Below are 288,358 nucleotides of genomic sequence, written 5' to 3'. Positions count from 1 at the left end.
ACCATCTCACGTCTTCTCTACTCCCAAAGTCCCCTCCCCCAGACCCTCATAGACACCTCAGCCACCAGGCTTTCTGAGGACCGTCTCCAAGGAGCTCCCTGAGTCATTCCATTCAGCTCTGGCCTGCCCTCCGTCACTTCAGTGACACAGAAGACGTAACATGAACGTGCTGGGAGCAAAAGCTCAGGCTTTGAAGCCAGCAAGTCCCTCGGCTCTGCACGAATTTAATGCGCTAATATGCCAGGAGGTTGCCCGTCCCCGACGCCTGCCTCCTGCCACACTCACTCACCCATCCATCCAGTCCACACATATTTAAGGAGTTTATACGCAGTACAAGCCCTGTGTTGGTCTCTGACTCAGGCATTAGAAAAATGATTATTCATTTACTCATCCAGTCATGCAACATTTACTGAACACCCACCACCAGGACGGTGAGTAGGTTTCATTTAGGTCACAGAGCCAATAACAATTGACAATAACAATTTTGAGAAGGACTGTGGGGTTTTTTCTTCCAGGGGAAGAGCGTTGAGATCAATTACTGATCCCTGCTGCGAGTGCAGACTAGGGGACTGGCGGCACGCCTACATTATGTGTGAGTGTGTGGGCACTGAGAGTTCACTGGTGAATAAGTCCCATTTCCCACTCACAATTTTGTAGTGGATGGCTTCATTCTTTAGAATTGCAAATGGAGCAGATAAATGGACAGAGATTTTCTCAGTTCAAATGCTCCATTTTTTGTGTGTGCATTTGGGAAGCACCGGACTTCCCAAATGGCTCAGCAGTGAAGAATCTACCTGCTAAAGCAGGAGATGCAAGTTCGATCCCCCATTTGAAGGAGAGGAGGAAGAAATGGCAACCCACTCCAGTATTCTTGCCTGAAAAATCCCATGGACAGAGGAGCTTGGCGGCCTACAGTCCAAAGGGTCTCAAAGAGTCAGACACGACAGAGGACTGAGCACAATTAGGAAGCAAAACAAGGAGATCTACCAGGACTGACATCTATAAGAGAAGATTCACCTCTTCAGTTTGCCAGGAAACTCATGATGGATCTTTAGAAAGGATCACCACCTCCCTGTGCATTGCTGCACTGATCTTCTGGTTCTGTTCCATTGCAGATGCTGTTCCCTGTGCTGGCCATACAGGGCATGGTGGGGGCTCTGATCTGTGTGGTCATTTCTTCACTGGGTTTGCTCAGCGGCCCCCTCTGTGACACAGGCAGTGGAGACTACACCTACCCTTTCAGGAATGACTTGGGTCAGTTTGTAACATGTAAAGATGATGCAGTGATAAACACAAGGAGTGTGTGCTCTCAGAACTGACTGTGCAGTCGTGGGGTCAGACACTTCCATCAAAAGCTGGTGCCTTGCTCCTCTCTCCATAGCAAATCAACAGTTTTGCTCCCAAATGACCAATCTCTAGAAGAATCTCTGATTGGCCAAGGCAAAGAGTGCCCCATGAAATGAACAGCTCACCCAAGGGGTTTAATAGAATTCCCTGGTTCGGGAAGATCCCCTGGAGGAGGGCATAGCAATCCTCTCCAGTATTCTTGCCTGGAGAACCCTATGGTCAGAGGAGCCTGGAGGGCTACAGTCCATGGGATCACAAAGAGTCAAACATACTCGCACACACTTGACTTCATTAGCCCTCATTATTAAACTCAACTGAGTATGTGCTGAGGGCCTGCTTAGCACTGACTAGGCACTGTGATAAGGGGAGGGATTACAAAGGAAGGATAAGACCAGTTGCTTATTTTAATTTGCCTGTTCACTATCTAATTGGGGAGACAATAGCCAATTTAGAGATTGTCTTGTGATAATCTCAAGCCTATCAATAAGCATTGTTGTGGGTGGACCAACCCTTGTGGTTCTTATTATGACTGCAAGATGCTCTTTAGCATTAACCATCAAGAAACATTGAAAAAACAAAGGTTTTTTACTTCCAGGACCTGGAAATTATACAGCCCACAGCGAGGTGGGGAGAGGGGTGCTGGAGAGGGAGTGTGTGGGCCTTTAATTTTGCTTTTACTGGGGTTGAGGGTGGGGGTCTAGGGTTTCCCAGGCTCACTCTTTATTGATGAATTCAAAATAAAAAAGAAAGAGTTTAAAGCACAGGAACAAAAAGACAGGTGGCCCCAACAATCAGTTATTGAAATCAACCAAGATCTGTGAAACAAAGGTGCCTCCTCTGGCAAAGAGGCTCGACTCTAGGCAGGAGGCCTGCACTGTGTTTATTCAGAACGAGATAGTGTATGCCAGGCAAAGCTGAAGTCATGTATTTGCATTACAAAAAGAAATATCAGCTGTCAGGCTTGACACTGCAGGGATGCACACATATCCTGAATGGCAGGCCTGGAACAGAGAAAGAAACCCAGAGTCACGGGTTGAGAAAGACGCTGCTTCTCTTCTCATTTCACGTTCTGTCCCAGGTGGAGCTCATCCATCTCCATGGCTTTCGGAATCCTTCATCTATTCATATAAATAATCCCCAAATGTGTGTCTCCAGCCCAGATCTTTCTTCTGAATTCCTGATCCAAATATCAGATGATCTCTTTGAAATCTCCTCTTGAGAGTCTCACATTATTTCAGTATTAGTTGGTTCAAACTCTGGTATTCCCTCTCCACTTCTGCTCTGTCGTCACCAGCCCGTTAGAAGGCGCCTGAGGCCCGTGATTCTTTGATTCCTCCCCCTTCTCGTGTCCACACCGGTCCTCCCCCAGGTCCTGTCGGCTCCGCCTCGACCATTCACCTTGACTGTGGCCGCTGCTCTCCATCTGGTCTGTCTTCAACCCGCTCCAGTCTGCAGCACCCTCTGCCTCCATGCCTACACCTCCAGCGAGCACCTCGGTTCCGTCTTGGCCGTCAGTCCTTTCGCTGGAGATGAGCCAGGGCTGGGGTAGGGCATGGGGAGGGGGATGTAAAATGTAAAAGTGCTGATGAAGTTCAAAAAATCTTTGCATTGAAGGAACTTGGAATCTCACTGAGCACTCAACAGACGACTAAGGATATGGGTGAAGGCAGAGGTTAAAGGCAGAGATACCAATGATATGGAACTCTATGGATACGGGCCTGAAAACATATTCCATTTTCTTTGTCCTACTAGTACCCTCTGATTCCACGTTGTCCTGACAGTTTTTGCTTACATGCTGTTTCCTCTTACAACTCAGTGCCCTCTCCTTGGCTGCCGCCTCCTTCCAGGCCAGGTGACTCCATCTTTTCGCACGAAAACTCTGATTACTCTGCTGCTAAGTCACTTCAGTCATCTCCGACTCCGCGCGACCCCATAGGCGGCAGCCCAGCAGGCTACCCTGTCCCTGGGGTTCTCCAGGCGAGAACACTGGAGTGGGTTGCCATTTCTTTCTCCAATGCATGAAAGTGAAAGTGAAGTCGCTCAGTCGTGTCCGCCTCCTAGCGATCCCATGGACTGCAGCCTACCAGGCTCCTCCGTCCATGGGATTTTCCAGGCAAGAGTACTGGAGTGGGTTGCCATTTCCTTCTCCAGATTACTGATTACTCTAGACCTGTGCTTTCTATGATAATAATTATAAATATATTTCCTACTGCATGGCAGGCACTGTGCTGATATCTAATCCTCCCAACCCAGTCACTGGTATTGATGCTATTTTGAGCCCCATTTTATATATAGGGAAGCTGATGTCGAATCTGCCTGCCAAAAAAGGGAACTTGAGTTCGATCCCTGGATCAGGTAGGAAGATCCTCTGGAGAAGAAAATGATAACCCACTCCAGTATTCATGCCTGGGAAATTCCAAGGACAGAGGAACCTGGTGGGCTACAGTCCTTGGGGTAGGAAAAGAATCAGACACAACTTAGCAAGTGAACAACGAAAGCTGATATATAGAAACAATTCACTACTGGGACCAGGGTAGGCTGCATATTGATGCATATATCAATCAATGGTGTATTATTTTGAATGAAAGTAACTTAAGAAAGAGATGAGGCAAGGCCACTCTGACCCTCCTCTCTGTCTCCCTGAAAGCAGAAAATAAATCTCTCACAAAACACCTGAGGGTAGAAGGACACCCTGATCACCAGAGAGAGAGAGTTCAGGGCCAAGAATCCTATATAAGCAGATCTTGTTACTTCTTTAATTTACTACCCGAGCTCAAATCGTTCACATTCTTTACTAACCCTAAAACTAAACCTAAGTTTCTTTGTCCTGTCAAATCCTCACAAATGTATCGTTTGTCTAAAGAGTATAAAAGCTGCCTCCTTTGGAGAATTCCCTGATGGTCCAGTGGTTAGGACTCCACACTCACTGCGCAGGGTTCAACCCCTGGTCCAGGAGCTAAAATTCCATAAGCTGCGTAGTGCTGCCCCCACCCCAAAAATAGCTGCCTTCTTTGGCCATTTTCAGGTCTTATTTCTATGAGACTTCCATGGGCATGAATTGAAATGAGTTTCTTTTTCTCCTTTTAACCTGAGTTGTATCAGTTTTTACTATTACTCCAACCACAAGAATGCAAGATGTGCAGAGGGAACATTTCCCCCTCCCCAACAAAGTGCATCAAGAACTTCCTAGGATCCAGGTCTGTGGAAATTCAGACCTTTTTTTTTTTAATCTTTTATTTACTTATTTTATTTTGGGGCCACGCCAGGCACCTTGCAGGATCTCTGCATGGGTTCCCGCTGCAGAGACTGAACCCATGTCCCCTGCAGTGCCAGCACAGAGCCTTAGACACTGGACCACAAGGGACGAACTTAGCCTGAGCTCTGAACCAATCCTCACTGCCGAGTTCACACCTTGTGCTACCCGATTCCCATTCCTTCCTGCGCTCCCCTGCGCAGCTGTGTCCATAAACAGAGCCTCGCTGACATGCTGCGCTGTTACAGGAAAGTTCGATCCTCTACCAATGGGCAATCCTAAGTGTGCCGTCCTCACAAAGACGAGGTGCTGTATTAGACTAGTGCCTCTCACACGCTTCCAAGTAGCAGCTCTCTCCCTTTCCTCTCTCAGAACCAGGCTAAAGGTCTCCCCTGTCCTGGCAGGACCAGCTACTTAGCCAACCAGCCCACCTGGGCCACCTGCCAAGAGGCTGAGCACATCATCCTCTGGACGGAGTCTTCTTCTCCATCCTCCTGGGCATCCGAGTGGGGGAAGCTGTCCTTTGCCTCAGCCGTGTTGTCAGCGGACTCTGACATCTGCGATACACGCGTCCGAAAAAGACAGGTCGATGCATCTAGAACCCAGTAATTTTCAAGTCATATCCCCTGACCTATTCCTCAGTCTCCCTCCTGCCCTGACCCCACACTCCCAGAGGAAATCCAGTAATTGGGAAATGCTTTTTGAAATGCATAACTTCATTTGCCACTTGGGGCTTAATTTTCTTTCAGGAGAACATAACTGACTTATGACCAACCTAAGAAATTGCAACTGATTGGCAGAGTTTCCTGGATTCAGAAGGACTGGATGATCTGGTGAATATCAATCCCCAGCGTACTGAGAAGCTGAAGAAAAGTCCCCAGTTTTTATAAAAGTCATCAGGTTTGATCTTCTTTGCTTGAATCTGGGTTGTCACTTCCCCCAAATATTCTCTGAGAATAACATAGGAAGTCATAGGGCTGTAAATACTTTTTAACATTTTTAACAATAATAATAATAGAGACCTAATTGTATTCAGTTGTTTCCATATTCCAGGCAGGGTGCTAAGCACTTTATCTACATTATTTCAGTTAATCCTACAAAAGAAGTAGCATTGCAGTGTCATCATACTGATGAGGAACTCGGGTTCAGAGAGATTCAGTTACTTACCCAAAGTCAATAAATCTAAGCTTTGAACTTGAACCCGTTTCCAACATTTATATTCTTGACCACTCTCTCCAGTAGCATTCAAACCACTGGACTAGCTCTGTGGATTTGTAATAGATGTTATTCATTTACCAAACAGGGCTAAAGGAGATTCTGTGGTCAAGTTAAACAACGTGTAATAGGTTTCTCTGCTGCAGGACTTGTCAGAACCTTTACAAAGCCAGTGTGTGGAGCTAATATCCAGAAGTCTTATTTGACCACAAAACGTTTTTCCACAGAAAAATTTTTAACGGGGCTAATATTTCCATGGAGCACACTTTGAAAAGGACTGCATGGCTTAGTGATGAGGTAGAATACCTCATCACTAATTCATGAGACTTTTTCAAGCCACCAGAGAACAGAAGAAAATATGGGACAAAACAGGTTAGGTAGACTGCTCTCCTGTGTTTTAAAAACGAAAAAGCTTTTGCTGTAATTGCTGGAATCAGAAGTTTGCTTTTCAGACTTCCTTGCTGTCTTTTTATTGATGTATAGTTGATTTACAATGTTGTGTTAGCTTCAGGTGTTCAGCAAAGTGATTCAGGTATGTATATTACATACACATATATGTGTATATATCTGAATGTATGGACATATATTCTCTTTCAGATGCTTTCCTATTTACGTTATTACAAGATACTGAATATAGTTTCCTGTGCTATATAGTAGGTTCTTATTGTTTATTTGTTATCTTTTTATATTATATAAATATGTATTATAATATATAGTAGTATGTATCTGTTAATCACAAATTCCTAAATTTTTTATCCTTCTCCATCAGTAACCATAAGTTTGTTTTCTATGTCTGTAGTCTGTTTCTATTTTGTAGGTAAGTTTATTTACATCTTTTTTAGATTCCACAAATAAGTCATATCGTATGATATTTGTCTTTCTCAAGACAAACTTTTTTTAGTTTATTTTTAATTGGAGGATAATTGCTTTACAATGTTGTGTTGGTTCTGCCCTACAACAACGTGAATCAGCCATAAGTACAAATGAAACAAACATTTTTAAGAACTCAGTCTTCCATACAAGCCATGGCAATTCCCAAAGAGGCATCAGTTTCTGCTTCAGGAAGCAAACTAATGGACCTTGCATAGCTGACTGCTCCCATAAATGATCATATCCAGGGCCCTTGCGAGCCCACATGACACATTTGTACAAATTACTAATAATAAACAAAGCCAGTGTTACAGTTGGCAAGTAGGCAGAACTGGTGGCAAATTTGTAAGAGGTGCCTTCTCTGTAGATTAATGCCTATTTGGGGTGGAATAATGCCTGCCCCTCCCCCATCCCCCAGAATTCATATTTAACATGAATGTGACCTAATTTGGAATCAGGGTCTTTGTTGAAGTAGTTACTTAAAATTAGGTCATACTAGATTAGACTGTAAATCTAATGGACTTCCCAGGTGGCACCAGTGGTAAGGAACCCACCTGCCAATGCAAGAGACATAAAAGATGCAGGTTCGATCCCTGGGTCGGGAAGATCCCCTGGAGGAGGGCATGGCAACCCACTCCAAGATTCTTTCCTGGAGAATCCCATGGACAGAGGGGCCTGGAGGGCTACAGTCCTTAGGGTCGCAAAAAGTCAGATACAACTGAAATGACTTAGCACATGGGCTAAATGTAATATGACCAATGACCTTGTGAGAACAGAAGAAACGCGCACAGAGAAGGCCACGTGATGATGGAGGCAGAAAAGGAAGTCATGCTGCCACAAAGGAAGTGATGCCAAAATTGCCAGCAACCACCAGCAGCCACCAGCGACCACCAGCAGCCCCCACTGACCACCACTGACTACCAGTGGCCACCAGCAGCCACCAGTGACCAACAGTGACCACCAGCAGCCACCAGCAGCCCCCACTGACCACCAGCGGCCACCAGCAGCCACCAGCAACCACCAGCAGCCACCACTGACCACCAGCAGCCACCAGTGACCACCAGCAACCACCAGTGATCACCAGCAGCCACTAGTGACCACCAGCGACCACTGGCAGCCACCAGTTACCACCAGCAACCACCAGTGACCACCAGAAGCCACCACTGACCACCAGCGACCACCAGCAGCCACCAGCGACCACCAGGGACCACCAGTGACCACCAGCAGCCACCAGGGGCCACCAGCGGCTAGGGGACAGACATTGTACAGATTTTTCCCCTTAAGCCTCCATGACTTTTAGCTTCCAGGACTATGAGTGGATAAATTTCTGCTCTTTTTGGTGTGGTGGTAGTGGGGGATATTGGCCCCTGGGATTGAACCCAGGCTCTTAGCAGGGAAAGCACAGAGTCCTAACCACAGGACCAACAGGGAATTCCCAAATTTCTGTGGTTTTAAGTCAGCAGCAGCAGTAGCAGTTAGTTGTATAGTAGGCTCAGATTCACGTACATTGTGCCACACCAGGGCGCAGGCAAGGTGGGTACAGGCTGCATTCCCACCCCGGCTCGCCTGGACCTCTCACCGCCTTGTGCAGAAACATCCTACTCAGATGAAGGGGGCCCTGCTGATGTCATCTGCCTTGCTACCCCAGGCTTCCCTTTAGCCCTCTGACTGATGTGAAGCAGACACACAGCCCCCAGAAAGGGAGGTATGCAGAACCTGCAATGAGCCCAGCACTGCCCGGCCCCTGAGACTGTGCTCTCAGCCCTGACAGTGCTGAGGTGTCATCCCCTTGGGAAAACTGGGCTTTAGGGAGGGAGTGTCTTTAAAAAAGTCGGTCTGTCACATTGAATGTCTCTATATGGCCCAAATACTGTTTCCCTGGGTGGGGAAAAAAATCCAAAGCAAAAAGTTTTATTAGCTTTTCTCCATTAAAACACCCTCTGTGTAAAGTGATGGATTTGAAGCAAGGGAGGAGAAAGGTTTTCTGCCTCCAGCAAAAGTCCTTCTTGTGGTTCTTCCTTTGGTGAGTAAAAGGAACGTGGAGTTAAAGACACCAAAGAACAAACACTCTGTGGCCAATAAAGTGGGTGGAAGAGGCACTGAGCTGCCCTGGGGCGGGGCCCCAGCTCATAAAGACAGCAGATTTCAGCTAATGCACTCCATCAAGGGCTTTGGAGGGCAGAAAGAACACCACCAGCGTTTTAAATGCAGGGCCAGCCAGAAAATGATTCATGATCAATCCACTAAAAAAAAGTGTTTATTGCCAAATGGAAAAGAACTCTCTGAAATTAAATAGAAACAGTTGATTTTCGAAGCTGACTTAGGTCTACTTCAGCAACATGACAATTATTTCCTAAGCTTTTACAGTATGCAAAACAAAGTGCCTAAAGAAAGGGGAGATGGTCAGAGCTCTCAGTTCCGGAAGAAGTGGTTTCAGCAGAAGGAAGTTCAGTGCAGCCACCATGACGTCAGGCAGAGGCAGGGGAGGTCATCGCTTCTACTTCAGTCTCTGTGTCTTCAAGCGTGTGTCACTGTTTACAATTCCTTACTCTCTCAAGAAAAGCCACATGTTTTCCAGATCAGAGTTAACTGACATCGTTTTTTCCAAACTCATATTCTGGATATTTACAGTGTTTATATAACACGAAACGTCTGTTATTGAAAATATATAGAAAATAGCTCTTCATGATGACTTTAGAGATTCTTTACCCTTTATGCCTTGCTATAGTATAACAGTTTCCACACTTTTCAGAATGAGAACTTTGACTTTGATAATTATAAAATATGTGAGAAAATAGATTTTACCATTTTATGAAAATCTTCTAGAATACTCACCTGTCTGCTGTGTCTGGTGAAAAACTCTTACAGTTCTGACACTGACTTGAGAGAAACTTCATGGTTCAAAGGCTCATTTTCAAACCAGCATCCAGTATTTCTCCCAAGTCAAATGGGAAGAAATAATTTTAAAGGAGGGAGATGTAATATAGGCAGTAGAGGGGATCTAAGTAGCTTTGGAAAAATTAGAAATGTTTCTTTGACTAGAAACTATCAGGCTAAAGGCAAAGGGAACTGTATATAAACACTGTCTTCTCCCAGGATCGTGAATGAACAATTTTGGAACTGCTATCCATGTATAAGGAAGTTGAATGGTGGGTGGTGGAAGCCAGGTTTCTCACTGCTGTAGAAATAATTCTCACAGATAAGCAAAGAGGGGAAGTCTAGAATAATCCGTGTAGTACTGGATTACAGTCAAGGACATCAATAGAAACTCGTGTTTGGTTTAGCATAGATTCAGATGGATAGGTACAGATTTATAGATATGTGTGTATGCATGGGTTATTTATTCTACACACATGTATTTCCTGCTGAGAGAGCTAGAAGCAGTGACACCCTAGTAGCAATGAGCACACCCAGTTCCAAGATCTTGGTTTCTAATGTCATTCTCTACTAACAGCAATCAGGGCCCCTTGAAGAAATGGCTGGTCCTAGGATGAGGATAAAGGATAAAGAAGAGTTGGAGCATATTACTGTGCCAGGAAGCAAGAAATTGCTCAAAAAGAAAAAACACAGAACATGAAATAAGCAAACTGAGGGGACACAGGAGCCAACCTGAAATAGCTCCCAAGGGCCAAAGCAGAAACAAATTGAGCAACAAAATAAGTATCAGATTATAGCCCGAGTATAAAATAAATATCAGTGTCAATGCTGATATAAATAAATGATTGATTAAATAAATAGAAAGAAACCAATTTTTTTAAAGAAAATTTTCAAGTAATTTTTATAGATACTCCTGTCTCTATGAAATGGACTTCAGTCCCCCACCCCTTTAAGTGTGGACTGTGCTTCCAAAGGGCTTCCACCATGGCTCAGTGGGTAAAGAATCTGCCTGCAATGCAGGAGATATGGGTTTGATCCTTGGATCAGGAAGATCCCCTAGAGAAGGAAATGGCAACCCACTCCAGTGGTTCAACAAATAGAGTGTGAAAAGAGGGGGGAAAGTAACTTTATAGTGCAGCGAACTAAAAAACACCACCTTGGCCAGGTGACATTTTAATTGAGATTAACAAGGAGCTTCCCAGGTGGCACTAAGGGGTAAAGACCCTGCCTGCCAATGCAGGACATAAGAGAAGCCGGTTTGATCCCTGGTTCAGGAAGATCCCCTGGAGAAGGTAATGGCAACCCACTCCAGTATCCTTGCCTGGAGAATCCCATGGGGAGCCTGGAGAGCTCCATAGAGTCACAAAGAGTTGGACACGACTGAAGTGACTATAACATCATCAGCAATATATCATGTTGATAGCAAGTACTTTTTATATTATGTGATGAGCAGGGCACTTCACCTCTGTGATCTCCCTCCCAAAATCCACATGACCAAAATATCAGACAAACAGAGAGTCATTGTATAAAATATCTGACCAACATGCATCAAAATTATCAAGGTCATCAAAAACAAGGAAAATCTAAGAAACTGTCACAGCCAAGAGGAGCCTGATGAGGCATGATAGTTCAGTTCAGTTCAGTTCAGTCGCTCAGTCGTGTCCAACTCTCCGCGACCCCATGAATCACAGCATGCCAGGCCTCCCTGTCCATCACCAACTCCCGGAGTACACTCAAACTCATGTCCACAGAGTCGGTGATGCCATCCAGCCATCTCATTCTCCGTCGTCCCCTTCTTCTCCCGCCCCCAACCTTTCCCAGCATCAGACTCTTTTCCAGTGAGTCAACTCGTCGCATGAGAACTAAACGCAATATCAGATCTTGGATGGGCTCTTGGAACAGAAAAAGGATACTGGTCAGAAAACTAGTGAAATTCAAATAAAATGTAGAGATTGGTTAATAGAAATGTACCAACGCTGATTTCCTAGTCATGACAAAATTACCATGGTAATATAAGATGCGCACGTGGGGACAGAGACTGAGGGGAGTATGTGAACTGCTGCACTCCTGTAATTCTGAAACTACCCTAAAATGCTTAGAGGCATCAGTGTAAACTCATATTTAGCATAATACAGATACACAGGAATAGTTACAGAAATGCAAATGTGTGCATATGCCTGGGTTAATTATATATACATCTGGCCTTTCATATCCACAGGTTCTACAACCACAGATTCAGCCAACCTCAGAGTGAAAATATTTGGCGAAAAAAAATTCTAGAAAGTTCCAAAAAGCAAATTTTGAGTGTGCTGTGCTACAAATTTTTACATAGCATTTACATTGTTGGAGATATTATAAGCAATCCAGACGTGATTGAAAGTATACAGAAGGATGTGTGTAAGTCATATGCAACTACAACACCACTTTTAAGTAAGGATCATGTGCATCCTCAAATTTTGGGATATGCAGGAGTCCTAGAACCAATCCTAGGTAGATATCAACGGATAACTGCATATATATTTCCTTGCTGTGTCTGTTGAAAGAGCTAGAAGCAATGACATCCCAGTAACAATGAGCACACCCAGTGCTCATTTTTATTATTTATTTTAAAATAACTTATTATTTAAATTTTATTAAATGAAAGGAAGAAAGAAGTAAATGAGTTTCTTTGACTAAGAGGCTTTGAGCTTCCCAACCTATCCAAGCAGCAGTCCAGAATTATCCAAAATTGGACACAGACTTGTAGGGGAGCAAAGTTTGACACCTCAAAATGTCTCTTCTGCATGTGGATTATTTCTAACTGAAAAAATCAAGGCCTTGAAAGAATCGGGAAGAAACTTTGACTTTCACCTTAAATGCCTAAAAGAATTTAGTTCTGTTCCCAGAAAAGAGCTATCACTAGAGAATACTGCAAAAATATTATCGGGGGTGGCAGGGAAACTTTAAGCAGGACCTAGAGATCAGAGCCTGCTCTGTGTCCCCTTGTCTCTGTGTGGGCCCAGCCACATCTGTTTACCAAACATTTGCCTTTTCATTGTCATGTGCATTACCTCCTTCTTGTCCAAACTTCAAAACCACTGCCCCTAAAAATCATCCTTTGTCTTTAGTCGAAGGTGATATTTAAGGGTTTTCAGCCATTTTGGTAAGATATTGCTTTTCTGGGCTCTCCCATGTATACATGTTATTAACTTCTGTTTGATTTTCTCCTGTTCATCTCTCTGGTATCAGTTTAATCCGTAAGTCAGAAAAACCTAGAAAGGCAGAGGAAATTTTCTTACTCCTGGACAGATTCAACAAGCTCTCCTTGTGTTTAAGTAGCAGACCTTATCCACAGATGCCTAAAGTGAGTAAAACACTGTCAAGAAACACCAGGCTTTTTATGTAGGGACCCTGACTTGGCCTCTTCCTCCAAGGCGATGCTGAAAGTAGGTCTAAAGAAATTATGTCATGCCATGGAGGTAAGGACCATGCCACTTGATTCCTGATAAACCAGCAGTTCAGCCCTAAAGTAGCTGAGAAAATGGATTCATATCCTTGTGAGTACAACAGTAGAATCTGCTGGACACCTTGATCCTGCGTGTGTTCTTGCCCTCACGCTGTCTCACGCCCACTGTAGCCTCTTACCCTCCTTGCAAACAATACTCTGAGAGTAACTGGCAACCCCCTGGCTTGAAGTAGGTGCCCCTCTCTCCCAAGGCAGATCTCCACTGCTGCACCCATTCACAATCCCTCAACCCAGTTGTGATTCAAGATGTAGCTTATGCATCTTAATTATTATGCCCAGGGCACAGTAGGTTCTCAATAAATGCTTAGTGAATGAATAAACCAAACAATGAATGAGTAAACCTTCCAAACTGCAAAGGGAAAGGGCTCTGGAAATGTAATTAAACAAAGTAATATATACAGACAGAATGCCCAGCTCTTTAAAAACTCAGTTTCTCAGAATAGAAAACAGACTTATGGACATGGGGAAAGGAGAGGAGAGGGTGAAATGTATGGAAAGAGTAACATGGAAACTTACGTTACCATGTGTAAAATAGATAGTCAACAGGAATTTGCTGTATCGCTCAGGAAACTCAAACAGGGGCTCTGTATCAACCTAGGGGGTGGGGTGGGGAGGGAGAGGTAAGGGAGGTTCAAAAAGGAGGGGATATACGTATACCTGTGGCTGATTCATGCTGAGGTTTGACAGAAAACAACAAAATTCTGTAAAGCAATTATCCTTCAATTAAAAAATAAATAATTTTAAAAAATAAAATAAAACTGCTATAAACATTTGGAGGGGAAAAAAAAAACTCAGTTTCCTTCTTTTGCTTCCTCTCTTTCATCTCTCTGGCCAAGATGCTGAGATTTCTGAAAGGAAACAAAGTGAGTTCTGAGCAAAGTTTACCTTGCAATTGTGGTTACAACTTACTCCTATCACTCAACCACCACCCATCAGCTGGGATTATATGAAGCTGTTAGTATGGGTCATACTGTTCTAGGTAGTGATCTTGTGACTGATAAATAAAAAGACACATTTTAATCTTCCTCCATTTCTGGCATGGAGCTTCTCAAACCTTTGGAATTTCAAGTGATGAGTGGATAAATAGGTCTTTTGTTCTTTATCACAAGCCTCTTTCAAACTATAATATCAATGACCTCAGATATGAAGATGGCACCACCCTTATGGCAGAAAGCAAAAAAGAACTAAAGAGCCTCTTAATGAAACTGAAAGAGGAGAGTGAAAAAGCTGGCTTAAAACTCAACATTCAAATAACTAAGATCATGGCATCTGGTCCCATCACTTCCACTTCGTGGCAAATAGATGGGGAAGCAGTGGAAACAGTGATGGACTTTATTTTCTTGGGCTCCAAAACCACTGCAGATGGTGACTACAGCCATGAAATTAAGATGCTTGTTCCTTGGAAGAAAAGCTATGACAAACCCAGTCAGCCTATTAAAAAGCAGAGACATTACTTTGCCAACAAAGGTCCGTCTAGTCAAAGCTATGGTTTTTCCAGTAGTCATATATGGATGTGAGAGTTGGGCTATGAAGAAAGCTGAGCACCAAAGAATTGATGCTTTTGAACTGTGGTGTTGGAGAAGACTCTTGAGAGTCCCTCGGACTGCAAGGAGATCCAACTAGTCCATCCTAAAGGAAATCAGTCCTGAATATTAATTGGAAGGACTGATGCTGAAGCTGAAACTCCAATACTTTGGCCACCTGATGTGAAGAACTGACTCACTGGAAAAGACCCTGGTGCTGGGGAAATTGAGGCCAGGAGGAAAAGGGACGACAGAGGATGAGATGGTTGGATGGCATCACTGACTTGATAGACATGAGTTTCAGCAAGCTCCGGGAGTTGATGATGGACAGGGAAGTCTGGCATGCTGCAGTCCATGTGGTCACAAAGAGTCGGATATGACTGAGAGACTGAACTGAACTGAACTTTCAAACTACCGCTGAGTCTGTGTTAATGAGATGAATTTTGGAAAGCCCTAGGAGGTGGTGGGGAGTGTGGAATTAACCAGGGGAACCAACCAGGATCAGAAGGTTAGAACTGTCAGCCCTATTCCTAACCCCAGACCTCAAGGGAGGAAACAGGGGCTAGAGATTGAGTTCAGTAAGCACAGGCCAATAATTTAATCAATCGTGCCTATGGCATGAGCCCTCTGGGGGGAAAACCAAAGAACAGGGTTCAGAGAGCTTCTGGGTTGGTGAACACCAGCAGTGCTGGTGGCACAATGGTGCACTCCGCCCCGACAGGGCATGGAAGTGCCATAAGCTTTGCCGCATTCTTTGTCCCTTGCATCTCTTCCATCTGGCTGCTCCTGGGTTATGTCCTTTTATAATAAACAGGCAATCTAGCAAGTAAACTGATCTCCTGGATTCTGTAAGCCAACCTAGCAAATTAATCAAGCCCAAGAAGGGTTCAGAGGCTGTGTGAGGTGTAACCAGCAGTTGGAAGCACAGGTGCCAGGGTGGGGGACGTCCTGTGGAACTGAGCCTCGACCAGGGGATCCCACACCACCTACAGGCGGGGTCAGAGCTGAGTGAGATCCAGGACATCTACCTGGTGTCCCAGAATTACCTGGTGTGGGGAATAACCACGCATTTGGTGACAAGAATGGAAGCATTCGGAGCACGGAATGGGATAGAGTGAAGGAAACCAGTGAGTGTTTTTTCTCTTTATAAGCATAACACACAAAAACCTTCTAATGGTGTCTGGGATCTTTACATAAGCTGAATCATTTCCAAAGCCCTTTTCCTGTGTGGTCATGCTTGACACTAACACAGGCACATCACATAGTCCAAGGACAAATGGTTATCAGCATTTTACCGAGGATGACACTGCACTCAGAGGTGGCTGCCCAAGATGAAGCAGACACGAGGCTCATCTTCTGATCCCAACCTGAACTTTTGACTCCAAGTCCATGGTTCCTTCCACAAATCGGCTTAAGCAGACACAGGAAAGACCCAGAAGGCACAGTGCTATGGGCTGGACTAGTAAGGGGGGCTGCAGGAGGAGAGGAGCCAGAGCCGGGCAGAGAAGAGGCCTTTGCAGGCAGAGGGAACAGCAGCAGCAAAGGAAGGAAACAGGATGTCCTGGGGCCTCGTGGAAGCACCAGAAGGAAGGCAGGTAACAGAGACAGTGGTGTGACCCTGTGCATTCCTGGGGTCGGAGAGGCTCATCTATTTGTCAACTTGGAATGTACAAAACCCACAAAAGCAAAACTGAGCTCCAGAGCCAAAGTGCCTTTGACCAGCATGAGGTCTCAGCAACAGTTTTACCCTCTGACATATTGCTGGGCTCAGATCATTTCAAGAATTTACTAAGATTATTAAGAAGAACATCCTACATTATAAATGGAAAAAAGTAAGATTGAAAAGGAGGTTAAAATGATAAGAAAAGGATAATGTTGCACATTCTAATGGCTGAGTCCTTTGACAATATAAATGATTCCCCAAATCGAAGAAAATTCCACCATTTGTGAGGTGTGGGAACATTGCAAATGTCTGGCAACCAGCAGGACCTGAAAAGAGATGAATAAAATGGACAGCTTTGGAACACACAGCTTGAAGATTCGCATGAACTTAATACACCTTAATAAATGAACAGTATAAGTATTAAGTATTAGTCCCTCAGTCATGTCCGACTTTTTGCTACGCCATGCACTGTAGGCCGGCAGGCTCCTCTGTCCATGGGATTCTCCAGCAAAAATACTGGAGTGGGAAAAGGCAAAAAGATATGACACTGAAAGATGAATTCCCTAGGTCAGTACATGCCCAATATGCTACCGAAGAAGAGTGGAAAAATAGCTCCAAAAGAATGAAGAGCCTGAGCCAAAATGAAAACAGCACCCAGTTGTTGATGTGACTGGTGATGGAAGTAAAGTCTAATGCTGTAAAGAACAATATTGCATAGGAACCTGGAATGTTAGGTCCTTGAGTCAAGGTAAACTGGAAGTGGTCAAACAGGAGATGGCAAGCGTGAACACTGACATTTTAGGAATCAGTGACTCTATAGAGTCAGCAAAAACAAGACTGGGAGCTGACTGTGGCTCTGATCATGAACTCCTTATTTGCAAAAGTCAGACTTAAACTGAAGAAACCATTCAGGTATGACTTAAATCAAATCCCTTACGATTATACAGCGGAAGTGACAGGTTCAAGGGGTTAGATCTGATAGACAGAGTGCCTGAAGAACTATGGACGGAGATTCATAACATTGTACAGGAGGTGGTGATCAAAACCATCCCCAAGAAAAAGAAATGCATAAAGGCAAAGTGGTTGTCTGAGGAGGCCTTACAAATAGCTGAGAAAAGAAGAGAAGCAAACGGCAAAGGAGAAAAGGAAAGATATACCCATTTGAATGCAGAGTTCCGAAGAAGAGCAAGGACAGTTAGGAAAGCCTTCCTAAGTAATCAACGCAAAGAAATAGAGGAAAACAATAGAACAAGAAAAGCTAGATATCTCATCAAGAAAATTAGAGATACCAAGGGAACATTTCATGCAAAGATGGGCACAATTAAGGACAAAAATGGTATGGACCTAACAGAAGCAGAAGATATTAAGAAGAGGTGACAAGAATAAACAGAAGAACTATACAAAAAAGATCTCCCATGACCCAGATAACTCACCTAGAGCCAGACATCCTGGAATGCGAAGTCAAGTGGGCCTTAGGAAGCATCACTATGAACAAAGCTAGTGGAGGTGATACAATTCCAGATGAGTTATTTCAAATCCTAAAAGATGATGCTGTTAAAACTGCACTCGGTATGCCAACAAATTTAGAAAACTCAGCAGTAGCCATGGAGCTGGAAAAAGTCAGTTTTCATTCCAATCCCAAAGAAAGGCAATGCCAAAGAATGCTCAAACTACTGCACAATTGCACTCATCTCACACATCAGCAAAGTAATGCTCAAAATTCTCCAAGGCAGGCTTCAACAATATGTGAACTGTAAATTTCCAGATGTTCAAGCTGGATTTAGAAAAGGCAGAGGAACCAGAGATCAAGTTGCCAACATCTGCTGGATCATCGAAAAAGCAAGAGAGTTCCAGAAAAACATCTACTTCTGCTTTACTGACTATGCCAAAGCCTTTGACTGTGTGGATCAGAACAAACTGTGGGAAATTCTTAAAGAGATGGGAATACCAGATCACCTAACCTGCCTCCTGAGAAATCCGTATGCAGGTCAAGAAGCAACAGTTAGAACCGGATATGGAACAACAGAGTGGTTCCAAGTTGGCCAAGGAGTACGTCAAGGCTGTATATTGTCACTCTGCTTATTTAACTTATCTGCAGAGTATATCATGCAAAATGCCAGACTGGATGAGGCACAGCTGGAATCAAGATTGCCGGGAAAAATATCAACAACCTCAGATATGCAGATGACACCACCCTAATGGCAGAAAGTGAAGAGGAACTGAAGAGCTTCTTGATGAAGGTGAAAGAGGAGAGTGAAAACGCTGGCTTAAACTCAACATTCAAAAAATGAAGATCATAGCATCCAGTCCCACCACTTCACAGCAAATAGATGGGGAAACAATGGAAATAGTGACAGACTTTATTTTCTTGGGCTCCAAAATCACTGCAGATGGTGACTGCAGCCATGAAATTAAAAGACACTTGCTCCTTGGAAGGAACAGATGTGAATTTGAGCAAGGTCTGGGAATTGATGATAGACAGGTAAGCCTGCCATGCTGCAATCCATGCGATCACAAACAGTCGGACGTGACTGAGAGACTAAACTGAATATACCTTACTGCTAAGTCACTTCAGTCATGTCCAACTCTGTGTGACCCCATAGACGGAAGCCCACCAGGCTCCCTCATCCCTGGGATTCTCCAGGCAAGAACACTGGAGTGGGTTGCCATTTCCTTCTCCAATGTGTGAAAGTGAAAAGTGAAAGTGAAGTCGCTCAGTCGTATCCGACCCTTAGCGACCCCATGGACTGCAGCCTACCAGGCTCCTCCATCCATGGGATTTTCTAGGCAAGAGTACTGGAGTGGCTTGCCATTGTCTTCTCCGTTTAAAGTAGCCAGTGGTTAGTTATTCAGTCACCCCACAAATATTTGTTGAGCATCTACTATGTACCAAGAGTTCTCCTAGATACTGGGGGTAGAGAGTGAAAGTGAAGTCGCTCAGTCGTGTCCGACGCTTTGCGACCCCGTGGGCTGTAGCCCACCAGGCTCCGCCGTCCATGGGACTCTCCAGGCAAGAATACTAGAGTGGATTGCCATTTCCTTCTCCAGGGGATCTTCCCGACCCAGGGATCGAACCCAGGTCTCCCGCACTGCAGGCAGATGCTTTAACCTCTGAGCCACCAGGGAAGCCAGTGGGGGTAGACCAGTGAACAAAGTTAAGCTCCTGCCCTCTGGAGCTTTTAGTCAGTAACGTGAGATGAATGACAAACACACATATTGGGTGCTGTTAAGTATTATGGAGAAAAACAACAGAGCAGCTGAATGAGGTAGTAATGATTTGGGTAGAGCAAAGACACATGGGTAATCATAATCAGAGGGCGGGCAGACCTCTCAGACACAGTGGCTTTGATCACAGACCTAAAGGAAACGGAGAAGTGATTCTTTGAGATCTACAAGTTTAAACACAATGAAAATGCTGCCAATAAAGCTTCTTGAAATTTAAAAGTTAAAACTTAAGTTTTCTTTTCCAGTGAGTCAACTCTTCGCATGAGGTGGCCAAAGTATTGGAGTTTCAGCTTTAGCATCAGTCCCTCCAATGAACACCCAGGACTGATCTCCTTTAGAATGGACTGGTTGGATCTCTTGCAGTACAAGGGACTCTCAAGAGTCTTCTCCAACACCACAGTTCAAAAGCATCAATTCTTCTGCGCTCAGCTTTCTTCACAGTCCAACTCTCACATCCATACATGACCACTGGAAAAACCATAGCCTTGACTAGATGGACCTTTGTTGGCAAAGTAATGTCTCTGCTTTTTAATATGCTGTCGAGGTTGGTCATAACTTTCCTTCCAAGGAGCAAGAGTCTTTTAATTTCATGACTGCAATCACCATCTGCAGCGATTTTGGAGCCCAGAAAAATAAAGTCAGTCACTGTTTCCACTGTTTCCCCATATATTTGCCATGAAGTGATGGGACCAGATGCCATGATCTTAGTTTTCTGAATGTTGAGCTTTAAGCCAACTTTTTCACTCTCCTCTTTCACTTTCATCAAGAGGCTCTTGGAAAAGACTCTCATGCTAGGAGGGATTGGGGGCAGAAGGAGAAGGGGACGACAGAGGATGAGATGGCTGGATGGTATCACCAACTCAATGGACATGAGGTTGAGTGAACTCCAGGAGTTGGTGATGGACAGGAAGGCCTGGCATGCTGCGATTCATGGTGTCGCAAAGAGTCAGACATGACTGAGCGACTGAACTGAACTGAAGTTTTCTTTAAATTTTGTGAAGTTTTTATTAATTTAGTTGGGGTGATGGGTAGTGGACTTAGGCTGCAAGACACAGAAATTCAGTAGGTTCAAAGCCCCAAGAATGTTGTCACATCAAAAAGACCTATATAAACCACAACATGGGTGGACCTAGAGAATATTATGCTTAGTGAGATGTCAGACAGAGAAAGACAAATACTGTGTGATGTCACTTACATGTGGAATCCAAAAAATACAACAAAATAGTGAATATAGCAAAAAAGAAGCTGACTCATAGACAAAGAGAACAGACTAGTGATGACCTGGGGGGAGAGGAGAGTGGGGGGATTGCAACATATAAATCAAGATGCATAAGACAGATGAGCAACAGCATATATTGCACAGCACAGAGAGTTATACCCATTGTCTTGTAATAGTGTTAACTGAAGTATCATCCATGAACACAGTGATTCGCTGTGCTGTACATGTGAAACTCATGCAACGTTGCCGGTCGGCTATACTTCAGTAAAAAAGTAAGAACGACCTGTAAGCAGTGGTATGGACACGATAGCTGCCAGAGTTTTCTCACGTTCAAAGAGATTCTCAAGGAGCCAATAATGAGCAGAATCAGGCTGGTCTGGAGAAAATAAGCACAATGATACAGCCATCACTGAGATGACAAGCGTATCTGATTTTAAAGCTTAAAATGAACGCACATTTCTATCAAGTGCAAACCATCTGGGAAATACAAACAGAAACCCCTCTTGTCACTTGCGTCTCCAAAACCTTCCCCACTGAGAACGGCAAATGGTGATAATGTCTTTCTTTCTCATTTAGTCTGCAGAAAACAGAGGCATCTGCTTTGCCTTACATGGGCTGCTGATAAACCTCAAATGTTGGTGTTTTCTGGAGCTTCCCATGAGCCAGATGTGCTCTAAACATAGCCCATAGGGAGCAATCTGGAGAGTGTCTTTATCATGCTCTCATGTTACGATGCTGACACCAGCCTGCTGTAGTAACTCCCATAACTCAAATCTGGTGGCCTTGTGTGACGAGGCAGCAGCAAAACAAGCAAAACTCAGAGGAAAAACGAAACCAGCCCAGCTGCCAGCCCAGTTGACCTGACTCACATCCTTCATGCCCAGAGGAAGTTGGGTTGGCCTCTCACGAACCTCTTACAAGCCAAATCAAGCTCTCTGAGCTGGACTGTTTGGGGAGGAAACTGGGAGCTTGTCCTTTAATTACTTAATAGCCTATAAAGCTCCAGAATCCAGGCACATGTCACAGTGCAGCCCTGAAGAGTCATATCTTATGCCAACAACGCCACGGCCCGCATGTGCCGGACACCCGTCTAATCAGCCCAGGCAGGGCCAAGCTGCGTGTATAACTAAAGGACAGCATGTTGTGGTGACAAATGAATAGGAAGAGGCATCAAGAGTTGTGACTTCCTGGGACTTCCCAGTGGTTAGGACTCTTCGATTGCAGGGAGCAAGGGTTCAACCCCTGGTCACGGAACTAAGGGCCCACAAATTGGCAGTGCAGCCAGGGGGAAAAAAAGATGTGAGTTCCTGTCCAGACAGTGGCTCTAATTAACTGAACTCAAGCAAATATCAAGCTCTCTGGACCATAGTTCCTTAATCTATAAAATGAAGAGATAGAACAAAGTGGTCCTTAACGTCTCTTCCAGCTTTTTATTTTAAAAGTCCTAGAGAAAAAATTCTAAAGAGCAAAAGAGCTATGCTTAGTTGCTCAGTCACGTCCGACTCTTTACAACCCCATGGACTGTTGCCCGCCAGGCTCCTCTGTCCATGGGACTCTCCAGGCAAGAACACTGGAGTGGGTAGCCCTGCCAATCTCCAGGGGATCTTCCTGACTCAGGGATTAAACCCAGGTCTCCCACACTGCAGGCGGATTCTTTACCCTGAGCTGCCAGAAGAGAGATGTTTGTACGGAAATATCTGCCAAACATTCTCTCCGAAAGCTCAGGAACAAGCAGTGCCTCTTCACGTATCTGACTGCTCCTGGCATCCTGTGCCTCCTTCCCAGAATGCTGGTTACCCAGAAAGGACCCACCAACCCCTGCAAAGGGAGAGGTTTCTCATTAGAGCTGCCAGAGTTTCCTAAGACTCAGGGTATCCCTCAGAGTGTGATCCGCACACATCAGCTACCACCCCAGTTATCTGAACAGAGACGATTTAATATTAAGAATGGGTGTGTGCGCACTAAGTCACTTCAGTCGTGTCCGACTCTTTGCGACCCCATGGACTGTAGGCCACGAGGCTCCTCTGTCCATGGGATTCTCCAGGCAGGAGTACTGGAGTGGGTTACCAAGCCCTGCTCCAGGGGATCTTCCCAACACAGAGATCAAACCTGCATCTTTTATGTCTCCTGCATTGGCAAGTAGGTTCTTTACCACTAGCACCACCTGGAAAAATATTTGAACAGAGATGATTTAATATGAAGAATGGTTAACTAAATGAACTGTTAGAAGTGAAAGTGTTAGTCACTCAGTCCTGTCCAACTCTTCGTGACCCCATGGACTGTAGCCCACCAGGCTCCTCTGTCCATGGGATTCTCCAAGCAAGAATACTAGGGTGGGCAGCCATTTCCTTCTCCAGGGGATCTTCTTAACCCAGGGATCAAACCTGGGTCTCCTGCATTGCAGATTCTTCACTACCTGAGCCACTAGGGAAATTAACTGTTATTCAGCCATAAAAAAGAATAAAATAATGCCATTTGCAGCAACATGGATGGACCTAGAGACTATTATACTAAGTGAAGTCAGACAAATATATGATACCACTTAAAACATGGATTCTTAAAAAATGATACAAATGAGCTTATAAAACAGGGAAAGACTCATAGACATAGAAAACAAATTTATGGTTACCCAAAGGGAAAACAGGGGTGGGGGATGAATTAGGAGTCTAGGGCTAACAGACACACACTACTATACATAAAACAGATAAATAAGGATCTACTGTATAGCGCAGAGAACTAAATTCAATACCTTGTAATAACCTATAATGTAAAGAATCTGAAAAAGAATATACATATTCCAAATCACTTTGCTTTGTGCCTGAAATATTGTAAACTTGCCACACTTCAATAAAATATATGTGTATATATATATACATTTTTAAAGCATTATGCGAAGTATAAGAATCTAGATGCAAAAAAAAAAAGTTTAGACTTTTGAAAGCCTGAAAATGCCAAAAGAGAAGGCTAAGGTATCACAGAGATAAAAAGCGCAGATGTACTCAGCCCTGCGGTGGGGAAGCGAGGAGAAGAGGGTGGAACGGCTGAGACGCAGAGGCGGAGGAGCGGCGCCCGAGGCGGAGCCGGGCCTCTGCGGAGGGGGGCGCGGGCCAACGGGCGCGGACGGTCGGACAGGCGGCCGTGAGGCTGCCGGCGCGGGCATCAGGAGCGCTGCGAGCTGGAGTCGCTTGCCGCTGTCGGAATAAACCGGCCCTGGCGGGTGGAGAAGCAGCAGCACCTGCGGCAATTCTGAGAGGCAGCCAGACCCAAGCACAAGGACCGTGTTCGCGTCCCTCCCACCTCTTCCAGCCTGCCTCCAGCGCTACCGGCGCTACCCGGAGCCGCTGGCGAAGCGGCTTTGCAAAAGGTGATTGACAGAGTCCCAGTGTCAGAGCCCGGAGAAGGCAGTGGCACCCCACTCCAGTATTCTTGCCTGGAAAATCCCATGGGTGGAGGAGCCTCGTAGGCTGCAGTCCGTGGGGTAGCGAAGAGTCGGACACGACTGAGCGACTTCACTTTCACTTTTCACTTTCACTTTTCACTTTCATGCATGGGAGAAGGAAATGGCAACCCACTCCAGTGTTCTTGCCTGGAGAATCTCAGGGACGGGGGAGCCTGGTGGGCTTCCGTCTATGGGGTCACACAGAGTCGGACACGACTGAAGCGACTTAGCAGCAGCAGCAGCAGTAGCAGCAGTGTCAGACCCAAGTACAGAAAAGTGTACTTGAAGCCCGGAGACAATAGCTTAATAAGTGACACAGTATTTTGAAACTAAAAAACAATACTGGGTTTGTAATCTATTATACATAATGAACTTTTTTTAAAAACTTCTCTATTGAGCAACCTAGAGTTGGTGATGGACAGGGAGGCCTGGCGTGCTGTGATTCATGGGGTCGCAAAGAGTCGGACACGACTGGGCGACTGAACTGAACTGAACTGAGAGCATCTTTTATTTATCGTTAATGAATCTGAGTTCTTACACTTAAAGTTATGCTTTTAAGACCAGTAAAGAAATGCTCTCATAATACCCGGAAGGTGTCTACTTATCACATTTCATTTGGTTCAGTTCAGTCACTCAGTTAAGTCCGACTCTTTGCGACCCCATGGACTGCAGCACACCAGGCTTCACTGTCCATCAGCAACTCTCAGAGTTTACTCAAACTCATGTCCATCGAGTCAGTGCTGCCATCTTATCCTCTGTAGTCCCCTTCTCCTCCTGCCTTCAATCTTTCCCAGCATCAGGGTCTTTTCCAATGAGTCGGTTCTTCACATCAGGTGGCCAAAGTATTGGAGTTTCAGCTTCAGCATCAGTCCTTCCAATGAATATTCAGGACTGATCTCCTTTAGAATGGACTGGTTGGATCTCCTCGCAGTCCAAGGGACTCTCAAGAGTCTTCTCCAACACCACAGGTCAAAAGCATCAATGCTTCAGTGCTCTGTTTTCTTTATAGTCCAACTCTCACATCCATACATGACTAATGGAAAAACCATAGCTTTGGCCAGATGGACCTTTGTTGGCAAAGTAATGTCTCTGCTTTTTAATATGCTGTCTAGGTTTGTCATAGCTTTTCTTTCAAGGAGCAAGTGTCTGAATTTCATGGCTGTAGTCACCATCTGCAGTGATTTTGGAGCCCAAGAAAATAAAGTCCATCACTGTTTCCACTGTTTCCCCGTATACTGGCCATGAAGTGATGGGACCAGATGCCAAGATCTTGTTTTTTGAATGTTAAGTTTTAAGCCAATTTTTTCACTCTCTTCTTTCACTTTCATAAGAGGTTCTTTATAATCACATTTCATTACATGCCCAATTATTCTGTCACCCAGTAAACTGAGTGCTTATCCTGTATCATCTGTTATTCTGGGCCCTGGGTTCTTAGTTATGTGATTTTGGGTTGTTGTTATTCAGGCACTCAGTCATGTCCAGCTCTTTGCAATCGCATGAACTGCAGCATGCCAGGCTTCTCTGTCTTTCATCATCTCCTGGAGCTTGGTCAAACTAATGTCCATTGAGTCCATGATGCCATCCAATCATTTCATCCCCTGAAGCCCTCTTCTCCTCCTGCCCTCAATCTTTCCCACCATCAGGGTCTTTTCTAATGAGTTGGCTCTTCACATCAGGTGGGCAAAGTATTGGAGCTTCAGCTTCAGCATCAGTCCTTTCAATAAATATTCAGGGTTGATTTCCTTTAGGGTTGACTAGTTTGATCTCTTTGCTGTCCAAGAGTCTTCTCCAGCACAACAATCTGAAAGCATCAGTTCTTTGGTGCTCAGCCTCCTTTATGGTCCAGCTGTCACATCCACACATGACTACTGGAAAAAACCGTATCGACCTTTGTTGGCAAAGTAATGTCTCTGGTTTTTTAATATACTGTCTAGGTTGGTCATAGCTTTTCTTCCAAGGAGCAAGTCATCTGAAATGGAGTTACTCTAGTTGGATGATGAAGGAAAGGACTTGAGCTGGCATGTTGGCTCATCCTCTACCCCTCTCCCAACACTATCCACAGCCCCTTCCTCCATGTGGCCCCTTGCATTCACATTCATCCACCCGCAGAACAGCCTGTGGGAACGAGAGATCCGGATATACCTGTGTCACTAAGAAGAAAGCAAGGCTAACGCAGCTTTTAAGAAGCTGAGCCATTAGCATTCATACCCAGGTGCTCTGATTTAATATTCAGGACTCTGCCCACCACACCAGGATGTCCTTTGCACAAACGACTTTATCAGATTGGCTGATGATGTAGACTTTCTGAGGGAAAGTCAGAAATTATTCCATATAGTCCCCAAGCAGGCAAAGGGCACCTGTAACCCCACATCCGTGCACACAGCCAGCCAGGCCACCTCTCTTGGCTGAAGATGGCATCTCACCTGAAATCCTACAGGAAGGCAATGCTGGGCAGCCTCCTAGCAAACTAAGGGCAACAGAGAGCCTCACCATGTTCACGATGAAGAAAATCTGGGAATGCTCTGAAAGAACACGCAGGCTTCTTTGCATCAACAATGACACTGCTCAGCCAACAGAAACAGTAAATATATATACAAATACATATGTATGTATATATATAATTATGTATATATGTTGTATAGATTTTATACACATTATATACACATATAATATATATAACAAATTATACATATAATATATACGTATATATGTATATATATAATCCATCTAACCTTGGCCAAGTAAGTGCCATGGCTTCTGAGAGATGCATGGGATTCTCCCAAGCATTGCCTCAGAGGTGCAGATCTGTTCCCAGACTGGTTTCTTGAGAGTTTAACGTTGGTCCAAATGCCTTGCTCAGATTCGCAGACGCCTCAGAAGACTGTTCACTATAGCACTGAATTTTGACCTCTTTAGAGTTGGCAACTTCATTTTTGCTCTGTGTTTGGTTTTTATCACACACCCGAACACCAGCACACACACACACTTGCCCCTAGTGCTAGGAACTCCCATGCATTGACTATTACAAGCTCTGGTTGCCATGCAAATAGAAAGAAGAACACTCTAGTCCTCTCCTTCTCATCCCCTATCCCTCCACGGCACCTCACAGTTGCATACTGAACTAACAGAAGAGGGGATTGCCTCAATGAAGAAAGCCAGAGCCAGTGAGAAAACCCAGATGACCCCCACATACATTAATGAAGCAAACGACTATAGAGCTCCCTCCCATATACACACGGGACACTGGGGTAGGCAGTGAGGACAACACACCTCTGTGGGGTGTATCACGTCTTTGATGTTCACAGGTTATTTAATTGCCCAGCATCCCCAATAGCAGACAAACAGATCAATGAGAACTGGCAAAACTCCTTGAAAAATGGGCCATGGCCTTTCATCTCAGAAATTTCAAAGACCCTTTGCAATTGTTCATTAGGCCCAACCCCATTCCATAGGCAGTGGGTGGAAAACCCAACACAAGCCATAAACTGAACTCTGTATCTCTTCCAGTCCAATCACACAATCACCTCCTTCCAGTAGGATCTGATTAAGTGTTTTGGTCTACTCATTTACTATTTCTTCTTTTCAGCCCTCAGGGGAGCTAGCCAGGTACCATCTTTACACGAAAGTAGCCGTGTTCCTGCAGAGTGGCCTTTTTTTCTAAGGAGTGTACGATGATCTGCGGGAGAGTAGACACAAGAAAAAGTAGCAGACACTAATGACTATGTATAAAATAGGCAAACAACAAGGTCCTACAGCATAGCACAGGGAACTACAGTCAATATCTTTTAATAAATGATATGGAAAAGAATATGAAAAAGTATATATATGTATGTGTACATGTATATACACACAACATTACAAATCAATTATGTTGTTGTTGTTTAGTCCCTCAGTTATGTCTGATTCTTTGCGACCCCATGGACTACAGCATGCCAGGCTACTCTGTCCATCACCAACTCCCAGAGTTTATCCAAACTCGTCCACTGAGTCATTGATGCCACCCAACCATCTTGTCTTCTGTCGTCCCCTTCTCCTCCTGCCCTCAGTCTTTCCCAGCATCAGGGCCTTTTCCAATGAGTCAGTTCTTCGCGTCAGGTGGCCAAAGTTTTGGAGTTTCAACTTCAGCATCAGACCTTCCAATGAATATTGAAGCTTGATTTCTTTGAGGATTGATTGCTTGGATTTCCTTGCAGTCCAAAGGACTCTCAAGAGTCTTCTCCAATGCCACAGTTTGAAAGCATCAATTTTGGGGCACTCATCCTTCTTTATGGTCCATACATGATTCCTGGAAAAAACTAAGCTTTGACTATACGGACTTTGTCGGTAAAGTAACGTCTCTGCTTTTTAATATGCTGTCTAGCTAGTGACTATATCGGAGAAGGCAATGGCAAGCCACTCCAGTACTCTTGCCTAGAAAATCCCATGGATGGAGGAGCCTGGTAGGCTGCAGTCCGTGGGGTCGCTAAGGGTCGGACACGACTGAGTGACTTCACTTTCACTTTTCACTTTCACACATTGGAGAAGGAAATGGCAACCCACTCCAGTGTTCTTGCCTGGAAAATCCCAGGGACGGGGGAGCCTGGTGGGCTTCCGTCTATGGGGTCACACAGTGTCGGACACGACTGAAGTGACTTAGCAGCAGCAGCAGGTTGGTCATAGCTTTTCTTCCAAGGAGCAAGTGTTTCTCAATTTCATGGTTGCAGTTATCGTCCACAGTGATTTTGGAGACCAAGAAAGTAAAGTCTGTTTCTATTTTTTCCCCATCTACTTGCCATGAAATGATAGGACTGTATGCCATGATCTTCGTTTTTTGAACGTTGAATTTTAAACCAGCTTTTTCACTCTCCTCTTTCACCTTCATCAAGAAGTTCTTCAGTTCCATTTCACTTTCTACCATAAGGGTGGTGTCATATGCATATCTGAGGTTATTGATGTTTCTCCCGGCAATCTTGATTCCAGCCTGTGCTTTATACAGCCTGTCATTTTGCATGATATACTCTACAGATAAGTTAAATAAGCAGAGTGACAATATACAGCCTTGACGTAATCCTTTCCCAGTTTTGAACCAGTCCATTGTTGCATGTTCAGTTCTAACTGTTGCTTCTTGACCTGTACGCAGATTTCTCAGGAGGCAGTTCAGGTGGTCTGGTATTTCCATCTCTAAGAATTTCCCACAGTTTGTTCTGATCCACACAGTCAAAGGCTTTAGCATAGTCAGTGAAGGAGAAGTAGATGTTTATCTGGAATTCTCTTGCTTTTTTGATGATCCAACGGATGTTGGCAATTTGATTTCTGATTCCTCTGCCTTTTCTAAATCCAGCTTGAACATCTGGAAGTTCTCGGTTCATGTACTGTTGAAGCCTAGCTTGAAAGATTTTGAGTATTACCTTGCTAGCATGTGAAATGAGTGCAATTGTGCAGCAGTTTGAACATTCTTTGGCATTGCCTTTCTTTGGGATTGGAACGAAAACTGACCTTTTCCAGTCCTGTGGCCACTGTTCAGTTTTCCAAATATGTTGGCATATTGAGTGCAGCACTTTCACAGCACCATCTTTTAGGATTTGGAATAACTCAACTGGAATTCCATCACCTCCACTAGCTTTGTTCGTAATGATGCTTCCTAAGGCCCACTTGAGTTCGCACTCCAGGATATCTGGCTTTAGGTGAGTGATCACATCTCTGATTAAAAAACAACAACAACAACTTTTAAACAGAGTAGCACAGACTGAGGTGAGTCTCTGGCTTTTATCTTCAGAGCATTTGTTCACCCCCCAAGGCTAAAGAAGCATTAATCTCACCACACTCCATATATTCTATTCTCATAGTAAGTAGCTTGTTTTGAGTGCCTACTGTGTTCTCAGTGATTTGCACACTTCATTCCATTATCTGGCTAAGAGATTACCTCTGGAATCAGAAAGATGTGGGTGCATGTGTTTTCCTCACAAAATAGCTATAACTAAAATAGGTATTTGACCTTAAACAAGATTAGTTGCCCTTGGAGCCTCATTTTCTTCATCTGTAAAATGGAAATAATAATCCTATCAATCACAAAGAGTTGTTGTGAGAATTAGATGAGTAAACTCATATGAAGCAGTTAACATATGCCCAGCATCATTTAAATGCTCAACAAATATTAACCAACATTAAAGTTCACCACAACACCATGAAACAAGTGTCTGAGACCACTTAGACTTCCCAGGGGGCACAGTGGTAAAGAATCCGCCTGCCAGTGCAGGAGACACAAGAGATGTGAGCTCAATCCCTGGGTCAGGAAGATCCCCTGGAGAAGGAAATGACAACCCACTCCAGGATTCTTGCCTGGAAGATAACATGGTCAGAGGGGCCTGGCTGGCTCAGGCCATGGGGTCACAAAGAGTCAGACACGACTGAGCTCAGCACAGCAGCAGGTCCTCTTTATAGATGAGGAAATAAGATTCAGAGATCAAGTCATTTACCAAGGCCACCAACTATAAGTGACAGAGCCCAGACTCGATAGACATGTGACTGACCCGGATCCATGCTGGTAACCACCGTACGTGTGGAGGGGCTCACGGTACCACAACCCAGGGGCTTACAGCCACCACTCCAAACTGGCCATGCCCAGCCCTCCCGGCAGAGACATGCAGGGAACACTCTGGGCAGAACAGTGGTGGGGAAGCAAAGGTTAGCAGACGTGGTTGAGTGGTTGACCGATGCCTGAAGCTCACGGTCACAAGTTCTGAACATCTCGCAGACACTTGGGTCTTGTTTTCTAGAAATGGAACAGGATCCGTTCAGACTGTTGAGGGGTGAAGTATATTTCAAACACCATTTTATGCCCAGCTATGAAGCTAGCTTCAAAGTTCATCGGGAAGACGGGTCTTATCTTGTGTTGCACGGCCAAGGCCTGGCTCGGAGAGGTCTCCCAGGGCACCTTCTCTCTTCCCTACCCCTTCCACCTGCTACACTCATTCTTTCCTCCCAGACAGCAGGAGGAAAATAGTCTCCCATCTCTTCACAGCATGGGTGACTTCCACAACCATTCACTGGGGGCTGGCACTTCCTAGTCTCCATTTAAAACAAAGAGACAAGGGAGAAAATTAGAGACAGAAATTGGAATAGTGGTTACCAAGGACTGGGGAGAGGACTGATAGAGAGCTATTGTTTAATGCAGATGGAGTTTCAGTGTGAGATGATCAAAACACTCTGGAAGTAGATAATGGTGATAATGGTGATGGTTGTACAACAGTGTGAATGTATTTGATGTCACTGAGTTGCACAGTTAAAATGGTTAAAATGGTAAGCTACTTGTTATGGACATTGTACATTTTGCCAAATGTACTTAAAAATTCATTGATTTAAAATATCATTCATTAAAATACATTATTAATTTGAAATAATTTTATTCAACTCAGCACTTCCTGGTAAGATAGTATCTTGGAGCCAATGACAAGAAGACCTCCTCTTCACTATCTGGGCCTTAGGAAGGAAGAAGGCAATGAGAGCTAAGCCTCTGGATTTCAAGATATCAAGTTGGTGGAGGGGCAAGTGCAGGAAACTTGTTCTGCTTTAAAGGACAGAAACTGGGGAGAAGCACTGCCAAAAGAGTTAACTCCTTGTGATGTTTTAAGTAGGCAACATGCCATCTTGTTGGCATGACATCTTAAATCCCAATAGTACTTCTCCAGCTTTCCTGGGAGATAAAATACGGTAACTTATCCAACCAAAACACTGTCCAGAAGAAGCTGTTACCACCATAAACCAAATCCAGCCCAAAGGGAAGCATGATAAAAACCCATCAGGGCCTTCCCTCTAAGGACTAGGTTGGGCCAACAGAAGCTGTTGGCATATTGATGACATTTACATAAATTCCCCTTTGCCCTTTCCCATTTGAAACAGACTGGGTGAGCATTCCAGAGCTAGTCAGGGTCTATGCTAAGCCCTGGGCTGCATTATGAACTAGCCTTGCCCTTGTGTTGTTTACAGTTCATCGATACTCAAAAGCTCTAATGCTCAGAGTCTCTGGCCTCAAAGCTCTTGTTCTCAGGTGGATCCTCAGGACCGGTAAAGGCATTTGGATTTGGTGGTGTAGGCTGAGACTTAGAGCAAACGAGACCTGAGTTCAAACTCCATCACTTCCCCACTAAGCTACCTTGAACAAATGTCTTAACCTCCCTGACTCCTTCTCATCTGCAAGGTCGATGGCAATCTCATTAACTACCTGTGGTTTCTGGGAGAACTGAATGAGGTCATGTATGCAGAGCATTTTATATGCCACTTGCCACTGATTGGAGTAGGAAATGGCAACACACTCCAGTATTCTTGCCTGGAAAATTCCATGGACAGAGAGCCGTGAGGGTTGCAGTCTATGGTGTTGCAAGGAGTTGGACATGACTGAGGGACTGAGAATGCACAGCACATGCCTGCTGCCCATAAATGGTAGCTGTTATTGCTAATAATTTTAATCCCCTAACTGTGAATCTCTTTGGAAAGAAGTAAGGCCCAGTAGAAGACACAGACCTAGGTGTCAGGGAGTCCCAAGTATGGTCTCCAGCTGCATCTTCAGATGTGTGTCAATCTTACAACCTCAGTCTCACCAGATGTAGAATAGGAACAATACTTGCTGCCTCCTAGAGCTCTTGTCAGGATATATTAATTACTTTTTGCAAGACCCCTTGAAGCTGAAAGTGCTGACTAAATATTCCAAGATAGAAAATAGAAAAGTATAACATTTGTAATGAATAAAAAAGATGTGGTACATATATACAATGAGATATTACTCAGACAATAAAAAGAATAAAGCAATGCCATTGCAGCAACATGGACTGACCTAGAGATTATCATACTGAGTGAAATAAGTCAGACGCAGAAGCAGAAGCATCACTTGACATTCCTTATATGAGGAATCTAAAAAGACATGATACAAATGAACTTGTTTACAAAACAGAAACAGACTCATAGATTTAAGAGAATGAACTTATGCCTGCCAGGGGAAGGATGAGAGGGAAGAGATAGTTAGGGAGTTTGGGATGGACATGTACACACTGCTATATTTAAAATGGGTAGCCAACAAAGACCTACTGAGCACCCAAAGTTATGTGGCAGCATGGATGGGAGGGGAGTTTGGGGGAAAATGGATACATGTATATGTATGGCTGAGTCCCTTTGCTGTCCACCTAAAACTATCACAACATTGTTAATCAGCTATCCTCCAATACAAAATGCTGTGCTAAATCGATTCAGTCATGTCCGACTCTTTGCAGACGTGGACTGTAGCCTGCCAGGCTCCTCTGTCCGTGGGATTCTCCTGGCAAGAACACTGGAGAAGGTTGCTATGCCCTCCTCCAGGGGGGTCTTCCCAACCCAGAGACTGAACTCTTATGTCTCCTGGCAGGCAGGTTCTTTACCACTAGCGCCACCTGGGAAGACCCCAATACAAAATAAAAGTTTAACAATAAAAAGGAATCTTTCTGGAATAAGCAGTGCCTTTAAAAAAAAAAAAAAGTATATCATTTCTACCAAAACATTTCTAGGCAAATGTTTCTAGGCAAACATCTCTAGGCAAAACATCAAACTGGTGCCTGCCCTTGTCACAGGGATATAGCCCCTGCAGCAACATCCCTCTTTGACTAATGCTAAGTGAAATCAACTCAAATAACACCACAATCTTCCCTGGTGGCTCAGACTGTAAAGAATCTGCAACAGTGCAGGAAACCCAGGTTTGATCCTTGGCTCGGGAAGAACCCCTGGAGAAGGGAATGGCAACCCACTTCAGAATTCTTACCTGGAGAATCCCATGGACTGAGAAGCCTGGCGGGCTAGAGTCCATGGGTTTGCAAAGAGTTGGACACAACTGAGCGACTAACAACATATGACACACTGCCATCCATCACTCACTTCCAGCTCAGGTGGGCAATGAGTGTTTCAAACAAAAATTTTTTTAACGTGCTTTCAAATTTTTGGCAAAAATAAAAGAGTACATATGCATCCTAATATACCCATGGCCATATTGCAGTAAGTGCTCTATTAGGTCAAGTTTCTCCAGAGAAACAAGATGAACAGGGATGCCGAAAAAGGGAGAATTTGCTCACATGATTATGGAGGCTTGCTGCTGCTGCTGCTGCTAAGTCGCTTCAGTCGTGTCCGACTCTGTGCGACCCCAGAGACGGCAGCCTACCAGGCTCCGCCATCCCTGGGATTCTCCAGGCAAGAACACTGAAGTGGGTTGCCATTTCCTTCTCCACTGCATGAAAGTGAAAAGTGAAAGTGAAGTCGCTCAGTCGTGTCCGACTCTTAGCGACCCCATGGACTGCAGCCTATCAGGCTCCTCCGTCCATGGGATTTTCCAGGCAAGAGTACTGGAGTGGGGTGGAGTAGAGGCTTAGTAAGCCCCAAATCTACAGGGTGGGCTGGCAGGCTGGAGATCCAAAGAGTTACAGTTCAAGCCTGGAGGCCATCTGCTGACAGAATTCCCCTTTCTCTCAGACAGACTTTCAACTAATCGGAAGAGGATAAAGAACCCACCTGCCAATGCAGGAGACTTAAGAGATGTGGGTTCAATCCCTGAGTCAGGCAAATCCTCTGGAGGAGGGCACAGCAACCCAATCCAGTACTCTTGCCTGGAGAATCCCATGGACAGAGGAGCCTGGTGGGCCACAGTCCATGGTGTCGCAAAGAGTTGGACATGGCTGAAGCGACTTAGTTTGCATGCACACCGAGTGTCTAGCATAGTGATGGAGGGTACTCTGCTTTACTCAAAGTCTACTGATTGAAATGTTGTTATCACCTGAAAAAGCTCTTCAGATTCTCCAGGGTGGGACCCAGCAATCTGCTTTTTAAAAGGCTTTCAGGGGATTCTGACACACATTCAAGACCACTGGCTTAAGAGCAGAAAGAAGTCCAACAGGTGCCGTAGGAAACAGGCTCCTGGGCCCCTAGCGTTCTGCTCATTTTCCAGATACACTCTGAACCACCTAGTGAATACCTGTGAGATTCCACCTATGAGATTTCAGAGTTGGTTTCTCAGCAAACCAGAGTTTTTAAAAATGTGAATCCCACTTGCGATATACCAGGTACTCTTCTAAAGTGCTTTAATGACATGCTTTTGATTTCATTTAAAGTGATTTTTTCCCCTAAGTTTGTAGTATTTATCTTTCTGAAGACAATATGGCTTAAAATTGCACTAAGACATTTGGAACACCCCCTATCAGCTCCTTTCATCCTTATAAATCCCGTAAACCAAGCATGATTATTATTGTCACTATTTCAAAGATCAGGAAACTGAGATGCAAAGAAATGAAGACATTTTCAGGGAACCTGGCTCCAGAGTCAAACCCCCACCACCGGTGGGGCCTTCTCTTAACTTACGAGCTGCTTGGGCCTCAGTCCTGAAGGCTGATTGGACCCACAGTGAGCTGAGGTGTCCTCCAGGAACCATCTAGCTTCGCTGGCCCCTGCTGGCTGTGGCTCGCTGGGTGTGTCTGCTTCCAGAGTAATTCCCCCAGGGTCTGCGAGCCCTCAGAGGTGTGCCACCAGCATCACTAAACCAAGTAATTCAGTCAAACTGTTTCAGCAGCTCCCACCTACACTGACCTAAGAGGTCAAGGGAATTGTGGATTGCTTTCAGAGTTGGCATTGACCCCACTTTCCAATCTTGTAGAGCATGGTACAAAATATTAACTATTAAGCTAATATTTGGTAGTATTTAGTACAAAGCATAAGCAATCACCAAGGACTCTTCCCACTAACCAAGAGGTCTAGTTCATGGAAAATAACTATATGTCTTATTCATTGAGAAAAATTCCAGAATCATAAAGCATATATTTTGGAAATTTGAAAGAGACCTTCTGATTTAAGTCAACACATCTTCCCTGGGTCGTCTGATCATGGTCTTGGTGAGTCATTCATTCAGACATCAGCTGATGGGAATCCAACCCCACAGTTGTCCATTCCATGTCAGATACTAAAAAGATCTTCATTCTTATGGGCCAAGAAGCCTCATCCTTTGACCCCTGGATTTAATCTGTCCTTCACTTTATCCTCAGGTGCTTGAAAACAGTGAGCATGCTTTCCCCAAGCCTTCCTTCCAGCTCTCAGCTCTGCCATTCCTTCTACCAGCTAAGCATCATCTCCAAGCTCAACCCAGTTTTGTCTGTGTCCCTCTCAACTTGCAGCAACCAAAACTGAGCCCATATTCCAGGACAGGTCTGATCAAGAAGAACAAAGCAATCCCCTCCCAGCTGATGGACTGGGATACAAATACGGTTAATGCCATCATGATGTGTCTTTATAGGCACAGAAACAGAGTTCATTGTTTTTTAACTTTTTTTTGGCCACACAGCGTGACATGCAAGATCCTGGCTCCCCAATCAGGGTTCAAACCTGTGCCCCCTGCAGTGAAGGCATGGAGCCTTAACAACTGGACCACCAGGAAAGTCCTTAGAGTTCATTTCTGAATACACACACATAAATAAACTCTAAATACCAGGAGTCTATTAAATGATAAAAAGCATTTTTAAATACTCAAAAAAACTTTTTTTAACAATTTAAAAACAAATGGCTTTTCCTCACCCCTCCCAAGCTACCCCCCCCCCCCCCCCCCCCCGTCTTCCATTTCAGTTAGTGTCATGAGCGTGGCAGCAGCTGGTTGAAAGATTCTGGGATTTCAGAGACCCTCAGGGCCATGACAGGAGCTGCCCCAGGTCCCCCTGCCTGAACCCAGGGATGTCCCTCCCCACTGGAGTACTGGGCTAGGAGGCAGGACCTGCCTCACACCGTGACACACAGTAATGACTTTGCGTAGATGAAGCAGCGACAGGACTCAGCCTCCGGGAGCAGGCCCTGAGCGCAGACCTCCTGGACACTTGCTCAGCCACTTTGTAAAGGCAGAGTCCGCTCTCCTCAGGGGAACAGCGGAAGGGAAGGAGCATGTGCTGAGCTCTAGTGTACGGCAGGCACTGTGGGGCTTCCGTGCCGTCTGTCTCCTAGAGCCCCCCCAACCTCTGAGGGATGCATATTGTCCTTAAAGGGCTCAAGTGGGCACGTAAGGCCAAGGCCCTGCAGGTGGGATGAGAACCCTGCTGCCCAAGGTCACATATTCCTACAACAGGTCCACCAGGGAGACCAGGTGGCCAGCAATCCCCATGGCAGCCTGCGCTGAGCCTCGTGCTCTGTGAGACAGGGCTGGGGGTTCTAGTGGGAACCACCAAACAGACCTCTTCTCAGGAGCAGAGGCCCCAAGGCCCAGGAATCTCAGGACCCAACAGGGTCTCAGCCCTGCCCTCTAAGAAGTCACTTTTCTCCCCACCTTGGGAAATGGGTCCTTGGCTGGCTCACAGATGTCTGGGTTTTCTCTGTGGCCTGGGAAAAGCTTGCACCACTGCGAAGTTAAGCAGTGCATATTAATTAACAACAATGAGCCTTTTTCTCTCCCCCTACCCACCCCTTAGCACTTAATGAAATGCCTGGGATTATTCATGATACATAAAACTGCCACTTTTCAAGTCAGGTCATTCTGAGGGTATACCCCAAGAAGGTGGATAAGAGAGATTCAAATCACTTTTAGGAGGTCTTCAGATTCCCAAGGCATTAAAGGTCTCTTGTGGGGCCAGTCTGGTGGTTATAATGTCTCTTGTCTGCATGGGGAGCTAATATGCAGTTAAATAAGTTAAGAGGGGCATCTCCCAGTGTGTTCCAAGGAAAAAATACCATTAATCATGATGGGTACTTACATGGGGCCTTTAATCTGTGCCTCTCAAAGAATCTTAATCACCATTAATTATACCTCCCAGTATACCTCTGAGGCAGGTGAAAACTAATATACCCATTTTACAGGTGAATAAAGGACTATCTGGGGAGGAGGAGCAAATTATCTGGGGCCACACATAAGCCAGTGGCAGAGTAAGCAATTTCAGCCCCAGGTCAGGACCTAGGCTACCCTGTTTTCATTGGCGCTTCCGTCTGAAGGACTGGGCTCTGGGAGAGAATCAAAGATGCTATTGTGGTACCACTTCTAAGGGCCAATGGAATTGATCACCCTTAAAAAAAAAAAGTGTCCTCTTTGTGGAAAGCATAGAAGCAGAATATTATCATGCTTTGGGCATTGTCCCTCAGGCTTAAGGTGGCCAGTGACTGTCGGAATGTTTGAGACACATCTGACTATGACCCAGTCATCCTGGGCCACGACAAAGACCCTCCCTTCAGTGCAGTCACAGCACGGGGTGTCCAAGTCAGTCTGAACACGCAGGCGTTCTGTAGCAGCTCCTTATGTCCGGGTTCCCTTTTCTCCCAGTGTCTCCCTCTGTGCGCCTCAGCTTTGGGTCCCCAACCCCACACCATGGGAGCACATAGCAGGGGCGCCTGATCTAGTCTTGGAGACTCAGGGAGAGCCCAAAAGAAGAGCATGAGCAAGTCAGCAGCGGGGGCAGGGAGCCCAGACATGCGAGAGCACGAGTACGAGGAATGCAAGGAGCTTGTCCTTTTTAGGGGCACCAGGCCTTAGTTGCAGCATGCAGGTGCTGTCATGGGGGCATGTGGGATCTAGGTCCCTGATAGAAACAGATCCACAGACACTGAAAACAAACTTATGGTCACCAAAGCAGATAGTGAGGGACAAATGAGTATGGGATTAATAGAATACACACTACCGTGCATAAAAGAGATAAGCAACGAAGATCTACTGTATAGCACAGGGAACTATATTAAATAGCTTATAATAACATATAACAAAATATGGTAGACAAAAACCTGAATTACTGGACCATAAAAAAGGCTGAGCACCAAAGAACTGATGCTTTTGAACAGTGGTCTGGAGAAGACTCTTCAGAGTCTCTTGGACAGCAAGGAGATCAAACCAGCCAGTCCTAAAGGAAATCAACACAGAATATACATTGAAGGACTGATGCTAAAGCTGAAGCTCTAATACTTTGGCCACCTGATGTGAAGAACCAACTCACTGGGAAAGACCCTGATGCTGGGAAAGATTGAGGGCAGGAGAAGAAGGGGAAGACAGAGGATGAGATGGTTGGATGGCATCACCGACTCAATGGACATGAGTTTGAGCAAGGTCCAGGAGATGATGAAAGACAGGGAGGCCTGGCATGCTGCAGTCCATGAGGTCGCAAAGAGTTGGACACGACTGAGCGACTGAACAACGCCTGAAATGAACACAATATTGTAACCAAATATATTTTAATTTTTTTAAAGTAGGCTTTCTTAGAGAACTATATAAACTGTGTCCTTTCAAAAGTTCTAGGATGATACCTCACACATAATTGTTTGAAAGAAGGAGGAACAGAAGGAAGGGAAGGAGGGAGGGCTACCTCCCTGGGCCCAGTCACAGGGCTGTCACCACCTGGAGCCAAGTCACCACCTTGTTCCTGGATTTTGGGCACAGCCTGCTAACTGGTCTCCCAGCTTCTGTCCTTACACCCTATGGTCTATCTTCAGTGGGCACCCAGATGACTCCCGCTGAAACAGAAGTCAGATCCCCACTCCTCTGCTGGAGCCCCAGCAGCCCTACCTCACTGGCAGTGTGAGCTGGAGCCCAGGCCAGCCTCCGAGGCCCCACTTGACCTCGCCCTGCCTCCTGTCTGCCCTCCCCTCCCACCCTCTCCCCTCACTCAGCCTTCTGGATATTCTTTTCTCCAGCAAGCCTTGCTTCTGTCTCATGGCCTGCTCCCTCACCAAGCCTTTGCTTACAGTAATCTTGGAATCAAAACATTCCCAATCACCTACTTAAAACTGCAGCCTCCTTTCCTGCCTACACTGCCAACCCACCTTAGCATCATCCACCCCACCTTCTTACCCCCATTCTCTCCCCAACCCCCCCTTCATAGCTCTTGATGACTTTAGTCCCACAGATCATTGGTACTCCCTGGAGAGCTCTAAAATAGAAGCTTAATGAAAGCAGGATTCTTACCAGTTAGCCCTGTTCTCTACAGTGGAACAGGGCCTAGTACATACTGGTGATCACTGAATATTTATTGACTAAATCTTTTAACAGTGCCTTGTTCAGGGAAAGTATTAAGCTTTAGCTAATTAAAATTGATCCACAAAAAAGATATAAAGATCATTATTGAGCAAGTGGGAAATCTTGAACATATACTCTATGTTATATAATATTACTGTACCAGTATGAAATTTCTTGAATGTAATTATGTAAGTTATATAGGAGAATGACCTTGTTCTTAGGAGACAGAAGCTGATGTATTTAGGGGGGCAAGTGTCATGATATCCACAACTTACATTCCAATGTTTCAGTAACATATAAATACTGAGACGTGAGTAGATCAAAACAATTAACAAGTCTAGATGAAGGGCATACTAGTGTTCATTGTAATGTATTTTTAAAAATCATCTTCACTTTGAAATTCTTCAAAATAAAATGTTGATGTGTTTGGTTTGTCATGTGCCAACTTGGTTCAACTGAACTATATTTCCCAGAAATCCTTTTCCCATACGATCCCAGTATGGATGGGCCACAGGGAGACTCCGGTGCACGATGTGGAGGGTGGCAGTGGAGCAACAGCCGTCGTCAGCTTGCCCACTTGGTCACTTGTCTGTCGGGTCACTGCACCGGCATGAGGCAGCAGTGTCAGCTGCTCCACCAACCCTAGACTCCTTTAAGATTCCCTGACTCCTGGGCCAGGTGTGTGTTTTGGGTCCATGAAGAAGAGCCCCATCTTCTGCAGGACACCCATTCCATAGAGATCAAAGGCAACAGGTACTCCATTGAGCAGTCCAGCATTGTGGGTCCAACTTCTGTGAGTACCAGCCTTTTCCCCTGTTAATCCATTGGCCTGTCCTCTCTGCCTGCCCTGAAGACTTCAAGCAAGAGCATCCAAGGCAAAGGATCTTTCACAGACATCCTTACAGAGATGGCTTAACTAGCTCCTACAACTGCATATGATCATGTTCTTATAACAGATTCCTTTACACAAACACACACACACACATTCTGAACTTGATATCAGGAGTAGGGCTTACTCCATTAACATAAAGAGCCACATTCACAAATCCCTTTGAGATGAGTTCTTTATCTTTGGCTTCTATTGAAACCACTGAGCAACCCTACTCTTAAACTTCTTATTGTTTGTTTGAGAGGATCTGTAAGGCACACTCAGTCTTTCTAGAGGGCCTTTGGCTTGACAAAAAGGTACTGTGAGGCACCACCTTTGCTATTTCTACTGCCATAACCAAAGTTTTATGGTCACACCCTTGGCTTCACCTTCAGGTTTTCCTGGCAGTGTCTTGGGTCTGATCTCTGTTTAGAAGCAATTTCTTAGCTTTTTTTTTTTTTTTATTGGAGGCTAATTATTTTACAATATTATATTGGTTGGTTTTGCCATACATTGACATGAATCCGCCCCGGGTGTACATGAGTTCCCCTTCCTGAACCCCCCCCCACCTCCCTCCTCCCCTTATCCTCTCTCTGGGTCATCCTCGTGCACCAGCCCCGAGCATCCTGTAACATGCATCGACCCTGAACTGGCGATTCGTTTCACATATGATAATATACATGTTTCAATGCCATTCTCCCAAATCATCCCACCCTCACCCTCTCCCACAGAGTCCCAAAGACTGTTCTATACATCTGTGTCTCTTGCTGTCTCGTATACAGGGTTATCATTTGCATCTTTCTAAATTCCATACATATGCGTTAGTATACTGTATTGGTGTTTTTCTTTCTGGCTTACTTCACTGTATATAATAGGCTCTAGTTTCATCCACCTCATTAGAACTGATTCAAATGCATTCTTTTTAATGGCTGAGTGATACTCCATTGTGTATATGTACCAAGCTTTCTTATCCATTCGTCTGCAGATGGACATCTAGGTTGCTTCCATGTCCTGGCTATTATAAACAGTGCTGCAATGAACATTGGAGTACATGTGTCTCTTTCAATTCTGGTTTCCTCGGTGTGTATGCCCAGGAGTGCGATTGCTGGATCATATGGCAGTTCTATTTCCAGTTTTTTGAGGAATCTCCACACTGTTCTCCATAGTGGCTGTACTAGTTTGCATTCCCACCAACAGTGTAAGAGGGTTCCCATCTCTCCACACCCTCTCCAGCATTTATTGCATGTAGACTTTTGGATAGCAGCCATTCTGACTGGTGTGAAATGGTATCTCATTGTGGTTTTGATTTGCATTTCTCTGATTATGAGGGATGTTGAGCATTTTTTTCATGTGTTTGTTAGTCATCTTTATGTCTTCTTTGGAGAAATGTCTGTTTAGTTCCTTGGCCCATTTTTTGATTGGGTCATTTATTTTTCTGGAATTGAGCTGCAGGAGCTGCTTGTATATTTTGGAGATTGATCCTTTATCAGTTGCTTCATTTGCTATTATTAATTTCTTAGCTTTAGCACCATATGCCATCTGGAGAGGCTGAGAATCCTCCAACCCATCACATCCCAGCTTCTTTGTGCCTAATAGTCCCTCCCCTGATTTTCCCCTCTCTCCTCAAATTTCACAATAAGCAGCCAGGAAAAATCAGGAGACACATTCCACTCTTTACCTAGAAATCCTTTAGTAGGTCACCTACTTCATTAAGTATATTTTCTAGTTTCCACCTTGCTGCTGAAAACAGTGTTGCTAATAATTTCTGCTACTACATAATGAAAATCTCCTTTTCTCTTTAACTTTCCATAAGATTTTTCTTCATGTGCCCACTGATATATGCACTGGAGGTGCATCACTTCTGTAATAGTAATGCATGACCCACTGAATCAAACCCAGATGGAGGGATATTCTATAAAATGACAATCAGTATTGTTCAAAAGTGTCTAAGTCGTGAAAAACAAGAAAAGTCAGGAACTGAAGAGAAATAACAGATAAATAAATGCAATGCGGGATCTGGACTGGATCTTGGGACTAGAAGAACATCAGTGGGAAGGGCTTAGAGTTTAATTACTGGTATTATAGCAATGTTAATTTATCTCCTGGTTTTGATCATTGTATTATGATTATATAAGGTGTTAACATTGGGGGAAGATGAGTGAAGACTCTTTGGGAACTATTTTCAATTTTTTTGTAAGTCAAAAATTACTTCCAAATAAAATTTAAAAATCTCTATGCCTGAAGAATTCTCAAAAAAAGAAAAAGATTTTCTTACTTTAAGCCCTAAATTCTACAAGTTGTGTGCATCTAATGTTTCACTAACATTCTCTTCAAAACCCATAGCCTGCTTCCAAAGGCACATCCATTTTAGGGTTTTTTATGGCAACACCCCATTCCCAGGAACTAAAATCTGTATTCATCCTCTACTGCTTTAGAACAAATTACTCCAAATCTCAGCACATTAAAAAATTAACATTTATTATCTCACAGAGTTTCAGACTGTCAGGAATCTGAAAGCAACTTAGGGTCTCTCACAAGATGCTAGTTACACTGAAAGCCCAGGCTACTGTCACCTCTAGGACTGGCTGAGGCTGAAGATTTTGCTCCCAGGTTCATTCTCATGGTTGTTGGCAGACCTCAGCTCCCCATTGGCTACTGGCTGGATGCTTCAGTTCCGTACCACGTGGGTCACTCTAGAAGGTAGCTCACAGCATGGCAGCTGGCTTTTCTCAGAGCAAGAGATTCAAGAACATGAGGTGAGGTGGAGGAAAAGAGAGTCCTCAGATTTCCTCCATCCAGCTAGTTTAAGCAGAAAAGAAATGTTTGTTACAGAATGACTTACAGAGTTATTTCTGGGAGACACAGAATTAAGCCTGACTGCTCCAAATTCAGGACAAGTCATCCAAGAGATACACACACTCACACCGCGAGACTATTCTTGTAGAAACCCCACTGCTGCTTCTGCCTGCCCTTTGCATCTATGGAGCAGGGACCAGAGAACAGATGCTCCACCACAGCATCCAGGAAGATCCAGCCTCTCCACACAGCATCCCTCACCCACCTCCCGCGTCCCTCACCCTCCACCCGTGGCCCTCACCCACCACCTGCATTTTGTCATCCAGGTCTCAGAAGGCACGTCTAGGCCACAGGCAGAATCCTAACTACAAAGAAGTCTGTAAATTACTATCAGCAGAGTCACTGCTGCTACACTGAGAATCTGTGTCTGAAGAGGGACAGCATGATGAGAGACAGCAGGCGCATCCTCCTGTGGCTGTGGGTGTCTGAGACTTTGAATACTCCAGATAGAACACCTTTGAGCCACGAAGTCAAGAGACCCTGGAATGAAACACAGAGGGTGATAGAAAACTGGAAGAAGGCAACAGTTTAAAACAGAAAAAGAATTAAGGACTCAAATGGCAACCCACTCCAGTACTCTTGCCTGGAGAATCCTATGGAGGGAGGAGCCTGGTAGGCCACAGTCCATGGAGTCGCAAAGAGTTGGACACGACTGAGCGACTTCACTCACTCATACTCATATGAAGGGTGGCCCATTTATAGAAAAAAAAACAAACAGTAAAGCTAGAATGCTCTCAATTCTTCCCAGTTTCAAATATTCTATCCCATAGTCAACATATTACACACACTCTTGACAGACATTGTGTCCTAGGTGTTTTAATAGTATTTTTACACCTCCAGTTTCTACATGGTAACCCTGCCACTGCTCTTTTGGGCAGACTCTCTTCTTTGAACTCTTCAGAGAATGAATCTACAGTCCTCCTCACTTTGTGGATGCACCTGGAATCTAACTCCTGCTTAAACAAACTTGTAGCCAATTCTCCAATGTTTAGCCTCACATTTACCCCCTCTCTCCAGAAGGACTTGGTGCCACCCCTGTCTGAGTCTGTAAAGGGTCCCATGGTGTAAATAGGCCCTTGACTTTTCCCCGGAATTTTTCTTCTGCTCACCCAGAATTAACTCCATTTCTTTCCATCTTCCAAAATTTTGTTTCTATCATCTCTTTTCTCCTCTATTAATCCTTAGGAGTGTGTGATTTTTTAAAAAACCCTCTTATCATTGTTTATTTAGAGAGGTTTCAAGAGGGAACAGATCTGAATGGGTATGTTCAACCTGCCTCCTTCAATCAGAAGTCCAGGACTTGGGTTTTGCTCCCCATTTTAAATAAACTTCAATCACTTTATCACTTTTGGTTGAGCGTGAGAGTGAAGTGAAAGTGTTAGTCACTCAGTCATGTCCAACTCTTTGTGACCCCATGGACTGCAATCCACAAGCCTCCTCTGTCCATGAAATTTTCCCTTCTCCAGGGGATCTTCCTGACCTAGGGATCGAAACCGAGTCTCCTGCATTGCAGGCAGACTCTTTACCGTGTACATTTCCTTACGCTTGTCCAGGAGTCTTTCATACTCTAGACCTGGGTTTGGGAGCAGAATGGATGGTGTTCAACATCTGAGAAATGTGACCCCTGTTACACCTGTCTCCACCACTTTCCATGAGGATTTCAGGTCTTACCCCCAAAAGGACTTGCCCTTAATGGCCCACACTTCGGAAAAATCCTTTTTAGGCTAAGTATCTGTCATATCCATGTTTAATCACATTACTTATCAATCAAATGAATGGATTGGATGAGCAGTAAAGAGTGGGACTCGGTTGTCCTTCTATGGGGAGTTGTCTAATGCAGAGACTCTCAAACACCCGTCCACAAGTGTTTCCACCAATTCACAACAAAAAGAGAAAAGTAGGACACTGTATTAACGTCCATTCAGTGAAATACATTCAATGCATAAAAATACTTTGTTGTTTGTCCTTCCCACCTTAAAAGTGAAGTGAAGTGAAGTGAATTTGCTCAGTCGTGTCCGACTCTCTGCGACCCCGTGGACTGTAGCCTACAAGGTTCCTCTGTTCATGGAATTTTCATGGCAGGAGTACTGGAGTGGGTTGCCATTTCCTTCTCCAGGTCTCACCTTAATGTTAAATTATTTTAATGCCATGCTGGAAAGAGTAGATTTTAGAGTTTATTGTTTTGCTGATTTTTGTTTCTCAGCAAAATAAAACATTGTTGACCTTCTGTTACCTAATTGTTAAAATTTTCACATTTCCATGAAATTCTTGAGCCTGGGAGCTGTGGGTGCAATAAGAGTTCTCAGTGGAAAGGACTTTTGGAACCATGGAGGGGCATGAATGGGTCCAGAAGTGGGTGAAACAGTGGTGTCAGCGAGCTGTGGTTTGAAGCCTTCCCACAACCTCCCATTCTTCTTCTCCATTCCCATGCACCCTCTCTGGGGTGGTCACACCAGCTCCAAACACCTTACACACCACACTGCCCAGACTGAGAACTGCCTGCCTCCTGTGAACGCTGTGGCGTGTTGACGGGTGTTCTGGGAAAGAGGCTGGGGGAGCCACTCATCACTGTGTGTCAGGTTTTATTACCTGGTCTCTCATGGGGGTGTTTTTGCCTCATCTTGGTCCAACATTCTGGGACTTCCTTTCTGCATATGACAACTTGACACACTCTGGCTATAAAGGCAATGTGATGCAGGAGAAGGAACTCTGGACTCAGAGCCAGAAACAGGACACCACTTTCCAGCCATTTGACAGGGGCAACCTCTGACTTCAGTTTCCTCATCTGCAAAATAAACATAATGATGCCACCTTCACAGACTTGTTGCAGGAATTAATTATTTTTACATAGGTTTTAGTCCATTTGGGGGGCCATTGCAAAAGTACCATAGACTGGCTTGAACAACAACCATTTATTTCTCACAGTTCTGGAAGCTGGTTAAATCCAAGATAAAGGTATCAGCAGATTCTGTGTCCGGTGAGAGCCTCCTTCTTGGTTCACGCACATGTGTGCTCAGTCACTAAGTCATGTCCAACTCTTTGCGACCCCGTGGACTGTAGAACACCAGGCTCCTCTGTCCGTGGGATTTTCCAGGCAAAGAATACTGGAGTGGGGTGCCGTTTTCTTCTCCAGGGGATCTTCCCAACCTAGGATCAAAACTGCATTTCCTGCATCTCCTGCATCGCAGCTGAATCCTTTACTACTGAGCCACGGTTGCCGTCTCTCTGTGTGCCCTCACATGGTGGAAGGGGCAAGGAAAATCTCTGGGGTCTCTTTTATAAGGTCACTACTCCCATTCAGGAGGGCTCCACCCTCATTACCTTACCATCCAGCTCCTAACACCATCAGATTGGGGCTCATGATTAAGCACATGGATTGGGAGGGGGCACATATACTCAGTCTACAGCAGGATGGAAAAGCAAGCATGGTCTCTGACATCTCAAAAGTGTTATTTGAATCTGATGGTAAGAAAATAAGAGCTGAGAGCAGTTTTCCCCCCAAACTCCAATTCCCGTAGGAGGGAATATTGAGGCAGAAGAAGTAGCCGCTGGTGGAGTTGCAAATGTGGATTACAGGTTAAGTAGGGAGCTATGAAGCAGATCATGACTCCTCAGCTCCTGCCCTTCATCCAGGCCTAGTGTTCCCACTCTCTGCTCTCAAGCCCCTCACCCTTGAATCCCTCAGTCACTGACTCACCTGGCTTCCCTCTTAAGTTTCATTCCTTGTTTAAAATATGTGTGTGTATATATGTATGTATTTGACTACACAGGTCTTACTTGTGGCACATAGGATCTTCGATCTTCAGTGTGGCATGTGGCATCTTTAGTTGTTGTTGCATGTGAGATTTGTTTTTTAATTGCAGTGTACAAGATCTTTCGTTGTGGCATACAAACGCTCAGTTGTGGCATGTGGGAATCGAACCCAGCCCCCTGAGTTAGGAGAGTGGAGTCTTAGCCACTGACCTGCCAGGAAAGTCCCTTTAACACTCATCCTTATGTTGTAACACCTGGGATTTAATAGCTGGATCGTGGAGCTGCTTGAAAACCCTCTGGGCCCTGCCTCTGTTGTTCCCAGAATCCCTGGGTACCACATGTCTACTCTGACCCAGCCAGTCTCCCCGCTGCTCCCTATCCATAACCTGTGAGAACACTGAACCACAAACGCATGAGAAACCCAAGTCACCAGCCTTTTGGGGGGTCTTCCTGCCTCCATACCCAGCAAAGCCCTTCTTTTGGGGTCAAGTAGGGCCTATCCCTAGGCCTTCCAGGTGGCAATAGTGGTAAAGAATCCTTCTGCTAATGCAGGAGACGTAAGAGACTCAGGTTCAATCCTTGAATTTGGAAGATCCCCTGGCGGAGGGCATGACAACCCACTCCAGTATTTTTGACTGGAGAATCCCATGGACAGAGGAGCCTGGCGGGCTATGGTCTATAAGGTCTCAACAGTTGGACACGACTGAAATGTGTCCAAATGTTGACCCCACCTCAAAGAGCACAGCACAGCACAGGGTCTGTCCCCAGTTAAAGCTGACTCTGTCAGACAGCATTGCCTGCCCAAATGAGTCTGGTCTGATTCTCAGTCTAAACTTGAGCTATCACAACTAGCTGGTGAGGAAGATTTATCAGTTTTAGTAACTAAAAAAACCATGTCTTCTTAGCACATCTCAGTGTAGTAGGAAAACATTGACCCCACCTCAAAGAGAGGGTGGGTTATTCACCTACCACTGTCTCTCCTACTGGACCTTGTCAGTTTTACTCACTATTGCATTCCCAGAGACTAGCACATAATAATACTTAAAGAATTTTTGGAAGAATGGATAAATGAACAAAAATGAAAGAATGAAAGTGGGGGTGAGGGAAATGACATCTCTTCTATCAACAGCATCACGAGAGGAGAGCAGAGGGCAATAGGTGGGAATCTGAGCAAATTCAAAGAGACAGAGTTAGGAAGCGGAGTTAGTCTCCACAAGGTGTCTCTTTCTTTATCTTGAGTTGGGGGTGAGGGGTTATCTCCTGAAAGGGAGGGGTGGCAAGAAGCAGGAGAAAGGATTGAGGACAGAAGTGAAGATTTGAAACACACTGTGGGGAGTGGACTAAGTGTCCACTAGAGCCTTTGGAGGGGTTCCTGGGGAGCAGAGTGCCCTGGCCAACCGTCATGACAGGGCAGCAGATACCATCAGCCCAGAAAGGGAACAGAAGGGACAAAACCTGATTCCAGGAAGAGTTATGAGGGGTAAGACTTGCAAATAGAGCTAGTCAACTCAGATCAAGAATTTGTGAGGCTCCTCAGTTCAGTTCAGTTCAGTTCAGTTGCTCAGTCGTGTCTGACTCTTTGCGACCCCATGAATCACAGCACGCCAGGCCTCCCTGTCCATCACCAACTCCCGGAGTTCACTCAAACTCATGTCCATCGAGCCGGTGATGCCATCCAGCCATTTCATTCTCTGTCGTCCCCTTCTCCTCCTGCCCCCAGTCCCTCCCAGCATCAGAGTCTTTTCCAGTGAGTCAACTCGTCGTGTGAAGTGGCCAAAGTATTGGAGTTTCAGCTTTAGCATCAGTCCTTCCAATGAACACCCAAGATTGATCTCCTCCAGAATGGACTGGTTGGATCTCCTTGCAGTCCAAGGGACTCTCAAGAGTCTTCTCCAGCACCACAGTTCAAAAGCATCAATTCTTTGGCGATCAGCTTTCTTCACAGTCCAACTCTCACATCCATACATGACCACAGGAAAAAACCATAGCCTTGACTAGACGGACCTTGGTTGGCAAAGTGAGGCTCCTACTATGTGCTAAAACTGCTCACTGAGTACAAAGGAAAATTGGAGAGCTCTAGACTTGGAGGCGGAGAAGGCAATGGCAAGCCACTCCAGTACTCTTGCCTAGAAAATCCCATGGACGGAGGAGCCTGGTAGGCTGCAGTCCATGGGGTCGCTACGAGTCAGACATGAGTGAGCAACTTCACTTTCCCTTTTCACTTTCACACATTGGAGAAGGAAATGGCAACCCACTCCAGTGTTCTTGCCTGGAGAATCCCAGGGACGGGGGAGCCTGATGGGCTGCCGTCTATGGGGTCACACAGAGTCGGACACGACTGAAGTGACTCAGCAGCAGCAGCAGACTTGGAGGAGCTAGAAAATGCATCAAGTACGGGGAGTCATAAGTGCCTAAGTAAGACCACAGGAAGTCTCAGGCTGCGACTCAACTGTGAATGTGAGTGCAAAGACCAAAGGTGTTTTCTCTTCTCCCTTTTCCTTCTCCTTTTAAACCAAAATTCACATCCTTGTCTTCATGTCCAGAATTCTTTTCAGCAAATATGACGGACGCTCAGTAGTCCTGGAACGCCACCTGGTGGGACTTCAGTGTACAGTGTTATTTGCTCAGTGGTGTCCAACTCTTTGTGACCCCACAGACTGTAGCCCACCAGGCTACTCTGTCCATGGAGTTCTCCAGGCAAGAATACTGGAGTGGGCTGCCATTTCCTTCTCCAGGTGGGATTTCAAGGTGTTACATATTTAGCTTCCAGAGGAAAAGGTTCTATTCATAGATTATAAGACCAGGAGAACAAAAGTGCATTCATTCAGCAATATTTATTCCCTAAAACTCGGTAATAGTCACAAGAAATACAAACAGGTACCTTCAAGCTTCTTCCAATTTAATAAGAAAAAAAGGTAATAGTTTATTAGGACTTACATTAATTTATAAATTGAAAGTGTATATGAATTCAAATTTAATAAGAATTAAAACCTGAAGACCTGATGGCTGAATTATGATTCCTTATAGAAGAGAACAGTGTCCGCTACTAAACAGAAAATAAAAAGTCTAGTCCATCCATGGAAACTGTTTTGGTTTCTGAGCCTACTCTCATCTCCTCTGGCTTCCCAAATTTTACTCCAGCCACGTACAACAAAACTCCACATCTTCAAAGGTGCTAACAGGCAAGGCTACTCTAGGCAGAAGAGGGAGAACCAGCTGAAGTCAAAAGTCCTGAACTTGTGCTAAACAAAAAAAAAAAAAAAAAAAAAACAAGTGCGCTTGAGCAAGTCTCCCTTTGGCTGCACTGAGTCTCATTGCACACGTGGCTCAGCAGTTGTGGCATTCGGGCTTAGTTGTCCCCTGGCATTTGGGATCTTACTTCCCTGAGCAGGGGTTAAACCCGTCTCCTGCATTGGAAGGCAGATTCTTAACTGCTAGATTACCAGGGAAGTCCTGAGAAAGTCTTTTTATGTTTCTGAGCTTGGATCCCTATTAGTGAAATGTAATTTAAATACCTTTCAGGATGGTTACATAGATTAAATAAGGTAATAAAGCAGGAAACACACTTTAAAGCGCTTAAAATTTGGTTATTACTGATATGAGTCCATAGAAGGGTACCTTCCATAAAGGAAAAATGCATCCCTTTCTCACTGATGAGCTATCACTGACCCAGATAAATGAGGGAAAGGTGAGGTCAATGCTGTGAACATCTTATCAAAGATCTTTTGCTAATTTATTTAGCTTAATTAATTAATTTTGACTGCACTGGGTCTATGTTTTCTGCTCAAGAGCTTTCTCTAGTTGCAGCAAGCAGGAGCTACTCTTCACTGGAGTGCATGGGCTTCTCATTGCTGCGGCTTTTCTCATGGTGGGCGCAGGTTCCAGGGCACACAGGCTTAGTATCTGCAGCACATGGACTTATTTGCCTTGTCGCACGTGGGATCTTGCTGGACCAAGGAGCGAACCCATGGCCCTTGCATCAGAAGGCAAATTCTTAACCACTAGACCACCAGGGAAGTCCTGAGAATGTTTGCATTTCACACACAAAAAAACAAAAACTACATAGAAAAACTGTATGTATGGCAGACAGATTTTACCTTTTATAATCACTTCAAAAATGTGGAGCACCTGGGAATAAATAAAAGTTGTGCGAGGTTTTAACAAAGAAAATTACCAAACTTATGAGACACGTTAAAGATAATTGAATTAAATTAAGATAGATCATGTTCATGGATTGGAAGACGCAATATTGTAAAGATGTCAATCCTTTCAAATTAACTATAGAGTTGATGCAATTCCAGTCAAAATTACAGCAGATTTTTTAATAACATTTGACAAGTTAATCCCCAAATTTTTGTGGAGATGCAAAAGGAAAGGGACAGGCAAGATGCAAGAAGAAGAGGGAGGAGGAGGAGGAGGGCAGCAAGAGCAAGAAGAACCAGAAGAGGGGGAAAAGGAGGAATCGGACTGCCAGGTATCAAGGCTTGTTGTGAACCTACTAATGTTGAAAACAGTATGGATTGGTACAGGGTCAACAGACAGACCTATACAATAAGGTCCAGAAAAAGGACTTTATATTATATGAGCACTTGACACATGACAGAAGCGGGCAAAAGACAGTTTTTCAGTGAGTGCTGCTGGGACAATTAACTCCCCATATATGTTAAATGTTTAGATTGCACTTCCCTGTTGGCTCAGCTGGTAAAGAATCAGCCTGCAATGTGGGAGACCTGGGTTCGATCACTGGGTTGGGAAGATCTGCTGGAGAAGGGAACAGCTACCCACTCTAGTATTCTGGGTTGGAGAATTCCATGGACTGTATAGTCCATTGGGTCACAAATAGTTGGACACGACTGAGCGACTTTTTAAAATTTATGACCGGGTTCTTTGTTAGCTCAGACAGTAAAAAATCTGCCTGCAATGCAGGAGACCCAGATTCAATCCCTGGGTCAGGAAGATCCCCTGGAGAAAGGAATGGTAACTCACTCCAGTATTCTTACCTGGAGAATTCCATAGACAGAGGAGCCTGGTGGGCTACAGTCCATGGGGTCGCAAAGAGCTGGACACGACTGAACAACTTTCAGTTCATAGGTTAAATAGAGATCAATTCCTGGTGTATCCAAGTCCTTAAGGTATAAAGCAAAACTATAAAGTTTTAAGAAGATAAAAATAGGAGGGTATCTCCATGACTCTGGAGTAGGAAGCTTTTTAAAATAAGTATAAAATAAGTGTGTGTGTGTGTGTGTGTTAGTCATTCAGTCTCTTCCGACTTACTCTTTGTGGCCCCATGGACTGTAGCCTGCCAGGCTCCCCTGTCCATGGAATTCTCCAGGCAAGAATACAGGAGTGGGTGACCATTCCCTTCTCCAGGGAACCTTCCTGACCCAGGGATTTAACCTGAGTCTTCCACATTGCAGGCAGATTCTTTACTATCTGAGCCACCAGGGAAGGCCTAACTGTTAAAGAAAGCACTGATAAATTTTGACTATATCAGAGTTAAGAAGTTCTATTCATCAAAATATACCTTAAGAGAATGAAAAGGCAAGCCACAAATTTAAGACATACATAACTAACAAAAGGAGTCATATTCAAAATAAAGTACTCCTTCAAATCAGTGAGAAAAAAAAAATCCCATAGAAAAATAGTAAAGGTATTGGTGTGAAATCAGTATTTTTAAATATATATATATTTAATAACCTTTACATGGAAACCCTAGATTACAATGACAATGATATAATACTACAGACCCACCAAATAGGCAAACATTTCTAAAGCTGGTATTATTAAGTGTTGTTGGGGATGTATAGCAACTGGAATTTTCATACATTGCTGTTGGGGATACAATTGGTACAACTGCTTTGGAAAAATGAGTTATCTACAAAATTTGAATGCATGTATATTTTATTGCATATCTAAATTTTAATGTATGTATATTGTCTTGGTAGGAAAGTTATGACAAACCTAGACAGTGTGTTTAAAAGCAGAGACATTAATCTGCTAACAAAAGTCCATATAGCCAAGGCTATGGTCTTCCCAGTGGTCACGTATAGTCATGAGAGCTGGACCATAAAGACGGCAGGGCACTGAAGAATTGATGCCTTCGAACTCTGGTGCTGGAGAAGACTCCTGAGAGTCCCTTGGACAGCAAGAAGATCAAACCAGTTAATCTTAAGGAAAATAAACTCTGAATACTCACTGGAAGGACTCATGCTGAATCTGAAACTCCAGTACTTGGCCATCTGATTCGAACAGCTGATTCACTGGAAAAGTCCCTGATGCTGGGAAAGATTGAGGGCAGAAGGAGAAGGCATCAGAGGATGAGATGACTGGATGGCATCACCAATGCAATGGATGTGAACTTGGGCAAACTTCGGGAGATGGTGAGGGACAGGAGGCCTGGCGTGCTATAGTCCATGGGGTCGCAGAGTCAGACATGACTGGGTGACTCAACAACAACATGTATATTTTCACTCTTAGATACATTTCGTAGAGAAACATACGTACAACTATAGCAGAAAACATGTACAAGAATGTTCACAGCAGCATTTCTCAGGAGTCAAAACACTGCAGACCACTCAAATATCCACCAAGAATGTAAAAGAAAAGTAAATGATGGTATATTCATATACAGCTGGGTTCAGAAAAACACTTGCTGTGAAGGGCCAGAGAATAAACATTCTAGGCTTTGTAGGTCTGTGTCTCAAAATCTTAGTCTTTTTCTCCCCAACTTTATAAATACGGCTGAGGACCATAGGTTGCCAACCTCTGATGTAGAGGAAGACTACAGAGCATTGAAAATAAATGAACTACAGCTATCTGCAACCCTGTGAATGATTCTTGCAAACATGACACTGAGCTAAAGAAAAACACAAATATGTGCATATATACAAATCATATATAGAAAATCATAAACAAAACCTACAAAAATATACTTCTGATCACATAAAACAAGCACAATGACACTGTAGGATTTAGAAATGAACAAAGAGGCTTTAAAACCACAAAGAAATGCAGGAAAGTAGCTACCATACACATCAGGATCATGGACACTTACATGTGAGGGAGGGGACTGCGACCTGAGAGGGACCTCTGGGCTCTGCCAGTATTTTATTTCTCAGCCAGGATGATGGTAACAGAGGTGCTGGCCTTATCGTTATTGGTTAACTCATGTGTTTGTGTTTGTTAATCCTCAAACTGTGTGTTTATGTTGCATGCATTTTCCTGTGGATATTGTGTTTGGACAGTATTGACTGAGCTTGAGGTTGAGGCTGACAGAGACAACAGTACAGGAAAGAATCGAAGAGAAAGCTACAGTCAGATGACCCACTGCTCAAGCAGCAAGGAAGAGGAGCTGAGAGGAAGATGTCCCTGAGGAAAGAGGAGAGTGGCCGTGTCCAAACATACGGAATTCAAAGGCGGGGTATCCACCGGGCCAGAGAAGCCCTGGTTAGAAGCAGCACTGGGCAGTGGCAAGAGGGCTTCCTAATTTTTCTGGTTCTGATGGGAACTGGGACTGGAAAATCACTCTACAGATTCCTCCAGAGCACAGACACCAGACAGGCTGGAAGGGCCGCTGGAAGAAAAGAACAGGACTGACGGGGTGGGACAAGGCGGCTGGGAGCAGCCTGAACAGTGGGAACCGTGAGCAGTCTGTGCCCTCTCTGTGCTCACTCTCCACACTCCCTCCTGGGCGCAGGGAAGCATGCAGGAGAGCTTGGGCAGAGGGTCAAACATTTTAACATGCCATCTCTTTTCCCCCTACTTTTGGATGCACTGTGTGGCTTGTGGCTCTTAGTTCCCTGACCAGGGATCAGCTCCATGCCCCCTGCAGTGGGAGCACGAAGCCTTAACACTAGACCGCCAGGAAGTCCATAAAATACAGGTGAAAGTGCGAGTGTTGGTTGCTCAGTCATGTCCGACTCTTCGCGACTTTTTAAAAATACCTAATTTTTAAGTTTGTTGTACAGATCAAGAAACTGAGAATCAGGGAAGTTAAGAGATGTGTCTAAGGTGACAGATTAGTAAATGGTACAGATGGGATTGGGGACTAGGACCCCAGCTTATCAACGCTGTAGTCAGCATCCCCCCGCCCCCCGCCAAAAGCCAAAACAGAACAAACAGGGGAGGGCAAGAGACAGGGACAAGGACAGAGAGACACAGAGGGACAGAGATTGATTTTAAGGGGTTGACTCATGCCAGTGGCAGGTCTGAACTCAGCAGAACAGGCCTGGGGCTGGATGCTCAAGCAGGATTTCTATGTTTCAATATTGAAGCAGAGTTGCTTCTTCAGAAAATCTCAGTATTTGCTCTTAAGGCCTTCGACTGATTGTGTGAGGCCCACCCACATTGTGAAGGGCAATCATCTTTACTTAAAGTCAGCGGATTCTAAGTGCCAATCACTTTCACAGACACCTTCACAGTAACATCTAGATTAGTATTTGAACAAGTTGGCATCATACTTTGGTGAAGTTTTCTATGGTTTTTCGGTTGGAGAAGCATGCTATACGGCTTGTAGGATCTTAGTTTCCCAACTAGGGATTGAAAGCCCTGAGTCCTAACCACTTCCTAACCAGGGAAGTCCCTGTAGCCTAGTCACATAGAATTAACCATCACAGCTGGACATGAGGACCGCCCCCGTTGACAGACTGGCCTAACATACTGTGACTGAGTTAACTTAGGCAGGTGTCTCAGGTAGGAAGCATGGCCACATTAGTGTTCCCACCATACAGCCAGGAGAATGAGGCAAGGCCGTATTGACTGACCTGTCCCAGTAATGAGCATCAAGGCTGGGTCTGCCCCATCTCCAGATTCCAAAGCCTGGCTCTTTCCTTCTGGCCACACCACTCTCTGTAGCTGCTCCTCACTTTCCCTCTGCTCCAGGGTGGCCTGGGCACTAAGCCCAAGCTTGCCAGACTTGGGCCTTGCAGCCCTGGCCTGTTTCACCCTCCTAATGAGAACACTGCACTGTGTTGGAAATTAATTTCTTTCTGCTAGACTGTTCAGCAGAACTATACTGGGGATGTTTAATGCTAAAACAGGCAATCTCCTGTACCAAAAATGGCCCCTCTTCTCTCTGGGCACAAAAAATACCACCAGTCATCTTGTGGCTCGAAGGTCTGCAGAGAGAAGCCTTCTCTCTCCCACTTTTCTCGTGGCCTGGTGAAGGACAGGGAAGCCTGGTGTGCTGCAGCTGATGGGGGTCACAGACAGTCAGACACAACTGAGCAACTGAACAGCAGCCTGTGAAGGAGAGTCCCTTGCTTAGAAAAGCTAAGCCACATCCACTTGTGGGTTCAAACCAAGCAAGCATGTTTGGGCCACTGTTGGCCAGGGACTAATTTCATATCAGGAACAAAATGCATCTTGGGAAATGATTCATCCTAATAGAAGAACCCCTCACATTTGGGGGCAGGCGGTTCAGCAACAAAGGAGAGAGACATGAATCTCAATGTCGGGTGACGCCTACCTCTCCGATCGTACACTGGGAGCTGTGATGAGGAGTGTAGACCAAGAAGTCAATGAGAGGGTGTCTCATACCTCCGTAGGACAGCGGCTCTGTGGCCGGTGCAGGAAACGCCACGCAGCGCCCATGGGAGTGAGACGTGCTTGTCCTCTTGGAGTGAGGGCTACAGCTCTTAGGGGCATGAAAGAGAAAAGGTGAGCGATGTTCTCTTCCAGAGAGAGATGGCTAGAAAAGCTTAGCAGATCCTAGGTCAGTTCCCATCAGATCAATTCCCTTCTAGGTACCAGCCCCAGAGAAGCACAGATGAACAAGACACAGCTCTTGTCTTCTCAGAACGGAAGGACTGGTGGGGGAAACAGACAATGTCAATAAGAATGAATGCTGTGAGAGAGACATGCTCAGGGTGCCATAGGAGCCCTGTGGCGGAGCATCCCATCCCACAAAGGGGTCTGGAGACCGGAAGGAATGGACACTTGAGCTGATCCAGTAGAGCAAGAATTTACTCTTGGAGAGCTTCGCTGGTAGCTCAGTGGTAAACAATCTACCTGCCAACGCAGGAGACATGGCTTTGAGCCCTGATCCAGGAAGATCCCACATGTCCTGGAGCAGCCGAACCTGTGTGCCGCAACTACTGAAGCATGTGCACCCTACAGCCGGCGCCCTGAAACAAGAGAAGCCTCAGCACGGAGAAGCCCGTGCCCTGCAGCGAAGAGTGGCCCCCGTTCTTTGCAACTAGAGGAAAGCCAGCGCAGCAATGAAGACCCAGTGCAGCCAAAAATAAATAAATAAATTTTTAAAAAAGAATTTACTTATGGAAGAAAGTGAGACAAACACTCAGGCAGAAACAACGGTGTAAGTGTAGACCCAGAAGCATTAACAGCAGGGGTGAGTTAAGGAAACAAGCTGAGAGTTCATAGGTCAGGAAATAGGAAGATAGAAGGGCAAGGAGCTAAGGCCAGTAGTGAGAGGGAGGGGCCAGGCTCTGTGATCAAACTAGTAAACAGGTTAGACTTTATTCTATAAGCTATAAGGAGACCCAACAGACTTTAAGGAATATGGCCCATTTATAGAATCCCAAATTGCAACAGGTATCATCAATTTCTATATGCCCACCTTCAAACTATTAGGCTTCACAGTGGTCTTTCTAATGTACAAATCCCATGACATAGTATGCATGAGTGAATGAATCAGAAGAGTTATTCCAGAACAAAGAGAAAAGTTGTCAAGTTGCACTGAGGATCCCGCTGAGAAGAGAAATCACCAATTTGCAATGACGTCAACCTCCACCGCTGTGTCATTCTCTCTAGTAAGAAGCAAAAGAAGTCACGTCTATGAGATGGATACAGAGTTGGAATTTTGCCATTTCAGACCTGAGAGTGAAGGGTGTTGATGACATAGTAACTTAAAAAAAAATTTTTTTTCTTGATTTATTTTTGATGGTGCTGCGTCTTCATTACTTCACGGACTTTTCTTTAGTCACAGAGAGTGGAGGCTCTAGCTGCCACGCTCAGGCTTCTCTTTTTCACTGGCTTCTCTTGTTGCCCTGCGGGGCTCTAGATTACTCAGACTTCAATAGTTGTGGCCCGTGGGCTCCACAGTTGTGGCGCCCGGGCTCCAGAGCACAGACTCAGCGGTCGCAGCGCTGGAGCTTAGTTTCTCTGCCATGTGGGATCTTCCCAGACGGGGATCGAACCTGGGTCTTCTGCATTGGCAGGCGCATTCTTCACCACTGAGCCACCAGGGAAGCCTCTGTGAGCCAGTAACTTTGAGGACTCAGCACAAGCTGCAGGTTGGGGAACAGGGAACTTAGCACAGTGCCTGGCACACAGTGGGGCTCAGTACATTGCTGTGGAATGGTGAGTGGAGCGGTACACGGGTTTAACTCCCAGCGAGGGTGCCCCTTCTTCCAGTAAGTCACCCACTCTCCTGACCACAAACATGGCCACGTGATCTCAGACTGGCCAATCAGCGCTCCCCAGCTCTCTCGCACAGGGCGAGGCCTGAGGCGGTCACGTGACCACAGCAGGCTTGTCTGTGCTGTTCCCCTGCTGCAGTGGGGTAGCTGGAGGCCGCCCTTAGGCCTGTGGAGTTAAGCTGGGAGGATGAGAGGCTGAGGCTCCCCACAGCCATCTTCCCCACCACACAGAGAAATCCCCTCGACAGCAGTGGGTATAACACGCAGAGCTGAGAGCTGAGTGAAACACAGTCCAGGGACATACGAGACTACACAGCACCTTCGTGTGAACTAGTCAGGGAATTCCCTGTTGGTCTAGCAGTTAGGGGTCAGCACTTGCACTGCCACGGGCCTGAGTTCATTAACTGGCTGGGGAACTAAGATCCTTCAAGCCTCGCAGAACTCAGGAAAAATAAGCAAATAAATATCTATAGATACAGATACATAGATACAGATATCAGAGAACAACCCTAAGTTATAGGCCCTGGAAATAGGAACAAAGGCGAATGCCCTCTGCCGTGCTCAGTAACCCTGGCCGTGGCCACTCTGAAGGAGTATTCCAGCCTGAGTGGTCATCCTGCCGTCTTAGAAAGGCTGGAATTGGAGAGTAGGGGGACAGGAACATACCTCTGAGAGTCATAGGTGAGAGAAGCAGCCATTGAGGAGGCAGGGAGTGGTTGGGTCAGGGCACAGATTGCACTTGCATGCACATGTTCTCCTGAGCTTGCTCAGGGCTTCCTATGCCAATGTGGCTTTATTAAAGAGGGGATTCTTGCTCACTGCTCCAGGACTCAGCTGAAACTATCTCACCTACCTGCAGATCTCATGTAGGTGAGTATGTGAATGACATGTGTTTCACATACAATGCCATGGGGATGGTGCTTCCTTAAGATGTGGTGCCCTTGTGCAGTGCACAACCTGAACAACTGTACGCAGGAACCCTGAGTCTGACAAGCTCCTCTGACCCTATTGTACCTCTGCCATTTCCAGTTAAAAAACCCATCAAAACTTCCTCTCTAAGCAAGAATAAAATGGGTTCCTACACTGGACAAGCTCTATTAATAAACACTGACGAAGTGTAACCGAGAGATCAGGGCCCAGACTACAGGCTCTGGAGGTAAGAAAGTCATTTAAAATGTCAGAGGTAGGGTTGGTCTTGGTGACAGCAGAGTCAGAGATGGGCCCTGGGAGTGGGATCTGAAGCAGATGGAGCGAAGGGGAGAAAGTTGAGCTTTGAGGCTGGGCCACACCGCGACACTGAAGTTCCCTAAGTGGGCTGCAGGCAAGAGGTAGAAAACAACCTCAGAGTATTATGGGTAATGTTCTTTACCCTCAAACCCCGCCCCACTCTCTCCCACTTAAACTTGATTGGTTGGTTTGTCCCTAAATTTGCCTGGAAGCCCAAATGCACCAGCTAATGAGGACTTCCTACTCTATCTCTGCAGCTGGGGGGAAGCCAAATAAAATCCAATAGGTTAACTCCCAGGACTTCCCTGGTGGCTCAGCAGTAAAGAACATGCCTGCAATGCAGGAGACCAAGCTTCAGTCTCTGGGTCGGGAAGATCCCATGGAGGAGGAAATGGCAACCCACTCCAGTATTCTTACTTGAAGAATTCCATGGACAGAGGAGCCTGGTGGGCTACAGTCCGTAGGGTCACAAAGAGTCGGACACAACTGAAGTGAGTTAGCATGTGCATAGTATTATGAGGAAACAGATACAACTGGGCTTAGAGTAATTGATTTCGCAAACAAGTTTTAAAAATTATTGCTGTTGGACGAGGGGAGACGGGAGTTTTCAGACTACCCCCAAAGTCTATATTTGGCTTGGTAGAGTATAGACTAGGGATGGCATCGCCCACATTCGCCACATGACTTGAGCTTGGCAGATGTTACTGCTCAACTACCACCCTGCTCCCTTAGAGCCCAGATATAGCCCCATAATCCTTTTCATCACTCTAGATTCATTAATCTTCAATCAAATTGAGATAATGGGGTTTCTGTGGTGGCTCAGTGGTAAAGAATCCACCTGCCAACCCAAGAGTCATGAGTTCAATACATGATCCAAGAAGGTCCCACATGCTGCGAACTGAACTAAGCCCGTGTGCCACAACTGTTGAGCCTGAGCTCCAGAACCTGGGAACCACAACTCCTGAAGCCCCAGGGCTCTGGAGCCTGTGCTCCACAGCAAGAGAAGCCACGGCAATGAGAAGCCTGTGCACCACAGTGAAGAGGAGCCCCTTCCCGCCGCAACTAGAGAAAAGCCTGAGGGGTGATGAAGAACCAGCACAGCCAAAAATAAATAAAGAAAAAAAATTTTTTTAAGTTGAGATAAGGGATGGACTTCTTTACATCCTTGTTCGAGAGCAATGGTTCTCAAACCTGGTACATGCTGGAATCACCTGGGAGGAGGGGTAGGCAGATTTCAAAGATAGCCCTCAATGAGTCCCACTTCCTGGTGGGCATGTCCCTCTGTAATCCTCTCCCTTCTACTGTGGGCTGGACTGGGTGAGTTGTTTCTAGTGAATAGAATATGCAAGAATAATGGAGTGTCATTTCCATGAATGGGTTAGAAAGGAGTGTGACTTTCGTCTTGGAAGCGGACCTTGCTCAGTTGACCTTGACTGAAGCCTTCTGAGAGACTTTGGGCCAACACCTTGATTGCAACTTTGTGAGAGACCCTGAAGCAGAGGCTGCAGCTGGGCTGTGTCTGGACTCATGAATACAGGCACTGTGAGGTAATAAATGCATGTTCTTTGAAACCACTAAGCAATAGATAGTGAGAGCAAGGGGGAAAGTTTCTTTTAAAAATACATACTCCCACTAACTAATTAAATCAGGATTTCTGAAGAAGACATATGGCCAAAAAGCATATGAACAGATGCTCTACATCACTAATTATCAGAGAAATGCAAATCAAAACGACAAAGGGGTACCACCTCACAGCAGTCAGAATGGCCATCATCAAAAAGTCCACAAACAATAAATGCTAGAGAGAGTATGGAGAAAAGGGAACCCTCCTACACCGTCGGTGGAAGTGTAAACTGGTACAGCCACAATGGAGAACAGTATGGAGGTTCCTTAAAAAACTGAAAATATAGTTAACATATGATCCAGGAATCCTTCTTAAGCATATATCCAGAGGAAAGCATAATTCAAAAAAATACATGTACCCCAATGTTCATTGCGGCACCACTTACATTATCCAGGACAGGGAAGCAAGGCCCTCTGAACATGGGTCATACACCCTGGGACGGATTTGTCAAAAGCAAGACTTACCTTCTCCAAGAGACTCTCTTTGGTGACCCTGACACCCCCTGTCCCAGCCCCTCTGCCTTGCTCTGTGCTCGGGGCTCCTTCCCACCTTCTCCCACAAGGCACTGATCTTGCTGGCTCCTGTGGCTGCTCCTCAGTAAGACTGAGGTTGATGGAGGGCAGACACTGCTTTGCTATCCCCCCCACCCACCAGGTCTCATAGCAGACTACGAGTGGCTTGTTCAGTCCCGCCAGGGTGCTGGCCTGGCCTGGGTCCCTGTCCTGCATGTGCCTCCCCTGTGCTAAGGCAGATCTGTGCTGCCTTGAGCTACAGCAGCCTGCTTTCCCTCCCTCTACACCCTCCCTGGATCTGTGGGCCTCTCCCAGATCGGTCGCCCCAATAACAGGCTATGAACAGAGTTCACAGCCTGTACCTCCAAGGATGTTCCTCAATAGTTATTTTCAGCAGAGTGCTTATGGTTTATATCAGAAAAGGCTGTTCCCAGGGGTAGGGGGCTGGAGAATTGGATGAGGCAGTCAAAAGGTACAAACTTCCAGTTATAAAACAAGTGTTAGGATGTAATGTATTATTATCAACGTGCTGTGTTGTGCTAAGTCGCTTCAGTCATGTCTGACTCTGTGACGCTATGGACTGTAGCCCACCAGGCTCCTCTCTCCATGTGGGTTCTCCAGGCGAGAATACTGGAGTGGATTGCCATTTCCTCCTCCAGGGGATCTTCCCAGGGATCAAAACTGCATCTCTTATGTCTTCTGCATTGGCAGGCGGGTTCTTTACTACCAGCGCCAATACATCATCACTAATATAATTAACACTCCTGCATGTTATATATAAAAATTACTGAGAGAGGAAATCCTGAGTTCTCATCACAAGGAAAAAAATATTTTCTCTTTAATTTTATATCTGTATGAAATGGTGGATGTTCACTACACTTACTGTGGTAATCATTTCATGATGTGTGAAGTCAAATCATTATGCTGTACACCTTAAACTTATACTGTGCTGTATGTCAATTATATCTCAATAAAACTGGAAGAAAGAAAAAAGAAAAGAAAATACTTATTCCCTCCCTGAGGCTCCTGGCTGATGATTTGACATCAATTGGTTTCCTATGGTTGCCTGAGAATTACAGTGCTAACCTGGACACCCTCATGATAGACACCACTCTCAGGCCAGCCCCTCAGTCAGTTCAGTTCAGTTCAGTCGCTCAGTCGTGTCCGACTCTCCGTGACCCCATGAATCACAGCACGCCAGGTCTCCCTGTCCATCACCAACTCCCGGAGTACACTCAAACTCATGCCCCTAGATTTGCCTTAAAAGGGACTAGGAACTCTACTTTTGGGCCAAAGTATGAACAAAAATTCATAATGTACTGGAAAAGTATGTAATCAAACTCGTCTACTTGGCAAACTTATTATCCTGCAAGTGTTTAAATCAGGTCTCATGAGATGCAAGAAACTGAAATGTCTAGAGGATGAAAATAATGCAGTGTAGCAGTCTATGATCTTCCTTGTTGGCTCAGATGGTTAAACAAAAAAAATCCACCTGCCAATGCAGAAGATGCAGTTTTGATCCCTGGGTTGGGAAGATCCCCCGGAGAAAGAAATGGCAACCCACTCCAGTATTCTTGCCTGGGAAATTCCATGGACAGAAGAGCCTGGCAGGCTGCAGTCCATGGGGTCGCAAAGAATCAGACATGACTAAACAACAATAACAAATCACAGTCTACAAAATTCCATTGAATTTTACCTGCTGCAACTTTGAGCATATGATCCTGAAATTATAAGTAAATGGTGAGATGTGTGGCATCTTGCTCTGTGACTTTATACTTAAGAAAGAAGGAAATGAATATTTATTGCAAAGCTAGTTTGTGTCAGATACCGTGCTGAACATTTCACATATTATCTGGCTTAACAGCCTAGAGAAGCAGAAAAATAGTGATGTGGAGAACAGTCTCATAAACTCAACAGCTGGGTTCTTACTAACTTGTGCCACAATTTCCTCACCTGGGGACTTCCCTGGTGACCCAGTGGCTAAGACTCTGCACTCCCAATGTAGGGGCCCAGGTTTGATCCCTGGTCAGGGAACTGGATCCCACATGCCACAACTAAGACCAAGCACAGCCAAACACATGAATACATATTTTCAAATGTTTCTTACCTATGAACCAGGGTTTCTCAGGCGAAACTACTAGTAAAGAACCTGCCTGCCAATGCAGAAGACTTAAAAGATGCAGGTTCAATCCCTGGGTCAGGAAGACCCCCGGAGGAGGGCATGGCAACCTACTCCAGTATTTTTGCCTGGAGAATCCCATGGACAGAGGACCCTGGCAGGCTACAGTCCATAGGGTAGCAAAGAGTCAGACACACCTGAAGAGACTTAGCACATATCTGTGAAATAGTTTGAATGATAACAATAGTATTTTTCACAGGGTTGATGAACTGATTAAAGAAATAAGTGAATTATTACTTATAAGGCACTTAGGACAGTACTGACTTTCCATGGTTAATAATCTACCTTTATATTGCACAACCTTGTGAGGTAGTATAATACTCTATTTATAGATGAAGTAACAGAAAATCAGAGACATGAAAACAATTTGCACAATGTCACAAAGCTAATATTGCCAGAGCTGATATTTGAACTCAAGAATGCTCCAAGTACAGCTCAACAATGAAATTCCTGGCATTATTCATTTCCTGAGCTCCCGTCATGTGTCAAGCACTGCAGATAAAGTGGAGAACTATGCTTTGTGTGTGCTATGCTAAGTTACTTCAGTCGTATCCAACTCTTTGTGACCCCGTGGACAGGTTCCTCTGTTTATGGAATTCTCCAGGCAAGAATACTGGAGTGGGTTGCCATTTCCTACTCCAGAGGATGGCTGCTGCTGCTGCTAAGTCGTTTCAGTCGTGTCCGACTCTGTGCGACCCCATAGATGGCAGCCCACCAGGCTCCCCCATCCCTGGGATTCTCCAGGCAAGAACACTGGAGTGGGTTGCCATTTCCTTCTCCAGTGCGTGGAAGTGAAAAGTGAAAATGTAGTCGCTCAGTCATTTCCAACTCTTAGTGACCCCATGGACTGCAGCTTATCAGGCTCCTCCATCCATTGGATTTTCCAGGCAAGAGTACTGGAGTGGGTTGCCAGTGCCTTCTCCCCAGGGGATGACAACCCTACAGAAAAAATGGAGAACTGGAATAGGTTTCAGCTGGGGGAGAAGAGAGGAGGCAAACACCACCCAACAGATGAAGAAGGTAATTTCAGGCAGTGACAATGCAGTGAAGACAATGAAACATACTGACATCAATAGGCAAAGACTGAAAATAACCTTGATGGCGAATGAAGACACAAATGGCAGTGGATCCATACAACGTGGCATATAGGTCACCTTAATTTTTTTTAATACTATGGCAAACCATGATTTTTAAAATATGACTACTAAGTTTTCATCATACCTATTATATTTTTAAGTTTTATTTTTTATTCATTAATTTATTTATTTACTTATTTGACTATACTGGATCTTAGTTGTGGCATTCGGAACCTTCAGTTGTGACTCACAGGATTTTTAGTTGCAGCACGTGAACTCTTAACTGCAGTATGTGGGATCTATCCCCCTAATCAGAGCTCAGACTTGAGCGCCCTGCATTAGGAGCACAGAGTCTTAACCAACGGACCACCACGAAAGTCTCTCATTATGCCTATTTTAATTTCCTTCATTGTGCCCTGACTTTGTAGCTTTTTCATAGACTTTTATTGAAATTAGACTTGACTAGCTCAATTCCCACCCTGTATATGAGATATCCAGCTCATCCTGGTACCTAATGATGATGTCAGATCCTGCTAGTCAACTAGTTCAAAAATGCTAACTAACTCAGGAAAACTGTTATTTGTTTGTTTTTCTAATCTATGTGTTTATTTTGTTATTTTTGACTGAAAACCTCCTGCAGATCATATTCTGGAATCAAGTACATGGCATCTGCTCCAGACCTTGTACTCGATAGCTAACCCTTCACTTTTACCAATGAAGAAACTGAGACCCAGAGATGTGAAATCATTTCTGTAATAGAACATCTAAACTAGGATTAGACTTTTGCCATCCACCACATATCTATTGAACACCTTCTTTATACTGGGCACCGTGCAGGAAGAGACAGCCCAGAGAAGATGTGGAAGAAACGATCTCTGCCTTTGAGAAGTGTTAGGTAGTTAGAATAGGAAAAAGGAGTCCAGAATGGTGGTGGCTAAAAGACAAAGAAGGGAAAAGCCCACGAAAATAGAAGAAAGGAAGGTCGGAGGACTGGAGTGAGAACCTCAGGTGAAGCAAACAGCCCTCCTGGCTAGCCCAGTTTACATAGGGCAGGCTCAGGGGGAGGAGAAAAAACATATAAAAAGAAGAGCCAAAGTTGGGCCTCTTGCCTCTCTTCTCTTCGCATCTTTTCGGTCAGCCTTGAGGATGTATTTTCCTTTGCTTGCCAAATAAAACTGAGCTGTAACACCGAGCTATAACATTGGTCCATCTGTCGCTTCAAATTTTTGCTGCAGCAAGACACAACCAAGGAAATTACACCTTCCCCTAACAAGAAGTTTGAGTGTACTCCGGGAATTGGTGATGGACAGGGAGGCCTGGCGTGCTGTGATTCATGGGGTCGCTGAGAGTCAGACACGACTGAGCGACTGAACTGAACTGAACTGAACTAACAAGAAGTATAGTCTTAGAGATCAAGACTAAAAAGCATGAACCCACCAGAGAAATGTGTTCAGTTGCCAATTATCTATCACCTATTATCACAGCACTGGACACGGGACGCTGTGATAATAACTGATGTGAAGGTTCCCCTGCAACCATCCCACTTCACAATTGTATTTTATTTGACTCTCCCAGCAGCATTACTGAGTAGGAATATCAGAATCCCATTTTACAGAGAAGGAAACTGCTGGAAAGAAATGCTAAACAGCTTGCCTGAGGTCATACAGCTAGAAGTGGAAAAGCTGGGCTTTTCCTGCATCTGTCTGACTCCAGAGCCAGAGTTCTTACCCAGTGTGCTCCCCAGAAGCACTATTATCATGCAGAAGGGAAATTAAGAGATTAAGTTTTGATATTCATCCCAAGGGGACCATAATAGGGAACAAGGCTTGTCTGCCTCACAACTCCACAACTCCTTGTCCTAGAGGCTAACACAGGCTGTGTGGTACAGGCAGTTTGGATCAGCCAAGTTCAAGGGAGAAAAAGAATTTCATTTTGGATCTACCCTCTTAGAAGTCTTGGCCTACATGGGGCTGCAGGATGACATGGGAATATGTATCAGCTCAGCTCAGGAACCTTCAGTTCAGTTCAGTTCAGTTCAGTCGCTCAGTCGTGTCCAACTCTTTGAGACCCCATGAAGCACAGCACGCCAGGCCTCCCTGTCCATCACCAACTCCTGGAGTTCACTCAGACTCATGTCCATCGAGTCGGTGATGCCATCCAGCCATCTCATTCTCTGTCGTCCCCGTCTCCTCCCACCCTCAATCCCTCCCAGCATCAGACTCTTTTCCAGTGAGTCAACTCATCGCGTGAGGTGACCAAGACACCATAAAAGCTCAGCTCAAAGCAAGCAATTTTAATCAAGATTTGTATAGGTCTTTCATACTGTAGCATTCAGCACAATTCCCTCCCAGTTCAACCACCTGCCTGGCACCCTAACACCATGTACACAATAAACAACAAGCATATTTTCAAAGGAGACCAAAAAACAAACAAACCCCAGAATTTACAGGTTATCTGAATGTGATGACTAATTTTTCAGAGCCAAACACCAAGATATGTGGTCTCACAAATTCGTATGTCCTTACAGGAACAACAGGATAGCATATTAAAAATCAGAACTGCCTCTGAACATGAGAATTGTTTGAGGATATATGGCAGTCATAAAGCTAGGTCACTATAAATACACATCATTTGCTTCTATTGGAAGTGAAGAATGGCTCTTAAGGTTTTGAGAAAATAAACTCTGGTGGGTTTTCTTTTTAAACCAAGTGGTGAATTGGTGAGAAGAACTGCCAAATACCTGAGGGATAAAGTATATGTCAAAGATTGCAAAAGAGAAGACTACCTTTCATACTCATCATGAATCTTGAATTATATCCTTATAGAAAAAACAAGCATCCTCAATATTAGTATGTGTGCGTGCCCAGTCTCTTCAGGAAAGTCTGACTATTTGTCTACCAACTGTAGCCCACTAGGCTTCTCTGTTCATAGGATTCTCCGGGCAAGAACACTGGAGTGGGTTGCCTTGCCCTCCTCCAGGGGATCTTCTAACCCAGGGGTCAAACCCCCATCTCCTGCGTCTCTTGCATTGCAGGCAGACTCTTTACCACTGAGCCACCAAGGAATCCCACAGTATCAGTATATAGACCTCTCAAATCTTAGTCCCAACATGCTTTTCTAGTTTTCTTCCCTATTCTTCCTCTCTGCCTCAACCAGATTTATTGCCGTGCCTGGGACCTTGTAGGCACTTAACTAATAATTGTAAAAAGAAAGGAAGGGAGGGAAGGAGGGACGGAGAGAGAGAATGAACAAATGAAACAGCAGATATAATCATGGCTTAAATGGACTCATGCTATCATGCTCCTCCCTTCTATGAAATCCTACTCTAAGTAAAGGATCTGATAGATTCAGATCAGAGTGTCATTAAATATGACACAAGAAGCTTCTAACTAACCTAGAGCAGTGGTTTTCCACTCTGGCTGCACATTAGAATCATCCAGTGAGCTTTCAAAGAACTGTAATGCCGGGGCCCCACCCCAGAAAATATGATTGAATTGAACTAGAGTGAGGCCCAGGCCGTAGTGCTTTTTTCCTACCTAATATGCAGACAGGGCTGAGCATTTCTGGTACGGCCCGACCCCCTCCAAGGTGCAGAGAGTGGATGTTACCTCTCCATGGCCAGAAAGCTGGTGGGTGACAGAGGTAGGACAAGAACTCAGAGCATCGCTGAGTCACTCTAGCCTTTATCAGCCCTCAATCTCATGACATTCTTCCTTCTCTCTTATATCTCTCAGACTGCAATTTTTCTCATTCATATTAAGCACCAGCCATGAGCTAGGTGCCAGGTAAACAGCAGTGAGCAACACAGCCAGTCTGCTCCCCTCTCGGCCTCAGCAGGAAGAGCCCATATATCTGGAGGCCTTTCCCAGTCTGGATCATACTGTCCAGTTTGAGTTTCTCAGGACCAGGAGGCACAGGTCATTCATTGTTGGAGCTGCAGGGCCTACCAGGTAGCCTGGAACAGAGGCAGAGGTGATGGAAGTTTAATGAATAAGTAAATGAAGGCAAGTGATTCTTGAATCCCCTTACATGGAATGAAAAAGAACAGAAAACTGTCAAGAAGACCCCTTGTATGAGTCAGGACTTTTTCAGTTTTATGTCATAGAAATCCAACTTTAATTTTTTGAGGCAAAAGAGGGTATTTATCTGTTCATAACTGGCAAAGGCAAGTGTGTAGAATCCCAGAGCTCTAACCATGTCACAGGGCCTCTATCTCACTTTCAGCTCCACCTTAGTTTGTGCCATCTTGGCTTCATGCTTAAGTCAGGGCCTTTCCAATATTCCCAGCATTTCCAGGTTCATATCCTCTGATTTTAACAATCCCAACAGTGACCACATATCATTCCCAGGAAACACTCTGAAGGTTCTCTTCACCCATCCCTGCACCAAACACTGGTTGGTTGAAAGTGTATTCTGATTGGTCAGCCTGGCTCACAAGCCCACCCAGGGGCAGTTGGCAGGGAACCACCACAGTCAGCCTCACCAAGAACATGTGAAACGGGCGAGGAGCCCCCCTTAGGAACCAGAAGAAGGAGACAGGAAAGTGTGCCAGACTGCCGTGGTCTTCTATCTTTCCATCTTTTTGCTCCATCATCCTACTTGGCATGATGGCTTTTGTCCTCATCCATGTAACTTCTTGGTGGCTTCTCAGTAAGGAATCTGCCTGCGACACAGGAGACTCAGGTTCAATCCCTGGGTCTGGAAGACCCCCTGGGGAAGGAAAGGGAAACCCACTGCAATATTCTTGCCTGGGAAATCCCATGGACAGAGGAGCCTGGTGCAAGCTACAGTCCATGGGCTCAAAAGAGTTGGATACGACTTAGTGATTAAACCACCACCACCATGTAACTTCATGGATACAAGAGAGGCACAGGGCCCAGGAATTAAAGTGTCTGGGGGCCATAATAGTTGCAGGAGAGGTTCATGAAGAGCTCTTTGAAATCAAAATAAATATAATTACAATAATGAATAAGGAAAAGAAAAAGGTGCGTGCCACAGATCTAAACAATATAACGTTTTCAGGGCAGGGAAAAAAGGGAGAGGAGCAGCCCTAGGAATCAAGAAAGCAAAACTTTCTGAGAAACACCCCAGGAAGCTTTCCCTTAAACATCACTGGCCAGTACTGAATGGTCAGCTGCAAGAGAGCCTAGGAAATCTAGTTTAAACAAACTGGAATTGAATTTCACGACTAGCTGGGACCAGGACCAATCCTCCCCCACCTTGTACTCTTTTCCCGGCAGGTAATGACTCTTGCTCTGAGTCTGTGTAGCCTCGTGGGCCTCCCTCATCAAAGACACAAATGCTTTGTACAGCAATTGTTTGTTTTTCTAGCCCCTACCTCTTGCCAGGATTTCTAAAGACTTCTATCTTGTTCATGGTTGAATTCCCAGCCTTTAGCACAGTGCCCAGCTTCATTCCATCAGTGTTTTATGAGTATTTACCATGTTAGGGCCTGTGCAAATAAATAGGCTCTCAGTGAACACATCTTGGATGAATGGAGGTGTGGATGGTGGCTGGATAAATAGTGGATGGAAGAACAGTGGATGGGAGATGGATAGATGGGTGGATGGACGGAGGATGTGTGGATGGATGGATGGTGCTCAGACGCGAGGATGGTACCTGGTGGACAGCTATCACCACTGCGCAGCGGCTCCACCCAGAGCAGCCTGAGGCTCCCTCATCCTCTTCTCATCCCTTTTATTCCAGACTGTCATTTCACTTTTCTGAAAGCCTCCTCGTTTCACACGGAGCCATTAGATGGTCCCTCTCAGTCCTCAGGCAACAGCTAATAGTTTCCCTCCCTTCTGCCGCCCAGCTGAATCCTGAATCAACACCAGTAAAGTGGGTGTGAACGGAAGGAGACTACACGATTTGCTATGATTAACCCCGAGTGTGTGCATTCCTCTCCTCCCGCCCTCCTGCTCCTCTTCCTTGCCCGCTCCCTGGGAACTGGTTCAACCGGAGCACGGCCAGCGCCCGGCATCTGCCCCCGAGGCTGCGGGCCGCGGCCGAGGAGGCGGGGCGGCGCGAGCCGCGCCTTCGCGCCCGGGACGCCGGTGGCGGGCGGCCGGCGCGGCGGGCGCGCTCATGAGGCCGCCGCCGGGCGGGAGGACGCGGAGTCGCGGCCTCTCGCTGGGAGTCCTCGCCTTCTGCGTGGCCGCCGCCCGCTGTCTGCAGAGTAAGCGCGGGCCGGGCCGGGCGGGGGGCGGGCCGGCGGGGCGGGGGTCGCGGCCGGCGGGGCGGGGCGGGGCGCGGCCTGGAGCGGGGAGCGGCCCCGGCGCGCTCGGAGCCGGAAGCCACCGGGGAGAGCCGGCTGCCGGGGGCCGCCTGCGCCGCTGCGTTCTGTAAGCCTTTTTCTTGGGATAACCTGGCTGCGCCCCCGGCGCACGCGCGCCCCGCCCCTGCTGTGGGGACCCCTCTCCCTCCGCGCCTTCGCGGGTCCCCAGCGCGGGTCCCTGTGCTTGAGGCCGCCCACCTGTTAGAGGAGCCCCCAGCAGACCCTCTCAAAGAGGAGAGGGGCGGGGGCGGGGTCTGAACTCCTCAGGCTGGAGATGGCCCTCACCGCTCTGCCGCGGGCGGAGCGTTCAGATGGCTGGATCCAGGGGACCCAGACCACAGATCAGAGCGCAGCTGCGCCTTCTCATTTAGTCATTCCCCTTATGATCACTTCCATTTTACAGATTAGTCATCCGAGGTTTCCAGAATGACCAGCGCAGGGCCGCTGGCGGGGGAGGACCTCTAGGAAGGCTGCTTACTAAGCGCCTTTGCGCTCACTGTCCCCAGGGCTTGACGGCACTTCTATCCTTGAATCCTCAGAGCCACTCTGTGTACAAAGCGCCACTCTTGTTATTTTCCCTTAATTTTCACTGGAGTGTAGTTGCTTTACAGGGTTGTGTTAGCCTCTGCTGTACAGCAAAGGGAATCAAAAGGTGCCGCTCTCATGCCTGTTTCACAACTGGGGAAACTGAGGCAGTGATAGAGTTAGTGTGTAAACCCAGGTTAACGTGGCACGGTTGACCTTTACACCTCTCCAGCTACAGCCCAGCTTCGAAGGAACCCGCAAAGACTGGTAGGGGCCCTGCGCCTCTGGCTGTCTGTGGAGCAGGAACTAGTTCAGTCCATCAGATGAGTGGGTGCGTCTGGCGCCCCAGTGACCTTTTCTATCGTTTTGCACCCCTCCAACGTGTTTCCAACCAGACATTCTCATGTAACATCTGTACAGCTGTCCCTGACGTTCAGGAGTCAGCCGTTCACCACGGTGCCGAGTTCATTTATTCACTGACTCATTCACGGCCCCCTCTGCTTCCAGGAGCAGGCCACAGTGGTACTGGGGATTCTGTGGTTCACAGTGTTGCCCTCAGACAAGCAAACAAGAGTGCTGGCTGGGAGTGGCCAGTCCTGAGAGGCAGGGAGTGCCAGAGTTCTGGAAGCTCTAGAGGCTCAGAACCCAGACGTAGGGAATTAGACTGAGACTCCCAAAGGGAGCTCTGCATACCCAGTGACAGATGGACAGGGGGCCCGGGAATAGGACAGTGGAACACAGGGCATCCTAGATGAAGAGGAAACGCATGCAAAACCGGGAGGGACGGTCACCGTTTTGCAGTTCTCCATTGAGGAGCGACTCCTGCACAGCTCTAAAGTGAAGGAAGGCAGGTCCGTAGCACTTGCCCAGTGCCAGCCAGGGGTCTGCCCTGTGCCCCTGCCTGAGGGGGGATTTGTTTCCAGGCAAGCCCCGATGAGGCGAGGGGGGCTCCGCCCTCTCACCAGCTCCCTCCATTCTCTTCTTCTGCAGCCTTTGCCCAAAGCCTCCACCCAGAAAGCCAGATATGCATCACTGACCCTGACACCTGCGTGAAAGCACGTGCCACAAGCTCTCTCTGTCTCTCTCACACACACCCTCCCTTCATGTGAAGCCTTTTCTCTGTGAATGAGACCGTTATGGACTGAATGCTTGTGTCCCCGAAACTCCCATGTTGAAACCCTAACCCACAAAGTGATGGTATCTGGAGGTGGAGCCTTTGGGAGGCATTGGGTTTAGAGGAGGTCATGATGTTACAGTCCCCTGACAGGGAGGAAGAGACACCAGAGAGTCCCTCCTCTCTTGCTGCCTCGGGAGGACACAGCGAGATGGCAGCTGTCTGCAGGGAAGGAAAAGAGTCCTCCAAATCTGCCAGGACCTTGATCTTCGCTGTCTCAGCCTCCAGAGCTGTGCTCCTTAAGCTGCCCAGTCAATAGTATTTTGTTACAGCAGCCCAAGCTGACCAAGAGAGAAGTAAAAATTGCTAATGTTATAAATACCCCCAAAATGTAGAAGCAGCTTTGGAACTGAGTAATGGATAGAAGCTGGAAAAGTTTTGAAGTACATGCTAGAAATACAGACTGTAAGGGCCGTTCTGGTGAGGTTTCGGATGGAAATGAGGAACAAATTATTGGACAACAGGGAAAAGGTGATCCTTGTTAGAAAGTGGCAAAGAACTTGGCTGAGCTGTGTTCATGTTCCAGAGTTCCAGTTGAAGGTGGAGCTTGGAAATGATGAAATTAGATAATTAACTGAGGAGATTCTTAAGCAAAGTGTTGAAGGAGCAGCTTGGTTCCTCCTGTCTGCTTAGAGTAAAATGCAAGAAGAGAAAAATGACTTGAAGAAGGAATTCTTAAGCAAAAAGGAAGAGGAACTTAAAGATGTGGAAAATTGTCAACCTATCTATGTTATAAAAAAGAGAGCATGTTCAGAAGAGAGCACAGAGATTATGACAAAACACTGATTGATAAGATTAGCCTGGGTGTGAACCATGGGCCTAATCAGCCCCCCAGCAGAAACAACTCCAGTGTAACTGCAGGGGTGAAGACAGAGGGAAGTGAGAGGAGGTCCTCGGACTTGATGGATCCTGCAAGGCTGACTGTATTGCTGTCTAGCTGTGTATGCTATTTTTCAGGATAAGAAAAGAATGAAGGCGATTCAGCCAGCCTCAGAGTTGTCTCCTTGGTTTCAAATGTGGGGGGAAGGGTGTGGGGTATTGGTTTCAACAGGCAAGGCAGAGGCTTTGCTGAGCCCCCCGGGGCACCTGGGGATGTCCAGAGGAGCTGCAGGGGTGAGGTGACCCCTGCCTCAGTGGGTCCTGAATGCATAGCCTGGCACCACAGAGGATTATGAGTGAGTCTTAAGGGCTGATGGATTTACCTTGCTAGGTTTTGGACTCACTTGGGACCTGTCACTCCTTTCTTCCTTCTGATCTCTCCTTTTCTGAGATCTCCTTTTCTGGGAGTGTAGATCCTATGCTTGTTCCACTGCATTTTGGAAGCACAGAACTTACCTGGTTTCACAGGTTCTCAGCTGGAGATTAATTTTCTTTCAAGAAGAATCATACCTCAAGTCTTACGCAGTCTGATTTATTATAGATGAGACTTTAGAGTTGAAGGAGAAATGGGGACTTTGGGAACTGTTGGGATGGAATTATTATTTTTTTTCTTTCTTACTGAACTATTTATTCAGGCTTTCAGCAGATTGGGTGAGGCCCACCTACTTTGGAGAGGGCATTCTGCTCTACTCTTTTTTGTTGTTGTTTTTATTCATGCAGGAATTCATTGCATGAATTTTGGGGGACCAGGGACAGAATGTTATGGACTAAATGTTTCTGTACCCCCAGAAAGCCATTATGTTAAAGCCCTAACTCCCAGTGTAATGGCCTGTGGAGGTGGGACCTTGAGGGGGCAATTAAGTTTAGAGTTGAAGTCATGAGGGTAGGACGTCTGTGAGGGGTTGGTGTCTCTCTAAGGAGAGAGAGAGACCACCTCTCCCGCTCGCTGCTTATGATGGTACAGCAGGAAGTGCCTATCTAAAGCTGGGAAGAGGGATCTCAGCGAGAACTGAGTCTTTTGGCACCTTGACCTTGGACTTTCCAGCCTCCACAACTGTGAAGAGTAAATGTCTGTTGTTTGGGCCCCTGGTTCATGGTATTTTGTTATAGCAGCTCAAGCTAAGACAGGGCCTTAAAAGCCCTGAAAGCTGGCAGGGCTCCTGCACCTGGCCAGGTGGAGTGCTTTTCCAGGACCGTGTTCATCTCCTTTCTCAGCTCTCAGCACCGGAAGTCAGCCATCAGGCCTCAGAGTATCAGTGCCCTGCTCATCTGGATACAGATGATCCAAGACTCGAGTAGGAACGCCTTGGGGTTTTTCGTTGTTGGTTGGTTGTTTTTAATTTAAGTACAGTTGATTTACAATGTTGTGTTAATTTCTGCCATACAGCAAAGTGATTCAGTTATACATATATATACATTCTTTTTTTTAATATTCTTTTCCATTATAGTTTATCCTAGGATATAAACCTATATTTCTGGACCTGTTGTTAAGTAGAACAGTTTAGTTGGTGGCCTGAGCTAAGTCAGCTTGCTGCCTGCGTTTCAACCCCAGCTTCTAAAAAGCAGCCTGTTCCCCTAGCACGCTCCCACACCCACTCACACACGTGCACACGTGAACACACACACAACTATTTCGCATCCCTGCTTTCCCAGGGTGGAGCCGGGGTGGAGGAGTTAGCCCTGCTGAGTTGCTCCTGGCCGGAGCCCAGGAGAACAGAGGAGCAGCGAGGGCTGCGGCTCGGCCTTGGAACCGGTGGGGAGGCCAGGGCGACCAGAGCCGCGTGGAGCCGAGGTTCCGGCTTAGCTGGAGGGGGCGTGGGGCTGGCGGGAAGGGAGGGCTGGCCTAGGGAGAATGCCTGGGGAGGCCCCAGGATCCATCGCCGCAGGACACAGCCCCACTGGCACCTGCTCAGCCGTCTGTGTTGGCCTGCGAGTATTGTTACTGAGCGCGTAAGGTGCGCCCCACTGACCCAGGTGAAACCCACTGATGAGATGTGTGGCTGTCTCTGATTTCTAGACAATGGTCTTGCATACATATAGACATACCCACCCACAAGAGTGGTGCTTGGGTATGCTTTTTAAAAACGCAGTTAAAAATGGAATCATGCTGTGCTTGTTACTCAGCAGCTTACTTTTTACAGCAATCTTTTTTTTTAGCTCTGTCCACATTGATAGCCGAGATCTTGCTCATGCCTCTCAACTATTAATAATATACCTACGTCGTATCCATATCTACTTTCTCCTTAGCTAGCCTGTCCTGAGGGACATGGCATCTTGCAGCTGGCAGCCCTTCCTGTGGGGAGACCAGAGCCCTGATACAGGGTGAATGTGGTGCTGCTGACGTGACATCGTGTGGAGGGCAAGCCAGGCTGCCGGGTGCCCTCTCCTCACGCCTCCCCTGGGGGTGGTGCTCAGAAATGCCTGGGGCTTACACTGAAGTTATTGAGGGAGGGGCAGCATCACCAGAAAGTCACCCTAATGGCTTCATCCCTGGTTTCCAAGAGAGTCCTGAAGCTACGCCGTGCTGGGCTGGGAAGGGGCTGCAGTCAGGAGACCCTCCTCTCTCCATCGTCCCCGGGGCTTCAGGCCACTTATTTCTTCCATCTGCTCTCAGGCTTTTTTTCCTTTTAGTATGCTGATGTATCTAAACTCATGGTGCATATTATAAATCAGTAGGTTTGCTGTAATCTCTGTGGCCTGGACTGAAGTTGAGTTCTTCCCAAGAGAACGTGTGTTGCTTCTGTTGGTCACGGTCGGCAGGAAGTGTCCTCCTCCGTGGAGGGTGGGATGGAGGAGCTGAGGTTGAGTCTTGAAGGATGAGCAAGTGCATACAGCAGGTCAGGGTGGAGAGGAGAACTCCAGGCATACAGCAGGTGCTCAGAAGCTAGGAGGACAGATCCTCATGGAGCCTGACACCGTCTGGATGTGCTAAGTGACAGAAGAGGTAAGGGTGTTGCCTCAGCAAGCACTTATTGGGGATTTAACTGATCCCCCATCCGAGACCCGCTGACCCTGCACCCCCTTAGCCTGCCTCTCAGGACCCTCGTCTGCCTGCACCTGGGTTTTTCCTAGAACACAGGCTCAGGTTAAGAAAGTATTTATCTATCCGGCAGAAATGGGAATAGAGAGGCACCGTTGGCAAGTACAACGTTGGGCAATGATTTTCTTCTGGAACTGGTTTGCCAGGCTTGGAAGGCACTGGTCAGCCCTTTGGGCAAAGGGGAAGGGACACGACAGACCGTCAAGTGAGCACAGAATATTCCTGCTGCTCACTGTGGTCCAGGAAGCTCAATGGCCTGCCCCTGCAGAGGCACATCCCTGGGGGCAGCTCAGGCTGATACCATCTGGACCGCAGAAGAACCCCTTGGTTCTGGGGCCTCCGGGAAGTCCCCTGCTGGGAAGGGCAGGGCCCGAGGTCTGATCCCAGTGCTAGTGGCAAGCCCTGTATATTGGGTCACCTTCCTTCTCTGAGCGCACGGGGCGGGAGCGTGGGCTGGGTTCATGGTTCTCAACCGGGGCTGCACATAAGAACCTCCTGGAAGGCTTGTAAGACCTACAGACGCCTACGCCCCTCCTTCTTGTCTCAAGGAAACAGCCTGGCAGGAAGTGTGCACCTCTCCCCCATCTTCCATTCTCAGAACATCTACCACTGTGTGCAGGAGAGTCTCGCTTCTCCCTTGCTGGTAGTTTAATTCTGACAAACCCAGGGACATTCTGCCACCAGGCTTAGGTCAGGAGACAAGAATGTTTCTCTTTGAAGCTTGGTTTGGTTTAGTAAACGGTTCCTGAGCACCTGGTGAGGACGGGGCGCTGTGCCAGGACCAGGGACGCCCAGCACGGCCCCTGCAGTGGGGATCACGTGACCCGGCGGGGAGGGTCGGGTCCCACCGGAGGATGGGCGTCAGATGCTCGGGGAGCATGAGAGCGGCATTCAGCTGAGAGCTGGAAGGAGGGTTCTTGAAGCAGCAGCCTCGAAGTCACAGTAGGAGGAAGCCGGGTGAGCGGGGAGGAGCAGGTTCTGAGCAACAGGAATAACGAGCACAGACAGGGCAGCACCGTCTTCTCGCCGCTGGGGCAAGTAGCCGGTGGCAGTGCCTTAGTTAAATCAGGTTTTTCACCCTGGTCAGTTTCTTCTAATTCAATCTGATAAATTGTCTAGAGAAATGGGATTGGGAAAGTCTTGGATCTTAGGTGCCCGAGTAGTTCCTCTGATATACTTACAGCAGCGCCGGGGGTCAGTAGGGAGATGTGAGTCCTCCGCAGCGGACCCGGCCGGGGACCCCAGCGCCCCGCGGTGTGCTGTCGGTCCTGTGGCAGGGTTCCTGGCCCAGGCTCACTGTGGGAATGGGGCGCATTCCTTTTGAAAGCCGGTGCCCAGAAGCGGGGCACCAGACCCTCTCTCTCCTCTCGCCATCATAGGCGGCCAGGGGTCCTTCAACCAGCACCGGTTCCTTTATGCAGGTAGACTCAGCTCAGCTCGAACACCTCACTCTGAGTGAGCCGTCCATCACATCGCACCCTGTCGGGGTGCCGGCGATCCGGACCGGACTGCCTGCTTGCCTGCTCCTTCCAGTGGGGAATGGGCACTCCCTCCCCTAGCCTGAATGGAAAGCCCGCTGGGAGCTGCGCTGTGCGGGCTGATTGGCCCTCGCAGAGGAGGGGACATTCAGGATGGACCCTTCCAGTGAGCAGAAACCTAAGAACGGGGAGGGTGATGTGAGCCGAGTTACAGAGGAGAGGCCGCAGCGGGGAGTGGGCCACAGTCTGTGCAACAGCAGGTGGGGAGAGGTGACTAGTCTTGGGCGATGGGGCAGGAAATGGGGGTGAGGCCAGGTTTCTTGAGTCTTTCAGAGGAGACAGAGCCAGGTGGGTTTAGAGAGATTACTAACAATAGCCTCTGGCCAACGAAGAGGAGAAAAGCCAGTACCTCCAAAGTGCTGACAATTGTTTTTTAACAATGAGACAATGATGCCTGTGACTATTTATCGATCATATACTTTGTGCCAAGCACTTTTAACTGCCGCCTTCCATGCATGCTGCATGCATGCTAAGTCACTTCAGTCGTGTCCGACTCTTTGCGACCCCATTGACTGTATAACCCACCAGTCTCCTCTGTCCATGGGGATTCTCCAGGCAAAAATACTGGAGTGGGTTGCTGTGCCCTCCTCCAGGGGATCTTCCCGACCCAGGGATTGAACCTGTGTCTCTTATGTCTTCTGCATTGGCAGGTGGGTTCTTTACCACTAATGCCACCTGGGAAGCCCTCTTCATAGTAATCCCGCCAATGGGGACTATTATTCCCCATTTTATAGATGGGGAAACTAAGGCTCAGAGAGATTGAGGGACTTGCCTGAAGACCTTCATTCTTTCATCATGTGTTTATGGGAAGCCCACAGTGCCAGGTACTGTGCCAGGCCTTGGGGATCCCATGGAAAACAAGGTAGACTAGCCTCCTGGGTTCGTAGCTGACAGTTGATCTAGGAGGATGAACTATTAATCAAGAGGAATTGCAGTGGGGGATTTCCCTGGTGGCCCAGTGATTGAGACTGCACTTCCACTGCAGGGGGCATGGGATCAATCCCTGAACAGAGCCAAAAAAAAAAGAGAAATTACAGCAGACTGGGTTAAGCTGATAGAGAGGAACACGGAGCTCTGAGAACCCAGAGCGGAAGGCTCTCTGGAAGAAGTGATGTTTAAGGACCTGTGTGTGGGCTGGGGAGGGGCTGGCCCTCAGTCTCACTGAAGGAGAAGCTATGTACTCTCACCGCGGTACCCAGTCACTCGTGCGTCTGAATTGTCTTTTGCTTACTCTGCACCCATCTGCCAAGTGCCTTCAGGCATCCTGGGAAGTCCTCCCAGAAGAACTGTTGGAGGTCAGAGCCTCACCTCCACCTTCATGCTCCTGTTGCACACACGTTTCCACAGAAGTGTCCGAGGAGGCACCCCCCTCCCAGTTTCCCAGGCCGGCCCCTGGCTCAGGCCTACCGTAAGTCCTGCAGCCCAGCTCTGCAGAGGGTAAACCCAGGGGCACCTTACTGTCCAAGACTGGGCAGGGGCAGGCAGCCACCTCCACCATACCTGGCTTTCTTAACCTCCAAGTAGAAACACAGCAGTGATGTGTCTGTGGCTGTCCCGAAAAGTGTTCAGCTTTCCAGCAAGGGTGGCTCTTCCTTAAGTTAAAAAGATTCCAGAAGGAATTCCACAGGGAGGAAATTCAGGTCACCCAGTTCTTACCACATTTCTGCAAGTGAATCACAGATCTACAAATGTTGATTCAAGTTCTAAACCTGTTATGCAATTTGGGCTGGAAGAATGAGCCTCCTTCACTCAACACTCCAGCTCCCAGCCTCAGCTTTACTGCTTCAGTCCCTGGTACAACTCTAGCTTCTGCTTACATACCCCCTGAGGATGGGGAGCTCACTACCTCAATAAGCAATTCAGTGCATCTTCAAAGATTTCTCTTTAATAAGAGAAATTATCTTTAAAGAAAATAATATTCACTTCAATATTATTGAATGGTCACCGAGTGTTAGAAACTACGATAAGCTCCTTATATGTATTGCCTCCCTTAAACTTCATTCAGACTTCCCAGGTGGCTCAGTGGTAAAGAATACTCCTGCCAATGCAGGAGCCGCAGGGGACGCAGGTTTGGTCCCTGAGTCGGGAAGATCCGCTGGAGGAGGAAATGGCAGCCCATCCCAGTATTCTTGCCTGGAGAATCCCATGGGCAGAGGAGTCTAGCAGGCTACAAACCATGGAGTTGCAAAGAGTCAAAGAGTCAGAAGAGACAGCGCACACACAGACGTTGAGAACCTTTGCTTTACAGAGTTGCAGGGGGTGAAGGAGGCAAAGGAAGCTGCTTAACTCACCTGTTCTTCCTTCCTGACCCCAAGCATCTCTAGAAATGGACTGGATACAATCAAATTTGACTGATGCCAGAAAGACTCTATTTCTCCCAGAAATCTTGCTAAAAGGCTGTCAAGGGGTCTCAAGCATTCCTTTTCACACAATGGCCCTTTCATTCTTTTGATTTAGGCATTGTTAATGCCTAGGAAGTGGGTCTGCACTTCAGCTGGTAACCTTTAGTGTGGATTCGCTCAGTGGTTTTCAGTTTTGGCTGCACACTGGGATCACATAGGGACTTTTAAAAAGCACAGAGGCTTTGATCTCACCCCTAAAAATTCTGAACTCTTAAGTCCAAGGTAGGCTTTTTAAAAAAAAAATGGTCTGATATTCACAGATTAATAATAACTAGATTAGATCAGGTGGTTCACCTTGGTTCAGCCTCCTGTGACTGGAGAAGTGGGTTTGCAGGGCCCTCTCTGCGGGGCTCTGAGAAGAGGTTGGGTGGCACTGTTTGGATGCAGAGTAGTTGATTAGCCAAGTAGAGAATGGTGGACTTGCGTGTGGCATGTGTGACTCTGGGTTGTTGCTCCATCAGTGTTAGACCCTTTCACTTCCTTCCCAAATGCTTGTTGAATGAGAGGAGACTGGATTAAATCTGGATGAAAAATCACAAAAGGGAGCTCCTCTGCACCCTTGGGATTGTTCCTGGCGGTCAAGCTCTCTCATTCATATGTGTGTGGGCTTTTTATTTTTATTTTTTTGAAATAAAAGACATTTTATTGAAAAATTGGAAATAAGAAAATTATTTCTGTTTACAGATAACTCGATCTTATACTGATATTTAGAAAATCCTAAAGAACCCACATATAGAAAACAAAGCCTATGAGTGAGTAAGAAATCAGCAATTTCAGGATGTAAGATCAAAACAACAAATCAGTTGTATTTTTATGTTGCTGTTCAATCACTAAGTCATGTCCCAGTGTTTCTGACCCCATGGACTGCAATGTGCCAGGCTTCCCTGTCCTTCGCTGTCTCTTGGAATTTGCTCAAACTCATGTCCATTGAGTCTGTGATGCCATCCAACCATCTCATCCTCTGTCGTCCCCTTCTCCTCCTGCCTTCAGTCTTTCTCAGCATCAGGGTCTTTTCCAATGAGTTGGCTCTTCACATCAGGTGGCCCAAGTATTGGAGCTTCAGCTTCAGCATCAGTCCTTCCATTGAATACTCAGGGTTGATTTCCTTTAGGATTAACTGGTTTGATTTTTATACACTGCTGCTGCTGCTGCTAAGTCACTTCAGTCGTCTCCGACTCTGTGCGACCCCATAGATGGCCTCCAACCAGGCTCCCCTGTCCCTGGGATTCTCCAGGCAAGAACACTGGAGTGGGTTGCCATTTCTTTCTCTAATGCATGAAAGTGGAAAGTGAAAGTGAAGTCGCTCAGTCGTGTCCGACTCTTAGCGACCTCATGGACTGCAGCCTACCAGGCGCCTCCATCCATGGGATTTTCCAGGCAAGAGTACTGGAGTGGGGTGCCATTGCCTTCTCCGGTGTGTGGGCTTTTTAAGACTGAAGCACTGAAGCCAAGCCGTGATGATCCTTAGTTACAAATGAGGAAAGGATGACTCAGAGAGGGAGGGGATTTGCACAGTTGCCCAGATAGGGCATGGCGCAGCCAAAACAAGACTGGGGTCTTCAGATTCTGGGGCTTCCCCAGCCAGCATCTTGCAGTCCTCTGCCCCCACAGGCAGGCGTGCCTTCTGGGCATCTGGAGAGAAGGGCGGCATTTCCACTCTGCAGTCAGAGATAGAACTGAGAGGAGCCCTGGGTGAATATGGTGGTCCAGAAGCCACAGGGCATTTCAAGCAGGAAAGGGTGCTCTGCAGTGTCCCAGATTGACAAGGTTATCTTCTGGGAATGAGGAGGAATTTGGAGGTCTGGAGAGATTGGGGGAACCTGCTCATAATAATCATAGAGAAAGGAGGAGTGAATTTACATGAGAAGTACAGTAAGGCAGTCTGGAGGGCCATCTCAAGGGTACACTGTGCTCCGTTGCTCTGGAGACTGTCTGCTATGGACTTTGTGCCGATGTGTTGACTGCTCATACCCCAGGTCTGGGCAGAGAGGAAGTGAAGAACTGTTGATCCAGGGTTGCCAGGCACAGATGATGAAAAGAGAGAGGCCGCTAGAGTTTGAAGAATCTCGGCCGAGGAGAGGGAGGAAGTTCTTGTACATGAGGGTGCTGGAGGCATGGGGGCTGATGTCGGACCTTGCAGCAGATTTCTGCCTGTTTGAAGAATGAAGAGGAAAGTCTGGGGGAACAGAGCGCTCACATTGATGAGGGTGGACCAGACTCAAAGGTATAGGATTTTTCTGGAGAGGGTGGAGGAGTGATGGTCTAAACCAGTGGTATCCAAAAAAAAGGATAATGTGAGCCACACACACACAAGCTACATATGTCATTCTAAATTTTCTGGTGGTTACCTTAAAAAAGAAAGAAAAAAGAAACAGGTATGATTAATTTTAACAGTATATTTTGTTTTACCTAATATGTCTAAAATATTATTTCAACATGTAATCAACATAAAAATTATTAATGATCTATTTTACATTTTGTTTAGCATATCTTAATACATTAAACAGAATCTTCAAAGTCTCCCAGATCTGGTGTGCCTTTCACATTTAGAGCACATCTCATTTCAGACTGGCTGATTTCAAGTGCTCAGTAGGTACTGTGACATGCAGCTCCTGTCTCAGAAAAGCCCAGGCCCAGACTTCTGCTCCTCGTCACATCTGCCTCCCAAGTCTGTACCAGCGCTGAGCGATGTGCTGTGTTGGGAAACGAGAGAGTGAAAACCTCCACCTCTGTAGCCCGAGCGCCTCATCTTAAGCTGTGCAGCAGTGAAGGGAGGGCTGCGCTCCAGTCCCAGCTCTGATCTTCTACTTGGCAGGGATCTGGACACATATCATGCCTCATCTTTTTCTTTTTTTCAGTGAATAAATGTACTGCTGGTTTAATAAGATTCTGCTCTGAAACATTCTGATCACAGACTCTCTTTTAAATTGAGGTATAGTTGATTAGTTTCAGGTGTTATGATTCAAAACCTTTATAGATTACATTCCAGTTATTGTCTAAAATACTGGCTGTATTCCCTGTGCCGTACACGGTATCCCGTGGCTTATTTATTTCATGATAGCAGCTGTCTCCTGTACTCCCCTACCCCATCTTGCTTCCCCCCAGTCCAGTTTCTTCTTCCCACAGTAACCTCTAGTTTATTCTCTATATCTGTGAGTCTGTTTCTGTTTTGTTATATTCACTAGTTGGTTTAATGTTTTAGAGTCCATATATAAGTGCTAACATACAGTATGTGTCTTTCTCTGTCTTACTGATTTCACTAAGCATAATACTTTCCAAGTTCATCCATGTTGTCGCAAATGGCAAAATTTCATTCTTTTTCAGGGCTGAGTAATTTTCAATATATACTGTGTATTTATACCCCATCTTCTTTATCATTCATCTGTTGATAGACACTTAGGTTGCTTCCATATCTTGACTATTGCCAGTAATGCTTCAGTGAACATTGGGGTGCACATATCTTTTCAAATTAGTGTTATTGTTTTTTTGGATGCATACCCAGGAGTGGAATTGCTGGTTCATATAGTGATTCTATTTTTAGTTTTTTGAGGAACCTCCATGCTGTTTTCCATAATGGCTTTACCAGTTGACATTCCCACCAACACTGTACAAGAGTCCCCTTTTCTCCACATCTCACCAATATTTATTTGTAGTTTTTGATGAGGGCCATTTGACAGGTGTGAGGTGGTGGCTCATTTTGGTTCTGATTTGCATTTCCCTGATTAGCTGTGTTGAGCATCTGATTTTCATGGGCCTGTTAGCCATCTGCCTGTTTTCTCTGGAAAAGTGTCTATTCAAGTCTTCTGTATACTTTTTAATTGGATTCTTTGGGTTTTCTTTTTATAGTGAGTTGTATGAACTATCTTTGCATTTTGAATATTAACCCCTTATTGGTTATATCATTTGCAGATATTGTCTCCCATTCAGTAGGTTGTCCTTTTACTTTGTCAATGGTTTTCTTTGCTGTGCAGAAGTTTTTAACTTTGATTAGGTCCTATTTATTTTTATTTACTTTACCTTAGACAGATTAAAAAAAATGTTGCTACAATTTATGTCAGAGTGTTCTGCCTATGTTTTCTTCTAGGAGTTTTATGGTTTCAGGTCTTACCTTTAGGTCTTTAATACATTTTGAGCTTATTTTTGTGTATGGTGTGAGAAAATGTTCTAATTTCATTCTTTCACACGTATCTGTCCAGTTTTTCCAGCACTGTTTACTTAAGAGACTGCCCTTTCTTCATTGACCATAGGTGCATGGGCGTGTCTCTGACTCCTGATGCTGCTCTGTTCATCTTGGTATCTGGTCTTGTGCCACTACTACACTGTTGTGATGACTGTAGCTTTGTTCAGTTCAGTTCAGTTCAGTCGCTCAGTCATCTCCGACTCTTTGCGACCCCATGAATCACAGCACACCAGGCCTCCCTGTCCACCACCAACTCCCGGAGTTCACTCAAACTCATGTCCATAGAGTCGGTGATGCCATCCAGCCATCTCATTCTCTGTCGTCCCCGTCTCCTCCTGCTCCCAATCCCTCCCAGCATCAGACTCTTTTCCAGTGAGTCAACTCGTCGCATGAGGTGGCCAAAGTATTGGAGTTTCAGCTTTAGCATCAGTCCTTCCAATGAACACCCAGGACTGATCTCCTTTAGGATGGACTGGTTGGACCTCCTTGCAGTCCAAGGGACTCTCAAGAGTCTTCTCCAACACCACAGTTCAAAAGCATCTATTCTTCGGCGATCAGCTTTCTTCACAGTCCAACTCTCACATCCATACATGACCACTGGAAAAACCATAGCCTTGACTAGACGGACCTTGGTTGGCAAAGTAATGTCTCTGCTTTTTAATATGCTGTCTAGGTTGGTCATAACTTTCTTTCCAAGGAGTAAGTGTCTTTTAATTTCCTGGCTGCAATTAGCATCTGCAGTGATTTTGGAGCCCCAAAAAATAAAGTCTGACACTGTTTCCACTGTTTCCCCATCTATTTCCCATGAAGTGATGGGGCCAGATGCCATGATCTTCGTTTTCTGAATGTTGAGCTTCAAGCCAAACTTTTCACTCTCCTCACCAGATGGTCAACGCTGAAATCAGATTGATTATATTCTTTGCAGCCAAAGATGGAGAAGCTGTATACAGTTAGCAAAAACAAGACCAGGAGCTGACTGTGGCTCAGATCATGAACTCCTTATTGCCAAATTCAGACTTAAATTGAAGAAAGTAGGGAAAACCACTAGACCATTCAGATATGACCTAAATCAAATTCCTTATAATTATACAGTGGAAGTAAGAAATAGATTTAAGGGACTAGATCTGATAGATAGAGTGCCTGATGAACTATGGACGGAGGTTCATGACATTGTACAGGAGACAGGGACCAAGACCATCCCCATGGAAAAGAAATGCAAAAAAGCAAAATGGCTGTCTGAGGAGGCCTTACAAATAGCTGTGAAAAGAAGAGAAGCAAAAAGCAAAGGAGAAAAGCAAAGATATAAGCATCTGAATGCAGAGTTCCAAAGAATAGCAAGGAGAGGTAAGAAAGCCTTCCTCAGTGATCAATGCAAAGAAATAGAGGAAAACAACAATAGGAAAAACAAGAGATCTTTTCAATAAAATTAGACATATCAAGGGAACATTTCCTGCAAAGATGGGCTCGATAAAGGACAGAAATGGTATGGACCTAACAGAAGCAGAAGATATTAAGAAGAGGTGGCAAGAATACACAGAAGAACTGTACAAAAAAGATCTTCACGATGAAGATAATCACGATGGCGTGATCACTCACCTGGAGCCAGACATCTTGGAATGTGAAGTCAAGTGGACCTTAGAGAGCTTCACTACGAACAAAGCTAGTGGAGGTGATGGAATTCCAGTTGAGCTATTTCAAATCCTGAAAGATGATGCTGTGAAAGTGCTGCAGTCAATATGCCAGCAAATTTGGAAAACTCAGCAGTGGCCACAGGACTGGAAAAGGTCAGTCTTCATTCCAATCGCAAAGAAAGGGAATGCCAAAGAATGCTCAAACTACCGCACAATTGCACTCATCTCACACGCTAGTAAAGTCATGCTCAAAATTCTCCAAGCCAGGCTTCAGCAATGTGTGAACCGTGAACTTCCAGGTGTTCAAGCAAGTTTTAGAAAAGGCAGAGGCACCAGAGATCAAATTGCCAACATCTGCTGGATTATGGAGAAAGCAAGAGAGTTCCAGAAAAACATCTATTTCTGCTTCATTGACTATGCCAAAGCCTTTGATTGTGTGGATCACAATAAACTGTGGAACATTCTGAAAGAGATGGGAATCCCAGACCACCTGACCTGCCTCTTGAGAAACCTGTATGCAGGTCAGGAAGCAACAGTCAGAACTGGACATGGAACAAAAGACTGGTTCCAAATAGGAAAAGGAGTACGTCAAGGCTGTATATTGTCACCTTGCTTATTTAACTTATATGCAGAGTGCATCATGAGGAACGCTGGGCTGGAAGAAGCACAAGCTAGAATCAAGATTGCCGGGAGAAATATCAATAACCTCAGATATGCAGATGACACCACCCTTATGGCAGAAAGTGAAGAGGAACTCAAAAGCCTCTTGATGAAAGTGAAAGAGGAGAGTGAAAAGTTTGGCTTGAAGCTCAAGTGTACCTTTGTAGTATAGTTTAAAACCAGGGGGCATGATACTTCCAGTTTTGGTCCTCTTTCTCAAGATTGTTTTGGCTCTTTGGGGTCTTTTGAGTTTCATACAAATTGATGCTTTTGAGCTGTGATGTTGCAGAAGACTCTTGAGAGTTCCTTGGACTGCAGGGAGATCCAACCAGTCTATCCTAAACGAAATCACTCCTGAATATTCATTGAAAGGACTGATGCTGAATCTGAAACTCCAATACTTTGACCACCTGATGTGAAGAACTGGTTCATTTGAAGAGACCCTGATGCTGGGAAAGATTGAAGGGAGGAGGAGAAGGGGATGACAGAGGATGAGATGGTTGGACGGCATCACCAACTCAATGGACATGAGTTTGAGTAAACTCCGGGAGTTGGTGATGGACAGGGAAGCCTGGTGTGCTGCAGTCCATGGGGTCGCAAAGAGTCAGACACGACTGTGTGACTGAACTGAACCAATTTTAAAATTATTTGTTATAGTTCTGGGAAAATTGCCATTGTTTTGATAGGGATTGCATTGAATATGTAGATTGCTTTGGATAGTATGGACATTTTAACAACATTAGCTCTTTCAATCCATCTTATCATGATATATATCAAAAGATACTTGATAGGATTGTTTCCTTAATTTTCTCTGATAGGTTGTTGTTAGTGTATAGAATTGGAACAGATTTCTGTGTATCAGTTTTGTATGTGCAATCTTATCAGATCCATTAATGAGCTGTATAGTTTTCTTGCTGGCATCTTTAGGTTTTTCTATGTTTAGTATCACATCTTTTGCAAACAGTCGCAGTTCTACTTCATCCCTTCCTATTTGGATTCCTTTTATTTCTTTTTCTTCTCTGATTGCTGTCACTAGGACTTACAATAGTATATTGAATAAAAGTGGCAAGAGTGGACATCCTTGTCCTATTCCTTATCTTAGAGGAAATACTTTCAATTTTTCATCACTGAGTATGATTTTATTTGTGGGTTTGTCATGTATGACCTTTTTATGTTCAGGTATGTTCCCTCTATGCCCACTTTCTAGAGAGTTTTTAGAATAAATGAATGTTGAATTTTGTCAAAAGCATTTTCTGCATCTGTCGAGATGATCATATTTTATTCTTCAATTTATTAATGTGGCATATCATACCCATTTTCTGATGTTGAACTGTTCTTATATCCCTGGGATAAAACACACTTGATCATGGTGTATGATTGTTTTAATGTACTGTTGGATTTGGTTTGCTAGTTTTTTGGGTTTTTTTTTGAGGAATTTTGCATCTGTGTTCTTCAGTGATATTGGCCTGTTTTCTTTTTTTGTGGTATCTTTGTCTGGCTTTGATATCATGATGGTGCTTGCCTAGTAGAATAAATTCAGAAGAGTTTGTTCATTTGCAGTTTTTTGGAACAGTTTCAGAAGGCTAGATGTTAATTCCTCTTTAAATGTTTGGTAGAATTCACCTATGAAATCATCTGGTTCTGGACTTCTGTTTGTTGAGAGTTTTATTAAATTAGTAATTCAGCTTCATTACTGCTAATTGCTCTGTTTATATTTTCTATTTCTTCTTGTCTTAATCTTGGTTGTATGTTTCTAAGAACTTGTCCGTTTCTTCTAGATTATCCATTTTGTTGGTATGTATTTGTTAGCAGTAATCTCTTATGAGCCTTTATATTTCTATAGTGTCAGTTGTAATTTCTTTTTCATTTTTGACTTTATCGATTTGGGCCCTCTCTTTTCTTGATGACTCTATCTAATGGTTTATCAATTTTGTTTGTCTTTTTAAAGAACCAGCTCTTAGTTTCATTGTTTTTTTTTTTTTCTATTGGTTTTTTAGTCTCTATTTCTGCTCTGTTCTTTATGATTTTTTCCTTCTAATTTGGGAGAGAGTTGTTGTTCTTTTTCTAATTCCTTTTGGTACGAGGTTAGGTTGTTGATTTGAGATTTTTTTCTGTTTCCTGAGGTAAGTGTGTGTCCCTATAAACTTCCCTCTTAGAACTGCCTTTGCTGCAACCCACAGAATATGGATCATTATGTTTTATTTATTTATTTATTTTTTGGTTTCCAGGTATTTCTCTATTTCTTCAGTGAACCATTGGTTGTTTAGTAGTGTATTGTTTAGGCTTCATGTGTTTGTGATATTTGCAGTGTTTTTCACATGTTGTTGATTTCTAGTGTCATAGTGTTGTACCAGAAAAGATACTTGATAGGATTTCACTTTTCTTAAATTACCTGAGACTTGTTTTGTGGCCTACCATGTGATCTATCCTGGACAATGTTCTGTGTGCACTTGAAAAGCTGTGTATTCTGCTGCCTTGAGGTGGAATATTGTTTATATATCTATTAAGTCCCTCTGATCTAATGTGTCATTTAAAGCCAGTGTTTCCTTATTGATTTTCTGTCTGGATGATCTGTCTATTGCTGTAGTAGGGTTTTAAAGCACCCTACTACATTTATTACTCTCTCTATATATAAGTATATATAAGTAAGTAAGTATATATATATTACTTTCAATTTACCCATTTATGTCTGTTTATATTTGCTTTATATTTAGGTGCTCCTGTGTTGAGTGCATGTATTTAGTGATCAAATAAGCAAGTACCTGTGAAGCAAAAAGCATGGATCCTTTACCCTAATCCCCTGCCTGCCTCACAGGTTGAGACAGTGCTTGTGAAGTATTTTGTCAATTGTATTAATATAAATGTGAATTGGTAACATTTTCAAATGTGAGAAATCTAGGACTCTGACCCAATCTTGGCATGCATTTTGTTTATTTATTGTTTTTATTTAAATAATACTCATACTCACTAAAATATTCTAACTGTTCAAAAGGATATAAAGTTAAATGTAAAGTTTTCTCCCATCCCAGACACCCAGTCCTTTCCCTGAAGACAACGAAAGCCAGCTGATTTTTAGAATACCCTTGGGAGATATTTTGTGCATGTTATGGATAAATGTGTATATCTGTGTGTGTGCACACGTGCATATATACATAGCATTAGTTTACTCAAATAGAACAGTTTGTGTACACTGTTCTGCCCTATGCTTTTTCGTTATTTTTTAGATCATCTAATATCAATGCTTACAGATCTATCTCATTTTTAAAGTGCTGGTGTAATATTCCAAAGTATGAATATTGATGATTTACTTAATCAGTTTTGACATAATAAGAAATATGTATTTGTTTTCTGCTCCTGATTCCCGAAAACCTAGTGATTTCCTGGGTGATATCAGTGATAAGAACTTCTTTTTTTTTTTTTGATAGTACCTTGTGGCATGCAAGATCTTACTTCCACAACCAGGGATCAGACCCACGGCCCCTGCAGTGGATGTGCAGTCTTAACCACTAGACCAACAGGGAAGTCCCAGAACCATTTTTGTTACCATATTTGGTCTATTCTCTGGTTCCTGACATAGAAGCTTCTAAGACCCTTGGATTCTCCAGAGTCATGAATGTTTTGTTTTGTTTGTTTGTTAATGATGTGACTCTTGGAAGATGACGGCTCATTGGCAGGGATTAGAAAGTTGGAACTTTCAAGGCTTCCCTGGTGTCTCAATGGTAAAGAAGCCATCTGCCAATGCAGGAGACACGGGTTCAATCCATGATTCGGAAAGATCCCACATGCTACAGAGCAAGTAAACCCATGTGCCACCACTACTGAACCGGTGCTCTAGAGCCTGGGAGCTTCAGCTACTAAGCCCATGTGCTGCAGCGACTAAAGCCTGTGCTCCACAGCAAGAGAAGCCACCACGACGAGAAGTCTGCTACCACAACTAGAAGCAGCCCCCCACTCGCCACAGCTAGAGAAAAGCCCACACAGCAACAAAAACCCAGCTCAGCCGTAAATAATAACTTTAAGAAAAAAAAGGAAAACCTGAACTTTTAGGCCCTACCCCTGAAGGAAGAAACGCTGGGGATTCAGTTAATCACTAATGGCCAATGATTTAATCATGCTCATGTCAAAGTGAAAGTCGCTCAATTGTGTCTGATTCTTTGTGACCCCAGGGACTGTAGCCTATCACACTGTTGGTTCATGGGATTTTCCAGGCAAGAATACTGGAGTGGGTTGCCGTTCCCTTCTCCAGAGGATCTTCCCGATCCAGGGATCGAACCCAGTTATCCTGCATTGTAGGCAGACACTTTACCGTCTGAGCCACCAGAGAAGCGTGTCATGGGACCTGCCCTAAAACACTAACTGAGTAAGCTGGAAGAGGACAGCTTCTGTGCTGGTGAGCAGACGCAGGTGCCGGAGGGGGCACATGAGAGCTCCACGTCCCTCCTACACACCTTGCCCTGTGGCATCCTTTCCACGTGGCTGTTCCTGAGTTGTATCCTTTATAATAAACTGCTCATAGTAAGTCAAGTGCTCTTCTGAGTTCTGTGAGATATTCTAGCCAATTATCAAACCTGAGGAACCATGGAAACCTCCAATTTATACCTAGTTGGTCAGAAGTACAGGAAGCTTGGACTTGTGATTGGTGTCTGAAGTGGGGAGCAGTCTTGTGAGACTGAGCCCTTAACCTGTGGGGTCTGCACTAACTTCCGGTAGTAAGTGTCTGAAGCATTCTTTATGGAGTAAGAAACAGTTTTCCTCTACTGGTTCCTTACCAGCTAACACATACGTTGTCACCAGTCTTTTGCTACTGCAATTGACTGTGCTATGTTTCAGTGACAGTATCTGCACTTGTATCTTTGCATCTCTGGGCCCTTACTACTTGTAGCATAAGTTCCTCGAAATAGAATTTCTGGGTCAAAAGGTATGTGCTATTTAATATTTCTATAGGTTTCACCATATTGCCCTTCAAGCAGGTCACGCCCACTTATAATCACCACAGTAATGCTTCTACACACTCCTGACAACATAATGCTATCAAACTTTCTCACTGTTCCTAGTCTGATAGCAGCCAAGTCAATCAGCTTTCCCAACCTAGGTTTCACTGGACTGTGATAAATGTATATGACAGGTAGTACTTAACGAGTGTTGCCACTAGAAATGGTAGCTCTTGCGGTTTTGGAGTGATTTTTCTGGTTGGGGTACAAATACAGAAACCTGAAGGAAAGCAGCCTGCCAGCCTTGATCTCAGCTTGCATCTCTTTTGTTTGGGCTTGGCTGACATCTGGGTGACTTCCCAAGGCCATGATACAGCAATGTCAGGGGGATGGGAGGAGCTCCCTCAGGGAGGAGCTGAGCTTTGGTCTCTGAGTAATCAGGCACCAAGCTGGGGAATTACTACCTGAGCTAACAGAAGGGATAGGTACCCTATAAATTATGTGTGGATATCAATCATTAACACCATTCATGGCATCTAAACCAGAAAACCAGTATTTGGGGTTGCTGTGTTGGCCCCCCATGAAGCTATGTTTGTTAAACTCCAGGCTTGCTTGTTTCAAGAATGAAGGAGACATGCATATATTAGTTCTGACTTAAAATTGTGCTATTTCTTTTCTTAGCTATTTGACTCTAGTAGGGAAAGGAGTCTTGTCAGGACCTCCCCCAATCAGAACTGTTGCCTCCTCAGCACAGGTCTAACCCCACACTTTCCTGACCTTTCCAAATGGGCAGCAATTCAAGTGGCAAGGCATGTGTGTTTATTTACCCTTTATTTGTTCTTCCCTACGAGTATATTGTGAGCAGCTACGAAGTGCTGAGCCCTGTGCTGGGCACTGGTATTTCTGAAATGAACTGGAGATGCGTTATCCCAGCAGAGACCTGTCCAAGGCAGCTCTGGCCTGCGTGTATGCACTTCCTGCCCCACCCCCACTGCTGTCTCCCCAGTCCTGGTCAGAGGTGGGCCCAGGTCTGTCCACATTCAGCATTGCAGGATGCTCCCAACTGGGCTCCAGCCATGAGTTCTCCTGAAGGTGCACAGGACAGGAACATGTGGTGGACCCAGGGCAGTGCAGGTGAGATTGCCCTTCCTGAAGCCCAGTTTAGATATGTCGTGCAGATGGCACTAGTTGGTAAAGAATTTTCCTGTTAGTGCAAGAGACATAAGAGATGCAGACTCAATTCCTGGGTTGGAAAGATCCCCTGGAGGAGGAGGTGGCAACCCACTCCAGTATTCTTGCCTGGAGAATCCCATGGACAGAGGAGCCTGGTGGGCTACAGTCCAGGGGGCTGCAAAGAGTCAGACATGACTGAGCAACTGAGCACACCCCTCCTCTTAAACTCCATCCTGGGGCCTCACTGTCTGCAGTAACACGTGCAGTTGATCCCAGCCTGTGACAGGTTCCTCGTGGTACAGCTTGTCTGTGCTTCTCATTCACCAGGCCTCAAATATAAGCACCCATCGTGCCCCTCTGGGTGGGCTGTTTTCTTAGCTGGGATTGCCCTTCCTCCCCTTCAAAATCTTAGTCTTCAAGCCTCAGCTTTAATGATGTCTTGCCTCTTCCCCGCTCCTGCAAATATCCTGGCTTATTACCAGGACAGTTGAAGAGTACCCCGGATTCCCCTCTCTACTCTCACACTTAAACTGTGATATTGCACAAATTACCTAGCCTCAGTGACTTTCCTCCTCTTTAAAATGGGGATGATGGTATACTTTCCTCCAGGCCAACACCCAGGAGCCAGTGCCCTGCTGTGGAGGGGGCGTGGGGAGTGCAGGGCTGGGCTCGAGCACTAAAAAGGAGATGCAATGAGATTGCTGAACTGTGGAGATGCCTTTGGGAGACAGAGGGTTAAGGAAGAATGACTTGGGACTTACCTGGTGGTCCAGTGGTTGCGAACCTGCCTCCCAATGCCAGGGATGAGGATTTGACCCCTGGTCATGAACTGAAAGCCCACGTGCTACAGGGCGGCTAAGCCCACGGCTTCAGCTAGAGAAGCCCGGGCACCACAGGTACTGAACTGTCACATCTGGAGGCCACACCCCGCAACTCAGCATGGCCGAGAGCACAGGGCAGAACGGCTCTGTCCTGCATACCTAGAGCTGCCTCTGTACCCACTGTCGAGCCCCCTGAGTGCCTCAGGAACCGCTGCTGTCTGTCTGGTTTATTCTTCAGTGTTTCTGTGAATCTCAGGGTGACCGGCTGTCCTGTTTTGCCCATGACCATCCTGATTTTAGCCCTGAAGCTCTTGAACCTGGGAAAACTTGCAGCGCTGGGCAAACCAGGAGTCTTGGTCACCCGAGGCCAGTGACCCACTGATGGGGAGGGGGCGGGAGGGCTGCAGGCCCTGGGCAGGCTCTGTGTGCTGAGTCCGGCTGGGCCTTGCATGTGCTGTGTTGCCTTATCCTTGCAGCCCTCCTCTGGAGGTGTTCCAGTTGTCATTCCACAGCGGAGGAAGCGAGGCTGGCAGCAGTGAAGGCTCTGTCTGAGAGTCTCACAGCTAGGAGAGCCCCAGGGAGAGCCCCTGCAGACCCACCTGCGGCAGGTGTCTCCACCACACCTCGCCACACCTGGAATGGCCCTTCCATGAGGGGACTCATCGCTCCAGAACCCTGCTCCAGTCCTTCCAAGTTAGGACTCCGAGACTCGGCTTCCTGACTCATAGTTTAGCTGCATGCAGTCTTTTTGTTAAATGTAATTTTATTTATTTTTATTCAGTTAGTTAGTTTTAGTTGTGTTGGGTCTTGACTGCTGCACAGGCTTCTCATTGCAGTGGCTTCTGTCGTTGTGGAGTGCAGGCTCCAGGCACATGGGCTCGGTGGCTCCAGACACCACAGCAGAGGCTCAATGGTTGTGACACATGGACTTGGTTGCTCTAAGGCATGTGGGATCTTCCTGGATCAGGGATCAAACCCACGGGTCCTGCATCGGCAGGCGGATTCTTTACCACTGAGCCACCGGGGAGGCCCCTTAGCTGCATACAGCTCATGACGGTGGCGCTCGTTTCCTGGGTCTCTCCTGATGATCACACAGGCTGGACAGGTGGCTTTCCAGATAAATGAGTTGAAAATGAGCTGTGCTGATTAAGGCGCATCCTCCATAACGGGTAATATGTATCTCCCCATTAATTCATGTTCTTGTTTCCCGAAACTGTGGCCCAAATACTAAACAGTATTATCCTTTATTGTGATTTGGCTTGGCTTTCTCACAAGGAGGATATATTTAAGGGAGTATATCCTCTTTAAATAATCAATTTTTAAAGGCAGCGAAGCACTACCTCTGTAATTTAGGAAAAGGAATAAGGACCCATCCTGTTATATTCCAGCCTACTGCCCGGTAGCTGGTGGCACTTGCCTGGTACTTTCTCTTTGACTGGTCTCCAGTGGGCGTCAGCAGCTCTAGGAAGTCAGGTTTTCAGAAAGCCCCTTGGTTCAGGTTCCAGTGACTTCTGTCCTGCTGATGTCTTCAGTTCATGACCTCTTCCTTAAAGGAAGCATCTGCATCTGTCTTGGAAATTGGTAGAATTTAGTTCTTTTCTTCTCTCCATAAAGAATTCGAGTAAATATGAAGAGCAAGGTAAACTTTTAAACTTTGCTCACCAGATTGATCTAATCAAGAGAACTTTAAAAGATTTCTTAAACAGTTTTATTATCAATTTAATTGTGTGTAAATTCAAAATGATATAAATGTATAACTTAAATTTTATGTTGCCATCCAATCTCTAATGCATAATCCCTACTAATATAGCACAGATTATTCCAACATTTTTCTATTCAGAATACATACATATTAGCACATATTTACTCATATGTAAATAAATCATAAATATAAAATATAAAATACTGTTTTATAAATATAAAAGAATATTTTTTTGGCTGTGCTGGGCCTTCACTGATACGCAGGGGCTCTCTCGAGGTGTGGTGCGCAGGCTTCTCGTCGCTGTGGCTTCTCTTGTTGCTGAGCGTGAGCTTGAGAGCATGCGGGCTCCTGTAGTTGTGGTACTCAGGCTTAGGTGCCCTGAGGCATGCAGACTCTTCCAGATCAGGGATGAAACCGTGTCCCCTGCATTGGCTGGTGAGTTCCTGACCACTGAACCATCAGGGAAGGCCTGTAGATTTATTTTTTAACTGAATATCATGTCATAGATATCTTCCTTGATCCATGCAAAATTCATTCTTGTTCACGGCTGCCTGGCATCCATTTTACAAGTGAAATCTGATTTACTGCATCAACTTCCTTGAGTAGAACATTTGAGCCAGGTCTGAATGTTGGCCTGGCCACTCAGTTCCTCTGGACTTGTTCTGGAATGATTTTGGCTTATGATGCAGGGGTGGTTATTCATTAATTCAACTTTTTAAACAATTGACAAACAGTTGGCCTTTAGGCTTAGAACTATTAGTTTTCCTATTAATCTTTGCCATAGACAGTTTATTCCTAATTCTATGTATCAGGAAGAGGAGGAACTCTTTGTTCCAAAAACCTAATTAAATGCCTGATTGATTTGTCAGATAAGGAGAAGGTTTCTCTGGTCAAAAGAAAATACAGAAACTAACAAGGACCAGTTGGCCAGTTCCCAGCTGTGTCAGCATCTGAAAAACTTGGGCTTACTATTTTTGTTTTTCAGTTTTGCTGTTTCTTGAGCCAAAGTAACTGAAAGACTCGAAATGGTGGTTCCTGAGGTCCCTATTAAAGCGCTTCCCTGGTGGCTCAGATGGCAAAGAATCTGCCTGCAATGTGGGAGATCTGAGTTTGATCCCTGGGTCCAGAATATCCCCTGGAGAAGGAAATGGCAACCCTCTCCAGTATTCTTGCCTGGAGAATCTCATGGAGAGAGGAGCCTGGCAGGCTATAGTCTATGGGGCCAACAAGAATTGGACACGACTGAGCGACTAACACCCTTCGCTTTTTTTCTATGTGTGTAGAAAATTTTGTTTGTTGTTGCTCTTTAGTTGCTAAGTCATGTCTTTGTGACCCCATGGACTGTAGCCCACCAGGCTTCTCTGTCCATGGGATTCTCCAGGCAAGAATACTGGAGTGGGTTGCCATGCCCTCCTCCAGGGGATCTTCCCGACACAGGGATCAAATACGTGTCTCCTGCATTGCAGACAGATTCTTTACCACTGACCACCAGGGAAGCCAAACCACCCAAGCAGCAACATTTCTATGAGAAGATTTCAAAAAGGCTCACCTCCTTGTTCGCAGAATTATTAGTCGTTTACTTACTCATTCAACAAACATTTATTGGCCAATTGCTGGGTGTCAGGCATTGTGCTGGGTACAGGGAACGCTGAGATGAAGAAAGCACTTACTTCCTACCCTCCAAGGGGTGACCTGAAACTTAACCTCTGTTTCCTTCCAGAGAGAGAGAAAGCAAATGTGGCAAAATGTTAGTAACTGGTGAATTTAGTAGAGGGTGCATAGATATTAATTATGCTTGTCTTTCAACCTTTCTGTGAGTTTAACATTTTTAAAAATGAAGTTGGGGAGAAAACATTTTTCTGTTACTTGGCAGCTGTAATTCTTAAAAGCCATTATTACCTCCCAGTTTTTCAGCGTAGAACCTATTGGATTATTCCCAGCCACTTAGTGAAGATTTAGGAGAGGAATGGTAATAGGATATTCTGGGGATATGTGTGCATGTACTAAGTTGCTTCAATCGTGTCCAACTCTTTGCAACCACATGAACCCCATGAGCCCACCAGGCTCCTCTGTCCATGGGATTCTCTAGGCAAGAATACTGGAATGGGTTGCCATTTCCTACTCCAGGCGATCTTCCCAACCCAGGGGTAGAACCTGAATCTCCTGTGTCTCCTGCATTGCAGGCAGATTCTTTACCCACTGAGCCATCAGGGAAGCCCATATTCTGGTGATAGGAGAGGACAATGAGAAAAGTCTGGATAAGTAACAGATGTGGTTATCTATAGCCACACAGCAGGAGCCCTGAGGCAACTGGGCACCCACCAAGTAAAGGGGTTAAACAGGAAGTGGAGATGGAAACCCAGGCCTAGGCTCCAAGACTGAATCCTGCCCTACCCCGTCTCCAGCCAGCCCTGACCATTCTGTGTGTGTGTGGTTGGCTGGGAGAGGGGGCTGGTACAGGTTTGTCACATTCTGTGCCCTGCACTGGCAACCACTGACCTTTGACTTGAGCATAGAGGTTAGATATTTGAGCTTTGGAGTTGGCAACCTTTGTGAGAATCTCTCAGCCTTGCAGGGTGAACTTAGACCAGCTAGTGAATCCTGATGATACTGGAGTTTGTTACAGCCTGGATAGAGTTGCAGCGGGTTGTGTGATGCTTTAAAGACACGGTTGTGTGTGAAGCAGTTAGCGCAGGGCCTGTGCCTAGCACCTACTTAATAAATGTCCCATGACATGTACCATCCTAGCCAGTGGCTCAGCTGTTCATCTGCACACTCACATAGAAGCCTGCTTGATGCCTCTTTGGGTCGCCCACCCCACAGCTGTAATCAGCAGGTTCTGTCCTCTGCTCCCACACTCATCCTAAGTCAGACCCCCTCACTCTCTCCAAGGCTGTCTTCATTTGTAGCCGCTGCGGCAGCTGCCTGACTGTTCTTCCTGCCTCCACAGTGGCTCCCTCACCCGCACACATTCTCCATGGTGGGCTTTCTCAAGCTCAGTGGAGAATGTCACCTTTCTTCTCAGCCTTCTTCCGTCTTCCCATCACCCCGACTCTCACATCACGAGCCGAGTCCCGCCCAGCCCTCCAGCCTCGCCTCCTGAACTCCTCCCGGCTCCCTGTGCTCTACATTCTGGCCTTCCTTCTGTCCCTCGGACATGCCAGCTCACTCTCACTTCAGTCTTTCCGCTGCCCTCTCTGCCTGAAACGCATGTCTTCACATGATGGCCTCCTTTTCCTCTCTGTCCCTTGGGTCCAGTTCATTTCCACAGAGAGGTTCTTCTGACCATCCTGTCTAATGTTGTGTACCACCTCCATCCCCACCTACCTGTTTCATTATCTTTAAAGCACTTATAAAGTGATCTTGTGTGTTTATTTAACTCTTGTATGTCTCCCTTATACAATGGAAGCTCTAGGAAATAGTGAGTGATAACCTTGTGTTTTGTTCAGTGTTCCAGTTTGGGATGCCATAACAAAATATGGCAGACTGGGGAGTTTAAGCAACACAGATTTATTTTCACACAGTTTGGAGGCTGTGAAGTCTCAGATCAAGGTTCTGGCAGGTTTTGGTTTCCAAGGAGAGCTCTCTTCCTGGCTTGCAGACATCTGCCTTCTCACTGTGACCTCAAATGGTCCTTTCTCCATATGAGAGAGACTGTTCTTATAAAGACACTAATCCCTGAGGACTTTCCTGTGGCCCAGTGGTTAAGATTCCACACTTTCAGTCTAGGGGGTGTGAGTTTGACCTCTAGTTGAGGAACTGAGATTCCACATATCATGTGGCACGGCAAGAAAAACCCCAAAAAGCCAAACCGCTAATCCTACTGGAGCAGGGCCCCACACTTATGACCTCATTTAACCCTAATTACTTCCTTAGAGACACCACTTCCAAATATAGCCACCTGGGTGGGGCGGGGAAGGGCTTCCTCATAGAAACTGGGGGGAAGGGGACTATAAACATTCAGTCCATAATATTCACCTCTGTACTGTCAGCATCAGAACCCAGAAGAGAGCCGGACATGTAATGTGTGCTAAGTCGCTTCAGTTGTGTCCAACTCTTTGTAACCCTATGGACTATATGTAGCCCACCAGGCTGCTCTGTCCATTGGACTCTCCAGGCAGGAATACTGGAGTGGGTTGCCATACCCTCCTCCAGGGGATCTTCCCAATCCAGGGATCGAACCCATGTCTCTTATGACTCCTGCATTGGCAGGCGGGTTCTTTACCACTAGCGCCAACTGGGAAGCCCCTGACATGTGATAGGCATTCAATAAATACTTGAACGAATGCAGGATAGAAGTTGACTTCCCTGCGAGCCCATGTAAGTGGCCCCACGTCTAGCACTCCATCCCACAGGTCAGGGCGTATCACTGTACATTCCCCAGCCAGCCATCAACGCCACGGTGGAAGAGGACATCCTGCTCTCGGTTGATTACTCCTGCCATGGGATCCCCACCATCGAATGGAAGTACACGTCCAGCTGGGGGGTGCAGAAGATCGTGGAATGGAAGCCAGGGACTCAGGCCAACATCTCCCAGAGCCACAAGGACAGGGTGTGCACCTTCGACAACGGCTCCATCCAGCTCTTCAGCGTGGGCGTGCGGGACTCGGGCTCCTACATCGTCACGGTGACCGAGCGCCTGGGGAGCAGCCGGTTTGGCACCATCGTGCTGCACGTCTCAGGTGAGACGCTCCCGGGGACCCCAGTGCCTCTGGAAGACTGGGAGTGTGTGGGAGGCCGACTTGATACTGAGACGTTATCTGCCCCCCCACCCCCGCAGAGATCCTCTATGAAGACCTCCACTTTGTCGCCGTCTTCCTGGCTTTTCTCGCTGCTGTGGCCGCGCTGCTGATCAGCCTCATGTGGGTTTGTAATAAGTGTGCCTATAAATTCCAAAGGAAGAGGAGACACAAGCTCAAAGGTAATTCTCCGCGCCTTGTGACGATCGGTGCCCTTGTTACCTTCTTCTCACCAAAAAGCACCCCCAGCCGAGTGGCAACTCACAGTCAGTGTGTCTTTTTGCTTTTCAGAAAGCACAACAGAGGAGATTGAGCTGCAGGATGTAGAGTGTTAGCCAAGACCCAGTGACATTCCTACCTCAAGAGGAAGACGTGATTTTCCAGGGAAAGGAACACGCACGGCCAGTCCCGCCCGAGCCTCTTGTTCTGCCATAGCCACCCGTTGCTGCTGCATGTTGAAGCTGACTGCCTGGAGCTGGGCTCTGGACTGGAACGCGTCAGTCTCAGTGGCACGGAGGTCAACAAGGAGGGCGGTGCTGTGAGCCGGCGCTGTGCTCGGCCGTGGGGCCGCGGCAGCCCAGTGCCCGGTCTGCTTCCTCACTGCCCTCTGCTCCGGCGGGGCGGCGGGCGCTGGAGGGGCCCCAGGCCCGAGTGCTTGTGCGCAGTCGTGTCTGACTCTGTGACCCCATGGACTGTAGCCCACCAGGCTCCTCTGCCCATGGGATTCTCCAGGCAAGAACACTGCAGAGGGCTGCCATTTCCTCCTCCAGGGGGTCTTCCCGACCCAGGGATCGAACCCGGGTCTCCTGTGGCTCCTTGGGTTCTTTACCTCCTGAGCCATCGGGAAGCCCCATAGCAGAGGCGGGAGTGTTTCCAGACCAAGCGTGCAGCGCGGTAACACGCTTTCTGTGCTCTGGTCTTCTCTGCCTGTGGCCGCCTCCAGCTTCTCCCGTGGGGACTGCTGTGAACACCTCTCAGAGCAGGGAGAGCACCCCCCCTCCCTGTGGCTTGGAGCTTTAGGGAGAAGAGCTAAATTTGTTCTGGGGGGACCACCATTGGGAACAAGGGACAAGGAGAGAATCGCCTCTTTTCCTCTGTTACTCCAGCGTTAAACTTTCCCTCCTGAGGCCCCAGGGGAGGCCACTGTGAGAAGAGCAGCTCGTCTCCATGCGGGTGGCCCCCTGACTAGCTGGGGACGCCGCCTGTGTGAAGGCTGCGGCTGCAGGATGGGCAGGAAAGTCACCCCGGGCTTCGAACTTGCCCCTCAGTCACTCACGCTTCCCGGCATGCCAGGGCCTCGCTGGCTCCCAGCGGGCTGGGGAATACCTGGCCCTCACCTACCTCACCCTCAGAGTATCAAGCAAAGCCCACAGTAGCACAGAGCACTCCGAGCAATTAAAGGAAGCTGTGAAGAATCTTTCAGAGCCTAGGACGCAATGAGCGCTATGCCGGGTCCTGGAGAAAGTCAAACGCCCTGGAGTGCTGGGCCTCCAGGTGCCACTGGGGATGGGCCACAGCTGGCCCCGGCCCTTAGCCTCCGAGGTCACTGGCCACCATGGGTACCTCTATCTCTCCTTTCAGCAAGCTCTAAAGCAGGCCTGAATTTATCTTCCGGGTTCCTTTTCCTCTCCAACATTCTTAGCTACAGATCAAAGGTACCACTCCATTTATTGGTGGAACTTGACCTTATTACTTGTGTCCCCAGCCCTCAGCTGCAGATTCACCCATGCACACATGAAGGAGATCTAGAACATTCTCTTCTCCCTCCCTCCAAGTCCCAAGTATCCACATCGCTTCCAGAAAGTGGTCTGGAGACGTTAGTATGAGGCTTTTGCCTACATACTGTCTCCAGGCTTACAGGAAGGAATCTTTTGGGGTTATGGGAGCTATCATCGATCGAATGCATTACTTGATTCAGAATGCCAGAGAGCAGCTAATCTGCATGACTGATTTGTAGCCCAAGCACATGACAGACACAGGTCACCTCGGGCCACCTCTCGGTCACAGAGGTGTACACAGACACACCTGTGCCCTTTCCCCATGCAGCAGCCAGTGGAACCAGACCTCCGCCATGGAGGACGGGCTTCTTGTACTGATCTCCAGCACCATGAGGGAGCAGGAGGGGACATGCCAGAGAGGATACCTGACTGTCCCTTTTTCACGCAGCAAGCCCGTCAGCAGGAAACCGGATTAAATCTAGCTGTCTGCCAGAACTTCCATCCTCTTGACACCTTACCTGCTTTCCAGAACTCTGCCTCTCAGCTTCTCAGAAGTCAGGGGTGGTAATCTTAGTATAAAAGGAGAAGTGGAAAAGAATACCCAGCGAGAGGTACCAATCCAGATGTAAATTAAATTTGCCCCCCCACCCCAAATCTTCATCAAGGGTTGTTCCTTCAGCTTTCCATGTCTCTATTTTGCACTTTGAAAGCTCCCCCTAGTTTGAATATTCCTGTGGAAAGTTCTTGATTCTTGAGCCTGGGAGTTCTATTTTCCAAAAAAGAAAATATTAAATCATAGAGGTTTAGCCACTGAACATGTTAAACTGTAAGTTATGTTTCAAGCTGTGAAAAAAAAAACTGTTTTAAGGCTGAAATAAAACCTAAAAATAAAGCCCTGATCCTTTATTTGTGAGTCTATCCCTGCAGAGAACTTAGAGGCCTAGAAGAGGTTTCCGTCAGCCACAGACAAGCAAAACCCTCAGCCAGAGCCAGGGTCCTGGCAGAGTTTTAAATGACAGTGGAATTAATCACATTGATTCTAACCATAAACATTCTTCAGCAAGTCAGAAAAACACCATTGTTCTCCCCTGTGTTATAACCAGAAGACTAATTTGAAGCTCTTGCTTCCAGAATGTGACTTACAATTCAGTAGAGCTCTTCCTGCTTCTGGAAGGGGCCAAATCAAGGCTGTAGCGGGACAGAACGTACGTGCCCTGTGGACAGAATGTCCTGAGGCTGTGATCTCAAACACCCAAGAGGCGTGTACGCTTCTCTCTCATTTCATGGTGTTCCAGGTGGGCGAGGATTGCTGCAAGAGAACCTCGGTCCTGTGGAGTCCCATGGAGATGCTAAACACCCCGTGGGACTTCATGCTCCCTCTGATTTGAAATCAAACCACACACAGCTGAGGAGCTCAGGCAGTGAGAGGTAGGAAGGTTATCAGCATGTCTGGCTCAGTTCAGGGATGCAGAGACAAGGCCTGAGAGAGGATCGGGTTCAGAAAGGCTTAGGTGTCTGTACTGAGGGCAGAGAAGAGGTGGCAGACTAGAATGCTAGGAGATGGAACCACGAGGAGCCAAATGTGATGGAGTGAAACTGTAGGGCCGTTTGGTGAAGGAAAACCCTCTCCATCATCAGCCTTTATATATCCAGTTTGTTTCTTCTGCCCAGTTTCCAGGGAAGACTCAGATGCTTCTAGTTTGCTGAAAGCAGAGTGTGTCCCTGTGATTACGGGCAGTGTATCTATCCACAGCTCAGCTTCTGATAAGGAACAGTGTGAATCTCCAGCACGTGCGTGTGTCTGCCCATCCATCACCTGTCCCCACCGTAAGCTTTTCCAGCCCTTGAGAACACAGTTACTGGGTCCACTATTTGTACTGCTTTTGTTTTAATTAAAATAAACTTTTTATTGTAGTGTAGTGATAGCTTACAGTGAACGATATCAGATTTGTGATCTTCAAAGATTTAGCTTCAGGACCAGGGACCAGGCTTGATCACTCAAGAGCTTTTGTGTAGCAGAGTTTTATTAAAGTATAAAAAGGCACAGAGAAAGCTTCTGACATAGACACCAGAAGGGGGATGGAGAGTGCCCCTCGCTAGTCTAAGCAAGGGAGTTATATACTTTTAAATTAGTTATTACAATAAATCAAAAGAGTGTCTCCAGGTTGTAAAGAGCTTACTGGACCCACTCCCATAATTTACATTTTGAGAGAACAGGATTAGCCAGGTTTTCAGGAAGGAGAAACTGTCCTCAAGCAGGATACATTGTTGTTATATAATCCTTAGTACAGAGTTTAAACTGAGTTGTTTGTTGTGTAATCATCAGTTCTGGGCTTAAAGATAAAAACGTTTTATGTGACTAAGACTAAGGTATGTAGAGGGAAAAAAAAGACGTTTGTCCTTTCCTCCTTGAGAATTCCAGATTCCCGTCTCCTCCTCGAGAACCCCACACCCCTCTCTCCTCCTCAGGGACCCCAGACTTCTTGTCAATCTGCCTGGGAACTGACTCTCTCAGTAGCTGATTTACAATGTTCTGTTAGTTTCAGGTGTACAACAAAGCGAATCTGCTGTGTATCAGTTATATATATATACATATAGTTGTCTGACTCTTCGTGACCCCCTGGACTGTAGCTCGCCAGGCTCCTCTGTCCATGGGATTTCCCAGGCAAGAATACTGGAGCAGATTGCCATTTCCTTCTCCAGGGCATCTCTCTGACCCAGGGATTGAACTCTAGTTTCCTGCATTGGCAGGCTGAGTCTCACCAGTGAGTGTGTGTGTGTGCACTTAGTCACTTCAGTCGTGTCCAACTCTGTGTGACTCCATGGACTGTAGCCCACCAGGCTCCTCTGTCCATGGGATTCTCCAGGCAAGAATAGTGGAGTGGGTTGCCATGCCCTCCTCCAGGGGATCTTCCCAACCCAGGTCTCCTGCACTGCAGGCAGATTCTTTACCATCTGAGCCACCAGGGAAGCCCATATATATATATATCCATTCTTTCTCAGATTCTTTTCCCATATTCGGTAGTACAGATTATTGATAAGTTCCCTGTGCTGTACTGGAGAAGGCAATGGCACCCCACTCCAGTACTATGACTAAAGTGACTTGGCAGCAGCAGCAGCAGCAGCGGTACTGTACAGTAGGTTCTTATTCATAATTTATATATAGTAGGCTTCCCTGCGGAGAAGGAAATGGCAAGCCACTCCAGTACTATTGCCTAGAAAATCCCATGGATGGAGGAGCCTGGTAGGCTATAGTCCATGGGGTCGCTAAGGGTCGGACATGACTGAGCGACTTCACTTTCACTTTTTACTTTCACACATTGGAGAAGGAAATGGCAACCCACTCCAGTGTTCTTGCCTGGAGAATCCCAGGGATGGGGGAGCCTGGTGGGCTTCCGTCTATGGGGTCACACAGAGTCGGACACGACTGAAGTGACGCAGCAGCAGCAGCAGCAGCAGCATCACACAGAGTCGGACACGACTGAAGTGACGCAGCAGCAGCAGCAGCAGCAGCATCACACAGAGTCGGACACGACTGAAGTGACGACGCAGCAGCAGCAGCAGCATCACACAGAGTCGGACACGACTGAAGTGATGCAGCAGCAGCAGCAGCAGGCTTCCCTGGTGGCTCAGAGGTTAAAGCGTCTGCCTCCGGATTCAATCCCTGGGTCGGGAAGATCCCCTGGAGAAGGAAACGGTAACCCACTCCAGTATTCTTGCCTGGAGAATCCCATGGACGGAGAAGCCTGGTAGGCTACAGTCCACGGGGTCGCAAAGAGTCGGACACGACTGAGCGACGGAACGGAACGGAACAGAGTGTGTATATGTTAATCTCCATCTCCTAATTTATCCCTTCCCTCTACATGTCCCCTTTGGTAACCATAAGTGTGAGATCTGTGAGTCTGTTTAATAAATAAGTGCTTTTGTGTAATTTTTAAAATTAGATTTCACTTGTGATATCTCCACTACCTTTTACACACTAGGTAGGTGTTCGCAAAGGAGATAAATCCTTTAAAATTAAAATATTGAAGCCCATATATAAAGAAAAATTCAGTCCTACTCAATAGTTAAACTCGAGTGTATCCTTCTAGACCTGCTATATATGAACATATCTGTCTACACATACTACAATATGCATAGTTAAACTATTTTCTTTTTAGGCCAAGTGGGATTCTATTATACACATTCAGTTCAGTTCAGTCGCTCAGTCGTGTCCGACTCTCTGCGACCCCATGAATCAGAGCACGCCAGGCCTCCCTGTCCATCATCAACTCCCGGAGTTCACTCAAACTCATGTCCACAGAGTTGGTGATGCCATCCAGCCATCTAATTCTCTGTCGTCCCCTTCTCCTCCCGCCCCCAACCCTTCCCAGCATAAGAGTCTTTTCCAGTGAGTCAACTCGTCGCATGAGGTGGCCAAAGTATTGCAGTTTCAGCTTTAGCATCAGTCCTTCCAATGAACACCCAGGATTGATCTCCTTTAGAATGGACTGGTTGGATCTCCTTGCAGTCCAAGGGACTCTCAAGAGTCTTCTCCAGCACCACAGTTCAAAAGCATCAATTCTTCGGCGATCAGCTTTCTTCACAGTCCAACTCTCACATCCATACATGACCACGGGAAAACCCATAGCCTTGACTAGACGGACCTTGGTTGGCAAAGTAATGTCTCTGCTTTTAAATATACTATCAAGGTTGGTCATAACTTTCCTTCCAAGGAGTAAGCGTCTTTTAATTTCCTGGCTGCAATCAGCATCTGCAGTGATTTTGGAGCCCCCAAAAATAAAGTCTGACACTGTTTCCACTGTTTTTCCATCTATTTCCCATGAAGTGATGGGACCAGATGCCATGATCTTTGTTTTCTGAATGTTGAGCTTCAAGCCAACCTTTTCACTCTCCTCTTTCACTTTCATCAAGAGGCTTTACAAGATATTAAATACAGTTCCCTAGCATTACAGTAAGTCCTTGTTGTTTACCTATTTTATACAGATAGTGTGTATATGTTTGTTGTTGTTATTGTTTTCTTTTTAATAAATAAGTTAATTTGTATATTTTAGAGCCCACATTGATGATATCAGTCTTGTGTCTTATTTCACTTAGTATTATCTTTAGGTCCTTCCATGTTGCTGCAAATGGCATTATTTCATTCTTTTTATGACTGAGTAATATTCCAGTCTGTTGTGTGTATGTGTGTGTCTATACTGTATCTTCTTGATCTATTTACCTGTTGATGGACACTTAGGTTGCTTGCATGTCTTGGCTATTGTAAACAGTGCTGCAATGAACACTGAGGTGCAAGTGTCTTCAAATTATGATTTTCTCCAGATATATGTTCAGGAGTACAACTGCTAAATCATATGTTAACTCTACTTTTGGATTTTTAAGAAACCTCCATACTGTTCTCCATAATTTCTATTGGCTGCCCCAATTTACATTCCTATCAACAGCATAGGAGGCTTTTCTTTTCTCCACACTCTCAGTATTGATTACTTGTAGACTGTTTGATGATGGCCATTCTGACTAGTGTGAGGTGATGCCTCATTCTAGTTTTGATTTGCATTTCTGAGAGTTCCAGAAAAACATCTATTTCTGCTTTATTGACTATGTCAAAGCCTTTGACTGTGTGGATCACAATAAACTGTGGAACATTCTGAAAGAGATGGGAATCCCAGACCATCTGACCTGCCTCTTGAGAAACCTGTAAGCAGGTCAGGAAGCATCAGTTAGAACTGGACATGGAACAACAGACTGGTTCCAAATAGGAAAAGGAGTATGTCAAGGTTGTATATTGTCACCCTGCTTATTTAACTTCTATGCAGAGTACATCATGAGGAACACTGGGCTGGAAAAAGCACAGGCTGGAATCAAGATTGCCAGGAGAAATATCAATAACCTCAGATATGCAGATGACACCACCCTTATGGCAGAAAGTGAAGAGGAACTCAAAAGTCTCTTGATGAAAGTGAAAGAGGAGAGTGAAAAGGTTGGCTTGAAGCTCAACATTCAGAAAACAAAGATCATGGCACCTGGTCCCATCACTTCATGGGAAATAGATGGGGAAACAGTGGAAACAGTGTCAGACTTTTTTGGGCTCCAAAATCACTGCAGATGCTGATTGCAGCCGTGAAATTAAAAGACCCTTACTCCTTAGAAGAAAAGTTATGACCAACCTAGATAGTATATTAAAAAGCAGAGACATTACTTTGCCAACAAAGGTCCATCTAGTCAAGGCTATGGTTTTTCCAGTGGTCATGTATGGATGTGAGAGTTGGACTGTGAAGAAAGCTGATCGCCGAAGAATTGATGCTTTTGAACTGTGTTGCTGGAGAAGACTCTTGAGAGTCCCTTAGACTGCAAGGAGATCCAACCAGTCCATCCTAAAGGAGATCAGTCCTGGGTGTTCATTGGAAGGACTGATGCTAAAGCTGAAACTGCAATACTTTGGCCACCTCATGCGACGAGTTGACTCACTGGAAAAGAGTCTGATGTTGGGAGGGATTGGCGGCGGGAGGAGAAGGGGACCACAGAGAATGAGATGTCTGGATGGCATCACCGACACGATGGACATGAGTTTGAATGAACTCCAGGAGTTGGTGATGGACAGGGAGGTCTGGCGAGCTGTGATTCATGGGGTCGCGGAGTCGGACACGACTGAGCGACTGAACTGAACAATTATTGATGGTGAGCATATTTTCATGCTGTGAAAAGTGCCTGTTGGCCACTGGTACATCTTCTTTGAAGAAATTTGTTTAGGTCTTCTGCCTATATTTTGATCACGTTGTCTTTTTTAAATGTTTTCTAATATTGGCGGGGTTTCTGTAAAATTTAGCAAAGACTGAGTGTTGGGAGAGAGAGAAAGAGCACTACTAATGTAAAATCAAAGGATTGAGCTTCAGATTTGACCTTATCAAGTGCACCCATAGGTTCATTGATACAACAGACCAGTGGTTGTCCAGGAAATTCTGTCTCTAAATATGCTAAAAGTATTTCTCCTTCAGGTACCTCACAGTTTGAAAGGACTTTTTCTCACTAAAATGAACTTATTTAATAATTCAGTTTTCTGTTTTTATTCAACAATGATATACAAATGCCAATTAGAATTCCTGATCAGCATGAAATTATCAGGACTCTTCACTTTTATTTCATGGTGTTCTGGCAAAGAAATCTGACAGTGAAGTTAGAGGGTAAATGTATGATTTCTGGGGCTGGTTACCACAGACCACAGCACTCTCTTTGGGTGTCAAGGGGATCGGGATGGGACTATGTGTAGAGAAGGCTAAAAGACAGGCCATGAATCAAATTGAGTGGAAGAGATTCTGCCACTGGCCTCATCTTGGTGTATCACCAAGTCATAAGGAAGTTTTCCAGATTGTATGTTACTTTTCTACCTCAAACTTCTCCCTCATCTACCAGATTTCAGGCCAACTATAGCCTGAAACAATAGCTCAAAATCACTAAATAGGGAAAGAAAGACAGCATAACATGGAAGTTTCTCTGGTGCGTAAGCAAGGCAAGTCAGAACATCAGGAGTAGAAAAACTCCTCAGTCATTCAGGCTCAACTTTTGGAGAAGTACAAACGAGTGCCTGTGTTTGGGACCACTGTACCATAATTTTAGTCATTCTTTCCGATGTTTACATTGGTCTCAGTTTTTCACTTTTACAGACTTCCTGAATAATCCTTAAACAATGATCTTTGTGAAGTATGACTATAAACAAATTTCTGGAAGTGACCTTGCAGATAGTTAACAGCAAACTTCAGGGCAAAACCCCAGTTCTGGTCAGACTTTTGAGTACCACTTGCGTTACTGTTTTTTCCAGTAGTCGTGTATGGATGTGAGAGTTGGAGTGTGAAGAAAGCTGAGCGCTGAGGAACTGATGCTTTTGAACTGTGGTGTTGGAGAAGACTCTTGAGACTCCCTTGGACTGCAAGGAGATCCAACCAGTCCATCCTTAAGATCAGTCCTGGGTGTTCACTGGAAGGACTGATGTTGAAGCTGAAACCCCAATACTTTGGTCACTTAATGAGAAAAGCTGATTCATTTGAAAAGACCCTGATGCTGGGAGACTGAGGGCAGGATGAGAAGGGGACAACAGAGGATGAGATAGTTGGATGGCATCACCGACTTGATGGACATGTTTGGGTGGACTCTGGGAGTTGGTGATGGAGAGGGAGGCCTGGTGTGCTGCGATTCATGGGGTCACAAAGAGCTGGACGACTGAGAGACTGAACTGTGTTACTGTGCTTGCTGCTTTGAAAACATGAGAGCTTTCTCTGTGGTGACTGCTTTTCATTGTCATCCTAAAGGGCGATATAAAGAGAGCTGACTTTAGCTCCAAGTATTTAAGGCATCAACAAAGAGCAGGAGTAGGAAAGTGAAAGTCAATGAAAGACCAAGACAGAGGGTGTGAGGAGAGGTCAACCAGAGATCAGCTTTAACAAAGGACATGTAAAAAATAAATCTTCCACCCACAAATGTGCTGTCTTTACCGTCTAGAAATTTTTTATACAGGACATGCTAAAACAGCTTCTCCTGCTGATGAAGAAAATTAAAACTGGTTATCTGTACCATTTTTCCGAATTCTAATTGCTTTCGGGTGGCCTCAGCCTGCAATGGCTTGAAGCAGGGCTTGGGTTCCCAGTCAGAGATCAAGGCTGGGTCGCAGCAGTGAAAGCACCTAAATCTGTCCACTAGATCAGTGGTCAGCGACAAGGGCTCTGGCCCTGAGGCTTTGCAGAAATAAATTTCCACAAAGAAAGTAGTGGAGCAAATGAAGTATTTATTAGGAGGAAAAAAGTACAGCACCTGTGGATAGACACACGGGCAGACTCAAAAGGAGAGTCCCTGAGTTGCGCCCTCATGGCAGTTTAAATCACTTATATGAGGTATTTCTTACAATTTTCCCTTGACCAATCATTTTTATTTGCCTCATTCACAGTCCCTATCTGGTATATCTCAGGATCCTTTTGTGTGTACACATCTCTTAGCCAAGATGGATCCTACCATAAAGGCATTCGGGTAGAGCATCCCTTGACATTGTAAGCCCCTTGGCTTGCAAGGAGCTTTTCTGTGCATGTATGGTACAGGGAAGCCTTCTGACTTTGTGAACGAGAAGTATGTGGTCTGGGCAGGGCCCAGCCTCCTCCCTTAATCGTCGAGCTGCTCTCATCTTGGGAGTTTCGGACAAAAGGGAATGAATCTCCAACTGCTTCACTCTGGTAGGGGAGGGGGTCCATCTGCCTCCTGCCTCATAATTAGCTGGATTTTTAGTTGCTTCATGTTTTACATTTGCATGTTTTAGAATTTAGTATCTATCACCAACCATAACTAAGCCTTTGAACCAGCCCTGTGGTTAGCAGAGGCATTCCTCCTTCCCATTTTATGTGCATGGAAACAGCTTCAGAGAGGATAACACTGCCAAGCACACAGCTAAGCAGAAGTAGAGCCAACGTTCCAACACAGCTCTTTTGCCAACTGTTAAAACACTTGGTGAGGGGCTAATTGGTTTTCTCCAACCTCTCTCCCAAAGGCCACAGCACATCCTTCCAACTGTGGGTAACTCAGGTTGAAACACTGCTGCCACAGCAACTGACCTGCCAGCCACTTTCCCATGCTTACCTTAGCTTCCACTCCTCTCAGACAGGAAGTGACTTATCTCTCAACGTGCCTTATAACAATGGGGCGAGGACGGCCTTTGATCACCCATCCATTCCAAAGAAGTGTACATGAGTGGGTGGTAGTTATGCACATATTCTCATCGCTCTACTCCAAGACTGGTCCTTTTACTGGTTTGTGACAAGATAATTACAGAAACAAAACATTCAGACATTTTTATGTTTGACATTCAAGGTATGTCCATTAGGGGGCTTTCATTTTGTATCTTTTTAGATTTGTCTAGTAATTCTATTTTTAATAAATTTTATTATATATATTTGGCTGCGCTAGGTTCTAGTTGGGGCTCATGGGCTTCTCTCCAGTTGTGGCATGTGGGATCTTGAGTCCCTGACCAGGGATTGAACCCACATCCCCTGAATGATTCTTAACCACTGGACCACCGGGGAAGTCCCTCCAGTAATTCACTTTACTGTATTTTACCAAAAGTATCAATCAGCAAAGGATAGAAATAAAAATAAATAAAAACTAGTCCTTTGCTGAAAGTTTGAGATTCATTGTACTGCAGTTTGAGCCTTCATAAAAGACTCCACATGTGAGCAGATGTGTACAGATTAGCTTACTATAATCTGCAAAGCAACTTTTGGGACACCATAACTTAGGAAGCACTGGAAATTTTTAAAATACTTGCAGATTTATATTAATCTTTTAATTTCCATGGATAGAAAGATACAGAAGCTTAATCAGAGGAAAAAAGCACATAAAAACACAAAAGTATTATGGTATTTCATGGCTTACAAGCTCCACTTACCTTTTAAAAGAGAAATACAAAGGATTTTTAAAGTTACTTCAGTCATAAATTATTAAGATACCCATCTTTTAAAAATTGAAAGCCTTCCTCATAAGGAAACTACAGATTATTTACAGATTATTTTCAGTGGCACCAAAAGGCCCATAAGCCCAAATTTCTTATTAAGGGAAGTTCTTCAGACACGTTTTAGGACTGGGGCACTATTTCTAAATTCATGTTATCTGTTCTTTGCAAAATGCATTCCATTAATCCATTAGTATTTTTCCTGGGAAAATGCAGAGACCTAGTGAAATAAGACAGAACAAATCTTTAATCAGAAGAAGCAATCCAGGGTTGCTGGCTGAGGCTGGGGACTGCCAAGGTCAGGGTAACGCAGGAACAGAGCAAGTGAGGTCACTCAAGTGGTAAAAAAGACCAAGGAGAAATGGAGGAAACCCTAAAGATACAATATTATCTGCCTTCTAAGCCTTCAGGTGGAGCTCTAAGAAATTTCTCAGCAGACTGAGACCCAGGCATGCGTAACAAAGACAATCAGAGGGAAAAGTACTTTATCCGCTAACAGAAGAGCTGGCTTTAATAGGTCTAGTGGGGAGGACAGGACAGGCTCCACTGGTTGGAAAGTACTTTGTTGCACTTAGGAGAAAGGATCTGCCTCACATTGTGAGGGAATTCCTGTATGAAAGCTGGGTCTTCAGGGTGTTTAAATATTCTTAAGCAATAACAAACAAAGGAATGATATGACATAATTCATTTAGGCTAAGAGTTCAGAGGGTCTGGAATTTTTTAACCATAATCTTTATTTGATGTCAACATCAAAGGGATATTTTAAAAAGCTAATGTCAATCCATGTTAGTAATATTTAAAGTCAACTACATAAAAAAAGTACATCTCTCCATGTTTGTATACCCTATAACTGTACATAAACTTTTGCATTTTAAAGCACTTGTCACTTATAAAGTGAAAGGTTTCAAAATGCTAAGTAAACATCTGCTAATTATTACTTTTTAAAAACAAGATTCCTTTAGAAGATTCCTCTTCTTTGTGCTTATTGTTGATCTGCAAACATTCCTTAAAATTTCTGGAAACTTCTCTGGGGGAAAAAAAAATCTGGAAACTGGTCCAGAAAAAAAATCACAGCAGACAAGGACTAAGTGCAGACATCAGCAGCTCCATCTTATAAACGAAGTTTCGGCCTTCCATTTTATTCCACTGAACTTCTTTGAATGGCCCACGAAGATGATTCCACTTGATATCTTGTAAAACATCACTTTTTGGAAGGTCTTTACACTGGTTACGGGGAAACTGAACCATAATCTTGCTGCCACTTTCAGGGCCATTACGAACTGTGGAGCAAAACCAAAATATCAATATATTCATTTTCCAAACTAGAAACAACAAAGATCACACAACTTCACTTTCCACGAGCATATAAAGCCTTGTCTACCAACCTGAAAGAGCTTATTTAAAAGTACTTTTCAGGTTCAATATGCTAAAATAAAATTTACTAATTTATAGATATTCTGTGTATTTGTGTGTGTGCTCAGTAGTGTCTTGACTCTTTGCAACCCCATGGACTGTAGCCGGCCAGGCTCCTCTATCTATGTGTAGTTTTCCAGACAAGAATACTGGAGTGGGTTGCCATTTCCTACTCCAGGGGATCTTCCCAACCCAGGGATCAAACTCAAGTCTCCTGCATCTCCTGCACTGGCAGGCGGAGTCTTTAACATGTGCCACCTGGAAAGCCCTTTATAGATACTAGGCTGGTATAAGTATTTATGAATTAATGTTTGCAATATAAAAATGTGGGAAAGATGAGTGTTGGTTTAGGAAAATCATATGTTCTATATATTTTCAGAACATCATCATTTTTTTTTCTAAAATACTTGATAACCTAATCATTTAACAACTTGGTTAATATACACCCACAATGTGATGAAAATCAAATGTTCAAAATCAGAACTGGAAGGGATGGATGAAAGATTATTCTGAATATGAACTTCAGGTTTTAATGAGGTTTTATAACTCAGGCAAGAAAGGGTATTTAGAAATTCTTATCAATAAAGGTCTCGCAATGATCAAGCCTACAGATTCTCAAGCTGTGATTCTGTGGGGAAGAATGTCTACCTACCTACTCTTTCAAATATTTAGAGCAAGTATTAAAGAAGAGCACACTGAAACAATATATAATTTTCAACAAGACAAAATGTATACACGCCTATCAAAGAGCCCCATTCATGGCAGGTGCTTCACAAAACACCTCTCTGTTCTATCCCTTGACCATCTTTAGGATCAGATACTATTCTTCTTGCACATTTACAGCAGTATATTTATAAACTTAAAAAAATTTTTTGGCCCCATCATGCAGCATGTGGGATCTTAGTTCCCTGACCAGGGACTGAACTTGGGTCCATAGCAGTGAAAGTGAGTCCTAACCACTGGATCAATCACCAGGGAACTCCCCAGCAGCAGTATATATTTTAAAAAGCATTTATCCATGGAAAGTTCTGAACTGCAGGAGTAATAAAGATGATGGCATTTTTCAGCAGATGTTTTGTTGCTAAGCAAAACATCTTTTATAACTACTATAAAAAGACATAACAACCTGTTGCTCTGAATAATAGCTACAATGAGATAAACACTCAACATAATTAATAAAGGAACTCACCTACTACAGAGGTAAGTTACTCTTAAGTACAGTAATTACTATAGCTAAATGAAAATGCCAAACTCCCAAAGGTCTCTTCACATTCAGAGAAGCAGAAAGTACCTGAGATAGCATAGTCACCATTCGGGGAGGCCACAGTTATGGCAGAGGCATTGCCAATGCTCTCTACAGGCCCCAGTCCCACATGATTACTGAAGCTCAGGACCTGCCAGCCCATAACCTTGGCTAGCTGCTGAACTGCATGCACCTGATGCTGTGACATCTGTGAACGAAAAAGGAAACTTCATTGACAATCAGAACGGGTATTTACTTGGCAGTGACTTGACATCATGACTGTAAAGTGAACTTTCCTTGGGGTTTTCACTGCCTAGCAAAGGAACCCTATCTTCAGTTCAGTTCAGTTCAGTCGCTCAGTCGTGTCCGACTCTTTATGTTTCAGGAATTCTCCTCTGTGTGGGGCAAGGGAATAAGATCCCCGCTTCCACTGTAGAAGCTAAAATAGCCTGATACTTGCTTTCCTGTACACTGGCAGCAGGAACACAGCCCACAAGCTGAACTTGGCCAGCTGGAGCCTCCCACCTGGATCACTGGGTTTGGAGGAACATTCAAACAGCAGCAGGGTATGTAGCTGAATATCTTCCATTGACCCCGTCAAGTCCACTCTCCACCCTGCTTTGTTCTGGGAGGCTGTCACACTAACAGCTTTTGTATCAATCCTTAGTAAAGAGACAACCCTGAAACCACCCTGAAAGACCCTGACTGATGCACAGGGCAATTCAGAGTGCATCTTCCACCAGCGAGGAGGGTGGTGGTGCTGGGATGCAGCAGCAGGGGCCCTGCCCTGCCTGTGGTTCTTATATCCGGCTTCCTTTGATCCTGAGCCATTCGCAAGCCTTATTCTCTAGACTTCTTAGCAATTCTGGAAGCTCTTTAAAATGCTTTCATTACACTTCTGCATGTGTGCTTAAGGTAACCAAAGCTATTTTAGGTACAATCAACCAAGAGCTGCCGTATCTCACAAATGCCCTTTAAATAAAGGCGCCATAGAGGCAAATCAGTATAATAGATTACTGCTTCTAGGATGGAAAGGGTCAATATTTTTATTAAAATATATGTGAAATATAAATATGTGTTTCATGTGAAAGATATATTAGCATTTCAAAAACTGACCCTTAATCCCATAACTCATTATTTCAATGGATCATCACAACTCCATGAAGAAGGTAGGAAAAATACTGTTCTTACTTTATAGATGAAAAAAATAAGGTCAAAAAATTTGTGCAGTGCCACAAAGCAAGTCTGTGGCATAGCTGGTACTAGAGCTCAACACTCTCCGTACTGTCCTTACTATGAGGAGCGCTGTCCTAGTGCTTACACGTGAAGTGCTCCATTCATCGTCATGGAGAACGGATACTACAGCTTTGTATTTGATCGTCCTTTCTCTGGCTTTCTTGAATTAACACTTCACTTTCACGTGGTCCTGGAGGTGTTGTAAATCTCAGCTAACAGGAGAAATAAAAAAAGTTTGGTAGTCTCAGAACTGGTCATGCATCTTAAATACAAACTAACAGTAGAAACAAATCTGGGACAGTTTATCAACATTTTTGGTTAGCCAAAAGATGGTAAAATGTGCACTAGAAATCGTTGTTTAGTCACTCAGTTGTTTCTGACTCTCTGTGACCCCCTGGACTGTTGCCCTCTAGGTTCCTCTGTTCATGGGGACCCTCCAGGCAAGAAGACTGGAGCTGCCATGCCCTGCTCCAGCGGATCTTCCTGATCCAGGATCAAACCCACATCTCTTTGTGTCTCCTGCACTGGCAGACGGGTTCTTTAGCACTGAGCTACCCAGGAAGCTCTGCAATAGAAATCAGCTGGCAGGAAGAAACGGCTTTTAAAAAATAATGTTACTTCTTATCGGCTTTGTTCTTTCAATGGGTAGAGTGGAAGGGGCTCAGGAGCTATGTTACCTGGGACAGAAGGAAGTCCTGAAGCTCCTGGCCCTCATGAGACAGTGTGATCACCCTCCCATCTCTGTGCACGACCCGGATCTGCTCAACTCCAATATTCAACTGCAGCTGAATGGACCTTTATAGACAACACACACTAAAAATCAGAAATGTCCAAAATTACCTTATACAAATGTCAAGAACCTTTAGAGCCAAGAAAAAGAATACAACAGTTTTGATAATCTACACCAAGACCCATGGGGGGAAAGAGTTCCCACAGGTTCAGTGAAAACTATCAGACTCTCACTAAACTACTGACACCATAGGCCACGGAGCACCAGTCTACTCAGAAGGATGTGGGGCAGGAAGCACAGCTTGTCACCCTGCCAACAGCCCCTGCTCCTCTTCTCCTGAGGGCCCTGAGGCTGTCAACACAGCAGCCACACGCCTGTGTTAAATAAGAAGAGATGTGCGCTGAGAGTGTGTGGGGCCTGCCCTGACCCAAAAATCTGGGTCCTCACGGGAGCCACGCACTCTTGCAACAGCTTCACAGGCCTGGTTTCCAGGGTCCCCGCAGGAGACTCGGCCCACTGATAACACTCACCCCACCGTGGGACATCCGAAGCCACTCCCAGCAAGGGCTTATAATTTCTCCCAGTCCACAACCATTTTACCAACTGGGGATCATTTTTGCCATAAGCAGTGTTGCCTAGTAACACACATGGCATCTTTCCTTATCAAGTTACTAGGTAACTAGAGGGAGAGAGTTAGCCAAAGGTCAAATTCTCATATAGAAAGGAAGAACGGTTAACTTTTCACTCTCTTCTGAAATCAGCTAACAGGTCAAAATACATATGCTCTACTAACTCAGCTTAGGTCAAACAAACTCATAAAATAGCCAATGAACATATACATACAGGTCATAAATCTCTTCCAAGTCAGTTCATAAATTTTTAGCATATGACATGTACAAGAAACACAAACTCCTCAAATAATCCAGGTGAACAAATGCAGAAAAGGACAGCATTATAGCTTTCCACATCTGATGTAGTACCTCTTTTTTCCTAACTTTGCTTTTACAGCAAATATTTAAGAATAAAAAACATTTTGGTAACTATATAAAACTGTAATTTTGATGAATTAAAGTTTATATATTTCTTCTGAAGGGGAAAAAAAAAACAGAAAATTCACAAGGCTTAAAGAAGAAAAAGACTTATAAATCTAACCACATTTCTGAATTCTCCTTTTTTAAACAAAGGTATAAGGAAAAAGAAATGTGTATCACTATTGGTGGGTGCATACACATGGCAATTACTCTGAAAAGCAAATTAAGGGACTTCCCTGGGGGTCCAGTGGTTAAGAATCCATCCTCCAGTGTAGGGAACTGGGGTTCAACCCTTGTCAGGGAACCAAAGTCCCACATGCTGTGGGGCAACTGAGCCCACACACCACGGCTGGAGAGAACCGTGCACACCAGCAGCATCACCACAGGAGCACCCTGCGCCGCAGCCAAGACCCAGCACAGCCAAAGGAAGAAACGATGTTCAGACAGGAAGAAGGAAGAAAAGCAAACCGGTAATATTAATCAAAAGTTTAAATGTCCTTATCTTTTGACAGAGCAATTACACTTGGAGGACTTTATCCTACAGACATGGTTGCACAAGTACAAATCACTGTTCTGGCATCCAACTAAAATAGAATGTTCAACGACAGGAAGTTGGGGGGTTCTAAGAAAGAGAATTACTTTCAATTTTAAAAAGTGTAAGATGACCCTACCAGCTACAGAAGGTAAGCAAGGACATTTTATACTTCCTTCTATTTTCTCCCCTGTCCTAACACTGACCTCTCTTCACAGAAGTTTAAAAGGTATACGTATGCTGGATTCCATGCCCATAATCCCACAGTTGTTTCATCTTAGTTGTGGATGCAAACAGTTCCAAGGTGATCAATAGTTTCTTTTCCTCTTCTTAGTGCTGCAAGTTTTTACCTTTCCACCACCTTCACCAACATCCCACTACTGAAAACCACCAATCTACTATCTGTGTGTTAACTTGTGATTTATGAACGTAAATCAAGTAGACAACTTTTAAGGGCACAATCATGAACTGGAATAGACACAGGGGTTGTTTTAGGCTAAACATTATGGAAAGTATGGGCTTTAATATAAACGATCCTTTTCACCTCAAATACCCAAGACTGGCCATGGCCTCCAGGCAAGAACTGAAGTGGATCGGAGTCTGAGGAAGCATGGCAGCTTTCCACTCAGTGCTGGGGTTCACTCCTGACCAAAGGTCAAATATGTGGCATTTACATAGAGACTATGTAAATAGTCTCTGTGACTAGAGACTATTAAATAGAGACTATTTTGGACATTCTTACCTGTCATCTTCTTTTTTCCCTGTATATTTTGGCCTCACCACATGCCATGTGGGATCTTAGTTCTCTGACCAAGGACAGACCCCACGACCCATGCAGAGGAAGCATAGTCTTAACCACTGGACTGCCATGAAGTCCTTATCTCTTACTTTTAAAAACACTCTATGGCTCAAATAATTTACTGGAATATTATGCTTCCCTATCAAATAAAACCCAAAATCTTGATGTAATCACTCTGCAAACATCAATATGTAAAAAGCAACTTAACATATTAAACAACTTCTTTTCAATACTTACTTGCAAATCTGTTCATAGCCTTGTGATGTGATTAAGACTTTCACACTAGATTCATAAACATCATTAATATTTGACCAATGAGCCTGTATCTGAGGATCTTCAATGCGACTTGCTAAGCTGTCAATGGTTGCAGCAGTCCTTTTAAAGAAAAGAAGTTAAAATTTTTATAGTCACCATATAAAATAAGGTGATAAACAGCTTATCAGTTTTATGGCTATTTGAAAATAGATGGTGACTTTCTGAAAATACCACTATTTGAAAAGCAAAGATTTTAAAGAAAAGTCAGATGTAGCTCTGATGTACTGGTTCTCAACTTCACATCACAACACATTCTCAGGCCATGCTGATTTCCTTTTAACTCCATTTGTTTTCTGCCACTCAGAAAATCTCAACAGAACACAAGTGAAAGGCATACTTCTAGGGGACTAATCTCATCTCTAAAAAGAAAATAAATTATTCATAAACATAAGTATTTGATCCTGGATGTGAGAGTTGGACTGTGAAGAAAGCTGATCACCAAATTGATGCTTTTGAACTGTGGTGCTGGAGAAGACTCTTGAGAGTCCCTTGGACTGCAAGGAGATCCAACCAGTCTATTCTAAAGGAGATCAATCCTGGGTGTTCATTGGAAGGACTGATGCTAAAGCTGAAACTCCAATACTTTGGCCACCTCATGCAACGAGTTGACTCACTGGAAAAGACTCTGATGCTGGGAAGGATTGGTGGCGGGAGGAGAAGGGGACGACAGAGAATAAGACTGGATGGCATCACTGACTCGATGGACATGAGTCTGAGTGAACTCCGGGAGTTGGTGATGGACAGGAAGGCCTGGCGTGCTGTGATTCATGGGGTTGCAGAGTCGGACACGAATGAACGACTGAACTGAACTGAACAAATAACTTGGGACATACCCACACTTGAGAACTATTACTGTCATGGAATTAGCATTTTCAAGAAAAGCTAGAGAGATTTACTGCACAATTAAAACCTATACCCCAACAAAGATAAGTATAAGTGAGAAATAACATTTATCAAGTGATGATTATGTACCAAATACTGTAATAAGTGCATTCATGAATTATTTTAACCTTACAAAAACAACAAAAGTAGACACTACTATTATTATCTCCATTTTTCAGAAGGAACAAAAGTAGTTTAGCAATGTTTAGTGACTTGCCCAATGTTTGAAGCTGTTTGGGGCACAAAACCTGGAAGTCTAAGTCCAGAGCCAATAATCTTTCCTTTATATTTTATACACACTAAAGAATAGCCATTGCCTAGAAACAAAGCATAAATTACGTAAATCAACCAAACTACTGAGATCCTCGGTGTCTAAAATCTGATGTTAGCACTTTATTGGCTAGAGAAAGAAAAGGCATGAGGAAATGGAAGAAATGAGAATAGCTACTTAGGACAATGAGAATAGCTACTTAGGACAAGGGGTTTTTAGGGCTTCCCTGGTGGCTCAGAGGTTAAAGCATCTGCCTCCAATGCGGGAGACCCAGGTTCAATCCCTGGGTCGGGAAGATCCCCTGGAGAAGGAGACTGTAACCCACTCCAGTATTCTTGCCTGGAGAATCCCATGGAGGGAGAAGCGTGGTAGGCTACAGTCCACGGGGTCGCAAAGAGTCGGACATGACTGAGCGACGGAACGAACGAACAAGGGATTTTTATATCAATTTTTATATGTTCTTGTATCCTGCTTCTGCTCTAGTATTAATTTCTTTCAGTCCATTTTTAACTTTCCCTTCTTCTGTGATTTGTTTCCCTGGCAGTGCTTCAAGAATTTTTACAGCAAATAAATATGTGAGAGTTTTCATCTCAGTATTAACATATATCAACAAATTGGAAATAAAGATATATAGCAATTGAGAATTGATAAAAGAAATCATGGAATATTCACACAATGGGCTATCACATAGCTATTAAAATATCTTTGAAGGCAGGGTATAAAATTTTATGATACCATATTTATTAAAAAAAAATAAAAAGCTGACACATATACTGTTGACCCATGAACAATGGGTCTGAACTGCACCTGTACACTTACAAGAGAATCTTTTTCACAAAATAATTACTACAACACTGCACAATTCGTGGTTGCTTGAATCCAGGAATGGCAAATCTGGGAAATGGAGGAACTTCCTGTTTGGTGGTCGAGCATAAGTTATACTTGGATTTTCAATACAGAGGGTCAGTACCCCTAACTCCTGTGTTCTTCAATGGTCAAATGTATGTAAAAATATATGAATGTTAACTGTATGGAATTACACAGATGGGTCGATACATTTATAACATTATTTCTATACCTAAGGGGAGAAAAGGGAACATTTTTTAAAGTTTTGCTGCTTCCAAGATTACAACTCCTATTCTGAAACTTTTGTTAGCTGCTCACTCGTGTCTGACTCAGTAATCCCATGGTCGCATGGACTGCAGCCCGCCAGGCTCCTCTGTCCATGGCATTCTCCACGCAAGAATACTGGAGTAGGTAGCCATTCCCTTCTCCAGGGGATTTTCCCGACTAGGAATCTAACCCAGGTCTCCTGCATTGCAGGCAGGCAGATTCTTTACTGCCTGAGCCACCAGGGAAGCCCAATTCGGAAACAAAATGGTTCTAAAGATAACTTTTCCCATGCCCCTCATTTATTTCAGGGAATATTTAACTTTATGGTTAATCAGAAATCTGCAACATTAACAACATACTCAAATTAATGAATAGTTTTTATACCTGAAATGTACAAATGGAAAGTAACAGTCATCTAACATAGTATTCCTACTGTTTATAAGGAACCTGTGTGTCCACTATTCAATGTGACTAGAGTCTTTTAACCCCAACTGAGGATAAACCCAAGGCAAAACATCCCAAGACATATTAATCAAATTAATGAAGATCAAACACAAAGAACAAATATTAAAAGCAGTAAGATAAAAGCAACAAATAATATACAAGGGGATCCCCATAAGGATAATAGCTCATCTTTCAATAGAAACTCTTCAGGCCAGACGGGAATAGCAGGACACACTTAAAGTGATGAAAGAGAAAAACCTACAATCCAGATTACTGTACCCAGCCAGGATCTCATTCAAATATGAAGGAGAAATCAAAAGCTTTACAGACAAGCAAAAGCTGAGAGAATTCAGCACCACCAAAGCAGCTCTTCAACAAATGCTAAAGGATCTTCTCTAGACAGGAAACACAGAAAAGGTGTATAAACTCAAACCCAAACAACAAAGTAAATGAGAGCGGGATCATACTTATCAATAATTACCTTAAATGTAAATGGGTTGAATGCCCAACCAAAAGACAAAGACTGGCTGAATGGATACAAAAACAAGACCCCCATACATGCTGTCTACAAGAGACCCGCCTCAAACCAAGGGACACATACAGACTGAAAGTGAAGGGCTGGAAAAAGATATTCCACGCAAATGGAGACCAAAAGGAAGCAGGAGTAGCAATACTCATATCAGATAAAATAGACTTTGAAATAAAGGCTGTGAAAAGAGACAGAGAAGGACACTACATAGTGATCAAAGGATCAACCAAGAAGATATAACAATTATAAATATATATGCACCCAACATAGGAGCGCTGCAATATGTAAGGCAAATGCTAACAAGTATGAAAGGGGAAATTAACAATAATAGTGGGAGACTTGAACACCCCACTCACACCTATGGATAGATCAACCAAACAGAAAATTAGCAAGGACACAAACTTTAAATGATACAATGGATACAGTTAGACATAATTGATATCTATAGGATATTTCACGCCAAAACAATGAATGAATTTCACCTTTTTCTCAAGGGCACACGGAACATTCTCCAGGTTAGATCACATCCTGGCCATAAATCCAGCCATGGTAAATTAAAAAAAACTGAAATCATTCCAAGCATCTTTTCTGATCACAATGCACTAAAGTTAGAAGTCAACTACACGAAAAAAACTATTAAAAATACAAACATAGGGAGGCTAAACAACACACTTCTCAATAACCAACAAATCACAGAAGAAATCAAAATTTGCATAGAAACAAATGAAAACATGACAAACCAAAACCTATGGGATTCAGTAGAAGCAGTGCTATGGGGAGGTTCATAGCAATACAAGCTTACCTCAAGAAACAAGAGAAAAATCAAATAAATAACCTAACTTTACACCAAAAGCAACTAGAAAAAGAAGAAGAACCCCAGGGTTAGTAGAAGAAAAGAAATCATAAAAATTAGGGCAGAAATAAAAGAAAAAGAAATAAAGGCGACTATAGCAAAAATCAACAAAACTAAAAGCTGGTTCTTTGAGAAGATAAAATAGACAAACTATTACACAGATTGATCAAGCAAAAAAGTGAGAAGAATCAAATCAACAAAATTAGAAACAAAAATGGAGAAATCACAACAGACAACACAGAAATACAAAGGATCATAAGAGACTACTATCAGCAACTATATGACAATAAAATGGACAACTAGGAACAAATGGACTAATTCTTAGAAAAGTATAACCTTCCAAAACTGATCCAGGAAGAAAGAGAAAATCTTAACAGATCCATCACAAGCACGGAAGTAGAAACTGTAATCAAAAATCTTCTAACAAACAAAAGCCCAGGACCAGATGGCTTCACAGCTGAATTCTACTAAAAATTTAGAGAAGAGCTAACACCTATTCTACCCAAACTCTTCCACAAAATTGCAGAGGAAGGTAAACTGCCAGACTCTTTCTACAAGGCCACCATCACCCTAATACCAAAACCAGACAAAGATGCCACAAAAACAGAAAACTACAGGCCAATATAAATGAGGAACATAGATGCAAAAATCCTTAACAAAATTCCAGCAAACAGAATCCAACAACATATTAAAAAGATCATACATCATGACCACGTGGGCTTTATCCCAGGAATGCAAGGATTCTTCAATATCCGCAAATCAATCAATGTAATACACCACATGAACAAATTGAAAGATAAAAACCATGATTATCTCAATAGGTGCAGAGAAAGCCTTTGACAAAATTCAACATCCATTTATGATAAAAACCCTCCAAAAGCAGGAATAAAAGGACATACTTCAACATAACAAAAGCCATACATGATAAACCCACAGGAAACATTATCCTCAATGGTGAAAAACTGAAAGCATTTTCCCTGAAGTCAGGAACAATCAAGGGTGCCCACTCACACCACTACTACTCAACATAGTTTTGGAAGTTTTAGCCACAGCAATCAGAGAAAAAAAATAAAAGGAATCCAGATTGGAAAATAAGAAGTAAAACTCTCACTGTTTGCAGATGACATGATTCTCTTCATAGGAAACCCTAAAGACACCACCAGAAAATTACTAGAGCTAATAAATGAATATAGTCAAGTATCAGGATATAAAATTAATACACAGAAATCCTTTGCATTCCTATACACTAATAATGAGAAAACAGAAAGAGAAATTAAGGAAACAATTCCATTCACCATTGGAATGAAAAGAATAAAATACTTAGGACTAAACCTACCTAAAGAAACAAAACACCTATATACAGAAAGCTATAAAACACTGATGAAAGAAAACAAAGATGACACAAATAGATGGAAAAATATACCAAGTTCATGGATCGGAAGAATCAGTGTAGTGAAAATGAGTATACTACCCAAAGCAATCTACAGATTCAACGCAATCCCTATCAAGCTACCAACGGTATTTTTCACAGAACTAGAAAAAATAATTTTAAAATTTGTATGGAAATACAGAAAACCTTGAATAATCAAAGCAATCTTGAGAAAGAAGAATGGAACTGGAGGAATCAACCTGCCTGACTTCAGACTATACTACAAAGCTACAGTCATCAAGACAGTATGGTACTGCCACAAAGACAGAAATATAGATTAATGGAACAAAATAGCCCACAGATAAATCCACACACCTATGGACACCTTATCTTTGACAAAGGAGGCAAGAATATAAAATGGAGAAAAGACAATCTCTTTAACAAGTGGTGCTGGGAAAACTGGTCAACCACTTGTAAGAGAATGAAACTAGCACACTTTCTAACACCACACACAAAAATGAACTCAAAATGGATTAAAGATCTAAATGTAAACTATAAAACTCCTAGAGGAAAACATAGGCAAAACCCTCTCTGACATAAATCACAACAGTATCCTCTATGACCCACCTCCGAGAGTAATGGGAATAAAAGCAAAAATAAACAAATGGGACCTAATTAGACTTAATAGCTTTTGCACAACGAAGGAAACTCTAAGCAAGATGAAAAGACAGCCTTCAGAATGGGAGAAAATAATAGCAAATGAAGCAACTGACAGAGAAGTAATTTCAAAAATATACAAGCAGTTCATGCAGCTCAACACTAGAAAAATAAATGACCCAATCAAAAATTGGGCCAAAGAACTAAACAGACATTTCTCCAAAGACGACCTAGAGATGGCTAACAAACACATGAAAAGATGCTCAACATCACTCGTTATTAGAGAAATGCAAATCAAAACCACAATGAGGTATCATCTCACGCTGGTCAGAATGGCTGCTATCAAAAAGTCTACAAACAATAAATACTGGAGAGGGTGTGGAGAAAAGGGAATCCTCTTACACTGTTGGTGGGAATGCAGACTAGTACAGCCACTATGGAGAACAGTATGGAGATTCCTTAAAAAACTGGAAATAGAACTGCCACGTGACCCAGCAATCCCACTGCTGGGCATACACACCGAGGAAACCAGAATTGAAAGAGACACGTGTACCCCAATGTTCATAGCAGCACTGTTTATAATAGCGAGGACATGGAAGCAACCTAGATGTCCATCTGCAGACGAATGGATAAGAAAGCTGTGGTATATAATACACAATGGAATATTACTCAGCTATTAAAAAGAATACATCTGAATCAGTTCTAATGAGGTGGATGAAACTGGAGCCTACTATACAGGGTGAAGTAAGTCAGAAAGAAAAAGACCAAAACAGTACATTAATGCACATATATGTAATTTAGAAAGATAGTAATGATGACCCTATATGCAAGACAGCAAAAGAAATTGTCTTTTGGACTCTGTGGCAGAAGGTGAGAGTGGGATGATTTGAGAGAATAGCATTGAAACATGTATATTACTGTATGTGAGATTACCAGTCCAATTGTGATGCATGAGACAGGGCACTCAAAGCCAGTGCACTGGGACAACCCGGAGGGTTAGGATGGGGAGGGAGGTGGGAGGGGCGTTCAGGATGGGGGACACATGAACACCCATGGCTGATTCATGTCAATGTATGACAAAAACCACTACAATGTTGTAAAGTCATTAGCCTCCAATTAAATAAATTAAAAAAAAAAAAGAATGAAAAGGAGCTTTTAAGTTAGGCCTGAATCCTGACTTTGCTAATCTTTTAGTTGTATAACCTTGAGCAAGTGGAACAACACAACCTGACCCACAGCTAAGGATTAAATAAGTTAACATACAAGAAAGTGCCTTCCAAAATCCTAAAATATGGGACAACTGAAAAATATATGGAAAGCTTCAAAAAAGGTTTCAATCAGTTTAGGAAAAGTAGCTCACGGATGGGTTATCGCAGAAAGTTTGGTGTTCCAAGGCAGGTTCCTAGTCAGCTATCTTTCAAAACTGTAATGCCAAGTTTTGGAAACAAAAAAGTTACATGGGCAATAGATCTAAGGCTTCCCCAAACTTGACAGGGCCATCTACAACCATAAACTCTTATACTGCAGTCACCTCCCTCGCCATGGGAAAAAAGATTAAAGTGTGCCAAAAATAATATACGTAAGGTAACAAAGAAAAAAGGACTGCAGTTTCAAAGAAAGATAGTAACTTTGTCCTTACCTACTCCTCAGAAATATATGCTTTGCTTGTTTAATTATTTTTTCCAGAAGCCCTTCACTTGACTGTATTGAATTAATTTCATTTTTATCAAAAGCTTGAGGACCAGAAAGTCTCATTCTCTTGTGGCCGAAAGGTGCACTTGCTGGATGTGGCATCATAATGGAACTCAAGGTCTGTTTATGGAACTGTAACAAGAACAGCCATTTTCAACAGCCAGTACCCACATATTAACTGCACAATGTTCGATCAAATCATGGCTCAGTTTGGAAACATGAAAGCAATGGATTGGAAGCACATATAAAGGTAGTCTAGGCACAAAGGTAACATGTTAACATCTACTAGGCTATGTTAAATGTAAGTTGGTAAAGAAAAGGGTCTCTCTCCAGCTGTCGTTCATTTTTATGGTAAAACTTTTATAAAAAACAAAAATAAATACTCTTCAGTAACTCCCACTGACAGAACACATGCAATCAGTAGATAGTTATTCTACCATATCCTGGATTAGAGGTTCTAAAACCTGGGTACAACAGAACCACCTTAGGAATATAAAAAAATACTGATCCTTGCACCATCACAACTAACTAGACCAGATCTGGGGGTGAGGCATTGGCGGCTGGAATATATATTCCTATTAAAAGATTCTCAGGACAGTTCTAAATGACCTGTAAGTAGAATATATCCTGAAATAATTCAAGTAATCCTGTTCACAGACACTGGCAAGACATTTTCCAATTACTCAATCAGAATCAACTTTTAGCATGAATTTCTTACACCTCTCTCTAAAACTTGTGGTAGAATAGACGTTATGCTTGGCCACAGAGACTATATTCAGATTCTCTCTGCATTCCCTGAGCCCATAACAAGATCTTTCACAGCACAACCAGTGAACGTCATTGCTTTATGAATAATGAGGACTCAGCAGTGGGTAGGGTGTGCACTTTCACTGCTGTAGGTACACTTACCACAATGCAAAGAAAACATTTACTTTATTACCTCTCTAATCAGTAGATGCAAATTATGCTCTAGAACATAAAGATGGTCCTCTGGACTTTGTTTCTCGGTAGCAGATTTTGGGGATTTCTTATCATTTGAAGAATGGCACAAAGAAATAGATAACTGCAAGCCTATTTATAAAAATAAGTAGGACAGACATAAATAACCTATAATATGGAAAAGCACAAACTATTTTCATAAAGTATTACCACAGCCCATTCTCAAAAGATACATTCTGAACTCAAAGAGAAGGTTTTTGTGATGAACATTTTTACACCAAAACGACCACCTATGACTACGATAAACTACCGTGTATTCAATTTCTATTGACTCACAGTGTGGCTGCTGACCTTCAGCTATGGCTAAAGACCGGTGAACAGAAACTGTAATTTGTTACTTCTAGATTTTAAATTAAAAAATAAACCAGAGTTAATATCTGGTATTACTGACTAGAAGACCTTCCTTGTTCCCATGAGAATCAGGATGAAATTTTATATTCCGGAAACCCATTCTCTTAACAAGATCTAAGAAGATACTCAGAATTTATGTTAAAAAACAAGTGGAGCTAATTAAAAATTGATCTCCTGTTAAATCTAACTGCTTCAGAAAGATATTTTAAATCCAATTTCCACAAATTTAGGATATTATGGATATTTAATTAAGCATTTTCTAAATAGAAACACTAATTGAAAAAGATACATGCACCCCAATGTTCACAGAAGCATTATACACAATTGCCAAGGTATGGAAGCAACAGATGAATGGATAAAAAAGATGTATATAAATCCAATGGAGTGCTACTCAGTCATAAAAAATGACATTTTGCCATATGCAACAACATGGATGGACTTAGAGAGTATTATGCTAAATGAAATTAGAGAAAGACAAATACTGCATGGTATCACTTACAAATGGATTCTAAAAAATAAAACAAACTAGTGAATATAACAAAAAAGAAACAGCCACATAGACATAGAGAACAAACTACTTGTTACCAGAGGGGAGAGGGAAGCAGGGAGGGGCAACATAGGGGCAGAGGATGAAGAATACACAAAAGACCTTGAAGGACACATCAAACAGTAAAACTACTTGTCATTATGAATGAGTTTTTTTGCTTCCTGTGTTTTTTTTGGTTTCCTATTATCCACATCTTAGCTTTTAAGAAATAAATGTTATATTAAAAACTTAAAAAAAAAAGTAAAAACTATGTATAAGTTACAAGGATCTATATTTTATAATAACTATAAATGGAATACAACTTTTAAAGATTATAAATCACTACATTGTATACCTGAAACTTATACATCAACTATACCTCAATAAAAAATTAAAAAATTTTTTAAATTAAGCATTTTCTAATTGACATCTCATCTAAATAATAAGAGGATCTTAGGAAATCTGCAAATAGTGTTGGCATAGACACCTCAAAGCAACTGTGACCTAACAACAGGTTTGCTAGGGCAAACTTTATTTTATTTTATTTTTTTTTTAATTTTATTTATTTATTTATTTTTTTGCATTACAATAGTTTAATATGAACAATCAGAACTAATTAACAGTATAACAATATTTTACAACTGAAATAATTAAAATAAACTATAAAATTACTACATAAAACAGGTCTGATCTAGCTTATTTACTTTCTATAATCTCTTCAGTGCTGCAAAACCATTTATTTCTTTTTTTTTTCATGTTTTAATAAATACTTCGTCTTTTTGTATTGCTTTTTTTTATCACAATAATAGAAATATAACATCATATATCACTGTAAAACACATTTCCACATAAATGCTGATAAGCACAAAATATTTTTCATCATTTACATTTTAACTGTAATAATATATGGCAGAATTAAAGCTGCATCCATCATGTGTCTAACTCACCTTGCTGTAATGAATTTTTAAATGTAATGGTTTCTGTCGCAAAGTAAAATCGTACATAATGTCTAGTGACACAGTACGCTGGTGGATGGGTGGATTTGGAAAATGGAAATGCAACTTCATTTTTAATTAGATTTATAAACTTCACCACCTCCACCTCCAGCCAGCTTCCCAACCCTCCCTCCCACCACCATTATTTATTTATTTATTTATTTATTTTTTTAAAATGAGGCTTTTAATTAATGTTTGACAGAGCTGATTCAGGTTGAATAGACTAAATTTCTTTAAACAAACTTACTTATACTCCAGAGTCCTTTAAAAACTTAATAGCATTTATACATTGAAGGTATTTGATTTTCTTGTAACTAGCACTTCAAATGCAACAAGCATTTGAAGCAACAAGCATTTAGGGCAAACTTTAACAGATATTGTTTAAAGCCAGGAGTGACACCACTGAGGACACAGAGCAGTCAGAGTGCAGACTGGGTTGCACACTTCGCTGGCTGCTATGGCTGTTATTAGGGACTGCACACTACTTCTCTGCTGTTACTATTCCTTCAACACACCCAAACAACTACCCTCTTTGTCCTGGCCCCCAAATCAAAAAGTTTTAATTATCACTCAAAAGGGTAGGCTGCACTTACTTGGGAAGGGCTGAGAGATAATCTGATTTTTCACCACAATGTGAGGAATCTGTGATTTAATTTGAACAGCTTCCCGGGAGAGCTGAGCAAAAATTTCTTTACATAAGAGAACATTTTGTGCTGCTTCTAATTTTGTCTGCCAATGTGGGGAACCTGAAAGACAGGGAACATGCGTATATATTAATTACCTAATTGTTATTACCTTTTTAGGACTTTTGTTGCACTAGGTCTTCGTTGCAGCTCTTGGGCCTAGCTACCTTACAGCATGTGGGATCCTAGTTCCCTGACCAGGGGATCGAATCTGTGTCCCCTCTACTCCCAAACACTGAGCCATCAGGGAAGTCCCTTAATTACCTAACTATCTTAGGCATTAACTAGCTTAAATGATGATCTAAATACATACAACAAAAGTTCAGAAAACTATGTATTACAGCATACCCTTTCCAAAATATAGAATTTTTTACTTCTTCTACACAGAGAAAACTGGTAAATAAGTTCAACCTTTCAAAAAAAGACTGCACAGGAATTCCTTTGTGATCCTGTCATGAGGATTCTGCACCCTCACTGCTGAAGGCCTATGTTCGATTCCTGGTCAGAGAACTAAAATTCCACAAGTGCATGGTGTGGCCAAAAAGAAAAAGACTGCACAGCTATTCACTAATAACTGATTAACAAATTATAAAGTCATATTTCCAATTGCTGTTATTTAAAGTACCTATTTTTCCTAACTATATTTACTTTTAGTCAGGGCAGACAAGACCAGAAGTTAGAGAACAGAACTATACCTGGCTTGGATTTAGGCAAAGGTCGTTTGAAGAGGTTAACTGTGCCGAGGTCACCTATATCTGGAGCCTGTTTTTGAATTGAAACCTATATGAGAATAATAACACAAAAATATGTTAGCAAATTAGCTTCTGGGTTATTAATAAGAAATTACTTGAAAAATACTTAGACAAATACCCTGATATATGCAGACCCTTCTAAATCACTAGGAATCTGGACATCAAGGGGACAGTAATCTTCAGGTATCTTCTTGTCTAGATCAATATCTGTATTCTTTATTACTTCAAATGTACCATGATGGGGAAACAGAGACCCTAATGGGATAAAAAAACAGGAATATCAAAACAGTTAACATGTTTATTCAACAGAAATTACTGAGTATATAATAATATCTCACCTACGTATCAGTGAAGCATACATTAAGTTCCCACCAAAAATGTGTGTTTCGGGGGGGGTGGGGAGGGAGAGGCATGGTAAGCAAAAAGAAGAAAGGAAGCAGGAGAAAACAGCTATTTACCTTAAAAAAAAAAACATGTCTTAGTCTAATGGTATCATTATAAGAACTCCACAGGCCATCCAAACTGTTTTATTCCAATGGAGTTTTGATAAAATGAATATGATTCTAGACTATATATATATATATTCACAGTAATATAAGTAATATAATCTACTTACACAGATTTAAACCTTGGAGACTAAATACTTCTGGAGCTCAGCCTCTGTAATAAGGTTGCGATTGAAGGGTTCTGAATTCAACAAGAGAAGGACAAAAAGATAGCATATACACCACTTTTTGTCAACCAACTACTAGACTTTATGTGATGTCTTTGTATGTAGTAAGTTTGAGATAGCTGCCCTGGGCTGGTGAATTGCCTGGGGAGGGCATAGATAAATGTAACTGCTATGTTATAATAAGAAAAGATGCTCTTTTCTTGCAATTAAAAACAATGTAATAAAATCCTCTTAGAACACAAGTAACCATTTTAGGTAAAGTTCTTATGCATAATTATTTGTTGAGAAGAGATTATAATGTCCAGAGCCAGAAAGCACTGCTTCTATAAACTATCTATTAAAATGTAAAAACGTCTTTGTCATCTTAATTCATCTTTTGATGGAACTTTACCATTAGAACTCAAAATTTCCCAATTCACATCAATACTAAGGCATGCAGGTCCTTGAGTTAACCATTGCAAATTACATTCCTTTAATTTGAAGATACTGATGGCTTGCTCTAGCAAATGAATCCTTTTCAAATATCCTCCACTACAGTTATCTCAGTGATTACAGCCAGGGCTCCTTGCTTTTTTAATCCCTTGACACTCAAGAGCTTTTACCCCACTGAGCTGTGAATCTTATAAATTTTTACTGTATAGCTGCTCTGAATACACTTCAGCAGCTTAAAGACACTGCCACAATTGCTTTGAGAAACCTGCTATTACATATTATAGCTCAACAACAAAGAATTTATACCAGAAGATGTGAAGTTAAGACATCCAACTTTGTTATATACTCCAACAAAATATATTCCTTAAGTTAGGGTTGCAGCCCTGGCTGAATGGAAAAAAAGGTGAAGTGTTTTCACCACTATATCTCTTTACGCAGGAGTTAAAAACAGCTTACCAGATTTAAGGGAGAAAAACAGAATAAGAAAGAAGAGAAATGTTTCTTTTTTTCTTTTATGCTCAGTGTTTAAGGGACTGATAAAACTCCCCAACTGAGGAGTCCAGTCCCGCCTCCTTATTTCTGACTAAAACGTCAATTATGGTTCAGGGTGTGTTAGCACATAAACTCTATCTCTGAACTTTCTGTTAAATGAACCTAAAATTTTTTCAAATTAACTATATATCTTTATATATGGCTGACTCCCCAGATGGCGCCACTGGTAAAGAACCTGCCTGCCAATGCAGGAGATGCAGGAAACGCAGATTCGATCCCTGGGTCAGGAAGATCCCCTGGAGTAATACATGGCAACCCATTCCAATATTCTTGCCTGGAAAATTTCATGGACAGAGGAGCATGGTGGGCTATATAGTCCTTGGGGTTGCAAAGAGTCAGACATGACTGAACCTACACACACATATAAGGCTATGATGAGAATAATTTGAGTTTTTTCAGGCTTATGTGTACAGAAATTAAAACTTCAAAATGTAACATGTAATTGAGAATATTATTATAAAAGAATCAACGTTTATAGTTTTTAACAAACTATTGTTAAAAAGCAGAGTCTTTAACAGTTATCTATACCTGCACTTCTGTAGCTCAGATCTCCTAGAATTTTATCTCCAACTTTTCTAAGCTTCCAGTGCTGCCTCAATCTCAAAAGTTCAGAGTTGAAGTCTCGTTGTAGCTTATTTTCTTGGTTTTCAGTGACTGATTTCGTCAGTCTCTCTGCCCCCTTCAGTAGGATCTGTGCTGCTCCAGCAAGTGACTTCTTTTTAGATATTAACTGCAACGTCTGAGGATTCTATCAGAAACAATCCAGAAGTGTAGGGCTGTATTATTTTTAAATGATTTTTTTAAATGATACATTTCCTCAATAATAAAATACCTACTCAAGGGAAAATTAAAAAAGAAAAGCAAGGAGAAGGGAGAAAAGCACATAATAATGTTTAAAATAATAATAAACTTAACCCATTTCTTTGGTCACTTATTAAGAGACTCATGCTAAACTAAAACACTACCCCATCAGAACTTAACATTGCATAAACCTGGCCCAGCCTAGGTTAGGTTCCCATCTCTGCACTGACATTCCTCTGTTTATGTATGCCACTCTCCACATCACCCACAAGAACACCCTTTCAAGGCACTCATTTATACTTCAGAGAAAAGTCTATAAATGGAAAACTGATGAGAAATCAAAACCTATGTATTATATATACATACATAAATATCCATAGTCACTATCAATCCATGCACTATCAACTCCAAAAAGCCAAGTTTAGTAAAAGTTTTCTGGCTGCATAAGAATCAAAATAATAAAGGTTCATAAAAATGTCACAACGTTTGATCACATTACAGAACCTAATTTTGAGTTTTTGGAGAGTTTAAGACAGTCCTTAAAACTTCATGTGGACTTAATTTTGCATCTAAGGAAAAGGAAACAATAGATACACAGCCTAAAAGATGGTACTGAGACTTAATAAAATGGCACTGTTATTCAATCAAAGCCCACAAATACCTGTTTTGGAGGAAGTGCATCCTGAGAGACAGGATCAAGAGTCATAAATTTTTTATCCCTAACAATACTGAGAACATCATAGAGAACACACATCTCTGTCAGGGCACTTCTCAAATTGTTCCTCACTGAATCCCAAGGCCAAAGGGAGGGTTGAAATTTCACCAATCCTAAAAAGTGAAAGAAAAAAATACCCGGATATTAGTTATAGAAAACTCAGAGATTCAAAAGTACTAAAAAAAAAAAAAGAAAAAAGTACTAAAAGCAGAAATAATGAATTCTATTTCAAATTGTTCCCTCTTTTATCCCATTCACTCCACCCTTTCTAGAATCTTTGTTAACATTTAAGTTGGCATTCCTACAATGGCAAAACAAATATGGTTTCTAATTTCCTAAGTTAAATCTAACATTACAGCATGATAGTATGCATTCAAATCTTTTAAAATCTAAGCAAGACTTAATAAACTTTTTTTTTCTTCCAGCTTTTAAAACCTGAAGAATTAATTGTTGAGAATTTTCAATACATAGAAAGGTACAAAACTACAAATGACCTATAATGGCAGCATTCTGATAGTAAATACTATTATCTTCCAACCTCTTAATCACTTTTAGGATAGATCCTCACCATAGAGAGTTCAAACAACAGAAATACAGAGTAAATACAGAGAGAGATTGCTTCTCTCCTCCTGAGAGGCAATCACTAATAACTGTTGGTGTATTCCCATACAAATTTTTTTTATGTATTTAAATACATATACTCCCAATTTTCCATTACTTGCTTCCCCTGCCCCTCAATATGTCCTAAAGACACCTTCACATCAGAATACAGATCTACTTCATTATTTTAACACTGTAAGATATTCTGGAGCATGCACTGTGTTCTCAGTCACTCAGTTGTGTCTGAAGCATAGATATACAGTAAATTCAAGAATTCTCTGGCAGTCCAGTGGTTAGGACTCTGCTGTTTCACTGCAGGGGGCCCGGCTTTGATCCCTGGCAGGGGAACTAAGATCCCGGCAAGCTGTGCGATGTGGCCAAAAATAATTGAACAAGGTAAGTAAGTTTAACCATGTCTGTGTAATGGGCACATAGACTGGTTCCAACAACGCCAGTTTTGGCCTATTTTTCTAATCAACTGTCTTCTTTTCAGTTTGAAGCAACTCTGAATATCGGGGATATTAACCATTTGTGTGTCATATGTGTTGTATCCATTTTCCCCAGCCTGTCACATTTACCTTTTTACTTTGTCTGTGGCATCTTTTTCCATTACTATTTTTAAATTTTATGCAATTAATATACACCTATCTTTTCTTTCATAACGTCTGTGTTTCCTATCTTGCCTAAGAAGGTCTCTCCTGGGAATTCCCTGGTGTGCCTGTAGCTAAGACTCTGCATTTCCAATGCAGGGGGCTTGGGTTTGATCCCTAGTTAGGGAACTAAATCCCACATACAACTAAGATCCAGCCCAGCTAAAAAAGTAAATAAATACTGGGGCAGGGAGGGGCGCACACAGAGAAAAAGAAGGTCTTTCCTAGTGCCAAAGTTACATGATTATAACTTCTAATATTTTACCTTACTCTCATCTTCATTTCAATTCTTGTGGAACTATTTCTGTGTGAAGTTTGAGGTAGTATTTAACAAATGGATCCCTAATTGTCCTAACACAGTTGGCTTGAAATGCTATCTTTAAATTCCGATTTACACAGGGTCTGTTCACATAAAAAATCAAGAACTGCTAGATTTTATTTTCGACAATAAGAATCAAAAACCACTCATATTTTTTCTATAACTCTCTAACTAGTTTTATTTTCCCTATAATCCATTTACTATATACACAGCATCCAGCGTAATCTTCTGTAAACAAAATCATCTGTCTACTTGAAATCTTTCAGTTGTCCTTCTAATAAAAGCCAAACGCTTACCCTGGCTGACTGGATCTATATGATTTGGCCTCTGCCTACCTCCTAGACCTTATCACATACTCTTGTCAATATAATCTCCTCTCAGTAGGAGTTAGTAACATCATGCACCTTGCACATGGAAACACAGTGATTAGTTCAAAGTCACATAGCTAATACACAGCAGAACCGAGACACAAACTCGATGGCTCCTAACCAGGGTGCCACAATAGGGATGCTATCTGTATGCAGGTCAGAAAGCAACAGTTAGAACCGGACATGGAACAACAAACTGGTTCCAAATAGGAAAAGGAGTACGTCAAGGCTGTATATTGTCACCCTGCTTATTTGACTTCTATGCAGAGTACATCATGAGAAACGCTGGGCTGGAGGAAGCACAAGCTGGAATTAAGATTGCAGGGCGAAATATCAATAACCTTAGATATGCACATGACACCACCCTTATGGCAGAAAGTGAAGAAGAACAAGAGCCTCTTGATGAAAGTAAAAGAGGAGAGTGAAAAATTTGGCTTAAAGCTCAACATTCAGAAAACCAAGATCATGGCATCCAGTCCCATCACCTTATGGCAAATAGGTGGCTAAACAGTGAAAACAATGGCCGACAATTTTTCTGGGCTCCAAAATCACTGCAGATGGTGACTGCACCCATGAAATTAAAAGACGCTTACTCCTTGGAAGGAAAGTTAGGACCAACCTAGACAGCATATTAAATAGCAGAGACATTACTTTGCCAACAAAGGTCCATCTAGTGGCTATGGTTTTTCCAGTGGTCATGTATGGATGTGAGAGTTGGACTATAAAGAAAGCTGAGTGCGGAAGAATTGATGCTTTTGAACTGTGGTGTTGGAGAAGACTCTTGAGAGTCCCTTGGGCTGCAAGGAGATCCAACCAGTCCATCCTAGAGGAGATCAGTCCTGGGTGTTCACTGGAAGGACTGATGCTAAAGCTGAAACTCCAATACTTTGGCCACGTGATGCGAAGAGCTGACTCATTGGAAAAGACCCTGATGCTGGGAAAGATTGAAGGCAGGAGAAGGGGACAACAGAGGATGAGATGGCTGGATGGCATCACCGACTCGATGGACATGGGTTTGAGTAAACTCCGGCAGTTGGTGATGGACAGGGAGGCCTGGCATGCTGTGGTTCATGGGGTCGCAGAGTCGGTCGGACACTACTAAGCGACTGAACTTAACTGAAAACGCAAACGCTCCCCTGGCGACAGGGTCTCACACGCTGTCGCTCAAGGAAACCTGCGCAGACACGAGGACTGAGAGGCGAGCAGCGACCAAAAGTGTCCGGACGCCGCCGCCCCACGCGGCCTCGTCCACGGCGCATCACCGGGCGCGCCCCGCGGCCTCACCTTCCTCGTCGTCCTGGTCAGCGCTAGACCCTGTGCCCGCCCAGTCCTGCGCGTCGCCCTCGGCGCCCGCCGCCTCCTCTTCCTCGGAACCGGAGCCCTGGCTGAAGTCGATTCGCTGGGCCAGGCGTGCCAGGTTCTGCGACATGGACAAAGGCTGCAGGTACGTCTCGGTGCCGTCCAGGCCAACCTCCTGGACCTGCTTCTCGCAGGCCGACTCGATGCTAATCCGCACGGCGCGCACCCCAGACATGCTGGCGGCGTCTGCTCGGCGCCCGCACCGGGCGACAACCGAGGGAGGGAGTGGGAGCGCCTCAGGGCACCCGGGACCGCGGCGCAGAGGAAGCGCTGAGGAGACCGAGCGCGGCTCCAGGCCCGGAAACAAAGCCCACCCTGGACGCTTTCCCACAATGCACCGCAGGCCCCGGCCCTCACCGCGCCCGGCTCGCAGTCTCGCGGGAGGAAAGCGGCCGGCGCGGGGCCCACACTTCCGGCCGCGCGCCTGGGTTGAATCCAGCTGCGGCGCGCGGAAGAGCTTCTCGGTGTGTGAAAGGCGTGGCCGGCCGCCGGAAGGCGGGATCCATGCTTTCTTCCTCCGTTTAAACTGTTGCTTGTTGGAAAGTGGTGGAGGAAGGCAGGAAGAAGTCGGCCGAAAAGGGATAGGGAAAAGGAGATGAATGGGTCCCTGCATCTTAGCAACGAGAGGCCCTCCGAGAGTGCGGAGATGTGAGGAAAAACGACGGATCTGAAGACTTGTAAAGTCTCATCAGACAAGTCTAAAGAGTTATAAGGGTGTAGTTTGAGGAAAACATTAAATTGTGTTTAAAGCACAGTTATAAAATTATACTGCATAATTAGTTTATTATCCAAACTCCCGTAGTAGTAAATGCTAGGATGGCAACAATCTCAGGCGTGTAATATGCGCATAATATTAATTTCATGCCTGACTGAAAGTAATATGTGTACGGTTAACAAGCAGTGATGTAACTTAAGTCTCCGAGTTCCTAAGAAAGTATCTCATCAGTAGTATTTCCACTGGGAATTATGAAGGGGGACAAGGAATTCTTTTGTTACAAAACTCTATTTTATTGAAAGAATTATGTATATCATTTATGATGGGCCTTTCCAAGTTTTGTGCTAAGTTTAAGTTTTTAAGTGTTTAAGTTTTAAACTTTTTCTAAGGTACTTAGGAAGCTACGGTTGCCATGGTATCAGTCTGTCTAAGCAATACATGTGTGTGTTGGGGGGTTCTGTGAATTTTCAAGGGAGGAACCTATTTTTGCAAGCTCAACTGATTTTGCTGGACAATCATGTTTGAGAATTACTGTGCTTACTCTTTATACATGAGTTTGTAAAAGGTTTTACTACCTTGTTTCAAAATTTGATTAATATTTATCATGGAGTCTATTTGTGCCAGTAACTGTGCTAAGTGTGTTAAACATATTTTTCATTTAATCTTTATAAGGTGCTCATACTTCTGCAGTTTGGCTGGGGCAACTGATGTCTCAGCTGGACTGGACCTGAGGGTCCCCTGATCTAGGCAGGGCTCAGCTGGTTGGTTCTGTTAGGGGAAGCACACTGATTGAAACTCCCCACCCTGGCCAGGCACCATAGTAACTATTTGCATGAGTTGTTTTAGGACAGGAGGTCCTGCTAAGGAACAGGGAACTAATAAGCCACCACTAATAGGAAAAGTTCGGGAAAGGTCAAAAGGAGACACCACATATCCAACCACCTCCCAAAATCCTTCTCTGTGGCATCCATCTTGGCTGAACAAGGCGTGCACCACCAGGAAGGACTCTGAGTCAGAATGATTGGCTAAGGACAACCCAGAAACTAATCCTATCACCATGAAACCGGAGACTGCAAGCCATGTGGCAGGGCGTTCTCCTGGGTTCCCTTACCCTACTGCTCTCCACCCAGGTGCCCTTTCCCAATAAAATCTCTTGCTTTGTCAGCACGTGTGTCTCCTCAGACAATTCATTTCCAAGTGTTAGACAAGAGCCCAGTTTCGGGCCCTGGAAGGGATCCCCATTCCTGCAACAGTTCTACTTCCAGTTATAGATCTACAAGATTATTCGGAAGCCTTTGTGTCATATGTCTCTCATTGTGCTAGCAAGCTGGTCAGGGTATGTTCTTTTCATGGAAACGGTCAAGGTACAAGATCTAAGCCTTGCTTCCATTATATATCTAAAATCCACAAGTACTGTGGCCAAACCCAAAAGTCAAGGATGGGAGAGGACTTATGTTCAGCCTTTTTAGTTGCAAAAGTGGAAGAGTTACAGAGAAAAGGGTGTGGATAATGGGAGGAGCAGGGCCAACAACCTATCACATATGGAAAATAACACAGTTGCACCCTTATGTCGAATCCTAAATAAAAGTAAATTACAAAAGGATTAATGAGCTAAGTGTGAAAAGCAGTGAAGTTTTGGAACTTCCCTGGTGGTGCAATAGTTAAGAATCCACCTGCCAGTGCAAGGGACATAAGTTTGATCCCTGGTCCAGGAAGATTCTACATGCCACGGAGCAACTAAGTCCATGCTTCACAACTACTGAGCCTGTACTCTAGAGCCCGAGAGCCACAACTACTGAACCCCCTAACTGCAATTACTGAAGCCTGCGCCCTAGAGCCTGTGCACCGCAAAAAGAGAAGCCACAACAATGAGAAGCCCACACACCACAACTAGAGAGTAGCCCCCAATCTCTGAAGCAAGGAGGCCCAATAGCAACGAGGAAGACCTAGCGCAAACAAAATTATAATTAAGTTAAAAACACACACACAAAAAAACAGTGTTCTGCATATTCGGACACATATGAAACTAAGATCTGCTTGCTGCTGCTGCTGCTGCTAAGTCACTTCAGTCGTGTCCGACTCTGTGTGACCCCATAGATGGAAGCCCACCAGGCTCCCCCGTCCCTGGGATTCTCCAGGCAAGAACACTGGAGTAGAGGGAAGTATATTTGTCAGATTTTGAGGGTTCATGGAACTCAAATATTCCAAAGGGAAGAACTGAACCCCCTACCATCTTTCAGGACTGAAGAGGGAGAGATTGCATTCAGATGTGGTCTGAATTTTATTTAAAAGGAAACCCAGCCCAACCCCAGCTGGATCTCTGATTACAATCAGTCTTTCCTCTGCCTGACAAAGGTGGAAATCCTCACTGCTGGAAGATTACTTTAGTAGTAGTAAGTCGTGAAATAGTGGCTGAAAACAAAAACCCATAGTCAGGAACATATTCATGGATGATCAAAAGATTGGAGATGGGAGGCAAGGACTTTAACAGATTAGTTTGTTAAAGAAAATAGAGGAAAATGGACAAAATTAATGAAAAGATGGGGTTTCAATAGAAAAATTTGTCTATTAAAAAAAGAATCAAAATATACATTCTAGACTAAAAATAACATTTAATTTTTTATTTATTTTTTTGCTATGGATCATTTTAAAAGTCTTTATTGATTTTGTTCCAATATTGCTTCTGTTTTTATCTTCTGATTTTCTGGCCAAGATTATGTTCTGGTTTTTTGGTCACGAGGCATGTGGGATTTTAGCTCCCCAACTTGGGACTGAACCCATACCCCCTGCACTGGAAGGTGAAGACTCAACCACTGGACCACCAGGGACATCCCCAGAGTGACTGAAATTAATAGCTTATAAGGTGGCACTTTGGTAAAGAACCCACCTGCCAATACAGGAGACCTAAAAAGACTTGAGTTCGATCCCTGGGTCGGGAGATCCCCTGGAGGAGGGCATGGCAACCCACTCCAGTATTTTTGCCTGGAGAATCCCATGGACAGAAGAGCTTGGTGGTGCATCCATGGGGTTGCAAAGAATTGGACAGGACTGAAGTGACTTAGCACAAGATAGGTTTACTAAGAGATTTGACATAGCACAGAACAGATTAGTGAACTCAAAGTTCGGTCAATGAAAAACTCCAAAACACAGAACAGAATGTAAGATAACTTGGGATACACTTTCAAAGTTGTTACAGATCTTAAAAGGCTAATAATAAAAAAAAAGGCTAATCAGGGAATATGGTGAATAGCACCCCCTTTCCTGCTTCTTGCCACAAATACCAGTTTTTCTTAGTTTTAATGCCCTCTTAATATCCCAGGCTGTTATGTAGTTCTTCACGACTGGGGCCAGCCTCCAGTTATGAAGAACTACATTTCTCTTGAAGCACCAAGAAAAAAGAGACAGACAAATGGGACCCCAAGCAGTCCAAAAAATTGGTTTTCTCTTGCTCTTTTAGGTAACAGCTCCACTAAAACCACCGATGCTGCAGTGCTGCTCTGACTGCACTGAGGCAAAGCCTTTGGCAGAGCCAAGAGATAGAAAAGGAACAAGAGAAAAATGGAGACTTTCACACTGGACTGCTGGGGCCCCCTTTCCTGCTTCTCTAGCCAAGATGAACTGTCTCTTGGGAGTTTTTGCTGTCCATGCCCATTACATTGTTCTGTGACCCAGCTGCCTCGGATAAAAGAGGAGAGAAAAATCAGGAAACTCATCATCAGTATTGTTCATTTTTCAAGTTTGGACTTCCTTCTTCAACCATTCAGTCAAAATGGTTTAATTTTCAACAGTTTTCTGGGAGTTGCTGTCTGCATTTTGTCCAAAGGTTTGTATTTTGTAATTGTTGAAGAAATAGGCTGCTGTGGGCTTATTCCGTCTTGGCCAGCACCAGAAATTCATGTGTTCTTTAGTAAATTTATTTTTGTGTTTGTGAACTGAAGTTTCCTCTATAATGTACAATACATTACAGAGTAATACTAATAGGACTTACCCTATTTTAACTATTTGTTCATATGCCAGTCAGTGTCTGATCCTGCATCCCTGGTACAGTGCTTGGCATGTGGATGATGTTCCTTAAATTGACATTGAATGAGCAATAGAACATGACACACAGAAGCTTCACAGAGAATCTAAAAGGAAGCTGGGCTTTTAAAACCAAAAGAAACTGTCTGCTTTTAGGTGTCTGTTCTAGTGGCACATATTAGATTGTTAATGTAACTAACACAAGCATTGCTTGCATGCTAAGTCACTTCAGTTGTGTCCAACTCTTCACAACCTCATGGCCTGTAGCCTGCCTGGTTCCTCTGTCCATGGGGATTTTCCTGGCAAGAGTACTGGCGTGAGTTGCCATGACCTCCTCCAGGGCATCTTCCCTGGAGGGTAAGTTCGAACCTAGGGATCAAACCTACGTCTCCTGCATTGCAGGCAGATTCTTTACCACTGAACCACTGGGGAAGCCCAACCCAAGCTTTATTGTAAACTTAAAGAAATTATTTTTCTTGCCACACTTAATACACTTCAGAAAAACACAATGTTTCAGACAAATGGGACATATCAAGAGAAATGGGCCATAGGTAGAAGTTCCAGGAATACGAACCATGTATTTGACCAATGAATGAATATACCAGATTTTCTGTAGAAAACTCAGTATTTAATATTTTATTACTTTAGTCACATAATTGCCTTTATAACATCAGATTGTGTTCTTATTTTAGGTTTGGAAAGGTGATGTAAATGTATCGGATCTCCAAGCTCTTTGAACTGAAAATCACAAAACTTTTTAGCTGAAACCCCTAGCAGAATGTAACTTCAGAAATGTATGCAAAAATAGAAATTAAAAGGATGAAATAAAATATGTAAAGGCATTCTAATATTCCTGTGCTGCTTGGGATGTTTTGCAGTTGCTGTGGTTCTTGCACCCCTCTTTGGAGAGCACTGATGGAGAGGGAAAGGCGGTTTTCACACACTCATCAGGGGAAGAGGCTCCAGACCCTTTCAGAGGACAACTCCCTGCTCCCGCCCCCATGCCATAAGAAATCTGATGGGAAGCAGCTTGAGAGTAGGACTGAAGCTAATTTACTCTAGAACTGCTTTAATATTGCAGGGGTTCCCAGCTCACATCCTTAAGGCAAAACTAGAACTCCCCACCAGGCAGGCCTGTAGGACAGTTCACTTCTCCCAAGGGCTGTAATGCCTAAGTAACTCAACCCCCCTCACAGCTTTGTTAGAACAGGTTCTTAGTGTCTGTTCTGTTTCACACATCACTGTTCTCACTCAGTGCATATAGAACCCCCTGCTTATTAATCCTCTTCTTTCAGGGCCAAATCCTCTTCACCCTTTATCTACACTTCTTTTAAGTTTTTTGTCACCGCATCAGGACAGACACTTAAAAAGCTGACTTGTCATTTCATCCCTAATTTGTCCCATAGGGATTCACTAGTATCTCAGACCCATTGGTACATCATGACCCATTCTTACTTAAAACAGATATTCCAGTACCTTTCATAGGAAAACATCACATAGTATATTGTCATTGACATTTTATCAGTCTTTCCAAAGGCAAATAAAATATTCTTACCCAGCATAGTCCTCTCTCCCTATTACTGTCCACCACTTCCCACTTGTCATAAATGCAGGCCACTGAACATGCAAAGGATAACTCCTTCAGGAAAAAAGTCATATATAAGAACAGGATAGCAATGTGTCAGAAAAAATTCTAATCCAGTCAAAAAACAAAAGGGAAGTATTTAATTTGAAAATAACCGAATATTCATCACCAAATCACCATAATTCTTTAGTATAAACTGAAAAATATTTTAAGAAAATGTGTGAAAATTTAAGTAAAAAGAAAATACTTCTAAAAAAGAGATTCACAATATGTCCTTACCTTTATATTTGTCAAAAAGAAGATAACCACAAACACCTGTGTTTTCACACCCAACTTAATAACGATTACTGATATAGTTGAAGCTCCTTTGTGCTCTTCCTAGCTCACTTCTCCCTTCCTCCTAGAAAGAACCACTCCTTGTCATTTCTTTGTATTTAAATTTAAAATTAGTCACCTGCTGCTGTGTAACAAAGCATCCCAAAAGTCACAGGCTTACAACAGTAATCACTCATACTTGAAGATTCTTTATGTCCTGAGGGTTAGCTGGGCTTCCATTCTCTCCCAGATACTGGCCTTTCTTGTTAACTCTTCAGTACCTTCAAGAAGATACATTTTATGTTTTGAAGCTTTTAAAATTATCATTAGTGAGATGATTCATCTGAATTATCTAATTCATTATTACTGGAAATAGAAAAATTTAACAGTGACCACTGGGGACTTCCCTGGTGGTGCAGTGCTAAAACTCTGCACTCCCAGTGCAGGAGGCCAGGGTTCGATGCCTGGCTGGGTAACTGGATCCCACATGCATGCCACCGCAAATAAGACCGAGTGCAGCCAGTGGCTGTTGGTTTTTCTGCCAAATACCAATAATTCATAATTATCAAACACCAATAGTTGATAATTTCAGCCTATTTTTCTACTAGAAGTTCCTCTTTTCCTTATTGATGTGTAGATGTTAATGCATCCTGAATAGTTCAGTTCAGTTCAGTCACGCAGTTAAGTCCGACTCTTTGTGACCCCATGGACTGCAGCCTGGCAGGTTTCCCTGTCCATCACCAACTCCCAGGGTTTACTCAAACTCATGTCCATCAAGTCGGTGATGCCATCCAACCATCTCATCCTCTGTCATCCCCTTCTCCTCTTGCCTTCAATCTTTCCTAGTATCAGGGTCTTCTCCAAGGAGTCAGTTCTTTGCATCAGGAATTTAATCAGCTATATTTTGAAAATATGTTCTAGTCTGTGGTTTGTTTTCTTCCTAAGTTATCATTTGACCAAGTATTACATTTTAATGTTGTCAGATCAGATTTATTTATCTTTTATATAGTCTGTGCCTTATGTTATTTAGAAAATCTTTTCATGCCTTTAGGTCATAAAGATACCTCCTATATTTTCTTCTAAAACTTTAAAAGTTTTCTTGTTCACCTGTAGGTCTTTAATTTGCCAGGCATTGAGTTCAATCCGGTTTGGTTTCTCCACATTAATGACAGGGTATGCCAGCACTCCGTGGACACATTCTCCTTTCCCCATCGATCTGCTGCGTTAGAAAAATCAAGCATCTGCACATGCAAGGACCTGCTGCTGCTGCTCTTGGTTTGACTGTCCCCACTGTACTGAAACCACACTATCTTACTTAAATAGTAAGTTTACAGATGTTGCTATCTTTCAAATATCCCTGACCTTGAAAATTGTCTTTGCTTATCTTGGCCCTTTGCTTTCCCATATATTTTTAAATGAACTGGTGAGGTTCAATCAAAAGCCCTACTGGGACTAGACTGACATTGAATTTATAAATTTGAGAAGAACTGATACTTCTAGAGATTACATCTTCCTAGATGTAACTGTTTGTTTTTATTTCTTTGCGTTTTCAACAATTTATAATTTTCTCCATAAAGGTTATATGTAATTTTTGTTAAGCAAAAATACTGCTATGTACTTTTAGTAACATGTAATTGGTATCTTTTTCAGTTTTTGTTTTGGCTGCACCACTGCCAGATCTTAGTTCTTCAACTAGGGATCAAACCTGGGCCGTTGGCACTGAGAGCATGGAGTCCTAATCACTGGACTGCCAGGGAATTCCTTCCAAATTTATATTTTTAACCATTTTTTTGTTGGTATGCAGAAATACAACTCATTACTGTATATTGATTTTTACATTTAGAAACTTTATTTCTATTAAAGCATGAGTTTCAGGTGTACAGCAAAGTGATTTAGTTATATACATTTTTTTCTCAGATTATTTTCCACTATAGTTCCCTTTGTTATACAGTAAATTATTGTTGCTTATCTATTTTATGTGTGAGTGCTAAGTAGTTTCAGTCATGACTGACTTTGTGCAATGCTATGGAATGTAACCTGCCAGGCTCCTTTGTCCATGGGTTTCTCCAGGTAAGAATACTGTAGTGGATTGCCATTTCCTCCGCCAGGGATGCCATGCTCTTCCCCACCCAGGGATCGAATCCTGTCTCTTACATCTTCTGCATTGGCAGGCAGGTTCTTTACTGTTAGTGCCACCTGGGAAGCCCATATCTGTCCCCACAATCCTACACTCCTACACTCCCCCACCCCACCCCCACTCCCTTTCCCCTTTGGTAACTGTATGTTTTCTGTCTGTGAGTCTGTCCCTGTTTTGTATATAGATTTTTGTATTACTTTTTAGATTCCACATTTAAGTGATATTTAATATTTGTCTTTCTCTGACTTATTTTACATACTATGATATTCTCTAGGTCTATCCATGTTGCTGCAAATGGTAATATTTCATTTTTTTTTATGGCTGAATAATATTTATATTTGGACTTCCCTGGTGGCTCGATGGTAAAGAATCTACCTGTCAATGCAGAAGACATGGGTTCAGTCTCTGGGTCAGGAAGATCCCCTGGAGAAGGAAATGGCAACCCACTCCAGTACTCTTGCCTGGAAATCTCCATGGATGGAGGCGCCTGGCAGGCTACAGTCCATAGGGTTGCAAAGAATCAGACATGACTTAGCGACTGAACAACAACAATATTTATATTTAGGAACCTCTTTGAACTCAGTCTGATAATATATCTATAGATTCTCTTGGGTTTTCAAGGGGTCAACCATGTTTTCTGCTGAAAAACTGATATTTTGCTTCCTTTTCAGTTGTTATACCTGTTCTTTCTTGTCTTTTTTCCTGGTTGAAACTCCAATAGTTAATGATATTGGGCATCCTTGTCACATTCCTAAAGTGAATATGGTATTAACATAATTTTGCAAATACCTATATCTAGCTAGCATTTTAAAAATTGCTTCTCAGAATATGCACTAGATGTTAGCTTCATGGAGTTCAGGTGATCCTGCTTTGTTTACAATGGTCTCTTTGCTGTTTCTTGAAACTACCAAGTTCTCCTCTAGCTGAACCTTTAAATCTGCCGAAAAGGATGTTTCTCCAAATAACCTCATGACTCATTCTCTCATTTTTTCAGGACTTGGCTCAAATGTCTCTTTATCAGCAGCTTTCCCTGATCCTTCTCTATAAAATGTGTGAGTCTGATTCCTCTTCTGATGTTTGATTGCTGACAGATGTTAAGCCTTACCCCACTCCTCCCTCCCCTTCTGCCCCACGTTTGTGTGATAAGAAAGCCTGGCTGTGGGCTTCCCCGAGTGGCTCAGTGATAAAGAATCCTCCTGCCAATGCAGGAGACACGAGTTCGATCCCTGGTCTGGGAAGATCCCACATGCCGCAGAGCAACTAAGCCTGTGCACCGCAACTGTTGAGCCTGTGCTCTAGCGCCCTGCAGCTGCAACTTCTGGGCCCACGTGCGGCAACTATGGAAGCCTGTGTGCCCCAGAGCCCGTGCGTCGCAACAGGAAAAGCCAGAAGCCAGACACTGCAGCTGGAGAGTAGCCCCTGCTCGCCACAACTAGAGAAAAGCCAGCGCAACAATGAAGACCCAGCACAGCCAAAACTAACTAAATAAATAAAACAAATACAATTATTATTAAACAAAAAAAAAGCCTGACTCCTTCTTGCTTTGACCTGTGGAAAATTCAAACTGCATGCACAACCATCACCCTGACCCGACCTGCTAACCATCATAAAACCCCCAAGCCAGTCTTCTCTCCCTGTTCTCTCAGGCCATTTTTGGACTTGCATGGGAGCTGCCCTGCTACCCCCACAAAGTCTCATTATGGGAATCATGAAGTTTTTCGGACCCCTTTGGTGTGTGTGTGACTTCATCATTCTCAACGACTAAGCTGGGTGTGGAGTCCACCTTTCCTTAGCGTGGGATGCTCACAACAAAACAGATCCTCCTTCAGCCTTTTTCTTCAGAGCACGAATACCACCTGATATATGTATTTGCTTATTTGCCTTCTCCTACCATGGGGCTTCCCTGGTGGCTCAGAGGTTAATGCGTCTGCCTCCAATGTGGGAGACCCGGGTTCGATCCCTGGGTCGGGAAGTTCCCCTGGAGAAGGAAACGGTAACCCACTCCAGTATTCTTGCCTGGAGAATCCCATGGATGGAGAAGCCTGGTTAGGCTACAGTCCACGGGGTCACAAAGAGTCGGACACGACTGAGCGACGGAACGGAACGGACCATGTAAAGGACTGAATGATCGATCCCAGCATCTAGTGAAGTATCTGTCATAATCATTCATCCATTCATTCATTCAACAAATATTTATTGAGTGTCTACTTTGGGCAGATTCTGTTAAAGGCACAGTGTGTAGTGGTGATCAAATCCCCTGCCATGGAGCCTACGTTTCCAGAGGATAGGCTATGTTGTTCATTCAGTGTATATTTGTTAAATGAAAGAATACTAACATTATTTTTGTCTGGAGGTAAGAGATGGGAATACCAGACCACCTGACCTGCCTCTTGAGAAACCTATATGAAAGTCAGGAAGCAACAGTTAGAACTGGACATGGAACAACAAGACTGGTTCCAAATAGGAAAAGGAGTATGTCAAGGTTGTATATTGTCACCCTGCTTATTTAACTTATATGCAGAGTACATCATGTGAAATGCTGGGCTGGAAGAAGCACAAGCTGGAATCAAGATTGCTGGGAGAAATATCAATAACCTCAGATATGCAGATGACACCACCCTTATGGCAGAAAGTGAAGAGGAATTAAAAAGCCTCTTGATGAAAGTGAAAGAGGAGAGTGAAAAAATTGGCTTAAAGCTCAACATTCAGAAAACTTTAGATCATGAAAAATTAAGATCATGGCATCCGGTCCCATCACTTCATGGGAAATAGATGGGGAAACAGTGGAAATAGTGTCAGACTTTATTTTTGGGGGCTCCAAAATCACTGCAGATGGTGACTGCAGCCATGAAATTAAGACACTCCTTGGAAGGAATGTTATGACCAACCTAGATAGCATATTAAAAAGCAGAGACATTACTTTGCCAACAAAGGTCCATCTAGTCAAGGCTATGGTTTTTCCAGTGGTCATGTATGGATGTGAGAGTTGGACTGTGAAGAAAGATGATCGCCGAAGAATTGATGCTTTTGACCTGTGGTGTTGGAGAAGACTCTTGAGAGTCCCTTGGATTGCAAGGAGGTCCAACCAATTCATCCTAAAGGAGATCAGTCCTGGGCTGATGAGGACTGATCTAAAGGACTGATGCTAAAGCTGAAACTCCAATACTTTGGCCACCTCATGTGAAGAGTTGCTGCTGCTCCTAAGTCACTTCAGTCGTGTCCGACTCTGTGTGACCCCATAGACGGCAGCCCACCAGGCTCCCCCGTCCCTGGGATTCTCCAGGCAAGAACACTGGAGTGGGTTGCCACCTCCTTCTCCAATGTGTGAAAGTGAAAAGTGAAAGTGAAGTCACTCAGTCATGTCTGACTCGTAGTGACCCCATGGACTGCAGCCCACCAGGCTCCTCCATCCATGGGATTTTCTAGGCAAGAGTACTGGAGTGGCTTGCCATTGCCTTCTCCGCATGTGAAGAGTTGACTCATTGGAAAAGACCCTGATGTTGGGAGAGATTGAGGGCAGGAGGAGAAGGGGACGACAGAGGATGAGATGGCTGGATGGCATGACCGACTTGATGGACATGAGTTTGAGTAGACTCCAGGAGTTGGTGATGGACAGGGAATCCTGGTGTGCTGTGATTCATGGGGTTGCAAAGAGTCGGACATGACTGAGCAACTGGACTGAAGATATTAATACGAAACACAGGGACTCCCTGGTGGTGCAGTAGCTGAGATTCCAGGCTCCCAGTGCAGGGGGCCCGGGTTGGATCCCTGGTGGAGGAACCATATTCAATATGCCACAGCTCAGAGTTCCCATGCTGCAACCAAAGATCTGCCATGCCACAATGAAGACTGATCTCCAGTGCCTCAACTAAGACTCAACACAGCCAAATACACAAATAAAAATTAAAAAAATAGAAACACAGTATCATATTATGAACATAAAATTTTTATTCATTTTTTTGTTAGACTAGTGTTTACTTAAAAGTAATATTTAGGGATTTATACTCATAGGACACGTTATAGTTAACATCCAAAGACAATCAAAACATATTTCCTGATGATTTATTATATGCTTAGTACTAAAAAGCTCCTAAATCTGTAGTGTTGGTATTACAAGATTAGAGAGTTGTTTTTGGCAAATGATTACTATAGAAAAAACACTGAGGAAAATCTCAACCATTATAATTGGTAAAATATAATTTTATATTTCACAAAGGACAGTAGTCATATTTAGCAACAGCCTCACTTATAAATTATACACACTTCAAAGTTATATCTCGATGCTTTTTTTTCCCCTTCTCTTCTTGCAAATAACCAACAAGATACAAACTGCTTGCAATTGACATTTGTGAAAGGCAAACTGCAAACTTCTAATTGTGGTTCAATTTCACCAAAAGAAGTAAAGGAACTCCCTCTGACCCCTTTATTCCATGAAAAAAAAGTGTACTCTGACTTCTAAAGTGGATTTTTAAAATTCAGTAGAAAGATTTAACAATCATCAGCATTCCAACACTGATTTTTCTAATACCCAGAAACATCCACTTAGCAGTTGTGAGACTAATTTGAAAAACTGAATAATGTTATACAAAATCACTTGATTCTTAATCATGTTTATACTTAATTATAAACATAAGAATGATTTTTAGAATAAAAATAATGAAGAACATCTCCATCATGAGTCTTGTGTTCCCAATAGTCCCTCTCAGATAGATCTGTGAAATGACACAGAACCCAATGTTAACATAACTTTCATTTCAAAGGCCCCCCAAAATAGGGCTTAAGTAATGATATCGTTTCTATTAGACTTTATATTAGTATCAATTAATGAGTTAATCAATTAACCTTAGTTAATTATTAGTTTTTCTAAACAAGTACCAGGTGATTTAATCTCGCCCAAATGAATGGGTCTCTTTTGGTTGGTCAATGCGATAGAGAAACTCGGCAGGTAAGAAGTATCCGAGGTACTCCACTATCTCTGGGGTGGTATCATAATGGTAGTGTCCACCTTCTCCATGATGACTGAAACAATGAGTGTGCTCCAACCGCAGATCAAACCCCTAGAACGGCAGAGAAGCCATCTGTTAGTCTTCCAGTTATTCTGCACGGAACTTAGGGGATGGGAGACCTTTTTAATTCAGGCTACAGTAATTTTGGGGGTAGGTAATACAATCGCATGAATCAAAATTCAGAGGGTGCGAACGTCTGTACTCAGTAAAAGGCGTCTCTCCCACTCCTGCATCACCACCCCTTTCCTCAAAGGCAAGCTCAGTAAGCAGTATCCTCCACATCCTTCCAGGAAGATCTATTTTTAAAATTTCTCACAGGTAGTATTCTGCAGCTACTATGCTGTATGTTGTTTTTTGTTAAATTAACAATATAGCTTTCAGATCATAAGAGCTTCCTAATTCTTTCCAAATGAGATTTAGATTATTTCCAGCTCTTCTGCTATTATAACAATGGAGTCATGAATAACCCTTTTCACGAATCATTTTATCATGTAAGCATATATTTAACGATTAATTCTTAGACATGTAGTCACTAGATCAAAAGATATAACTAGTCAGTACAGTGGGAGATATTTGTGTTTTTTTTTTGATATTTGGTTTGAATTAGTCAATATTATTATTTTTTAAGGTAGAAAACTAGGATATAATGAATAGTCTGAAGAACAGCAAACAGATCTGAATCCTGTCCTGATTCTACTGTTTAATAACATAACTTTGAATGCTATTTAAAATGTTTGTGCCTTCAATTCTCCAAAGCTAAAATCTACTTTGCCTAGATCTTAAGTAGTCAGCTACTTGCTTCCTTACCTTTCAAGGTAATTCTAGAAACGATCCTAGTTCTTAATTAAGAACACAAAAAGTACTTAATTATTCTAGACAAATATTCTAAAAATCAAGCACTACCACTGTAATATCTTGCAATGCAGAAGACAGACATAGACTTACGGGGTCTCTGGAGACAAAAACTGGCAGACAAACCAGAGGAGCCTCCATCTCATAAAAACACAACCATTTATTCAAGTCTTCATCAGAGTTCAATGGACAGGAAGAAAATTCTGCAGGCTACAATAAAAGGACATTAAACATGTAAACATACTGAATATTACTGAGCTAAAAATTTCTATATAATTTCATTGTTAAAAGTTTTAAGCTTTCTTATATCTTCTACTGCTACTTTTGGCACCAGGAGATTCATATACCCTAGTTTTCAAAAGGACCACCAACCAGTGTGTACACACTGGAAGATATGAGTGAATAAAGAAAGGAGTCTATTGCTGTATTTTTATTTTTCATAGCCTCTCAGCTTTTCTATGAGCATATCCTCATCCCAGTCTTAAATGTCATTATTGCTATTGCTAGATGGAAAAAAAAAAAAAGCAAGGCATTGAAAGTGGAGTAGAAGCATCAAAAAGAATAAAATATTGGGGCATACACTTAAGGAGGCTAAAGACTTATACACTGAAAAGTGTAAAGCGTTGCTGAAATGAATTTTAAAAGACTCCAATAAATGGAAAGCCATCTTGTGCTCATGGATTGGACAATTTAATATTGTTGACATGTCAATACTATCAAATATGATCTACAGATTCACTGCAATTCCTATCAAAATATCAATGGTGTTTTTGCAGAAACAGAAAAATCCACCGAAAAATTAATATGGAATCTCAGTTCAGTCGCTCAGTTGTGTCCAACTCTCCGCGACCCCATGAATCACAGCACGCCAGGCCTCCCTGTCCATCACCAACTCCCGGAGTTCACTCAAACTCATGTCCACAGAGTCGGTGATGCCATCCAGCCATCTCATTCTCTGTTGTCCCCTTCTCCTCCTGCCCCCAACCTTTCCCAGCATCAGACTCTTTTCCAGTGAGTCAACTCATCGCATGAGGTGGCCAAAGTACTGCAGTTTCAGCTTTAGCATCAGTCCTTCCAGTGAACACCCAGGATTGATCTCCTTTAGAATGGACTGGTTGGATCTCCTTGCAGTCCAAGGGACTCTCAAGAGTCTTCTCCAGCACCACAGTTCAAAAGCATCAATTCTTCGGTGATCAGCTTTCTTCACAGTCCAACTCTCACATCCATACATGACCACGGGAAAAACCATAGCCTTGACTAGACGGACCTTTGTTGGCAAAGTGATGTCTCTGCTTTTTAATATACTATCTAGGTTGGTCATAACTTTCCTTCCAAGGAGTAAGCGTCTTTTAATTTCATGGCTGCAATCAGCATCTGCAGTGATTTTGGAGCCCCAAAAAATAAAGTCTGACACTGTTTCCACTGTTTTTCCATCTATTTCCCATGAAGTGATGGGACCAGATGCCATGATCTTTGTTTTCTGAATGTTGAGCTTCAAGCCAACCTTTTCACTCTCCTCTTTCACTTTCATCAAGAGGCTTTTGAGTTCCTCTTCACTTTCTGCCATAAGGGTAGTGTCATCTGCATATCTGAGGTTATTGATATTTCTCCCGGCAATCTTGATTCCAGCTTGTGCTTCTTCCAGCCCAGCGTTCCTCATGATGTACTCTGCATATAAGTTAAATAAGCAAGGTGACAATATACAGCCTTGACGCACTCCTTTTCCTATTTGGAACCAGTCTTTTGTTCCATGTACAGTTCTGACTGTTGCTTCCTGACCTGCATACAGGTTTCTCAAGAGGCAGGTCAGGTGGTCTGGGATTCCCATCTCTTTCAGAATGTTCCACAGTTTATTGTGATCCACACAATCAAAGGCTTTGGCATAGTCAATGAAGCAGATGGAATCTCAAGGGGCCCCAAATCGTCAAAACAATCTTGAAAAAGAAAAAGAAAGTTGGAAGTCTCACACTTCCTGATATCAAGCTTACTACAAAGCTGTAGTAATCAAAACAGTATGATACTAGCATAAAGAAAGGTATACAGATGAATGGAACAGAAGAGATCCCAGAAGTAAATCCTTGCATATATGGTCAAATGATTTCTGACAAGGGTGCCATGACCATTCAATGGGAAAGGACTATCTTTTAAACAAACAATACTTGGAACACTGATGTCCATATGCAAAAAAATGAAGTTAGACCCTTACTTCATATCAGATACAAAAACTGAAAATGGATCAAACACCTAAATATAAGAGCTAAAGCTATAAAAACTTTTAGAAGAAAACATCGGGAGAAAGTTTTAAGACACTGGATTTGACTTTTTAGACTTGGCATCAGAAGTACAGGTAACAAAAGGAAAACAAGTGGGATTACTTTAAGCTAAAAAGCTTTTGTACAGCAAAGAAAACAGTCAACAAAATGAAAAGGCAACCTATGGAATGGGAGAAAATATCTGCAAACCAAATCTGATAAGGGGTTAATATCTAAAATACATAAGGAATTCATGAGAAAAAAAATTTTAAAAATGATCAAAGAACTGAATTAGACATTTTTCAAAAGAAGACATACAAGTGGCCAACAGGTATATGAAGAAGCACTCAATATCACTATTCATTTGGTAAATGCAAATCAAAACCATGAGACATCAGCTCATTTTAGTGAAGGTGGCTGTTACCAAAAAGACAAAGAGATAGTGTTGGTGAGGATGTAGAGAAAAGACAACCATTGTACACTGCTAGTGGGAATGTAAACTGGTACAACCATTATGGAAGTTCCTCAAAAAATGAAAAATAAAACTACCATATGATCTAGCAATTCTACTTCTAGGTATATATCCAAAGTAAATGAAATCACCATCTTGAAGAGATATCTGAACTCCTATTTTCATTGCAGCATTATTCATGATAGCCAAGACTGGGAAACACAACCTAAGTGTCTGTCAATGGATGAATGCAGCCAGGAAATTAAAAGACGCTTGCTCCTTGAAAGAAAAGCTATGACCAACCTAGACAGCACATTAAAAAGCAGAGATATTACTTTGCCGACAAAAGTCCATATAGCCAAAGCTATTGTTTTTCCAGTAGTCATGTATGGATGTGAGAATTGGACCATAAAGAAGGCTGAGCACCGAAGAATTGATGCTTTCGAACTGTGGTTTTGGAGCAGACTCTTGAGAGTCCCTTGGACTGCAAGGAGATCATATCAGTCAATCCTAAATGAAATCAACCCTGAATATTCATTGGAAAGACTGATGCTGAAGCTGAAGCTCCAATACTTTGGCCACCTCTTACGAAGAGACAACTCATTGGAAAAGACCCTGATGCTGGGAAAGACTGAGGGAAGGAGAAGGAGGCGACAGATACTGAGATGGTTGGATGGCATCACCAACTCAATGGATTGGAGAAAATTCTGGGAGACAGTGGAGGACAGAGGAGCCTGGTATGCTGCAGTCCATGGGGTGCCAAAGAGTCAGACACAACTTAGCAACTAAACAATAATAACAATAATGGATGAATGGACAAAGAAATTGTTACTAATCTTTCTAGTTGTGATATATATGAAATATCATTCAGGCTTTAAAAAGCAGGAAATCCCACCATTTGTAACAATGTAGATGAACTGGGAGGATACTACACTGAGTGAAATAAGCCAGTCTCAGACAAATATTGGGTGATATCACTTGTATGTGGAACCTAAAAAAGTCCAGTTTAGAGAAACAGTACAGTGGTGGTTGTCAGAGGCTGAGGTAGGATGGGAGTGAAATGAGGAGATGCTGATCAAAGGATACAACCTTTCAGTTGTAAGATGAATAAGTTTAAAGATCTAATATACATCATGATAACTACAGTTCGTAATGAAGTATTATTTATTTGATTTTTTAAAAATCCTATAATCATTTGGTATTTACAAATGGATTGACCTATAATTTTGTTGTAAATAATTTGGAAAAGTAATTAAGCAGTTTCACAATATGTCTTTATATGTGAGATCAGCTGGTTTGACATTTAAAATTATCAGACTAAAAACTTTCAAACAATATATTTTGTGACAGCTTCATTGTTAAAACAACATTAAAGTGTAACACTTTTACATTTTGTTCATCTTGAATCAATGGACATGAATTTGGGCAAACTCCGGGAAATAGACGGCAGAGGAGCCTAGCGTCCTACAGTCCATGGGATCACAAAGAGTCTGAAATGACTTGGGAATGAACAACAATGACACTTCATTCACTCACCTACCAAACATTATTATTTTTTTAAATAATTTTTTTGTCTATTTTTGGCAGTGTTGGGTCTTTGTTGCTACATAAGGGTTTTCTCTAGTTGCTGAAAGCAAGGGCCACTCTCCAGCTGTGGTGCGTGGGCCTCTCATTTGCAATGACTTCTCTTGTAGCAGAGCATGGGCTCTAGAGTGTGTGGGCTCAGTAGTTTTCCATCATGGGCTTAGCTGCCCTGTGGCATGTGGGATCTTCCAGGACCAGGGATTGAACTTATGTCCCCTGCAATGGCAGGTGGATGCTTAACCACTGGACCGCCAGTGAAGTCCCAAAAATTATCTTTGAAAATCCTAGATGACCTGGTTTGTCCTCATATGGTATTCCATCATTAATATCTTATATACTTTTTTTTTACAGTTAGTCCAGTTCAGTCACTCAGTCGTGTCCAACTCTGCAACCCCATGGACTATAGCACTCCAGGCCTCTCTGTCCATCACCAACTCCCAGAGTTTACTGAAACTCATGTCCATCGAGTCAGTGATGCCAACCATCTCATCCTCTGTTATCCCCTTCTCCTCCTGCCTTCAACCTTTCCCAGCATCAGGGTCTTTTCTAATGAGTTAGTTCTTCACATCAGGTGGCCAAAGTATTGGAGCTTCGGCTTCAGCATCAGTCCTTCCAATGAATATTCAGGGTTGATCTCCTTTAGAATGGACTGGTTGGATCTCCTTGCAGTCCAAGGGACTCTCAAGAGTCTTCTCCAACACCACAGTTTAAAAGCATCAATTCTTCGGCACTCAGCTTTCTTTATAGTCCAACTCTCACATCCCTATATGACAACTCGAAAAACCATAGCTTTGACTAGATGGACCTTTGTTGGCAAAATAATGTCTCTGCTTTTTACTATGCTGTCTAGGTTGGTCATAACTTTTCTTCCAAGGAGCAAGCATCTTTTAATTTCATGGCTGCAGTCACCATCTGCAGTGATTTTGGAGTCCAGAAAAATAAAGTCAGCCACTGTTTCCCCATCTATTTGCCACGAAGTGATGGGACCAGATGCCATTATCTTAGTTTTCTGAATGTTGAGCTTTAAGCCAACTTTTTCACTCTATTCTTTCACTTTCATCAAGAGGCTCCTTAGTTCTTCGCTTCCTGCCATAAGGGTGGTGTCATCTACATATCTGAGGATATTGATATTTCTCCCAGAAATCTTGATTCCAGCTTGTACTTCTTCCAACCCAGCGTTTCTCATGATGTACTCTGCATAGAAGTCAAATAAGCAGGGTGACAATATACAGCCTTGACGTACTCCTTTCTCGACTTGGAACCAGTCTGTTGTTCCATGTACTGTTCTAACTGTTGCTTCCTGACCTGCATACCGATTTCTCAAGAGGCAGGTCAGGTGGTCAGGTATTCCCATCTGTTTAAGAATTTTCCACAGTTTGTTGTGATCCACACAGTCAAGGGCTTTGGCATACTCAATAAAGCAGATGTTTTTCTGGAACTCTCTTGCTTTTTTGATGATCCAGGATGTTGGCAATTTGATCTCTGGTTCCTCTGCCTTTTCTAAATGCAGTTTGAATATCTGGAAGTTCACGGTTCATGTACTATTGAAGCCTGGCTTGGAGAATTTTGAGCATTACTTTGCTAGCGTGTGAGATGAGTGCAATTGTGAGGTAGCTTGAGCATTCTTTGGCTTTGCCTTTCTTTGGGATTGGAATGAAACATGACCTTTTCCAATCCTGTGGCCACTGCTTAGTTTTCCAAATTTGCTGACATATTGAGTGCAGCACTTTCAAAGCATCATATACGATTATAATTTTCATAATGAATTTTTTCCCTAAAACCACAACCATCTTTTTTTGACAACCATCTTAATAGTAAACTCAATATACTGAGGTTGGGATTCTAGCAATGGAAATGATCAGTTTCTAAGGCTGGGGTGGTGTCAGGGCAGGAAAGCCTGACCCCAAATTAACTTTGGCCTTCCCTGATAGCTCAGTTGGTAAAGAATCCGCCTGCAATGCAGGAGACCCCGGTTCGATTCCTGGGTTGGGAAGATCCGGTGGTGAAGGGAAAGGCTACCCACTCCAGTATTCTTGGGCTTCCCTTGTGGCTCAGCTGGTGAAGAATCCACCTGCAATGCAGGAAACCTGGGTTCAATCCCTGGGTTGGGAAGATCTCCTGGAGAAGGGAAAGGCTACCCTCTCCAGTATTCTGGCCTGGAGAATTCCATGGACTGTATAGTCCAAGGGGTCACAAAGAGTCAGTCACTACTAATCAACTTTCACTTGCACTTTCAAGGCTTATACTCACAGCTATCTTGATCTTTGAAACAAACTAAGAAGTTCTAATATTATTAACATGAAGAAAGGACTCCTGCAGGACCTTATCATATAACATGCTTTACAGTATTCTTTGTCATTTAAATTTTAAGGTAATACGATCGTAGTAAAAGGATTTGTTCAGAACATCTTTAAAAGTTAAATTCTCAATGTATATTAAAATCTCCTACAATCTTAAGCACGTGCGCACACACACACACACACGTGCAGAGGCCTTTACCATAATGTGAGTCTTCACTTTTCCCTTCTGAATTATGAAAGCACCTCCCATTCCTACAGGCTTATCTCCATAATGTTTTTCAAGAGTCTCCCTCATACATGTCACAAAGTTAAGTTTTCCAGTTCTTCTTTTGACTTTCACCTCAATGACCTAGAGAGAACATAAATATACATATCATTGTTCTAAGCTGCAAAATATTATGCAAATAACTACCAAAGTGAAACATTATATAATTCAGTGCCATCAAGCAAATATTCAATTGTTTTGAGCACCTAGATATTAGCAGAAGTGTCTCAGTCCTCTAAGTCTTAATTATATATATATATATATATATATATATATATATATATGTGAGATATATCATTTACTCTAATAATGTCTTATTCATGCTTTCTTGGATTGAGAGAGTTATAGCTTAATTTTATAAATTTATAGTTAAATTCAACACTGAACTCTTGAGACTCTTATTATATGTCAATATGCTAAAAGACTGAGAATTCTTTGATTTAAGGGATTAATTTCTGATAACTAGAGAGGAGAAATGACTATATTTTCTCATTTCCTTTAAAATTCTGGACTTCTGTTACACCCACGTTAGTATGTATTTTTGCTTTACCACCTCATTTCTCAAAGTGGCTGCAGTAGTTATCCCTTTATAAAATCTGAGAGTTCTCACAACAGCTAAAACTGAAATCATCTTAAAAAAAAAAAATACAGCATTATTGGGGATACAATTCACATACTATATAATCCACCTACTTAAAGTAAACAATTCAATGTCTTTCAGAATATTTATAGAGTTGTGTGACCATCATTACAATTTTGGAATATGAAATCATCTTTTTTTGGTACTAACAGGAAATAAATATGAAGTGGGGCATTAATTCTCCTTATCTCTTCTTTCTATAATTTCTATAATCTCTAATATAATCCCATCATTTCTAGCTATCCCAATCAATGTCTGATCAGTCAGGAATGAGCAAGTTACATATGTACTAATTGTAGGTAGACATTATCTACTCCAGCTGCATGGTTCGTCTATTTGACTCACTCCCCACAAGAATATCCTATTATCTTTTAGTTCCTTGGAAAAAGGCTGTTGTTTACTAGTATTTTTCTTAACCTTAGTTTTAAGTGAGACTTTCACTCTGCCTGCATACTTTCTGAATCTTTCACAACTGTATTATTTAAAGAGCTTTGACTTGGGTAGCTTTGGATTTTCTTAAGAAAATTACAGTAGCAATAAGCATTCAGATTTTTAGCTCTCTGACAAATTTTGGAGAATATTGCATTTTTATGAACAAAATCACCTTCCCAGGTTGGCCTTCACTGGCAAAAAGATTAGCCAGTAACGCACACCCAAAATCATGATATTTCTCACTGTATTTCTCTAGTAGACACCCTCCATCTGCAGGGTTAACCCGAGCAAAGTAACTTCCATTCACAGGAGGTTTGTGTTCACTTTCTGTTTGAACAAGTAGAATAAACTGAAAAGAAAAGTAAGGTATTTAGTTAATCCTAGAATCTCTATGCAAAACATAATATCTTGAAAATGTGACAAAATATTTTGCCCTAGACTTTAAGACATTTTATTTCAAGATCTAATAATAAACATGAAAAATAGAATATTTAATGTTAGATTAAAATGTTAAAGATTTACAAATATCAAAAAACTGGAAAAATCATTTTATAAAATGTTTACAGTATTATGGTGTTTCTATGAGACTGTGACATTTGCTTTACAGTTTCTCATTTTAAATTTTAAAGTTTTTCTATCTTGAACACTAGGCAATTATATTAATGTTTCTGTAAAAGGACTTGTATGATTATTGACTAACGGTCACATCTGTAAGAGGCAGTGAGAGAGAATGTGCAAACTGAGGAGGTTATTCACTGTTCATGAGATGGGAAGAAGCACTAATATTTTTATGTTGGAAATGTGTTGATATACAGTGATGGCTATTACCTTTTATAAATAACAATCATACTACTGGGCTAGATCCCTACTATTGGTCTGAAAGAGGGAGTTGACTAGGTCTCATTTAACATTTCATGCATCTTCTAATTGAAAGTTGTCTTTGAACTAGCCAAGGTCAGAGAAGCTAGGAATCCTCTGATATGTAAGGACCGAAATCTTTCACAGTCCAGAGTCCTTGGCAAACCACAGCAGGACCTTTGACAGACTCATCTATGACTGAATGTATGTCTTAAGAAAATCTAAATTAGAGATTAGTGCTCCATTTCAGTTCAACTAACTGGAGCATGTGCTATACTCTAAATCAGTATCAAACAGTATCAAATCTGTAGAGAGGTATGATATCAACCACTTACAATTCATTCAGATGACAGGATTTCTGATAAGGCAGTAAAAGAAAAAAGGCAAACTAAGTGTCAAATCAATAAATTAAAATAATTATATTAATATATAATATATGTTACACATTATATATAACATATGATAATATGCTGACCTCAGAATTGAATCCAAGAGTCTGAAATGGGCCTGCTCCTGCTCCAAGAATAAAAGCTCCAGGAAGCTGGATATCTTTTGCAATCTTATTTAAATCATAAACCTAAGTAAGAGAAAAAGCATATTATTTAAAACTGACTTACATAAATTCCCAGGTTTACTTTTTGTTACTGAGTCCATTAACATTTGCTTGTCACATTGGTCAATGGATCTTCTAAGAATAAAAATAGAAATCAATTTCCATAATCTTCATGTGAATGTGAAAAGTAAAAATACACTTACTTTTTTTAGATTTGCAAGAGGCAGTAAGTAAGGCACACCTCCTACTTCTGCAATTCTAGTTTTTCCACAGATGCCTAAAAAGAAAATACACCTTAAAAATAGGTGAACATCTACATCTAAGTATAAAATACCAGAAGACATTTATTAAGAGTATGTATCTTTTAGAAGAATTGATGCTTTCAAAGTATGGTGCTAGAGAAGACTCCTGAGAGTCCCCTGGACAGCAAGGAGATCAAACTAGTCAATCCTAAAGGAAACCAACCCTTAATATTTATTGGAAGGACTGATGCTGAAGCTCCAATACTTTGGCCACCTGATGTGAAGACCCAATTCAGTGGAAAAGACCCTGATGCTGGGAAAGATTGAGGGCAGGAGAAGGGGACGACAGAGGGTGAGATGGTTGGATGGCATCACCAAGTCAATGGACATGAGTTCGAGTCAACTCTGGGAGATAGTGATGGTCAAGGAAGCCTGGCATGCTGAATAAGGTCCGTGGGATTGCCAAGAGTCGGATATAACTGAGCGACTGAACAATAATAACTTTGGGGGCTTCCCTAGTGATCCAGTGGCTAAGATTCTGAGCTCCCAATGAAGGGGGCCTGAGATCAATCTTTGGTCAGGGAACTAGATCCCATATGCTGCAAATATTCTGCATGCCACAGCTAAGACCTGGTGCAGCCAAATAAATGAATGAATAAATAAATATTTTTAAAGAGAGTATACACATTTTACTCTATATCCTGTGATAAACCATAATGGAAAATATAAAAAAAGAAGGTATCTATGTGTATAACTGAGTCACTCTGCTGTGCAGCAGAGACTGTCACAACATCATAAATCAACTATACTTCAATTTTTTTTTTTTTAAGGAGTATATAAGCTTCCCATTCTCATCATTTTAGAAATAGCCGGGGTCAGAATCTGTATTGGGTTGGCCAAAAATTTCCTTCAGTTTTTAAAGTAAAAATAAAACACACATTTTTCATTTTCACCAAGAATTTCATTGAACAAAGTATTCACCATTTAGTTCCACTGCCTTCTGCCATTTTTCAGGTAACTTCATAATTCCATCTTCCCAACACTTTCTATCTTTTTGAGCAAAGAACTGTTCTCAGTGCCTTTAACAGTCTTTTAGGGAACTGAAATTTTTTCCATGAAGAAAATCTTGTAAAGACCGAAATAAATGGACATCCAAAGGTACAATGTCTGGTAAATATAGCAGATGAATTAGAATTTCCCAGTCAAGCTATAACAGATTTTGCCTGGTCATCAAAGAAACATGTGGCCTTGCATTATGGAGGATTATGCATTTTCTGTTGACTAATTCTGGATGCTTTTCATCAAGTGCTGCTTTCAGCTGGTCTAATTGGGAACAGTACTTTTTGGAATTAACTTGTTTGATTTTCCAGAAGGTGTTCATAGTAGAACGGACTCCCTTCCAATCTCTCAATATTCACAACATCACCTTCTTTGGATGAAGACCAGCCTGTGGTATGGTTGGTGGTTATTCATTTCACCTACCCCACGACCTCTTCCATTCCACATTATTGTACAGTATTCACTTTCTATCGCCCATCACAATTTTTTTTTAAAGAATGTTTTCATGTCATTTAAGTAGAGAATCACATGTGGAAATATAGTCAAGAAGGTTTTCTCTGCTTAACTTATGTGCAGCCCAAACATCAAAGCGATGAATATAACCAAGCTGCTGCAAATGATTTTCAGCATTGGATATTTTGAGTGTGTCAGCAATATCTTGCATGGTATAAGTTGATTATTCTGAATTAATGTCTCAATTTGATAGCTATCAATTTCAACTGGTCTACTCGACTGTGGAACAACATCCAGCATATCTTCAGCAGAAAACTTCACAAACCACTTTAGACACATTTGTTCAGTCACAGCACCTTCTCCATACATTGCACAAATCTTTTTTTGGGTTTTAGTTGTGTTTTTACATTTCTTCAAGTAATAAAGCATAATATGCTGAAAATGTTGCTTTTTTCTTTTATCTTCAATATTAAAATGGTTACACAAAACTTACCCATTTTGATAAGTTTTTAAAAAATGTACGCTGATATGACAGCTGTCACAATATAATCTAACAAAACTGTCTGAATGAAGTTAAAGGCAACTAAGTGCTATTAGAGCCATCTTAAGGGAAAAAACCAAACGAATCTTTTGGCCAATCTAAAAGTAGCTAGGACCCCTGTCCTATTCTAACTACCTGTGTTTTTTTTCTTTTTTGTTGTTTTTCTGGCTGTGCCACTTGGCTTATGGTGTCTGAGTTCCCTGACTAGGAGTCCTAACCACTGGATTGCTGAGGAGTTCCCTACTTGTGTTCCTAATACTGTTATAACCAAGTATGACTTGATATAGTTAGTAACATAAAGGCAATGGAGTTGATGGTAAGGCAAGGGCTAGAACTGGGGCCAATGTCTAAGCTGGATGAAGTTTCTATATTAATCTATAATGACTTCAGTTCAGTTCAGTCGCTCAGTTGTGTCCAACTCTTTGCGACCCCATGAATCACAGCACGCCAGGCCTCCCTGTCCATCACCAACTCCCAGAGTTCACTCAAACTCATGTCGATCGAGTCGGTGATGCCATCCAGCCATCTCATTCTCTGTCGTCCCCTTCTCCTCCCACCCCCAACCCTTCCCAGCATCAGAGTCTTTTCCAGTGAGTCAACTCGCCGCATGAGGTGGCCAAAGTATTGCAGTTTCAGCTTCAGCATCAGTCCTTCCAATGAACACCCAGGACTGATCTCCTTTAGAATGGACTGGTTGGATCTCCTTGCAGTCCAAGGGACTCTCAAGAGTCTTCTCCAACACCACAGTTCAAAAGCATCAATTCTTTGGCGATCAGCTTTCTTCACAGTCCAACTCTCACATCCATACATGACCACTGGAAAAACCATGGCCTTGACTAGACGGACCTTTGTTGGCAAAGTGATGTCTCTGCTTTTTAATATACTATCTAGGTTGGTCATCGGAGAAGGCAATGGCAAGCCACTCCAGTACTCTTGCCTGGAGAATCCCATGGATGGAGGAGCCTGGTAGGCTGCAGTCCGTGGGGTCGCCAAGGGTTGGACACGACTGAGCGACTTCACTTTCACTTTTCACTTTCACACATTGGAGAAGGAAATGGCAACCCAATCCAGTGTTCTTGCCTGGAGAATCCTGGGGATGGGGGAGCCTGGTGGGCTGCCGTCTATGGGGTCACACAGAGTCGGACACAACTGAAGTGACTTAGCAGCAGGTTGGTCATAACTTTCCTTCCAAGGAGTAAGCGTCTTTTAAAATCAGCATCCGCAGTGATTTTGGAGCCCCCAAAAATAAAGTCTGACACTGTTTCCCCTGTTTTCCCATCTATTTCCCATGAAGTGATGGGACCAGATGCCATGATCTTTGTTTTCTGAATGTTGAGCTTCAAGCCAACTTAGTCCTTTAAAAATCTTTTTTATTTGTGTGTGTGGTGGTGGAGGGCTTTAGCTAAAATTGTATTTTAAGGGGACTTCCCTCATGGTCCAGTGGTGAAAACTCCACATTCCCAATGCAGGAGACCCAGGTTCAATCCATGGTCGGGGAACTATATGTATTCCACAACCAAGAGTCCACATGCCACAGTGATGATCCCACGAGCCGCAACTAAGGCCCAGAGTAGCCAAAATAAATAGTGTAACCTTGAGGCAGGTTCTTCTTTAAGTGATACCAGTTCAGTTCAGTTGCTCAGTCGTGTCCGATTCTTTGCGACCCCTTGGACTGCAGCACGCCAGGTCTTCCTGTCCATCACCAACTCCCAGAACTTGCTCAAACTCATGTCCATTAAGTCAGTGATGCCATCCGACCATCTCATTCTCTGTCATCCCCTTCTCCTCCCGCCTTCAATCTTTCCCAGCATCAGGGTCTTTTCGAATGGGTCCTTCCAGTAAGGGACATACAGAACAGTATTCTTGAGCTCTTTTGCAGAACTAAAACCCCCACCAAATGGAAGATGTTAACTACTTGATGAAACATTCTTCATTCCAAAGAGAAAGTTACAGTTCAATAACCTTGAGAAACACAGATCATGGGACCACCTGAGATGATCTCTATACTGAACAAATGCAAGCCCTGTGAGCACCCTGATCCTTATGAGAAACCCCTCCCCATGACCAACCCCTCCGCATGACTCCCCACAACCCCCACTTCAGTCTGAGACCCATAGTTTTGAGAGCATTAGTCTGCTCTGTCCCCCTTTGCCTGGAAAAGTAATAAAGCTATTCTTTTCTATTTCACGGAAAACTCTTTGTCTCTAAGAGTCAATTCGATGCTGCTACACAAAGGCTGTTTCAGCATCAATATTAATGTCCCTCCTCACTTTGAACGTTGGTAATCAGTTGACAAATTTGTTGAAGGGATGTAAATATTTAACAGATGATTCAAATAAATACAAGGTTTTTAAGATCCCTTCTGATATTGAATAAGTAAAACATAAAAATTATAATAAGTTTCCATAACAGTCACTTGAACAATTAAAAATAAAATTTTCATGTGATATTCAAATGATAGCCTACTGAATAGCTATTATATAATCTATGAAAGTTACAAAAGTACATAAAACACCATATTTTCCTACAAGGGTATAAAATGAAATTTAACTAATATTAGAAAACAGAGAAATGAAGCACAATTTAATCTAGAAGTTTGGGCAATATCCTTTATCTGGAGATAATTTAAGATAATCCTTAAAAATAATTTTGGTTTCAGGAAAAGATTTGGTCTGAAAAGGAAAAGCTTATTGCAAAGATTGCTTACCTTTTATAGGAAAGGTAAATGGCTCCTTAGTTAAATCAGGGCAATCAACTACAGAGACCTGGACTTCAGCAAAGTTATCTGTTAGCCCCTTCTGCAGAACTAATGAAGACAAGAAAAAGGGTTACCAATAGGTAGAAATTTGCCATCACATATCAAGTTTTCCCTCGATTGGTTTGTGTGTCCTTTAGTTGTGTAATTTTTTTTTTTTAATTTCTAGCTGCACTGCCCAGCATGTGGGATCTTAGTTCCCAGAACAGTGATGGAATTTTTGCCACCTGCAGTGGAAGCAAGGAGTCTTACCCTCTGGAGTGCCAGGAAGTCCCTAAACTTGAGTAATTTAAAAGGAGCCTTGGGGACCAGCAGTTAAGACCCCATGCTTCCACTGAAGGGGGTGCTCCCGCATGCTCTGCTGCCAAAAAAATCATATAAACAAACAAAAAGTGGGGGGAACAATCTTGTTAATGAACTTATTTAGATACTAGACACATAATTAATCACAAGATATGCATACTAATATACATAAATACTTCCATAAATACCATTGTAAGCTGTAATGATTATAAACCACCGAAGATAAACACTGCACTCATTTTCTTTTAGGGAAAGGATTCCAGGAATTGAAATGTAAATATTTAAATTGCTAGAAAGTAAGCAATTACATGCAACACCTTCATTAATGTTTACAGGCAAAATGTTTAGCAAAAGAGGACATGAAAGTATGTGCTATAATTACTTATGTGCATTTCAAACAAAGGCAACTAATCTAAGGTCACAGAAGTCAGAACAATGGTCACTTCCTGGGAAAACGATATTGACTAAGAAAGTGTGAGGAGTCTTCTGGGATACTGGAGACAGTTTATACCTTTTTTTTTTTAACTTTATTATTTGGCCATGCTGGGTGGTATGTGGGATCTTAGTTACCCGAACAAGGATCTGTGCACCCCTCCAGAGTCTTTTTTTAAAAAATATTTATTTATTTGACTGCACCAGGTCTTAGTTGAGGCATGTAGGATCTATTTATTTTTTAATTGGAAGAAAATTGCTTTACAACGTTGTGTTGGTTTCTGCCGAACATCAACTTGAATCTGTCATAATTATATATATATATATATTCCGTCTCCTGGCTTCACTTTCTTTTTCTTATCTATTAATAGATCCCTTCCCTTGAATTAATCCTGTGACACTGCCTTAAATTCTTGTTCAAATAAGGTGAGATACCTAAAAATATACACAGAAAAACCTAAGCAAGGTTCACTGGCAGTCTGTCATATCAGGAGAGGGGGAAAAAGTAGTAGATTGGGACCATGATTAATGTATCACAGTAGATTATTTCAAGAGTACTGCAACTGGTAAAAAGTTAATAAAGCAAAACTGTGTACTCTTCGGGCACCACATATATTTAAATCTTGGATTATTATATCCATTTTCATTCTGTAAAGTTAGTATCTCATCAAGACTAATTGAACGGTGAATTTAGTTTCTTTTTGAGAGGTAGAGATTTGGACTCTCATATCTTAGAATGTTTTATTTTTTTTTCCTTGGGATAATAAAAAAGACTCAATATAGTATTTACCTCCAACAAGCTCCTCTAGACTTGGCACATGAAAAGAATATTCAGCACAAGCCATCTTCTTTCTTCCTTAGGGGACAAGGCACAACCTTTAAAAGAATGACATAGCTGTTGGGGAAAAACTAGTCTGAACCAACTAAGTCCAAGATGGCAAAAGATTCAACTTCCAGTAGACCTTTAGCCTCGTTGTAAAGCATTAGCATCTAAATGGCACACCCATAAGCACCATAACCATAAAAGGCCAAAATGTGGGTTGTGGCCCAATTCCTGAAAATCTCTGCCCCAAATAGTTGGAATAATCCTCCCACTTGTTAGCCTATGAAGTTACCCAGCCCATAAAAACTAACCACCCTACATTTTGGGACCCCTAGCTTTCTGAGCTGGCCCACACTATCCATCTTTCTTCAAAAGCAATCTTGCTTTTTGAGACAGATGGCATTCTGTTTATGAAATTAGTTCAGTTCAGTTGCTCAGTCATGTCTGACTCTGCAACCCCATGGACTGCAGCACGCCAGGCTTCCCTGTCCATCACTAAATGTTGAGTTTTAAGCCAACTTTTTCACTCTCCTCTTTCACTTTCATCAAGAGGCTCTTTAGTTCTTCTTCGCTTTCTGCCATAAGGGTGGTGTCATCTGCATATCTGAGGTTATTGATATTTCTCCTGGCAATCTTGATTCCAGCTTGTCCTTTCATCCAGCCTGGCATTTTGCATGATGTATTCTGCATATAAGTTAAAAAAGCAGGGTGACAATATACAGCCTTGACATACTCCTTTCCCGATTTGGAACCAGTCTGTTGTTCCATGTCCAGTTCTAACTGTTGCTTCTTGACCTGCATACAGATTTCCCAAGAGGCAGGTCAGGTGGTCTGGTATTCCCATCTCTTGAAGAATTTCCCAGTTTGTTATGATCCACAAAGGCTTTGACATAGTCAATAAAGCAAAATTAGATGTTTTTCTCTTACTCTTGCTTTTTCAATGATCCAATGGACGTTGGCAATTTAATCTCTGGTTCCTCTGCCTTTTCTAAATCCAGCTTGAACATCTGGAAGTTCACAGTTCATGTACTGTTGAAGCCTCACTTGGAGAATTTTGAGCGTTACTTTGCAAGCGTAACGTATGAGATGAGTGCAATTGTGCAGTAGTTTGAACATTGTTTGGCATTGACTTTCTTTGGGATTGGAATGAAAACTGACCTTTTCCAGTCCTGTGGCCACTGCTGAGTTTTCCAAATTTGCTGGCATATTGAGTGCAGCACTTTCACAGCATCACCTTTTAGGATTTGAAATAGCTGAATTGGAATTCCATCACCTCCACTAGCTTTGTTCGCAGTGATGCTTCCTAAGGCCCACTTGACTTCGCATTCCAGGATGTCTGGCTCTAGGTGAGTGAGCACACCATTGTGGTTATCAGGGTCATGAAGATCTTTTTTGTGCAGTTCTGTGTATTTTTGAAATGTCTCTGTAAATAAATCTACTTCCTATCCCTTTGTCTCTCACTGAATACTTTCTTTAGATAAGACCTAAAGACTTGAGCTTCATTAAGTCCTGAGTGTGTGATCTCAAAAGACAGTGGGTTCAAGTCCCAACCTGAGTTGTGAGGTTTCATGAGGATTTACAAGATAAAGCAAGTGTAGATTAATGACTACAAGAGTTCACAGTGCACCAAGCATGAATATCTAAAGCTCTGGAAATGAAAGAGTTCAGTTATATATATAAGGAAGGCAAAAGGGCATTTAGGTGTCTGTCCTCACAGAAAGGCAACCACAGCTTTTAGTATTTAGTAATCGAAGTGAGAAATGTCCAAGTAACCTCTTTTAATACTAACACCTTAAATAGCTGACATTTAAATAGACAAAAGGAATACCAAACCAAGAGAGCACATGATTCATTTTTTTCCAGTCATGTACCTGGACTGAACATGCAGCTTTCTAACAGTTGGTGTAAGGAAGATAGATGCTGAAGCAAAGGTAGTTAGTTGCTAAGGTTTATGCTGCTGCTGCTGCTGCTAAGTCGCTTCAGTCGTGTCCGACTCTGTGCGACCCCATAGAGGGCAGCCCACCAGGCTCCCCATCCCTGGGATTCTCCAGGCAAGAACACTGGAGTGGGCTGCCATTTCCTTCTCCAATGCATGAAAGTGAAAAGTGAAAATGAAGTCGCTCAGTCGTGTCCGAATCATAGCGACCCCACAGACTGCAGCCTACCGGGCTCCTCCGTCCATGGGATTTTCCAGGCAAGAGTACTGGAGTGGGGTGCCATTGCCTTCTCCGGCTAAGGTTTATGAGTAAGTGTTTAAGCGGTTGTAGAATAACAGTTGGTTGTAGGATGCTCAGGTACTTCTATAATAGATCATTTACTTGTGTTTTCTATTCTGTATTTGACAACTAGGCTAAAAACTTACATGAGTTCCTTACACTATCACTTTTACAAGAGAAAATATAAATTACTAAGAAAAATGGAAATTTTTAGAAATGATTAGCTTTTGATATTCAAATCATTTCATTTACAAATAAATGTTTTTTTGGTAAACAGCTTTAATGTTCAATTATTCTGATAACTAAGGAAGTATAATTTGATTTTTAAAAAATACACGCTAAGTATTTTACAATAATTAGACATTTATGCAGAGATTAGTATCTTACCTCAAGTGTACAGGTGATGAAGTATGCAACCAGACAGAGTTAAGTAAGATGTGAGCCAAAAAGCAGAAACAAAAGTAATACTAGGTAGGTGGAGAAATCCCACTCTAGGCCAATCACACCAAGGAATAAAGACAAAACTCTTAAGGGTGTTTCTAAGAACACTGTTGGATTTCTCATTAAAATTGTTAATGAATACCTCATTTATCTGAATAATTTCTGACATATCATTACTTACTAAGTGAAAAGTGGTCCTCTGGCAACATTTGAAATGCTCTTCCAAAATTTTTTTAAAATTTCCAAAGATTCATAATTTTCTTAGAAACTGGATTTCTAATTTTGACAATAGTTTCAAACAATGCGTCTTTCACAAACATGTATTTAAGACCCGACACTTCTTTAGTACTTGATCAAATACCAAAATTTATTACCCTGTTCCTCTGTCCATGGGATTCTCCAGGCAAGAACACTGGAATGGGTTGCCATTCCCTTCTTCAGGGAATCATCCCAACCCAGGGAAGGAACCTGGTCTCTCGCACTGTAGGCAGATTCTTCACTGAGTTACCAGGGAAGTCCTTTATTTACTTAATATGCATAATTTGGTCTCCCAAATACAATGTACACTGTTGATACCGGGCCCCAAACCCTATATCATCATATTTTAATTACCTCAAATATATTTTCTTTTTGGCATCAACATGACACTTGCAAAATCTTAGTTCCCTGACCAGGGCATCAAACCTGAGCCCTCAGCAGTGAAAGTAAAGCTTGGAGTCCTAACCACCGGACCTCCAGGGTGGTGGTTAGGTGCGTGCATGCTCAGTCATGTTTGACTCTTTTGTGACCCTGTGGACTGTAGACCACTAGGCTCCTCTGGGAGCCATCTGGGAAGCCTGTGGACCTCCAGGGAATTCCCTGAAATATATTTTCAAATTGAAATAAACTGTAATTGTTTAGGAATAAGTCATTTTAACTTTTGAAATAATTTCAGATGTACAGAAAATACATACAAAGAAAGTACATACAATCTTGTATACACTTCATGCAAGGGCTTCCCAGGTGTTGCTAGTGGTAAAGAACTTGCCTGTCAATAAATGCAGGAGACACAAGATTCATGAATTTGATCCCTGGGTTGGGAAGATCCCCTGGAGAAGTGTATGGCAACCCACTCCAGTATTCTTGCCTAGAGAATTCCATGGACAGAGGAGCCCAGCAGGCTCCATGGAGTCACAAAGAGTCAGACACGACTGAAGTGACTTAGCACACATGAACAAGCCACAGAATCTTAGTTTCCTGACCAGGGATAGAACCCGAGCCCCCTACAGTGGAAGCATGGACTCTTAACCACTGTACCTCCAGGGAAGTCCCATCATCTTATATACATTTAGAACAATTTGTTTTCCTTTTGTTTTGCAATTTTTTTTTCTCTGTATAATAGGCTCCAGTTTCATCCACCTCATTAGAATTGATTCAAATGTGTTCTTTCTAATAGTCAAGTAATATTCCATTGTGTATATATACCACAACTTTTTTATCCATTCATTTGCCAATGGATATCTACGTTGCTTCTATGTCTTAGCTATTATAAACAGTGCAGCAATGAACATTTGTGTACACGTGAAGTAAGTCAGAAAGAAAAACACCAATACAGTACACATATGTATAGAATTTAGAAAGATGGTAACAACAACCCTATATGCGAGACAGCAAAAGAGACACAGATATAAAGAACAGACTTTTGGACTCTGTGGGAGAAGGCGAGGCTGGGATGATTTGAGAGAATAGCATTGAAAAATGTATATTATCATGTGTGAAACAGATCACCAGTCCAAATTCCATGCATGAAACAGGGCACTCAAAGCCAGTGCACTGGGACAACCCTGAGGGATGGGATGGGGAGGGAGGTGGGAGGTGGGGTTCTGGATGAGGGACACATGTACACCCATGGCTGATTCATGTCACTGTGTGACAAAAACTACCATAACACTGTAATTAGCCTCCAATTAAAATAAACTAAAAAATAAATAAATAAGAAAATTTTTAAAGTGCAAAAAAAATTTTTTTCTTGCCCATCATTTATTTTTTAACATTGTTTCCTTTTACAATATAGAAATATTTATACATACACATTAACACACTTATACATACTTGGAAACAAGATATAGTGACATTTAAATATATATATATATCAGATGATAGCCAAAACTTTAATTCTCTGTATTCAGGAGCAGTTTACTTGGTGACAATAATTAAAATAAATGTCTGCCATAAAGAATTAAAAGATTTATTCTAAAATGGAAAGCAAGTGTCATTTTATTTTTATTTTTTTCTAAAATATTTATTTGGATGAGTTGGGTCTTAGTTGCATACACCCTAATCTTGTCAGCAACCCAACCCTTTTTGAAACTTTGCAGAAGAATGCAAGACTGTTATTGCCATGATATAACAAGTCACGTACTCCTGACTTGACTACATTGGGTGTTAGTCGCTCAATCAGACTCATTGCAACCCCATGACTGTAGCCCACTCGGCTCCTCTGTCCATGGAATTCTCCAGGCAAGAATACTGGAGTGGGTTGCCATTCCCTTCTTCAGGGGATCTTGCATAACCTCTCCCTAATACCCAGGGAGAGGAGCACAGTTCTTGAGGCGCTAGCCTATTGTGTTCCGTCTATACCTGCCAAAGAAAGCAAGCCTCTATTTCCTTCACCATAACTCTGTCTCCGTGTTTCTGGTTGGCATCAGTGCACACAGTCAAGATTTTGGCAACAAATTCTTGCTTCCCATTCACACAAATCATTTAAGTCCTGTGAATATAAAATGCTGTTGGACCCACAATCCAAGAGAGTTCACTGAGAATCAAATTCCCTGTATTCCATGGAGTCAGTAGAATGAGCACACATCAAGAAGTAAAATAAATACAGAAGTTTCATCAAGAAGTGAAATAAAAACAGGGGTGTTAGTTTTGTTCAGTGTTAAGAGTGAGAAAAAAATACATAAGCCTGTATGAACTACAGAGCATGAACTGTGAAACTTCAGTGATTCTGCATATTAGCTAAATCTTATGTATTTAAAACTGATATTACACAATATAGAGTGGTAAATCTCGTGCTAATGAATTAACCTTTTAATTTCCATTGACAATAAAGAGCAAATTAATGCTATTATTAATAATATAATTAGTGATTAATAATAAAATAGCATGAATAATAATGCCCTTGATAATAATAGCAAATTAATGCTAGTAGTTAAAACATCATCACAAGTTGAAAGAGATACTACAGAAGAAATGAGACAGCTTATATCTTAGTAGCTTAAATGGCACTTTCCCATTGCATTTTGAACAAGGGACACTGCATTTTCATTTTGTACTGAGCCTCACAAATTACAGAGGCAAGTGCACTTTGGAAATATGGCAGAGGATAAGGCATGCAATCCCTGTTCTGGAATTTACTGTACTTCACAAACCCTACAAGACAAGACTTGACTATCTGTGCCTGGAATTGTTCAACATTTAGAGCAAAACTGAGAAAAGAGGCTAGATTACCTTCCAGGTCTATTCAATCCCAACATGACACTATCCACAAAATAAGACTAGACTGCTTTCCTGGTTTTATTATATGATACAAGAAGCTGAGGATTTGATTCCTGGGTCAGGAAGCTACCCTGGAGGAGGAAATGGCAACCCACTCCACTTTTCTTGCCTGGAAAATCCCATGGACAGAGGAGCCCGGTGCTACACAGTCCGTGGGGTCGCAAAGAGTTGGACTAGAGATCAAGCCAGATCATTCCTTTTTTTTTTTTCTTCAATTTAAAAAATTTTTTTCAGCTCATTCCTTTTCGTAAGTACTTTGGGAAAAACAAAAAACACCAAAACTAAACTAAACTTTTAGCTTTTTAGCACAGTAATCATTCAGGAAACAGTGGCTGACTTTATTTTTCTGGGCTCCAAAATCACTGCAGATGGTGACTGCAGCCATGAAATCCTTGGAAGGAAAGTTATGACCAACCTAGACAGCATATTAAAAAGCAGACATTACTTTGCCAACAAAGGTCCGTCTTTCCAGTGGTCATGTATGGATGTGAGTTGGACTATAAAGAAAGCTGAGTGCCGAAGAATTGATGCTTTTGAACTGTGGTGTTGGAGAAGACTCTTGAGAGTCCCTTGGACTGCAAGGAGATCCAACCAGTCCATCCTAAAGGAGATCAGTCCTGGGTGTTTACTGGAAGGACTGATGGTGAATAGCCACCTGATGTGAAGAGCTGACTCACCGGAAAAGACCCTGATGCTGGGAAAGATTGAGGGCTGGAGGAGAAGGGGACGACAGAGGATGAGATGGCTGGATGGCATCACTGACACGCTGGACACGGGTTTGGGTGAACTCCGGGAGTTGGTAATGGACAGGGAGGCCTGGCGTGCTGCGGTTCATGGGGTCGCTGAGTCGGACTCGACTGAGCGACCGAACTGAACCATTTAGGGAACTGAGAAAACAAACAACAAAAATCCGCCGCGTGTGTCTCCTGTGATCTGTTAGGCAACTCCTGGGAGGCTGACCGACCGTTCTGAGGGAGGGTAGGTAACAACACAAGTTCGAAGGTGGAGCGGGGAGCAGGCAGCGCTTGCGTAACAGAGGCTTCCAGTACAAACGTTACACATTTTGAGTCACGGTCAAGGTACGATCCTCTCACATTTTAACGGAGAAGCGATTTCTGAAGGCAAAAGCGGACACAACACGACAAAACACACCTCGCCAGAGACACACACTCGTACAGCCCCAAGACCCGCGGTGGCTCTGGACAGTTATAGGAAACCTCAGCAGAGGTGAGGCCACTGGGAGCAAGTCAGGCGGAGTGCCTGTTTCCTTGCAGTTCACGTGCATTCCACCCGCCTGACCTCACAATTTATTCCCGAAACGTTGGCCGAATCGTCCGAGGCTATCCCACTTACCTAGTCAGTTAGAGAAGCCTACACCAGGCGCCTGTTCTTACCTCGCTCAACTCCGCCTCTCCAGGGTTAGGGCGTCCAAGACTCCGCCCACTGGAATCGGCCCTCCCCTCGCGGGGATAAACGTGGCGCCCGCATCGCGCCACCTCCCAGCTCGCCCGTTCATCCCGGAAACCAGTTGTTATCGCGAGACTTCCGGCCCACTATTAGCTTGGGCGCGCGGCGTCCCCGGCCTTTCCTCCCGCGCCGCGGCGGAGCCTGCTGTGTGCCTTTCGTAGTGCTATGGTCGGTAGGTTGCTGTCCGCAGCAGAGGCCCGTGCCGAGCCGGCGAAGGTTAGTGTACGCCATCCGCCTCTGGAGGGGTCGGAAAGAGGACACGGGCGTCCGGGCCTTGGGGCGGCGGAGGGGTCGTTCTTGTGGCTTTTCACGGGTCCCGCGGAGCGGGGTCCAGCCGCGGGAGTCGGGCCCTGATGGCTGAGGGCCCGCGGTGGTTGTGGACTGCGGGCCTAGGGCTGCGCTGCGGCCCGTGAAGTGAATGTTAAAATGGAGCATAAACAATGCTCATTCTCTGCATGGCGGTTGAGTGCGAGGTAGCCGTCGCTGACGCCATCCTCGCCCGAGGTGGGCGCCTCCTGGAGACGCTCGCCCCAGGATCGCGCAGGGCGCTGAGGGAGAGTCGTTCGCGGCTGCGTGATCCGGTGAGCAGAGTCCCCGACTAGGAAGCAGCACTTGCACAGGATTGCTTTCCAGATTCCGGAAAAGACTGTTAACTTTAGTTTTGATAATATGCTCAGGTATACCATAGCTACCATTGGATCCACTTTTCGTTGAACTTGTTTTTAAGGGCAGTTACTTCATGACTTAGATTTTGCAAAGCTTGAGATTTCTGTGACCTATTGTTTTCCTGTATTTGAAATATATCGCTCCTAAAATGCTAAAAACTAAGAACAGTGGGAGAATGATGGCATCCTCTATAAGCGAGGTTGAGAAGTAAAAGACATTATCTTTTAAAAAATTTTGCCCAAAATACTGTATCGAAGGAAGGGGAAAAAAGACAACGGGCATTGTCTGTAAGCCTTTTATTGAAAATTTAGAACTTTAAAAACCCTAATAGTAAATCCCAGACCAGGAGTTTGGATTGAGGTTATGAGACATACTGGCTTCCCTGGTGGCTCAGAGGTTAAAGCGTCTGCTTCCAATGCGGGAGACCCGGGTTCGATCCCTGGGCTGGGACGATCCGTGGAGAAGGAAATGGCAACCCACTCCCGTACTGATACCTGGCTACAGTCCACGGGGTTGCAAAGAGTCGGATTGTTTTCCCTGCTATACTGAGGCCACACATAGTAGTTAACTTCTGCTGTTGAACACTGATACTCTTCATGTACATTACTATGGCTAAGGGTTAAAATTACATTTTTTCCTGTTGGGAAAGTTCCTTGATACTGTTGGAAATTACCTCCTCTTCTGGAATCTTACTCCACTGGACAGATGAAGGAGGTAAAACTGAAACAACCGTGAATCAAATCTCTAGATTTTAGAATTGATCTGAATTTACAGTTACTACCAGAAAATATTAAAGGCTTTGTAAGTAATATGGCCTTAATTTACATATTATTTACATAACTCACAGATACATCAATATTTGTATTACTCTTATTACTAACTGTTGGCATTAATTTGTTCAGGGAAACTACACATTTACCAGATTTTATATGGTCAAATCTATTGAAAGCAAAAGATAATTTGAGAGGGACTTGGATAAAGAATGGATTCTCTTAACTACGCAACAGCATCTGCTTCAGCTGTGGAAACTGAGAATCAAAGGTAAGTGCCTTTAAAAAAAAAAAACAGATTTTTCCTGGATAAGAGACTGGATGGTAATATGTACTGTATTTGAATTACTGGGAGGGCATAAACCATTGTCAGTAATGAGTGGTGTAAATGTAATTTTCAAGAATTGGAACAGAAAAGGCAAAACTTGGTTTGGACAGGCCTTTTAAGTTTTTGAACTATGTAAGAAGATTGGTATTAGTGAATCTATCTTGCTTTAAAATCAACTTGTTCTCATTTCACGTTAGCAAGGATGCTGGCTTATGTGTTATGAAAGGTATCTAGTCTAAATCATTGATCTCACTGGGAAATCCCATGAGCATTTCTAGTATATTCACATCAGATACCTCTCTACTAAGATACTCTTGTTTTATTTAGGGGAGGCTTTGTCTTACTTCGTTTAGGATCTAGCAGTGAACAGGATGCCTTTATGGAACTTACATAAAGGAAGATCACTATGGCAGTGGCGTTATGGGCCACTTTAGCAGTTTGTTAGTACTGAGCCTATCTTTTAAGAAATTATTCTAAGTATGTTTTCCTGCTTTGATTTTTTTAAAATGTATTACTGGTAATAAACATTCAGTAATTTGAGAGAGTGCGATTAATCTTTCCCTGTTTTCTAGTGACAACTCTTCATCTGGTAGCAGCTTATTTAAAACTCAGTGTGTTCCTGACCCACCTAAACGGAGGCAAAGAAACACTATTAGAAAATTGGTTAACATACCCAAAAGTACTCAAGCAACAGAGTCATCTAGTGACTCATCTATAGAGCCAAGACCACTGACTTTAAAGGCTATTTTTGAAAGATTCAAAAATAAGAAACGTAAACATAAAAAGAAGAAATACAAACCAACGGGAAGATCAGTAGGAAGACCAAAAGGAAGGAGAACCACTAAATACTCACAAATTACTGAGAAACAATTTAAAGACAAGAGACCTGGTTTCCCATTTTTAGAATCAGAAAATGGAAGAAAACCATTACCTTGGAGAAAAATTTTAACCTTTGAGGTGAGTTATTATTTATATATGCTCATACACAGCTTAAATGTGTGAAATGAGTTGTTGGTCACTTTAAGAATTTAGGTAACACGTGGAACATGCAATTAGCAACTTTGATAATACTTCTTTATCCTGACTATACTGCCACTTAAATGCTACCTCCATCTTTCAGTTCAACGTTGACTTGGGCTTCTGAATGTAATCTTCACTGGTATATTGGGTGTATACATCTGCATGTAAAGTGCTCCAAGGACATTTTTATACCTGGCTCTTAGCCAAACAGGTTTTAAACATCATTCCTAAAACTCATAACGCCTAGTTATTTTACTATAACCTAAGTCAAACCCACACCTGACTTTTGTGTTCAGTGGCTTTAGTAGATTTCATTTCTGACAGAATCATCTGACAGATAAGCCAGTTCATAGCAGTAGACTCAAATATTTGAATTTTAAGTGACTGCGTAATTTGTAGTTACTTGTTCTAAAAATCTGACTTATTGGAAAGGATTAGTAATTATTAACGTCTTATGTTTAAAAGTGACTAAAACAGACCTTTCAATTTGCATTAAAGTCTTTAGAAGCATCCAAACCATATACAAGATTTGTGCTTGTTTTTCTTGGTGTAACAACTTTGGTAACTTGCTTGGTAGAACAGTGAATTCTCGCCATAGGGCAGAGTTAGAGCTTCCTTGTTATTTTAGAACATAAGCATCTATCTGGTAGAAAAGTTTTTTTCCAAGTCTGTGACTTACAACAGGATGTTCTGGTATATAGCAAGCAGTGGCAAGAGGATTTTTTAACTACCTTGAAAAACTGAAGTATGAATACTACCTCAAGGAATCCTTGAAACAGATGAATGTTGCTGAAGATTTAGAAAAAGAAGACCTTGATAGTCGAAGATACAAATACTTGGATGATGATGGGTCTCTCTCTCCTATTGAAGAGTCAGCGTAAGTTCAGCCATTGGGACAATTTTGAACATTGTTGTGGTTTTAAGTTTTAATGTTGCTCCACATTATACTGTTTAGATTTTAATAGTTTTAATGTTTAAAATTCATATTAAATGTTCAGTCTCTCAGTCATGTCTGACACTTTGGGGCTCCATGGACTGCAGCATGCCAGGCTTCCCTGTCCATCACCAGCTCCCAGAGCTTGCTCAAACTCATATCCATCCAGTTAGTGATGCCATCCAACCACCTCATCCTCTGTCGTCCCTTTCGCCTGCCTTCAATCTTTCCTAGCATCAGGGTCTTGTCCAAGGAGTTGGTTCTTTACATCAGGTGGCCAAAGTATTGGAGTTTCAGCTTCAGCATCAGTCCTTCCAAGGAATATTTAGGACTGATTAGGATAGACTGGTTTGATCTCCTTGCAGTCTAAGGAACTCTGAAGAGTCTTCTCCAACACCACAGTTCAAAAACATCAATTCTTAGGTGCTCAGCTTTCTTTATGGTCCAACTCTCACATTCATACGTGACTACTGGAAAAACCATAGCTTTGACTAGATTGACCTTTATCGACAAAGTAACATATCTGCTTTTTAATATGCTGTCTAGGTTGGTCATGGCTTTTCTTCCAAGGAGTAAGCGTCTTTTAATTTCATGGCTGCAGTCACCATCTGCAGTGATTTTGGAGCCCCAAAAAATAAAGTCAGCCACTGTTTCCCCATCTATTTCCCATGAAGTGATGGGACCACATGCCATGATAGTTTTCTGAATGTTGAGCTTTAAGCCAACTTTTTCATTTTCCTCTTTCACTTTCATCAAAAGGCTCTATAGTTCTTTGCTTTTTGCCATAAGGGTGGTGTCATCTACGTATCTGAGGTTATTGATATTTCTCCCTGCAATCTTGATTCCAGCTTGTGCTTCCTCCAGTCCAGCGTTTCTCATGATGTATTCTGCATATAAGTTAAATAAACAGGGTGACAATATACAGCCTTGACACACTCCTTTCCCAATTTGGAACCAGTCTTGTTCCATGTCCAGTTCTAACTGTTGCTTCTTGACCTGCGTACAGATTTCTCAGGAGAAATTCATTAATTAATACTTTAAGGATTAAATGTTACTTAAATAAGTATTCATACTTAATATTTAATAATGCTGGTTCAGTTGTATGTCGTAACAGTATGCTATGAATCTGTCATCTGAGTGATAATGTTTTTAATATTACAGAGCAGAGGAGGAGATTGCAGCAAACCTTGAACATGATGAATGTGATATTAAGTTGGTGGTAAGTGACATTTTTATTCCATTTTGTTTTGGGAGGGCAGGAGTTGACAAAGGGAGATTTTTATCCTGTAGTGTTACTGTCTAATTTTAGAAAGGCTCAGTGCCCTTGGTGCAAGAAATGTGAGGATAAAAATGAGAATTTTATAGATAAATTAAGAACTTCAATTAGCAGTACTATGTCAATAGTATTGTAAGTTTTAATGAATTTTATTCTTACTAGGATATCAAATGAGAAAAAAAAATCCAAATGTAATTTTAAGTTGTATGTAATTTCTAGTGCAGTAAAATTGGTTATATATCTTACCAATACTTCTTATGCAGGAGAATAGTTATTTCATAATAAGTTCTGAATTTCCAAAGAAGAAGAATATATATTTGGATCAAGAGGAATATACTGAAGAAACTGCTTTGCTTAAAAAGAGAACATCAAAATCTAAACACTGGACAGAGGACAAAATGGCCTGAAAGAGAGATAGGATTATAAATACTGGACAAGGTAAACAGAATAAAATCGAAGATGTTAAGAGTGAATATATATGCCAGCCTTAGAAAAACACAACTCTGTAAAAAAATAAAGAATACTTATAAAGATTTGTAAAACTCCTGAAGTAGTAATTATAAGAAAAATTATGTAGATTGAGGCTGTTACTGCAGAGATTGACTTGACAAATAATAAACAAAAGTCCTACTGTTTTTGCCTATGATGGTTTATTTCTAAGGTAAGAGAACTTAAAGGTACCGTGTAATCTTGAAAAGTTTGCATGAACAATGATTTTTTTTTTTCAGCTACCTTAGGGTGCCTTCAACTTCCTGTTTTTGTTTTAGTTAGACAATTTAGTGTGAAATGCTGAGTACTGTAATAATTTTGTTGCTAACTACCTGTATTACAAATATCATTTTCATCACTACTGTATATAATGCATTTTACAGTAGCACTTGTGTTTGTTTTTGTTTAATTTGTGGACAAAGACTTACAGACAAGTGCAAAAGTAAATCCTCTTTTGCAACCCACAACTCATTGTTCAGTATGAGTTTTGATACAGATAAGAAGGAACATGATCCTTAAAATGGGTGTGTATTGATGAGCATAAAGATTGCTTCCAGGGCTATAAAGTTAAATAAGCTTCTAAATTACCAGCTGTATTGATCCTAATACTCAGTTCAAAGATGGGCTTCTTTTTTTAGGCTTTTATCTTCGGAATACAGTGTCTGGATTTTCCAAAGATATGTCTAGGTGAGTTTGGTTCAGATTTGTGTAAATATGATACACTGTCAGAACTTCTCCAGAGGTTTAATTTTTGAAAGGCATTTTTGCCAACTTGAAATTTCTATTCATCATGTAACAAATGAATATCAGGATTGGCATGTTTTATAGTAATACTTTGCTTGCAGGAAAGGGTCACAGAACTATAATTTAAGCTATCAGAATCTTCAGTATTCCCTCTTCAAGCATATGAGTTTTTAATCTAACACCCCCTATACAATTTATTTTTAAAATTTTATGGAATAGTTGCTTTGCAATGCTAATTTCTGCTGTACAGCAAAGTGACTCAGTTATATGATTTTTTTAATGATCCCAGAATATTAAATATTAATCCCCTGTGCTATATAGTAAGCCCTTGTTTATCTTACGAATTTATATCTGCTAATCCCAAGTTCCCAGTCCATGGCTCCCCCACACCTCCACCTCCTGTCCAACCACAAGTCTATATCTGTTTGTTTCATATGTGTTCATTTGTGTGGTACTTCAGATTCCACATATAAGTGATACCTATTTCTGACTTAGCTTGCTTTGTATATTGCTAGGTCCATCCATGTTGCTGCAAATGGCAGCATTTTCATATTGATGGCTGAGTAATATACACGCCCCTCCCACACATCTTTACCAGTTCATCTCAGTGGACATTTATGTTGGTTCCATATCCTGGAACAGTGCTGTAGTGAACAGAGGTGCATGTATCCTTTCCAACCATATTTTTCTTTGCGTGGGATTGCTCATATGGTAGCTCTACTGTTTCCTGTAGTGACAGTACCAATTTACCACCAACAATGTAGGAGAAGGTTCCTTTTTTTTTCTCTCCAACACCCTCTCTGGCATTTATTACTTGTAGACTTTTAAATGATGGCCATTCTCACCCTGATTTGCATTTCTCTAATTGTGATGTTGAACATAGAGAACCCACACCCCCTGCTTAACCAGTAAACCACCAGGGAAGTCCCACAATATTTTTTAAGGGATGCATATACTAAAATGAAGTAGAAAATTTAATAGTATAATGCTAGAAATGACTACACAGGACACATAATTTCATAAATCTGAATGATATACAAATGCCAAATTAGTCCTCCGTGATCCCCAAATGGTCAGAACATCAGGCATATTAACAATTTTCTGTATTTTCATAATTGTTATCAATGAGAAAATATTTTACATTATAGTTCTCAATTTAAAGCCAAAAATTCATTTAAATTGTTTTGTAGTAATCTGGGCACTGCATAGGTTAAACACATTGTAGTAATGAAGTTCTTAATAATCAAGCTTAAATTTACATATGGAATTTTTTGGTTCAGCTGTAATAGCTACTTGGTACTTTATACTGTCTTTCCTAAGCATTGATTTAAAAATACATATCCTGTGATTAATTTATGATGATTAAGCAACAGTTGAGGTCTATCCCGATGGGGCTTTTTCTATAAACCTACGTCGTTGGAAACGCCTCATAAAGTAACTATGTAGTTTCCTTTACTCATAGAACTACCTGTTAGATCTGTGGGAAAGAACTACAAGACATAGCTGACAATTAAACTATGAAAAACCTAACAATTTTTTTTTTAATCTTAGGTACTGGCATATCCCAATGATCTCTGTCAAGTTTGAGGGTATGATATGGGGTCGCAGAGTGGGACACGACTGAAGCAACTTAGCAGCATCAGCAACTTAGGTACATTTTAGTTAGTGACTATCATTTGGTGGGGGGGTTACCATTCCAGTTCAGATGATGAATTTAATGTTCAACTGCTGAATGATACAGATATGAACTAAAACTTTTAATTCTGATAGAGCTGAGTATAACAAAATATTTAAATAAGCATATATTTAGGTTTTGTTTTTTAATCATGAGTAAGTAATCTTTTATTTGGTATCTGCAGGAATTAATATGATTTGAACTTGGTGACTTTTTAGAGGTAAGTAGAATATTTAATTTCTATTCAAATAGGATTCAGAAGTTCTGAAAACAGTGTAAATGATTGTATAGTTTCCGATGTAAGTTTTATAGGTATAGAGAGGGTAAAAAGGTAATGACTAAGTTTATAGTTTAAGATAAGAGTTAATGTAGTTAGTTGCCTTGCTGGAATGACAAACAGGAAAAAATTATTTCACATGTTACAAAAATTTTAGAGGTGTGTGTGAAAGTAAATTTCTCAGATAGTATCATTACAGAATGAGGTTGGGGTGGTTCCAGTTCAATCAAAATTGCACTGCATGGTATCTGCATTCAGCAGTTTGTTCCTGCTGGCTGTTCAAAACACAGTGCGATATAAATTCAGTATCTGGCATCGTTGGTTTTTTTGCTTTGTGCATGTTAGACCTGGTATTTCTACTGATACAGTATCCTTTTAGTTTTTTATACTGTTCAATTTGACATAATCTTCAATAGTAACTAATACTTTTTTTTCTTATGGTTGTCATTAAGAACAAGACAGATCCCACCTTCTGACCCTAAACAGGTATTTTCTGTTGCTTTTAGCAGCTTTCCTTTACTGATAGTATGCTTAGCAAAACAGTGGAACTGTACAGGTGCTGCTGCTGCTGCCAAGTCGCTTTAGTTGTGTCTGACTCTGTGTGACCCCATAGATGGCAGCCCACCAGGCTCCCCTGTCCCTGGGATTCTCCAGGCAAGAACACTGGAGTGGGTTGCCATTTCCTTCTCCAGTGCATTAAAGTGAGAAGTCTGCTCAGTTGTGTCCAATTCTTAGCGACCCCATGGACTGTACCCTACCAGCCTCCTCTGTCCATGGGATTTTCCAGGCAAGAGTACAAGCCTTTTGCACATTCTCTTAAGCTTGGGAAACTTACTTAAAAAGCCTCATTCTACTGAAAATGGGCACTTGTTCATGGTGTCCATAAAACTGGTAATGCGGCTACATTGAGAACACAGGTTTTGCTTCCATCACTGTAATTTTATTGCAGTGGTGACAATGAGACCTGTAACATTTTTTTTTTGGCTAGGCTCATGAGTAAAAATTGAATATAATATGGCTTTTCAATATTAGGAAAGATGAAGGATTAAACACCAATGCACTTGCTATGTTTAACTTCTAGGATTCTATAGTAAACTGCTTGAGGAAATTGGATCTTGAAGATTACAGGTAAGATTTTCACTTTTCCCCCTTGTATTTAATGAAAAAAACTAGATGTTAAACAGCCCATTAGCTGTTTTATTTTTTTCAGTGATGTTATGATGATGGGCAAATTGTTCAACTGCTCTGAATGGGCTGAGTGAAAATAGCCTTTCTGAACATCCATATTAAACTATATTTTAAAACATGAAAGCTCTAAGATTAAAGTTGCCTGAGGACATATATGTTTTGCAACAAAGTTTAGGTATGAATGAAATTGTAACCAAATCAGTCCCAGTTATTGTTAAAACCCTTTTCTGTAGGTGGCAAACTTTGAAGTGAACTCCATTGAAGATCTAAGAGGCCCAACTAAAACAACTGGCAAGTAATTTGTTTTATCAGTCAGGTTTTGATGGTCATTACCAAGGCTTTTAGAATGCAGTTTCTTATTTGCTGTGGACATGACCGTAAAGCAAAATCCCAACTAGGTTTATCTTCCTGCTACTATGTTAGCATTTAGCCTATTGGGAACATTTTATTAGCCTTAATTAATTACTTGTGAAGGTCAGCACTGTTCTAGTACAAGTAGAACACAGCCATTTTTCTAGTTAGGTTTTATAATACCCAGACATTGCTAGTCTATGCCTAGCGTTTAACAGTCTATGCCTAGATTTCTGGAGTTTTCCAGTTTATTCCTGGGGTAGCTGGCTTCAGAACTTTACACGAGGATCTCTGAAAATGAAACCTTTAATATTTCTGTTATACAGGCATCACAGCTATGGATTGAGCAGAACTTTTTTGAAAGGTATGCACACATTAGAGAAAACAATTTTTGTAGGTCATTTCAAAGAGGGCTGATGGGACCAAATCCTGGAGCCCTTAACGCTGTGACCAAAGATTGAATTCTCCATTGGATATAACAGTCACTCAATAGTGCTATGTTTTCCTGATGGAGATACAAGCCATTCATATCCATGACTGGTGATGTGGAAAAGTAAAATGTAAATGTCTTGCAGACTTAACCAGTATCTACTCTTCTTCAGGTCTACCTTGAAGATGACAACTTTGGAGGAGCTATGGTGATGGATTGGCAGTGTAAAGAATCAGGACATGTGAAAATCCTTAAAAATTTATTGACTTAAATAACTTTCCCTATGTTATGAATAAAAAGAAACCATTGTGTAGAAAGTCAGCATATATTTCTGGCTGGAAGCTTCTCTAATGTTTTCTGTGGAGGAAATAATATCAGTTATTAATATCAGGCTCTGATGTGCCTTAGACATGAAAAGTTGGGGGTATGTATGAGATGCTGCTTACCTCATGAAATTCTTTTGTCCTTGCTGTTTTGGGCATGTGCATCTTGCTTTGCTTTCACTTCCTTTTGCTTTTTCATTTCAGCTAATTGAAGGTATAATCTGTAAGAAATTTATATGGAATTAAAGACAGACACTTCAGATACATGTTTAGTCACTAAAGTTGCATCTGACTATGCAACCCCATGAGGGATTTCCCATGGAGTGGATTGCCATTCCTTTGTCTGTCAGATATATATAAATCCATATACATACCCTAGTGCCCTTTGGTGCATATGGGGTTGTGCAGTCTTTCTATCTTCAGGAAGAGACACCTTAACTTTACGCACAAATGAACCTGAGTGGAGAACAAGCCACTGAGTTAAATCCACTGAGTAAAACCACTAAGTAAATACATAATTCACTTTGATAACAGATACCTGTAGTTTTCTCCGTTATTGTTTTGGTTTGAGAATTTCCAGAGGCATGAACTTTGTCCTTTATCTCTTTCTGCCTCCGTGAGGATCTCTCTATAAATGCCTTTTTTCTTTTTATGAATGCTTCTTGTAAGCTCTCTGGTGCAGCTGTACACCCTGAAAAGGTTTCTGTTTTTTTTTAAAAAAAGTATGTCAGCAGTACACAAAATTTCAAGTTCTCCTGAATGGATGTGGGTTCACCAATCTGATGCACATACCTGCACACACAGTTGGTTTCTCCAGTGGATGTTCTGACATACCTGGATAATCTGAGTTTTCTGTTTCTGACAGAAGAGGCAGAAATTCACTCACCTAATTGCAAGAAAATCATAGAAGACTTGACCACTATTCTGAGTTACCCACAGCAGACAACCTTCAAAAACTTAAAGAATGAGTCAAGCAAGCACTGAAAAATGTAAGGGATCGAACCCGGGTCTCCTGCACTGCAGGCAGACTCTTTACCATCTGAACCACCAGGAGACGTGGGTTCAATTCCTGGGTTGGGAAGATCCCCTGGAGAAGGAAATGGCAACCCATTCCAGTTCTTGCCAGGAGTATCCCATGGACAGAGGAGCCTGGCGGGCAATGGGGTCACCAGAGTTGGACACAATTTAGTAACTACACCACCACCACACAGCAAACACTCTTCCAACCCTAACCCTACACAGGAGAAGACTCTACACATGGACACTGCCACGTGGTCGACACTGAAATCAGATGACCTGACTGGCTCAGATCATGAACTCCTTATTGCCAAATTCAGACTTAAATTGAAGGAAGTAGGAAAAATTATACAGTGGAAGTGACAAAATAGATTCAAGGGATTAGATCTGATAGGGTGCCTAAAAAAATATAAGACACTACAGGAGGCAGTGATCAAGACCATCCCCAAGAAAAATGCAAAAAAGCAAAATGGCTGTCTGAGGGGGCCTTACAGAGATAGCTGAGAAGAGAAAGACAAAGGAGTTCCAAAGAAAAGACTGATCTGAATGCAGAGTTCCAAAGAATAGCAAGGAGAGAGAAAGCCTTCCTAACAGATCAAAGAAACAATAGAATGGAAAAGACCAGAGATCTCAAGAAAATTAGAGATACCAAGGGAACATTTCATGCAAAGATGGGCAACCTAATAGAAGCAGAAGATACTAAGAAAAGGTGGCAAGGATACATAAAAGAACTGTATGAAATAGATCTTCATGATCCAGATAACCACGATAGTGTGATCACTCACCTACAGCCAACTATCCTGGAGTGCAAAGTAAAGTGGGCCTCAGGAAGCATCACAAAGCTAGTGGAGGTGATGGAATTCCAAGTTGAGCTATTTCAAATCCTGAAAGATGATGCTGTGAAAGTGCTGCACTCAATACACCAGCAAATTTGGAAAACTCAGCAGTGGACACAGGACTGGAAACGGTCAATTTTCATTCCAATCCCAAAGAAAGACAATGCCAAAGAATGCTCAAACTACCGCATAATTGCACTCATCTCACACGCTAGTAAAGTCATGCTCAAAATTCTCCAAGCAAGGCTTCAAAAATACAGGAACAGACAACTTCAGATGTTTAAGCTGGATTTAGAAAAGGCAGAGGAGCCAGAGGTCGAATTGCCAACATCCACTGGAGAAGGAAATGGCAATCCACTCCAGTGTTCTTGCCTGGAATATCCCATGGACAGAGGAGCCCGACAGGCTACAGTTCATGGGGTTGCAAAGAATTGGACATGACTGAGCAACTTCACTTCATTGGATCATAGAAAAAACAAGAGTTCCAGAAAAATGTCTGCTTTATTGAACTATGCCAAAGTCTTTCAAGAGATGGGAATACCACACCACCTAATCTGCCTCCTCAGAATCAAGTTAGAACTATACATGGAACAATGGACTGGTCCCAAACTGGGAAAGGAGTACGTCAGGGCTTTAAATTGTTACCTATATGCAGAGTACATCAGGTGAAATGCCAGTCTAGATGAAGCACAAGCTGGGATCAAGGATTGCTGGGAGAAATATCAATAACCTCAGATGTGCAGATGACACCACCCTTATGGCAGAAAGTGAAGAGGATAGAAGGTGAAAGAGGAGAGTGAGAAAGCTGTTTTAAAACTCAACATTGAAAAAACAAAGATCATGGTATCCAGTCCTATCACTTAATGGGAAATAGATGGGGAGACAATGGAAACAAGACTATTTTCTTGAGCTCCAAAATCTTGAGTGGATGGTAACTTGCAGCCATGAAATTAAAAGACGCTCCTTGCAAGAAAAGCTATGACCAATCTAGACAGCATATTAAAAAGCAGAGACATTATTTTGCCGACAAAGGTCTGTCTAGTCAAAGCTATGTATGGTTTTTTCTGGTAATATATGGATGTGAGAGTTGGACTGTGAAGAAAGCTGATCGCTGAAGAACTGATGCTTTTGAACTGTGGTGTTGGAGAAGACTTGAGAGTCCCTTGGACTGCAAGGACATCCAACCAGTCCATCCTAAAGAAAATCAGTCCTGAATATTCATTGGAAGGACTGATGCTGAAGCTCCATTACTTTGGCCATCTGATGCAAAGACTCACTGGGAAAGACTGAAGGCTGGAGAAGGGGATGACAGAGGACAAGTTGGTTTTATGGCATCTCCAACGCAATGGGCATGAGTCTGAGGAAGCTCCAGGAGTTGGTGATCAAAAAGGAAGCCTGGCGTGCTGCAGTCCATGGAGTCACAGAGTCAGACATGACTGAGTGACTAAACTGAATAGCACTTTGCTAGCACTGTTTTGTACCATGTTATTGTGCTTTCCTGATAGCTCAGCTGGTGAAGAATCTGCCTGCAATAATGCAGGAGACCAGGTTCGATTCCTGGGTTAGGAAGTTTACGTGGAGATGGGATAGGCTACCCACTCCAGTATTCATGCCTGGACAGAAGAGTCTGTCCTCAAGGACAGGAGCCAGGTGGGAGTCGCTCATAGGCAGACAACTGAAGGACTAAGCGCCAGCAGCAGTAGCCCTAACAGCTTACCCACTGTCAGTTTTCTACTGTGAGCACATTCATACAGTGATACTGTAAGAAGAAATGCCATGTACAAAGCAAAGTAAAAATACCCTATCCCCTAAATTTCAACAATGGGTTGCTATAAAATTGAGATTGATTAATGAGAGCTGTGAAATTTACCTGAAAACAGCTCTTTGCCTCATTTTCTCTCTTTTCTTCTAGGGTTAAGTTTGCAAAATCCGTTTCAGCAATGCTGATATCACTGGTGCTTGTCAATGTAAGTTCTGGTTCTTCCATTATACCATGGCCAGATTCTGTTTCCTGTGTAACAAAGGGGAAACCACATTCAGAAGGGAAAAAATAATATACGTTATGAGAAAGAACAGGTTGTTCAATTATGGACACCAGAGAAGATCTACGTGGAGTAGGTGGCCAGACTGAGTAGGGGCTGTACAGAATCAGAGGCAGACATGATAGGACTGCATCCTATCTAAATGGAGCAGTGGCTGGCTACTGGGCTGCAGCCAAATGTAGGTCACTGCTGCTAGAGCACCCTTTTTAAGGGGCAGAACCTTTAACTACTTAAGAATACAAGAAAAATTCAAAAGGTGACCAAAACAGTTCAGTCGCTCAGCTGTGTCCAACTCTTTGCGACCCCATGAATCACAGCATGCCAGGCCTCCCTGTTCATCACCAACTCCCGGAGTTCACTCAAACTCATGTCCGTTGAGTCGGTGATGCCATCAAGTCATCTCATTCTCTGTCGTCCCCTTCTCCTCCCGCCACCAGTCCTTCCCAGCATGAGTCTTTTCCAGTGAGTCAACTCGTCGCATGAGGTGGCCAAAATATTGGAGTTTCAGCTTTAGCAACAGTCCTTCCAATGAACACCCAGGATTGATCTCCTTTAGAATGGACTGGTTGGATCTCCTTGCAGTCCAAGGGACTCTCAAGAGTCTCTCTAGCACCACAGTTCAAAAGCATCAATTCTTCGGCGCTCAGCTTTCTTCACAGTCCAACTCTCACATCCATACATGACCACGGGAAAAACTATAGCCTTGACTAGACGGACCTTGGTTGGCAAAGTAATGTCTCTGCTTTTTAACATACTATCTAGGTTGGTCATAACCTTCCTTCCAAGGAGCAAGCGTCTTTTAATTTCATGGCTGCAATCAGCATCTGCAGTGATTTTGGAGCCCAAAAAAATAAAGTCTGACACTGTTTCCACTGTTTGCCCTATTCCTCCCAGCAATCTTGATTCCAGCTTGTGCTTCTTTCATCCCAGTGTTCCTCATTATGTACTCTGCATATAAGTTAAATAAGCAAGGTGAAAATGTACAGCCTTGACGTACTCCCTTTCCTATTTGGAACCAGTCTGTTGTTCCATGTACAGCTGTGAAAAGAAGAGAAGCGAAAAGCAAAGGAGAAAAGGAAAGATATAAGCATCTGAATGCAGAGTTCCAAAGAATAGCAAGGAGAGATAAGAAAGACTTCCTCAGTGATCAATGCAAAGAAATAGAGGAAAACAACAGAATAGGAAAGACAAGAGATCTCTTCAAGAAAATCAGAGATACCAAGGGAACATTTCATGCAAAGATGGGCTCCATAAAGGACAGAAATGGTATGGACCTAACAGAAGCAGAAGATATTAAGAAGTGGCAAGAATACACAGATGAACTGTACAAAAAAGATCTTCACGACCAAGATAGTCACAATAACGTGATCACTGACCTAGAGCCAGACATCTTGGAATGTGAAGTCAAGTGGGCCTTAGAAAGCATCACTACGAACAAAGCTAGTGGAGGTGATGGAATTCCAGTTGAGCTATTTCAAATCTTGAAAGATGATGCTGTGAAAGTGCCAGCAAATTTGGAAAACTCAGCAGTGGCCACAGGACTGGAAAAGGTCAGTCTTCATTCCAATCGCAAAGAAAGGGAATGCCAAAGAATGCTCAAACTACCGCACAATTGCACTCATCTCACACGCTAGTAAAGTCATGCTCAAAATTCTCCAAGCCAGGCTTCAGCAATATGTGAACCGTGAACTCCCAGATGTCCAAGCAGGTTTTAGAAAAGGCAGAGGCACCAGAGATCAAATTGCCAACATCCGCTGGATCATGGAGAAAGCAAGAAGTTCCAGAAAAACATCTATTTCTGCTTCATTGCCTATGCCAAAGCCTTTGACTGTGTGGATCACAATAAACTGTGGAAAATTTTGAAACAGATGGAATGCCAGACCACCTGACCTGCCTCTTGAGAAACCTGTATGCAGGTCAGGAAGCAACAGTCAGAACTGTACATGGACAAACAGTACTAGAAGGTAAAAGCTATGTTCAGGTGACTGCTGAAGCATAGGCTTAGCTACTACTTTTCAGGTAAGCTGAAGAAGAGAAATCTAAATTGGAAAGAAAAATATGTAAAATTCAGAAGGAGATCAAGTTAAAAATTTTTCATTTCTGCATTTCATTGGAGATTTCCAATGATTATGAGACTATCTCAGATAGGAATGTGAACAAGTAGCTTTGTTACATGTCCTGCAATTTTGTTTTCAAAGTCTTTCCTGAAAATGAATTCAAGTATACAGATTTCACTTACCCAGACTGGAATAGATCTCTGTAATGAAAATGATCCAGAATTTACAAAGAGCTCTGACTGTGCAAGTTGAGATGGGTTTCCTATGATTGCTGGAATTCCTGCCATAGTTGAGTCCTGAAGACATTTTTCATTCTGAACAGTGAGTGAATATGGTATCTGAATTGAAGTTCCCGTCTCTACTGTCCTTACACATGAATGAGAGTCAATTTCCTCTACGTTTGGATTTAAATCATAGGTTCCTTTTTTATCATCAGTGAGTCCTTGACCTTCTAACACTGTATCAAGTCTTTCTTCTGATAGTTTTTCAAAGCCCAGTCTTTCTTTTCTGCCTTCTGCTTGGTCTTTTATGGACCACTCACTAGAGGTAGAACCACATGGAGTGCTATGCTGTAGATTTAACTGATGAAATACATTAGCCTCACCAGATGAATTGAAGCCCGAACTTTGCAAATTTCCTACTGAGAGCTGGATATGAACAGTTTTTTGCTTGTTTTGTAACAGTTCATTTTGTTCAGAGGAACAGTTCTGATTTTCCACATCTTGGGAAGAAGCTCTCGCTTCAATGCTAAAAATGCTTGGTAGATCAGCATGCTGGCTCCCTTCCTGTGAAGAATATTCTGGTTGAAGTTGTCGAAAAGATTGTTCAAACCCTGTAAGAGATCAGTTGATCATAATTAGGTGTTGTAAAACTTGGATATAGTCTCCAACAATTTCTGAGAAAATTATAAATAAAGCCAGGTTACTTATAAAGTTCAGGAACAAAAACTGATATACACAAACAAGAATAGGAAGCTAAAGGACGGTCACAGTGACTTTCAAATAATTACTGCTCACACCATGTATTTTCTCCTATAATATTTAATAAAGGAAATACAGCTATTAGACACAATGAGGACTTTCCCCACCATAACAAAATATTGACTTTATAACAGAAAGACAGACTAAAACATTTATGTATGTCTCACAGATGGGTATGTTGTGATGTGTGCATATATATATATATACACACACACATAATTTGTATAAAGTTTTAGAAGGATACTTTAACTGTAAGAGCCGAGGTAGGGAAGCTGACCAAGAAGCCGCACTTACTACCCTCAAAAAGAATAAGGGTATGAGTGGAGACAAACCAAGAGCTACTAGGCGCAATTTCCAAGGAAAAATGATATAAACCATGAGAAACTACTGAGCTTTATTTAACTTTTCCAAACTTCTGCATACCTTCAATATCTTCTGCAGCAAAACTCTGAGCTGTGTCACAAGCCAAGTTAGGGTCAGGCTGCTGGTTCAGACTGGTGTTAGAAGAATGCAGGCTGGCCCTCCTCTGTGCTGTAAAAGAAGCCATACTTTTGGGGGATGGAGTAGCACGGAGGCTTTCACAGGAAGAACCTGACCTCTGATGGGAAACAGGGAAAGGCTGTTAGCAGTTGCATCAACAAATCCTCATGTTTCTTTAATATTGCGCTTCCTTAATTACCACTTTACTATCAGATCAACAACTTGCTTATTCAAGCCCAATTCTTTCACTTTAGGAAATATGAAAGAGACTTTTTGTTTAGAAAAAAAAACTGTATTAACTAACAAGACACAGTCCAGAACATGATTGAATCATTTTCTGATAAGCAGGAACTATGCAGAGCTGCCTGGAAACAGAAAGACCCAGGTTTGAATCTTAGCTCCTTTACTCTGTAGGAGGAGACTTTCAAAATTTTACAACATTCTATTTACCTGACTAATTAAGACTAAATTCCATCAAAGTAACCACTGGCCCAAAACCCTGAAAACTAACAATAAAAATGTTCTCAAGTTTTTATGGAGTGACCCATAAAAAATAGCTAGAAATAAAGCTGTTGGGACCAAATTCTAATCCACCTGTTTTCAATCTTGGTTCCACATTATAACCGTTTTATCTGACCATTCCTATATTTTCTGATTTAATTGGTTGTAGGTACAGTCTGGGCTTGGCAGGCTACAGTTCATGGGGTCACAACAGTCAGACACGACTTAGCGACCAAACCACCACCACCAGAATCTAGGCATTGGTAGCAAAAAGCTCACCAGATGATTTTAGTTGGCAGCCAAGGCTAAGAATCATTCTTCTGTTCTAACAGAAGAAAAGACAGACTGTTTCTTGAAATTTACTCCAAAGAAGCATCTACTTTACCTGGTTAAAATCTTTGCTGTCTTGAGAAATTCCAGAGAAACATGATAACAAATCAAAATCTGGATGTGGTTCTAAGGGTTTAAATAGCTGACGATGCAAATTTGGAAAACTGTGCTCCAATTCTGGAAAGTCAAAGTCAACTGTTGGAATTTTAAGGAAAAAAAAAAAAAAGATTTATCTTAAAAGTAAAGCCTAGAAAAGTAGTACTAAGAACATATCCATAAAGGTTATTTTAAGGTAACTGCAACTCGACAAAATCACTTCTATTCCTCTCATTACCAGGAGACGCTTTCAAATTAAGCCCTATCATTATTTCTGATGCAAAAGTTGGGAGTGGGTGCGTTTCCAAATCCTTTGACATTTAAATTTCCATTTCTATTAGCCTCAAAGTCTTTATGGGGTTAATTAGGAATAAGATGCCATTAGGGTCACTGCTTTGCTACAATAAGCTTTGTTACTCTCAGGTCATTTGGGGATCAATTACTTAAGAAAAACTCACTGTATTGAGTGCTACCATGGGCCAGACACTGTACTTCATGTGTATTATTTCACTTTATGTGTATTATCTCTAATACCTCTTCTACAGAAGATGAAGAGCAAGCTGCCTGTGGGCTCAGGAAACAGTCATAGGGTCTGTATGACTTAAGTTTATGTGCTCAATACAGGCAGTACTGCCTCCGCTGCTATAGGTAACTTTGCAAAGGTAAAGGAAGACTTGCTTATCTCTTCTACATGGTCTTCAGTGTGATTCCAGAGCTTCTCTCACTAAGTGCCCTCCTCAGTGTTTTCCATGTTATAATTGCTACAACAAAGTCATCCAAACACAAAGCTCAAACAATCACTACTTCCAACTAAAAAGGATGATACGTTAAAAACAAAGAACACTTAGTTAACATAGACGTATTTATTAAAAAAGTCTTACTTTTTTTAAAAGTTTTTATCAGAGGCTAATTATTTTACAGTATTATATTGAAAGGCTTACTTTTAAATGAAACTTACCCTGAAAGTCTGTTTTCTCAGTCATCAAATTTGCTTCATTAATGTATTTGTCTCTCATCTGTTGAATGTATGTCTGACCAGATGTCAATGTTTCCACTGCACATAAAAGAGGTTTATGGACGTCCTGTGAGTCCTGTCTTTGATAAATATCTTGTGTTGAAGGAACTCTAGAACTTAAAATATTTGTTTCCTCTTCTTTACCAGCAGGAGGTTCTTGTTCCCTATGGTCCACATGCTCTGGGAATGACTCTGAAAATGGGGATTAATGAAAATACTTAATGGCTGGGTACTTCCTTTGAGACAGATTTTAGCAGACAGACATAGCAACATACATTGATAAGGAATCAGTACAACCAAGAAATGTGCTTGGTAGTTCCCACTGATATTAGCAGACCCTGCTCAATGTGCTACTAGAGATTGATAGAGCATCACTGTTACTTCCAAACATGTTCAGAATATCATACTGTCCAATATTCTAAAGGTATGATTACTTTACTTTTGAGATTTGAAGAACAATTCCTCTCAGCACATTCTGAAAAACAATGTTACCTCTCATCACTGTACTGCAACTCAACTGGTGCTTGACATTCAATTTGTTTATAAACATTTTGATACTCGTACCTGGCTCTGTAAGGCTCAAATCTATGTTTTCGTAACTTAAAAAGCTCCCAGTGGAAACAGTTATTGAAGATAATGGCTCATGATAAATTTCTTGTGTTTCAGCCTAAAAATTAAGGAGAACATTAGGCCACTGTGTAGGAAGAAATAGCTAGAAAAAACCCAAATTACCAACATTAGCAATTACTAATTCTGAGCTCAGATCAAGTGTAGAAACCTTCATAGTTATATAAAGTTCCGCAGTAAAATCTTTTCATCATTGCTCAGAACTGATCAGCCTTTCATACATGCAAACCCACAACCAACTCTCACTTACCCACCAATAAGTCCCTTAATTATCCAGTCACCTACACACACACACACACACACACACACATACACACACACACACACACCCCCTTCACACCCCTTATTTTAAATTATTATTTTGCTTCTCAGAACTACAGAGATCATGCATCAGGTACACTGGGTGGTCTTCTGATGCTCAGATTTGGCTACTTTCATCACTGATCCACTTCAGTAAGAGCAGATCTCAGAGAACACAGATGAAGCCAAGCAGCTCTAATGATGCAGGGCACATCAAGACATTACTAACCTTAACATCTGACTTCACATTTGGATCCAGGTACATATGGCCTTCTCTTTCCACAGCGTAGCTTAATACTGCATAATTCTCAACCACAGCCTCCTTGACTTTGACTAAAATGGGGAGGGAGGAGGAAGAATTGGATTATGACAAATCAAATTCTCAGCACCAGAGGGAATAATTTCCTGCTTTCCTACAATTTTCTTTTTTTTGACTAAGAAGAAAAAAAATTCATGTTATTATTCATTAATAATATTTATAGTTAGTAAATTATACTTTTTCATGGAAAACTGTAGTTGTCATTATTATTCTATGAATAAAAACCCTTTAGAAAAGAGCCAGTGTGATTGGAAATGCTTTAGAAAAGAGCCAGTGTGACTGGAAATGCTTCTATCGTCATTTTAAGTGAAGAAGCAAGAATATTCAATCTTAAGTACAGTGTGATCTCAAAGTTGAGAAAAATGTACATAATAAAGAAAGTGCAACCAGTGGTAGGACAAGGAGAAATTTGACTTCTTTATAACTTGCAGTGCTGTCTAAAATCACAGGGGCATGTACTGCTTTTACTATGAATTATCATTCCTAATTACATTTGACATACTAAAAACACACAAATTATACTATCTCACTATTAGTAATTTGGGTATTCTGAGTTAGTTTTTTTCTTACTCTCAATAGCCAACATTTGTGAGAAAGCCGGTCAAAGCATATATCATCTGTGGCTCTGAAACAGAATAAAATTAAAACTGTTCTACCAAATATAAAATCAAATTTTCGTCTCATTATCACCATGATATTAAGAAGTGAAGTGAAGTTGCTCAGTCGTGTCCGACTCTTTGCGCCCCTGTGGACTGTAGCCTACCAGGCTCCTCCCATGGGACTTTCCAGGCGAGAGTACTCGGGTGAGTTGCCATTTCCTTCTCCAGAGGATCTCCCCCACCCAGGGATTGAACCTGGTCTCCCACATTGTAGGCAGACGCTTTACTGTCTGAGCCACCAGGGAAGTCTTATGATATTAAGAGATCATGCTAATTAAATGTTTCTTAAGTTTTTATGTAAGAAATGTTTTCTAAGAGGTCACATATCCCAGGCACATATGCATCTATATATGTGTGTAGATAGATATTCATAAAATGATATCTATATTATGGATAATTAAGTAAAACTACAGAAAATATTATATTTAAATATAATTAGTTTTTAAATACATTTTTTGACTCCTAATTGAATTAAAAATATTGTGACATAATTTAACCATTAAACTATTACTTCTATATACACTAGGATTTTAAGTGAAGAAAGTAAAACTTAATAGTGAGTTATTTTTTTTTTTAAGCAGCTCATCTCAAAAGCCAGTTCTGAGATGAGAAGTTAGGGATTTTTCATTTCAGAATCACAATTCTATAACTGTTATTATCTATAACAAACCAAAGATTCCCCCAGAGGTGGGTGGCCCAGGGTAGCGATAAGAATTGAAAAATAAAAATGAGAGAGAAGCAAGGTCAAGTTATTTAAGGTGTTGAAGAATTCAATGGATAAGTCCCTGAAAGTAACTGGAAGAGAAGTATCACTGGTCCGAAAACAGCTCACTAATAGGGACACAGTTGGAGGTTCCTAAAAAGGGGAAGTTACATTAAAGCAATGCCTTAAAGAGAGCAATCTTCCCATACAGATACAGGAAGGCAACATTTTCTGCTTTCCTGAGAAGCAAAGCACCATTTCCTGCTTTCCTACAAAAGCAAAGGGTACAGAGTGCAAAGTTAGGGAGTACCACCTAAAAAGCTGAGAAACCAAGGTGAGGTGATGACCTGAATCAAGCGGTAGGGAGGGAAAAGACAGTAACAACACTAAGACCCTCCCTTCCAAGGTAGAAACAATACCACTCCAGGATGATTGTGAGAAAGAGACAAGCAGCCTCTGACAGCCAGGAGCAGACCTGGCACTACTGGCTATGCCTTGGAGCTCTCCTGGTAAACAGGTACAGTGTTACAGAATACAAATATTGGAGAAGGCCACTCTGTGACTATGATGGGTCAAAACAAAAATCAGATCATCAGTTCTCATGTCTGAACATAGACAAAACCATGAATACTGTCCAAACCACAAAAACAACCATCTCCTTATCCTGGCTGACGTGAGTGACTGCTGCTTAACCAATTACAGCTTTACTTAGCCTAACTCCATTATTCCTACCTCCTAGATAAGAATTTTGTAGGTATCCAATAATAGAATCACACGTGCTTCCTGATAATAGCCAATACTAATAAGCAAAGCCCTATTTCCTTGAACCCTCCCCAAAATCACCTAATAGAAGCCCAGGACTTACAGTAAGTCCTTTCTGATACCCTCTCACTAACTCACTTTTGGTTCCCCATGGTGTGCATGCTCTCTCACTGCAGCAAGTCCAAGTACACAGCTCTCTTGTGTAGAGGTGTGTTCTCTGGTAGTCTTTGGCTAGAGGACATTGACAGGTAGAATAAAAAGGAATGCGAGTATTCACTGAGTGAGTGAAAGTCGCTCAGTCATGTCCGACTCTGCGATCTGATGGACTATACAGTCCATGGAATTCTCCGGGCCAGAATACTGCAGTGGGTAGCCTTTCCCTTCTCCAGGGGATCTTCCCAACCCAGGGACTGAACCCAGGTTTCCTGAATTGCAGGCAGATTCTTTACCAGCTGAGCCACCAGGGAAGCAAAGAATACCAGAGTGGGTAGCCTATCCCTTCTCCAGCAGATCTTCCCAACCCAGGAATCAAATCCGGGTCTCCTGCATTGCACGTGGATTCTTTACCAATTGAGTTATCAGGGAAGCCCTTAAGTATTCACTGGCTAAATCTAAAAAAAAAAATGGTAATAGTTTTATTTTAAAATTTCAAAAACTATAATTCATTGGAAATTATATCTGTAGTTATTTCAATTTCCAATTTAAAAAGGAGATGCTGAAGTCAATTTCTCTATAAACTCCCATATAGAAAATAGGTCTTGCTCTTCTCTCATTCTATTAAACACTAGATACAACTAAGGTAATGGTTATCCAAGTGATAGCTAAAATAAGAAGAAATCTAGTTAGAAAAAGGCAACTTTTAAAGATACTTTAGAAGTAATGAAGCAGTACTGGAACTATGCTTTGTAGGGTCAATATTACACACAAAAAAACAGCCTGTTACAAATTTCACTTTCCTCATTCAACTTTTTGCATATGGAATATATTCAACTTTTTGCATATGGAATATAGGCTTCTTATGGGAAAAAATTTTACAGTATGTAAACACAGGAAATAGAAAGTGAAACCCAATCTCCAACAAGGGTTAACCTGTACCAACACAGTGATTCTTATTTCAGACAGTTTTCAAATGCAAGAACAGACTTTTCTCCTCTCATTTAACACTTTCACAAAACTGCAGTTTTACTGAAGTTATTTACCATTTTTCATTACAAGCAATGCTACAATAATTGTCTTCTGCCCACATACTCTTGCGCACAGCAGTTCCACTTTTGATTCCTTTCTCTCTCACCTGCTTTGTCAGAGTCATCACCACAGATGTCCTCCTGAGCAACTGAGTGAAGACGACCAAATGGATCACAGTCCAGAGGGCTCTCAAGAAAACTCTGCTCTCGGCTGATTGAGACCCTCAGGGGGTCTCTGTCTTGATAAAAATCAGGTTTACCTGGGAGGAAAAAAAATTGACTTACTGGATGTTAGAAACTTATGTTTCTACTTGAAACTAAAAAGGGTAAAAATTTTAATTGTTAAAGGTTTGATCAATGTATCAAGAAAAAGTAACTGCTTAACTTTCGCACAGCCTTTACATTGTTTTACTTCAATTTTACCAAGTTTTTAATATGCCTGGAGAACTTACTATTATATTGTAAGGTATAATATGTACTTATAATGTAAAATTCAAAAACAGTCACAGCTAATCTTTGGTATAAGGAACCAATTCAGGTGTTTACCCTGGGGAGAGGAGAAAGAAGAGTTAATATCAAGGGTACAAAGGAAGAGTTTATTGAGTTCTCTTACATTCCAACTCCTGAGCTGGATGGTGTCTACCTGAGGGTTATTTTCAAAGTACTTATTTCTACAAGTAAAATAAATACTTATGATTGAAATAAACACTTATGAAACAAAGGAATGGGAGACACTCAGAAGTAGAAGCTAATTTACTGGGGGCAACTCCAGAAAAACTTGAGAATTAAGAGGCAAGATGTATTACAAAATGAAGGTGTATATTAGGGAACTGAAGACAGGTAGAAGGTTTAAAAACGTACTTGGAAAAGAGCTCTCCCATCACTTGAGAGGTGAGAACTCTACCACTAAACCACCAATGCCACTTGAGATTCCTGTCTCTCAACATCATCCCCAGAGAAGACGAAAGGTTTATTCTCTGGAGAAATGGAATCCTATATGCTGTGATCAAATTTATGGCAGACTCTCACACTGGAAAAGTGTCAATGGGTCACCTTCTAAGGGGAAAAGCGCCAGCGCCACAGCTGACAGGATCCAAGCCCTTGTGGGGAGACCCCGATGGATTTCCAGTGTATCCCCTCGGCCGTGTGGCCACAGCCACACTCTGAAACCAGGGGGTCAGGCATAGAATGGGGCAAGGGTGCAGGGGACAAAGAGAACGGGCTGAGGAGCCAGGGCTGCTGGAACAAAGTCTGCACCCTCTATGCAGGCGCCTCAGGTCCGCCTCCACAGCACCTACAGCCAGGCTTGTACCAAAGCTGGGGGCCTTTCTTTGAAGAGACGAAACTGAATTGCACAGTAAAAGAACCACAGGTACTAAGCTGACAGTCCTCAATGAAAAGCCACCTTTTTCAAAGAAATCCAGAAGTAAATAAGGTCGCCACCTATAGAATTTCCAATTAACCATTCAGTGTTCCACTGAAATATGCAAGATTTTAGATTTTAAAAAATTTTAAATTTCACACAGGAGAAAAAAAAACAAACCAACAAGGAAGGACCTAGACAGAAAATACAGGAACCTGAACAAACAAAACCTGTAAATATTCAGTGTAGGTAGTATCTTGCATCCATGAAACAAGAGCAAGATGCTATACAAAGAAACAATCAGAAAAGAGGACAAGCTTTTAGAAACTACTTTGAGAGCCAAAATAAAAATGTCTTAAGAAATGTTAGAAGAAAAAGCTGAGACAATGCTCCCAGAAGGTAAAGCCAAAATAAATAAACTACAGAGAAGAAATTTAGCTCAGATTTTCTCAACTTTATCATCACCCACCTAAGGAGCCTTTTAAAGACTTTTTCCCTAATATCTTCCTAACTCGATGAAATTTAATAACTATATATATATCCTGTATATCTTTTTTGAGGGGGGAAGAGTAAGCATTTGGAAACTTTAATACCAGTATAACACTGCTTTGACATTCAACTACATGGTCTGTAACTTAAGAAAATAACGGTCTGAAAGGACTGGAGAACACCCTGGTCCTTCAAAGACAGTTTCAGAAGCTCTATTTTCAAAGACAAGGGATAGTATTCAAAGTATGAAACTACAAAAGGTGACAAATATTAAATGAAACTATTCTTACAAATACATGCATTATCTACAAATAAAAGAAGAAATATATTAACCTATAAAAAAAAGGTTAAATAATTATACCATATATCATTTATGTACATTTGTGCCTTGATACATAAGTAAGACTTTTTCATCTTCCCCAAAACCAATTTTCACCCCTTTTGGAGGCAGTAATAGCCTTGTCAGGAATGCATTATTCATCTCAATGGTGAAAAACTGAAAGCATTTCCCCTAAGATCAGGAACAAGACAAGGGTGCCCACTTTCCCCACTATTATTCAACATAGTTCTGGAAGTCCTAGCTACAGCAATCAGAGAAGAAAAAGAAATAAAATTAATACAGATCGGAAAAGAAGTAAAGTTCTCAGTCTGCAGATGACACGATACTGTACATAGAAAACCCTAAAGATATTATCAGAAAATTACTAGAGCTAATCAGTGAATTTAGCAAAGTTGCAGGATACAAAATCAACACACAGAAATCACTTGCATTTCTATATACTAACAATGAAAAATCAGAGAAACTAAGGAATCAATCCCATTCACAGCTGCAACAAAAAGAATTAAATATCTAGGAATAAACTTACCTAAGGAGACAAAAGAACTGTACACAGAAAATTATAAGACACTAATGAAAGACTTCAAAGATGACATAAACAGATGGAGAGATACTCCATGTTCCTGGGTAGGAATAATCAATGTAGTGAAAATGACTATACTACCAAACACAATCTACAGAGTCAATGCACTCCCTATCAAATTACCAATTTACCAATTCATATGGAAACACAAAAGACCCTGAAGAGCCAAAGCAGTCTTGAGAAAGAAGAATGGAGCTGGAGGAATCAACCTTCCTGACTTTAGGTTATACTACAAAGCTACAGTCATGAAGACAGTATGGTACCGGCACAAAAACAGAATTATAGACCAACGGAACAAGATAGAAAGCCAGAAATAAACCCATGAACCTATGGGTACCTTATATTTGACAAAGGAGGCAAGAATATACAATGGGGCAAAGACAGTCTATTCAATAAATGGTGCCGGGAAAACTGGACAGCTACATATAAAAGAATGAAATTAGAACACTTCCTAACACCATATACAAAGATAAACTCAAAATGGATTAAAGACCTCAATGAAAGACCAGAAACTGTAAAACTCTTACAGGAAAACACAGGCAGAGCACTTGATGACATAAATCAAAGCAAGATCCTCTATGACCCACCCATCTCCTAGAGTAATGGAAATAAAAACAAAAGTAAATGTAAGTGGGACCTGATTACACTTAAAAGCTTTTGCACAGCAAAGGAAACTATAGGCAAGATGAAAAGACAACCCTCAGAATGGGAGAAAATAGCAAATGAAAGAAGTGACAAAGGATTAATTTCCAAAATATATAAGCAAGCTCATACAACTCACTACCAGAAAAACAAATAACCCAATCAAAAAGTGGGGAAAAGACCTAAACAGAAATTTCTCCAAAGAAGACATACAGGTGGCTAACAAACACATGAAAAGATGCTCAACATTGCTCATTATTAGAGAAATGCAAATCAAAACAACAAGAAGATATCACCTCACACCAGTCAGAATGGCCATCATCAAAAAGTCTACAAACAATAAATGCTGGAGAGGGTGTGGAGAAAAGGGAATGCTCTTGCACTATTGGTGGGGATTAAATTGATACAGCCATTATGGAAGACAGTATGGAGATTCCTTAAAAAACCAGGAATAAAACCACCAATGACCCAGCAATCCCACTCCTAGGCATATACCCTGAGGAAACCAAAATTGAAAAAGACACATGTATCCCATTTTTCACTGCAGCACTATTTACAATAGCTAGAGCATGGAAGCAACCTAGATGTCCATCGACAGATGAATGGATAAAGAAGTTGCGGTACATACACACAATGGAAAACTACTCAGCCATAAAAAGGAATGCCTTTGGGTCAGTTCTAATGATATGGATGAACCTAGAACCTATTATACAGAGTGAAGTCAGTCAGAAAGAGAAAGACAAATATCGTATACTAACGCATATATACGGAATCTAGAAAAATGGTACTGAAGAATTTACTTATACGGCAGCAATGGAGAAACAGACATAGAGAATGGACTTATGGACATGGGGAGAGGGGAGGAGAGGCTGAGATGGATGGAAAGAGAAATATGGAAACTTACATCATCATATGTGGGCTGGATGGCCAACGGGAATTTGCTGTGTGGCTAAGAAACTCACACAGGGGCTCTGTGTCGGCCTGGAGGCGTGGGATGTGGAGGAAGGTCGGGGGGAGGTTCAGGAGGGAGGGGATATATGTGTGCCTATGGCTGATTCAGGTTGAGGTTTGACAGAAAACAACAAAATTCTGTACAGCAATTATCCTTCAATTAAAAAAAAATGTATCATTCAATTTCCAACTAAAATGTGTTCCCACAAATAAGAGAAAATGATGTGATCTCAAATTATTTAGTGGTGTTTAGTATTTGACTCGGAGAAGGCAATGGCAAGCCACTCCAGTACTCTTGCCTGGAAAATCCCATGGATGGAGGAGCCTGGTAGGCTGCAGTCCATGGGTCGCTAAGGGTCGGACATGACTGAGCGACTTCACTTTCACTTTTCACTTTCACACATTGGAGAAGGAAATGGCAACCCACTCCAGTGTTCTTGCCTGGAGAATCCCAGGGATGGGGGAGCCTGGTGGGCTTCCGTCTATGGGGTCACACAGAGTCGGACACGACTGAAGTGACCTAGCAGCAGCAGCAGCAGCAGAAGTATTTGACTTAGTTTTTACTAAAATCCACTGCCAACTACAGAAGCAAATACAAGAAGCACCAAGGAGGCTTGAAAGTGACTGTGTCTGGTGAGTAGGATTAAGAGGTGACGAGTGTGTAGGGGCAAGAAGAAATGCTGTTTCATGCTGTAGTCTTTCAGCACTACTTGCCTTTAATTATGTGATTAAATTACTGCCCAAAGAAGTGTGATAAAGGCTATGACGAAAGCTCCCAAAGAGCACACGAGAAGGACACATGATAGTCCAGGCAAAGTTTATGCCACAAAGTGGCACCAAACTCAACCCTGAAGGGAGGGAGCAAGATCATGAAGGCCCTGGTGGATGAAGCTAGGGACTTAGTTTAGACTTACCCTCCAGTCAAGGGAAAACTACTGAAGTTTTAAACACAGGGAAATAGAGGCAAATTACTCTGAGTACACCAGAAAAATGAATCAAAGTAATGCTAGGCTAGAAACAGGGAGACATGGGGGTTTGCAGCAGTCTTTCAAGAAAGAAATGACAGCCTGAATTAAAAGAGTAGTAAATGGGAATGGAAACAAGTGAATCAACTAGAAACGGTAGTGAGAATGGAAACAGAGTCAATCATCTAGAACTGAAAAGAACTGGTAATCTGTTGGGTGTTGGAGAGGTATAGACAAGGAAACTGTCAAGGCTTACATCCGGGTACTTTTCATTGAAAAAGGGCTAAACGATAGGAGGTGTAGGTGAGTGAATATACCCCTCTCCCTTCTAAGCAAGATGACATTTTTGCAATCTCAAACACAACTCATTAATTTATAGGAATCAATGGTGAGAAATTCCCAATGCTCAATCTGAATCAGGGAAATCACCATTCCATTCGTGAATAGTTGTTTACTAAATAGTGCAAAATGAAGCAAAGCTTCCAAAGCCTAGTAATAAACAGAATACTTAGTTTATGTTATAATTTCCATAAGACATAAAAAGAAAACAAAATGTGGAATGACTCTTAAGAGTTATTCAGAATCTCTACCTTCTTAAACTCTTTTAGCCAGAAACAAAAAGTACAATATTTTATGGCTTTAAGACCTAAATGGGCTTCCCTTGTGGCTCAGCTGGTAAAGGATCCGCCTGCAATGTGGGAGACCTGGGTTTGATCCCTGGGTTGGGAAGATCCCCTGGAGAAGGGAAAGGTTACCCGCTCCAGTATTCTGGCCTGGAGAATTTCAGGGACTATACAGTCCATGGGGTTGCAAACAGTCAGACATGACTGAGCAACTTTCACAAGACCTAAGGAGTCCTTTGGACTGCATGGAGATCCAACCAGTCCATTCTAAAGGAGATCAATCCTGGGTGTTCATTGGAAGGACTGATGCTAAAGCTGAAACTCCAATACTTTGGCCACCTCGTGCGACGAGTTGACTCACTGGAAAAGAGTCTGATGCTAGGAAGGATTGGGGGTGTGAGGAGATAGGGACAACAGAGAATGAGATGGCTGGATGGCATCACCGACTCGATGGACATGAGTTTGAGTGAACTCCGGGAGTTGGTGATGGACAGGGAGGCCTGGCGTGCTGTGATTCATAGGGTCGCAAAGAGTCGGACACGACTGAGCGACTGAACTGAACTGAACTAGCTAGTATCAGTAGTAAACTTCCATGTACCTTTCTATTAACAAAGCTTATTTTCCACCTTCAAAGAGTCTGCTTTGATAAATTTGATCAATAAAACTATCTGGTTGAGTATAAAATCTAAAAACAATTATAAAATGAAAATAGAGCTTTTATTAAGGATCACCAGAAGAAATTTTTCTAAAAAACTGGATCTCTGAAAAAGCACAGAAAAGAAATATTCATGTTCTAACAGTCCTTGGAGCCAGGATTTTAAGCACCATAATTATCCTGTGAAAGATACAGGAAAACAGCAGTGAAGGTACTGAGATGAAAGAGCAGTAGGGGAAAAGAGAAAGAGGAAAAAAAAAAAGTTATATCCTAAAGAAGCTGGTTTAGGAAGGAACCAGAGGAGAAGGAAATGGCAACCTACTCCAATGTTCTTGGCTGGAGAATCCCAGGGACAGCGGAGCCTGGTGAGCTGCCGTCTATGGGGTTGCACAGTCAGACACTACTGAAGCGACTTAGCAGCAGCAGCAGCAGCAGACGGAAGCAAGAATGTCAGAATAAGGAGAACAAAGAATTTCTGTTTACAATAAATTGCTTTCTCCCATATATAAAGAATTTAGTTACCTAATGATGTATTTAAGTCCATATTTTAAATATTTTTATATAAACCACTTTTTCCCCTTCAAGAGTACTCAGAGTCTAGGTTTCTTCAACAGCCACAAAATATTTAGCATCCTGAAATAACTATATAGAAAATTTATCAAACCATCTTTTTACCTAGTATAGAAGTTCTGCCACTTGTTGGTGAGTCTACCTCTTGTATGGCACTAAGCTCATGCTGGTTCAAGTCCAATCCACCTCTTACTTTTGCTACAGGTGGTTTTGAGGATTTCCTACCCAGTTCTTTGTCCTGATGCACACCTATCAAGTCAAAAGACAAAGTCAGGCACAATACAGTTCCGTTAACACAACGAACTTCTTCAACTAGCAAGTGCAGGAGATGAAGGCAAAGAATCATCATCAGGATATGAGTATAACAGAATGCAATTATTAGTATCTTACCACTTTGCTTGGTATTACTACCTTCTGAAAGGAGCTGATGATCATCACAGTTGCTCCTGTCTGCAGGACCAATGTTTTCTTGATCATGGAGATGAGGAAGCCATTCTCTGAGCTTCTGGGTTTCAAAACCATTTTCAACTGTGGGTTTACTTTCCTGAAAAAGTAGATATATGAGGGTGGGGATGACACAAGATGAAGGGTCATGTGAAGAAGTTATTAAGATTTGTACCTCCTTTCTTCAATTAGTACCTCAAGCAAACAAACAGCTCCAACCACATTATTACAAATTTATCTATAGAGTAAAAAAAAAAAAAAAAAGAGAAGTACTTCTAATATTGAATGGGTAGTAATTCCACTGAAAAGAACAACCAGTCACAGCCTTGAACCTCAAAAACAGCCTGCACTGCAGCTTTTGAAATTAGATTTGAGTATCCCTAGACCTCACATTCTCATGAATTCAAACTTCTCCTGAGCATCAAAGGATCTGTAGAATTCTGTTCAGGCTAACTCATAAATTTAGGAAACAAGTCTTTTAAAACACAATAGACACATTCACATATAGGGGAATATACTGTCTCCCATATAGAGAAATTATGAATAGAAACCAGAGTCCTCTCAACAATTCAGTCACAAGCAGCAGGTCCAATGTCCATCAGCCTAAAATCACACCACTTTTATAACAGGTGTTACTACTGTCACTTCAAGAAAAAGACGGTACTCATTTTGATTCTACACAAATGTCAACAAAGTGCTATAGAGAAAGCACAAAGTCTGTCATTTGCCTAAGAGAAATTCTGCTAACTAGTTATTTAACAATTTAATCTCGTGGTAAGCTCAAAACTCTTTATAACAAAACTTCAAAACATGGCCTACATTTTTAATGATGTTTGCATTTGGTTGTATCAAACTACTGGCTGAAATTAGTTGGGCTTCAAATAACTATTAATCAAACACCATGCAAGGCAGATGAAATTTTATGTTTTAATTCCCATGTTATTTAAGGTAGAAAATTAAGGCACAGTTAAGTTCAAACCACTTATTCTCAATAACTAAGAACTTATTTCAGCCTAGGAGTAAAACAAGTATTTAGTTTGGCTGAGTTACCTGAGTCATCGGGTTACTGATGATGTTTAACTCTTAGATATTCAAGTTTAATACATACCTGGCTGTCTTTGAAGAAATCCTTCAGAGTCTCCCGATGTTTCTGTGTCTGCTGCTGCAAGGCTGCCTGTCTTTGTACAAGCAATACTTCTTGGGCTTTCTGACTAAAATGCAGAACTTCTTTTTGTAGCTCCAACTGCTTCTGAAGTCCCCAGTTATCTTGATGAGCAAAGATTGGTTTTGAAAAACTAAAAATTCTATCTTGAAGTCTTGGGCTCACAGAAGCACTAGAGGGAGCTGCACATTCAATCTTGGCTGAATACAATTCACAAATGTTTTGAGATTTTACCTCAGCAAAAGGTAGTGGAATAAACAAATGTTCCCTTTCCTTGGGTAGAAACAAAGAGGGAACAGGCTGCCCAGAAGCATCACCTTCAATCAGCTTTGTCTGATTGCCTCTAAGCAGTTCTTCCTGGGCCTTTTCACTAAAACGCAGCACTTCGCCCTGCAAGCCCAACTGTGTGGACGCATGGTCTTGCTGAGGCAGAACAGCCTGGGATAAATGCAAAGGCCTCTCCTGGGGCCTTAGAATCTCAGGATGACTTGAGGAAACAGCAAAGTCACTTCTGGCTGGAAAACACTTTGGCATTCCTTCAGAGTCAGCAACAGGCACTGCTACGTGGGACAAGGATGAAGAGGCGCTGGTCTGCTCAGCTGAAACCCCTTTTTCCAATTTACTTAGTGTTTGCAAAAGGAATTCTTCTTGGACTTCCCTCTGTATATCTAACTGCTGTTGATAGGCCTTTAAATCACCATGGTGAGGTTGGAGAAAATGCTCAGGTGACTTTCCCTCAAGTGTATACTGTCTGGGCAAAAGCAACTCTCCTTGGACTTTCTCGCTACATGGAAGGGGGTTCGTCTGGGCATACAAATGTGCTTGTTGAAATGTGACTGGATAATCGTGTTGAGACAAAACAGACTGTGGTAAACCTAAATGTCTATCAGGCAACCCTGGTATCTCAGAATGACCTGAGGAGACTATATTATCACTCTTAGTTGAACAAGGTTCTTGGATTCTACCAGCTTCACTAGGAGGTAATGGAGCAAAAGGAGGCTGTATGACTTGGGGTAGGAAGGAGGAGGTGCCAACCTGCTCGGGAGACACTTTTCCCTTCCACTCACCCTGTTTGTGCAAAAGAAATTCTTGCTGAGCTTCTTGTCCAGACTGAATGATGGCTTCCCTCTGTGTAGCTAACTGTTCTTGGAGTGACTTCAGGTTATCTTGCTGAGGCTGGATAAGCTGTGATAACTTCCAAAGTCTATCCTGCAACGCTGGGATCTGAAAACGGCTTGAAGGAGTTCTACTCTCACTCTCTGCTGAAAGAGGTTCCCGAGATTCAGCAGAAGGCAACGAAGTGAGAGAGAGCTGTCCTAACCGGGGTGTGAACAAGGGGCAAGTCTGTTCAGAAGACACATTCCCCTGGGATCTCTGGCTGAACTGAAGGGCCTCTTCTCTGTCTAACTGTTCTTGCTGTCCTTCCAAATTACCTCGCAGAGGTTGTGTATGTCGTGAAAATCCCAGAAGTCTTTCCTGAGATCTTGGGGTCTTCCAGTGGCTCAAGGGAACAGTACTGTCACTCCTGAATGACATGTATTCCTGGCATCTTTCAGATTCAGCTCCCTGAGACAAAGAGGTGCCAGTCTGTTCAGAAAGGAAAATTTTTTCTAATTCACTTTGTTTGTGTACAAATTCCTGAGTTTCTTGTTTATTGCCAAGTATTACCCTCTGAAGGTGTGACTGATCGTGGAGTGCTGTTAAATTTTCCTGCTGTGGCAGACTATACTGTGGAAAACTAAGAGACACATCCTGAAAGGATGGCATTACCAAATTACTTGAGGGAATAACACTATCCCTCTCAGAGAAATAAAAGTTCTGAATTTTCCTAGGCTCAGTTTTAGCTGAAACTTGTGAAGCAAGTGAATGCTGAGTGACCACTGGCAGGAATGAACTCATCTGCACAGACTTAGCATCTTCCAAATCCTTTTGTCTACGTGAAAGGAATTCTGCTTGGGCTTCATGCCTGGCCTGGAGAGCATCCCTCTGTGTAATCAGCTGCTCTTGGAGCAACTTCAGACAGTCGTGCAAAGGTTGGAACTGTTGTGGGAAACCTAAAGAGCCTTCCTGGGATGCGGGCATTTCAGTCTGGACTGAGAGGCGCTCCTTCTCAGTCCTAGGTGAATACTGGTCCTGGATTTCCCCAGACTGAGGACCAGCAGACGGCAGTGAGGTAACTGCATGCTGAGCGACCTGAGCTGGGAGAAAGGAGGACCCAGTCTGTTCAGCCCATACTCTCCCAGCCAACTCATTCTGTTTACGCACACACAATACTTCCTGGGCTTCCCGCCTAGCCTGAAGGCTGTCCCTCTGCGTTTTTAACTGTTCTTGGAAAAATTTTAAATTAAGCCTATCCTGAAGTTGTGGTACCTCAGGATGGCCTGAGGAAACTCCAGTCTCTTTCTTGGTTGGAGAAGATTCCTGGATTCTCCTTGACTCAGCTTGGGCTGAAGGCAGTGAAGCAAATGAATTCAGAGGTACTAATGGAAGGCATACAGAAAGGCCAGTTTGCCCTTCCAACTCTTTCTGTTTACACAAAAGCAATTGTTCCTGAGCTTCCTGTCTTGTCCGAAGAACTTCCTTCTGTAGGTGTAACTGTTCTTGGAGAGCCTTCAAATTACTTTGCTGGGCTATGATATTTTCTGAGAATGGCAAAGACTTATCCTGCATTTGGCCAGCTACAGAATGGCTTACAGAAACTACACCTTTGCTTGCAGTTGAAAAGCGTTGCTGGATATCCCCAGACTCGACTTTAGTAGGCAGAGAACTAAAAGAATGCTCAGTTACCAATGGTAGGAATGAAGATGGTTCAGTTAACTTAGAAGATACGCTTTCGCTGTTCTCTGAGAACACTTGCTGGGAGTCTAAACTTTGAAAAGCTGTTGCCCCAGATGTTTCAGCTCTTTCTCTAGCATCCTGGACTGTCAGTGGCTTATCATGTAATAAAGCCCTTGAAAGCGTTTGAGAATCTCTAGCCACCAATTTGTAGTCTCCCTGTTGTACTTCAGTCTGTGAGAGTTGCTTTCGGTGTTCTTGTGATTCCAAAGCTTGCTTGGCTAAAACATCTGAAGTGACTAATGCTTCAGTTGTTTCTACCTGTCCTTGCGGAAAGCGATTCTGTCTTGAAACCTGAGAATCTTGCTCTAATTTGGAGATGTGTACAGGTTGTTTGTTAGGACTCAGCTTGGGTCTCTGACCTTGATCCTCATGTTCTGATGGAACACTGGGTCTTTCAGATTTTGGTGGTGGCACTGATGTAACAGAACCAGGTATCACTGGCGTAGCTGACATGGATGGGTACTTTCCTCTTAACATCGTCTGATATTCGAGTAATCGTTTCCTGGCTGTTTCAACAGACTGCTTGTGAAACCTACCCAAAACAAACAAATGTTACTCTTTTTTGATGAAAACAAAAACAACCTACATTCTCAAGTATTCCTACATTACATTCAATCTAGGGGTGGCCATAATCAAGACAGAAATGGAACAATGCTATTAACATTGCCCTTTGAGAAATCTACAAGTCATAGTTCTAAAGGGAATCCTGGTAGTCTTTATATACGCCAAATAATAAACCCTGAAAATGTAGTCATGCAATATCACATAAAAACTGTACCCTAATTAATACCTGTTTTGCTGTAATAGCTGCTGTTGATAAATACGAATCATCTGCCTGTGCCTATCTTCATCAGAACGTATGGTGTCTGATGCTGGAGCAGTGCTGACCTAGTAAAAGACAAAGCTGCTAATCAAAAGGTAAACACAGAAACAAGTACTAGAGTATTTTGCATAAACTGAAGTTCTATAATTGTAAACTTCCACGTAGCCTTTTTTTTTTTTTAAATAAAAAGACCAGCACTTCCATTGTTGAGAAATGAAGTATTCTGTCACTCTCACTTAGTGTCAAGGAAGTTCAAGAGCTCAACATACACACTGCACACAAGTCACGGTCACTGTATTAGCACTGTCTAGAAACTGAAAGTCATCACGTTTGTATAAACTTACTTATATGTATATACATATATATATATCAATCAGATTTGTATAACTTATTTATATGTATATATACTATATATATCAATCAGGCTTATATAAGCATATATATAAATAATTTTAAAAAAGATAATCAAACACAAATTAGAAAGGCGTTTTACTTTTCTGAACACTAAGACGGATTGTTCTTATCCTCCAACAGTCTACATAGGGATGAGATTTCCTGCATCCTACCCCAGTCTGTTGAGTTTTTTTTCTTTCTTCTTCTTCCAGCTGAGCTCTGAAGCAATCAGTTTCTAATCTTAACTTCTGTTGTTCAATCTGTTCAAGCAATTCCAACTGCTTTTGCTTCTGTTCTTCTATTTCCATTATCTAAGTAACAAAAATACTATTGATCTATTAACAACAAAGTATTACCAAAGTTTACATGATTACACTGAAAAGTAATAGGTCTCATCCCCAAGAGTACCAATTCTCCAAGAAGAAAATGGTGATATTTTATCTGTTACTACCACTGCCAGAGGGAGGAAGGGAGCGAGATGGGGAAAGGAGAGGGAGAGAAGTAAAAATAAACATATAAACTATTTCTATTTCCTGGGAGCACAGGGAATCGTTATCACCACTGAAGCACCACCTCCAGAGAAGTAGCAAATTCTGTGTTCACATCTTTAGCTCTATCTGGTTCTCGGTAAGGATAATGCCTAAGAAATTAAATGTCAAGACCTCCCACAACACTTGATTTCTTAGGCATACTTGTAAAAAGGGAGCAGTTATCTAAAAGCTAAGTAACAGTACAGTGACCAACATTCGGTCTTTACTGTCAGGCATGAAACAGATGGGAAGACAATGGCAAAGGGATGATGAACTCTAAAATTACACCAACACACACACACAAATCCAAGAAATAAAGACATCTATGTTAGAGTAACTGTGATTCACGAGGACAAGGACTACTCTAACTACTGCCTGCTAAATCCAACACCCTCTAGTCCTTGAAACATACATAAGAAACAAGGAATAAACAGAAAAGGGAATCTATGTGAAGCTTTATTAAGCGGCACACTTCTGTTAGAAATGATCTAATTTTCAAAATAAAAAAATGTCTCAATCTGATACTACCTATTCCTCATCAAGCAAGAGTGACTATAGCTGAGTTCCTGTCTTTAGCGTCCTTCAATATGGTAGTCACTAGTTACATGTGACTTTTAAACTTAGAGCGATCCAAAACAAAATTTAAAATTCAGTTTTTCAGTTGCACTATTTATATTCAACAGCCCACATAGCTAACACTTACCATACTTGACACAGATATGGAATATTTCCATTACTGTAGAAAAATCTATTAGACAATACTGCTTTACAACACAGATTAGAAAGCATTTATCTGAGAAAAAACAATTGTTCATAAGATTATCAACTCTCAGATGTATTTTTATAAAAGCTATGACTATAAACTGATTGGCTTAGTAACAATTAGCCTCTATCAAGTTAATTTGTATTAAGAAAAATTTTTCATTAAAGTAGAAGGGTCCAATATTATAGAAGCTGAATTTAAAATTATTCTTTGAAATACAGCCTTTCAAAAAAACTGTTGGGATCACAAAGTCCAAATGTTTAATATTATGACAGGGACTCAGTTATTCAACAAATATTTATTGAGTACTTACTATGTATAAGGCATTGTACAAGAAACTAGGTAGGGTAAATTGACTTTTAAAAAAGACAGTCTCTGCCTTTATCAAATGAATGTGTAAGGTAAAAGAAATGGTATCAAAAGTAGCTGGATTTTAAGACAAATCTCATTGGTCAAACAAAACTACAGTACCCAGGGGAAGAAAGAAACCTTTAAAAATAAAAATTTCAAATTACCTGTTTCTGCCTCGCTGCCATTCTAATTCTGACTGCTTCTTCCTGAGGATGAAGTAGAACTGAACTTGGAGCTACAGCTATGATAGGCTCAGTGGTTTTCATTTCTAAGAGAATTCCCAAAGCAAAAATTAGTTTTACTAATTTAGAATTTAATACAGTTGTAATGTCCTTTGTTCATTCATTACATATAATTTTATTAGGAAAAAGACGTGACGAATTAAGTTCGTTTAAGAACGTGAAAAAAGAAATACCTTGTTCCTTTTCAGAGTCTGTACTAATTGAAAGTGGTTTATCTTCACTAGTAAGTGGTCCAGAGTCAATTGTTAGCATGTCACTTTCAACAACTGTAACAGATATATTATTAACATATTACCACTGTCAAAATTAAATCTGAACAATCTAACAAAAATTTACATTCAGATTATCAGTGGTCCACCTGAATGTCTTATTTAGTTAAGATCCAGCCACCTTCCAGGTGATCTTATCTGATAAACTCAAGTCAAACACAAAAAGAAAATAAAGAAGATACAAGAAGATGTAAGACTAAAATTGTAAACAAAAAGGAAAAGATGAAAGACAACTGACTTTTACAACAGTTTCAAACACAATGGGAAAGCATAAAAAGAATAGAGGAAGTAAGGCACCAAAGTGTAAAAAGAAAAAAGCTAAAGAAATTTAAATGTATCTTCAACATACTTAGATATTAGGATTTTTATTATTTATGAAACCGAGCAGAAAAAGTTAAGTTAAAGCAGGATACGCTGATCATATCAGGGTAGCCAGAAACTGCATCGAGTATCACCCACACATTCATGCAGCACCTACATATGTGCTGCATGCACATGTACCCGGTCAGGAAGGAAAGGCCTCAAAGTGGGTTTTATGGGGCAGCTGTGAGCAGAACGTTATATAACCATCTTAGAAAAAAATTATAAAATTAGAAACAGTGCTAAGTACTATATAAGAAAAAAAAAAAAGAGGGGTTATACAAGAGAGTATTTCAGACAAATCTGAATTAGAGTAGGAGCTCAGATGAGATTTCCCTGAGGAAATGGCACTTAAATGGACATTTGAAAGGTAAGAATCAACCAGGTAAAGAGTGTGGGAACAGACAGAAGACCTTTCCAGACAGGTCAGTAGGCATTAAAGACCCTGTGAGGATTTAAAAAAAAAACAAAAACTTGGTTCAGACAAGGGGAAGAACGCAGTCAAATGAGGCTAGAGAAAGATTATTACCCAGGCCCTTTTCCAAAATTACTTGGTTATGGATTAAAGATGAAAGTGTTGCCTTGTATTAAATGCCAAAGACATATTCTCTCTCCTACTTCTCACTCCTTTTTACTGCTTGCCCCTTCTCTAGACATCTTCTAAATGCCCAAGTTCCTCAGATGTCTTATAAGCCCTTTTCTCATCAAATTCTTTCCACTAAGTTCTTCCAGGCCCATGTGCTTGAATATCATATGTCTGACTTCCAAACTTCTCTCTCTTTGCTTTCAAGCAGGTCAATTAAGTCAATAAATACGAACTGAGCACCTTTTATGTACAAGGCACTAGTCTAGACTCTGGGGATATAGCAACGAACAAAATCAAGTCCTACATTCCAGGACTGGAGGATGAGCAAGGTGGAGAGGGGTAGGTGTCAAGACAAGAAGCAAATGAGCAAGAAAGAAAATTTACGGTCCATCAGATGCTGACAGCCACGGAGTAGAGGTGACAGGGAGTGAGGACTATGGGGCTCAGGCAAGGTAAAGAAGTTTGACATTTTATATCGAGTGGCTGAGAAGGCTTTATTGAGAAAGAGATATCTGAGCAAGTATTTGAAAGAAGTGACAGGGTGAGCCATAAAAATACTCAAGAGCATCCCCCTCCCCAGCCAATACCAGCATTTGCAAAGATCACATGATTTGTATTTGCTGTGTTGGAAAATTAGCCAGGAAGCCAGTGCCTACAGTGCAGCGGTTGGGGAAAAAATGAAGTCAGAGAGAGACAGAGAGTAAGGGAAGTAGTGGGGAGGGGTATGTGGGGAGATCTGATGCCACTGTGAGAAAAACAGCTTCCCTGAAGGAAATGGGTAGTTGTTGGAGGGTATCCCCCAAAGGAATGAGGTAGCTGACATGTTTTAACAAGATGACTCTGGAAAGATTACTGCAGGAAGGTGCAAAAGCTATGGATAGAAGACAGAGAGGAGGTTAGTATAGGCAAGAGTCTACACTAGAGAAGGAACGTTACTTACACAAGGATGGTAGCTGTAAGAAATGGCTGGACTCTGGATATATTTTGAGCATAGGATCAACAGGTTTGATGATGATTTGGATGTAGAATACAGAAGAGACGAACCAGAATGACAAGCTTTTTGGCTTAAGCAAGAGAATTTTTTGCCACTTACTGAAATATATGATCATAGGAAAAGCAGGTATAGGGCAGGAGGGGATATCAAAAACTCAGTTCTGGAGAAGTTTAAGATGTGATTCGATACACAAGTGTGTGTGTGTTAGCTGTTTAGTCGTGTGACTTTGTGACCCGATGGGCTGTAGCTTGCCAGGTTCCTTTGTCCATGGAATTCTCCAGGCTAGAATACAGGAGTGGGTCACCATTTCCTTCTCCAGGGGATGTTCCTGACCCAGGGATCGATCCTGCATTGCAGCCGGATTCTTCACCATCTGAGTCACCAAGGGAAAATATCAAATAGACATTTAAATAAAGAAGTGGAGTTCAACAAAGAGGTAAAGTCTGGAAAGATACACCTGAAAGTCACTGGTGTACAGATTGTAAAGTCACCACATTAGAGACCAACCCACTCCAGTATTCTTACCTGGAGAATCCCAGGGACGGGGCAACCTGGTGGGCTGCCGTCTATGGGGTTGCACAGAGTCAGACACAACTAAAGCGACTTAGCAGCAGCAGCAGGGAGTATCAATTCAAAGAGATGAGATGTGAGAATTAAGTTCTGGGGGCAATAACTAGTGGTTGTTGAGATGAGAATAAGCAGCAAAGAAAACCATGAGGAGGAGTCAGCAAGGTAGGAAAACCAAGAAAGGGAGGTGTCAAAAGGTCAAGTGAAGAAAGTATTTTCAGAAGGATTCCTGTTGTACTTAGGATCAAATCAAAGACTTAAGCAGTAACTACAATCCACTTCTTTAAGAAGGCTGGCAGCAAAACATTTCCACATACATTTAATTACTTTGTTTAAAAAAAATCTAGAAGATAAAACTCAAAGCAAAATAGCAAATCAAAGAAGAGTTATATCATGATTCTTGTTTGCTAGTATGTAATTAAGGAAATACTACTGGTTTGACTTTAGTAACTTCTGGGAATATATTTAAATAGCCTATTTACCAATTTTTTAAAAAAAAATTAACAAGAAACCAAATCTCTGGTGGCAAAGTAAAATAAACACACAATACTGTACATTCAAAACTGTTAATGTGTTCATATCCTTTGATTCAGGAATTCTTTTCCTTTGTTCCTATGGAAATAATTAAAGATGTAGGCAAAGACTGCTAAAATGACGCTCATTACAGCACAAAAAAGTGACAAGAAACATCAGAAACAGTCTGTACATCTCAACATAAGAAACAGGCTAGTTCTGGTTCATCAATGTCTTTGGAACCGTATCTATGAATAATTCACTACACTGAAAGTGTTCTGGAAGGGGATTCAGTAAGGTTTCTAACACGCACTGCCTGTAAGTGGCAGCATTATGGGCTTTGAAACATTTTTCTTCCTTTTGACCTCTGTTCTTTGATTTTTCAGAAATGAGCTTATCTTTGAACAACTTAGAAAGGGTTTACATACTATACTATGAGACTGGAGAAAACTACCTTGTTCCTGCCCAGAGGATGTTCTGTCTTCACTCACAGTTGCTCCTGATTCAACTGTCAGGGCTTTACTTTCAGCTTCACTGACAGTAGTAAGCATTTCACTTTCCTCTTCAGATACAGATTTAATTGTCCAGAGAGATTTTTGGCTTCGGATCTTATTTAATAATTTTTTAAAAAGAACTTTTGAAGGAATCTGGTGGGTCTTCACTGTTGAGGGAACTAAAAGAAAAGGAAATAAAATTTATTCAGCAAATAAGGTAAATTATTCTATCTTTACACTTAGTTACTACAACCACCACTGGTTAAAAGTACAACTGTATTTTCCTCAGTATTTACAATATAACACAATTTTGTAACCAAGTATAATTTTTTTCAACTTAAATTTAAATAAGGACACCAAAATTCAATTACAGCTGATCTGTGAACATGCATTTGAATTGCACGTGCATGCATGCTAGGTCGCTGCAGTCATGTCTGACTCTTTGTGACCTTATGGACTGCAGCCCACCAGGCTCCTCTGTCCATGGGATTCTCCAGGCAAGAATAGTGGAGTGGGATACCATGTTCTAGGGGATCTTCCCAACCCAGGGACCGAATCCATGTCTGTTTCATCTCCTGTATTGACAGGTAGATTTTTGACCAATAGCACCACCTGGGGTCCACTTATTTGCAGATTATTTTCAAATAAATATGTTACCACAGGAATACATGATCCAGGGTTGGTTGAATCTGCAGATACACTGGATACTGAGGCCCCAGTTACATGCAGAGTTTGGACTGTATGGAGGGTCGGCACCCCTAACGCCTTGTTCATGGGTCAACTGCATTTTTCAACGATTGGCATGCAGCAAGCTTAAAAACCTATCAGGAAGATGCTTATTCCACTTGCTAAATGATGACAGAATATGTACCTCTTAATCTCTGGTTAAAACTAGCATTCAAAATACGTGCTATAAGGTTTGCAAGAAAATAAAAGATTCTAAAGAGGCCAGAAATGAAATTTAAAGGGGAATTCATGGCAATTGAGCCCTGAACCCATTTTTTTGAAATTTATGCCAAATCGTAGTAACCTTATACTTTGTTTGGACAGCAGTGTGAACACAGGAAACAGGGATAATGCCTAGAGCGCTACCCCAAGGAGTCTTAGAGGAGATCCACATAAAATGGGAACCCCCAAGGACTACCTATCCACAGTGTATGGTGAAGATGAAAAGAGTCTGAGTGGTTTTGAACAAAGGCAATACTCATAGGAATGGGGAGAAAAGAAGTCAAAGGGAAGAAGACTTGGTCTCTAAGGAGATGTGGGGTAAGAGACAGCTTTGTCTTTTTAGAGGTATTGATGCCTCTCATAGCTCTGGCCTGGATTACTGCAGACTGTGGTAGCATCATTAACATGAGGAAGACAGAAGGACAAGGCAAGAGAAGATGAAAAATGTACTGTTAGACACTGTCAAGTGAAAACATTCAGAAGGTGGAGACAGAGACGAAGTTCAGACGAAACCTAAGTTTGTGCTGTTCATCACTACACATGAAGCTCCTAGAAGCACAGTAGGATGCACAGTAGAAGCACAAAGTCTAAAAAACAAAAACAAAAAATGCTGACCTTTCAAATGAATTCAAAGTTGATCAAATAACCTAAATAACCTAAAAATCTTCAGACTACTATATATATAAAACATTCCTCCTATGTACATGAAAAGGATCTTTAGTGATGAAAATCTGGTATCCTCCCCTCATCACTCCCATTAGTATTAGGCACTGTTTGTAGTTAAATTAGACCAGCCTTTCCTAACTGCTGGCAAACGATTAACATTTCTTCCTATAAAATACAGCAATATTCAGATCAGAAGTTTTTACCGTCTGCTTCACTAGAATGTACTGTTTCAGCTTCTGTCATTGGAATGTTTTCAGTTTCCCCTAAACTTTCGTGTTCCATTGAGAGGTCCAGTTCTTCATCTTGGATCTGATCAATCACAGCAGGCAGAGGCTCTGGTTCAAGGTGCAAAATCAGGTTTCCTTTCACCTCTCAATAAAGAAATACACAGACATGTTTCCATTCCAAAATGACTAAAAAGAACTCGCGCATAAAATTTTAAAGATTGTCACAGTTTCAAGTCTAAAATATGAGCACCTCTTTCAAATGAGAACTCCTTTCAAATCAAAAACTGCTTCATTAAGACAAATGTATTTTCCCACAAAAACATTTAATAAGTAACATTTTAATGATGTTTAACAACATTTCAAAGTAAACTATGAAAGTTTACTGAAAATATCTTACTCCTGTCTGCATTGTACATGTCTTCAAAGGCAAATTCTAGCTCTCTCTGCCAATCTTCTTTCATTTCACTGCGCTTGTATGGAAGTTCCACTAGTTGTGGTGGCATCCGTGCTACCATCAGTCTCCTGCGTGCCAGGTCCTCCTGCTGGAGCTGCTGGAGTTCTTTCATTAGTTTCTCTTGATTCTTTCAAGAAGAAAGAGAAATAGTTAACAACTGAGTCACACACTTTGGATATTAACATTAATAGTGAGGAAATCATGAAGGAAATTAAGAGTGGAGAAATCATGAAGACTGGGGCTGTAGTTCCATCCCTTCCTTTACCATTTGATCAAATGCCACAAGACACTACGAGTTGGCCCTCCATATCCGCGGTTCTTCCAAATCCGCAGATTCAACCAACTATGGACCATGCAGCACCACAGTATTTACCATTGAAAAAATATGCAGGTGTAAGCTGACCCACACACTTCAAGGGTCAACTGTATTATGTTGGCAAGTAATACGAGAAGATGGTTTTGGCTAGGCAACAAAGCTTCAAACGTGTCTGTCAGGTCTCCTTCCACGGGACAGTCACAAAGCTACACTCTAAGGTGCCACCACTCCTGCAACGTACTTTGTTTCAGTTCTCCATGCTGCCAGCAGCAGATACCATTCTCAAGTGAGCACCAAGACTCAGGGTGACTGTGGCTTAACAAATATTTCCCGTTACTCCACACTATGCTTGTGATTAAACAGCTAAGTAGTGAAGAAGGGAGGAAAACCCTGCGAAGATTGACCATGGAGTCCACTTTCTTAATGACTAAACACTACTAATTTATGCAAGAATGTGCTCAGTTCATATTACTTTTCATGTTTTTTTCCCTGTAGGTTTAAAACTTAGATGAAATTCATCTTTTAGCTTTTATAGACTAAGGATAAGTTATGATCATCACGATAATCATAACCTGACTGTAGTCTCTCTCCATGGAACTTCCTGGGCAGGATTACTGGAGTGGGTAGCCATACCCTTCTCCAGGAGATCTTCCTGACTCAGGGATCCAACCTAGGTCTTCGGCACTGCAGACAGATTCTTTACTGTCTGAGCCAACAGGGAAGTTCCAGTGATAAAAACTAAAAATTTAAGGGAGGAGGTCATAATTCAGTTCAAATTATACAAACTTTAAGGCAGCTAATTCTGTGGCATCTAATTACCATAGAAGTACATAAAAACTCATTCTTCAGATGACTATTTAAAAATCCTAATGTATAAGTCAAATTCAGAAAAGAAAATCAGACTTTTAAGAAGAGTAATCATTTCTATGCTGTTTCAAGAATAAACACCAAACAATAAGCATGACAGATGCAATGCTGTAACTACAAAGCCAGTTTTCACCATACATATTTTACAGCTCTGCAACAAAGTTCAATGCTTCTTGACAGTAAGGATTGTGACTATTTTTGAATCAATATTCTGCAAAGCCAGCAAGTCCTTTGCTTGGTAAATATTTAATGTATCAAATCTGAAAATCCACAGAGCACAAATGTAATTCAAATAACTGAATTGGAAAAGTAATTAATTTCTTCTTGGGCTATTTTTAAACTGATTAATACATTAAACTTTTAATATATTCATTAGTACAAATTTTAGAAGAAAAATGAGAACAGTTTTACCCAACCTGAATTTGAAACAAGGAGGTAAAAAGCAAGTCGGAAAACTTGTAATGACATGAATCAGAGACAGTATTTTCCCATTCTTCACGACTCTGTCCTTTGAGACTGTTCACTATCAGTGAAGTCCTACAGTGCCATCGGTAGGGCCATCAGCAGTGGTCACAGCCAGAGCTGAATGCTTACTTGAGCCAAATGGATCTTTCTCATTGCTTGGAACCCCCGGGCATGTGCCTTCTCACTCTGTTCCATTTTCTCTTGCACCGCCTGCTTCTGTAGTTCTTCCAATCTTTTAGCTTCTTCTTCAGCAGCCAAATGAGGATCTGGCTAGCAGTCAATCAATAACATTTTAGACAAATAAAGTATGAAACAAAGTGGTAACTAAAAAGCAAAACAACCCTAAAATCATGTTTTTCTATTTATATAAAATTAAATGATAACCAGCTATATATATTTTTTCAAGTTATATTTTTAAATGCCCACAATTATTAGTAGCATGTATGTATGAAAAAAGTCAAACCGTTATTGTAAACAGCTGTTACACTAGCAAGTTACAACTTGTTCATTTTAAAGTACACTATAATCATCCAAATACATTCCTCCATCATATTTTTATTAAGAAATTCTACTAAAACGACAGTGTTAAAAGGTAAACAAATAATAGTTAAGAAACCACAAACATCAAAGGTCATGAAAGCCATTAGCACTAAGATTTGCCTTTGGTTTTCAGCCAAAATTTGCTGCTTGGCTTGCACCTCGGGAAGGCCAAATCACCAAAACACCTCCTTTAACATAATTTCTGGCTTCCTAGAACTTGTGCATAATCAATGATCATGTGTTTATACAGTGAGCCATTATTTCATTAACACAGTAATATTAAATGTGTGCATGTGTGTTGGGGGGTGGGGTGTGGAACATAAGCTGGATTTACTATTATACCTAAACATTCACTTTCAAATACAGGTAAGCATTTCAAATATACCTTTAAGTAAAAATCTTAAATATTTTACATGGTGATAATCTATCAGTCAATGAAACAACAACCACAAAAGCTATTAACCACATATTTAAAATTATTTATAACTCTCAAGTAGTGAGATAAATAGGTAAAGAGATAGCTAATGAATTAAGAAAGAGTAGGGACTTCCCTGGCAGTCCACTGGTTAAGATTCTGCCCTCCCACTGCAAGGGATGTGGTTGGATCCCTGGTTAGCAAATTAAGATCCTGCAAGCTGCTCAATGCAGCCAAAAAATAAGAAAGAAAGAAAGAGTGTACTGGCCAAATAAGTGTATGAAAAATATTATAATCCTTTGAGCTAATAAATATTTATGTAAATCCTTATGTAACAAAGGTCAGATTACATCAAAGTTATAATCTCTATAAAATTATTCAGTGTATTAACACGTAAAATATTAAAATGAATTTTAGGAGCAACATTTCATTTAGGCCATGAGGTTTTTTAAAAAAAATGTTATTTGGGAATTCTTCACAACATGTGAGGGTGAATTAAAAGCCAGAATGTCAACTGTGATGAACCAAAATTTGGAGAAGGAAAAACTTCAAAACACACAACATGTATAATAAACAGACTACGTCCAGATATAATGAGGTATATAAAGAATATCAATAAAGGGTCAGAGAAACATTAGACATGCCAAACAAGTTTTAATCTGACTGCTGCTGCAGCTGTTCAATTGCTAAGCCGTGTCCAACTCTTTTGGACTGTAGCCTGCTAGGCTCCTCTGTCTGTGGAATTTTCCAGGCAAGAATACTCCAGTGGGTTGTCATTTCTTTCTTCAAGGGATCTTCCCAACCTAGGATCAAACTCACAACTCCTGCATTGGCAAGTGGGTTCTTTACCATGTAATCTGACCACTCAATGTCATAACAAGGTTTTACAAGGAATTGTCTTCTTCAAGAAGACAATCCACTAAACCTTTGTGTCAATGCAATTAAAAATTTAAACAAATTTCTGGTTGAAATAATTGCAAGATTCTATTTTTACCAGCTGAACTCAAAAGATATATATGAAATTTGCAAAAAATGTAAATCCCAAGCAAAAATACTTTTTAGAAAACATGTTTCTAAACATCTTTCCCGTGAATTGTAATCTGCAGTGCACAAAACAATAAGTGATTAAATATGCTACTTCTGCATCTTCTACCCAGGATATATAGGTGGAAATTGTCTCTGCTTATCTGCTGACATTTCTGGATCTTGCAGCAAACAATACAGTGGATCTGATTAAAAAAATATTTCTAGGATGAAAAATCCATTTTAACAAGTGCTGTGTACAGTCATTGACAAAAAAATGAACCAGATGAAAACATCCTTAGTATAAAACAACTTTTTAATACTAATATAAAGGATGAAGAGCAGGAGTAATTTAGGAATTTCAAGCATGAAGTTTTGTATGTGTGTACAGAGCATAAATGTAGCACAAAATTTAGAGAATAACTGGCTCTAAATAGGAATACAGCAGGTCAGTGTCATCATTCTGTCAAAGACAAACTTTATGACATGCAAGAGACTCTATCAGGTAGAACCACTTTATCAAGATATTCAAACAAAACATGATAGCAACTCTCACATGCTAAAAGACTGACTGAACAAAATGAAAGTGCTTACTTGGAGAAAGCAGCTGCAGGAATAACTGAAATATATGCCAAGAATGCAAGTAGTTTTTATATGATACCTCCTATAAAGATCCTATCATTTTACTCAAAGAAAGATTCTAAATTATTGCACATGTGAAATAAGCTTAGATGTAGATGAAAATACAGAGATTTGTTATCTGTGAAATCAAGCACATTACTGCACTATCACATTTTAAATCCAAGGTTTACGGACAGATTTTTCCTAAGTGATGTTGTAAGGAAGAAAATATCAGAATGCTTTAGTTTGTGGACAGTTTTTAGAAAACTGCATTATAACTACTAATCTTCAAGTCCAGAAATTGAAGAGAAGGTCGCTCTTTTAGTTACTGTCAAAGAGAAAAGTTTAAAAACTTACTGTGACACCATTAGTGATACCCTATATGACAGCTAAAAACAGAAATGTCTTTCATCAATCTTAGTATAAAATATATATTTAATACTAACATAAGATATTGAAGTTATAATATTTTACAATTTTAAACAAGCTTCAAGATTTATTCCTTTCTTAGAAGTTAACTTTATGATGGTAATACTCATCTTGTGTCTTGGTCAAATATTGATTTTAACACTTGCTATTACAGAATTTGTTGCATTCTAACCTCCACATGAATGCTACATTGTGAAATAGTATATATATCTAGCAGATAAATATATCTAACATAAAAAAGGTGAAAATTCACTGTTACAAAGAAACAGCAATTATAACAAGGAGTAACAATCGTCTGTCACTCTTAACATGGACAATTAATTTTTAAGCCATATCATTTCCTACAGACAAGAGTATGATATGCATGTGTGCTAGGTCACTTCAGCTGTGTCTGATCTTTTGCAACCCTAAGAACTATAGCCCGCCAGGCTTCTCTGTCCATGGGATTCTCCAGGCCAGAATACTGGAGTGGGTAGCCATGCCCTTCTCCAGGGGATATTCCCCACCCAGAGATCGAACCAGGGTCTCCTGCATTGCAGGCGGATTCTTTACCACTAAGCAACCAGGGAAGCCCATGGGTATGGTAAGATGGCTATTTTCACACGTTGCAGTCACTTTTTAAAAGGAAATTTAAAGATCTATATCAAGTATCTGTGATAAAATGTTATACGCTGTGGAACCTATAATTTCTCTTTTAGACATTTATTCTAAACATACAATCAGAGCTGTAGACAAAATGTACACAGCGTGGCTTTATTGGTGGTCCTGTAGTTAGGAATCTACCTTGCAATGCAGGGGACACCAGTCTGACCCCTGGCCCGGGAAGATCCCACATGCCATGAGGCAACTAAGCCCATGCACCACAACTACTGAAGCGCACGGGCCACGGAGCCCCTGGTCCACAACCAGAGGCCACCACCTCTGAAGCCCGAGCACTGCAACCTGGGGAGCCCCCATTCTTCACAGCCAGAGAAAGCCAGCGGGCAACACCAAAGACTCAGCACAGCCGGAAATAAAATTTTTTTTTTAAAAGCTATAAAAAATGTACAAGATGATTATGTTTGCGTTATTTCAAAGCAAAAAAAAAAAAAAACCCTCACAACAGAATGGTTAAATAAACTCTATAATGAATATTTTAAATATTTTAAGTAGCTATTAATAGTCATGTGCATATGTTTATACACAAATAGTGAAAATGTATTAATTAAAAATACTATAACGAATCCATTAATGTATTAACAGATTACTTTTTGGTGATGAAAACTTAGGTGTTTTTCCCATAGTGTATAACGGTATCTAGTTTCAAATTTCTAGAGTATGTATTATTATGTCAAAAAAACTTTTATGGTAAGAAAATTATATATAGCCATTTAAGTAGCCAATTCCTTTCATTCATATTATATCAGCATTCCATTCACATTCAACATGACATTGTAATTCAAAGCATATTTAAAAGATTTTTTAATCACTATTACCCTAAGACAGTTGGTAGAGCTGTTCAAATTTTGATATCTGAGAACAATATATATAGAACAATATATAACTCAATTCAATGAACAGAGAAATAATAAAGTGAGAGTCATGAAAAATGTCAATCACCTGCTTTGTGTCCACCTCTCTATTCACAAAAGTACAAAGATGATGGTAGGTAGAACTGTTCGTCTTCACATTAGTTTTCTTTATTTCAACATTCTGAAAAGTGAAACAGAAAATAGATTGTTAGGTTGAAAGCATTCATTTTCATTTGAAGCAGGATCCAATGAAAAAAGTAATTTTGTATTTTAATCAGTTATTCTTTATTTTTTGTCTTCATGAGAGCGTGCACTGTATTTCCACTAATCCGGAATTTAGGTTTAAAAGTCAGATTATATTTCAGTAAGAATAGTGAATAGGTGATGCTCTATAGTTTATTGTATGACATCAGGAGGCACATAATGGCAAGCCGTGCCTCTATTACTGATTTTAAGTTTGTTCATTTGGTTATGATGTTTCATAATTACCGATAAGAGAAAGTTCTCTTTTCTTTTGTCTTTTCATAATCACTGTTAAGTGCAAGTTCTCTTTTGCCTAACCGAAGTAGGCCAATGAATAAATGTAGAAAGACGATAGATACTTATGATGCTAAGTTTCATCTCCCAGATTACTTGGCAATTGAAAAGAGAAAAATTTACCAATATAATTGAGCTCTCTTGTAGCCACATAACCAAATCAGAACAATACAGAATACAAGAAACTAGTCTATTCAAAAATTTTGAAATAAAAAATTTGGCCAGGGTCGGGGAGAGAATGTTTTACTTTGAAGAGACAAAGCAAACAGAAGAGGTAAACCTTGACTGGATCCTGGTTACTTTTCTTAGTGTGATATTGTGGCCACACAGGAGAATGTCCTGGACTACCCTGGTGGTACAGTGAGTAAAAATCTGCCTGTTAATCCAGGAGATACATACATTCAATTCCTGGGCTGGGAAGATTTCACACGCCACGGAGCAACTAAGCCTATGTATCACAACTACTGAGGCTATGCTCTAGAGACTGGAGCCATGACTACTGATCTGTGAGCAGTAACTACTGAAGCCCATGCACCTAGAGCCTGTGCTCCACAACAAGAGAAGTCACCACAATGACAAGCCCACGCACTGCAACAAAGATCCAGCACAACAAAAAATAAATAAATTTAAAAAACAAAAACAAACCTAGAGCTTCATTATAAAAAGAGAATGTCTTTATTCTTAGCAGAGGTACGTTGAAGTATACAGGGTGAAATGTAACCTATAAACCTACATTCAAATGTATACATTTATATATTCAAATGTATACACAACCATTTGAAATCTACACATAATGCAAAATAAAATCTACACACAAGCTATTTCTTATACTCTTCTCTGTATTTAAAAATGTTTCATAATAAAAATGTTGGGGAAAAACATACCACCACAGTTTAACATATAATTCATATTTGCCAAATCACTTACAAGACAATGTTTTGGTCAGTTTAAAGTTTTAACCTTGACTTGTTAGGGCTTCCCAGATGGCTCAGATGGTAAAGAATCTGCCTGCAATGCAGGGGACCTGGGTTTGATCCCTGGGTTGGGAATATCCCCTGGAGAAGAGAATGGCTACCCACTCCAGTATTCTTGCCTGGAGAACTCCATGGACTGTATAGTCCATAGGGTCAGAAAGAGTGGGACAAGACTGAGCCACTTTCACTTTCAGCTTGTTAGAAACATTAAGAATTATGACAAAAGTAATAATAATAATTTTTAAAAATGGGTAAAACACTGCCTGCCTTTTAACAAGGTGCCGGGGGAGTGGCTGAAACCTGACTTCTCTGTTTGGATCTTACTGGATCAAATGTCACATGGCAGATGTCTAACATAAAAGTAGGAAGGCTGACAAAACCAGAGGCTTACGACGAGACTGTCTGGCACTGAGGCTGATCACACATACATAAAATACACTTGTCTATACAACAAAATAATATACCCTCTATTTGTATTTTTTTTAATTTGTTTAACTTTTTTGATAAACACACCTATATAATTTTGATAATTATCAAGCGAAATATTTTAATAACCACGATACACTGAGCAGGAGAAGCAATACCTTTCAAAATTAATTTCTGCTTAATAAGTTAAATGTTTTTTTAAAAAAAGCTTCAAATCACAAAATTACACATTTTACTCTCACAAAGAAACAAGACTTTTCTTCCCATTTCACATAATCTTATGTGAAGTTATTAACTTATCTGGACCTAATTTCTGTGTCTATAAAATGCTAACTATTTACAATAGCCAAGTCTTGAATGTGGGAAAGTCTTTAGGGCAAATAATCCTTTCCTTTCCCAATAAAATAAAAAAGGTTACAGTTTTTCAAACAACACCAAAAAAATCTCTTGAAACAACTGGAGAAAACTGAACACAGACTGGGTATCAGATTATGCTGGGAACAACATTATATTAATATTGTGCTTTAAAGTCCTTAAACATCAGAGATACAAACTAAAGCGTTTGTGGGTAAAATGCTATCTAGAATTATGGTTAGATATGTATTACCTGTACACTTAAAAACTAAGTTCAAACAAATGGCATTTGGATGTGCACTGAATTCTAACAGTAAAGAAGAATTACTATATCTGAGCTCCCATACCCAGAGTAATTCACCTCAAAGAGAGCTGGAGGAGGGGGTGGCAGACTTGCGATTTTGGCAGATCTCTCCTTTTCCACAAGCAGAGCTTCTTTTCGAGCTTTTATATGCCTTAAAAAATAAGATGTCATAAATTAATCTCTCAAATAATGTTACAGTACAACTCAAAGTTAAAAATATAAAAGCCATTACAATCTTAAGAAATCCTCCACAGCCTGATCCCACAGGCTCAAATGCTATTTAATAAAGAGTGCATACACATGTGATAAAATAAAGAGTAAAAGAGGTGTGGCTAAATATAAAGCTCCACAATGTGGACTGACCCAGCAAACATCTAATGCTCTTTAGAATAATTTGGAATTAAAAAAACCTAAAAATGATAAAGAGGGGCCACTGTATAAAATGACCACTTCTGACTAGCTAATAGGTTCTTTCATTTTAACAATATGCAAAAATCTCATCAATGACTTGCAGAGTCTATAACCTCTTTTAATGTTCGTAATTGCACTGATTTTTTTCTTTTTATATCAGAGGCAGACAGATTTTGGTTGACCTGCATTCTAAACTAGTGATACACTTCTTCAGAAACTCAGTAACTGCTGCTAACATCAGAATAGAAGAGAAAGTTCACTTGTTAGTACGTACTCCCCCCACTGCATTATTTTAAACCACGTTTAAGAAACACCATGGATATACTATATAACTTTTGAAAAGGTATCCAAGTTTCAGTTTTAAAGTTTAGTCACTCAGTCGTGTCCAACTCTTTGCCACCCCATGGACTGTCGACTGCCAGGCTCCTCCATCCATGGGATTTTCCAGGCAAGAGTACTGGAGAGGGTTGCCATTTCCTTCTCCAAAAAAAAAAAAAGTATCCAAAGTACCCTTTAATTCCAGCCATATCAGTTTCAGTGGAGAATATGGTAAAAATTACTATTACTTTACCAGGTTCTTTGTTTCATTAACATTTCTTTTTGATTTTTCTGTACTTTCAGGGCCTCTTTATGTCTCATTTCTGCCTTTTTTTTCCTTTCTGCTGCCCGGTGTGCCAGAGCATTTAAATCAGGCTCCTAAAAACAAATACTACTTAAACTGTCATGTTAAACAAGACTAAAATGGCAAATATATAATATGTGTGGTACTCTGTCAGGGCAAAAATCATGAAGATGTATTCAAATGAAACACTGCGCTATAGCACAAAATTAACGATGATATAAATAAAGCTACAAAAATCTGACGTCAGAACTTAAAGCTATTAATACTAAAAACACAAACTAAATCCAGGGACCAAGAATATTTTGACTGACACATTCTTTAAAGAGTTCTTCCTGACTAAAAGTTTGGTAACAAAGACATGCATTCTTGGAATCCTGCTTGTTTATTTTGTGTGACTATCTCTGGGACCACAATCTACGATTTTCCAACCATAAATCAGAAGAAACAAAATAAAGTCAGGAAGTAGTCTTAAATACTGAGTTAAGTACTACTTTGCCTTTGTGAAAGGATGAACTCAAGTATATACACATTTAACTACACATTTTGGAGGTATGAGGAAGGAGTGATAATGGAATCAGAAATCTGAATTCATCCCACTAAACTTGTCCAAAATTATTGAAATGAATAACAACTTGTAATTCTGAAGGTTACTCTTTTATTTACCCAGTTGTTAAGGACTGGAAAAGAATAATGTTTGCATTTTTTAATGAGGTATAGTTTGCTTTACAATGCTGTATTAGTTTCAGTATACAGCATAGTGATTCCATTATACATACACACATACAGCTATTCTTTTTTGGATTCGTTTCCCTTGTAGATTATTATAAAATATTGAGTATAGTTTCCTGTGCTCTACAGTAGGTCACTATTGGTTATCTATTTATATATAGTAGTGTGTGTGCTAATCCCATTCTCCTAATGTATTATCCCTTACCGCCCACCTGTCGTAACCCTAAGTTTGTTAGAGAATAATGTTAACTTAAACATCATAGAAAACAGATTTTCCTTGACATGACTCTTACCAGGAAATGAATCAAGTAGGATTCTTAAGTTATATTAAATTTACAAAAACATTCAGGCTGCCCACAGCAAATTCTATACATGAAAACATTTTTATCAGTGTCTAATAACACTAATCTACTTTTAACAAGCATCATTACCACAGACAGGTAGTCAAATAAGTGCTCACTTACATTTTCTTTGGCTTGTTGATGCCCCTCTCCCATATTTCTTAAACTTGCCAAATACAGTTTCTCCAAGTTCTTTATTTTCTGAGTTTGTGATTCTTCCCATTCTGTCCTTAGCTCCTCTGCCAAACGAGTGAATTGCTGATTTCTCCTCTGTTTTATATCTTCTCTAATCTGTAAAGCAATATCTCTTTCTTGTTCTCGAACCTAAAGGATTTAAGATTATATGAAAAGAGGCTTACTTCAACTTCTTGGAAAAGCTCTTTGGAAACAGGATCCTAAATGAATTTGATTCAGGTATTAAATATATCAATCTCCCAGAATATTCACAAGATATTAGACAAGGCCTATTTAAGGCAGAAAATCCAGGTGATGGAGGAAAAACCAAAAATAAGACTACTTACAAAGTTCCCTGATAAGCCATTATGTTTCCTCCCCAGAGATCTAAGGGGACTGCCATTACCACTCTGATAACATACAAGAAGCTAAACTGGTAAGCATGATTCACTGAAATTTATAGCCCAGATACATACAAAAAGATTGAGATGAGAATGACGTTATCTGTGATATATCACCCCCGATTCTAGACAGAATGGCACCTAAAACGTTTCACAAGCACTTAACTATGTTAAAAGACTTCTAGACGATAATCTATAACTTCTGAATAAATTTATTTCAGTAGCTTTCCAATAAATCTTCTTCAAAGTCATTCTAATAATCTTCATCAATTACATGATTTTAAAAATGAACTCTTTTCAACAATGGAGTTGGAAGGGTCTGAGTGTCTGCATATGTTTTTGTACTGATTCATAGGTTTTTTTGTTTGGGCTGCTTCTTTTTTTTGCCTTTATGTCAGATAATGCATTTTATGAATTTGTTTGAGAGAAGATCTTGGGAAATAAAAATTGCATACATTATATATAGAGAGAATAAATAAAAATACTGTCAAATATTTAATAATCTAAAAAGTGAACTATTTTATAATAATTATTGATTCAAATAATCCTTATTCTGAAGCATTTCAATTTATTTACTGTTTCAGAGTACTTCTCAAGTTTTCCAAAACTAGTTAATAAGTAAGAACCAGGGCTCTCATAGAGCCAGAAGAAATTTTTAAATGCAATATTTTATTTAGAACACTCTAATGTAAAAAACCTAACAGAAGAAGATATTAAGAAGAGACAGCAAGAAACAGAATTAAACAAAAAAGATCTTCATGACCCACATAACCATGATGGTATGATCACTCACCTAGCCCCAGATATCCTAGAAGGTGAAGTCAAGTGGGCCTTAGCATCACTACAAACAAAGCTAGTGGAGGTGATGGAATTCCAGCTGAGCTATTTCAAATCCTAAAAGATGATGCTGTGAAAGTGCTGCACTCAATATGCCAGCAGATTTGGAAAACTCAGCAGTGGCCACAGGACTAGAAAAGGTCATTTTTCATTCCAATCCCAAAGAAAGGCAATGACAAAGAATGTTCAAATTACTGCAAAACCGCACTCGTCTCATGCTAGCAAAAGGTAGGCTTCAACAGTATGTGAACCGTGAAATTCCAGAGGTTCAAGCTGGATTCAGAAAAGGCAGAGGAACCAGAGGTAAAACTGCCAATATCTGTTGGATCACAGAGTAAGAGAGTTTCAGAAAAATATCTACTTCTGCTTCATTGAATACGCTAAAGCCTTTGACTGTGTGGATCACAACAAACTGTGGAAAATTCTTCAAGAGATGGGAATACCACATCACCTTACCTGCCTCCTGAGAAATCTGTATGAAGGTCAAGAAGCAACAGTTAGAACCGGACATGGAACAATGGATGAGTTCAAAATTGGGGAAAGAGTATGTCAAGGCCATATACTGTCACCCTGCTTGCTTAACTTATATGCAGAAAACATCATGCGAAATGCTGGGCTAGATGAAGCACAAGCTGGAATCAAGATTGCCGGGAGAAATATCAATAATCTCAAATATGCAGATGATACAACCCTTATGGCAGAAAGTGAAGAGGAACTAAAAAGCCTCTGAATGAAAGTAATAGAGGAGAGTGAAAAAGTTGGCTCAAAACTCAACATTTAAAAAACTAAGATCATGGCATCCAGCCCCGTCACTTCATGGCAAATAGATGGGGAACAATGGAAACAGTGACGGACTTTATTCTCTTGGGCTCCAAAATCACTGCAGATGGTGACTGCAGCCAGGTAATCAAATGACCCTTGCAAATATAGACAGCATATTAAAAAGTAGAGACATTACTTTGCTAACGTATAGTCAAAGCTATGGTTTTTCCAGTAGTCATGTATGGATGTAAGAGTTGGACCATAAACAATGCTGAGCACTGAAGAACTGATGCTTCCGAACTGTGGTGTTGGAGCAGACTCTTGAGAGTCCCTTAGACTGCAAGGAGATCAAACCAGTCTATCCTAAAGGAAATCAGTCCTGAACAGTCATTGCAAGGACTGACCTGAAGATGAAGCTCAAATACTTTGTCCAGCTGATGCGAAGAACTGACCCACTGAAAAAGCCCCTGATGCTGGGAAAGACTGAAGGCGGGAAGACAAGGGGACAACAGAGGATGAAATGGTTGGATGGCATCACTGACTCTATGAACATGAGTTTGAGCAAGCTCCAAGAGTTGGTGATGGACAGGGAAGCGTTGTGTGCTGCAGTCCACCGGGTCGCAAAGAGTCAGACACAACTGAGCGACCAAACTGAACTGAACTGAATGTAAAAAATGGGTTTCCCTGGTGGCTCAGTGGTAAAGAATCCACCTGCTAATGCAGGAGATGCGGGAGAAAGAGCAACCTAGTCCAATATTCTTACCTGGAAAACCCCCCATGGACAGAGAAGCCTGGCAGGCTACAGTCCATGGGGCCTCAAAGAGTCAGACACAACTTAGTGACTTAACAACAATAACTACAATGTAGAAAATACTCATAATCTTGGGGACACAAAGAAGTTGACACTATCTTCCAAATAAATCTCACCTGCAGCAATCTTAGTTTTCGTCTTCTTTCATAATCTTCCTTTAAAATGAAGGCTTCCTCATTAGGACTCAATCTCAGCTTGCCAGCACTCACTCCCTTTCTTTTCATTTTCATGTAGTACTTTAAATATGAAGGTTCTGCATTAAAAAAAATACATACATATAGATCTATTAAAATAAGGCAGTAAAGATTAGAACACTTTTTAAAGGGCTGTAAACATGAAATAAAATTATTTGGGTAAACTAAGGTCAACTTATTTATAAACAGCAATTATTAATTCAGCACTTAAATCGGTGGTTCTCAGATGGGGAGAAAGCAGTTTAGTGCTGAGTAAAAGGCATCTGGTTCCATCACTTCATGGGAAATAGATGGAAAAACAGTGGAAACAGTGTCAGACTTTATTTTTTTGGGCTCCAAAATCACTGCAGATGCTGATTGCAGCCATGAAATTAAAAGACGCTTGCTCCTTGGAAGGAAAGTTATGACCAACCTTGATAGTATATTAAAAAGCAGAGACATTACTTTGCCAACCAAGGTCCGTCTAGTCAAGGCAATGGTTTTTCCCGTGGTCATGTATGGATGTGAGAGTTGGACTGTGAAGAAGGCTGACCGCCGAAGAATCGATGCTTTTGAACTGTGGTGTTGGAGAAGACTCTTGAGAGTCCCTTATACTGCAAGGAGATCCAACCAGTCCATTCTGGAGGAGATCAATCCTGGATGTTCATTGGAGGGACTGATGCTAAAGCTGAAACTGCAATACTTTGGCCACCTCATACGACGAGTTGACTCACTGGAAAAGACTCTGATGCTGGGAAAGGTTGGGGGCGGGAGGAGAAGGGGACGACGGAGAATGAGATGGCTGGATGGCATCACCGACTCTATGGACATGAGTTTGAGTGAACTCCGGGAGTTGGTGATGGACAGGGAGGCCTGGCGTGCTGTGATTCATGGGGTCGCGGAGAGTCGGACACGACTGAGCGACTGAACTGAACTGAAACCATTTCAAGCATTACTTGAAAAAATGCTTCCTCATCTGTGGCAGATTATTATTTACCTGTAGTATCTGGGACCTGACTAACTCCTACTTGAGATTTCCAGAGTTTCAGTTCAGTTCAGTCGCTCAGTTGTGTCCGACTCTTTGAGACCCCATGAATCACAGCACGCCAGGCCTCCCTGTCCATCACCAACTCCTGGAGTTCACTCAAACTCATGTCCATCGAGTCGGTGATGCCATCCAGCCATCTCATCCTCTGTCGTCCCCTTCTCCTCCCGCCCCCCAATCCTTCCCAGCATCAGAGTCTTTTCCAGTGAGTCAACTTGTTGCATGAGGTGGCCAAAGTATTGGAGTTTCAGCTTTAGCATACCCAGCTTAAATATAGAAAACCATAAATATTTCAAAAGGTGTGTCAGCGCAGAACAAATGCTTCACAATTACAGTTTAACACTAGAACTCTGATAACTTGTTCATAACCCGCGAGACTACTACACTGCAAGGGCTCCTGGCTCATATTTCAGCTTCGAGTCTGTGATATGTAACAGGATCAGCAAGTGTCATTGTATCTTAGGGAATCACATTAACCCCTTTACAGTAAAACAACTCTTCAGTAATTGGTGGTGTGATTTTTAAATGAAATCATTAAACAAAACTCCTCCTAGAACAAAGTTCTGTTTTTAGGTTCAGTCCAGGGTTTAAGATTCTAGAACCCTCCCCACGTGATTCTGTATCTCCTTGTTCCCATTATTACCATTTTCAAAAACTAGACACTTCAAATCAGTACATGATTTCATCTGAGATCAGTCTCTTCATAATGACCAGGAAGGCAAATATGGTAACCAAACACAAACCAAACCAGGAAGGCAAATATGGTAACCAAACACAAATATGGTAACCAAACTATCTTTCTGAAGATAGTGTTCTGTTGTTGTTGCTGCCCCACTTGGCTTGTGAGAATCCTAGTTCCCTGAGCAGGGATCAACGTGGGCCCCCTGCAATGGAAGTGCAGAGTCCTTATCACTAAACCACCAGGGAATCCCCTTCTGCAGCCAGTTTAAGCAGCACTTCCCTGTGAAACTGCCCTCCAGTGATTCTGTCCTGACCTGCCTGTCCTTAAGAAATGTTACCCTCACATTCATATGGGGACTAACCTATGCTGTCTTGATATTACCTTCCTCCGGTTTTTCATCAATAACTTGCCCTTTCTAGTTAGATACCTTAACAATAAGGACAGAGGCTCTGGTTGTTTTTTTTAAATATCCAAATAAACCACGAATAGAAGGCAATGGCAGGCCACTCCAGTACTCTTGCCTGGAAAATCCCATGGATGGAGGGGCCTGGTAGGCTGCAGTCCATGGGGTCGCTAAGGGTCGGACACGACTGAGCGATTTCACTTTCACTTTTCACTTTCACACATTGGAGAAGGAAATGGCAACCCACTCCAGTGTTCTTGCCTGGAGAATCCCAGGGACGGGGGAGCCTGGTGGGCTGCCGTCTATGGGGTCACACAGAGTCGGACACGACTGAAGTGACTTAGCAGTAGCAGCAACAACTACCAGGCGATATTTCACATACTAAGGATAGATACTGTTTTCACTTAGGTGTACAAATAGCAGCCAGAAGAATTTGGGGTTATCTAATAGGAACTAAGGGCTCCCCTGTTGGCTCAGAGGTAAAGAATCTACCTCTCAATGCAAAGACCTGGGTTCGATCCCCAGGTTGGGAAGATCTCCTGGAGAAGTAAATGGCAAACCACTCCAGTATTCTTGCTATTCTTGCCTGGGCTAAGTCCATGGAGTTGCAAAAGAGTTGGGACATGACTTATTAACGAAACAAAAATAGGAACTAAAACTTTTTCAGTGAACTCTCCATCAAAAAGAAGGCAGGAATGATCTTATTCATGGTTTTATGTGCAGAGCCTAAAAACTGCTTTGCACCTAAGTAGGTCCTTCAGTGTGTTGAGTGAATGAATGACTCATTCAATGAGTTAATTCACATGAAGTGCTAGATAGGTATATGTAGTCACTGTTACAACCTGATGACGAAAAGGTATAACTGCTTACATATGAAAAATCTTTTCCAGCTGCAATCCACTCAGCTGATACTCACAAGGCTTTGGTAATGTACTCTGTGAAAATGCCAACCAACCATTCTCTATTTTAGACAAGAAGAATCAAAGGCCTCTTAGGTTAAAGGACTTGACCTGAGTGACAACATCTACTGGCAGAACCAAGAGAAGAATCTGGTGTTTCTTTTATATGGCTCCTAACTTTCTGAAATGCTAAAATATAGGGAGTGAGAAAAATTTTGTTTAAGCCAGTATTTTTTGCAAGAGGGGATTGACAAGAAATTGACAAAGAGAAAACAAGTAATCCTGTAATCCTCAATTTCCTTTCCTAGAGGATTACAGGAAAACAAGCATACATTTGTTATTTTACCTAAGATGTGACAGAATAACTGTTTTCTCTTGTATATTATTAATTTTTACACTTGTTTGGAAATAATCTGATTTAGTATTCCCAGCTTCTCTAAATGTAAACCACAGTACAACAACCAAAACCAGGAAATTAACACTAGCACAATACTTTTAGCTAATCTACAAACCTTATTCAAATTTTATCAACTGTCCCACTAACGTCCATTTTCTGGACCAGGTCCCAAGCCAAGGAAAACATATCCATTGACTGTTGTGTCACTCTGGGTCCTCAAAGAAGTAGATGCCAAACTGGGATGAAACCCACGAGGATTTTATTAGGGGAAATGCCTGTGTGGGGGAACACGAGGAGGCAGCTGGTGAAAGCTAGGAGTGTTTCAGCCTTTCATGCAAATCTGCCACTGCGTGAAGGAGGAAGGCAAAAGTGGGCAGATGACCCTTAAACTGTGCAGTCTAAGGAAGCTTCAGGAAGACGTCTGGGGCGTCCTTAAGCCAAAATCCCTCGTGTCTCAGGAACAGGCCTGCTTTCACATCCACCCCATGCTGTCATTAACTAGGAGCAGTCTATAGGAGGCATCCAGGCAACCAGATTTCAGAACACAAGGGCTGAGGGTCTGTGAATCATGTTCTAATGGCTAGGCTGTTTTGTCTCCTTCAACTCCTCTAATTTGAAATGTTCCTCAGTCCTGTTACCCCTTCCCCCATCTTGACATTTTAAAAAGATGCCGGCCAGTTATTTTGTACAATGTCCCTCTATCTGGATGTGTTTAACCCCTTCCTATAGTTAGACTGAGGTTATGCATTTTCGGCAAGACCACCACAGAAGGCACGAAGTACTCTTCGCCGCATCACAGCAGAATGAATTTTGATCCCTGGATTAAGAAGGTGCCTAACAGGTTCCTCCACTATAGACACTACTTCTTTTAAAGTATTTGGTGGAGAGATAATTGAGGCTATATAAAGGAAAGATATAAGCATCTGAATGCAGAGTTCCAAAGAATAGCAAGGAGAGATAAGAAAGCCTTCCTCAGCGATCAATGCAAATAGAGGAAAACAACAGAATAGGAAAAACAAGAGATCTTTTCAAGAAAACTAGAGATATCAAGGGAACATTTCATGCAAAGATGGGCTCGATAAAGGACAGAAATGGTATGGACCTCACAGAAGCAGAAGATATTAAGAAGAGGTGGCAAGAATACACAGAAGAACTGTACAAAAAAGATATTCACGACCAAGATAGTCACGATGGCGTGATCACTCACCTGGAGCCAGACATCTTGGAATGTGAAGTCAAGTGGGCCTTAGAGAGCATCACTACGAACAAAGCTAGTGGAGGTGTTGGAATTCCAATTGAGCTATTTCAAATCCTGAAAGATGATGCTGTGAAAGTGCTGCACTCAATATGCCAGCAAATTTGGAAAACTCAGCAGTGGCCACAGGACTGGAAAAGGTCAGTCTTCATTCCAATCGCAAAGAAAGGGAATGCCAAAGAATGCTCAAACTACCGCACAATTGCACTCATCTCACACGCTAGTAAAGTCATGCTCAAAATTCTCCAAGCCAGGCTTCAGCAATATGTGAACTGTGAACTTCCAGATGTTCAAGCAGGTTTTAGAAAAGGCAGAGGCACCAGAGATCAAATTGCCAACATCCGCTGGATTATGGAGAAAGCAAGAGAGTTCCAGAAAAACATCTATTTCTGCTTCATTGACTACGCCAAGGCCTTTGACTGTGTGGATCACAATAAACTGTGGAAAATTCTGAAAGAGATGGGAATCCCAGACCACCTGACCTGCCTCTTGAGAAACCTGTATGCAGGTCAGGAAGCAACAGTTAGAACTGGACATGGAACAAAAGACTGGTTCCAAATAGGAAAAGGAGTACGTCAAGGTTGTATATTGTCACCCTGCTTATTTAACTTATATGCAGAGTACATCATGAGGAACGCTGGGCTGGAAGAAGCACAAGCTGGAATCAAGATTGCTGGGAGAAATATCAATAACCTCAGATATGCAGATGACACCACCCTTATGGCAGAAAGTGAAGAGGAACTCAAAGGCCTCTTGATGAAAGTGAAAGAGGAGAGTGAAAAGGTTGGCTTGAAGCTTAACATTCAGAAAACGAAGATCATGGCATCTGGTCCCATCACTTCTTGGGAAATAGATGGGGAAACAATTGAAACAGTGTCAGACTTTATTTTTTGGGCTCCAAAATCACTGCGGGTGCTGATTGCAGCCATGAAATTAAAAGACACTTACTCCTTGGAAGGAAAGTTATGACCAACCTAGAGAGCATATTAAAAAGCAGAGACATTACTTTGCCAACCAAGGTCCGTCTAGTCAAGGCTATGGTTTTTCCCGTGGTCATGTATGGATGTGAGAGTTGGACTGTGAAGAAAGCTGATCACCGAAGAATTGATGCTTTTGAACTGTGGTGCTGGAGAAGACTCTTGAGAGTCCCTTGGACTGCAAGGAGATCCAACCAGTCCGTTCTAGAGGAGATCAAACCTGGGTGTTCATTGGAAGGACTTATGCTAAAGCTGAAACTCCAATACTTTGGCCACCTCATGCGACGAGTTGACTCACTGGAAAAGACTCTGATGCTGGGAGCGATTGGGGGTAGGAGGACACGGGGACGACAGAGAATGAGGTGGCTGGATGGCATCACCGACTCGATGGACATGAGTCTGAATGAACTCCGGGAGTTGGTGATGGACAGGGAGGCCTGGCGTGCTGTGGTTCATGGGGTCGCTAAGAGTCGGACACGACTGAGCGACTGAACTGAACTGACTGAAATACCATTTTCCCCACCATGTTTATCAACTAAATTTAGTATCCACTGACGACCGCCTGAAACAATGTGTTTTCTACTTACACTATTCCTTCAACACTTAGCAACTGGAATCCTACTGTAAAGAAGTTTCACCCATTCCCTCACTTTAGTATTTATTCATGTCAATACAGATTTTCAAATTCTAAGTACTGTTACTGACAAATAATAGAGGTGATACTACTTATCTTGCAAGACTGTCCTGAGGATTAAATGGCAACGGCCACCTCTTAATCACCTATAGTAGGAAGATGTGGCTTCAAGGCCCAATTCCACTTAAAGCAGGAAGACACCTTAAATCACTTTACTCTCACTTGCTTTAAATATATAAGCGGAGTCATAATATCTTCTCCAACAGGTTGTTCTGATTGTGTGTCTTAGTAAATATACACTGCCAGATACTTTCTAAAGTTTAATGACTCTACCGTTCCCCATTGTTTTACAAAGCAGACGTTTGTGGCAGAACTTAGTATCTAAGAAATCAAACGTGAGAGACACCAAAAGAGAGCATGCTCTGTGCATGAAACGATTCCAAGCTGGGCTCTTAAACGGCTCCCAGGAGTGAGGCCGTTCCGCGGGTGACCTGGGGGCAGGAGGCACCCAGGAGGTCTGCAGTGGAGACCCCGCAGAGCCTTCCTGCCGCCCCGACTCGGAAGCTCAGGGCCCCGCGAGGCCCGACCCCACGGGAACGCGCACGGCCGGCTGCGCCGAAGACCCGGGGCGGCCTCTCAGACGGCGCGGGCGAGGCAAGACGGGACGCGCGCCCCGCCGGCCTCTCACGCGGCGCGGCGAGCCCTGAGGGGACGAGCGCCCCGCCGGCCTCGCGCCCGCCTCTGTGGGGAGCCCGTGAGGGGACGCGCGCCCCGCCGGCCTCGCGCCCGGCCTCTGTGGGGAGCCGCGGGCCGCTGCGAGCGCGGCCCCCGCCGCAGCACACGCCCGGCTCCCCGCCTCGCGGAGAAGTGCACGCTCGGGGCCCTCGGGAGGCCAGCGCCGCCGTCACTCACCCGGGAGACGAGAGCCCGGCCTCAGGAATCGCGGCTCAGACACGGAAGGCCCGGCGGCCCGCCCCACAGCAGCCTCCGAACGGCCGTTCGGGCGTGAGCGGGGCGGCCACCTCCGAGCCGCCGTCACTTCCGTCATTCGAACCGCTCGCCGAGCGCGGCCGGCCGCGGGAAGCGCCGAGCCCCGCCCCGCCCCGGGGGCCGCCGGGACGGCCTCGCCGGAAGCCGCCCCCGGGCGCCCCGGCCCACGTGGGGCCCATTATTCCCGGTGTCGGGCGTGGCGCGGGGGTTTGCTCCTGTCTCCCGCAGGCCCTTACAGATCCGAGCAGAGGCCCAGGAAGCGAGCGATACTCACCACAGCCCCCCGGGGGGCTTCGGTCTCAGGCGCCTTTATGAGGACGGCTTGGGAGGTGCAGTCTTTCTTGTCTGAGGACACAGTTCTTTTGGTACTTTCCTCTCGCTGCAGTTATTTTCTGATAGTTTTCAACTCTCGCAACAGGGAACCGTATCGTAATGCTGTGCCTCCAGAGGGCCGTAGCACCCAGAGCGTGTCAAGGGTTTATCCGCTGTAGATAGCCTACAATCAGAAAGGTGGCTCATATTTACTGAGCCCCTAATCTGTGCCAAGGGGCTTCCCTGGTGGCTCAGACGGTAAAGCGTCTGCCTGCAATGAGGAAGACCAGGGTTCGATCCCTGAGTCGGGAAGATCCCCTGGAGAAGGAAATGGCAACCCACTCCAGTACTCTTGCCTGGAAAATTCCATGGACGGAGGAGCTTGGTAGGCTACAGTCCTTGGGGTTGCAAAGAGTCGGACACCACTCAGCAACTTCGCCTTCGCTATTATGTGCCAAGCACAGTGTGCTAGGTGTGGCGGAAACCAGGGTGAGTGGCTTACGGCCCCTTGCTAAATTTTGTAGTCCAGAGCAGGGGTCTCCAACATGTTTGTGGCCTGTGAGGAAGCAGGCTGCAGAGCAGGAAGTGGGCAGGCGGTGAGAGAGTAAGCTGCATCTGTGTCTATGGCAGCCCCTCACCGCCGGGAGTACCGCCTGAGCTCTGTCTCCTGTCAGCCCTGGGTTAGCGCCTCCAAGGAGGACTTGAATCCTACTGAAACCATTCACTGCTTCTCCTCCGTCTCTGAAAACACGTCTTCCACGAAACCAGTCCCTGATGCTGAAAGGTTCGGGAACTGCTGGTCTATAGGGTGAAACATACCAAGAATCAAAGCAGTACAAAATGGGGAGTGGGTGAGAGGGAAGTTACTGATATAATTAGCTCTGGCTTCATTGTAGAGAAGACGTCAGAGGAAGTTAAAACTAAGACAAGGCACGTAAACCAATTAGAATTCCATTGCAGGAAGTGAAAGATGATTACAACAAGAATGGAGCAAAGTGGGTAGATTTACGAGGCAAATCCGGAATTGGTGTTTATCTGCTTATGGAAGGCAAAAAAAAAAGGGAGAAATAAATGGTGATGCTGAAGTTCTCTATTTGGAAACTGAGTGGATATGGATAACTTTCTCCTAGAATACACAGAAAGAAGATCAGGTTTGGGAGGGGGAAGTCTAAAGTTAAGCGTTGAATATTTTAAATTTGATCTGTTTCTGGAATATCTTGACAATATCCAGAAATATTTAGGAGGCAAAATTAGCAGTAGTTAAAATGAGATGGCTGGATGGCATCACCGACTCTGTGGACATGAGTTTGAGTGTACTCTGGGAGTTGGTGATAGATAGGGAGGCCTGGCGTGCTGTGATTCATGGGGTCGCGGAGAGTCGGACCCGACTGAGCGACTGAACTGAACTGAACTGAACAATTGCTTGTAAGGTTGAAGGAAAAGGGAGAATGAAATTAACCTCACAGGCTTGTGGAGCACTGTTGATGGTAGTGCCAATAACCAAGGGAGAAATAGAAATGGGAGTCAGTTTAGTGGGGAATGCAGTGGGCTCAGCTCTGAGCATGTTCAGCTTCACTTGCCTGTGGAAGGGTGCGCAGTAAACAGAGGAATACAGGGGTAGACAGTCCACAGAACTGGGCTAGCATATAGACTCGGGTTTCATTTCCATATGGATTATAACCAAAGCTGTGTAAGTGGATGAGGTCACTTAGGGAGAATTAACTGAGAAGAGCAATGAACTAAGGACCAAACTTGGAGAAACATCAAAACTTAAAGGAAGTGGATAAAGGAATTGGCAAATATCCAAAGAAGAAATAGTGGGACCAACCGTGGGTGAGATGGTTAGATAGCATCACTGACTCAATGGACCTGAAGATAGTGAAGGAAGCCTGGTGTGCTACAGTCCATGGGGGTGGACACGACTGAGTGACTGAAAACAGCAACCTTGGTTTTACAGACAAAGAAGCTGCATTACAGAGAATTTGGTGACGTGGCCAAGAGCACATGTAAGGGGGAAGGGTGAAACCGAGACTAGAATTCATGTATTTATCCCAAATACTGGGGTTCTTCCTTCATGCTTCCCTGTCCATGATAACATTTATCTTAATAATTGTACTTATTCTAAACAAACCTCTTCAACATCCTGAACACAGACTCATAGGTATTCTCCCACACTCCACAAAAGATGTGCCCATTATTTCTCTTTTTAGGCTAATTTTGGTGCCCACTGTGTTTTCCAAAGGCACCAAGCACAATCCCCATCATAGCACTTACCAATTCTTATTGAAATGACCTGTTTATTAGGCTCTCTGTTGACTAGACTGAATTCTCAAGAACTGGAGTGCACTTTGTTCAGTCACCTGCCACTTTGAGCTTCTCAAATGTTTGTTGAATGAATAAATGAATGAATTATATGCATCACTTCCCCAAGCTGCATCCTGGGCAGAAGAAATCTTACAATTGGAGATTTTGAATTAAGGCTTGTTATTTATTTTTTTTTGATAGGAGGCAGTGAGTAATCAAAGAAAACCCAGTGAGCTTAGAATCAGAGTGTTTGGTCTACGTCACAACTCGGAGACTTTCCAACTGTTGGATCCGAAGCCAATGAGCCTTGGTTTCTGGTTTGTTTCTCTATTATTGACCAAGAGTGTCCAGAATAGCTCACTCATTATGACTAGCAGTTGATTCTGATTGTCAGCTGAAACTTTGCTGGAACTATTGAGTGAAGTGCTGTTACCAACCAGGGTTCTTGGCCTCCTCAATCAGTTTAAATTATCAGAGGCCAGACAAGAAATTCAGGCAAAGCTCTCCTGGGGTCCCTTCTGCAGCAGGGTGGAGTGAGAATGAACAGACTGTTCCCTTACTTGCTCACTCTTCAAGGAGGGTGAGCTTGTTCCCTATGTGGGGATGAGGGTAGAGGTGTATGTGGGGGTCAGGCTAAGAGGGATGGCTTAGGTGGTTTGCCCAGCACTTTGTGGTCTTGTATACAGGGGGCATGTGCAGTACTCTGCTTTTGCTCTGGGCTCTTCAAAAGTGGCAGTTCAGGGACTTCCCTGGAGGTGCAGTGGCTAGGACTCTGCGCTAACAATACAGAGGGCCTGGGTTTGATCCCTGGTTCGGGAACTAGATCCCACGTGCCTCAACAAAGATCAAAGAATCCATGTACCACAACTAAGACCCAGCACAGCCAAACAAAAAATAAATGTATAGATGTTAAAAAGAAAATCACAGTTTGGTTTTTTGGTCTCTTTGCATCAGTTCATAATTTTGCCCCAACTGTGTATGCATGCAGTTATTTTTAGTACCATACAGTTTCTTTGTATTTTGTTGCTCAGGGAGGTATTTGTCCAGGGGCAAATATTTCAGCACTGCAGCAAAGGGTCCCAGGTCCCACACATATCTCAGTGCCTTCAAGCAGCCTCTCCATGTGGGTTGGAATTCTTACTAGCTGAAATTCAAGAGAGAATGTCCAAAGAATGAGTATTTCCAGGGCAAGAACATGAAAGCTGCAAATCCTTTTAAAGGCAAGGCTGAGTAAGTTTTGCCACACTGTCTTGATTAAGTATCATAGGACCAGCCCAAGTTCAAGTGAAGGGGAAAAAGTCATCTCCCAGTGAAGTGACAAAGAATTTGCAGCCATCTTTAATTCACCACCATTTCCTTAGTAATACTTGACCTGCTCTCTTCACAGGATGCTTGTGAAACTCAGAGTCATGAATCATAAAGAGCACGAATGAACTCCAAAACCATGTTGGATACATTCAGTTCAGTCACTCAGTCGTGTCCAACTCTTTGTGACCCCATGAACCACAGCACGCCAAGCCTCCCTGTCTATCACCAACTTCTGGAGTTGACTCAAACTCATGTCCATTGAGTCAGTAATGCCATCCAACCATCTTATCCTCTGTCGTCCCCTTCTCCCGCCTTCAATCTTTCCCAGCATCAGGGTCTTTTCAAATGAGTCAGTTCTTCACATCAGGTGGCCAAAGTATTGGAGTTTCAACTTCAACATCAGTCCTTCCAATGAACATTCAGGACTGATCTCTTTAGGTTGGACTGCTTTAGGTTGGATCTCCTTGCAATCCAAAGGACTCTCAAGAGTCTTCTCCAACACCACAGTTCAAAAGCATCAATTCTTCAGCACTCAGCTTTCTTTATAGTCCAACTCTCACATCCATACATAACTACTGGAAAAACCATAGCCTTGACTAGACGGACCTTTGTTGGCATACATTAGAAGCTATTATATATAGGCACTTTTGTCTCCTCTTCTCATCACAGACCCAGCCTTCCAGGCCACAAGGGTAGGCATGTGACCCAGACTGGTCTAATCACAGTTCTCTATCTCCTTTGCTATTGAGATTGACCCAAGGATGGGAACATATACTAAACTGAATCTTTTGTGGCTTTTATTTTAATACACCCACTTCAAACTGCAGGAGACAAAACCAAACCAAACAAACAAAAAACACCTTTTAAATGTTTATTGGTGTTCAGTTTTTAATTTTTAATTGGGTCCCTTTGTACTCTATTGGCCTAGGGCTAGGTGTATAGGCTTGGTTTCTAGTGTTGCTACCCAACTAGGAACGAACATTAATAAGCAATGATCAAGAAGAAGAATTTTCCCTAGGCAGTAACAACACTAGTGTGACTGGTTGCTATGCAATGCTGCCCCTCAAACTGCAATGGAAGCCATTCAGAATTGGAGCAGTTTAGCATGTTTCTCTGGTGGGGAACCATTTCACTGCTCTGAGTTCCCTTCATCTTTATCCACATTCAATATGAGTGATTGGCATTAAAGTCGGGGTGGGGGAGGACCCTCAATAATTCTCATGTATAAAGTCCAGATGAAAGGGAATCATTACAAGAACAAGTAATCAGATTTCCATCTGACCATCTGCCAACTGGCCTTTCTCTCTGGCATAAACACCAAAAGGGCTTAACAAGTGATAGGATCTCAGGGTAATTTATAGCTGCTAACAGAAGTGAGATTAAGAGTGCCCAGCAGGAGAGGAAAGATGGGCTTGGAAAGGCTTTTAAAAGCTATAAATGTTTCTTAAAAATGTGTGTTGGTAAATCCGGAGGTGGGGAGGAAGTGGGTCATTTATTTAAGGAGAGTGAAAATTGAAAGGAGAGAATAGGAAAATGAACTGATTTTGTTTCATCTTTTAAATCTGTTTCAGCTAATATGATTTTTATTAATATTCCGTTCCGTTCCGTCGCTCAGTCGTGTCCGACTCTTTGCGACCCCGTGGACTGTAGCCTAGCAGGCTTCTCCGTCCATGGGATTCTCCAGGCAAGAATACTGGAGTGGGTTACCGTTTCCTTCTCCAGGGGATCTTCCCGACCCAGGGATCGAACCCGGGTCTCCCGCATTGGAGACAGACGCTTTAACCTCTGAGCCACCAGGGAATATTACTGATATTTATTAAGCAATGAGGGTGTAGACTGTGAGTTATATACTTAAAAAGACAGGGAAGGCCAGGGACTTCCTGGTGGTCCAGTGATGAAGGCTCTGCCTTCCAGCATAGGGGACATGGTTCAGCCCCTGGTCAGGAAACTAAGATCCCATATGCCATGAGGCGTATGCCCCTCAAGAGAGTAATCATTCAGTTATAACCATTTTGGCTTCTTGTTTTCCTTCATTCATTGACTATTCATTGAGCAATTACTAAGTGCCAACCAAACATTTTGGCTGAGGATACAGTGATAAACCAGATATTGAGGATATAACAAATGCACAAGACAGACGCGGTCCTACCCTCAAAAAGGCAGTGCAGACGTGTGAACAAGCTCTCACAATACTTCACATTAAGTGCAACAGCCTGCTTGTTCTTTACATGCTTTCATTCCCAGCCAGAGCTCTGTCTGAGCCAAAAATGAGGCTGCCACGTAACTGGTGAACTAGTGAGGCAGCCATCAGAAGTCTGTGGGTTTCTTGAGGCTCAAATTAGCAGAAAGAATTAGCAGAAAGAAGGAAACATTAACTTCTAAGGATACAATTGATGTGTCTGCTACCCTAGAGACCCAACATATATAGTAAGCACTCTATACTTTCCAGAGAGGAGGAACTCCAGCTATAAATCTTTGGCTCCAGGAAGAAAAAGATTCCAGGTGGGAATCTAAGATATTCTAGCAATTTTAAAGGGATCAGTGTATTGATAATATAATGCATATGGTGTCACTGTGTGTTGATGGGGTAAAATATTTTACTTAAATGCTTGCAATGTGGTGAAACAGGCATTTTGAAGGGAATTCTGCACTTCTATAATACTGCCAAGCACAGCTGAGAGAATAAATTTATGCTTGCTTCAATCCCTGTATATTTGGACTTGTTTTTTTCCTCAGCATTCTAGAAAGTGGTGACATGGGACAATCTTTTAGACAAACAGCCCTCTATAAGCATTCCCGCCCAGCTTGAAACCTACAGTGGTTTTCTTTACAGAATACATCAACGCTAATGTCTCTTACTAGCTTTCCAGAACCTCCAAAATGTGGCACTAAAGAGAGCAGAGCTCAGGGTTTCAGTTTATCACTAATCACTTTTTTTCTTGTAAAATAGGAATAATAATATCCACCACGTCAAACTCACAGGACTGTGTCAGTGTTGGACAAAATGATGCATCTGACAACACTTTGCAAATCAGCAGTGTAGTGTTACTGTGCAAATGTGATTATTATGATGTTGGTGCTATTATGATGTTGGTACTTTGATCCATTCAGCATTATTTCATGTCATCCTTCAACTGGACCACAATGTGCTGTGATCCTTCTTGTCTATGAGTTGGAGCTTTTACGAGTCCCAAGCCCAGTGGGGAGGAGAGCAGACCCTGAGGCCAGACTGCTTGGGGTCTGGGTCAGCACTTGCCCATGAAGCTGTAGTGAGGATTAAGTGGGCTCCCGGGGTAAAGCCCTTAGAACATGCTTAGCACGTCACGTCACTCCTGGCGATGTTGTAGCAAGCACTTTTCACACTTGACCACGTCTTCCTGTTCTAGCTCATGGCCTATCTCACTCATGAAGTCTTCTCCCTGGTTTTCTCCTACCTATGAAACGTTATACCTAGAGTGGTGTCACACAGGTTAACTATTTATTATTTCATGATATGATTGTTTTACCCAGTTATATGCATTAACTTATTTAATGAACACCTGCTATGACCAGGTTCTTTCTTGTGTTTGTGTTAAGTCACTTCAGTCATGTCTGGCTCTTTGTGACCCTATGGACTGTAGCCCACCAGGTGCCCATGGGGTTCTCTAGGCAAGAATACTGGAGTGGATTGCCACGCCCTTCTCCAGAGGATTTAGAGCATGAGAATAAAGAAAAACAAGATGCGGAGCCCATCTGTGGTCAGATGACCAAGCAGACAATTGAGCTATAAACTGAATGGCTGTGTCCCCTGAAAATTCATATATTAAATCCTAACCTCCACTGTGGTGGTGTTTGGAGGTGGAGCCTTTGAGAGATGGTTAGATCATGAGGACTCATTGACGCTTCTCCTTTAGAAAAAGCCTCTTGGGGACTTCTCTGGTGGTCCAGTGGTTAAAGACTTTGCCTTCCAATGCAGGGGGTGTGGGTTCAATTCCTGGTCGGGGAACTAAGATCCCACATTCTTTGGGGCCAAAACATAAAACAGAAGCAGTATTGTAACAAATTCAATAAAGACTTTGTAAATGGTCCACACCAAGAAGTTTCTAAAACAGGAAGAGCCTCTGTCCTATTTCTATGAGTTGTCTCTCATCTCCAACAGCCTTTCCCAGATTTAAAATCTCTGTGCTCTTCCCCCACCTTTCTCTCCCTCCCCTCCCACCTTTGTTCCTGCGACTTCACTGTTAGAACTCCACAGCTGGAACTTCCCTCAAATCTTCCACTAGGTTGTCTACTCATCCTGCACTCTCTCTGCAACTTTTACTGCTGCAGAAGCCTGATGACTTCATAATTCATGCCCTGATGTCATCTAGCCCAGGTCAAAAGAAAGGTGTCTTTTTACATACATACGCCATTTTCACCTTCAACACCAGTTCCAACATGCCATGTCCAGGGAGACTTCAAATAACAAAACTATCACATCATCTGTGGTTTAGCAAGCGTTTTGCTGGCCGCAGAATTTTCAGCGTCATGCCCATGCTACAGACGGGAGCGCTCCTGCCTGTATTGCATGTCTTGTCTTCTGTTCTTTACATTTGGAACACCCGGGGGACACCTTCATGGCTCATTTTTGGGCTTACTTCCCATGGAATTTCCTAACCTCATCCCTCTGTGTTTCATTCCTCAGGCTGGCGTCACACAAGCTAAAGGATTCTCAGGCGGACCACTCCTCCCAGGCAAAGGCACGGGTGTGCGTTTTCAGAAGGACCTTCAAAGTCTTAACACAAGCAGGTGAGCGATGGGGCTACTTTTAGTCACTTTGCTCTCTTTGCATGGCCGCGGCAGGACCCGCAGTGAGAGGTGAGGCGACACGTCAGAGGCCGTCCTTTATGCCTTTATGGGTGTTTTCCGTTTCAACTCCACTTGCGGGGAAAGGGGTGGAAATTATCATGTCTACCGCTAGAGGGCAGACTGGCCAAATTTAAAATGCGTGCGGGCCATTGAGACGCTGTGGGGACTTTTTTGTTTCACGTCCCCTTTACCCTCCGACCTCCGACCCAAACTCCATTAGACAGGAGGAGAGGGACCAAGGCCACCAGAAATAGGAAAAAGCAAAGGCAGCGCCGCTGCCGCTGGTAAGAGCCGGTCCTCCTCCTCCTCTCTGTGTGTGCCGAGAGCTGGACTTGCCCTAGGGCCGCAAACAAGGAGCGTCCGGGTGATACTAGCTTGGTGTTTAGTACCAGTTATAGACCAGACCAACCTAGATATCATATTAAAAAGCGGAGACATTACTTTGCCAACCAAGGTCCGTCTAGTCAAGGCTATGGTTTTTCCCGTGGTCATGTATGGATGTGAGAGTTGGACTGTGAAGAAAGCTGAGCGCCGAAGAATTGATGCTTTTGACCTGTGGTGTTGGAGAAGACTCTTGAGAGTTCCTTGGACTGCAAGGAGATCCAACCAGTCCATCCTAAAGGAAATCAGTCCTGGGTGTTCATTGCAAGGACTGATGCTAAAACTGAAACTCCAATACTTTGGCCACCTCATGCGACGAGTTGACTCACTGGAAAAGACTCTGATGCTGGGAGGGATTGGTGGCGGGAGGAGAAGGGGACGACCGAGAATGAGATGGCTGGATGGCATCACCGACTCTGTGGACATGAGTTTGAGTGAACTCCGGGAGTTGGTGATGGACAGGGAGGCCTGGCGTGCTGTGATTCATGGGGTCGCAGAGTCGGACACAACTGAGCGACCGAACTGAACTGATAGACCAGGCACCTTACTAGGCATTTTACCTACAGCACCTTCTGTGAGCCTCACAATGGCTTCTGAGGCACATTTTTAAGATCAGGACAAGTGAAGAGACATGCTTGTTAAATATGTTGCTCTAAAGCAAGTAAATAATAAGTGACAGATACTGAGTTTGAATTGATGCTTGTGAAGGAGGGGGTCAATGGGAAAAGAGGGGATGTCTCGAAAGGGCCTGAAATTAAGTGGTAAATTACCGTTCACAACCTCTAAGCGGGCTTCAGGGCTGGGCACTGTCCTCTGCTGGCCATTGTAAGTGGAGAAAATACCTTTAAACAAATTATGTATATCACCATTAAAAAAAAAATTCAACACAGGATATCTAAAGGAGAAAGCGAAAACTGCCTTATTGTCTAAAGCATTTTTTAACCATATTAAGTTAGTCTCCTATGATATTGTTTTTATTTTGTTTTGGTTTTTGTATTTTTTTATGGATCCGTATACCTGCATGTGTACATTATCATGTAAATACAGAATATTTACTATCAATTTTAATGATTGTGTTTTATTTTATCGTATTTAGTCCCCTTAAATCACCTATCCAATTCCTACTGATAAGCTTTTCATTAATTTTCAGCTTTTTCCATTAGAACAATTTTGTAGAAAATTCTTTGTGTTTGCTTCTCTCCAAAACTCCCCCTTCTTTTGTTAACTGGATCCCATCTCATCTCTCTAAATTCCTTTGTCTTTTTTTCCTTTCTGCTGTACCGTTTCTTTAGCAAACATACCAGATAATCGCTCCCATCTTAAAAAAAAAAAAAAAAACAGAAAACTTTCCCGATGTCAGTTCATTTTCTTTGTTCCCCCAGACACCTAAAATTCTTGAAAGAGTTGTTTAGACTCGTCAGACTCACTCTCTCTCCAATCAGGTTTTCACTCACAGTCCTCCACAAACAGCTCTTGCCAGGGTCACTGTGACTGTCATGGTGTCAAACTCAGTGGTTACCCTTCATCTTCATCTTTCTCTCAGCATTTGACATATTGGCCATTCCTTTCTTTTTCATCATGCCTTCCAGGAAGTCAGTTTCTTGGGTTTTCTCCTGTTTCCTTGGCTATAGTCTCCTTTGCTTCTTTCTCCTCGTCTTCCTGATCTCTAAATTTTGGAGCATCCCAGTATCCAGATCTGAAACCTCTTCTCTCTCATTTGGTCTCAGGATTAAATACTATGTGTATGCCCAGACTTCCTCCTGGACTCCAGATTCATAGCCAAGTGCCTTCCTGATGGTTCTGCTTTGACATTTAATAGACATCTCAGACCTGACAAGTTGAAAGCCTTGGGTTCTCTTACCTCCCTGCATCCTCTTCTTCAAACTTTCTCACCCCGGTAAATATCAAACTTCTCAGCCCCAAATCTCAGTCATCCTTGACTCCCTTATTTTCCTTATGACTCACATCTGCTCTTCAGGAAATCCTGTTGGCTCTACCTTCAAAACATATCCAGCACTCAACCACTTTGTGTCCCCCTCCCCCGTTAGTTCCCACCTAGATTACTGTAACCTCACCCCAAGTGGTCTTCCTGCTCAGACTCATGCCCACTTCCAGCCTTTTCTCCATCAGCCGCCAGAGAACCTTTATAAACTCCAGTCGTCCGCCACCACTCCTCTGCTCAAAGCCCTCCAACCCTGACTGTTTCCCTGAGAGTCAAATCCAGTGGTTTTATAGTGATTGACAAGGTCCTGTGTGGTCTCAGAACACAACCCCCTTGGCTTCCACCACTTTACCCAACCCCACACTCAGCTCAGTGTCACTGGTTGCCTCCCAGACCCCACCCTCTGCCTGGAATCATCTTTCTGCAGGTGTCTAGGCCCTGCTTTCCTGCTTCTTTCAAATCCCTGCTCAGTGTCTCTTTATAAGTGAGGCTTTCCTAGTCACCCTGTTGGGAACAGCGTATTCTGTTTTCTGTTGCCCTCACAGTGCTTTATTGTCCTTACCATCATCACTGCCTGTGCGCACGCACACACACACACACACACACACACACACACACACAGTTTTTTTGTCGCTTGTCTCCCATGAATATAATGTGTGTTCTGGAAAGGCAAGCATTGTACTTGTTCTGTTCTCAGTGTACCCCTAACTCCTGATCTAGTGCCTGGCACCTATCAGGGCTCAGTACAAATCTGTTGAATGAATGAATATTCATTTTCCAGGGCAATGATCTCCAGGTAGATTTCTAGGAGGGGGATTGCTGACTCCCAGGTTATGAATTTTAAAGACATATTTGACACATTTGACAATTTATATTCCCGTCAGCAGAGTATGTGACAGCGCTATTGACCAATGCTTACCAAAAGGGATTTTGTCAATACTTTTCATCTTTAGTCATCTTTTAGGCAAAATATTTTCTTTTCATTTGCATTTTGGAGTTATTTGCATGTTTTTATGCATAGACTTATTGACCATTTGTACATGCGTTGTGTGGATCCCCAGATTCTTTGTCTACCTTTCTGTTATGATTATTTCCCTTATTGATTTGTTCTTTGTGTATTCAACTTTGTTTGAATTGCTAATATTTTTCCCAGTTTTTCATTTGCCTTTCAACCTAATTTTTGGTGTTTTTGCAAAAGAAAATTTAAAAATGTATTATGCAGTCAGATTTATTCATTTTCCCCTGGTGATTTCTTATTTCTCCAATAAGAATATAGTTATATTGAACTTGCTCAGGCTTTCTTGGACATGTCTACTAAGTATGTTCTTTTCTTGTGGATAAATTTCCCACCAAAGTATTATATCATGGGTCTGGGTAGAAGGAAATGGTTTAGGACCACCTGGCCCATCAGACATGTGGTTCCAGGAATCTGGGTATAGGAATGTTATACCAAGGCAAAATGCCACAAACTCAGTTCCCCGGGAAGTTCACGGAAGGACGAGCTGACTACAGCTGTTAAACATCTATTCATAAAGCAGGTCCCAGAGAGAGAAGACTGTATAGCTCCTGGAAGCTGTGAGCTTACATAGTTCTGCTCCAAGGAAAGACATGCAAAGGAACAGAAATCCATACACAGTTCTGGAGATTCAGAAAGTGTTACTTTGACAGGTTTCCTTGCTTGCAGGACCGTTTAATCACCAGCTATTTCCCTTCCCTTGTCAGCAGGCGGCATTGGCTGACATATGCCTCAATGCCCAGTGGTGCTATTTTTATATGCAGAAGCAGGCGTCTCCCCGTCTACCCTCATCCTATGTGCATCAGGCACTAACGATGTCCCCAAGGCAGAAACAGCACTGGTCCCAATATAAATGATGAACTCATGCATCGTGAGTGAGGATGGCAGTTCACATTCATTGTGCTGCAGATGTGCTGAGGTGTCCTGAGGTATTTATTCCCTCCTGGGCCGGGCTTGCTGGTACAGTGCCTGGGCGGGGCTAAGCCCCCAACTCTTATGCCTCAAATAATTGTCCATGGACAAGCAATATCTTTTGGGAGCTGCTGAATTTCAGCCTTCATCTTAGAATCTGCGTTTTCACAAGATGCCCTAGTGATCGTCTGCTCATTTAGGTCTCAGAGGCTGTGCACAATGGACTCTGGTTTTGAACAGCCCTATCCTTTATCACAATAACTGTGATGTATAAAGATCATTACTATTTGTTTTTGATTGTGAAAACATTTGGAGAGCACTGATTATTATAATTAGAGCTAGAAAGAATGTTAAATAATGTTGTTACTGCTGCTGTTGTTTTTGAATGGAAAGCTGTGGACATGACTTAGCACCTGATTTTGTTGGCTTTGTCCCTATCTCTAACTGTTCATGTTTAATATAAGGCCTGCTCCTTTCCAATGAGACTGTAGGATTCTAAAGGATGAGGATTATTTCACCTTATAACACTTCCCTACAATTTTTTTTAGTGCTGTAAAGCAGTGTTTTGCAAACTTTGTATAGGAATCACTGGGTGGATGGTGGGGAGGGATGTCTTCTTTTTTTTTATTTTTTTTATATCTTAAAAAAGAAGTCTTCTTAAAAGGCAGATTCTTATTCCGTGATTCTGAGATTCACTTTTCAAGGAAACTTTCAGGTGATTCTGATACTGCTGGTGCATGGACCATACTTTGAATATCAAGGTTTTAGAGCATTCATTTAACTCTCATAACAACCTTATGAGATACCTTGGCTAGATGTCATCCCCATTTTATAGCTGAGGCATTTGAGGAGCAGGCGGTTAAACTATAATGCTGAGATCCTACCACTAGTCAGTGATGGAGTTGGGTTCCCCATGGTGTTCACCTCTTGAAACCCTTCTTTCTTTGTGCAATAAGAGACAGAAGAGAACGGAGACTGGCCCCATAATAAATGGTTAGAGCTGTCTCGGAGTTCAGACCAAAGTTTTCTCTTTTCTCTTTTCATGGCCATTCCAGTACACTACAGTCTGTTCAGGATGCTCTGAATAACCATAGATTAGGTGGCTTATAAATGACAGACATTTATTTCTCACAGTTCTGGAGGCTGGAGGGTCCAAGATAAAGGTGCCAGCAGATTTGTTATCTGGTGAAGTTCCTCTTCTGCTTCACAGATGCCTGTTTGCAAAGGAGCTCTCTGGGGCCTCTTCTTTCAGGGTACTAATCCCGCTCATGAGTGCTCCACCCCCAAGAGCCAATCATCTCCCAAAGGCCCACTTCCAAATACCCTCACCTCAGGGATTATGAATTTGAGGAAGACATAAACGTTCATTTACCATCAATGGTGATTAAGAGTTTTATACTCAGGATACATTTTGACATTTTCTCAGTGGCTATAAAATAAATTTCATCCAATATATTAATTACTTTAGATCCAATGGCTCTCAACCCTGCCTCACTTTTGGGACTTTAAAAACATAAATTCTTGGGCTCCACCTTACAGATACTAAAGTCAGAATCTTCGGACATGGGAGCCCAGACCATCTGCATTTGTTGAAGCACCATAGGTGATTATAAGGGGCTTTCTGGATGGCTCAGATGGTAAAGAATCTGCCTGCAATGTGGGAGACCTGGGTTCATTTTATGGGTTGGGAATATCCCCTGGAGAAGGGAAATGGCTATCCACTCTAGTACTCTTGCCTAAAGAATTCCATGGACAGAGGTGCCTGGTGGGCTACAGACCATGGGGACACAAAGAGTCAGAAACGACTGAGCAGCTAACCCTTTCACACTTCCACAAGTGAATATAATGATTATCAGAATTTTAAAAAAACACTACTCTCTGCATCTTTCCACACTTGCCATGCCAATTTTTTCTTCTAGTTTTGCTGAGGTATATAGTTGACATACAGCAGTGTGTAAGTTATAGCACTGTATAATGTGTACAGGATAATGATTTGACTTACATCAGGAAATGATTATCACAATAAATTTATTTATTATTGATTTTATTAGCATATAGTTGCTCTACAATGTTGTGTGAGCTTCTACTGCATGTATGAATCAGCCATACATATACATATATCCCAGCCCTTTCGGATTTCCCTCCTGCTTAAGTCACCACAGCGCGTAAGTAGAGTTCCCTGTGCCATACAGTATGTTCCCATCGGGTATCTATTTTATATATAGTACCCGTGTCCATGGGGTCTGCAAAGAGTCAAACATGATTTAGCAACTGAGCAACCACAATCAGTAGTGTATCTGTGTCAATCCCAATGTCCCGATGCCTCCCACCCACCCCTTTCCTCCTTGGTATCCATATATTCGTTCCCTATGTCTCTATTTCTGCTTTGCAAATAAGTTCATCTATACCTTTCATGAGATCCCACATATACATGTTAATATATGATATTTGTTTTTCTCTTTCTGACTTACTTTATTCTGTGTAACACTCTCTAGATTCATCCACATCTCTGCAAATGACCCAATTTTTCATTCCTTTTTATGGCTGAGTAATATTTCACTGTGTGTATGTACCACATCTTCTTTTTTTTTTTTAATATTTGGCTGTGGTGGCTCTTTGTTGTGGCAACTGTGGTGCCACAATGTTCTTGTGGTGCCTGAAATTCCTGGTTGTAGCATGTGGGCTTAGCTGCTCCATGCATGTGGGATCTTAGCTTCCCCATCAGGGATCGAACCTTCTTCCTCTATATTGCAAGGCAGATTCTTAACCACAGGAGCACCAGGAAAGTCACCCAAATCTTCTTGATCCATTCTTCTGTGATGGACATTTAGGTTGCTTCCATGTCCTGGCTATTGTAAATTGGGGTGCATGTGTCCTTTTAAACTATGGTTTTCTCTGGGTATATGTCCAATAGGGGGATTGCTGGGTCATATAGTTATATTTTTAGTCTTTAAGGAGACTCCAAATTGTTTTCCATAGTGGCTATATCAATTTACATTCCTACCGACTATCACAATAATTTTAGTGAACACTCATATAGATACAAAATTAAACAGAAAAAAATGTATTCTCCTTTGTGATGAGAACTCAGGATTTGCTCTTTTGACAATTTTCATACATAACATACAGCAATGTTAAGTATATGTATCACATGGCACGTATGTATCACATAACATCCCTGGTACTTATTTATCTTATAGCTAGAAGTTTGTGCCTTTTGACTGTCTCCACCCAATTCCTCCTTTCCCTGTACCTCACCCCTGGTAACCACAAAATCGGAGTTTGTTTTTGAAGTATAATTGACCTACAATGACTTATCATTAGTTCCTGTTACATAACATAGTGATTTAATATTTCTGTACATTTCAAAATGATCACCGCGATGTCTGGTGGTGATAGTTATGTATCAGCATAGAGTTACAATGAGTCACTATACAAAGATACCACACAGTTATTCACTGTATTTCCCGCACTGTGCATTTAATATCTGTGGCTCATTTATTTTGCAAGTGGAAGTTTGTACATCTTAATCTCCCTCACCTATTTCTTTCCTTTCCCTTTATCCCTCCCCTCGGCAGCCACCTGCTTGTCTGTATTTATGACTCTGTTCCTGGTTTGTTATCTGTGTTCATCTGTTTTGTTTTTTAGATTCCACACATAAATGAAATCATACAGTATTTGTCTTTCTCTGTCTGACTTATTTCACTTAGCATAATACCCTCTTGGCTCATCCATGTTGTTGCAAATGGCAAGATTTCTTTCTTTTTGGGGTTAATATTCCATTGCGTATATGTATATATACCACATCTTCTTTAGCCATTCACCTATTGATGGGCACTTAGGTTGCTTCCATATCTTAGCTACTGTAAATAATGCTGCAATGGCCTTAAGGGTACCTATATCTTTTTGAATTAGTATTTCATTCTCTTTGTGTAAATACCCATAATTTACACAATGTATGATAGTTCTATTTTTAACTTTTTGAGGAATCTCCATACTCTTCCATAGTGACTGCACCAATTCACGTTCCCCCCAGCAGCCCATCTGTGTCAGAGTCCAGAAATCCACATTTTAACTCACCCAGCTGGGGGATTTCGAGGCAAGTAGTCACAGAGCACAATTAGCGAAGCACTAGCACTTTACTATACTTTCTTTATTTAATTTATTTTTAGTCGTTTATTTTTCACTTATTTTACTATGCTTTCTGAATGTACTTCCAAAGCACTTCAAAATGCATACTGGGTTGATAGTAATAAAGACTTTCCTTACCTCATTGGACCCAGATCCCCTAAGCCCCTGGAACCCATTCCAGAACTTTGAGACAGAGGATGCAGGAGTCCCACCACAGGTGGATAAGGGTTGACTGAGTCCCAGACAGATCCTGAGGCCCGGGAGGGGAAAGACCCAGAATCTATTTAAAAACAAACCCCAAAGCTTGTTATTTTTCACAGTCTGAAAAACTGGATGCAGGCAGGGATGTTGGTTACCTTTTAGAATTTTTATTATGCATAATTTAGATCACTGGATGGCTGTAACTCTTGCTAATAAATTTTGTACACCCTGAACACAATAAAAATCAACCAGCACAGCAGAATCAGTTTGTTCATTGCTGAACCCCTTGGGGGCATGGCAGAGTTAAAAGAATGATGAACAAATAACCAGCCACAAGATGCAGCAGTTCTTGCCTCCCATTTTATTTCAACAGGGTTCATTTTTGAACATAGGTATGTTTTTGAAATGCACTCTTCTTCCAAAAGCTCAAGGTGTAACACACACACACACACACACACACACACACACACACACACAGACACACACACACACACAGGCATACTCACATTCCTGTTATTTGATCACTGCTACAAGTGAACCTAGGATAGATGTATGAACAGAAAGGGAACTAAGAGAAAGGAACTGGAAAGAATAAATAGTAGTGAATTATTTGTAACACTCTCTATTAAATTTTTTATTCAGTTCAGTTGTTCAGTCGTGTCCGACTCTTTGCAACCCTATGAACTACTGTATCCCAGGCTTCCCTGTCCATCACCAATTCCCGGAGCTTACTCAAACTCATCTTCATCCAGTTGGGGATGCCATCCAGCCTTCTCATCCTCTGTCGTCCCCTTCCCTACCGCCATCAGTCTTTCCCAGCATCAGGGTCTTTTCCAATGAGTCAGTTCTTTGCATCAGGTGGCCAAAGTTTTGGAGTTTCAGCTCTAGCATCAATCCTTCCAATGAGAATTGAGGATTGATTTCCTTGAGGATTGATTGCTTGGATCTCCTTGCAGTCCGAGGGACTCTCAAGAGTCTTCTCCAACACCACAGTTCAAAAGCATCAATCCGTTGGCACTCAGTTGTCTTTATAGCCCAACGCTCCCATCCATACATGACTACTGGAAAAACCATACCTTTGACTAGATGGACCTTTGTTGGCAAAGTAATGTCTCTGCTTTTTAATATGCTGTCTAGGTTGGTCACAGCTTTCCTTCCAAGAAGCAAGCGTCTTTTAATTTCATGGCTGCAGTCACCATCTGCAGTGATTTTAAAGCCCCAAAAATAAAGTCTCTCACTGTTTCCATCGTTTCCTCATCTATTTGCCATGAAGTGACGGGACCAGATGCCATAATCTTAGTTTTCTGAATGTTGAGTTTTAAGCCAACTTTTTCACTCTCCTCTTTCACTTTCATCAAGAGTCTCTTTAGTTCTTCTTCGCTTTCTGTCATAAGGGTGGTGTCATCTGCATATTTGAGGTTATTGATATTTCTCCCAGCAATTTTGATTCAAGCTTGTTTTTCATCCAACCTAGCATCTGACATGATATATTCTGCATATAAGTTAAATAAGCATGTTATAATATACAGCATTGACATACTCCTTTCCCAATTTGGAACCCGTCTGTTTTTCCATGTCTAGTTCTGTTGCTTCTTGATCTGCATACAGATTTCTCAGGAAGCAGGTAAAGTGGTCTGATAGTCCCATCTCTTTAAGAATCTTTCATAGTTTGTTGTGATCCACACAGTCAAAGGCTTTGGCATAGTCAATAAAGCAGTAGATGTTTTTCTAGAACTCTCTTGCTTTTTCAATGATCAAGTGGATGTTGGCAATTTGATCTCTGGTTCCTCTGCCTTTTCTAAATCCAGCTTGAACATCTGGAAGTTCACGGTTCACATACTGTTGAAGCCTGGCTTGGAGAATTTTGAGCATTAATTTGCTAGTTTGTGAGATGAATGCAATTGTGCGGTAGTTTGAGTATTCTTTGGCATTGTCTTTCTTTGGGATTGGAATGAAAAATGACCTTTTCCAGTCCTGTGGCCACTGCTGAGTTTTCCAAATTTGCTGGCATATTGAGTGCAGCACTTTCACAGCATCATCTTTCAGGATTTGAAATAGCTCAACTGGAATTCCATAAGCTCCACTAGTTTTGTTCATAGTGAGGCGTCCTAAAGCCTACCTGACTTCACATTCCAGGATGTCTGGCTCGAGGTGAGTGATCACACCTTGTGGTTATCTGGGTCATGGAGATCTTTTTTGTATAGTTCTTCTGTGTATTGTTGCCACCTCTTCTTAATATCTTCTGCTTCTGTTAGGTCCATACCATTTCTGTCCTTTATTGAGCCCATCTTTGCATGAAATGTTCCCTTGGAATCTCTCATTTTCTTGAAGAGATCTCTAGTCTTTCCCATTCTATTATTTTCCTCTATTTCTTTGCATTGATAGCTGAGGAAGGCTTTCTTATCTCTCCTTGCTATTCTTTGTAACTGCATTCAGATGCTAATATCTTTCCTTTTCTCCTTTGCCTTTTGCTTCTCTTCTTTTCTCAGCTATTTGTAAGGCCTCCTCAGACTACCATTTTGCCATTTTGCATTTCTTTTTCTTGGGAATGGTCTTGGTCCCTGCCTCCTGTACAATGTCATAAATCTCTGTCCATAATTCTTCAGGCACTCTATCAGATATAAACCCTTGAATCTATTTGTCACTTCCACTGTATAATCACAAGGGATTTGATTTAAGTCATATCTGAATGGTCTAGTGGTTTTCCCTATTTTCTTCAATTTAAGTCTGAATTTGGCAATAAGGAGTTCATGATCTGAGCCACAGTCAGCTCCCGGTCTTATTTTTGCTAACTGTATAGAGCTTCTCCATCTTTGGCTGCAAAGAATATAATCAATCTGATTTAAATATCGACCCTCTGGTGATGTCCGTGTGTAGAGTCTTCTCTTGTGTTGTTGAAAGAGGGTGTTTGCTATGATGAATGAGTTCTCTTGGCAAAACTCTGTTAGCCTTTGACCTGCTTCATTCTGTACCCCAAGGCTAACTTTGCCTGTTACTCCAGGTGTTTCTTGACTTCCTACTTTTGCATTCCAGTCCCCTATAATGAAAAGGACATCTTTTTTGGGTGTTAGTTCTAGAAGGTCTTGTAGGTCTTCATAGACGGTTCAACTTCAGCTTCTTCGGCATTATTGGTTGGGGCATAGAGTTGGATTACTGTTGTATTCAACGATTTGCCTTGGAAACTGACAGAGATCATTCTGTCGTTTTTGAGACTGCACCCAAGTACTGCATTTTGGACTCTTGTTGATTATGATGGCTACTCCATTTCTTCTAAGAGATTCTTGCCCACAGTAGTAGATATAATGGTCATCTGAGTTAAATTCACCCATACCAGTCCATTTTAGTTCACTGATTCCTAAAATGTCGATATTCACTCTGCCATCTCCTATTTGACCTCTTCCAATTTACCTTGATTCATGGACCCAATGTTCCAGGTTCCTATGCAATATTGCTCTTTACAACATTGGACTTTACTTCTGTTACCAGTCATATCCATAGCTGGTTGTTGTTTTTGTTCTGGCTCTATCTCTTCTTTCTTTCTGGAGTTATTTCTGCACTGATTAGTAGCATATTGGGCACCCACTGACCTGGGGAGTTCATCTTTCAGTGTTGTATCTTTTTGCCTTTTCATACTGTTCATGGGGTCCTCAAGGCAAGAATACTGAAGTGGTTTACCATTACCCTCTCCAGTGAACCATGTTTTGTCAGAACTCTCCACTATGACCCGTTTATCTTGGGTGGCCCTACACAGCATGGCTCATGGTTTCATTGAGTTAGACAAGGCTGTGGTCCATGTGATCAGTTTGATTAGGTTTTGTGATTGTGGTTTTCCTCTGTCTGCCCTCTGATGGATAAGGACAAGCAACTTATGGAAGCTTCCTGATGGGAGAGACTGACTGTGAGGGAAACTGGGTGTTGTTCTGATGGGCAGGGCCATGCTCAATTAATCTTTAATACAATTTTCTGTGGATGGGTGGGGCTGTGTTCCCTCCCTGTTGTCTAAGCTGAGACCAAACTATGGTGGTCTCAGCTGGACCCACAAATTGCAAATAATTATACCAAATAAATCCTCACACTATTAAGAAAGTTCTAGAACGAACAACAGATTTCCCAACCTGGGGATCTGGCAAAGGCACTGGGAACCCCCAGGAATTTGACTTTGGAGACCAGTGTGATTTGATTACAGAACTTACACAGGACTGGGGAAACAGACTCTTGACAGACACAAACAAAACCTTGTGCGCACCAGGACCCAGGAGAAAGGAGCAGCGACCCCACAAGAGACTGAGCCAGACTTGCCTGTGAGTGTCCAGGAGTCTCGGGCAGAGGTGTGGGTTGGCGGTGGCCTGGTGCAGGGTCTGGGGCACCGAGTGCAGCAGTGTGTGCACGGGACCTTTTAAAGGAGGTTGCCATTATCTTCATTACCTCCACCATAGTTTGGTCTCAGCTGAAACAACAGGGAGGGAACACAGTCCCACCCATCAACAGAAAATTTTTTCTTAATTGATTTTTATTTTATATGAAAGTATAGTTGATTTACTTATTGTGTTAGTTTCATGTATACAGCAAAGTGATTCAGTTATACATATTCATATAGCCATTCTTTGTCAGGTTTCTTTCCCATATACATTATTACAGAATATTGAATAGAGCTCCCTGAACTATACAGTAGGACATTGTTGCTTATCTATTGTAGAGATAGTAGTTTGTTTCTGTTAATCCCAAACTCCTAATTTGTCTCCCTGCTTTGATAACCATAAGTTTGTTTTCAAAGTCTATGAGTCTGATTTGTAAATAAGCTTATTTGTATCATTTTTAAAGATTCCATGTGTAAGTGAAATCTTTAACCTCATCTGTGTAACCTCAGATACACAGATGACACCACCCTTATGGCAGAAAGCTAAGGGGAGCTAAACAGTCTCTTGATGAAAGTGAAAGAGGAGAGTGAAAAAGTTGGCTTAAAACTCAACATTCAGAAAACTAAGATCATGGCATCCAGTTCCATCACTTCAGGGAAAATAGATGTAGAAACAATGGAAAAAGTGAGAGACTTTATTTTGGGGGGCTTCAAAATCACTGCAGATGAAATTAAGAGATGCTTGCTTCTTGGAAGAACAGCTATGACCAACCTAGACAGCATATTAAAAAGAAGAGACATCACTTTGCCAAACAAAGGTCCATCTAGTCAAAACTATGGTTTTTCCAGTAGTCATGAATGGATGTGAGAGTTGGACTATAAGGAAAGCTGAGCACTGAAGCATTGATGTTTTTGAACTTTGGTGTTGGAGAAGACTCTTGAGAGTCCCTTGGACTTCAAGGAGATCCAAGCAATCAATCCTCAGTGAAATCAATCCTCAATTCTCATTGGAAGGACTGATGCTGAAGCTGAAACTCCAAAACTTTGGCCACCTGATGCGAAGAACTGACTCATCAGAAAAGACCCTGATGCTGGGAAAGATTGAAGGCAGAAGGAGAAGGGGACGACAGAGGATGAGATGGTTGGATGGCATCACCAACTCGATGGAGATATGTTTGAGCAAGCTCTGGGAGATGGTGATGGACGGGGAAGCCTGGCGTGCTGCAATCTGTGGGGTCGCAAAGAGTCGGACACGACTGAGCGACAGAACTGATGTATAAGTGATATCATGTAATGTCTATCTTTCTCTGACTCCCTATTTTGAATCTAATCATTCATTATTTTAGCCCGTATTTTATTTAATAGCCTGTATTGAGCATCATTGACTTCATGGACATGAATTTGAGCAAGCTCCGGGAGTTAGTGATGGACAGGGGAGCCTGGTGTGCTGCAGTCCATGGGATGGTAAAGAGTCAGACACGACTGAGTGACTGAACTGAACTGATTGAGCCTTAATCACATACCAGGCCATTTGTTGGGTATTTGAGTCTATCATGGCTTCCATCCTCAAGGTACCACAATCTCCTAGGGGAGGAGGGTGAGGATACGAGGGAAAACAAAAATAAACAATTTCAGCACATTCACTTAATGAAGGAAATCCTTCTCCCTAATATTTCTTCCTTGAATATATCTGTCATCAATAAGCAAGAAATCCAGGCCCTGGAAAATGTGCTAACTGTGAGCAGCTGTGATTTGGGGAAAGGTACTTACTCATGTCAGCCACTCCTCGCAGCAGTACCATCTCTGCATGGCTATCCCAGACACACAAACAAGGAGGGAAAGCCCCGAGGTGGTGTGGGCATTCCTGAGGTCACAATGGGGGAACATGGCGTAATCAGGTCCTATCAATACACTTATCAGACCTGAGAGCAGAGCTCTCTTGACCTTGCCACCTTATTTCCATCATTGAGAAGGTGATAAAGAGGAGAAAGGAAAATCCATATGTGAAGAAAGTTTGACAGAGCGAGTAACACCTCTAATGATTACTGCTGGGGTTTTAGAAATTCAATTCAATAGTATTGGATAGAGTTTAGTAACTTTCTAGGTGGGTAGATGGCCTGGGCAAGGTTAGATGGGTGATTCCTCCTTATAAGGCCTGAAAGAGACCCTGTAAAGAGATTCCACTCCAGCCTTCTCAGATGTTAATGCTTAGTTTATCCAAAGGGGACCCTGGTATCAAGTAGGATGCTAGATTTGGGTGTTTTTTTTTTTTTTTTTTTGGTGGGTTTTGTTTTTTTTTGGGGGGGTGTTGTTTTTAATTTTTACTTTTTGGCTGCAGCATGTGAAATCTGAGTTACATGACTAGGGATCAGATCCTCGCCCCATGTATTTGTAAGTGTGGAGTCTTAATCACTGGACCACCAGAGAAGTCCCTATGCTGCTAGATTCTGGGATGAGATTTTGTTAGAGCCTTAAACCCAGAAACACTGACAAAATCAAGGGACTCAGAAGACTACACATCTCTCTCCAGGGGCTGAGTTGTCATGGAACACCTGAGTATGTTGTGTTACCCTGGCTGGTGGGTCTACCCTCCCACTCTGAACATCGTGTTATGTTGGGGCAAGCATTAAATTTAGCAGGCTGTGTCAGTCTGTCAATCTGTCTGAAGTTGGTGAAAGTGGTAGGAATCCAAGGATATGTGAATCAGAATTTGCCTGCCAATGCAGGAGACACAGGTTCAATCCCTGGGCCGGGAAGGGTTCGACCACTTTTCCAGTGAGTCATGTTGCATCGTACATGACTACTGGAAAAACCATAACTTTGGGCTTCCCAGGGGGTACTATCAGTAAAGAATCTGCTTGCCAGTGCAGGAGGCATAAGAGATGCAGGTTCAATTCCTAGGTTGGGAGGATCCTCTGGAGGAGGAAATGGCAACGCCACTTCAGTATTTTTGCCTGGAGAATCCCTCGGACAGAGGAGCCTGGTGGACCATGGTCCATAGGGTCGCACAGATTGGACATGACTGAAGCGACTTAGCACATGCTACACACAGTAACAAATAAGACTACCAAATTTCAATGTTTATAATAATAAAGACTCATTTCTCACTCCTGTGTCCCAAAACAAGTCAGCTGCCAATGTGTTCTATATCTCCATACTGAAACCAGATTCTCCAGGGAAAAGGCGTTTTCTGAGGTAGCCTCTCTAGGGAATGTTTCAAGTCAAGGAGACAGGGAAAGAAAGATGCAAACCATGTTCTTAGTGTCACTTCTGCCCACTTCCCGTTGGCCAAGGGGGCCCACAGCTGCTCTGGAGTTCAACTGGACAGGCTTTTATAATCCTCTCAGGGAGGAGGATCAGAATATTTGGTGATGAGTAAATCAGTCTACGACAGTGAGTCAAGACTTCTAAGGGACATATTTGGGTCTAAAATCAAAAGCCCTGTGCAACGGGTAGACGTGGAAGCCGCGTTAGCAGGGAGACCAGTGAAGCTGGACTCCATCAAAACTGGAGGAACACAGGAACTCACAGCAAGAGTGACCCAAGGGTGGCCATGGATACCCTGGGTGGTTTCCATCTACTGACCTGTGACTGGCTGGGACATGGATGAACTGGATGAATGTGCAGGCCTGGGGAGCAGAACTCGTGAGGGTTCATCAGGGCAGTGTGAGCTACAGTTTGCTGGACTGGATCAGAGTGGCCCTCACACTGTCTTGTCTTCAGCTCTGTAGACAGTGGTCACTCTGGAGGAACTGAGGCAGCACGCTGTTACACTCATGATGGGTTCTAGAGCGCTTCCCACGTCTACAGCCTAAAAGCACCCTTTTAGAACCTTAAATGTTTTTTTTCCTTTATACATTATGTTAGCGGTAACATGATGTGTAAAGAGAGCTCCAACTCACCTTAAAGGGTTTTTGATAAAGTGAAAGTGTTAGTCAATCGTGTCTGACTCTTTGCAACCTCATGGACTGTAGCCTGCCAGGCTCTTCCTCTCTCTTCGGGTAAAAATACTGGAGTGGGTTGCCATTCCCTTCTCCAGGGGATCTTCCTGACCCAGGGATCAAACTGGGTCTTCTGCATTGCAGGCGGATTCTTTAACATCTAAGCCACCAGGGAAGCTCAAATGGTACAATAAGGAAAGACTTGTAGACAGTTAACATGTCTGCGATAAATAATGATTTACAATGAGCAGTAATCAAGATTGTTAGCTTTGTTTGTTTTTCCATTACCTAGAGCAATAGCAAGGTATACTCTGCTCAAAGAAGAAAAGGCAAAGAGGGAGTCAGATCAGAGAGAGAAACACAGGATTTAATGACTGGCTTTTTAGACCTTGAGAAAAAGCGAAAGTGAGTTTGGTTCAGCACTGTCTACCATTCCTGTATTTAGTGTTCATCTCACGAGTTGGGGACTCTGCCCCCCTCCCCCAGTGCCTTCTTGTGCCTCCTGCAGCACTCACTCAGACCTGCTGGGTAGAGTAGACCCAGGGTAGACCCTCTCAAGCTGGGGTCTCAGTCTAACATTCTCTCTTCTCCACTTTCAAAATTCCCATTCAGTTCCCTTGTTTGGGGACTTTGCTTAAGAGCAATACCTGAGGAATCTGTAGATAGACTAATTCAGACTAAAGTATAAGAGACCGTACGTAATCAGTCAACAGGTTAACCTTTCCCAGGAATATTTGCATTTCAAAGCTTTCCCAGGAAAACATTTTGACTAAACAAACAGTGCCGTAATAGTGGAATATGAGGCAGTGTGGCTTGCCTGTGGGGGAGCTCTTTTGTTAGGGGGTCTTTTCTGGATCATTCCCAGTCCCTTCTAAACGACCTATGTTTATCACATCCTCATTTGTTGGCACCCAGCTTGACACACAATTCAAGCAGCCCGGATGCTCATGGCTTTTGCACAGTACAGGGCTATTTCCAGCCAGACTGTGAATCTCAAGTGCCATGGCCAGGAAGAAATTAGTAATTATAACTCCATACATAGCATCAGGCTTCACAACAAGAAAATCATGATCTCTTAAGCACTTTCTTATGGATTAGCATGTTAGTCGCTAAATCGTGTCTTTGCGACCACAGGGACTACAGCCAGCCAGGCTCCTCTGTCCATGGGATTTTCCAGGCAAGAATACTGGAGTGGGTTGCCCTTTCCTTCCCTAGGGAATATTCCAGACCCAGGGATCGAATCTGTATCTCCTGCATTGGCAGATGGATTCCCACCTGGGAAGCCTGTGGATTAATATAGTTAATCCTTACAAAGTCCAAGATGGGGGCAGGTCAGGTTTGTTGCTCCCATTTAATGGATGCAGGAACTGAGATTCAGAGACGTTAAGTAACTTTTCTAAGGTCACACAGCTGGTTAGTCTCCCTGTGCCTATCCCAGTGTGTGTCCTTCATGCAGTGCTGCTCTTTCAGCCTCTGGCACTACCTGGACTTCAGGCACTTGGGATTTGGGTCAGGCAGGGCCAAAGTGCAAGATGGTAGGGGTGGTGTCATCAGTCAGAGCCTGGGGTGTGCGGCCTCCTCCAGCTCAACAGCGGGGTTGGGGATGGAGGGACAGGGACTGCTTTCAATATTGGTTTTCTGCATCTGTGTGGGTATTGACTTCCTTCTCAAAGGGTTCCATCTGCCTTCTACCTAATTATGTTACTAATCTTCATCCCAGTCCTTTGTGGACTTTTATCCCTGTTTTATAGAGGTGCAGGTTTCCAGGGTTACCAGAAATCCAGAGATTGAAGCCTTTCTCTGGCTTTGTTGTAAAAGTCCTTGTCAATGGAAATCCGACTTTTCTCCACTTATGTTTTCTGGATGGTGTGTCTCTCACCATTTTTCTGTTTTATTTGTTCTTGCAATTAATTTGTTAAGAATAATCCCTGAGAAGCTGTTTTGTGCAGAAGAGAATGTAAAATAAATTACAGGCCCTGTGTCCTCAATGACACTTAAAACAGAAAAACCAACAGCTCCTACAGCAAGGGCAATATCACGGGGCGGGGGTTGGGGGGGAGCGCTCTGCTCTTGGAATCAACAGAGCGGGGGTGGGGGTTGGGGGTGGGATAAGGTTTCTGTCTCTCAGTGATTAGCTGTGTGGTCCTAATATAGTTGAGTAAATGCTTCCATCTGAGTCTCAGCTCCTTCCTCCGTGTGATGGGGAAATAGTAACAGCCACTTTGATCTGGGAGGATGTGAAGGGAGGCTCTGTCGCGGGGGCTCCTCAGACCTTAGTGTGTATAAGAACACTTGTGGGAAAGGCAGCTGAAAATGCAGATTCTGAATCACTGAGTCTGAAGTGAGGGCTCAGAATCTGATTTCTACCAAACCCTCAAGTGATGGGACCCAGGCTGAGAACCACTGTCTAAAGAAATCTTGGGCTAGTATGTGGCCAAAGCCACCCATGAGTGTCTGAACACCGAAGGTGAGAGGATCAGAGCAGCATTTGTAAAGCTTCCTTGATTCATATGTGAGACCTGCCGCAGAGCACTGTTTAAATAGATTTATTTTTTATATTTTCCTATTACAGAAGTAATGAGTGGTAGTTGTGGACACAAGGCTAACTCACACCCTAGCACTTCCCTTGGCTGACGTTGAGAATGATTTATAGCGCCAGGGGCTAAAGGTTTGACAATATCCTAACACCCTACCGCACAAACAGTTAAACTCAATCTCCAGGACATGCGTGATTAAAACAATGAACTATTTCAGTCTACCTGGAAGACCTGTTAGTATGAAAGTACTGTAGGAGTAGGAAGAAGACAAATTTGGCAAGCGGAAACTGTATTTCAAAAATAAGTCCCACTGAATGTAAATTAATAGGCTGTTATGAAGAACAGTATGGAGGCCCCTTAAAAAACTAAAAACAGAGCTACCACAGGACCCTGCAAGCCCACTCTTGGACATATATCCAGAGGAAAACATGGTTCGAAAGGACTCATGCACTCCAATGTTCACTGTAGCCCTGTATACAATGACTAAGACATGGAAACAACCTAAATGTCCATTGACAGAGGAATGGCTAAAGATGCAGCATACATATACAATGGAACATTACCCAGCCATTAAAAAGCATGAAATAATGCCATTTGCAGCAGACGTGGATGGACCTAGAGACTGTCACATTGAGTGAAGTAAGTCAGACAGAGAATGAGAAATACTGTGTGGCATCCCTTGTATGTAGAATCTAAAAAGAAATGATACAAATGAACTCACCAAGCAGAAAAAGACTCACAAACTTGGAGAATGAACTTATGGTTGCTGGCAGGGATGGGGGGAAGGGACAGTGAGGGAGTTTGGAACTGACATGTACACACTGCTATATTTAAAATGGATAACCAACAAGGACCTACTGTGCAGCACATGGAACTCTGCTCAATGTTTTGTGGTGGTCTGGATGATAGATAAGTTTGGGGGAGAATGGATACGTGTGTATGTATGGCTGGGCCCCTTCCCTGTTAACCAGAAATTGTAAAAACGTTGTTTATTATTTGGCTATACCCCAATACAAAATAAAAAATTTTAAAAAAAGTCCCACCAACAGTTTACATTATCACATAAATTGTTGCTTGGCATGGCAAGAAATTTGCTGTTTCTATTTGCCTTAAAGTTTGATGAATTTTTGGCCTAGAGAAAAACTTTCTCTTTCCTCATTTGTAGGAAGCAAACAAAATTCTTGTTATGGTCAACACCATATTCATTTGTATTCCATGTCCAAATTCTCCATTCCATCCCTAGGCACTGGACAACCTTGGGAAGGGTTGTAGGCCAACCATGCTGCTGATCCCAGGCTCTGTCATCTTCAGAATGATAAGCCAAAATTGCACAGTGCTTTATAAGGTTTAAAAAGCACTTTCATTTTACATTATCTTATTTGATCATTATGACTCTGTTTTAAGCCAGATAATATTATCTTCATTTTCAGTTTTGGAGAGCTTATGTGATGTGTCCAAGGTCATACTGACAGGGGCAGATCTCGAAGGCAGAACTGTCTTTTGACCACATTTTTATTGCTCTTTCCACAATAATATATCTGTCCTTGTTCTAGAAAGATATCTTTTCAACCCTATACTCACATTCAATTCAGTTCAGTGCTGGTGTCCAGGTCCTATCCCAGACCAACTAAGTCAGAATCTTTGGGATGGAGCCAAAATCAATCTGCATTAAAAACAGTTGTTAGAGTGATTCTAATGTGCCTCCAGAAGTGAGAAGTCACTTCTCAGGAATAAGTTCTGGGAACTGATAGAGGAAATATATATATATATATATATATATATATAAATAAATTATACATATATATATAAATAAATTATACATATATATATAAATATATATTTTTTTGGTCAAAGAGAGGTATCTGTTTATGAAGGGATAGATATAGTCGTAGTACTTGGTTCTTTGTATGTGCGATTTCTGGTACCTCGTTCAAGGCCAGGTAGAGGGGGTAGGAAACCGAAGTTACAGCATCCTTGTTATGGGTCAGCTGGTCTATTGGCCATCTAACTGCCTTACACCTCGGTAGGACTGGTATTACTAATATTATGTCATTTGGCAGAGGAAGGCATTGAGACATACCAATGTTAAGTAATTCTTGCAAAATCATACAACTTATAAGTATCAGATTTGGGATCTGAACCTGTATCTGTCAAGTGTAGGCATGCTAAGTTGTGCCTGACTCTTTGCAACCCTATGGACTGTAGCCCACCAGGCTCCTCTGTCCACGGAATTCTCCAGGCAAGAATGGTGTAGTGGGTTGCCGTGCCCTCCTCCAGTGGGTATTCCTGATACAGGGATTGATCCTAGGTCTCACGTCTCCTGCATTGACAGGTAGGTTCTTTGCCACTAGCACCACCTGGGAAGCACATATATCTGTCAGTGCCAAAGCCCAAATGTGTTCTGCCGTGCTGATGGTTCTAAGCCCTGGCTGGCATTTGCAGCAACATGGACGGGCCTAGATAGTATCGTACTAAGTGAAGTGAGTCAGACAGGGACAAATATACGGTGTCACTTATATGTGGAATCTAAAAAATAGGTGCAAACGAACTTGTTCACAAAACAGACTCACGGACATAGAAAGTAAACTTACAGTTATTGAAGGGGAAAGGGGATGGGAGAGGGATAAATTAGGAGTTTGGGCTTAGCAGAAACAAACTACTATCTGTAAAACAGACAAGAGACACGGCCCTGCTGTACAGTGTAGGGAACTATTGATACAGTCGATATCCTATTATAAACATAATGGAAAAGAGTGTGAAATAAGCGAAAAAAGCCTTGACTGAGATTCTGATTACCTGGACTGGAGTAAGGACAAGACATCACTATGTTTCAAAAGCCTCCCAGGAGACCCTGATGGATAGTCAAGGCTGAGAGTCCCTGCCTAGCACCATCCTGCCTTCCCAAAGTGCTCAGAACACATTCACTGAACTTGAGGGTATCGGGGAAGAACTACATCCATCCACACACATCTCTCCCCATCCCTCTAATGCACGCTAGGAGGGAAAAACACTGTCATTCCACAGTGAACACTTTTTAGAACAGGGAGTCATTTAGATGTCCATGTCGAGCCTTTCTTCAGAACTTGTGCCCGAGGGCCTGTATCTCCTGGTGACTGGTCAGAGGGAAGCGGCAGAGAGTGGGGAGGGGAAGGCACAGAAAGCTGGGCCGGGGGATCACAAAGACAAACTTGGACATCTTCACAGTTTTACCTGGAGTCATTCTGCACTAGGAAGCAGTCAAGTCTTGCCAAGCAGTTGTAATTGTTCAGGCCAGACTGTATAGGGGGTAGCCTTGCAACTGGGAGATTATCAAGAAGTTTTTGTTGTTCAGTTACTGAGTTGAGTCTGACTCTGTGACCCCATGGACTGCAGCACATCAGGCTCCCGTGTCCTTCACTAGCTCCCAGAGTTTGCTCAAAATCACAAAGAGCCATGACCCTCTTAGCTGCCGGGTCAGGGTCAGACAAGGAGTTCAGAGAGGTGAGGAATCTTGGCAGCTGGCTTTCTTTTTATTCCCCCACCTCCCCTTGGCAGCTGTCTTGATAGGAATAAGGTCAACATTCGGGCGGGTGGATGAGCCTAGATGCGAGCTGAGAGGTGAGAAGGAAAAGTCACTGGTTAGGGAAAGGAAAATAGAGGCTATAGATACTTAGCAAGCTCTTTCTATTTTTTAAAGCAGAGTAAATCCTTCCATATATATTCTTAGCCTTATTGTTGGATTAATCTCTGTGCATGTGTGTGTGTGTATATGTACATACATACATAGATATATGTAATTTTTTTTTTTTCGTGTTACCCGCCCAGCAGATTTGGAGGCTTCCAGGGCAGGGGCTGGAAGCTTACCTACCTAGGTTGGGCACACAGTAGGCGTTAGTTGCTTTATTCAGCTCCTAGTACAAGGTTCTTTACTGACCCCTGAGGTGTCCACGTGGAAGCGCAAACACATAGGAGTGACATCTCTACAGTTACCCAGGTCCTTTTTGCGACCGTGCCTCTGATGCAAGGGTCACACTGGCTTGCAAAGCAGTGTATAACTCTAGAGACTCTGTTATTATGTTCCAGCAAAGTATCCTAGAGAATAATATTTACTGAGAACTGGGGCAGGCTTGGCCCTGTACTTATGGTGCCGACCTCAGTGAAAATCATCGTCAGTGCAGCAGGTTTTATAAAACCAGCCCCAAAGACTCACCTCTCCTCACCCCATTGGTGATGAGCTGTTCTCCGGCAGCTCCTGGTTTTCTGCTCCAGGCCTTTTATTTGGATTTTTCCGCCAGGCTGGCAATCTTCTAATGAGGCATGACATTTACTCTTCCTAATTCCCCAAATGCTGTGATACCGTGAAGCACTCTTAATTGGCTGCTCCGTCTTTATAGTTTTTGTGAAGAAGGGAAAAAAGGGAAGGAGGGTAGAAAAAAGGAAAAGATCGGGGTGCATCAAGGGAGAGAAACGAAAGAAAAAAAAATAGAAGAAAAGTGAGGGAAAATAAGGAAAAAATATGAAACTGTTGACAGTTTGAGTTTTCCTTTATTCAGAAAGTGGTGTAAATCCTTCGGAGTTTCTCTTTCAAGCCAGTCCCCTGTCAGAACTTGAAACAACATCTTTTCTGCCTGGGATACAAGTAGCAGGAAACTGCAAAGACACAAAGGCACGTGCTTATTGATAGATTCTTTTCCTGTTTAGGGTGTGTGTGCAGTGTCTGTGTCTTTCCCTTAGTAGGACTGTGGCAACCACTTCTGAGTTTGAAAACAGCGATGAATTCTCTTTCTTTCTCCCTAAACACAGGCTCTGCTTGTAGTTTGTTTTTTTCGCTGTGATGGCTTCGTGGGGTGGTGCAGAGGATGGCAATGCAGTCATTTATTTTCAGGCCATTGATCAGCCAGGGGCAGGGGAAGGGAGATGATTAGCTTTTGCATTTCTACAATTGCTTTGTAAATTTCAAAAAAGAAAACAAAAATTGTTTCTTCTCCTCTCAGCCCTCCTGAGCGCCCACGGTCCCTCTCTTCTCTCTCGAGTTTCCGCCCGCCGCGGCTGGCTGCTGTGCGCCAGCCCCAGGCCCTACTCCATGAGAACTGCGCTTCCCCACGAGAGCGGCCTTCTTTTCTGTCAACTCAGCAAGCACCCACCAGGCAGGTCCTTCTAACTTCCCTTCTGATGACTCTTCTAGTGATGCTACTGACAAAAGATGAAACAAAAAGCCAAAACCTAAGGTTCTTAGAAGATGAGAAGCAAAATTCTCAACAGTGGGCTCCATAACTGTCAAGCATTAGTGTGTGTGTGTGTTCAGCAGTGTGTGTGTGTTTATGTTTAGAAGTGAGTGTGTGTGTGTGTTTATGTTTAGGAATGAGTGTGTGTGTGTGTGTGTTATGTTTAGGAGTGTGTGTGTGTGTGTGAGGGAAAGATGTGGTGACAGAGAATGAAGAGGAGTCAGTGCTTGGATCTTCCTGATTATTTTTTTTCCTGATGGTTTAGATTGTCCTCCCTGTCCCTACCTAGAGTGACCGTTTTTTAGCAAAAATTCTGTTGATTCATTTTAGGCTGTGCTGTTGTTCTAGTTGCAGTAAGCAGGGGCTACTCTGTAGTTACAGAACTTGGGCTTGGTTGCCCCGCAGTATGTGGGATCTTCCCAACCAGGGATTAAACTGGTGTTCCTTGCCTTGCAAGGCAAATTCTTAGCCTCTGGAGCACCAGGGAAACCCCAGAGTGACCTTCTAACCTTCCCTACCTGCCCTCACTTGCTTCCTTCTTTAGGATGGAAGATGAGGTAAGGAGTGGCTGCAGATACTGTGTCTTTTGAGTGGTTGTGGAGGTGACATGGGGAGGAGGGGAGAGTGTGGGTGGGGTTCCGGGTGGGCTTCAGACACAAGCTAGATCTGAATCCCAGTGTTGGCACACGACAGCTGTGCAAGCACTTGTGACAGTGAAAGTGTTAGTCGCTCAGTCATGTATGACTCTTTGCAAACCCATGGACTTTTGCCTGCCAGGCTCCTCTGTCCATGGAATTCTCCAGGCAAGAGTACTGCTGTGGCTTGCCATGCCCTTCTCCAGGAGATCTTCCCAACCCAGGGATCAAACTCAGGTCTCCTGCATTGCAGGCAGATTCTTTACCATCTGAGCCACCAGAGAAGACTTCTATTACAGCTGCTGCTGCTGCTGCTGCTAAGTCACTTCAGTCGTGTCCGACTCTGTGTGACCCCATAGACGGAAGCCCACCAGGCTCCCCCATCCCTGGGATTCTCCAGGCAAGAACACTGGAGTGGGTTGCCATTTCCTTCTCCAATGTGTGAAAGTGAAAAGTGAAAGTGAAGTCGCTCAGTCGTGTCCGACCCATAGCGACCCCATGGACTGCAGCCCACCAGGCTCCTCCATCCATGGGATTTTTTAGGCAAGAGTACTGGAGTGGCTTGCCATTGCCTTCTCCGTCTATTACAGCAGTGACACCTAAAATGGGGAAAAATTATATTATGTATTCAGAGCACTTAGAACACTATACATTTAGTAAAAGCTCAATAAAGGTAAATATTATTAGCGTGTACTGCCTGGTGGGCAAGAGCTTTGAAGGAGTGTTTCTTATTTACAGACACATGAGCAATGGTTCCGGAGAAATATGAACACTAATGACATGCGCCCCCGACTCCCTCCAGGCTGAGGGCAGACGTGAGAGAAGGCTAACCGCTTGCCTCCCAGTCATGGACTCCAGTGAGGCCTGTGGGAGAGGCGGGTAAACAGCTGTCCAGGATTCCATTAAAAAATCATGTTTACGTCTCATCTTCGATTAGGTGACTCTCTAGGTCTTTTAAAACCTACTACATCTACAAATAAGGGCTGGAGAGGGTGCAGAGAAAAGGGAATCCTCCTACACTGTTGGTGGGAATGTAAATTGATACAACCATTATGGAGGACAGTATAGAAGGTCCTTAAAAAACTAAAAACAGAGCTACCATTTGATCCTGTAACCCCACTCTCAGGTATACATCCAGAGAAAACTCTGATTTGAAAAGATACATACACCTCAATGTTCATTGCAGTGCTGTTTACAACAACAAAGACATGGAAGTGACCTAAGTGTCCATCGACAGATGAATAGATAAAGAAGCTATGGTATATTTATACAATGGAATATTGCTCAGGCATAAAAAGACTGAAATATTGTTATTGGCAGCAACATGGATGGACCTACAGATTATCAAACTAAGTGAAGTAAGTCAGAGAAAGACAAATATTACATGATATCTCTGATATATGGACTCCAAGAAAACAATACAAATGAACCTATTTACTATACAAAACAGAAACAGACTCACAGACATAGGAAACAAACTAATAGTTACCAAAGGGGAAAAGTGGTGGAGGGATAAATCAGGAGTTTAAGATTAACAGATGCACACGCTACTGTGCTGTGCTTAGTTGCTCAGTCGTATCCAGTTCTTTGCGGCCCTATGGACTGTAGCCCACCAGGCTCCTCTGTCTATGGGGATTCTCCAGGCAAGAACTTTGGAGTGGGTTGCCTTGCCTTCCTCTACTACTTATAAAATAAGCAACAATAACCTATTGTACAGCACAGGTTCGTAATAACCTATAATGGAAAAGAATATGAAAAAAATGTATAACTAAATCACTTCGCTGTACACCTGAAACTAGATACCAAGGGAACATTTCATGCAAAGATGGGCACAGTAAAGGACAGAAATGGTATGGACCTAACGGAAGCAGAAGACATTAAGACACAGAAGAACTTTACAAAAAAGATCTTCATGACCCTGATAACCACGATAGTGTGATCACTCACCTAGAGCCAGACATCCTGGAATTTGAAGTCAAGTGGGCCTTAGGAAGCATCACTACAAACAAAGCTAGTGGAGGTGATGGAATTCCAGCTGAGCTATTTCAAATCTTAAAAGACAATGCTGTGAAAGTGCTGTACTCAATATTCCAGCAAATTTGGAAAACTCAGCAGTGGCCACAAGACTGGAAAATGTCAGTTTTCATTCCATTGCCAAAGAGTGTTCAAACTACCACACAATTACACTCATCTCACACACTAGGAAAGTAATGCTCAAAATTCTCCAAGCCAGGCTTTAACAATATGTGAACCATGAACTTCCAGATGTTCAAGCTGCATTTAGAAAAGGCAGAGGAACCAGAGATCAAATTGCCAACATCAGTTGGATCATTGAAAAAGCAAGAGAGTTCCAGATAATAAACATCTGTTTCTGCTTTATTGACTATGCCAAAGCCTTTGTTGTGTGTCACAACAAACTATGGAAAATCCTTCAAGAGATGGGAATACCAAACCACCTGACCTGCCTCCTGAGAAATCTGTATGCAGGTCAAGAAGCAACAGTTAGAACTGGACATGGAACAACTGACTGGTTCCAAATAGGGAAAGGAGTACATCAAGGCTGTGTATTATCTTCCTGCTTATTTAATGTATATGCAGAGTACATCATGCGAATTGCCTGGCTGGATGAAGCACAAGCTGGAATCAAGATTGCCAGGAGAAATATCAATAACTTCAGATATGCAGATGACACCATCCTTATGGCAGAAAGTGAAGAAGAACTAAAGAGCCTCTTGATGAAAATGAAAGAGGAGAGTGAAAAAGTTGGCTTAAAGCTCAACGTTCAAAAAGCTAAGATCATGGCATCTGGTCCCATCACTTCATGGTAAATAGATGGGGAACAATGGAAACAGTGGTAGACTTTATTTTTTTGGGCTCCAAAATAATGCAGATGGTGACTACAGCCATTAAATTAAAAGATGCTTGCTCCTTGGAGGAAAAGCTATGATCAACCTAGACAGTATATTAAAAAGCAGAGATATTACTTTGCCAGCAAAGGTCCATCTAGTCAAAGCTATGGTTTTTCCAGTAGTCATGTATGGATGTGAGAGCTGGACTATAAAGAAAGCTGAATGCCAAAGAATTGATGCTTTTGAACTGTGATGTTGGAGAAGACTCTTGAGCGTCCCTTGGACTGCAAGGAGGTCCAACCAGTCAATCCTCAAGGAAATCAATCCTGAATATTCATTGGAAGGACTGATGCTGAAGCTGAAATTCCAATACTTTGGCCACCTGATGTGAAGAACTGACTCTTTGGAAAAGACCCTGATGCTGGGAAAGACTGAGGGCAGGAGGAGAAGGGGACAACAGAGGATGAGATGGTTGGATGGCCTCACCAACTCAACGGACATGAGTTTGAGTAAACTCCGGGAGATGGTGGGCTTCCCTTGTGGTCAAGCTGGTAAAGAATCCACCTGGAATGTGGAAGACCTGGGTTTGATCCCCAAGTTTGATCCCTGGGTTGGGAAGATCCCCTGAAGAAGGTAAAGGCTACCCACTCCAGTATTCTGGCCTGGAGAATTCCATGGACAGTCCATGGGATCACAAAGAGTCGGACACGACTGAGTGACTTCCACCTACACTTCTGGGAGTTGGTAATGGACAGGGAAGCCTGGCGTGCTGCAGTCCCTGGGATCGCAAAGAGTTGGACACAGTGAGGGACCGAACTGTACTGAACACGTGAAACTAACACAGCATTGTAAATCAACTATACTTCATTAAAAAAAAAAAAACACCCTGTTTTAAAAAAATTATACAAAAGCAAAAATGTGTGAGAGGATTTATATATCTAAAATCCCATGGATGGAGGAGCCTGGTAGGCTGCAGTCCGTGGGGTCGCTAAGGGTCAGACACGACTGAGCGACTTCACTTTCACTTTTCACTTTCACACATTGGAGAAGGAAATGGCAACCCACTCCAGTGTTCTTGCCTGGAGAATCCCAGGGACGGGGGAGCCTGGTGGGCTTCCGTCTATGGGGTCACACAGAGTCGGACACGACTGAAGTGACTTAGCAGCAGCAGCAGCAGCAGCATCCCTGTCTTGGTTCCTCTCCTAAGGGTCCATCACCATATCCATTTTCTTATATATTCTAAATGTTCTAGCCTATGAAACCCCATTTCATAATATCCCCTGTCCTCTGAGCCTGCATTAAAAACTAACTGAATATGTTCTCTTTCATCCTGTTTTTGGGACAACCTCCAGGACTGTCACGGCGAGTCGGATGATGCGTCTGCCAGCTGCTCACAAGCAGGGGCACATCCAGTGCGAGAACTTGAGCAGTAGGAACCTACAGGACGCCAGGCGTGGAGGCGGGGCGCGCCCCCTAGTGGGCGGACCACGGTGAAGCAAGGTAACGCTGAATCACGCTAATACGATGCCATTAGCCAGGGTCAGACAGGCCTGAGCGACTTCACTTTCACTTTTCACTTTCACACATTGGAGAAGGAAATGGCAACCCCCTCCAGTGTTCTTGCCTGGAGAATCCCAGGGACGGGGGAGCCTGGTGGGCTTCCACCTAAGGGGTCACACAGAGTCGGACACGACTGAAGTGACTCAGCAGCAGCAGCAGCAGCCAAGAGAGAGGAGCGTGACACGCTCAAGAGTTAATGGTAGAGAAATGGAAGGACTCTTTCCTTCTGTTTAAGAGTGTGGAGCAAAGGCCTATAAGGCCAGGAGGAAATACCCAACTAGAAAGTGAAAGGGTAACCAACAAAAACCTATTCTATAGCACATGGAACCTACTCAATGTCATGTGCCAACCTGGATGGGAGCGGGGTTTGGGGGAGAATGGATCCATGTATTTGTGTGGCTGAATCACTTCACTGTTCACCTGAAACTCTTACATCATTGTTAATAGGCTATACCCGCATACAAAATGTTTTTGGTGTTAAAAAAAAATAAAGTTAATAGAAAGTAAAAGGGTACCGGGGACACAGTGTCACCTATGTTGGTGACTGCAAGACTAAAAACACAAGTGCTTTTTCCTCTCCTGTTGCTCCCAAACTACCTCATCTTACATCCTTGCCAAAGGCGACTTCATTCCTTCTGGGTACCAGGTGCATTGTCCTGGTCCATTACACAATCTTGTTGTTGATTGTTGATTTTGCTGAGAAACCCTAACTGGGCCACTCTGCTCTGGTTTTTACAGCATAGTATGATTTCATTAATTTAATTTTATTTTTTTAAAGGTTCTTAAAATAATACTTATTTCTTAAAAGTTAACACGTGCATAATAGGAAACCAAAAAACACAAAAAGCAAAAAACAAAGTCATCTATAATTACAAACAGTTTACTGTTTGATGTGTCCTTCTAGGTCTTATTTGTGTATTTACACAACTAAGCATCCATTTTAATTACAGTTAAGAGTGGGCAGTTATGTATCATACTTGTTGACATACCATGAATATTTACCATTTCAAAGTTGATTTCACTAATTTTATAAAGTCAACTTATTAGAGGCAAGTTGGGGCTCCCCCAGACAAACAAATAAATGGTTTGCTAAGCCATTCACTTTAAATGACAATAATAAAAACGTTAATGAGCAGCAATATTTGCACCATGATTTATGGTCATTTTAGCAAGCAACTCTGCTGTGATCTTCAAATGATTTTCTTTAATAGATGACCTCCGTGTTGTCAGATTTGGTCTTGACTCAATGTGTTTATGCTGCCCCATCACATGTGTCCTTGAGTTAAAAAGCCTCTTGGCTGAGTTCCACAACTAGACTCATGAGTCAGACTCCTTATGGATTTTTATAAGTGGTGGTCACTACTCTGCATGAGTTGGGATGGAAGTTGTTGGTGATTTAAATCATAGAATTAAAACCCACTTAGATAAATGACTAATTTAGGGCCAAAATCTATTACCAGTACAGAATTATCTGGATTGTATCTGTGGATAACTACTAACTAATTACTTAAAATACTTTCAACGTTATGTTCTGCTCTTTAGACATTAAGTTAGGCCACAAATTTCTTAAAAACAGACTGGATTGGGTAATCAAAAGGCTTATTCACTCTGAGACTGTTTCCTCATCTATGAAATGGGAGTGATAATAACTCTTACTTCCCAGAGTTATATACAAGGCATACGTGTATATGTATGTGCATATATATATATCTTATTTAAATAAGATCCTGTACCCAGGTGGCACTAGCAGTAAAGAACGTATCTGCCATTGCAGGAGACATAAGAGACACGGGTTCAATTCCTGGGGATCAGGAAGATCCCCTGGAGAAGGAAATGGCAGCCCACTCCAGTATTCTTGCCTGGAGAATCCCATGGACAGAGGAGCCTGGTGGGCCACAGTCCATGGGGTCGCAAAGAGTTGGACATGGCTGAATCAACTTAGTTTGCACGCATACCGAATGTCTAACATAGTAGTATCTGGTGTGTTATCTGTCATTATAATTACCAAACAGCAGCTCCCTGTAAGACTTCCGAAGTTTCTTAGTTTGATATGGGCTCAGTTTGGTGTTTTCCTATTTTGGCCTATCTTTCACACACTTTACAGGAATCTACAGGCCATGCAGGCAGCATTTTCTCAGATTATGTCTACCCTCAAATGATGTTCCTCCATGGAGTTCCTTTGTGGTTTTTTTTTCCCTCAGGTCTTTCCCTATCTACTCTCATTGACATGGATCTTTTACGGAAAGGGCTTAGATGTAGGGTGGCATGTTGTACTTATTAGAAGGTTAACTTAAAATTAACTACGAAGCCTCTTTTGTCCAGATCTTGTTGAAAATATTTCCAAATGAGCAAGTTCATTTTTCTGTCCTCAGACAGTTCTATGAACATAGAAGTTCATCTTTCTGTGATGACAGAAGCTCTTGGGCTTCCTGAGTTATCACTGCAAATGTTAACTTTTATCATCCTGGCCTGAAAGGATGAAGACTGAAGAGCAGGTGCTGCAACCTTGACTTATTTCAAAGTTGGCATCAAGAGTAAGTTTTCCCTGCGTTTGCTAGAACCATGTCTTATACAGTTTTACATTGTAGGCATTCAGTACATATTTGTTAAATAAATGATAATTGCATCATTGCTTCCCCAAATCCTCAGTCCCTCCTGCCACCTCTCTTTTCCATCTTTTCCCAAAAATATTGAAGATAGCTTATGAGGACGCCTAAAACGGAGAATGGAGGAGACTGATTTAAGGACAAATCAGTCTCAGCAACTTCTTCCCTTTTCTGCTGCTGTAGCCACCTTTGTGCTGTGGTGGACCCTGTTCTGCTGCCCCTGCTGATTGGGCCAGGAACTGGGGAGTGAGCTGGGCAGAGTGTTGTGGGTTCAGAGCTAATAAGACTCTCCTGAGACAGTTCTTAGTGTCAGTGTGATGGCACTTACCTCTAGAAACTCTTCTTTCTTGGTTTAATTAGTTTGAGTGGATTCTGTGGATATTTATTTCATCATAAAATAATAACTTATGTTTTTATTTTTATAAATTTATTTATTTGGATTTCCCTAGTAGACTATCCAGACTTGGTTACACAGTAGTGAATGAAAATAGCTCTGAGTTCTGCTTTCATGGAGCTTATGCTTTAATGGGGGAGACCAGCATTAAAAAGGAGAAGGCAATGGCAACCCACTCCAGTACTTTTGCCTGGAGAATCCCATGGACGGGGGAGCCTGGTGGGCTGCAGTCCATGGGGTCGCACAGAGTTGGACATGACTGGAGCGACTTAGGAGCAGCAGCAGCAGCTCAGAAGTAAAGAATCCATCTGCAATGCAGGAGATACAGGTTTGATTCCTGGATCAGGAAGATTCCCTGGAGAAGTATCATTCCATTATCCTTGCCCGGGAAATCCCATGGACAGAGGAGCCTGGTGGGCTACAGTCCACAGGGTTGATATTTATTTATTTTATAAATTATTTATGTATTATATTTTATTTATAATTTTATAAATTTTATTTTTTATTTTATAATAAAATGCTTTCATTTTACAATAAAAATGATTTTGAGTGTTTTCTGTTCTTTACAAGAACAACAACAAAATCCTTGATAAGCCAGACCACAGTTTAAATTTTTTAATTAATTAGTTAATCAATCAATCAATCAATTAATTGTTCCTGGCTGAGCTCGGTCTTGTTGCTGCCTGTGGGCTTTCTCCAGTTTCTGCAAGCAGGGGCGATCCTACTTGCAGTGCACGGGTGGCCCACAGTTCCAAGGCAAGGTTTCCATAGCAGGTGCAAAGTCAGGAAACGTAGAGTAAGCTTATTTTTATACAGTAAGTCAACTGCTTTTTCAAGTAATGTGCTTAAGCTCCAGACATCTTTGTAAATTGCTGCTGCTGCTAAGTCACTTCAGTCGTGTCCGACTCTGTGCGACCCCACAGACGGCAGCCCACCAGGCTCCGCCGTCCCTGGGATTCTCCAGGCAAGAACACTGGAGTGGGTTGCCATTTCCTTCTCTAATGCATGAAAGTGAAAAGTGAAAGTGAAGTCGCTCAGTCGTGTCCGACTAGTAGAAATACCTCTAAATTTTAAGCAGTGGGTCCAATCGTTAATCTGAAAAATGTGCAATAAATATGAAACAGAGTGTCAAAAATAAAGGTTTCAATACACAGGGAAGACAACATATTTATTCTCCTTTTTTTCAGATGAACAATCTGAAAATTTTTGGTGCGTTTATTTTGAACATATATCCATATTAGTAAGCCAGTTAGTAAGTCAGTTAAAAATGACTAACATATTGTTTAAAAATAAGTTTATCTTAGATTCCCAGACTTTTCAGACACCCTGTGGTAGCCAGTGTGAACATGGAAGCTTCATCATTATATAGTTGAGAGAGTCATGAGATAAAAGAGAATGTAACTACTCAAGAGGCGATAGTCTACTAAGGCAGAGATTTATCCTGAATATCCTCATAAAATCTCACGGTTTACCATGACAGAGTGAACATCCTCAGCTCCACCTTTACAACAGAGGAATGCAAATTTTATAGTATCATTTCTTGTAATACCTTCCAATATGGCAGATGGTGTTACCTGTGAGCGCAACCCAGGTAAAATGCATTTTGAAGGCAGAGACAGTGGGCACCAATCACCCTTTAGTGGCCTTGCTTCAGCTCAGTTTACCATCCTATGTTCAATTCTTTTCAAGAAATATTTTTGGACATCGGTGTGTGTGTGTGTGTGTGTGTGTGTGGAGCGGGGGGCGTGTGCTAAGTTACTTCAGTCATGTCTGACTCTTTGCAACCCCATGGACTGTAGTCCACCAGGGTCCTCTGTCCATGGGATTCTCCAGGCAAGAATACTGGAGTGGGTTGCCATGCCCTCCTCCAGGGGATCTTCCCGATCCAGGGAATGAATTTGCATCTCTTATGTCTTGCATTGGCAGGTAGATTCTTTACCAGTAGTACCACCTGGGAAGCCCAATCGACTATGTAATCTGTATATATTGGAAAAACCTACAGTTTTCCCCTCTCCCAGTGAGTCTTCCTTCTCAGAGTTGACACCTCAGGTCACCAACTGCGTAGGGTTTCCCTGTCAACAAATGATTCTCTGAGACACCAGCTGGGTGTCCTACAAGTTAACTCCATATCTAATCCTCTCCATCTGGAGATGGTGTCAAATCCCACAAGCTAAGGGCTCAGGCCCCCAAGAATGTTCCCGTCCTCCTTCAGATGCTGATTACGAGTAGTAGGTCCCCAGGTTATCCACAACTTCCATCAGTCTTGGCTACTAATTGGAGTGTCTTTTGTCCCTCCCTCAGGTTCAATTAATTTGTTACATCAGCTTACAGAACTCAGAGAAGCACATTTGTCATTTTATTGAAGGATATGAAAAGGCAGCAGTCCCCAACATTTTTAGCACCTTGCGCCGATTTCACGGAAAACAACTTTTCTACCGACTGGGGTTGGAAGGATGGTTTCGGGATGACTCAAGCGCATTACGGTTATTGTGCACTTCATTTCTAATCTAATACTGCTGCCGATCTGACAGGAGGTAATGGTCTGTGGCCTGTAGCTTGGGGAGCCCCATGAGAAAGGATACAGTTGAGCCACCAGATGAAGAGGTAGGAAGGGTGAGGTCAGGGAGGGACTTGAGCACAGGAGCTTCTGTCTCCATGGAGCTGGAGTTTGTTCCCCTTCTGGTATGGATCTGTTCCCAGCCTGGAAGTCCCCTGCACCCTATGCAACTGGGATTTTAATGAAGCTTGCACATGTAAACACAATCTGTTGTTGCCTCCATTTCCAGCCCTTCTGCCCTCTCAGGAGAGAGGGGAAGGGGTTAAAAATTCCAAGTTTCTAATTGTGACTTGATCTTTCTAGTAACCAGTGTCCAACCAGGAGCCATCC

The 288,358-nt window shown here is 42.4% G+C and overlaps 5 protein-coding genes, 1 long non-coding RNA gene and 10 other non-coding genes across 20 annotated transcripts; 11 read left to right on the top strand and 5 right to left on the bottom strand.

Annotated features, from left to right (window-relative positions):
• The first annotated feature begins 71,543 nt into the window (after positions 1-71,543).
• Positions 71,544-106,351, top strand: VSTM5 (V-set and transmembrane domain containing 5). The gene is made up of 4 exons (XM_055416222.2): positions 71,544-71,736; positions 100,847-101,173; positions 101,272-101,412; positions 101,522-106,351. The coding sequence occupies exons 1-4, from the start codon at positions 71,646-71,648 to the stop codon at positions 101,563-101,565; spliced, it is 603 nt and encodes a 200-aa protein (XP_055272197.2). The 5' UTR covers positions 71,544-71,645; the 3' UTR covers positions 101,566-106,351.
• Positions 106,352-114,145: 7,794 nt separating this feature from the next.
• Positions 114,146-139,660, bottom strand: MED17 (mediator complex subunit 17). Its single transcript, XM_055416221.2, has 12 exons — positions 139,241-139,660; positions 135,966-136,132; positions 135,032-135,251; positions 132,965-133,101; positions 132,790-132,874; positions 132,005-132,157; positions 129,481-129,611; positions 128,488-128,672; positions 120,653-120,790; positions 118,001-118,118; positions 116,136-116,295; positions 114,146-114,711 (listed from the first exon to the last, which is right to left on the bottom strand). Exons 1-12 carry the CDS (start codon positions 139,488-139,490, stop codon positions 114,500-114,502), a joined length of 1,956 nt encoding a protein of 651 aa, XP_055272196.1. The 5' UTR covers positions 139,491-139,660; the 3' UTR covers positions 114,146-114,499.
• Positions 139,661-152,012: 12,352 nt separating this feature from the next.
• BKGD (beta-keto-L-gulonate decarboxylase) lies at positions 152,013-177,601 on the bottom strand. Of its 2 annotated transcripts, none has more exons than XM_055416210.2 (9): positions 177,477-177,601; positions 169,856-169,941; positions 168,283-168,381; positions 163,484-163,557; positions 163,203-163,304; positions 162,042-162,218; positions 160,732-160,881; positions 154,039-154,155; positions 152,013-153,144 (listed from the first exon to the last, which is right to left on the bottom strand). In XM_055416210.2, the coding sequence occupies exons 2-9, from the start codon at positions 169,908-169,910 to the stop codon at positions 152,971-152,973; spliced, it is 948 nt and encodes a 315-aa protein (XP_055272185.2). In that variant the 5' UTR covers positions 169,911-169,941; positions 177,477-177,601; the 3' UTR covers positions 152,013-152,970. The 2 variants fall into 2 exon arrangements, with proteins under 2 accessions (XP_055272185.2, XP_055272184.2); XM_055416209.2 differs by having other exon boundaries at positions 177,436-177,536.
• Positions 177,602-179,117: 1,516 nt separating this feature from the next.
• On the top strand, positions 179,118-188,732 carry TAF1D (TATA-box binding protein associated factor, RNA polymerase I subunit D). Of its 4 annotated transcripts, XR_016036355.1 has the most exons (13): positions 179,118-179,256; positions 179,886-180,270; positions 181,035-181,210; positions 182,429-182,486; positions 182,807-182,981; positions 183,671-183,719; positions 185,328-185,427; positions 185,636-185,671; positions 186,181-186,214; positions 186,810-186,856; positions 187,150-187,207; positions 187,594-187,631; positions 187,870-188,732. XR_016036355.1 is itself a non-coding variant. In XM_088832205.1 (5 exons), the coding sequence occupies exons 1-5, from the start codon at positions 179,198-179,200 to the stop codon at positions 182,948-182,950; spliced, it is 822 nt and encodes a 273-aa protein (XP_088688331.1). In that variant the 5' UTR covers positions 179,118-179,197; the 3' UTR covers positions 182,951-183,076. The 4 variants fall into 4 exon arrangements, 1 of the variants encoding a protein (XP_088688331.1); XR_016036357.1 differs by lacking the exon at positions 182,807-182,981; XR_016036356.1 differs by lacking the exon at positions 187,594-187,631.
• Positions 183,416-244,133, bottom strand: CEP295 (centrosomal protein 295). Its single transcript, XM_055416201.2, is given in 31 exon segments — positions 183,416-188,054; positions 188,144-188,168; positions 188,170-188,241; positions 188,395-188,476; positions 188,559-188,723; positions 188,813-188,906; positions 191,744-191,884; positions 194,155-194,804; positions 195,376-195,550; positions 196,319-196,458; positions 197,318-197,566; positions 197,939-198,041; positions 198,531-198,634; positions 202,036-202,188; positions 209,212-209,355; positions 209,518-209,650; positions 210,659-214,082; positions 214,341-214,438; positions 214,940-215,077; positions 216,575-216,678; positions 216,826-216,918; positions 220,396-220,614; positions 222,253-222,420; positions 222,674-222,857; positions 224,508-224,648; positions 229,006-229,098; positions 231,570-231,663; positions 232,495-232,619; positions 233,739-233,939; positions 236,717-236,853; positions 243,978-244,133. Coding segments are annotated over 31 exon segments (7,824 nt in total). The 5' UTR covers positions 244,114-244,133; the 3' UTR covers positions 183,416-188,015.
• LOC129549143 (small nucleolar RNA SNORA40) lies at positions 183,417-183,543 on the top strand. The gene has a single exon (XR_008684504.1). It is a non-coding gene; the product is annotated as a small nucleolar RNA SNORA40 (small nucleolar RNA).
• Positions 185,149-185,279, top strand: LOC129549139 (small nucleolar RNA SNORA18). Its single transcript, XR_008684501.1, has one exon. It is a non-coding gene; the product is annotated as a small nucleolar RNA SNORA18 (small nucleolar RNA).
• Positions 185,476-185,548, top strand: LOC129549147 (small nucleolar RNA SNORD5). The gene has a single exon (XR_008684507.1). It is a non-coding gene; the product is annotated as a small nucleolar RNA SNORD5 (small nucleolar RNA).
• LOC129549134 (small nucleolar RNA SNORA8) lies at positions 185,962-186,098 on the top strand. Its single transcript, XR_008684496.1, has one exon. It is a non-coding gene; the product is annotated as a small nucleolar RNA SNORA8 (small nucleolar RNA).
• On the top strand, positions 186,570-186,703 carry LOC129549136 (small nucleolar RNA SNORA1). The gene has a single exon (XR_008684498.1). It is a non-coding gene; the product is annotated as a small nucleolar RNA SNORA1 (small nucleolar RNA).
• Positions 186,939-187,011, top strand: LOC129549133 (small nucleolar RNA Z40). The gene has a single exon (XR_008684494.1). It is a non-coding gene; the product is annotated as a small nucleolar RNA Z40 (small nucleolar RNA).
• Positions 187,240-187,362, top strand: LOC129549138 (small nucleolar RNA SNORA32). Its single transcript, XR_008684500.2, has one exon. It is a non-coding gene; the product is annotated as a small nucleolar RNA SNORA32 (small nucleolar RNA).
• Positions 187,663-187,789, top strand: LOC129549135 (small nucleolar RNA SNORA25). The gene has a single exon (XR_008684497.1). It is a non-coding gene; the product is annotated as a small nucleolar RNA SNORA25 (small nucleolar RNA).
• Positions 198,129-198,200, bottom strand: LOC129549141 (small nucleolar RNA U2-30). The gene has a single exon (XR_008684502.1). It is a non-coding gene; the product is annotated as a small nucleolar RNA U2-30 (small nucleolar RNA).
• On the bottom strand, positions 198,368-198,447 carry LOC129549142 (small nucleolar RNA U2-19). The gene has a single exon (XR_008684503.1). It is a non-coding gene; the product is annotated as a small nucleolar RNA U2-19 (small nucleolar RNA).
• Positions 244,134-244,263: 130 nt separating the features above from the next.
• Positions 244,264-282,405, top strand: LOC148773926 (uncharacterized). Its single transcript, XR_016036397.1, has 3 exons — positions 244,264-244,420; positions 252,643-252,746; positions 282,264-282,405. It is a non-coding gene; the product is annotated as an uncharacterized LOC148773926 (long non-coding RNA).
• The last annotated feature ends 5,953 nt before the right edge of the window (positions 282,406-288,358 follow it).

This window comes from Moschus berezovskii, chromosome 25 (genome assembly GCF_049115385.1).
Source record: "Moschus berezovskii isolate FMDL1 chromosome 25, NW_MosBer_1.0, whole genome shotgun sequence".
In the NCBI taxonomy this organism is placed as follows: Eukaryota; Metazoa; Chordata; class Mammalia; order Artiodactyla; family Moschidae; genus Moschus; species Moschus berezovskii.
This window is presented reverse-complemented; position numbering and strand designations above follow the sequence as displayed.

What these genes read in the sequence shown, in the direction of transcription:
- VSTM5 (XM_055416222.2), top strand. Translation starts at nt 71,646, where the DNA reads ATGAGGCCGCCGCCGGGCGGGAGGACGCGGAGTCGCGGCCTCTCGCTG. An exon ending in CGCCGCCCGCTGTCTGCAGA is followed by an intron (nt 71,737 to 100,846) that starts GTAAGCGCGGGC and finishes TCCATCCCACAG; the next exon opens with GTCAGGGCGTATCACTGTAC. An exon ending in CATCGTGCTGCACGTCTCAG is followed by an intron (nt 101,174 to 101,271) that starts GTGAGACGCTCC and finishes CCACCCCCGCAG; the next exon opens with AGATCCTCTATGAAGACCTC.
- MED17 (XM_055416221.2), bottom strand. Translation starts at nt 139,490, where the DNA reads ATGTCTGGGGTGCGCGCCGTGCGGATTAGCATCGAGTCGGCCTGCGAG. An exon ending in AAGGGTCTGCATATATCAGG is followed by an intron (nt 132,875 to 132,964) that starts GTATTTGTCTAA and finishes ATTCTCATATAG; the next exon opens with GTTTCAATTCAAAAACAGGC. An exon ending in TGGTGACTATGCTATCTCAG is followed by an intron (nt 114,712 to 116,135) that starts GTACTTTCTGCT and finishes TTTGCTCCACAG; the next exon opens with TTCGTAATGGCCCTGAAAGT.
- BKGD (XM_055416210.2), bottom strand. Translation starts at nt 169,910, where the DNA reads ATGGCTTGTGCTGAATATTCTTTTCATGTGCCAAGTCTAGAGGAGCTT. An exon ending in ATTTACCTTTCCTATAAAAG is followed by an intron (nt 163,558 to 168,282) that starts GTAAGCAATCTT and finishes TTTTCTTTTTAG; the next exon opens with GCATCTGTGGAAAAACTAGA. An exon ending in GTGAAGGCCAACCTGGGAAG is followed by an intron (nt 160,882 to 162,041) that starts GTGATTTTGTTC and finishes TGTTCTCTCTAG; the next exon opens with GTCATTGAGGTGAAAGTCAA.
- TAF1D (XM_088832205.1), top strand. Translation starts at nt 179,198, where the DNA reads ATGGATTCTCTTAACTACGCAACAGCATCTGCTTCAGCTGTGGAAACT. An exon ending in TCTCCTATTGAAGAGTCAGC is followed by an intron (nt 181,211 to 182,428) that starts GTAAGTTCAGCC and finishes TTAATATTACAG; the next exon opens with AGCAGAGGAGGAGATTGCAG. An exon ending in AATGTGATATTAAGTTGGTG is followed by an intron (nt 182,487 to 182,806) that starts GTAAGTGACATT and finishes CTTCTTATGCAG; the next exon opens with GAGAATAGTTATTTCATAAT.